Source organism: Ornithorhynchus anatinus, chromosome 5 (assembly GCF_004115215.2).
Source record: "Ornithorhynchus anatinus isolate Pmale09 chromosome 5, mOrnAna1.pri.v4, whole genome shotgun sequence".
Classification (NCBI taxonomy): domain Eukaryota; kingdom Metazoa; phylum Chordata; class Mammalia; order Monotremata; family Ornithorhynchidae; genus Ornithorhynchus; species Ornithorhynchus anatinus.
The window spans coordinates 4,515,204-4,759,108 of record NC_041732.1 but is presented as its reverse complement, the minus strand read 5'-3'; the positions used below and the strand labels follow the sequence as shown (position 1 = coordinate 4,759,108).

At 57.6% G+C, this 243,905-nt stretch overlaps 20 protein-coding genes across 25 annotated transcripts; 13 read left to right on the top strand and 7 right to left on the bottom strand.

The window, feature by feature from the left end:
• Nucleotides 1–9,195: 9,195 nt before the first annotated feature.
• CADM4 (cell adhesion molecule 4) lies at nt 9,196–20,408 on the top strand. Of its 2 annotated transcripts, none has more exons than XM_029066898.1 (9): nt 9,196–9,333; nt 16,532–16,677; nt 16,816–16,969; nt 17,402–17,536; nt 17,779–17,943; nt 18,105–18,195; nt 18,742–18,914; nt 19,756–19,884; nt 20,065–20,408. In XM_029066898.1, exons 1-9 carry the CDS (start codon nt 9,270–9,272, stop codon nt 20,172–20,174), a joined length of 1,167 nt encoding a protein of 388 aa, XP_028922731.1. In that variant the 5' UTR covers nt 9,196–9,269; the 3' UTR covers nt 20,175–20,408. The 2 variants fall into 2 exon arrangements, with proteins under 2 accessions (XP_028922731.1, XP_028922730.1); XM_029066897.2 differs by lacking the exon at nt 9,196–9,333 and adding an exon at nt 15,814–16,190.
• A 4,392-nt stretch (nt 20,409–24,800) lies between these two features.
• Nucleotides 24,801–28,512, top strand: ZNF428 (zinc finger protein 428). 2 transcript variants are annotated; one of them, XM_029066025.2, is made up of 3 exons: nt 24,801–24,884; nt 27,527–27,711; nt 27,927–28,512. In XM_029066025.2, the coding sequence occupies exons 2-3, from the start codon at nt 27,636–27,638 to the stop codon at nt 28,391–28,393; spliced, it is 543 nt and encodes a 180-aa protein (XP_028921858.1). In that variant the 5' UTR covers nt 24,801–24,884; nt 27,527–27,635; the 3' UTR covers nt 28,394–28,512. The 2 variants fall into 2 exon arrangements, with proteins under 2 accessions (XP_028921858.1, XP_028921859.1); XM_029066026.2 differs by lacking the exon at nt 24,801–24,884 and adding an exon at nt 26,280–26,386.
• A 3,070-nt stretch (nt 28,513–31,582) lies between these two features.
• On the bottom strand, nt 31,583–35,185 carry ZNF576 (zinc finger protein 576). Its single transcript, XM_029065900.1, has 2 exons — nt 35,123–35,185; nt 31,583–32,336 (listed from the first exon to the last, which is right to left on the bottom strand). Exons 1-2 carry the CDS (start codon nt 35,172–35,174, stop codon nt 31,909–31,911), a joined length of 480 nt encoding a protein of 159 aa, XP_028921733.1. The 5' UTR covers nt 35,175–35,185; the 3' UTR covers nt 31,583–31,908.
• Nucleotides 35,186–35,388: 203 nt separating this feature from the next.
• On the top strand, nt 35,389–38,684 carry IRGQ (immunity related GTPase Q). The gene is made up of 3 exons (XM_029064534.2): nt 35,389–35,706; nt 36,250–36,761; nt 37,489–38,684. Exons 2-3 carry the CDS (start codon nt 36,262–36,264, stop codon nt 38,609–38,611), a joined length of 1,623 nt encoding a protein of 540 aa, XP_028920367.1. The 5' UTR covers nt 35,389–35,706; nt 36,250–36,261; the 3' UTR covers nt 38,612–38,684.
• A 1,785-nt stretch (nt 38,685–40,469) lies between these two features.
• LOC114812091 (phospholipase A2 inhibitor and Ly6/PLAUR domain-containing protein-like) lies at nt 40,470–44,266 on the top strand. Its single transcript, XM_029065029.1, has 6 exons — nt 40,470–40,518; nt 40,702–40,827; nt 41,828–41,977; nt 42,185–42,331; nt 43,381–43,478; nt 44,231–44,266. Exons 1-6 carry the CDS (start codon nt 40,470–40,472, stop codon nt 44,264–44,266), a joined length of 606 nt encoding a protein of 201 aa, XP_028920862.1.
• A 662-nt stretch (nt 44,267–44,928) lies between these two features.
• LOC100682109 (phospholipase A2 inhibitor and LY6/PLAUR domain containing) lies at nt 44,929–50,168 on the bottom strand. The gene is made up of 5 exons (XM_029065028.1): nt 50,078–50,168; nt 47,957–48,073; nt 47,074–47,226; nt 46,032–46,175; nt 44,929–45,145 (listed from the first exon to the last, which is right to left on the bottom strand). Exons 1-5 carry the CDS (start codon nt 50,166–50,168, stop codon nt 44,988–44,990), a joined length of 663 nt encoding a protein of 220 aa, XP_028920861.1. The 3' UTR covers nt 44,929–44,987.
• A 5,880-nt stretch (nt 50,169–56,048) lies between these two features.
• On the top strand, nt 56,049–65,540 carry XRCC1 (X-ray repair cross complementing 1). The gene is made up of 17 exons (XM_029066277.2): nt 56,049–56,118; nt 57,002–57,094; nt 59,151–59,258; nt 59,951–60,109; nt 60,239–60,313; nt 60,413–60,518; nt 60,593–60,729; nt 61,320–61,434; nt 61,531–61,777; nt 62,466–62,582; nt 63,367–63,478; nt 63,579–63,714; nt 64,170–64,224; nt 64,344–64,480; nt 64,702–64,792; nt 64,983–65,058; nt 65,308–65,540. The coding sequence occupies exons 1-17, from the start codon at nt 56,068–56,070 to the stop codon at nt 65,419–65,421; spliced, it is 1,929 nt and encodes a 642-aa protein (XP_028922110.1). The 5' UTR covers nt 56,049–56,067; the 3' UTR covers nt 65,422–65,540.
• A 130-nt stretch (nt 65,541–65,670) lies between these two features.
• On the bottom strand, nt 65,671–67,479 carry ZNF575 (zinc finger protein 575). The gene is made up of 4 exons (XM_029066278.2): nt 67,447–67,479; nt 67,148–67,235; nt 66,578–66,767; nt 65,671–66,476 (listed from the first exon to the last, which is right to left on the bottom strand). The coding sequence occupies exons 3-4, from the start codon at nt 66,657–66,659 to the stop codon at nt 65,761–65,763; spliced, it is 798 nt and encodes a 265-aa protein (XP_028922111.1). The 5' UTR covers nt 66,660–66,767; nt 67,148–67,235; nt 67,447–67,479; the 3' UTR covers nt 65,671–65,760.
• A 5,967-nt stretch (nt 67,480–73,446) lies between these two features.
• Nucleotides 73,447–79,203, top strand: ETHE1 (ETHE1 persulfide dioxygenase). Of its 2 annotated transcripts, XM_029064418.2 has the most exons (7): nt 73,451–73,650; nt 75,477–75,621; nt 75,774–75,922; nt 76,227–76,356; nt 77,040–77,129; nt 78,757–78,873; nt 79,019–79,203. In XM_029064418.2, the coding sequence occupies exons 1-7, from the start codon at nt 73,513–73,515 to the stop codon at nt 79,069–79,071; spliced, it is 822 nt and encodes a 273-aa protein (XP_028920251.1). In that variant the 5' UTR covers nt 73,451–73,512; the 3' UTR covers nt 79,072–79,203. The 2 variants fall into 2 exon arrangements, with proteins under 2 accessions (XP_028920252.1, XP_028920251.1); XM_029064419.2 differs by lacking the exon at nt 77,040–77,129 and having other exon boundaries at nt 73,447–73,650.
• Nucleotides 79,204–85,512: 6,309 nt separating this feature from the next.
• On the top strand, nt 85,513–94,086 carry PHLDB3 (pleckstrin homology like domain family B member 3). The gene is made up of 15 exons (XM_029065027.2): nt 85,513–85,740; nt 87,126–87,302; nt 87,780–87,917; nt 88,177–88,305; nt 88,525–88,692; nt 89,058–89,168; nt 89,659–89,748; nt 90,050–90,151; nt 90,511–90,613; nt 90,759–90,855; nt 90,942–91,029; nt 91,651–91,707; nt 91,884–92,100; nt 92,536–92,621; nt 93,484–94,086. Exons 1-15 carry the CDS (start codon nt 85,513–85,515, stop codon nt 93,616–93,618), a joined length of 1,926 nt encoding a protein of 641 aa, XP_028920860.1. The 3' UTR covers nt 93,619–94,086.
• Nucleotides 94,087–100,807: 6,721 nt separating this feature from the next.
• On the top strand, nt 100,808–110,815 carry LYPD3 (LY6/PLAUR domain containing 3). Its single transcript, XM_029066406.2, has 5 exons — nt 100,808–100,898; nt 101,816–101,947; nt 104,134–104,304; nt 106,119–106,280; nt 110,016–110,815. Exons 1-5 carry the CDS (start codon nt 100,808–100,810, stop codon nt 110,630–110,632), a joined length of 1,173 nt encoding a protein of 390 aa, XP_028922239.1. The 3' UTR covers nt 110,633–110,815.
• Nucleotides 110,816–112,095: 1,280 nt separating this feature from the next.
• TEX101 (testis expressed 101) lies at nt 112,096–116,432 on the bottom strand. Its single transcript, XM_029066674.2, has 6 exons — nt 116,317–116,432; nt 114,636–114,844; nt 113,959–114,093; nt 112,951–113,133; nt 112,603–112,728; nt 112,096–112,489 (listed from the first exon to the last, which is right to left on the bottom strand). The coding sequence occupies exons 2-6, from the start codon at nt 114,700–114,702 to the stop codon at nt 112,251–112,253; spliced, it is 750 nt and encodes a 249-aa protein (XP_028922507.1). The 5' UTR covers nt 114,703–114,844; nt 116,317–116,432; the 3' UTR covers nt 112,096–112,250.
• A 5,634-nt stretch (nt 116,433–122,066) lies between these two features.
• On the top strand, nt 122,067–129,173 carry LOC100077619 (guanylate-binding protein 1-like). Its single transcript, XM_029066673.2, has 9 exons — nt 122,067–122,334; nt 123,590–123,717; nt 124,187–124,296; nt 124,688–124,869; nt 125,819–126,070; nt 126,877–127,151; nt 128,015–128,227; nt 128,361–128,463; nt 128,776–129,173. The coding sequence occupies exons 1-9, from the start codon at nt 122,160–122,162 to the stop codon at nt 129,165–129,167; spliced, it is 1,830 nt and encodes a 609-aa protein (XP_028922506.1). The 5' UTR covers nt 122,067–122,159; the 3' UTR covers nt 129,168–129,173.
• Nucleotides 129,174–131,638: 2,465 nt separating this feature from the next.
• On the bottom strand, nt 131,639–136,172 carry DMRTC2 (DMRT like family C2). Of its 2 annotated transcripts, none has more exons than XM_016227081.2 (9): nt 135,994–136,172; nt 135,155–135,380; nt 134,802–134,959; nt 134,260–134,354; nt 133,905–134,091; nt 133,420–133,546; nt 132,962–133,022; nt 132,592–132,793; nt 131,639–132,035 (listed from the first exon to the last, which is right to left on the bottom strand). In XM_016227081.2, the coding sequence occupies exons 2-9, from the start codon at nt 135,364–135,366 to the stop codon at nt 131,923–131,925; spliced, it is 1,155 nt and encodes a 384-aa protein (XP_016082567.1). In that variant the 5' UTR covers nt 135,367–135,380; nt 135,994–136,172; the 3' UTR covers nt 131,639–131,922. The 2 variants fall into 2 exon arrangements, with proteins under 2 accessions (XP_016082567.1, XP_007664048.1); XM_007665858.3 differs by having other exon boundaries at nt 134,260–134,357; nt 135,994–136,171.
• Nucleotides 136,173–150,823: 14,651 nt separating this feature from the next.
• On the top strand, nt 150,824–161,424 carry RPS19 (ribosomal protein S19). Its single transcript, XM_007661963.4, has 6 exons — nt 150,824–150,919; nt 152,828–152,898; nt 153,183–153,283; nt 160,289–160,472; nt 161,019–161,073; nt 161,361–161,424. Exons 2-6 carry the CDS (start codon nt 152,828–152,830, stop codon nt 161,385–161,387), a joined length of 438 nt encoding a protein of 145 aa, XP_007660153.1. The 5' UTR covers nt 150,824–150,919; the 3' UTR covers nt 161,388–161,424.
• Nucleotides 161,425–167,122: 5,698 nt separating this feature from the next.
• On the top strand, nt 167,123–172,187 carry CD79A (CD79a molecule). The gene is made up of 5 exons (XM_029064681.1): nt 167,123–167,220; nt 169,151–169,459; nt 169,582–169,700; nt 170,765–170,833; nt 170,993–172,187. Exons 1-5 carry the CDS (start codon nt 167,151–167,153, stop codon nt 171,104–171,106), a joined length of 681 nt encoding a protein of 226 aa, XP_028920514.1. The 5' UTR covers nt 167,123–167,150; the 3' UTR covers nt 171,107–172,187.
• Nucleotides 172,188–183,530: 11,343 nt separating this feature from the next.
• ARHGEF1 (Rho guanine nucleotide exchange factor 1) lies at nt 183,531–197,124 on the top strand. Its single transcript, XM_029066496.2, is given in 32 exon segments — nt 183,531–183,610; nt 184,025–184,101; nt 184,348–184,416; nt 184,709–184,822; nt 184,957–185,055; nt 185,732–185,774; nt 186,174–186,365; nt 186,368–186,419; nt 187,280–187,306; nt 187,603–187,702; nt 187,893–187,989; nt 188,157–188,192; nt 188,473–188,610; nt 188,742–188,874; nt 189,617–189,628; nt 190,180–190,389; nt 190,672–190,817; nt 191,633–191,779; nt 191,889–191,971; nt 192,987–193,112; nt 193,390–193,504; nt 193,578–193,678; nt 193,807–193,884; nt 194,574–194,649; nt 194,918–195,085; nt 195,202–195,289; nt 195,539–195,622; nt 195,794–195,861; nt 195,953–196,039; nt 196,129–196,301; nt 196,432–196,534; nt 196,710–197,124. Coding segments are annotated over 30 exon segments (2,979 nt in total). The 5' UTR covers nt 183,531–183,610; nt 184,025–184,074; the 3' UTR covers nt 196,522–196,534; nt 196,710–197,124.
• A 738-nt stretch (nt 197,125–197,862) lies between these two features.
• Nucleotides 197,863–203,913, bottom strand: ERFL (ETS repressor factor like). Its single transcript, XM_029065026.1, has 5 exons — nt 203,850–203,913; nt 200,831–201,065; nt 199,941–200,127; nt 199,240–199,372; nt 197,863–198,317 (listed from the first exon to the last, which is right to left on the bottom strand). The coding sequence occupies exons 1-5, from the start codon at nt 203,911–203,913 to the stop codon at nt 197,863–197,865; spliced, it is 1,074 nt and encodes a 357-aa protein (XP_028920859.1).
• Nucleotides 203,914–236,717: 32,804 nt separating this feature from the next.
• Nucleotides 236,718–237,373, top strand: LOC114812089 (cornifelin homolog). The gene is made up of 3 exons (XM_029065024.1): nt 236,718–236,868; nt 236,982–237,118; nt 237,287–237,373. Exons 1-3 carry the CDS (start codon nt 236,718–236,720, stop codon nt 237,371–237,373), a joined length of 375 nt encoding a protein of 124 aa, XP_028920857.1.
• Nucleotides 237,374–238,458: 1,085 nt separating this feature from the next.
• On the bottom strand, nt 238,459–241,607 carry RABAC1 (Rab acceptor 1). 2 transcript variants are annotated; one of them, XM_029064388.2, is made up of 5 exons: nt 241,449–241,607; nt 240,529–240,747; nt 240,292–240,389; nt 238,995–239,096; nt 238,459–238,882 (listed from the first exon to the last, which is right to left on the bottom strand). In XM_029064388.2, the coding sequence occupies exons 1-5, from the start codon at nt 241,511–241,513 to the stop codon at nt 238,794–238,796; spliced, it is 573 nt and encodes a 190-aa protein (XP_028920221.1). In that variant the 5' UTR covers nt 241,514–241,607; the 3' UTR covers nt 238,459–238,793. The 2 variants fall into 2 exon arrangements, with proteins under 2 accessions (XP_028920221.1, XP_028920223.1); XM_029064390.2 differs by having other exon boundaries at nt 240,529–240,744; nt 241,449–241,605.
• Nucleotides 241,608–243,905: the final 2,298 nt, after the last annotated feature.

Sequence of the window (243,905 nt, the reverse complement as noted above, 5' to 3'; positions counted from 1 at the left end):
TTGCCCCAGGTCAAACACCAGACAAGTGGTGGAGCCACACGGGACTCACATCTAGGTATTATTATGGAGTTTGTTAAGCGCTTACTGAGTGTCGAGCACCGTACTAAGCGCTGGATTCGTCTAAGCACTATCACAGTCTAAGTTTTATCACCGTATATGTTAAGCACTTTCGATGTGCCGGCACTGTTCTAAGCGTTGGGGGTAGATTCAAGGTATTCAGGTTGGACACAGTCCCTGTCCCGCATGGGGCTCACAGTCGAGTAGAAGGACTCTCTAAAGGCTGAATCCAAAAGTGCTCCTTTCTACTTAAAAGTAAAACAAGCAATCAGCAGCAGCATAGCCTAGTGGATGGATCCCGGGCCTGGAAATCAGAAGGACTTGGGTTCTAATCCCAGCTCCGCCACGTGGCTGCTGTGTGACCTTGGACAAGTCACTTCACTTCGCTGAGCCTCAGTCAGCTCATCTGTAAAATGGGGATTAAGATTGCGAAGACTGTGTCCAAACTGATTATATCTACCCCAGCGCTTAGTACAGTGCTCGACCCTTAGTAAGCGCTTAACAAATACCATCGCTGTACTCGTCCGCTCAACTGTATATATTTTCGTTACCCTATTTATTTTGTTAATGAATTGTACATCGCCTTGATTCTATTTAGTTGCCGTTGTTTTTACGAGATGTTCTTCCCCTTGACGCTGTTTATTGCCATTGTTCTTGTCTGTCCGTCTCCCCCGATTAGACCGTAAGCCCATCAAACGGCAGGGACTGTCTCTATCTGTTGCCAACTTGTTCATCCCAAGCGCTTAGTACAGTGTTCTGCACATAGTAAGCGCTCAATAAATACTATTGAATGAATGAATGAATCGCTATTTTTATTAGAAGAGGATGGAGAAGATCCCGCTTTTTAATCGTGTTTAAATCCCCCACACGCATGGCAAGCAAACGGCCCGGGGAGGGAGAGTTTCTGTTTGGGCTCGCGGCCGAGCAGCCAAGCTGTTCTCTCCTTTGGCGACCTGAAAAGAGGGCTTGTTCTGAAACCCCAAAACCCAGCCAAGCCCACACCTGTGCCTCAGTTATTTGATTTGTAAAGTGGGGATTCAATACTTGTTTCCTCCTCTACTTGTAAGCCCTGTGTGGGACAGGGATTGGTTCTGACCTGATTAACTTGCCTCTTCCCCTGCTCTTAAAACAGTGTTTGACACCTAGTAAGTGCTTAACAAATACCACACTTTATTATTGCTATAATTATCATTATTATTATTATTATTATCTGACTGGGAGAGGGGCAATCCCCAGACGCCCGAGAAGCAGCGTGGCCTTGTGGAAAAAGCCTGGGCCTGGGAGTCCTCTGACTAATCCTATCTCCACCACTCTTTTGCTGTGTGACCTTGGGCAAATCACTTCACTTCCTCTGGGCCTCAGTTCCCTCATCTATAAAATGGGAATTAAGACCGCAAGCCCCATTTGGGACATGACCCGTACCCGACCCGATTACCTTGTAACTAACCCAGCGCTTAGAGCGGTAAGCTTGTAGTACAGTAGCACGCAGTAAATGCTTATCGAATACTATTTTAAAAAAAAATCTGGTTAGCTGGGGCGGACGGACGCCCAATTACGCTCAGTGAACCGAGGGTTTATTTGGGGTTTCACTATCCGAGAGAACTCGGTTTGGGCAACTGGTTAGTTTGATAATGGGCTTCCTCCTGCCTACGGCAATAGCACTTCCTGTTCTGAAGAGTAAAACAGGGTGGAGAACAGGGATTGGGACAGAAATAAGGATCCAAACCCAGTTCTGTCAGGAATCCCTCCCTCAGCGGAGCCGCCGGGCCGGGAAGAAGAGGGTCCTGCCGTCGTACTTTCCCATCTATTCCTTCTCCCATGGGTACAAGCCCCCTACCTGGGTGGATCTTATTCACTTTCCCCCCCGAAACCTTCAGTGAGGAGATCCAGGGCGCGTCTCGCCACAGTTCTGACCCTGCTACATCTTCCCTCATATTAAATTGTCCAATGCGGGGCAGGAGGGCTGTCACCGTACTTCCCCACCTCTACATCTCCCCTTTGTATAAAATGACTCTCCCGTTGGACCAGGGAAAGGGCAAGGCCTGGGGAAGCTGGGGGCAGAAAGTAGTCGTGGAAAAGTCGTCATGGAAAGTCACGGAAGGGGAAGAAATCATTATCGTGCTATTTGTTAAGCAGGTTTTGGGGGTTTTTTAAAATGGCGTTCGTTAAGCACTTACTAAGTGCCAGGCACTCTACTAAGATCTGGGGTAGTAGATAAAAGCTAATCAGATTGGACACAATCCACGTTCTACATGAGGCTCACAGTCTTAATCCCCATTTTGCAGGCGAGGTAACTGAGGCACAGAATGAAGTGACTCGCTCAAGGTCACCCTGCAGACAAATGGGGGAGCCGGGATGAGAACCTAGTTCCTTCTGACTCCCGGGACGGTGCTCTATCCACTAGGTCGCACTGCCTCTCAGTGCCAAACACTGTACTCAGTGCTGGGTCAGTCAGTCCGTTGACTGTATTTATTGAGCGTTTACCGTGTGCGGATCTGGGGTGGATATAAAATAATCAGGGCCCTGACCCACATGGGACTCACAGTCTAAACTGGAGAGAGAATGGAGATTGGCGCCCCCCATTTTACTGATGAGGAAACTGAGGTCCAGAGGGAAGTAGCTCAGTGGAAAGAGCATGGGCTTTGGAGTCAGGGCTCATGAGTTCAAATCCCAGCTCTGCCACTTGTCGGCTGTGTGACTGTGGGCAAGTCACTTAACTTCTCTGTGCCTCAGTTCCCTCATCTGTAAAATGGGGATCAAGACTGTGAGCCCCACGTGGGACAACCTGATTCCCCTATGTCTACCCCAGCGCTTAGAACAGTGCTCGGCACATAGTAAGCGCTTAACAAATACCAACATTATTATTATTATTAAGTAGCTTGCCAAGATCACCCAGCAAGTAAGCAACAGAGGGGGGATTAGAACCCAGGTCCTCTGACTCCCAGCCCCAGGCTCTTTCCACTAGGCTACACTATTTCCCAAGGGTAGAGACTAAGGTTTAGATTCGAGTCCAGGAAGGGATGGGGAGACTGAGGGCAAGGAGGGAGGCCTGGAGGCAGGGAGGCCGAAGGCAACAGCATAGCAGGGTGGATAGAACCCGGGCGTGGCAGTCAAAAGGTCGTGGGTTCTAAATCCGGCTCTGCCACTTGTCTGTTGTGTGACCTTGGGCAAGTCACTTCATTTCTCTAGGTCTCATTTCCCTCATCTGTAAAATGGGGTTTGAGACTATAGGCCCGTGTGGGACAGGGACCGTGTCCAACCGGATTCGTTTGTATTCACCCCAACGCTTAGTACAGTGTCTGGCACACAGTAAGCACCTAACAAATACTACAGTTATTATTATTAAGGAGGCCGGGGGCGGGGAGGCCGGCGGTGGGGAGAGGCCCGGGGCAGGGAGACCCGGTCACCCGTGCCCAGGGAGGAGGCTGAGGGGAAAGTCGCTCTCGCTTGGGCTGAATAAAGCTGTTTTTCTGGCTCGGGGTCTGTGAGTCAGCGTTTCCCGGCCCCATTGTTCACCCTAATCCCAGACGGAGCAGGAACACCCAGCCTCTGTGTGCCAGAGCCCATGGGGGCGGGGGCAGAGGGTGGACGGGGCGGGGAGGGGGGGCAGGACAGGGCCGCCAAGGCCAGGGGCCGGGGAAGGGGCCTGGTGGGCCGGGGGAGGGGAGCGATGGGGGGTTTTCCCCGGGGTTCCAGGAAGGGAACGAGGCTGGGGGGCCTGGGAGGGGTGGGGGAGACAGAAAAGAGGTACCCACCACCAGCTTCTATAAAGCAGAGCAGGATCCACCAGGATCCACCTCTGGCCGCGGGGCCCAGGATGTTTTTCCTTCCCCGCGGGGTCCTCGGCCCAGGACAGGGCCCGCTCCCTCTCCCCTCGTCTCCTTCCCTCCTTCCGTCCCCCTCCACCCACCACTTCCGCCGTCGTTCCACAGAGGACACGGTCTCCACTGCCGCTTTCTCCGAAGGGGACCTCATCTTCTCCCACCCCGCCAGCCTCACTGGGAAAGGCGCAGGAGTCAGCTTCCTTCTCACTCCCCGATGCTGCTTTCGCACCATTCCACCTCCCCCTTCCCTCCCTTCTTCCTTCGAAGACCGTATCATCCGCCTCGATCACCCACTCCAGATATTAGTCACGGTCATCCAACCCCCACCCCCAGGCCTCGACTCCAACTTTTTGAACCATTTCGATCCCTTTCTCACATTCCTCCTCTCTTTCTCCATCCCTACGTTGATCCTCGGGGAACTCAATATCCATATGGATGTTCCAGACGACCCTTCCGCTGCCCGCCTTCTATCACTCCTCAACTCGACCGACCTCCCGCTCCACCCCAGCTGGCCCACTCGCCAACTTGGACGCACGCTCGATCTCATCGTCTCTAGTCACTCCGCGATCCCAACTCTGAAATCCCTCTATCCTACCACAACTTCCTCACCCGGCTTCTCTCCCACACACCCCCTCTCTGCAAATCTTTCCTGTTCTCCCACAGAGATCTCTAATCTTTTGACCCCACCCAGTTTTCTCAACTCATCATGCCCCATTTAGCCTCCATACCCAAAATACTTTCCCTTGACGACCAAATCGATGCCCTCGACACCACCCTTTCTCCTGAACTCGGCTGACTCGCTCCCCGAACCTTTCGGCGATCTCGTACCAGTAACCCATGGCCCTGGATCACCTCCGGAGCTCACTTCCCTCACTCCCGCACACGAGCCGCAGTGCGCCGCTGGCGGGAATCTAGATATCGGGCTGACCTCTTCCGCCTCAAGTTCATACTTGTGCTTTTAACTTTCTCCTCTCCTCTGCCTGGCAAAACAAATTTCTCCCTCCTTATTGATTCCCGTCCCCGTGGCCCTCTCCCTCCTCAAACCCCCTGCCTCTCCCATCTCTTGCCCCTAAAGACCTGGCCACCTACTTCATAAGGCCTCGACGCCATCCTAATCCTCCTCGACCCCTCTGCTGCCTTCAACGCTCTCGACCACCCCCTTCTCTTGGAAATATTACCCAACCTCAGCTTCACCGACACCGTCGCCTCTCGCCTCTTCTCCCATCTCTCTGGCCGCTCATTCTCAGTCTCTTCTGTCGTCTCCTCCTCTGCCTCCCACCCCCCTAAACGTTCAGTTCTGGGCCCCCTTCTATTCTCTATCTACACCCACTCCCTTGGAGAACTCATTCACGGCCATGGCTTCAACTATCGCCTCTATGCAAATCATTTCCAAATCTACATCTCTCTCCCCCTCTGCAGCTTCGTATTTCCTCCCGCCTTCGGGACGACGCTACTTAGATGTCCCGTCGTCACTTCAAACTTTACGTGTCCGAAGCAGATCTATTTCTCTTCCCACCCAAACCCTGTCCTCCCACTGATTTTCCCACGACTGTAGACAGCACCACCATCTTTTCTATCTCACAAGCCCATAACCTTGGCTTTATCCTTGACTCATCTCTCTCATTCATTGCACATATTCAATCTGTCACCAAATCCTGCCAGTTCAACCTTCACAACATTGCTAAAATCTGCCCTTTCCTCTCCATCCACACTGTTACCACATTAATCCAAGCATTTGTCTCATCCCGCTTTGATTACCGTAACCGCCTGCTCGCCGATGACCCTGCCTCCTGTCACTCCCCACTCCAGGCCACACTTTACTCTGCTGCCCGGATCATTTCTCTATGAAAGCGTTCAGTCAGGGTTTCCCCATTTCCTCATCCACCTCTGCGACAAACAGAAACTCCTTATTTTAAAGCACTAAATCACCTGGCCCCCTCCTACCTCACCTCGTTATTCTACTACACCCAGTTTGCACACTCTGTTCCTCTAACGCCAACCTACTCCCTGTACCTCGATCAGCTCTATCACCCCCCCCGACCTTTCGCCCGTGTCCTGCCTCTGGCCTGGAACACCCTACTTCTTCTTATCTGACAGGCGATCACTCTCCCCACCTCCAAAGCCTTAATAATAATAATAATAATGATAATAATAATAATAATGTGGGTATTTGTTAAGCACTTACTATGTGCCGAGCACTGTTCTAAGCGCTGGGGGAGATACAGGGGAATCAGGTTGTCCCACGTGAGGCTCACAGTTAATCCCCATTTTACAGATGAGGTAACTGAGGCACAGAGAAGTTAAGTGACTTGCCCACCGTCACACAGTTAAGTGGCAGAGGTGGGATTCGAACTCATGACCTCTGACCCCCAAGCCCGGGCTCTTTCCGCTGAGCCACGCTGTTTCTCTAAATAAAGGTACATCTCCTCTCCAGGCCTTCCCCAGCTAGGTCCTCATTTCCTCTTCTCCCACTCCCTTCTTTATCACCCTTACACACGGATTTGCACCCATTAGTCATCCCTCTCTCAGCCCCACAGCACTTACTTTATTCATTTAATATTAACTCCTGTCTCCCCCTCTAGACTGTAAGCTCTCTTTGGGCAGATAACATGTCTACCAACTCTGTAATAGTGTCCTCTCCCCAGCGCTCAGTACAGTGCTCTGCACCCAGTAAGTCCTCAATAAGTAAAATCGATTGATGGATTCCGCACTCATTCGCCCGCCCCGTCACCCTCCCTTCCCTGGCCCTCCCCCTCTTCTGGCTCACTGATGATGATGCCAGCGCTTAGTACAGTGCTCTGCACACAGTTAGCCTTCAAGAAATATGATTGAACAAATGAATGATGATGATGAAGGTATTTGTTAAGCGTTTACTGTGCGTCAAGCACTGTTCTAAGCTGTGGGGTAGATACAAGATAAGGGGGGTTGGACGCAGTCCCTGTCCCACATGGGGCTCATGGTCTTCATCCCCATTTTACAGATGAGGGAACTGAGGCACAGAAATGACTTGCCCAAGGTCACAGAGCAGACAAGTGGCGGAATCGGGATCAGAACCCGGGTCCTTCTGACTCCCAGGCCAGTGCTCTATCCACTAGGCCATGCTGCTTCCCATTCTGGACTGTAAACCCGGTGTGGGCAGGGAGTGACTCTATTGCTGAATTGTACTTTCCAAGCGCTTAGTACAGTGCTCTGCACACAGTAAGCGCTCATAAATCACGGCTATAGTGCATAGAGCACAGGCCTGGGATTCAGAACCTCATGGATTTGAATCCCACCTCCGCCATTTGTCTGCTGTGTGACCTTGGGCAAGCCGCTTTATTTTTCTGGGCCTCATCTGCAAAATGGGGATTGAGACTGTGAACCCCACATGGGACAGGGATTGTGCCCAGCCTGATTTGCTTGCATCCACTCCAGCGCTTAGTACAGTGCCTGGCACATAGTAAGTATTAATAAATACCATCACATAATATTATTATTAATAAATATGAATCTGCCAAACTAGCACACTTTCCCCCCTTCAAAGCCCTACTGAAGGCTCACCTCCTCCAGGTAGCCTTCCTAGACTAAGCCCCCCTTTTCCTCTGCTCCCCCTCCCCTCCTCATCTCCCCCAGTTGCTTCTTTTGCTCTACCCCGTCCCCGCCCCACAGCACTTGTATATATATATATGTACATATTTATAACTATAATTCTATTTATTTTTATTAATGATGTGTATATAGCTCTGATTCTTTTCATTTTTAATGACGCTACTGATACCCGTTTACTTGCTTTGATGTCTGTCTTCCCCCTTCTAGACTGTGAGTCCCTTGTGGGCAGGGGCTGTCGTCGTTTGTTGCCTAATTGTACTTCCCAAGCGCTTAGTACAGTGCTTTGCACACAGTAAGCGCTCAGTAAATACGATTGAATGAATGGACTCTACTCAGCCCCTTCCCCCGGGCCCGTTGCCCCGTCACAGCTGCCGGCAGGGGGGCGCCCTTTCAAGGGGCTCGGGGGCCGGGGGGGGGGGCCTCCCGGCTCTCCAACTCGATCGAATGAATTAAATCGTATTTATTGAGCACTTATTGTGCGCGGGGCACTGTGCTAAGCGCTTGGAAAATACAATTCGGCAACAGATAGTGATAATCCCTGCCCAACAACGGGCTCACCGTCTAAAAGGGGGGAGACAGACCACCAAACAAACAAAACAAGTAGACAGGGATAAATAGCATCAATATAAATAGAATAATAGATCTATAGACATCATTAATAAAATAAACAGAATAATAAATACGTATATATATATACACAAGTGCTGGGGGGGGGCGGGAATGAAAAGTAGTCAGCTCCTTCTCCCCGGGGCCCGTTGCCCTGTCCGGGACGCCGGCAGGGGGCGCCCTTTGAAGGGGAGGGCTGACCTCCTGGCTCTCCAACTCGAAGGGAGGAAGGAAGGGAGGAAGGAAGGAAGGAAGGAAGGAAGGAAGGAAGGAAGGAAGGAAGGAAGGAAGGAAGGAAGGAAGGAAGGAAGGAAGGAAGGAAGGAAGGAAGGAGTACTCAGCTCCTTCCCCCCGGACCCGTTGCCCTGCCCGGACCGCCGGCAGGGGGCGCCCTTTCAAGGGGAGGGGAGGCCTCCCGGCTCTCCAACTCGACTGACTGAATGAATGGATGGATGGATGGATGGATGGATGAATGAATGAATGGATGGATGGATGGATGGATGGATGGATGGATGGATGGATGGATGGATGGATGGATGGTTGGATGGATGGCTCTACTACTCAGGCCCTTCCCCCGGAGCCCGATGCCCTGCCCGGGCCGCCGGCAGGGGGCGTCCTTTGAAGGGGAGGGAAGGCCTCTCGGCTCTCCAACTCGAATGAATGAATGAATGAATCAATCAATCAATCAATGGATGGGTGGATGGATAAGCCCGTCAAACGGCAGGGACCGTCTCTATCTGTTGCCGAATTGTCCATTCCAAGCTCTTAGTCCAGTGCTCTGCACATAGTAAGCGCTCAATAAATACTATTGGATGGATGGATGGATGGATGGATGGATGGATGGATGGATGGATGGATGGATGGATGGATGGACGGATGGTAGTCAGCTCCTTCCCCCGCGCCCCGTTGCCCCGCCCGGGCCGTCGACAGGGGGCGCCCTTTGAAGGGGCGGGAAGGGGGGGGGGGCTCCCGGGCCTGTAGCTCCGCCCCGCGGGCGCGCGCTCATTAGCATGTGGGCGGGCCCGGGGGCGGGTCCGGGCCCGGGAGGCGGGGCGGGGCGGCCGGTGCAGGTGTCGGGGGAGCGGGGAGCGGGGGAGCGGGGGAGCCGGGGAGCGGGGGAGCCGGGGAGCGGGGGAGCGGGGCCGGGAGCGAGCGGCGGCTCCTCGTCCAGCGGCGCCCGCCTGCCCCGCCGCCATGGGCCGGGCCCCGCGCTTCCCCTGGCCGCTGCTCGTCCTCTGCGCCGCCGCGGCCGGGACAGGTAAGGCCTCCGCACCCCCTTCCCCCCACCCCAAAAACGATCGGGCCGGGCTGGGGGCGTCGGGGGGCTTGGGGAGGGGGAGAAGCGGATCCCCACCCCCCACCCCAGGACTGGACGGGAGGGAAGGGGAAGAGAGAAAGGCCGGGTGGGGGAGGGGGAGGGGGGATGGAGGGGTCCGGCGAGCCGGTGACAGCTGCGGCGGCCCACCGACCCCGGGGACGATACGACGTGCACACAGCCCCGCCGGCCTCCCCGCTCCTCCACCAGCTGCGCGGCCCCCTCCCCATCCCCCTCCCCCCCCGGACAAAGCAGCCTGCGCCCCCCCGAGCCCGCGGCCGGAGCCCCCCCCCCTAAAACAGCCCCTTCTCCCCCTTTGTTCGGCCGGAGCGACGGGACGCCGGGGTCCGGGGCGAGGGGGGAGGGGGCCGGGCCCGGCCTGGGGTCTCCCGACCGATACCGCAGCCCCCTCCCCTCCCCCCCGACTCCGCTAGGCCCCGCTTCGACCGGGGGGGAGCAGAGGGACCCCCCCCATCCCCCATCCCCCCCGCCCCCTGCCCTGCGACCTGCCCCCCTCCCCCCACTGCCATCCGGCTCCCTTGGCGATGATGAGAACGATGGTATCCGTTAAGCGTTTAGCGGGGGTCGGGCACTGTACCGAGCACCGGGGTGGAGACGAAACATCCCTCCGTCCCTCCGTCCCCTCGCCAGGGCGGCCTCGGGTCCCCGGGGGCCGGGGAGCGGAAGGCGAGCGGGGACGGCAAAAGGGGAGAGAAAAGCTGTGGCTGGCGTAGGAGAGGGGTACCCAGGCCCAGGGGGCAGATCGGGACTCACTCCCAAGTGGAGATGGAGAGGGTTCCCGGCCCGAGCCCAACGCGGCCTCTGTGGGCCGGGACCGGCCGGCGGGCTCGGACCTGAACTCGGGACGGGTTGGTGAGGCTCCGGGCCCGGGTCAGGATGCCCGGGACCTCTCCCCGGTCCCTCCAGGATCAGGGAATCGTTTTCCTACTCGGGGAGCCTCCCAACCTCCCAAGCCCCTTGACCTATCCGCGGGGCCGACTGCCCGAGGATACGGTGCACAGTCTCCCGCGCCATCTGGGCCGGGTCAGGATGCCCGGGAGCCTTCCCCGGTCCCTCCGGGACTAGGGAACCGTTCTCCTCCTCGAGGGACCTCCCGAGCCCCTTCACCTATCCGCGGGGCTGACTGCCCACAGACAGTCTCCCGAGCCGGGTACACGGTGCCCTTCGGCATGCACACGGTGCCCCTGAGCGTGCACACGGTGCCCCTGAGCGTGCACGCGGTGCCCCTCGGCATGCACGGGTCCCACCCTAGAAATCAGGTCAAACCCCCCCCCCCGGGTCTGCCTTTGCCAGACCAGGTGGCCTGGTGGATAGAACACGGGCCTAAGAGTCCGAAGGAACGGGGTTCTGATCCCAGCTCTGCCGCTCGTCTGCTGTGTGACCTTGGGCAAGTCACTTCATCTTTCAGGGTCTCAGTGACCTCATCTGTAAGACAGGGATCGAGACGGTGAGCCCCAGGTGGGACAGGAACTGTGTCCGACCCGATTTGCTTGTATCTGCCCCAGCGCTTAGAACGGTGCTTGACACATGGTAAACGCTCAACGACTACTATCGTTATTATTATTATTAGATACGGTCCTCATATTGCATTGGTCCCGAATGTGCAGATTTGCAAGAATGTAGGTGACTCCCACAGAAGTGTAGATTCCCCCCCCCCCTTTCCCGCCCCCCGCCATGGGTACCCGGACAGCCGGGAAGTGCTCCTCGATATTCAGGGATGTGCGTGGCAGAGAAAGACCGTTTACCCAAAAGTAGATTGTTTATACAAGCTGAGTGCGTACAAAGGCCCCCACGCAGAGGTGATGGACACAGAAAGGGTTCGTGAGATACGGGGAGTGTATATGGACACAAAGGGAGAGACAGAGAGTGTACGCAGTCATTCAGGGCTGCACCTTTGATGAGCGCCCAAAAAAGGATGGACACCTGGCCAGGCTAGTTTTTCTATCACCCCACTCGAACATGCCTCCACTCAAATGGACAGTACCTCTGCACCAAATACATGCCCACGCTCATATATAGAGTACCTACAAGCTTGTAGATGCACCCGCCTATGTACATGACCGCAGCACGCACACATGTGCGCACAGTTATCTACATAATAATGATGGTATTTGTTAAGCACTTACTGTGTGCCAAGCACTGTGCACACAATACACAGGCGCCGTTTGGAGTCAGAGGTCATGGGTTCGAATCCCGGCTCTGCCACTTGTCAGCCGTGTGACTGTGGCCAGGTCACTTCACTTCTCTGTGCCTCAGTTACCTCATCTGTAAAATGGGGATTAAGATTGTGAGCCCCACGTGGGACAACCGGATTCCCCTGTCTACCCCAGCGCTTAGAACGGTGCTCTGCACATAGTAAGCGCTTAACAAATACCAACATTATTATTATATCCACACATCTGTGGACAAACATACAGCAAATAAACAAGCATAAAAGCACACACTCATTCACTCATCTACACAGAGTCTTCTTCCCCTTCCTCTCCTCTCCATTCCCTCAATCAATCGATGGTATTTATGACGTTACTGTGTGCAGAGCACTGTACTAAGCACTACAACAGAGTTGGTAGATACATTCCCTGCCCACAAGGCACTCAGAGTCTAGAGGGTTGAACAGGGGCACAAATGGTGATGGGAGCATCAACCCAGAGAAAAGACCTACATTTGACTCCCTCCCCCATAAGTCACATAGCTGCCGGGGTGGGGGGAGCAGAGGTTTTCTTTTTCTCTTGCAAATTCCTAAAGTGCCTAGCCCAGTGCCCTGTTCCCTGCTCATATCAGCAGCACAGGATGCCCAGGCTATCGAGGAAGCTACTATCGAGAAGCGGCATGGCCTGGTGGATAGAGTGAGGGCCTGGGAGTCGGAAGGACCTGGGTTCTAATCCCTGCTCTGCCATTTGTCTGCTGTGTGACCTTGAGCAAGTCACTTCACTTTTCTGGGCCTCTGTTCTCTCATCTGTAAAATGGTAAAATGGGGATTAAGAACGTGAGCCCCACGTGGGACAAGGACTGGGTCCAACTAAATCTGCTTGTATCCATCCCAGCACTTAATACGGTGCCTGGCACATAGTATGCCCTTAACAAATACAATTATTATTATAAGGAAGGGGGGGTAGGTCAGGGAACCCTCCTATCAAGAAAGTCCCCCTGCCTCTTTCTCCACCTTCCTTTCCCTACCCCCTTCTCCAAGCTCCACAGAGACCCTGGCCTCAGAGAGGAAGGACATTTAAAAGGTGATGGGGGTGGGGGAGGGGGAGAGAGAAAGAGAGAGATGGAGAATTCATAGCCAGAGAAAGGCACAGAAAGAGATGAGAGACAAAGACAGAGGAATCACAGAAAGACAGAGGAGTCACAGACAGAGAAACAGAGAGAAAGAGACATAGAGGGGACAGAGGCAGAGAGAGGAGAGACAGAAACACAGGTTAGAGCCCCAAAGGTTAGAGAATGGTCAGGAGCACCTTTTTCTTGGCCAAAGTTTGCCAGAGCTGAGGCCCATCCCGGCTCACCGCCCCCAGGCTCTTTTAGGACACCTGGGTCCTTGGAAGGGGCCACTGGCTAGAGAATTGAGAGTGGGGGTCTGGGGAGAAGGATGCCTGAGTCTGGGGAAAGGAGATGGGTGGGGATGGGGAGGGGGGTGGCGGCAGGGATGAGGAAGATGTAAAAAGGCTCCAATCTGGGCCTTTGTTACTCTGTTCTTTAGTGGGGGTTGTGGGGAGGAAGAAACAGATGAGAGGGACGTTTTCCATCCCTCCTGCTGATTACCACTATTGTTTCTGGGACGGGGAGGAGGTGCAGGAGAGGAGGCCCGGAGAGGTGAGTGAAGAGCCGGGAATCGAGGGGTGAGGAAGGGGGCAGGGGTGAGGGACCAAGAGGCAGAGCTGTCAGGTGAGGGTGCAGGAGGAGGAGCCTGAGGAAAAGGGTAGGGAGGATCAGGGGGTGGCGCCGAGGTGCAGGGCAAGAGGGCTTTGCAGCCAGGACCAGACATCCAGGACCAGGCTGTCGGCACCAGGAGTCCAGGACCGGACTTCCAAGACCAGGAATTCAGGATCAGGCATACTGGACCAGGCATTCAGGACTAGGTGTCCGGGCCCGGGAATTCAAGATCAGGCTCTTAGGTCCGGGAGTCTAGGAACAGACATTTAGGACCAGAGATTCAGGACCAGGCGACCAGGACCAGACTCTAATAATAACGTTAATAATAATGTTGGTATTTGTTAAGCGCTTACTATGTGCCGAGCACTGTTCTAAGCGCTGGGGTGGACACAGGGGAAACAGGTTGTCCCACGTGGGGCTCACAGTCTTAATCCCCATTTTACAGATGAGGGAACTGAGGCACCGAGAAGTTAAGTGACTTGCCCAAAGTCACACAGCTGGCAAGTGGCAGAGCCGGGGTTCGAACCCATGACCTCTGACTCCAAAGCCCGTGCTCTTTCCAGTGAGCCACGCTGCTTCTCAGGACCAGGCCTCCAACTCCAGGGCGTCCAGGGCGAGGTGCCCAGGACCAGGAATTGAGAATCAGGCATCCGGGAGCAGGCGTCCTAGGCCCCGGAAGCTGGGAGCCGAGCATGCCCGTGGTGTGTGGGGGGTTAACGCTTCCCAGAGCTCCGTGCCTGCCGGTCCCCATCTCTTCCCTGGGGGAGCACAAAGATTCCTTTCTCTGCCCCCCGGGGGGGAGGGGGCGTCTTTGGAGACGACAGACCTCCCCGCCCCCCATGGCGCTGACCCCTCCTGGCCCCAGTATCTTCCTGCCATCCAGCATCCTGGACCCCCCCAGGCCTCCGCTTGACCTCCCAGCCCCCAAACGGTCTGGAGTTGGAGGCCGGGGGGGCCTCAGGACTGCTCCCCCTTCACCCCAGCCTGCCAGACACGGGGACCCCCCGCCCCTCTCCCCCTGCAGCCCCGAGCTCCTCCAAACCTTTCACCCTTCTCCTCTCCCCGCCCCCAACCCCGAACATCCCTGACCGTCGGAGCGGCTGACCGCTTCGAGCCCCCCTACCCCTGTCCCAATGGGGGGCTCTGACCCTTCCTTTCCGCTGCGCCGGGCAGGGGACAGACAGGCAGAGTGGGGGTCAGGGATCCGTAAGGATTCGAGGGAGGGGCCCGTTTGCTAATCCCCCAAGATCTCCCCGCCCCCACCCCAGAGTTCAACCTTGAAGCTGCAGTTGGGAGAGGAAGAGGAAGAGGAGGAGAAGCTTACATAGCCGCGCCAACCCTCCCGGCTTTGGACACGGAGGCTGGGAAGGGCACGGGGTCAGGGAGAGGGGAGGGGTCCGTGCAGAGTTACTGGGAGGGGAGAGGGATGGGGCGAAGATGAGGCCTGGCCGGAATTCAGGTGTCTCAACTCTATCTCGTTCCATCCTTCCCCCCAACCCCCGGCCTCTGCCCCGGTCCCCCCTCCTCAGGATCCCCCTCTTGGGGGAAGCCTCGAGGAATCTCCCGGTCCGCCCCCGGCCCGGACCTCGGAGAATCCCAGGAATGCTGCGGGGAGCAGGGGGAGGGAAAACGGGGGCGCGAGCGAGGAGCGGCCTGAGAGAGCGGCGGGGAGAGGGAAGAGACCAAGGGGTTGTGGGGTAGACCAGGGGTCTGGTCCCGGAGGCGGAGGGGGGTGGAGGATGGGGAGGGGGCGTCGGACACCGGTGGGAATTGGGGGTAGGGGGTTGGATTTGGATTCTGGGTCGGGGGCAAGGCTGGGGGAGGGGGGACAACTCGGGGCCGGGCCTGGAGGACTGGCTTCTGGGAATAGAGGCGCCTTCAGGAGGCCGGTCTGGAGCCGGGAAGAATCACTGCTTTGTGCCCTCCGGAGGGACAGACTGCGCCATTGATATGGGGGGGCGGGGGGACTTGGGGAAGGGGGGGGGGCGAGTGGAATGTACCAACTCCCAGGAACGTCAGGAATCTGACGGAGGTGTGGGGGTGGCCCCGGGGAGCGGGGATGGAGGAACGGGGGGGGGAATCCAGGCCGGGGATCCCGGCATGGGGGAGCAAGGAGTGTGGTCAGGGGGCCGGGAGGGAAGGCTGGCGCCCGGGCGAGCGGAATCTTTCGAGGAGCATTCTAGGATCCTGTGACCTTGGAGGGAAAGGTGGGGGGTGGTCCCCACTGGAGCTGCTGCTGACTCAGCATTCAACAAACACCCCCCCACACACGCAAACACATTCCCCCCTCAACCCCATAGTGATATGTGGGTCCTTGGGGGGTCACCATGGAAACAAGGCCACTGGGACAGCTGACCGGGCCTGGGGAGCTCTGGGGTTGGGGGTGGCCCGGGCTGCTCTGGCCCCCAACCTCCACCCCACCAGCCCAAGGGGCATGGTTAGCCGGTCCTGGGAGGGGGCCGGGAGGAGAGCGGGACGCTGGAGGGGGAGAAGGGGGAGAAGCGGGGCCCGGGGCCTCCTCTGAGTCCCGGGCTTGGAAGAGAGGAGTCGGGGCCGGCAAATGTGGGGTGCCGAGATCCGGAAGCGAGACGACCCGGTCTTGGGAGCCACGGACCCGCTCCCTACCCGCCGGGCCAACTCTTCTCTCTCCACCCAGCCCCACCTTGCAACACCCCATCCTCGGGCCCGGTCCCCATGGCAACGCCCCGACTGTCAACACAGACGGGAGACCCAAGGCCCTGGGTTTAAAGAAACAGCACCCCAGCTCCCCGGGCCTCTCTTGCCCCCGGCTCCCTTGCCCACCCACCCCCCATGGTGCCGTTGGCCTGCCCCCCCTCCCTCTCTCTCCCCCCTTCTCTCTACCCCTACACAAAGACCTCCGGGGACATTAATATTCAGCTCACGGGGTTGGTCGCTTACTGACTCCGCGGCCAGGGGGAGGAGAAAGAGGCGGACGGGACCCTTTCCCCTTCCCCCACATCGTGCCCGAGGATGGGTGGGCCCGGGGGGGTGAGGGGCACCTTGGGTGGAGGGGTTGGGGACGGGGCGAGGGCGAGCCGAGGAGGTGGGATTGCGGGGGGTCGCTAGGGACGGTCTGAAGTTGAAGGTCGGAGTCGGGGTGCGGGACGATACGGGGACGGGGGAAGCGGGAGGTGAGGCTGGGGGTGACCCCGGGGCGTGGAGACCCCTGGGGGACAGGTCACGGCCCTCCCCGTCCTCACCGCCCGGTCCTCCTCCCCGGGCCCAGGGGCCGCCCAGGAGGTGCAGACGGAGAACGTGACGGTAGCGGAGGGCGGCGTGGCCGAGATCACCTGCCGGCTCCACCAGTACGACGGCTCCATCGTGGTCATCCAGAACCCGGTCCGGCAGACCCTCTTCTTTAACGGCACCAGGGTGAGGGGCCCCGGCCCTGCGCGGGTTGGAGGGTTGAAGGGAGGCGGGGCGGGGAGAGGGGGAAGGGTGTGAGGGGAAGACCCTGGATCTGGAGGGCTGGTCTCCAGGCCTTGGCTCAGCCTGGCCTCCTGCCCCGCAGCCCTGAAGGACGAGCGGTTCCAGCTGGAAGAGTTCTCCCCTCGCCGCGTGAGGATCCGGCTCTCGGATGCCCGGCTGGAGGACGAGGGCGGCTATTTTTGCCAGCTCTACACCGAGGATACCCACCACCAGATCGCCACGCTCACCGTGTTGGGTAACCCATCGGTTGAGGGTGTTTATTGAGCTCTTGCCGTGTGCAGAGCACTGGGGTAAGCGCTTGGGAGAGGACGATACGACAGGGTTGGCAGACAGGGTCTCTCTCCTCAGGGAGCACGCGATCTAGGGGAGGAGGAACCTGCACCCCAGAACCTCCTTCCTCCAGCCCCATCTGACCTCTCACCCCTCCTCCGACCCACCTGACCTCTGACCTCCCACGCTTTCAGCCTCCTCAAGCCTCCTAATCCCTCTGACTTGACCACTCTGGTCAACCTCTGTCCTGGCATTGAGCCCCCAAGTAGCCCCAACCCCAAACTCACCCCGTCCTCCGCCCGTACCCCGAACCCAGCCCCCTTCCCTCCCTACACTGATGCCCCTCCGTCCCTCGTGCTGCCCACCCGCCATGATCTCTCTCCTGCTGTGCCCCCAGTGGCTCCAGAGAACCCGGTGGTGGAAGTGAAGGAGCAGGCTGTGGAGGGCGGCGAGATGGAGTTGAGCTGCATGGTGCCTCGGTCCCGCCCGCCCGCCTCATTGCGCTGGTACCGGGACCGCAAAGAGCTGCGAGGTCAGCGGGATGGATTTGGGGGCGGCTGAAGGGAACGGGGGGGGGGGGGGTCGATGGGCGAGGAGCTGGACACAAGCGGGCGGAGAAGACAGAGGGGCCAGATGATGGGGAGGAATGACAGGGGAAGGGAGAAGCCACCCCCGGCGTAGGGTCCGGGGGCGGGCCTTCGCGGTTTGGAGGTGGGTTGGCCTGTAGGAAGTTGGGGCAGGGAGAACTCAGGGCCCTGCCTGGGATTTCCGCAGGCGAGGGTAAGCGCCGGGAGAACGGGAAGGTGTGGAGCGTGGCCAGCACCGTCCGATTCCCGGTGGAGCGGAAAGACGACGGCGGCATCGTGACCTGTGAGGCCCAGAACGCGGCCCTGCCCCGCGGCCACAGCAAGCAGACTCAGTATGTGCTGGACGTGCAGTGTAAGTGTCGCGGATGCCACCGGGTGGGCTGGGGGTGCGGGGGGAGGGCCTCCGGATTCCCCCCGGGGGCCTGAGCCCCGATTTCTTCCCCAGAGTCCGCCCCCGGGGCCGGGATGGGGGGGGGCACTGACCTCTCCCTCCCATCTCCGTCCCGCCCTCAGACTCCCCCACGGCCCGGATTCACGCGTCTCAGGCCGTCGTGAGGGAGGGAGACACCCTGGTGCTGACATGCGCGGTGACCGGAAATCCCCGGTGAGAGGGGGACAGGGGCATAGGTGGGTGACCGGGGTGGAAGGAATGGGAGCGGGAGCTGCAACGGAGGGTGGGGGGAAGAGTGGGGACGGTCAGTCAGTCTTTCAGTCATATTTAGTGAAGGCTTACCGTGTGCAGAGCACTCTACCAAGCGCTTGACGAAGCAACGTGGCCTAGCGGATAAAGCACGGGCCTGGGAGTCAAGAGGACTTGGGTCCTAATCCCAGCTCCGCCACGTGTCTGCTGTATGACCTTGGGCAAGTCTCTTCACTTCTCCGGGCCTCAGTCACCTCATCTGTATGATGGGGATGGAGACTGTGAACGCCACATGGGACGGGGACTGTGTCCAACCCCATTCGCTTGTATCCACCCCAATGCTTAGTACAGTGCCAGGCACATAGTAAGCGCTTAACAAATACCACTGTTATTATTATTACAATATGACGCTAAGCAGACAGATTCCCCGCCCACAGTGAGCTGACAGTCCGCGGGGCGGGGAGACTAAATCGGGACTCCCGGGTCCTGAGCCGTTCCCGTTTACCTCAGGCCAACGAAGATACGGTGGAGCCGGGGGAACGAGAGTCTGCCGGATCGGGCGGAGCAGGCGGACGAGACGCTGACCCTGCCCGGGCTCACCCCGCTGGACAACGGCACCTACGCCTGTGAGGCCGAGAACAAACACGGCCGGGCCCGGGCGCTCTACGTGTTGGTGGTTTACGGTGAGTCGGGAGAGAGAGCGGCGTACGGCTAGAGCCCGGGGTCTGGGAGTCAGGGGGCCTGGGCTGGGTTCTAATCCTGGCTCCCTCACTCGTCTGCCGTGCGACCTTGGGCAAGTCGCTTTGCTTCTCTATGGTTTGGTTCCCTCGTCTGGAAAATGAGGATTAAGCCCGTGAGCCCCATGTGGGACAGGAACTGTGACCGACTTGAATTATCTTGTGTCTACCCCACTGCCTAACAGAGTGACTGGCACAGAGGGACTGGCACGGAGTAAGATCTTAACGAATTCCTTTTGAAAGAGCCCCGCCCAAACCAAGTACGGTTTTTAAAAAAGGAGGAAGGGGCTTGGGAAAGGGCCCAAAGCCCGAGTAGTGGTAGAGACCTGACCTGGCCCGTCGTGGGCTAGGATGGGGACCAGATGGGGACCAGCTGGGGCGGCGGTGGGTGAGAAACTGGGCGGTGGCCTTGGGCGGGGCACTGGCGTGTCGTCATGGCAGGGGCCGAGGTTTAGGCCATAGTGGGTGGTGTGGGGTGGGGAAACGGTCGTGTCCGTGGTAAGGGGGGGGGTCTGGGCTGCAGGCGGGGCCGGGCCTTGGTGGGCGGAATCCGTCATGGTGGGCGGGGTCTGGGGAGGAAATAACAACGATGATGGTATTTGTTAAGCGCTCACTATGTGCCAAGCACCGTCCTAAGCTCTGGGGTAGATACGAGGTACGCGGTCCCCGTTGTGGAGGGCGGGGTCACGGTCCGGACCGTGGTGGGCCCCGGGGGCCCGGTGGGAAGGCGGCAGGGTGAGGACGGGGGGCTCCGGATGACGCCCCTTTCCCTCTCCCCTCCACGCAGACCCGGGGGCCGTGGTGGAGGCGCAGACCTCGGTGCCCTACGCCATCGTGGGCGGGATCCTGGCCCTGCTCGTCTTCCTCATCATCTGCGTCCTGGTCGGCATGGTCTGGTGCTCCGTGCGGCAGAAGGGTGAGGGCTGGGGCCGGGGCCTGGACGACGGGGTGCGGGCGGGGGTCCGGTCTCTGTCCCTCGCCGTTGGGCGGAGGTCACCCCTGGGAATCACAGGGGAGAAGGGAAGGGGCTCGGGAACTGACCGTTTCCACCGGTGTCTCTGTCTGTCTGTCCGTCGGTCGGTCGCTCCGGCCACAGGCTCCTACCTGACCCACGAGGCCAGCGGGCTGGATGAGCAGGGGGAGGCCCGGGAAGCCTTCCTCAACGGGGGCGACGGGCACAAGAGGAAGGAGGAGTTCTTCATCTGACCCCCCCCTCCCCGGGCACAGCCCCCCCACCCACCCACTGGCCGCGGCGCCCAGCCCGGCCCCGCCGCCCTCCGGGCACGGACTCCCTGAAGAGCCACGGGGCTACCAGCAAAGACTTTGCCTAGGATCGCACGGGCCACGCTCGCCCGCCCCCACCGCCCCAGCCTGATTTCTAGGAGGGGGCTCCGGGACTGGGCGGGGGCAGGATGTCTGGGTCCTGGGAGGGGAATCGAAGCTGGGGGAGGGCGGGGAGGGGGGGAGCCGGGGACGGGGACGGGGAGGTGGGGGCGGGGAGGGGGCCGGGACGCCTGGCTTCTGGGAGAGGAGCCGCCGGCCAGAGGGAATGCCAGAGCCCCACGGGCGGCAGAGTCGGATCCCGGGAATGAAGTAGGGACTGTGGGGGTTGGGGGAGAGGAGCTGGGGGCTAGAAGGTAAGATTCCTGGGTCCTGAACCAGGACCGAGGGTCTTTTGGGGGGGGGGGGGTGGCGGGGGGAAATGTTGGGGCTGGGGGACAATGCAAGGGAAGGGAGCCGGGAGGCCGAACTTCAGGGTCCTAGGAGGGAGCCGGGGCGGCGAGGCACATGGGTTCTGGGAGGGGCGGGAGGTGCAGAGATCCCCCTTCAGCCGTGCCAGCCATTTGAGCCCCAGGGCCGGGGGCTCGTTCCTGCAAAGCCATGTTCGCGCGGTTAATGGGGGGCGGGGAGGGGAGGAAGGGGAACCGGGAGTCCGTGTCTTTGTGTCGTAATTCAAGGGGGGGATGCGGGGAGGTGGGGGAGGCCTTCTCCCAGCCCCCGGGCCCCTCCGCTCCTGTTCTCTTCAGCCGTGACCCCACTCCCGCCCCAGAACCGGCTGCCTTCCACCCACCCGTCTCCTCCTTCTCTCCTCTGTTCGGTCCCCTCTGAACCCCGAGCCTCGCCACAGCGCACCTGCTCTCCTCCTGCTCGCCCTAGATTCCTCCCGCCCCGCCGCCCTCACCCCTCCTTTCCTTTCCTAGGACCCAGACCGGGGCCGTCATGGGACCCGGGGCCTAGGGCTCCGTCCCGTCCGTCTCTCGTGGTTTTATATATAATATATTAAAATAAAAAAACAAAACCCTGTAAGAAAAATCATATTTTCCCCCCACCCCCTGCCCCCGTCCCCTTTTTTCTTGTAAAAATCCGTTTTGTACAGGGGGGGAGGGGGCGGGGAGGTGGGGGGGGAGGGGTGACCGCACTAACCACCATTAAACCGAGGAGAGAACGAGAACCCCGACTTGCGTGTATCTGTGCGGGCCCCCGTGGAGGGTGAGAAGCGGGGGGGCGGAGGGAAAAAGGGGGGTTCGTTTCCCTTCGAGAAGCAGCGTGGCCTAGTGTAGAGACCCCGGGCGTGGGAGGTAGAGAGGACTCGGTTTCTAAGCCCATCGCTTTCCTGCTCCGTGACCTTGGGCAAGTCATTTAATTTCCCGGGGCCCAGTTTCCTCATCCATAAAATGGGAAATAAATCCCTCTTCTCCCTCCCATTTAGACCCTGAGCCCCACATGGGGCCGGGACTGAGGCCGAACGGATTGTCTTGTTATCTACGCCGGTGTTGAGTGCAGCGCTTGGCCCATAGAGACCGTTTAACAGATATTATTATTATCATTATTGTTATTGTCCTTCACTCCCTCCGGCACAGCCTGGGCCCTTCCCTACACCTGCCAGCCTGAAGTCTTCCAAGTCGGAGTCTGCGGACTTGGGGGAGCTGCGGCAGGTTCTCCTCATCTTTCTAATAATTTGGAGAAGCGGCGTGGCTCAGTGGCAAGAGCCCGGGCTTGGGAGTCAGAGGTCGTGGGTTCTAATCCCGGCTCCGCCGCTTGCCAGCGGTGTGACTTTGGACAAGTCGCTTCACTTCTCTATGCCTCAGTTCCCTCATCTGTCAAATGGGGATGAATTCATTCGATAGTATTTATCGAGTGCTTACTATGTGTAGAGCACTGTGATGAAGTACAGTTCGTGAAGGGGCTGAAGACTGTGAGCCCCACGTGGGACAACCTGATCACCTATCTTCCCCAGCGCTTGCAGCGCTTTGCACATAGTATGCGCTTTACAAATACCAGCATTATTATTATTAATCTGTGAAGCCCGAGGCCTGGGGCAGTGATTGGGATGCGGGAGGGAGATGAAGATGCCGATGAGCGGAGCTGCGGGCCCCACCGGCTGTTAGAGGCATCTGGGCTGAGGAAAGTGCAGGGCGGAGCCGGGAGAATGGAGTGTGGGGGTAGGGCGGCGTCTCGGAGATTCCCTAGGCGCTCAGTAAATAGTGTCGGGTGTGAATCTGACAGGGGAAGCAGCGTAGCTCAGTGGAAAGAGCCCGGGCTTGGGAGTCAGAGGTCATGGGTTCGTATCCCAGCTCTGCCACTTGTCAGCTGTGTGACCGTGGGCAAGTCACTTCACTTCTCTGGGCCTCAGTTACCTCATCTGTAAAATGGGGGTGAAGACTGTGAGCCTCACGTGGGACAACTTGATGACCCCGTATCTCCCCCAGTGCTTAGAACAGTGCTCTGCATAGAGTAAGCGCTTAACGAACACCAACATTATTATCGAGAAGCAGCGTGGCTCGGTGGCAAGAGCCCGAGTCAGAGGTCATGGGTTCCAATCCCTACTCTGCCACTTAGCTGGGTGACTGTGGGCAAGTCACTTCACTTCTCTGGGCCTCAGTGACCTCATCTGTCAAATGGGGATGAAGACGGGGAGCCTCACGTGGGACCACCTGATGACCCTGCCTCTCCCCCAGCGCTTAGAACAGTGCTCTGCACCTAGTAAGCGCTTAACAAATACCAACATCATTATTATTATTAGTTGTCAGCTGGGTGACTGTGGGCAAGTCACTTCACTGTGCCTCAGTGCTCTCATCTGTCAAATGGGGATGAAGACGGTGAACCTCACGTGGGATCACCTGACGACCCTGTATGTCCCCCAGTGCTCTGCACATAGTAAGCGCTTAACAAATACCAGCATCATTTATTATTATTCTCTGTGCCTCAGTGACCTCATCTGTCAAATGGGGATGAAGACAGGGAGCCTCACGAGGGACAACCCCTTATCTCCCCCAGCGCTTAGAACAGTGCTCTGCACATAGTAAGGGCGTAACAAATACCAACATTATGATGATGATCGAGGTCGGGGAGCGGTTCTGACTTCTCCCCGTCACTTCACTTCTCGGTGCCTCAGTTCCCTCATCCGTCAAATGGGGATGAAGCCTGGGAGCCTCACGGGGGACCACCTGATGACCCTCAGCGCCTAGAACAGCGCTCTGCACAGAGTAAGCGCTTCACAAATACCGACATTATTATTCCATCGCCGCCATGCAAATCGACCGGGCGACGGCCCCGCCTCCCGCAGCTCCCGCAGCTCCGGCCACGTGCCCGAGCGCCCGCTCTTTCCCGCCCCCGCGCGCAGGCGCGCGAGACTCCCTCCCGCCTCGGCCCTGCGGACTGGTTATGCTAATTCCCGCGCGGCCACGCCCCCCATGCAAATAGGCCCGCCCGTGCATAAATTATGCTGATGAGGGGCGCTCCTCTCCCGTCATCCCGCGCGGTGGTGGAGTCTGTGGCCGGCCCCGCCCTCCTCTGCCCGGCCCGAGCAGCGTGGCTCAGTGGAAAGAGCCCGGGCTGGGGAGGCAGAGGTCAGGGGTTCGAATCCCGCCTCCGCCCCTTATCAGCTGGGTGACTGGGGGCAAGTCACTTCACTCCTCTGGGCCTCAGTTCCCTCATCTGTCAAATGGGGATAAAGACCGTGCGCCTCACGTGGGACCTCCTGATGACCCTGTATCTCCCCCCAGCGCTTAGAATAGTGCTCTGCACATAGTAAGCGCTTAATAAATACTATTGAATGAAAAGAGCCCAGGCTTGGGAGTCAGAGGTCATGAGTTCGAATCCCAGCTCTGCCACTTGTCAGCTGGGTGACTGGGGGCAAGTCACTTCACTTCTCTGGGCCTCAGTTCCCTCACCTGTCTAATGGGGATAAAGACTGTGAGCCTCACGTGGGACCACCTGATGACCCTGTATCTCCCCCAGCGCTTAGCACAGTGCTCTGCACATAGTAAGCGCTTAACAAATGCCCACATTATTATTATTATTATTCTCTGGGCCTCAGTGACCTCATCTGTCAAATGGGGATGAAGACCGGGAGCCTCACGGGGGGACCACCTCATGATGCTGCATCTCCCCCAGTGCTCTGCACATAGTAAGCGCTTAACAAATACCAACATTAGGATTATTATTCTCTGCGCCTCAGTGACCTCATCTGTCAAATGGGGATGAAGACGGGGAGCCTCACGGGGGACCACCCGATGACCCCCGCATCTCCCCCAGTGCTCGGCACACAGTAAGCGCTTAACAAATACCAACATTATGATTATTATCGTGACCGTGCCGGTCCCCCCCAGTCAGCGCTCAATCAATACCGACTGAGGAATGAATGAAGGCGGCTCGCGCGCCCAGCGCCCCCGCGCCCGCTCCCGACTCTACCAAGCGTCGCGTCGCCAGGGGAGCCGCGGGGGGTCTGCATGGGAGGGGGGGGCGCCCCCCCCCCGCTTCCTGGCAGGATGGTCCGTCCCGCCGCGCAGGCGCCCTGGGGCGGCCCGCCGCTCCCCCTCGCCCCCCTCCCCCCGGCGGGTCCCGCGCAGGCGCCGTGCGCGCCTCCCGCCGCCTCCGCCGCCGCCCAGGAGAGGACCTGGCCTGCAGGCAGCCGTGAGTGCGCGGCCCGGGGCGAGGGGGGAGGGGCGCCAGCCAGGGAGGCCCGCCACAGGGGGGAGGGGGCGGGGGGGGGGAGGGGAGGCCGCCGGCCAGGCCCGCCCCCGGGGCATTCTGGGAGTTGGGCCGGCCTGCCCCGGTGCACTGTGGGAGCGGCCTATTGTCTCGGTGCATTGTGGGCGTCGGGCCTCCCTTTACTAACCATGACAAAAATAGGAATGTTGGTATCTGTTAAGCGCTTACTAGGGGCGGCGGAGCCGGGGTTACCGGGTTGTCCCCCGTGGGGCTCCCCGTCTTCATCCCCATTTGACAGGTGAGGCCACTGAGGCCCAGAGAAGTGACGTGACTCACCCACAATCACCCAGCTGACAAGTGGCAGCGCCGGGATTCGAACCCATGGCCTCTGACTCCCCAGCCCGGGCTCTTTCCACCCAGCCACGCGGATGTGTGCGAAGCGCTTGCTGATGATGATAATGTTGGTAGAAGCGCTTGCTGATGATAATAGTGTTGGTATTCGTTAATAATAATAATAATAATGTTGGTATTTGTTAAGCGCTTACTATGTGCCAAGCACTGTTCTAAGCGCTGGGGTAGACATAGGGGAATCTGGTTGTCCCACGTGGGGCTCACAGTCTTCATCCCCATTTTACAGATGAGGGAACTGAGGCCCAGAGAAGTTAAGTGACTCGCCCACAGTCACACAGCCGACAAGTGGCAGAGCTGGAATTCGAACTCATGAGCCCTGACTCCAAAGCCCGTGCTCTTTCCACTGAGCCACGAGCCCTTGCTATGTGACGAGCACCATTCTAAGCGCTGGGGCGGATACGGGGTCATCAGATTGTCCCACATGAGGCTCACGGTCTTCCTCCCCATTTGACAGATGAGGTCACTGAGGGCCAGAGGATAATCATAATTATGTTGGTGTTTGTTAAGCGCTTCCTAGGTGGAGAGCACTGTTCTGAGCGCTGGGGGAGATACAGGGTCATCAGGTGGTCCCACGTGAGGCTCACAGTCTTCATCCCCATTTTACAGAGGAGGTAATTGAGGCCCAGAGAAGTGAAGTGACTTGCCCACAATCACCCAGCTGACAAGTGGCAGGGCCGGGATTCAAACCCATGACCTCTGGCTCCCAAGCCCGGGCTCTTTCCACTGAGCCACGCTGCTTCTCTACTAATGATGGTATTTGTTAAGCGCTTACTAGGTGCCAAAGCACTGTTCTAAGTGCTCGGGGGTGGGGGGAGAGACAAGGTGATCAGGTTGTCTCACGTGGGGCTCACCGTCTTCATCCCCATGTTACAGATGGGGTCACTGAGGCCCAGAGAAGTGAAGGGACTTGCCCGAAGTCACACAGCAGGACAAGCGGCGGAGCGGGGATTGGAACCCGTGACCTCTGACTCCCAAGCCCGGGCTCTTTCCACTGAGCCACGCTGCTTCTCACTCTAGAGCGTATCAGACAAGAACGCGACGCGGGGCCGGCGGGGATTGGGCCCCAGTGCACTGTGAGGACCCCTTCCCCATTAACCCAGTCCATCCTGGGAAAGGGTCCTTATTCACTCATTCAATCGCATTTATTGAACGCTATGTGCAGAGCACTGTACTAAGCGCTTGGAATGGACAATTCGGCAACCCATAGAGACGATCCCTGCCCAACAACGGGGTGCATTGGGTGCGCCTGGCTCCATTACCCCCCAACCCCTTGGTCTTTCTGCAATCCGGGGCACGTTGTCTCGGATGGTCGGGTATCTGTTGCCGACTTGTTCATCCCAAGCGCTTAGTACAGTGCTCTGCACATAGTAAGCGCTCAATAAATACTATCGAATGAACGTTTGGGGATCTCGTCCATCTCGCCCTGGTGTCTGTGGGAGGTTCCTCTAGACTGTAAGCTCCGTGCGGGCAGGGAACGGGTCTGTTACATTGCCCTCTCCCAAGCGCTGAGTGCAGTGCTTTGCAGACAGTAAGCACTCAAATACATTCGAAGGAATAAATGGAAAAGTGCCAGGTACGGGATAGATACAAGTTAATCAGGTTGGACGTAGTCCCTGTCCCACAGGGGGGCCCCCACAGTCCTAATCCCTATTTCACAGATGAGGAAACTGAGGCCTAGAGAGGTGAAGTGGCTTCCCCGAGGTCACGCTGGGATTAGAACCCAGGTCCTCCTGCCTCCCAGGCCTGTGCTCTGTCAGGTCCCTCGCTGGAGTCGTTCCCTTTGGGTTGTGTCTCCCATCCAGTCACACCCTGGGATTTCAAGCCGTCGCCTCCGGCAGCTTCGGCTGCCAGCTCTCTTAGCTCGCTGAGACCGCGCCACGTTTACCCTGCGCTTCCTGGGGGGCAGTTCGTGGCGCAGGAGATAGAGCGCGGGCCTGGGAGTCGGCAGGTCATGGATTCCAATCCCCGCTCCGCCACTCACTCGTCTGCTGTACGTCCCGGGGCACGTCGCTTCGCTTCTCTGGGCCTCGGTGACCTCATCTGGAAAACGGGGATTGAGACCGTGAGCCCCACGGGGGACGGGGCCCGAGTCCAACCCGACTTGCTTGTCTCCACCCCGGTGCTCGGGACAGTCCCCGGCACCCCGGAAGCACTTGACGAACGCCGTAGGTCGTCCCCCGTACTGACCGGCTTTCCGTTCCTCCCGTCCCCAGGGTCCAGCGTAGGAGCTGAGGTATCGCTGGGGGACGGCAGGCGGGGAGGGGGGCTCCCGCCGACCCGCTCTTCCGCACCCCCTCCTCGCCCCCTCCCCGGCCGGGAATCATGACCGAGACCCGAGAGGTGGGAGAGACGGGGGGCTACGCCAGCTTCGAAGAAGATGACGAAGAGCTCTCCCCCGGTGAGTGGCGGGGAGGTCCCCCGTCCGGCCCCCCGGCTTTCCCTTCGGTGAAAGGGAAAGCCTCCGGTCGAGAGGAGGCGAGGGCCGAAGACCGGAGCGAGGAGGGCAGCGGCTCTTCGGCCCGGCGGGAGGGAGGGAGGAGAGGCCAGCGGGGAGGGTCTCTGTGAGGGAGAAGACCCTCGAGTTACTGAGCCGGCCGCCTCCTCCTCCTGCAGGCCCCGAGCACCCGTCCGACTCGGACTACACCCTCTCGGAGCCGGACTCGGGGGAAGAGGAAGAGGAGGAGGACGACGACGACGAGGACGAGGAGGAGACGACGGACGACCCCGAGTACGACCCCGGCTACAAGGTGAAGCAGCGGCTGGGAGGAGGGGGCCGGGGCACGCCTTCCCGCCGGCCCCCCCGGGCCGCCCCTCCGCCGGGCCCCCCGCCTCCTCCCTGCGACGCCTGCGGCCTGCCGCCCCCCGGGGAGGGCGAAGCCCCCCCGGCCCAGCCCTGCCGCCTCTGCCGCCCCGCCGCCCCCCTCCCGCCAAACAGGGCCGAGGAGGCAGAGCCGGCGGGAGGGGACGGGGCCCAGCGGGAGGAGGGGGGCGCCTATCACTGCACCGAGTGCGAGGATTCCTTCGACGACCTGGGGGACCTGCACGGACATTTCATGCTGCACGCCAGGGGCGAGGTGTAGGGTCCCCTCTGGGGGAGACGGGCGGGGACCTCCTCTTCCTCCCCCATCTCGGTCTTCGGATCCCAGTCCCTTCCTCCGGGGCTGAGGGGGGCGGGGGGGGCCGGACCGGGGCCGGGGTTCGGCCAGGGAAGGCGGGAGGGGTGGGGGTTGGGGGGGGGAGCGGGCAGGTCCAAGCCGTCAGTTGTCTGTGTCTCGGCGGTAGCTGTGTTAGAGCCCAAATAAAGCCGAACCTCCGTGTGTCGTACGTGACCGGCCGCCACCTCGCCGCGCTCCCTCGGCGACCCACCTCCCCGCCTCGGCCCCACTCGGACGGGGGGGCTCCGTACCCTCCCGCCCCAGTCTCGCTAGCTTTAGAGCTTCCCCTGCTACAAGGGGTGGAGAGATCTCTGAAGGCAGAACCTAATGACAGTGAACGGTGGCACTCACTAAGTGCTTACTCTGTGCCGCGCACTGGGGTGTGCGATGATAATAATGTTGGGATTTGGTAAGCGCTTACTACGCGCAGAGCACCGTTCTAAGCGCTGGGGGAGATACGGGGTCGCCGGGTTGTCCCACGTGAGGCTCAGTCTTCATCCCCATTTTCCCGAGGAGGTGACTGAGGCACCGAGACGGGAAGTGACTCGCCCACCGTCACCCGGCTGACAAGTGGCAGAGCCGGGATTCGAACCCATGACCTCCGACTCCCAAGCCCGGGCTCTTGCCAGCGAGCCACGCTATATACGAGGTCATCGGGTCGGACGGAGTCCCCGTCCCACCTGGGGTTCACAGACTTAATCCCCACTTGACAGCCGAGGCAAGTGAGGCGCAGGGAAGCCAAGTGACCCGCCTAAGGTCAGACAGCGGACGTGTGGCGGAGCAGGGATCGGAACCCGGGTCCTCTGCCTCCCAACCTGATTAGCCTGTATCTGTCCCGGTGCCTGGGATACGGAGACCGGCACATGGTGAGCCCTCCACAAAAGCCATTCAAAATGAAATGAATAAAAGAACTAGGGCTAGGAAGCAGCATTTCCGTAGGGGGGCATCGGTCCCATCCCGCCCCCGCCTCTAAACGGTCAGGCCCCGGCCTGAAAGAACTACACCGCATAGATGGGGGAGACGGACACCCGCCACCCGTAACGCACCAACCAAGCATTTATATACTTACAACCCGCTGTAATAATAATAATGATGTGGGTATTTGTTAAGCGCTTACTATGCGCAGAGCACTGTTCTGAGCGCTGGGGGAGATACAGGGTCATCGGGTTGTCCCGCGTGAGGCTCACAGTTAATCCCCATTTTACAGACGAGGCAACTGAGGCCCAGAGAAGTGAAGCGACTCGCCCCCAGTCACCCGGCTGACAAGTGGCAGAGGCGGCATTCGAACCCATGACCCCTAACTCCCAAGCCCGGCCTCTTTCCACTGAGCCACGCTGCTTCTCTGTAGCGCTTCTGTGCCTAACAATTCACCCTATTTTGGCACTAGATCATAAATAATCACACCCTCCTCCCACCTGTCCTTTCCTGAGCACTGTCCTCAATGGTACTCTCCCAAGCGCTTAATAATAATGCCGGTATTTGTTAAGCGCTTACTATGCGCAGAGCACTGTTCTAAGCACTGAGGTAGATGCAAGGTAAACAGCTTGTCCCACGTGAGGCTCACAGTTAATCCCCATTTTACAGATGAGGTAACTGAGGCACCGAGAAGTGAGGTGACTTGCCCACAGTCACACAACTGACAAGTGGCAGAGCTGGGATTCGAACCCATGACCTCCGACTCCCAAGCCCGGGCTCTTTCCACTAAGCCACGCTGCTTCTCTATCCTTTGCACCCGGAGGACGCTCGGTACTAAACCGGTACCTGTTAAACGCTTAGTAGGTGTCAACCAGATTTATTAGGCGCTTATTCATTCAGTCGTCTCGAGTGCTTAGCAAAGCACTGTACCGAGTGCTTGGGACAGTGCAATATAACATTAAACAGACATATCCTCTGCTCACACTGAGCCGTGTGCAAAGCGCTGTAATAAGTACTTGGGCAAGGACAGTATAACAGAGCCGGTAAACGCATTCCCCCTCCACAGTCTATAAGCACTAAGCACTGGGGCAGAAACACAGTAATCAGGTCCCAAATGGGATCGGCAGTCTAAATAAGAGGGAGCTTAAGCACTGAATCCCCATTTTACAGAGGAGAGAACTGAGGCACAGAAGAACGAAGTGACTTGCCCAAGGTCACACGGCAGACAAGCGGCAGAGCAGCCGGGAAGCAGAGAGCGGATAGAGCCCGGGCCTGGGGGTCGGAAGGACCTGGGTTCGAACCCCAGCTCTGCCACTTGTCGGCTACGTGACCTCGGGCAAGTCACTCCGCTTCTCAGCGCCTCAGTGACCTCATAATAATGTTGGTATTTGCGAAGCGCTTACTGTGTGCAGAGCACTGTTCTAAGCGCTGGGCGAGATACAGGGTCATCAGGTTGTCCCACGTGAGGCTCAGGGTCTTAATCCCCATTTTACAGATGAGGTCACTGAGGCACCGAGAAGTGAAGTGACTTGCCCACAGTCACCCAGCTGACAAGCGGCGGAGCGGCATTCGAACCCATGACCTCTGACTCCCAAGCCCGGGCTCTTTCCACTGAGCCACGCTACCTCATCTGTCAAATTGGGATTGAGGTTGGGAGCCCAGGAGGGACACGGGCTGTGTCCAATCTGATTAATTTATATGGACCCCAGCCCTTAATTCAGTGCTTGGCACAGAGAAAACACATAACAAAGACCACCAAAAAAAAATTCGAACCCAGATCTCTGGACTCCCAGGCCCATGCTACTGACCGAGAAGGAGGAAAAGGGAAGAGTCGGGGCCCTAGAAGTTACATGAAACACTGAGGGGGATAAATTCTCCGAATCTCGGAGAGCGATCACGTTCTCTTGGGTCGGGAAGGGCAGAGGACTCCTTGCTGGCCGTTTAGGAGATAGGAAATCTATCTCCCAACGTGCATTTTGATGAGGAGGGAATCTGGGGGGCGGAGGGGGCTCATCTGGGCGAGCAACACCCGCTTTCCAGCAGGTCCGGAGAGGAAACCCCTTCCAGCATTCTCCGGGGCCAAGGAGATGCCATCCCAATTCCCAGTGGAGCAGTTGCACCCGGGTGGACGCCGCCCCTCCGGAATGCACCCAGCCTCCCCGGTAGAGGCAAAGCAGAAATGCATTTCCGGTGCAATGGTTTGGGTTTAACTACAGTTTATTAGGAAAAGGTTTTGTGGGGTAAAAAAAAAAAAAAAAGCGCGTAGGCCCGGCCTCTCGTCGGGAGCCGCCCCGGGCGCGGGGTGGGATCGGGTCTCCCCCCCGGCCACGCGGCTGACTCACTCCCCCTCCCCTTCCGCCATCCCCGCCCTCGGCCGGGGGGCCTCGGGCCGGACCGCCGAGGTCCCCGGACCGCTCGGCCCCGGCCCTAAGGAATCCGCGATCGAGACCTCGAGCCCGCCGCCCCGCCCGAGGTGGGGGGGAGGGGGTCTCCGCCGTGGAACCGAGGCCCCCCGGACCCCGCGATCAGAGCTCCCCCCGCGCGTGGCGGATGTAGTGTTCGTGCAGCCCGGCCTCCCGCTCAAAGGCCTCGCCGCACTCGGTGCAGGAGAAGGGGCCGGGCGAGGCGGAGCCGGGGGGCCGGCAGTGGGCGGCCCGGTGGCGCCGCAGGTTGAAGGCTTTGCTGAAGCCCTTGCCGCAGTCGGGGCAGGGGTGGGGGGACCGCGGGGGGCCGCAGCGGGGGCCGTGGGGCGAGAGGGCGTGGCGCCGCTGGTGGGCCGTCAGGGCGTGGGAGGAGGGGAAGGGGCGGGCGCAGGTGAAGCAGACGAAGAGCACCCCGCGCAGCTTCTCCGCCACGAAGTCGGCCGGGTGCTCCCGCTTCATGTGCCGCTCCTGGAACTTCTCGTCCGGGAAGGTGATGAGGCAGCGGAAGCACTGGTGGGAGCCGAGGCGGCCTAGGGGGCAATCGGGGGAGGCACAGAGAGGAAGGCTGGGGGGGGGGGGGGGGGGCGCGGGGCCGGGCTCCGCCCGGGCGGGAGGGCGGAAGGTGGGTCGAGAGTGGCCCGGTGGGGATGCTGGGGAGTAAATCCATCTGGGGTACCGACTGAGCGCTTACTACGGGCGGACCGCTCCCTGCGGACCGCTGTACTACGCGCTTAGGACAGGGCGACACACCCGTAATCTTACACCGTGGAGGAGGAGGGGGAAGGTTTAAGGTCTAGGGTGAAGGCGGGAATCGGCCTTCGCTAACCTTCTCACCGTTGCTCCGTCTCGTCTATCTCGCCGCCGACCTCTCGCCCACATCCTGCCTCTGGCCTCCAGCTCCTCCGCAAATCCGACGGTGACTCTCCCCTCGGGGAAGGCCCATCTCCTCCGAGAGGCCTTCCATGACTAAACCCTCCTCTCCTCTCCTCCCACTCCCTTCTGCGTCGCCCCGACCCGCTCCCTTTCTTCACCCCCAGCTCCGTATCCGTCATTTATTTACTTCTATTCGTGTCTTGTCTCCCCTTCTAGACTGTAAATCTGTTGTGGGCAGGGAATATGTCTATCGTTGTATCATCCTCTCCCGAGCGGTTTGGTCCGGTGCTCCGCACGCAGAAGCGCTCGATGATAAGAATCGTGGTATTTGTTAAGCGCTTACTATGTGCCAGGCACAGTACTAAGCGCCGGGGAGGACACAAGCAAATCAGATCGGACCCAGTCCCTGTCCCGTGTGGGGCTCACGGTCTCGATCCCCATTTTCCAGATGAGGGAAGTGAGGCCCAGAGAAGTGAAGCGGCTCGCCCGAGGTCACCCAGCGGACGGGCGCCGGAGCCGGGATTAGCACCCACGACCTTCTGACTTCCAAGCCCGGGCTCTACCCGCTACGTCCTGCTGCTTTCGACTGCCTGACGGGCTGAGGGCCGCTTAGTACAGGGCTCTGCATGCGGTATTCATTCAACTGTATTTATTGAACGCTTACTGTGGGCAGAGCACTGTACTAAGCGCTCGGAAAGTACAATACAGCAATAAAGAGGGACAATCCCTGCCCACAACGGCTTAATCTAAAGGAGGCTTACAGTCTAGCACCCTATCGTATTTCTGGAGCGCTTACTGTGTGCGGAGCACTGTACTAAACTCTTGGAGAGTACAACACAGCAATAGAGACAATAATAATAATGATAACAATAATGATGGTGGTATTTGTTAAGCACTTACTATGTGCCAAGCACCGATCAAAGATCGGGGGTAGATAAGAGGTTATCAGGCTATCCCACGTGGGGCTCGCAGTCTCCACCCCCCCCTTTTAATAATAATAATATTGGTATTTCTTGAGCGCTTACTATGTGCCAAGCACTGATCAAAGCTCGGGGGTAGATAAGAGGTTATCAGGTTATCCCACGTGGGGCTGGCAGTCTTCACCCCCCCCTTTTAATAATTATAATAATAATATTAGTATTTGTTAAGCACTTACTATGTGCCAAACACTGTTCTAAGTTTTACAGATGAGGTAACTGAGGAACAGAGAAGTGAAGTGACTTGCCCAAAGTCACACAATCCCCCACCCCTTTTAGACCGTGAGCCCGTTGTTGGGCAGGGACGGTCTCTACCTGTTGCCCAATTGTCCATTCCAAGCGCTTAGTACAGGGCTCTGCACATAGTAAATGCTCAATAAATACGAATGAATGAAGTGGCGGAGCTGGGACTGGAACCCACGACCTCTGACTGCCAAGCCCGTGCTCTTTCATTCATTCCATCGTATTTATTGAGCACTTACTATGCGCAGAGCCCTGTACTAAGCGCTTGGAATGGACAACTGGGTAACAGATAGAGACCGTCCCTGCCCAAGTAAGGGCCCACAGTCTAAACGGCTCTTGCCACTAAACCGCGCTGCCCACAACGGGCTTAGAGTCTACGGTCGAGAAGCAGCGTGGCTCGGTGGAAAGAGCCCGGGTTTAGGAGTCAGAGGTCATGGGTTCCAATCCCGCCTCTGCCACCTGTCAGCTGTGACTTTGGACAAGTCACTTCACTTAGAGAAGCAGCGTGGCTCGGTGGAAAGAGCCCGGGCTTGGGAGTCACAGGTCATGGGTTCGAATCCCGCCTCCGCCACCTCTCAGCTGGGTGACTTTGGGCCCGTCTCGGGGGTCTCAGTGACCTCCTCTGTAAACTGGGGATTTTAAGACTGTGAGCCTCCCTTGGGCCAACCTCATTCATTCCATCGTATTTATTGAGCGCTTACTACGTGCAGAGCACTGAGCTAAGCGCTTGGAACGGACAATTGGGTAACAGATAGAGGCCATCCCTGCCCAACGACGGGCTCAAGGGAGACAGCAAAGCAGAACAAAACGCAGGATCCACCCCAGCCCTGAAAAGAGGCCGGGCACACAGTAGGCGCTTCATAAATAGTAGTAAGGAGGGGGTGGTACTAAGCGCTTAGAGAAGCAGCGTGGCTCAGTGGCAAGAGCCCGGGCTTGGGAGTCACAGGTCATGGGTTCGAATCCCGGCTCTGCCACCTGTCAGCTGGGTGACTGGGGGGCGAGTCATTTCACTTCTCAGTTCCCTCCTCTGTGAAATGGGGATGAAGCCTGGGAGCCTCCCGTGGGACCACCTGATGACCCTGAATCTCCCCCAGCGCTTAGAACAGGGCCGTGCACAGAGTAAGCGTTTCACAAAAACCAACACTGTTAAGCGCTCTGTCAACACCACCGTTTGATTGACAGGTGGCGGGGGGAGGGGGCGGGGGGAGGGTCCCGGTACTCACAGACGTCGCCGTCGGGGGTCCCGTCCCGTGTCGGGGGCTCCCCCATGGTCATGGTCCCCCCTCCCCGGCACCCCCAGACCCCGCCGCCGCCGCCGCCGCCCAGGACCGGCCTCCTCCTTCCTCCTCCTTCCTCCTCCTTCTCCTCCGCGGAGGGCGGCGCGCCCCGATGACGTCACGGGCCCGCGCCGCCCCCTCTCGCGCATGCGCGGTGGCCGCCCCTCCGCCCCTTCCCCCCCCCCCAAAAGCTTCGGCGCATGCGCCGCCGGGACTCTCATGATTTCCTTCATTCACTCATTCGACGGGGCCTATTCATTCATTCATTCATCCTAGCGCCCCAGGGCCCGCTGTCCGCCTGAGCGCTCGGAAAGGAGAGTTGGGCAGCCAAGAGAGGCGGCAGCGGGGTCCCAGGCTGGGGGGGGGGGAGGGGCCGGGTCCCTGACGTCACTGCACCAAAAATGACGTCACTGGCCCAAGCGCAGGCACCCCCTTAGGCCGCCCCAGCCCTGTGCAAAGAGGCCCCTCCTCCGGGAGGGAGGCGGAGCCGCAGCCGCAAACCCGCCCGTCCGTGCTCAGCTGTTTATCGGGTTCGTCCCTGGGAGTGGGGGGCACGCAGCCCTGGGGGGGAGGGAAGGGGGAGGTGGGGGCATGACCCCTGGGCGGTCATGGGGGGGGGAGGGGATGGGGGGAGGGGAGGGACGGCACGACCCCTGGGTGGGGGGACGAAGCCCGGTGGGGAGCACGACTTCTGGGTGGGGGGACGCAGCCTAGAAGGGAGGGGGGTGGGGGGTACGATCCCTGAGTGGGGGGACACAGCCTAGGGGGGAGAGGGGACACGACCCCCGGATGGGGGGACGGCCTCGGGGGGAGGGACAGGGGGTGGGGAGCACGACCTCGGGGTGGGGGGACACAGCCTGGGGGGAGGGGAGGGAGAGCACGACCCCTGGGTGGGGGGTGGGGGGACACAGCCTGGTGGAGGAGGGGATGGGGGCCCGACCCCTGGGTGGGGGAATGGTGGACGGTCCCGCACGCGGGGAGCCGGGGAGCCCGCGTTCCCCGGACCGGTACGAGACGACGACCCTCCCCCCGGGCCGGGACTCAGGCCCGACCTTCTCCTTCTGCCCCACCAGCGGTGACCAGCCATGACGACCCCCCGCGGGGACGTGACCGCCCTGTTCCTGGGACCCCCGGGCTCGGGGAAGTCGGAGCTGATCCGGGCCCTGCGCTGGTCCGACACGGGGGAGCCGGTCCCCAAGCCGGACGCCGGGGTCCCGGTCCTCTTCCCCGCCGGCCCGGGCCTGTTCCTGGGCGAGCTGAGCTGTCCCCCCGCCGCCCCCGGCCCCTGGGCAGCCGAGGCTGACGTGCTGGTCCTGGTGCTGCCCCGGGCCGGAGGGGGGCCGGGGCCGGAGCTGGCCGAGGCCGGGAGGGCGGCCCTGGCCCGGGGGGTCCCGGTGCTGGCGGTGCTGACCCGCATCCCGGGGCCGGGGGAGGAGGAGCCGGAGCGGGCCCGGGCCCGAGGGGAGCTGGTCGCCGCCGGCCTGGACTCCGTCCCCCTGTTCCTCGTGGCCGGGCCCGAGCCCCACGGAGCCCAGTGGGCAGCGCTGCGGGCGGCGCTGGAGCGAGAAGTGGCCGCCCTGGAGAGGTGAGAAGGGGTGGCTCGGCACGGTGCCTGACCCGCCCACCTTCCTCCCCCTCCTCGCCCCGCAGCGTGGCCTAGTGGCTCGAGCCCGGGCCTGGGAGTCAGGAGTTCAAATCGTGGGTTCAAATCCCGGCCCCGCCACCTGTCTGCCGGGTGACCGCGGGCAAGGCGCGTCGCTTCTCCGGGCCTCCGTGACCTCGTCTGGAAAACGGGGATCGAGACTGTGAGCCCCACGTGGGACAGGTACTGTGTCCACCTCCATTTGACTGAAGCCGCCCCAGCGCCGAGTACGGGCGCCTGGCACAAAGCGGGCGCTCGACCGATCCCGTCGTCGTCGTCACTCGTATTATCACTCCTCCCCGGGGCCCCGAACCTCGGCCCTGGGGGTCGGCGGTTCCCTCCCCTCGTGCCCAGCGGAGCCGAATCCCACGTCTCCCCGGTCCTAGGGGTCCGGGCTTGAGACCTCGAGACCCCCGGCCTCTGGGGAGCCTCCACCATGGAACCGAGAGCCCCCCCGGCCCCGGCCCCCAAGGTCGGCTCTCTCCCCGCCCGTGGTGGCAGTGACGTTGGCTCAGCCCCGCCTCCCGCTCAAAGCCCCCGCCACACTTTGTGCGGGAGAAGGGGCCGGGCGAGGCGCTCGGCGGGTCTTCCCCCCCCTCCGCCCGAACCACACGACCTCCCTCTCTCTCCCCCCCCCCCCCCCCTTCACCCGTTCTCTACCTGGTCTCAGGCTGCTCCCTCCAGCCCAGGAGGGCTTCGAGGTGCTGGGCGAAGAGGAGCTGGCGGCCGTCCGGGAGGCCTTCGAGGCCGGAGGCCTAGAGGCCGTGCTGTCCTGGGTCCGCGCCAGCCTGGAGCGTCTGGGGAGCGCCCAGGTGGACCTGGGGGTGGCGGGCGAGGGGGCCGGGGCCGTGCTCGATGCCCTGCGGGGCCTGGGGGAGGGAGACGAAGGGGCCGCCCCGGCCGAGCCCCCGCCCCGGCCGCTCCCCTACCCGGCCCCCGACCACCCGAACGTGGTGCTGTGGGCGCTGCCGGCCGGGCCCCCCGAGGACGCCCGCCCGCGCTGCCACGCCGTGGTCCTCGTGTCCCCCGGCCCCCTGGGGCCAGAAGAGGCGGCTCGGGGGCGGGCGCTGAGCCAGGCGGGCACCCCCTGCTTCCACGTGCGGACAGACGGGGCGGGCCCGGGGGCGGGCGGCGGGCAGGAGGGCCCCGATGACGAGAGCTGGGTGGTCCTGGGCGGGGAGGACCCCGAGCCGCCCCCTCCGGCCTTCCCCCTGCGGCCCGGAGGTCTGCCCGGCCTCCAGGAGGCCCTCCGGCGGGCTCTCGCCCCGGCCCAGGGGGCCGCCCTGCTCCTGGCCCTGCCTCCGGCCTCCCCCGCCGGGGCCCGAGCCAAAGCGGAAGCCCTGAGAGGGGAGGCCTGGCGGCCGGCCCTGCTGGCCAGCCTGGCCGCCACGGCCCCCGTGCCGGGGCTGGGCTGGGCCTGCGACGTGGCTCTGCTGAGGGGTCAGCTGGCCGAGTACCGCCGGGAGCTGGGCCTGGAGCCGGGGGCCCTGGCCCGCAGGGAGCGAGCGCTGGGGCTGCCCCCGGGAACCCTGGCCGCCCTGGCACGCTCCGCCCTGTCCCACGGCGCCACCCGCGAGGCGGTGGAGGAGCGGCTGAGGGGCTGGGCGGGCGAGGGCCGCGCCGGGGGGGTCCTGCTGGGGGCCCTGGGCTTCCTGTTCCCCGTGGGCGGGGCGGTGGCCACCGGGGGCCTGGGCTACCGGGCCGCCCACGGGGTCCTGAGTCAGGGCCTGGCCGAGCTGCAGGCCGACGCCGAGGCGGTGCTGGGGGCCGACCCGGGGCCCCCGGAGGCCTGAGGGCCCCGGCGCCCCCGACCCCGGGGGGCCGGGGCGGCGCGGAAAATAAAAACCGCCGGGACCGGCCACCGGAGCCCCTGCCTCGTCCGTCTGTCCATCTGCGCGCGGGCCCGGGTTGGGCCGGCGGGAGCCGGAGGCTGGGGAGGAGGGCGCGCGGGGCTCCGAGGCGGGGCGGGACCCGGGGACGGGTTGCCCCGACAAGGGGAAGGAAGGGGCAGGGCCTTCCCAGACTAAGCCCCCCTTTTCCTCATCTCCCACTCCCTTCGGCGTCGCCCTGACTCGGTCCCTTTGCTCTTCCCCCCTCTCCCCGCCCCGCAGTACTCATGTCCGTCTCCGCCATCTTATTTATCCATCTGGATATCTGTTTATCCGTCTCGATGTCCGTCTCCCCCCCCGCCCCCCGCCCCAAGACCGTGAACTCGCTGTGGGCAGAGATTATCGCTCTTCACTGCTGCGCCGTACCTTCCCAGGCGCTTCCTACGGGGCCCCGCGCCCAGAAAGCGCCCAGTAAATACGACCGAACGGAGGAAGCCTGCGGGATCCAGTCGGCTCCGACCTTTGGTGACCCAGAGGCTACGCCCGGGGGCCGGGCCGGGGCGGGACGAGCCTCCGGAGCCTCACTCAGCACCGGGCCGTTTCACCTTGGGCGCGCCCGGCGTGTGCGGGCTGGATCTGCACCCTGGTCCAACAACACCCGGGTCCCACCCGCGGCCCGGCGTCGGCGGACGGGACGGGGGAGATGAGCCGTACCCCGGCAGACGCCCCTGCCCAGCGTCGCCCCTAACTGGGTTGTTCCCCTTCCCCGGCGTGGCGTACCGGTTAGAGCCCGGGCCTGGGAGGCGGAAGGTCGGGGGTTCCGACCCCGGCTCCGCCACTTGTCTGCCCTGTGACCTTGGGCTAGTCACTTCACTTCCCGGTGCCTCAGTGACCTCCTCTTGGAAATGGGGATTGAGACCGCGAGCTCCTTGCGGGGCAGGGACCGCGTCCAACTCGATTCGCCTGGGGTGGCCACCCCAGGGCATAGTACGGTGCTTGGCACGTAAACGTTTTAAAAAGTACCACAATTATTATTAGAGCCCCTCGGGACGGGGACTGTGTCCAACTCGATCTGCTCGTAGCCACCCCTGCGCTTAGTACAGTGCCTGGCACGTGATAAGTGCTTTAAAAAGACCACAAGTATTATTATTATTATTGCCACCCCCCACCGTCGTTCCTCGCAGGGGTCGGACGGGGGGAACCCCCCACCCCCGACGGCCTCAGAGTCGGAGACCCGGCTTCCCTAAGGAGCCGACGTCGCTCATGTCCGGGGGCCGCCGACCCGGGGGGGGCGGTAGCCGCGAGAAGCCACCTTGGCTTAATGGAAAGAGCCCGGGCAGGGGAGTCAGAGGTCGTGAGTTCTAATCCCCACTCCGCCACCCGTCAGATGTGTGATTTGGCGCAAATCACTTCACTTCTCCGGGCCTCGGTGACCTCATCCTATAAAATGGGGATGAAGACAGGGAGCCTCACGTGGGGCAACCTGATCACCTTGCTTTGAACGGTGCCGGAGTCAACGCTTAACCAATACCAACGTTATTATTATCAATATTCTGAGTCGGGACCCCCGCGCCACGCCACGTCGGAGGGAGCCGGGACCCTCCGGTCCCGGGGAGCGGGCGGGGCGGCCCTGGGCGATGAGAGTCGAGTGTATCTCCATCACCGCTCCTGGGCCACCCGCCCTTTCCTCCTGGGCCGCGCAGGGATCGGGGCTCCGGCGGGCGCCCCTCCCTCAGCCCCGGGCCCCTTACCCTCCCACCGCCCCACCTCCGCCTCCCTATTTAAGCCAGGTCGGACGGGCACCGGGCCTAGGATGCCAACCATGGTACCGCTGCTGGCCCTCAGCCTCCTGGTCTCCCTGGCCGGGCCGGGTGAGGGGAGGTGGGAACGGGTGGGATGAGGGGGTGGGAAGGGGGAGAGGGGGCGAGGGGCCCAGCTGGGAGGGGGAAATGAGAGGAGGGGGTGGGAGGGGGAGAGGAGGTGGGGAGAGTGTCTTTGGGGGGGGGGGGTCCGGGCCCTACACTGAACCCCTCTCCCCCCCCCCACACCTCCAGCCTGGTCCCTCTCCTGCTTCAACTGCTCCGTGATTGGCAGCGGGAATTGCTCCGGGAACACGAACTTGATTCCATGCGGGAATAACGCCGGCAGCTGCCTCACCCTCCTCAGCTGGGTGCGCGAGGGTAGGCAGAATCATAATAATGGTGAAATGTACGTGTTAAGCGCTTACTATGTGCCAAGCACTGTTCTAAGCGCTGGGGGCGGGGGGATACAAGGGGATCAGGTTGTCCCACCTGGGGCTCGCAGTCTTCATCCCCATTTTCCAGAGGAGGGAACTGAGGCACAGAGACGTGAAGTGACTTGCCCAAAGTCACCCAGCCGGCAAGCGGCGGAGTCGGGATTAGAACCCACGACCTCTGACTCCCCAGCCCGGGTTCTTTCCAAGGAGCCACGCTGCTTCTCTGCGTGGGGGGGCGGGGGCTGGGAGGGCTGGGAGGGCCGTCTTTATAATAATGTCGGTATTTGTTAAGCGCTTACTCCGTGCAGAGCACTGTTCTAAGCGCTGGGGGAGGTACAGGGTCATCGGGTAGTCCCACGTGAGGCTCACAGTCTTCATCCCTTTATAGAAATGAATACATTTTGATGACGTACCCGAGCGCTGCGGGGCTGAGGGTGGGGTGAATAAAAAAGGTACAGATCGGAAGAGAATCCAGTAGAAGCGGCAAGGCCCGGTGGCCAGAGCCCGGGCTCGGGAGGCGGAGGACGTGGGTTCTAATCCCGCCCCCGCCCCTTGTCTGCTGGGTGACCCTGGGCAAATCACTTGACTTCTCTGCGCCTCGGCGAAGCCACCTGTAAAATGGGGGTGAAGACCGTGGGCCCCAGGTGGGGCAACCCGATGACCTTCTATCTACCCTAATAATACTATATGTCAATAGCATAATACTATTATATGACAGAATATAGTGCCTTATAACAGTCTCACCCCGGCGCTTAGAACAGTGCTCGGCACAGAGTAAGCGCTTAAGAAACACCACGATGAATCCGTTCGTCGATTGGCACCTTTCCGTCCCCGCCCGCGTCCGTCCGGGTCTGGCCCGTATCCACCCCGGCGCTTAGTACGGTGTCCGGCACCGAGTGGGCGCTCACCGAATGCCGTCACGGTTCTGTCCCCGCCCCGAGCAGGCCACCTGCCCCTGCTGCTGAACGAGAAGAGGTGTAACGCCGACGACCGACTGTGCGACGGCCACTTCTCCCTGGCGGCCGGTTCCTTCCTCCTCAACCTCAACACTTCGTGCTGCCGCTCCGATCGATGCAACGAGCCCGAGATCGAGCGTAGGGACCCCCGGGACCCCCGGGACCCCCCGCCCCCGCCCTCCGCCCCGGCATCCCACCCGCTCCCACCCCCATCCCAGGCCCGGGATCCGGACGCTGCGCTCTCCCCTCTCCCCCGTCCGGGCCCCAGGGTCCCTGCCCCCGGTCCCCAGCTGCCAGCCCCCCTCCCCGGGGACCGGGCGCCCCCATCGCCGGCTCTCCCCGCAGTCCAACCCTCGGTGACCAAGCTCAGCGGATTCCGGTGCCCGTCTTGTTTCGCTCGCCACGCGGACACCTGCTCCCCCGACTCGTTCATCGCCTGCACCAGTCCTCAGGAGTACTGCATCCGATTCGAGGTTACCACCGCAGAGCCCGGTAAGCTGAGCCCTTGGGGGGTCCGCTCCCCCCTCGCCCCCCAAGCGAAGGGCACGGGGCCGAGCGGAAGGCTCTCTCGCCCCGGGCGGGGGATGCCACGGAGAAGGCCCTCGTATGCAGGGGATTAGGGGGGCTGCCGAGGGGAAGGCCCTTGGACTCAGTGAATGGGGAGGCTGCAGGGATAAAGGCTCTAGCACCCCGGGGATTGGGGGGGGGGGGCTGCAGAGGAGAGGCATCGGCGCCTCGGGGATGGGGGGGCTGCAGAAGAGAAGGCTCTGGCACCCCGGGGATTGGGGGGGGGCTGCCGAGGAGAAGGCCCTTGGACCCAGTGAATGGGGGGGCTGCAGGGGAAAAGGCTCTAGCACCCCGGGGATTGGGGGGGGCTGCAGAGGAGAGGCATCGGCACCTCGGGGATGGGGGGGGGGACTGCAGAAGAGAAGGCTCTGGAACCCCGGGGATGGGGGGGGCTGCCGAGGAGAAGGCCCTTGGACCCAGTGAATGGGGAGGCTGCAGGGGTAAAGGCTCTAGCACCCCGGGGATTGGGGGGGGGCTGCAGAGGAGAGGCATCAGCACCTCGGGGATGGGGGGGCTGCAGAAGAGAAGGCTCTGGCACCCCGGGGATTGGGGGGCGGGGCTGCAGAGGAGAGGCTTCAGCACCTCGGGGATGGGGGGGCTGCAGAAGAGAAGGCTCTGGCACCCCGGGGATTGGGGGGGGGCTGCCGAGGAGAAGGCCCTTGGACCCAGTGAATGGGGGGGCTGCAGGGGAAAAGGCTCTAGCACCCCGGGGGTGGCGGGGGGGCTGCAGAGGAGAGGCTTCAGCACCCCGGGGATGGGGAGGGCTACCCAGGAGAAGGCTCTGGCAGGCCGGGGACTGGGGTCGGGGGGAGCTGCGGGGCAGAAGGCTTTAGCACCCCGGGGACGGAGGGGGCGGCGGAGAAGGCTGTTGCGGGCGGGCGATGGGGGTCGGGGGGGCGGCGCAGGGGAGAAGGGGGTGGCCCCCCGGGGGGAGGGGGCCGCCGTCCGTCGAGCCGGTCCTTGTCCTCCGGCAGGCGGCGAGAAGCTCCGCCTGGCCTTCAGCGGCTGCGCCTCCCGGGCCCTGTGCTCCGGGGGGGCCGCCGCCCTGTTCGCCGCCCACCCGGGCCAGCGGGTCCGGATCGGCACCTGCTCCGCCCCCCGGCCCGCCGTCGCCTCCGGCCCCCGCCCCTTCTCCGCCCCCGGCCCCCTTCTCCTCGCCGCCGCCCTGCTGGCCCCCGGCCTCTTCGGGGGCTGAGCCGGGGGCGTCGCGGAAGGGGAGACGGTGGGCTGCGGGGCGTCGGGGGGGAGGGACCCCGGGGGTCGCCGCCTCCGGCCCGGGCGGGGAGTTGGAGCCCCTCAATAAAGAGCCCCCCGACCTCCAGCCCCGTCGCCCGGATCTCAGTGGGGGGGGGGGGAGGGAAGGGGCGCTTCCGACGCCGGGCCGGAGCCCGGGGAGCGGGTAGGAGTCGTGGAGGTTGGGTCCCGGCCGAAGAGAACAGCCGGAGGTGGCCGTTTCGGGGCGGGGAGGAGGCCTGGGAGGCTTGGGAACCGAGAGGGAGCGGGATTCGGAATTCGTCCGGTTCTTGGGGCGGGAGCGGCGGGATGGGCCAAAGAGAAGAAGAATGGGATTTGTTAAACTCTCGCTCCGTGCCCTCCGCTGCCCTAAGCGCCCGGGGAGATGCGAGGTAATCGGGTTGTCGTCGTCCCCCCCCCCCCCCGCCGGCTCGCGGTCTTAATCCCCGTCTGACGGATGAGGGAACCGAGGCCCGGAGAAGCCAAGTGGCTTGCCCGAGGTCACGCGGCAGGCAAGTGGAGGAGCCGGGATTAGAACCCACGACCTCTGACTCCGAGCCTCCTCCGACTCCCAAGCCCCTTCCCGCTAAGTCACGCCGCTTCTCCACACCTGGCACCCCCGTTTAGACCGGGAGCCCGTCGTCGGGCAGGGATGGTCTCTGTCTGTTGCCCGATTGTACATTCCCAGCGCTTCGTACGGTGCTCTGCACATAGAAAGCCGCGTGGCTCGGTGGAAAGAGCACGGGCTGGGGAGTCAGAGATGGTGGGTTCGAAGCCCGGCTCTCCCGCTTGTCAGCTTCGCCTCTCTGGGCCTCAGTTCCCTCATCTCTAAAATGGGGATAAACTGTGAGCCTCACGTGGGACAACCTGATTATCCTCTATCTCCCCCAGCGCTTAGAACAGCGCTCTGCACCTAGTGAGCGCTTAACGCCACACCGACATTATTATTGTTATGGGTTCAAATCCCAGCTCTGCCGCTTGTCAGCTGCGTGACCGCGGGCGAGTCACTTCACTTCTCTGCGCCTCAGTTTACCTCATTGTAAAATAGGGCTCAAGACTGTGAGCCCCGCGTGGGACAACCCGATCGCCTTGTATCCTCCCCAGCGTTTAGAACAGTGCTCTGCCCCTAGTAGGCGCTTAACACATGCCAACATTATTCGTATTAATAAATACGATTGAATGAACGAAGCTGGATAACGGGAAAGGGAGAAAGTGGGGAAGGTGGAGAGGGGAAAGGCCACAGAGCGGGGGGTGTGGGAGGACCGGCGGGATTGGAACGGGAGTCTCTGGACCTCTGGCTTGGATTTATTGATCCGGGAGGACGCGAGTTGGGCTTGGGGTCGGGGTCTCATTTCTCCGCCCGGCCCGGGGGTCGCGGCGCAGGTTCGCAGTCCGCCCGTTTGAGGCGGTAGGTGTAGGTGGCCGAAGGCACGTCCACGCTCTCCCGCACTTGGCACGCACTTTCCGTGGCACAGCCCCGCGACGCGAACTTGGTGTTGATGATGCCTGCGGGCCCGAAGGACGGGGACCGTGTCTAATTCCCCCCTGGGAATTCTTCCCCAGCGCTCAGGACAGGGCTCTGCCCGTAGTATGCGCTTAATAATAATGATGGTATTTCTCAGGCGCTTACTCCGAGCCAGGCACCGTACTAAGCGCTGGGGTGGATACAAACGAATCGGGTGGGACACAGTCCCCGTCCCGGGCGGGGCTCACCGTCTCAATCCCCATTCTGCGGAGGAGGAAACCGAGGCACGGAGAAGTGAAGTGACTCGTCCAAGGTCACCCAGCTGACAAGTGGCAGAGCCGGGGCTAGAACCCATGACTCCCAGGCCCGTGCTCTCTCCGCTGCGCCATGCTGCTTAAATCGATACTATGATTTTCTCTAAGCGTGGCCTAGCGGGTAGACCGTGGGCCTGGGAATCAGAAGGACCTGGGTTCTAATCCCAGCTCCTCCGCTTGTCCGCCGGGTGACCTTGGGCAAGTCACCTCACTTCTCCGGGCCTCGGTTACCTCATCTGTAAAATGGGGATGAAGACAGTGAGCCCTACTGAGGGGCGGGGACTGTGTCCAACCCAGTTACCCTGCATCTACCCCAGCGCTCGAACGGCGCCTAGCACATGGTGAGCGCTTAAGAAATACCACAGTTATTAGCATTAATTAGCTCGTATCTACCCTGCGCTTCGAACGGTGCTTAACGGATTCCATCACTTCTGAGGCGGGGAAGCAGGGAGGAAGGGACCAGTCCACTCTTCCCAGGTGGCCCCTTCCCAACCCACTCCCCTCCATCCCACCCTCAGTGCCGTCTAAGACTCTGTCCTGGGGGGGGGCACCAGGCTGTCCCGCCCCGGCCCCTCCCCCGGGACCGACCCACGCCCCCAGACCCCGTCCTCACCGGCCTGCACGGTCCCGGAGAAGTAGATGCAGTGAGTCTCCAGGCCGACGCAACGCGCCATCTCCTTCCCCGGGCAGCTGTCCTGGAAGGGGACCATGCAGCCCGGACACCTGAGTCCGTTCTCCGTCCGGTTGTTGGTGGGCGCTGAGGGGGGGAGGGTCGAAGGGGAAATCATATTTCTTGAGCCCGTACTGCGTGCTGCAGAGCGCTGTACTAAGCGCTTGGGAGAGGACAATAGAACGGACACATTCCCCGCCCACAGCCGTCTAGAGGGGGAAGACATTCTATTAATGTCTTTAATAGAAGACATTAATAGAAATAACAAAAATAAATAGCACATATAGTCGAGTGGGGTGGGGAGAGGCCTGGCCCCACCCCTCTGATCCCGGGCTCCGAGGAGAGGAGCCACATACTGGTCGATCAGCCCTCGGCGTGGACTAATGGTTAGAGCACGGGCCTGGGCGTTAGAAGGGCTCGAGTTCTAATCCTAGCTTAGCCCCTTGTCCGCTGGGCGCCCTTAGGCAAGTCACCTCACTTCTTTGGCCCTCGGTTCCCTCATCTGCAAAGCGGGAGTTAAGACTGCGAGCCCCATGTGGGACGGGGACCGTGTCCAACCTGACTAGCTTGTGCCTACCCCAGCGCTAAATACAGTGCCTGGCCCACAGTAAGCACTTAATAAATACCATTTAAAAACATGATCTCCGACTGGTTCTGGGGACGGCGGAAGGATCACACCCAAAGAAATCGACTCGCTTTGCTGTGGGGCGAGAGCAGGGGAGCTCCCTAGGCGGGGAATGTGTCTGCTTGCTGTTATAGTGTCCTCTCCCAAGCGTTCGGTACAGAGCTCTGCACACAGTAGGTGCTCAATAGATACGAATGAATGAATGAATGAATGAATGGGAGGAAGCCGGACTTCGAGGTTCCAGGACCAGGATGCAACTAATTATGGGGACAATCGGGGGGGTGGGAAGGGACACGGGGGGACACTTAGGTCCGAAGAGGCGGGTCCGGGGCCCGGGGCCCGGACCAGGAAGGGACCCACCGGAGAGGGTCCCGCGATTACAGCCGTCGTTCTGACAGCACCGGGCGTTAGAGACCAGGTAATCCCGGGGTCCCATGGTGGTCGAGATGAAGCCCGAGTGGCAGTCGCTGAACTTGACGCAGGACTTGAACGTGTCCAGAGATTTCCGGCCACCTGGCGGGAGGGAAACTGAGTCACAGAACGCGCTCCCCCCACCCACAATCCCCTCTGGGGACCGGGCGGTCAGAGACTGGCTCCTGAGCCGGGTAGGTCCCAACCCACAGAGGAGCAGCTTGGTTTGGTAAAAAGAGCAGGGGCTTGGGAGTCAGAGGATCTGGGTTCTAATCCCGCCCCCGCCACCCGTCTGCTGTGTGACCTCGGGCAAGTCACTTAAGTTCTCTGCGCCTCCGACACCTCATCTGGAAAATGGGGATGAAGACCGGGAGCCCCGCGTGGGACAACCTGATGACCTTGTATCGGCCGCCGGGCTTAGAACGGTGCTTGGCGCATAGTAAGCCGTGCGTATAGCTCTATAATTCTATTTACTTATTTTGACGCTCTTGATGCCTGTCTACTTGTAGGGTTGTCCGTCTCCATCGTTTTAGACTGTGAGCCCGTTGTTGGGTAGGGATTGTCTCTATCTGTTGCCGAACTGTACTTTCCAAGCGCTCAGTCCAGTGCTCTGCACACAGTGAGCGCTCAATAAATACGATCGAATGAATACAATAATAATAATAATAACTATAACCCCGCCTCTTGCCTCTGTTTCCCCGTCCGAGGAGGGCCGCGACGCAGACCATCCCCGGCCTCCACGGCGAGGGAGACCCAGCGGAGCCCGTGGAGACCCCGCCGCCCCCTCCCCTCTTTGACGGCGGGGTCCGTCGCTTCGCCCCGCACCCCGCACCTGTCACGGTTTCTCCCACGATGACCACGCAGCCGTCTTTCCCGCCCTCGCAGGTTTTGAGCTTCCCGGAGCAGGAAGGCCCGGAGCCCTTACAGACCTCGCAGCTCAGCGGGTGGCCTGGGTTGGGGGGGGGGACAAGACCCGGTCATCACCCCACCCGGCCTGCGGGGAGGGGGGGATCCCTCCCGAATCCCCCCCACCCCGGGCTTGCCCGGAGGGGCAGGGGCCGGGGCCAGGAGGGGCAGGGCGCCTGGGTCCTTAGAGCCCGAGAGCCGAAGGCCCGGCCGGCAGAGACTGGCTCCCGAGCTGGGTAGGCCCCAACCCCGCCTCTTGCCTCAGTTTCCCCGTCAGCGGAGGGACGCGACGCAGACAATAAAGCGGCGGGAAGCGACTCCGAGTGATGACAGGGGAGAGAGCCGGGCAGAGCTGGGCCGGTAATTACAGGGGCTGGAGGCCAGGACGCCTGGGCTCTGGGACAGGTAGACGATCTCCTGATTTGGGGATGGGGGCGAGGGGCCGGCCCCTGCCCCATATCATTGGTCAAGCTGGCTCCTTTTTTTTTTAATGGTACTCCTTAAGCTCTTACTGTGTGCCAGACGCTGTACTAAGCGCTGGGGTAAATACCAGTTAATCAGGTTGGACACAGTCCCTGTCCCACATAGGACTACTCATAGTCTCATTCCCTGTGGGCAAGTCACTTCTCTGTGCCTCGGTCACCTCATCTGTCAAATGGGGATTAACTTTGAGCCTCACGGGGGACAACCTGATGACCCTATATCTCCCCCGGCGCTTAGAACAGTGCTCTGCACAGAGTAAGCGCTTAACGAATACCAACATTATTATGATTATTTTACAGATGAGGTAAGTGAGACACAGGAGTAGTGAAGTGACTTGACCAAAGTCGCACAGCAGAAACGTGTCGGAGCCGGGAGCGGAACCCTCGTCCTTCTGATTCCCAGGTCCGGGCTCTTTCCGTTAGGCCGCGCTGAATCCCGGCTCCGACGCTTGTCTGCCGTGTGATCTTGGGCAAGTCACTGCGCTCCTCTGCGCCTCAGTTACCTCATCTGTAAAATGGGGATTAAGACTGTGAGCCCCACGTGGGACCGGGATGTGTCTACCCCAATTACCTTGTGTCTATCCCAGCGTTTAGGACAGTGCCTGGCACCTAGTAAAAGCGCTTAACAGATAGCACGATTATTATTGCTTGAGGCCGGCGAGGCCAGTTGGTGCCACTTAAGGCCGTGGGGCGGGGAAGCCACCGGGGTCCGCCGGATCGGGCTTCCCAGCCACGGAGGCTGACGGTGGGATAGAGAACGAGGGCCTGGGAGTCCGGGAGCTAGGCTGGGGACTGGAGAGCAGGACGCCTGGGTCCCGGGATGGACCTCGGCCGGGGGCGCGGTGCGCTGGAGATTGCGGGAATCTGGAAGGTGGGCGGCCTGGGTCCCGGGACAGGCCAGTACCCGAGTCCTGCCCTGTCGATCCCACTGTGGGGATCCCGCCCAGCTCCAGCACCAGCCCGGGTTCTCCCACCCGTTCTCCGCCCCACCCGGGGCTGTCCAACCGGCTCCCCCCCCTTCTCTTCTCCTCCGCCCGGAGGTACGGAGAAGGGGGAGGGACCAAGGACCCAGTTGTGCGGCTGCCAGATGGGCTCCTCTCCTGCAGGCCCCGGGGCTACGAGGGCTGCCGGCGGCATCAGTCAGCTGTGGTTACTCTTGATTCTCTTCCTGAAGAGAGACAACGGCTCTGCCTGCGGGACCCCTAGGCTCTCAGAACCCAGGGGTCCTGCCCCCCTCCCTAAGCCCCTGTTCCCCCCCAAAGTCCCCAAACCCAGGGGTTCCGCACCATGCGCATTGACCCCTGAACCCAGGCATCCCGTCCTTCAGTCCAGAACCAAGGCTTCTTGCTTCCCAGCTCTGTCTGACCTGGGCCCGCGACCCCCCCAGATCCAGACATCCCGCTCCCCCACTTTTCCCAGTGCTGCCATTTCGGCTCCCAGATTCCCCCGCCTTACTCAAAGCATCCTTCCCGCTGCGCCGGCCCTCCCTGCATCCGGACGTCCGGCCCACCGGCCCTCCCCGCCGACCCAGAACCCAAACCCGGGCATCGGGGACACTGACTCACCCGGGGACAGCAGGAGGCAGAGCGCCAGCAGGCTCAACAGGACCGGGCCAGGTGGCCTGGGGGACCGGGAGAGTAGCAGAGGAGCTGGCATGATGACAGACAGGGGTCTGGTCTGCCCCTCCGGCCCATGGGCTTTATAAAAGGGCCAGAGCAGGGGAGGGGAGGGGAGGGGTCAGCCGAGGCGGGGCGGGCAGGAGAGCCCCACCCGGCCCCCACGCGCTCTTGGAAAATAAAAAGAGCTGGGAGGCCTGGCCCGGGATGCCTGGGACCCAGGACCCGAGACAATACCCGGGCCAGATTCGAGGCTGGGGCCGGGGCCAGACACCCACACGGGAGGCTGGCATCGGGCCCCGCCCCGCCCGACCTTTAGACCGAGAGCTGCCTGAGGGCCAGGGACCGTGGGCTATTCGTTACGCATAGACCTCTCCCCAGTGCTTAGTACAGCTCGTCGCACGAGGTAAGCACTCCGGAGATGTCAGGAACGGCGGGACGATAATCGAGCCCCCTTCACCGTTTGTACGTCCTCGTCCAGGCCCTCGTCCACATCTGGCCCCTCAGCTCCAGGTACCTGGGTCCAGCTGGGGAACACCCGGGCTCCTCTGGCCGCCGCCGGCCACCGGGGCCCGGCTGCGGCCCGGCTCCCGGGTCCCGGGGCTCGTGGAGCCAGGCGCGGGGTCTGGCCCTCGACGAGTGGGGTCAGGGGATGGATCTCGCGGGCAGCTGGAGCCTGGGGCGCTCTCGGGGCCTACTCTCTCCTCCGCTGTGTCTCAGGAATGTGGCCAGCTGGGCGTGGAGGGAGCACGGCCCCACACGCCTGCCCTCACCTGCGGTGGCGTGTTCTTGCGTGTCGCCGTGGAGGCCGGGGGCCCGAAAGCCTGGGTGTTCTCCCACCCGAAGCTATTGCCCCTCGCCAGCCGGCTGCGGCTTCTTCATCGTTCCCTTCCAGTGCCCACCCACGGCCTCGGTCGCCCTCGCCGCCGGGTCCCGCGGGTGGGCGAGGCTGGCGGGGAGAGTCGCGGGTCGGGGCGGGATGGACGGGTCGAGGGGTCAGGGTAGAGCTTAGAGGGAGGGAGAGGGCTAGGGCCGCTCTAACCGTCGGGCCGACCGGATAATCGTTCAGGGCTCCGTGACCTCAGAGGGCCCGCTGTTCAGCGAAGCTAGGGTCAGGGCGAGGGCGAGGCCGAAAGACTGGCGACGGTGAGGCAGGTGAGCAGAGTCGCTCCCCCAGAGCAGGAAGGCTGAGGAGCGGGGAGTCCCCGGCCACCCCGAGGTCATCTCTCGGCCCCCGGGGGTAAGAAGCGAGGCAGTAAACATCCAGCAGGCTTGGCGCCATCCCCGTTGGGAGGAGACCCTGGCCCTACCCCGCATCTGCCCGCCACACCCAGACGGGGAGAGGCCGCCGGGCCAGACAAACAATGAACAATGAAATATTTCCCCCTTTCCCTATTTTTCTCACATTTGGCGTGCCCGGTTGCAGAGAGGCGCAGGGAAGAGGAGTAGGGAGGGGGCTCGGGGAAAATAATGTGCTTTAGCCCCGGAACCCCTCACATCACCCGTAAGCTCCTTGTGGGCGGGGATCGTGCCTGCCAATTGGATCGTGTTATCCTCTCCCAAGCGCTTAATACAGTGCTCTGCACTCAATAAATACCCTCGGTGGGCTGACACGGGATTTGTTTCTCGCTCCTTTTACCTGCCCTCTGTTCCGATCCTATTACCCAGCATCTCATCGCCCTCCCTGCTATTCTGACAGTCAGTCGATGATTCCCGTGTGGGCGCTTAACTGTGTGCAGAGCACCATACTGAGCACTTGGGAAGGCGTGATAGACTAGGTAGACCCCGGCCTTGCCTGAAAGGCTCTTCTATTCCAGCGGATTTTACAGTCCGTAGGGGGGAATAGCGGATCGGCGGCCACGGGTGCAGAGTCGGAATCTATTGCACTCCTTCCCCTCACGTAACTCCCTTCCCCTTTATCTCCGCCAGACTCCCATCCTCAAAGTCCTACTAAAATCACACCTCCTCCAAGAAGCAGCGTGGCTTAGTGGAAAGAGCACGGGCCTGGGAGTCCCAGGACCCGGGTTCTAATCTCACCTCTGCCACTTGCCTGTTGCGTGACTTTGGGCGAGTCACTTCTCTGGGCCTCCATTTCCTAGTCTGCAAAATGGGGGTTCAATAGATAGTCTCCCTCCTGCTTAGACCGTGAGCCCCATGCGGGACCTAATTATCTCGTATCGACCTCAGTGCGTAGAACAATACTTGGCACATAGTAAATGCTTCACAGATACTATTATTATAATTATGATTATATTACAGTATAATAACCATAACAATAAGACGCCTTTCCTGGTGTAGCTTAGTGAAAAGAGGCCGGGCTTGGGAATCAAGGGTGTGGGTTCTAATCCCGGCCCCACCACTTGTCAGCTGTGTGACTGTGGGCAAGTCACTTCACTTCTCTGGGCCTCAGTGACCTCATCTGTAAAATGGGGACGAAGACTCTGACCCTCACGTGGGACAACCTGATGACCTTGTATCCACCCCAGTGCTTAGAACAGTGCTTGGCACATAGTAAGCGCTTAAATACGATCATCACCATCATCACCATCGTTCTTTAAGAGAAGCAGCGTGGCTCAGTGGAAAGAGCCCGGGCTTGGGAGTCAGAGGTTATGGGTTCTAATCTCGGCTCCGCCGCTTGCCGGCTGTGTGACTTTGAGCGAGTCACTTCACTTCTCTGGGCCTCAGTTCCCTCATCTGTAAAATGGGGATGAAGACTGCGAACCCCACGTGGGACAACCTGATCACCTACTTTCCGCCCCCCCCCAGCGCTTAGAACAGTGCTCTGCACGTCGTAAGCGCTGACCAAATCCCATCATTATTATTATTATTCTTTGATTCGTACTCTCCCCAGAGCTTAATGCAGTGCTCCGCACCCGGTAAGAGCGATATCAATCAATCAACCCTTTTTAATAAGCACTTACTGTGTGCAGAGGACCGTGCCGTGGGCTTGAGAAAGTACAATATGAGAGTTGGTAGACTCGTCGGGGGAGGCAGACGTTCAAATAAATTACGGATATGGACATAAACGCTGTGGGGCTGAGGGTGGGGTGAATAAAGGGTACCAACCCAAGTGCTAGGGTGACGCAAAAGGAAAAGGGAGGAGGGGAAATGATTGATTCATTCGCCCCACCTTTTTCTCCCTCCCTTCGAGGCCGCCCGGGCACTTGGGTCTGTATCCCTTAAACACTCTGACACTCATTCAACCCCCACCCTCACAGCAATTATGTCCATGACCTTAGTGTCTGTTGCTTCCCTTTATCTGTAATTTATTTTAATATCTGTCTCCCCCACTAAATTGTAAACCCTTGAGGGCAGGGAGCGCCCTCAACTCGGTTGCAGAGGTGGAAGGTTTTCCCCCCCGCCCGGCCGATAGCCAATGAGAGTGAAGATTCCCCCCCGGGCCGGGGCCCAGCGACCAATCACAATCGAGGGAGGGTTCCCCCCCCCCCCCCCGAACCGGTTGCTGGGGCACGTGGAAACAGTGTGGCTCAGTGGCAAGAGCCCGGGCTTGGGAGTCAGAGGTCGTGAGTTCTAATTCCGGCTCCGCCGCTTGTCAGCTCTATGATTCTGGGCAAGTCACAACTTCTCTGTGCCTGCCTCTGTAAAATGGGGATTCATAATAATGGCATTGGTGAAGCGCTTACTATGGGCAAAGCACTGTTCGAAGCACTGGGGGGGAACAGGTTGTCCCACGTGGGGCTCACAGTCTTCATCCCCTTTTTACAGATGAGGGAACTGAGGCCCAGAGAAGTGAAGTGACTTAATAATAATAACGTTGGTATTTGTTAAGCGCTTACTATGTGCCGAGCACTGTTCTAAGCGCTGGAGTAGATTCAGGGTCATCAGGTTGTCCCACGTGGGGCTCACAGTCTTCATTCCCATTTTACAGATGAGGGAATTGAGGCCCAGAGAAGTGAAGTGACTTGCCCAAGGTCACACAACTGACAAGTGGCGGAAGGGGGATTGGAACCCGTGGCCTCTGACTCTCAAGCCCGGGCTCTTTCCACTGAGCCACGCTGCTTCATTAAGACTGCGAGCCCCACGTGGGACAACCTGATGACCTTGTATCTCCCCCAGCACTTAGAACAGTGCTTGGCACATAGCAAGCGCTTAACAAATACCGTCATTATTATTATTACAGCGTGGCTCGGTGGAAAGAGCCCGGGCTTGGGAGTCTAGAAGTCACAGGTTCTAATCCTACCTCTGCCTCTTGTCAGCTGGGTGACCTTGGGCAAGTCACTTCACTCCTCGGTGTCTCAGTGACCTCATCTGTAACATGGGGATGAAGACTGTGAGCTCCACGTGGGACAACCTGGTGACCCTGTATCTCCCCCAGCGTGGCTCAGGGGAAAGAGCCCGGGCTTGGGAGTCAGAGGTCATGAGTTCGAATCCCCGTTAAGCCACTAGTCAGCTGTGTGACCTTGGGCAAGTCACTTCACTTCTCTGGGCCTCAGTTTCCTCATCTGTAAAATCGGGATGAAGACTGTGAGCCCCACGTGGGACACCTGATCACCTTGTATCCTCCTCAGCGCTTAGAACGGTGCTTTGCACATTAGTAAGGGCTTAACAAATGCCATCATTATTATTATTATTAAAATGGGGATGAAGACTGTGAGCCCCACGTAGGACAACCTGATCACCTTGTATCCTCCCCAGCGCTTAGAACAGTGCTTTGCACATAGTAAATGCTTAACAAATGCCATCATTATTATTATTATTAAAATGGAGATGAAGACTGAGCCCCACGTAGGACAACCCGATCACCTTGTATCCCCCCAGCGCTTAGAAAGGTGTTTCGCACATAATAAGTGCTTAACAAATGCCATCATCATCATCATTATTATTATTACCCCAGCGCTTAGAACAGTGCTCAGCACATAGTAAGTGCTTAACAAATACCGTGAGCTCGTCAATGGGCAGGGATGGTCTCTATCTGTGGCCGAATTGTCCATTCCAAGCGCTTAGTCCAGTGCTCTGCGCAGAGTAAGCGCTCAATAAATAAATATAGAAGAAGCAGCGTGGCTCAGTGGAAAGAGCCCGGGCTTTGGGGTCAGAGGTCATGGGTTCGAATCCCGGCTCTGCCACTTGTCAGCTGGGTGACTGTGGGCAAGTCCCTTCACTTCTCTGGGCCTCAGTTCCCTCATCTGTAAAATGGGGATTAAGACTGAGCCCCACGTGGGACCACCTGATTCCCTCGTGTCTCCCCCAGCGCTTAGAACAGTGCTCGGCACAGAGTAAGCGCTTAACAAATACCAACATTATTAAATAAAATCTGTCAAATGGGGATGAAGACTGGAGCCTCACGTGGGACCACCTGATGACCCTGTATCTCCCCCAGCGCTTAGAACAGTGCTCTGCACAGAGTAAGCGCTTAACAAATACCAACATTATTAGTATTAATAATAATAAATACTATTGAATGAATGAATGAATGCATGATCATCATCATTATTATTAGATGGAGGTGACTACGAGGGGCTGGAGGGGGCGGGGCCGGAGCCGGGGAGGAGGGGGCGGGGCCAAAGCCGGCGCGGTTGCTAGGGGGATTTTCACGCCTGCGCGTAAGGACTTCCCTCCCTGGGGGGGGGAGGAGGAGGCAGCGCAGTGCGCTTGCGCCGTCGCCGGCGCGGTTGCTAGGGGGATTTTCACGCCTGCGCGTAAGGGACGTCCTTTCCGCGGGGGAGGGGGAGGCGGCGCGATGCGCTTGCGCCGTCGCCGGCGCGGTTGCTAGGGGGTTTTCACGCCTGCGCGTAAGGGACGTCCCTCCCGCGGGGGAGGGGGAGGCGGCGCGGTGCGCTTGCGCGGTCGCCGGGGAGCGCGCGCGCGCCAGTTTGAACGCCGAGGGTCCGGCGCGCCTGCGCGGGGCCGCCGTCAGCGAGGAGCGGGCGGCGCGCGCCTCCCCTCCCCCCCCCCTCCTCCCCTCCCCTCCCGGCCCCGCCATGCCGGAGATCCGCCTCCGACACGTGGTGTCCTGCAGCAGCCAGGACCCGGTGAGGCCGGCACCGCACCGGGGGCTTCCGGCCGGGAGGGGGCTTCGCCTGCAGGGAAACTTCCGGGGAGCGGGGGCACGCTATAGGGGAACTTCCGGGGAGCGCGGGGGGGGGGCGCTATAGGGGAACTTCCGGGAAGAAGGGGAGTTTGGCTATAGGTGAAGCTCCAGTGAGCGCGGGGGGGCGCTATAGGGGAACTTCCGGGAAGAAGGGGAGTTGGCTATAGGTGAATCTCCAGGGAGCAGGGGGGCCTGCTATAGGGGAATTTCAGGGGAGCTGGCTTTGGGGGCTTTCCGGGGAGCAGGGGAGTTGACTATAGGTGAATTTCCAGGGAACAGAGGAGCCCGCTATGGGGGGAATTTCCGGGGAGCGGGGGAGCTGGCTTTGGGGGGCTTTCCGGGGAGACGATCAGCTCCCTATAGGTGTTTTTCCAGGGAGCGCGGGGGGGGGGGCGGCTATAGGGGAATTTTCGTGGGAGAGGGCAGCCGGCTAGAGGGGAATTTCCGGGGAGAAAGGGAGCTGGCTCTGGGGGCTTCCCGGGGAGACGAGGAGCCCGGCTATGGGTGACTTTCCAGGGCGAAGGGGAGCCGGCTATAGGGGATTTCCGGGGAGAGTGGGCCCACCACCTTCCGGTTTTAAGAAACTTCCGAGGAGAGGAGTGATGTAGGGGACAAGGGGCTCCTATAGGTTCCTTCTAAGGGACGATCCCGACCCCCCCCCCCCCCAGCCGTGGCTTTTGGACCCTGGGAGAGGTCCCGGGGGTGGCCCCGGCCTAGGGAGCGGGTGCGGGTCCGGGTGCGGGGAGGGGTCCCGGGCGAGCCCCGAGCCCCGCCGAGGGAGGGCTAGCGCCACGAGCCCCCCCTCTTCCCCGTTCCTCCCCCAGACTCACTCGGCAGAGAACCTGCTGAAGGCCGATACCTACCGCAAGTGGAGGGCGGGGAAAGCCGGGGAGAAGCAGATCTCCGTCATCCTGCAGGTGAGGAACGGGGAGGGACGGCCGAGGCCCCCCCAGCCGCCTCTCTCCCTCCAGGCCCCAGGCCTTGGAGCTAGGGTCCGTCGCCTGCACTCGGACGTGCGCCCTTCTCCATCTGCTCCGTGACCGTCCCGTCTTCTGCCCCCAGACCCATCTCCCGGGGGCCGGGATCCCGTCCCTCTCCCCTTTCAGACCACCCCCGCCACCGCCAAGTGCTCTGACCGGGTGCCCCGTGGCCCCAAACCTCCAATCCTTTCGGTCTCAGCTCAAAGCCCACCTGCTGCAGGGAGCCTTCCCCGGTTTACCAGCGTCCCTGCCGGCTCCCTCTCCTCCCTGGCTGCGTTCATGGGTAACCAGTGATCGAATCGTCTCCATTTCTGGGTGTGCGTGCTCTCAATCCCCTCCTATCTCTCCTACTACGAACCAGCCCGCACACTGCACCCCTCTAACGCCAGCCTGCTCACCGTCTCTCCATCTCATCTGACTCGCCGCCAGCCTCTCGTCCATATCCTCCCTCTGCCTGACAGACAACTACTGTCCCTGCTTCAAAGCCTTCTTGAAGGCACATTTCCTCCAAGGAGCCTTCCCTAAGCCCCTCCTTTCCTCTTTTCCCTCTCCTTTGCGTCACCTTGACTTGGTCCCTTTATTCATCACCCCCTTGCAGCCCCACAACGTTTATGTTCACATCTATAGTTTATTTACGTTAATATCCGTTTCCCCCTCTAGACTGTAAGCTTGTTGTGGGCCGGGAATCTGCTTTATTGTCGTATCGTACTCCCAAGCGCATAGTACGGTGTTCTGCGCGCAGTAAGCGCTCAATAAATATGACCGACTAACTGGTGTCTTTCGAGACTGTAAAGCCCTCTAGTCAGAACTGATTCGATTGAGTAAATTCCACAGGGCCTGGACTGCTAATCGGCCAACTCTCAGTGTGTGCTAGGCCCTGGGGAGAAGCGGCATGGCCTAGTGGATAGAGCACGGGCCTGGGAGTCAGAAGGTCATGGGTTCTAATCCCGGCTCCGCCATTTGTCTGCTCTGTGGCCTTGGGCAGGCCACTTCCCTGTGCCTCAGTTCTCTCATCTGCAAAATGGGGGTTGAGACCGTGAGCCCCGCGTGGGACAGGGACTAAGTCCAACCTGATTTGCCTGTCTCCACCCCTGTACTTAGGACAGAGCCTGGGCACATCGTAAGTGCCTAACAAATGCCATAATTATTATTTTTATTATCCAGAATACACCCAAGGGGTTTACAGTCCGGTGGGGGAGAGAGCATCCAGCTCACGTGCCGGTTACGTTAAACTCGGACTTCTCCCATGAGTTGCTTGAGTGTCTTAAAAGTGTCTTCAGAGGCTACATGCCCTGCCAAGTGTTCTGCACCCCATAAGGACTCAGTACTCTCGATTGAAAGAGAGACCGAGAAGAGCTTCCCGTCTGATGGGGGTTCGGGGCACGATGGATACACACATTCCACTAGAAGTGCCTGAGCCCACCTGGCCGGAAGGCACAGTCCAAGCCAGAAGACACGGTCCCTGCCTTGGGCGATGGAAACGGTGGAGTCGGGTAGGGAGAAGCCGTCAAACACACGACAGCGCTTCCGGGGGGGCCCGGCCGAACAAACCTCCAAGCAGGTGAAGGTGGACGTCGGCGGGAGCCCGTTGGATTGATTTGGGAAGGCTTCCTGGAAGAGGCGGAGGCTTTTACCGGGGAGAGGGGCCGCGGAGTGGTTAGGAGTCTCTCCAGGGCTCTGGGGGCATGGGTGGTGATGGAGGAGGGGGATCGTGGCCTGGATAGAGACCGGGCCTGAGAGAAAGCTGTGGGTTCTCATCCCGGCTCCCACTTGTCTGCTGCTGTGTGGTCGTGGGTAAGTCACTTCACTCCTCTGAGCCTCAATCACCTCATCTCTAAAATGGGGGATCGAGACTGAGAGCCCCATGTGGGATCAGGACTGTGTCCAACCCGAACCGCTTGTATCCACTTCAGCGTTTAGTCCGGAGCCCGGCACGTAGTTAGTGCTTAAAAAATGTCACAATTCTTATTTTTGTCATGATCACGGCCTGCAGTTTGAGAAGGAGGAGCAGATTCACAGCCTCGACATCGGCAACGATGGATCGGCGTTCGTGGAGGTGCTGGCGGGCCGATCCGCCGGGGACGGCGAGCAGGACTACGAGGTGAGGGTGCCCTCAGCGTACGGGGGCACAGGGGGCGGGAGTTCTAGTCATGAGTGTTTCTGGGTGGCCGGGGAGAGCCTTGGGCCGGGTGTGAAGCCCAGAAGCAATGCGCCCAGTGGACGGAGCCCGGGCCTAGGAGTCAGGAGGACTTGGGTTCGATTCCCGGATCTGCCCCTTGTCTGCTGTGTGACCTCGGGTCAGTCCCTTCACTTCTCTGGGCCTCAGTTACCTCATCTGTAAAATGGGGATTAAGACTGTGAACCCCGTGTGGGCCAGGGACTGTGTCCAACCTGATGAGCTTGTATTTACCCCCACTTCAAAGCCTTATCGAGGGCACCTCTCCTCCAAGAAGCCTTCCCTGACTAAGCCCTCTCCTCTTCGCCCATTCCATTCTGTGCTGCTCTCACTTGCTCCTTCGTTCATCCTCCCATCCCCACAGCACATAGGTCTATAGCTCTAATTTATCTATTTATATTAACGTCTGTCTCCCCTTCAAGACTGTGAGCATGTTGCGGGCAGGAATGTGTCTGTTGTTATATTGTACTCTCCCCAGCACTTAGTACTGTGCACCCAGTAGGCTCTCAGTAAATACGACTGAACGAACGAATCTACCCCAGCGCTTAGTACAGTGCCTGACACATAGTAGGCGTTTAACAAACACCACAATCATCATCATCCCCTATCGCCCACAGGTCCTGCTGGTCACCTCGTCCTTCATGTCGCCCTCCGAGAGCCGCAGCAACTCCAACCCCAACCGGGTCCGGCTGTTCGGCCCCGACAAGCTGGTCCGGACCGTGGCCGAGAAACGCTGGGACCGGGTCAAGCTGGTGTGTAGCCAGCCCTACAGCAAGGTGCGGGGGCCGGGGGGCGGTCACCGAGGGAGCCCGGCCGGGAGGCGCCGGGCCCCGGAGGCGGGGACGCCGCGGCCGGCCGCGGCGCAAGACCGTCATCCCCTTCGCTGTCTTGTTGCCCCCTCTCAGGACGCTGCCTACGGACTCTCCTTTGTGCGCTTCCACAGCCCCCCCGACAAGGAGGAGACGGGGGCCCCGAGTCCGGTGAGACCCCGGCCCCGCCTCGCTCTCCCCCGGCGGCCGTGACTCCGTGTCCCGTCCTCCCCGGCCGCTCGGCGCCGCCCTGACCCTGTGCCTTCCCAGAGGCTGACCAAGCTGGGCCAGTTCCTGGTCAAGGAGGAAGATGGCGGGGGCGGCTCCCTGCGCCCCGGGGCCCTGTTCTTCAGCAGGGTCGGGAAGACCTCTCCAGGTGAGCTGACGCCCGGGGTGCGGGGGACGGGGCGGCCGGACACCTGGGTCCCTGACCCTCTTTTCCCCCCTCAGGCCCCGCCGGCGGCCAGCCGGGCCCCAGCTATGCAGCCGCCACTCTCCAGGCTACGGAGCCCACCCCGACCCCGTCTCCCCCGCCCCCTGTCACCAAGCCTCCTCCCAGCAGCAGCAGCAGCAGCAGCAGCAACAAGGTGAGGGGAGCCAGCCCGACCGAAGCCCCCGGGGCCGCTTTCGCCTGCAGCGATGCAGGGGGATGCGGGGGACCCTCGGGGAAGAAGCTAGGCGGGAGGGGGCCGGGGAAGAACGCAGGGCTAGAGACGAGGAGGGGAATCCGATCCGGGGCGAGGTCAGCGGCTGCGGATGAGTCGAAGGCGGCCTCTCGGGGCGGCCCGTCGGTCACTTGAATTCATTGAGCGCTTACCGTGTGCGGAGCACCAAACGAAGCCCTTCCGAGTGTGCCGCGTGACCTCGGAGAAGTCGCTTCGATTCCCTGCTCTTCAGTTCCCTCATCTGTAAAATGGGGATTAAGAGCGTGAGCCCCCGTGCGGGACGGGGACTGTGTCCGACCGGATTAACTCGTACCTACCCCGGCACTTAGAACAGCGTTCGACACGTAGTAAGCGCTTAACAGGTACCGTCGTTACTTACAACAGAACAATAAACAGACACGTTCCCTCCCCCCCAACGAGCTTACGGGTCTAGAGGGGGAGGCAGACATTAATAGAAGTAATAGGAGGGGAGGGATCCAGGGGAGAGGGTGACGCAGGCTTCTCCACCCCAGGAGCCTGCCACCGGCAAGAGGAAGCTGGAGCCGAGCAGAGAGGAGCCCGGGGGACCCAGGAAACCCCCGACCCCCCCAGCTCGTACCACACCCTCGGCCCCCAAGAAAGCTAGAGGTGGCGGAGGGAAGGGCCTGGGGGGAGGCAGGTGGCGGGGCCTCGGGGTGGCGGGGGCGGCGCTGACCGCTGTGCCCTTCTCGTCCGTCTCTCCAGCCGCCCCTCCTCCGGCGGCCGAGGTGCCCCCGGTGCCCCCGGCGGCCGGGGGCAAGGCCTCGGGAGAGAGGAGGGGGCCGCCGGGGAGGCCCCGGGGCGGCGGCGCGGAGCTGGGGCAGGTCCTGGCGGGGGTGGTGGTGGTACTGAGTGGCTTCCAGAACCCGTTCCGCTCCGAGCTGCGGGACAAGGCGCTGGAGATGGGCGCCAAGTACCGGCCCGACTGGACCGCCGACAGCACCCACCTCATGTACGTGCCCTCGCCCTCCCTCCGCTACCCTTCGCGCGGGCGAGCCGGGCCTACCCACCCCGGCGGCCCCTCCTCCCGTGGCCTAGTAGGTAGAGCCCGGGCCTGGGAGTCAGGAGGACCTGGGTTCTAATACCGCCTCCGCCCCTTGTCTGCTGGGTGACTGTGGGCGAGTCGCTTCACTTCTCTGGGCTAGTTACCGCGTCTGTAAAATAGGGGATTCAGACTGTGTCCAACCCAATCGCCAATTACCCGGTAACCACCCCAGCGTTTGGAGAAGCGGCGTGGCGCAGTGGCTAGAGCACGGGCCTGGGAGTCAGAAGGGCACGGGTTCTAATCCCTGCTCCGCCACTTGTCTGCTGGGTGACCTTAGGCAAGTCACTTCACTTCTCTGGGCCTCAGTTCCCTCATCTGTAAAATGGAGAATGAAACTGTGAGCCTCACGTGGGACAGGGACTGAATCCAACCCGCTCTGCTTGCATCTACCCCAGCGCTTAGTACGGTGCCTGCCAATAGTAAGCACTTAATAAGTGCCATAATTCTTCTTCTTAGTAGTAGTACAGTGCCTGGCACATAGTAAGCACTTAATAAATGCCACGATTCTTAATTACTATTCTCGCAAGAGCACCCTCATGCTTCGGGCTCGGGGTGGGCAGCGAGGAATCTGACCTGCGTCCGTCTCCTCCCGCAGCTGTGCCTTCGCCAACACCCCCAAGTACAGCGCGGTGCTGAGCCGGGGCGGGCGGATCGTGCGCAAGGAGTGGGTGCTGGACTGCCATCGGACCCGGCGACGGCTGCCCTGCCGGCGGTGAGTCCGCCCCGCGCCCCGGGCACGGCTCCCTGGCCCGAGGGTCCCGCCGCCCGGAGCGGCCCTGACCCTGGCCGCCGGGAGGAAGCCGGAGGCCGTGGGTGGCGTTCCTCTTCCCTCCCCCTCTGCCCGAGAGTCCCGCCGGCCGGGGGCCGGACCGGGCGGCGGGAGGTGCCCGCCGACGCCGAGGGCTGCCCTTGTGACCCCCTGGCCTCCACCCTGACCCCTGCGTCGTCAGCCTCGTAACGGTGGTGTTGGTTAAGCGTGGCCTAGTGGGTAGAGCGCCGGCCTGGGAGGCAGAAGGTCATGAGTTCTAGTCTCGGCTCCGCCACTTGTCTGCTGGGTGACCTGGGGCAAGTCACTTCACTTCTCTGGGCCTCAGATCCCTCGTCGGTAAAATGGGGATTGAAACGTGAGCCCCCGGATGGGACAGGGACTGTGTCCAACCCGATTTGCTTGGATCCACCCCAGCACTTAGCAAGGTGCCTGGCACAGAGTGAGTGCTTAACAAATACCACTATTATTATTATGGTTATTAATAATAATAACAAGAAGCGCTTTCTCTGTGCCGAGCACTGGGATAGACGCAAAGAAATTCGGACACAGTCCCTGTCCAACATGGGGCTCACAGTCTAAGGAAGGAGAGCAGGTATTTCGCCTGTCTTGATCCTCCCCCTTGTGCCCATTTAGGCAGCCCTCTCTCCCCCCTTTCCTCTCTCCCCTGTTTCCTGCCCCCCAAACCCTTCACCCTTGGCCGCCCCCCAACCCAGCCTCCTATCCCCAGGTACCTCATGGCAGGACCCAGATCCAGCAGTGAGGAGGAAGAGGAGGAGGAGGAGGAGGAGGAGGAGGAGGATGGCAGCAGCGAGGAAGAGGCACCTCGGGCTCCCCGCAAGGTAGCCGAACCCCCTTATTAAGTCGGGGCGGGTGGAGGGCATCCAGACCCGCTCTCCACTGACACCTCCTTCCCCGCTTCCTCCCGTGTCCGGCCCTCAGCGGCCCCAGGCCAACCACCAGCCCCAGCCCCGGCCGGCGAGAGCCGGTTCTCCCCCCGGGCCCCAAACCCCAGAGGAGACCCAGTCGGCCCCTTCTGCCCGGGACGGGGACACGGGTTCTGAGGGCGAGCAGTCAGGTGAGTCCCTTAGTCGCGGGGAGGGAGGCCGGCCGGACCCTGGGTCTTCGGGGAAGTGGCACGGGCAGGGTGACTCGATTTCCGAGGAAACGGGGTTGAGGGGGACGAGCCACGACCTAGCGGATAGGGCCCGGGCCCGCGAGTCAGAAGGACCCGGGTTCTAATCCCAGTTCCACCACTTCTCTGCCGTGCGACCTTGGGCAAGCCGCATCACTCCTCCGGGCCTCAGTTCCCTCCTCTGCAAAACGGGGATTAAGACCGTGAGCCCGCTGAGGGACCGGGACCGCGTCCACATGATCGGCTCGTATCCACCCCAGCGCTTCGGACGGGGCTTGGCCCGTCCTAACCGCCTAACGGATACCGTCACGGTTATTATTTCGAGCCGGGGGCGGGGGAACCTGCGGGAGCTAGGAGGGGAGGGAGGAACGGTGAACTGACGGGGTTTCTGGTCTCAGACGGACGGGACGACGGGGCGGAGGATTCGGGGGACACCGAAGACGAGCTGAGAAGGTGGGCCGCCGAGGGGGGGGAGGGAGGAGGCGTTGGTGGCGGGGGGCCGTGGTGGGGGGAGAGGGGGGCCGACGGGGAACGGAGCCTAGGCATGGCTGCCGGGTCCCGGGCTCGCTTAGGGTGGCAGAACTGAGGAGTCGGAAGAGGCCCCCAGAGGAGGTCAAGAACGGTGAAGACCCCTACGGGGGCTCAACCGACGAGAACACAGACAACGAGGAGACGGAGACCCCTGACCTGCCCATCCCCCAACTCCCAGGTACCCCCACCCCTTCTCCCCCGCGCCATCGCCCCACACCCTCAGCACCCCCTCCAGGAGACCTCCAAGCTGTGCGAGTCCTGCCCCAGGCCCGTGACGGGAGGCGGCGTGGGAGGGCACTTCCCCCGGTTCATTCGCTCGTATTGATTGAGCGCGTACGGTGTGCGGGGCGCTGTACTAAGTGCTTAATACAGTGGTCCCGCCTTCCGCCCCGTCCTCAGACTTTTTCCAGGGCAAACATTTCTTCCTCTACGGAGAATTTCCAGGCCAGGAGCGAAGACTACTGGTCCGCTACGTCACAGCCTTCAACGGGTAAGGTGGGGGACCACCCGGGGCCTTGAGGTCCCGTGGGAGCAAGGAGGGCGAGGGAGAAAGGTGACCCCCGCCGGGGTAGCGGAGAGGAAGGAGCCGTGGTCCGAGGTCCCGGGGAGCAAGGGTGGGCCGGAGCGGACCTTGGGCTCAGCTGCCCGTCCTCCTCCCCTTCTCTCCCTTCTCCCGCCAGGGAGCTGGAGGACTATATGAGTGAGAAGGTGCAGTTCGTAATCACGGCTCAGGACTGGGACCCCAGCTTTGAAGAGGTGAGGAGGTGTGGGGAGGGGGCAGGGAAGAAGCCCCCCCCCCCCCCCCGCATTCCTCCCAGGATTTCTCCCCCCACCGATTTCCCTTCCTGCGAGCGCTTCGTACAGTGTTGTGCACACAGTGAGCGCTCAATGGATACGACTGAATCGAAGCGTAGGCACCCCCGTTCCCAACTCCTCTCGTGTGGCGCCTCAGGCCCCCCCATCTCGGGAGGTCTGTCTGACCCGGATCTCGCCTCCCCCCGCCAGGCCCTGGCCGACAACCCCTCCCTGGCCTTCGTCCGGCCCCGCTGGATCTACAGCTGCAACGAGCGCCAGAAGCTGCTGCCCCATCAGCTCTACGGGGTGGTGCCCCAGGTCTGAGGGGCGGCGGGGCCTCCCTCCTCCTCCTCCTCCTCCCCGCCCGCCCGGAGGGAGCCTGGTCCGGCCCTTCGTCCGAATGGGGCGGGCCAATAAAGAGCGGGAGCCCGCCGAGTAGCCGGCCGGTCGTGTGGATGTCTGTCCGCCGCCGCATCCCCTCCGCCCTCCCCCCGGCGGCCGACGCGGACCCCGGCTCGTAGAAATCGCATCCGTTTATTGGCACAGGGCGAGGGGCGAGCGGGGCGGGGGGGGGGAGGGACGGGGACCGAAAGCTGGCGGCGGCTGAGGGGCGAGCAGGGCCGGGTGGAGGGGGACGGGGGAGGCGGGGGGCCGGCGAGGGGGTCAGGCCCGCTCCGCCTTGGCTCCTTTGCCCGCCTTGGCCTCGCCACGGTGGCTCCTCTGGTGCAGGGCCAGGAGCCGCCTCTGGCCGAAGCCCTGGCCGCAGGCGGGGCAGCGGTGCGGGGCGGCCGCCTCCCGGGCCGCGGGCGCCGGGGGGGCCGGCGAGGGGCCGGCGGCGCCGGCGGCCGCCCCGTGCCGCTGCTGGTGGGCGGCCAGCTTGGACGGGTAGCAGAAGGACTTGGGGCAGAGCGGGCAGGGGTAGGGGCGGGCGCCCCCGGCGTGGGTGTGGCGGTGGGCGGCCAGCTTGGACGGGTAGCAGAAGGACTTGGGGCAGTCGGGGCAGGGGTAGGGGCGGGCCGGGGAGTGGGTCCAGCGGTGGGCCGCCAGCTTGGAGCGGTGGCCGAAGGCCTTGGGACAGTCCGGGCAGGGGAAGGGACGGTGCCCGCTGTGGGTGAGGCGGTGGGCGGCCAGCTTGGAGGGGTAGGAGAAGGACTTGGGGCACTCGGGGCACGGGTGGGGCCGCTGGCCGCCGTGGGCCAGCCGGTGCGTGGCCAGCTTGGACGGGTAGGAGAAGCTCTTGTCGCAGTCCGGGCAGCGGTGGGGACGCTGGGGGGGCGGCGGGCGGCGGGCGCGCGAGGGCGGCGCCGGCCCCGGCCCCCGCCCGCCCGCCGGCCCGGACTCGGGGGGCCGGCTCCGCTTCGGCTTGGCTTTACGGGAGGCTGAGCGGAGGGGAGAGGCGAGGGGTGAGGGGGGAGAGGCGAGGGGCGAGGGGCGGCCCCGCCGCCCCGTCCCGTCCCGGGCCACCCGTCCCGCCTCTCACCCCCTCCGTTGGTCAGGCCGGGGTCCTTGTCCACGGGGGTCCTCCCGCTGCCGCCGGCCGCCTGGTCTCCTCGCTCCAGCATGGTCGGCGGCGGCCGGGCCCCGGGCCACCCACACCTGCGGGCCGGGGATGGGGACCGTCGGGCCGGGGATGGGGACCGTCGAGGGCGCCCCGACGCCTGGGCCCAGGCCTGCGGCGGTGGGGGCGGGGCCCGAGCGGTCGGGGTGTGACGTCAGGGTTGGGGCGGGGCCTAGATGAGGGAGGCGGGGCAGGCGCGCGACGGGGCGTGTCTTGCGCGCGCTGAGGGCGGGGCCCACGCGACGGGGAATGCGCGCGCTGAGGGCGGGGCCTAACTGACGGGGACGAGTCGTGCGCGCGCCGGGGGGCGTGTCCACGCATCGGGGGCGGGGCCTACGAGACCGAGGCGTGTCCTGCGCGCGCCGGGGGCGGGGCCTACGTGACAGGGAAGGGGCATGCGCATGACGGGGGCGTGTCTCGCGCGCCGGGGGCGGGGCCTAACTGATCGGGGAGGGGCATGCGCGCGCCGGGGGCGGGCCCCGCCGGGGTTACCTGCAGTCCGGTCCTAGGCGAGGGCCATGGAGGCCCCGTTAACTCCTCTCTCCCCCGCGGCCCGGCCTCATCCCCAGCGGGGAGGCAGCTGGGAGGACGAGCAAAGGGGAGCCGCAGTCCGGGGCTGTCCTCCGCGACCCTTCCCCCCCCCCCCCCCCACCTCCACACCCCGTTCTCCTCCCCCGGACCCAGGCGTCCTCCCCCCGTCCCCGCAGGGAGGAAGCCACGGAGCGCGCCCCCGGGAATCCCGCCGGGGCGGCCGCGGCCCGCGGTGCCTCCCCGCCCCCTCCCCCCCTCACCTGTCCGCGCGGCCCCTCCCCGGGGGGGGGGCGGGGCTCGGGGCCCCTCCCGCCGCCGCTGCTGCTGCGCTGCTCTCGGGGCTGCGGGGGCTGCACTGGCGGGCGCGCGCACGCACGGGGGTTACGTCCGCATGACGCATTCCCCCCCGAAGAGGGGGACGTGCGCGTGCGCGCTGAAGAGAAGGGGGCGCGGGAGCGCGCGCGGGAAAGGGGCGGACAGCGCACCCTGGTGGAGGAAAGCCGAACACCAACGAAAAAAGGGTAGGGGGCTGCGGCGGCAGGCGGTCTACGGTGGCCGCGCTGCGCCAAAAGACCAAAAGCTCCCTGATCGCGCCGCCGTTTTTATTCATTCATTCATTCATTCGTATTTATGTGTGTGCAGAGCACTGGACTAAGCGCTTGGAATGGACAATTTGGCAACAGATAGAAACAATCCCTGCCCGACAACGGTCTCACGGTCTAAAAGGGGGAGACGGACAGCAATGTATCTTCACAATGTATTTTCATCCATTCAGTCGTATTTATTGAGCGCTTCCCGTGTGCAGAGCACTGTGCTAAGCGATTGGGAGAGCACGCTAGGATACTCACTAGACACCTTTCCTGCCCACAACGAGCTTACAGTCCAGAGAAGCAGCGTGACTTAGTGGTAAGAGCCCGGGCTTGGGAGTCAGAGGTCATGGGTTCGAATCCGTTTCCAAAGTCTAACCTCCATCCTCCCTACTGCAGTTCTTTGAAAACGAAGAAAATGGGGTCCCTCTTGGTGGAAGCTTTTCAGTGACCCAAAGTGCCTCCCTCACTTTCCCAACTTATCCATCTTTCCCCTTGCCATGGGGACAATCGCACAGGTTGGACTTTAATAGTAATTAAGAGTAATACTTTTGGCCAAGAGAGACTGGACTTCAACACAAACTGGACCCTGCAGAGTGGGAAGCCGCATCTTGGGCTGTATAGCCGCCCACTGGTAATAATGCTGGTATTTGTTAAGCGCTTACTATGCACAGAGCAATAGTATTTTTTATTGAGCGCTAACTATGTGCAGAGCACTGTACTAAGCGCTTGGAATGAACAAGTCGGCAATAGATAGAGACAGTCCCTGCCGTTTGACGGGCTTACAGTCTAATCACTGTTCTAAGCGCTGGGGGAGATAGAGGGTCATCAGGTTGTCCCACGTGAGGCTCACAGTTAATCCCCATTTTACAGATGAGGTCACTGAGGCACAGAGAAGTGAAGTGACTCGCCCACAGTCACGCAGCTGACAAGTGGCAGAGCCGGGAGTCGAACCCATGGCCTCGGACTCCGAAGCCCAGGCTCTTTCCACTGAGCCAGGCCGCTGTTGCCTACAAACTCTTATAGCGTACTCTCCCAAGCGTTTAGCGCAGTGAACTGCACACAGTAAGCACTCAGTAGATACCACTGATCGACCGCTGCCAGAAGTGGAGGGATAGGAAGAGAGAAAGCGAGCGAAGGAAGCATGTAGCACTACCTGGAGTTACTTCCTTCTGCCCAAGTTGAGGTTTGAACCTCTGTTGCCATTTCCTCCCTTGCATCTGCCCACCCCCCAGCTGGCTCCCCCCCCCACGGTGAATATTTGCTGTGGTAGAATGCAAATCCAGGTTTGTGGGGAAATGCTAAATGGTGCAGAACTCCAGCTTGAGGATGTGGGTTGAGCCAGGGTTCAGGAGGGTGGGAGAAACCAAGGGAGTCTTGGGTCCGGAGCAAGAGCCGCAAAAAGAAAGAGCTGGGGACCGGGGCTGAGATCCCTGCACCCACAGAATCATGGACGAACAAGCTGGACTCCCGTTTGATTCACCCCAGGACTCTTATTTGCTACCCCATAAAAGGCAGCTTTTTGCAACTGTTTGTTTCTCATTTTGCATAGGATTTTATTTCCTGGCCAAATGCAGAGAAGGCCTGGCCACCCCAGCCTAGCCAGGGTGCAAAGACCCATTGGGCTGAGTCTGGGGGCACCCAGATGGCTCCTCCTGGCCCTGGTTGTCAGGGGAGCCGGGGCAATCAGAGGTGGGAGCAGATTCAGCGTGGCTCAGTGGCAAGAGTCCGGGTTGGGGAGTCAGAGGTCATGGGTTCGAATCCAGGCTCTGCCACCTGTCAGCTGTGTGACTGTGGGCAAGTCACTTCACTTCTCTGTGCCTTAGTCCCCTCATCTGTAAAATGGGGATGAAGACTGTGAGCCCTAGATGTGGCAACCTGAATTCCTTGTATCTCTCCCAGCGCTTAGAACAGTGTTTGGCACATAGCGCTTAACAAATGCCAACATTATTATTCATTCATTCAGACGTATTTACTAAGCACTTACTCTGTGCAGAACACTGTTCTGAGCGCTTAGGAGAGGACAATATAACAATAAACAGACACATTCCCTGCGTGCAATGAGCTTATAGTGAAGAGGGGGAAGACAGATATTACTATTTATTCAATCAGGTTTATGGAGCGCTTACTGTGTGCAAAGCACTGCACTAAGTGCTTGGAGAGTACAATTCGGCAACAGATAGAGACAATCATTCATTCGATAGTATTTATTGAGCCCTTACTGTGTGCAAAGCACTGTACTAAGCGCTTAGAATGGGCAAATAGGCAACAGATAGAGACAATCCCTGCCCATTGACGGGCTCACAATCTAATCGGGGGAGACAGAAGGACAAAAACAAGACAACTTAGGATAAATAGAATCAAGGGGATGGACACCTCATTAACAAAATAAATAGGATTTTTAAAATCTATACAAATAAGCACAGTGCTGAGGAGAGGGGAAGGGAGGGGGGAGGAGCAGGGGGAAAGGGGACTTAGCCGGCTCACAGTCTAGAAGGGGGAGATAGAGTCAACAAAACGAGTAGACAGGCATTGCTACCACCAAAATAGATGAATAGAACTGTAGATAAATGCACAGAGTTAATAAAATAGAACAATAAATATGTACAAATCTATACAAGTGCTGTGGGGAGGGGAAGGGGGTAGAGCAGAGGGAGGGAGGAAGGGGATTGGGGAGGGGAGGAAGAGAAGAGGGAAAGGGAGGGCTCAGTCTGGGAAGGCCTCCTGGAGGAGGAGAGCTCTCAGGAGGGCTTTGAGGAGGGGAAGAGAGTTAGTTTGGCGGATAAATGAATAAATGACAGATGTGGACATGAGTGCTGTGGGGCTAGGAGGGGGGATGAATAAAGAGAGCAAGTCAGGGCGACGCAGAAGGGAGTGGGAGAAGTGGAAGGGAGGACTTAGTCAGGGAAGGCTTCTTGGAGGAGATGGGCCATCACTCAAGCTTTGAACTGCGGTGGGGAGGGGGACAGTCATTTTCTTCTGATAGGAGGAGGGAGGGCGTCCCAGGCCAGAGGCAGGATGTGGTTGAGGGGGGGACAAAATAGACAAAATTGAGGTTCCACTGGGGGAGTTGGGAATGGAGGGGGAAGTGGAGGGAGGGAGGGAGGGAGGGAGGGGGACAGGAGCACCTGAGTTCCAGGAGGGAAACTAGTTCCGGCTGAAGGAGGGGCAGGTTGAAGGCCAGAGGGAAGGTGGGTGTGGTGGAGGGCGAGTGCCTTTTTCTGGCCTTCATCCCTCCTTGATGACTGTGCATTTCCCCTGGGGCTGGGCTCTCAAAACGACCATAAAATTCCCATAAAGACCTCACAGGACAGTGACTCATGGGGAGGACAGGGACCCGTTAACTCCTCCCGCTCCGGTGTATCCCAGGGAAAGAGAACTGACCTAAATCCCCAGAAGGCTCGGATTCCCCTGGAACACCCTAGGTAAATAAACCGGGCCCTGATTTACTGGGGAGACCCTATGCTACCCCAGTGCTTGGCACATAGTAGGCGGCTAACAAATCACACAGTTCTTCTTCTTCTTCTTATGGGAGTAATGTTGGTATTTGTTAAGTTCTTACTATGTGCAGAGCACCGTTCTAAGCGCTGGAATAGATACAGGGTAATCAGATTGTCCCACATGAGACTCACAGTCTAGGTAAGGTGAGGATAAGGCTATTTGCCTCCAGGCCTTTTTTTCTCTTTTTTCTTTTTTAATGGTACCTGTTAAGTGCTTACTGTGTGCCAGGCAGGGGTAGGTACAAGTTAATCAGGTGGGACAGAATCAATCCCCATTTTACAGATGAGGCGATTGAGGCCCAGAGACATGAAGTGACTTGCCCAAGGTCACACATCAAACAAGCGGTGGAGCCTGGATTAGAACCCAGGTCCTTCTGACTCCCAGGCCTGGGCTCTCTCCACTAGACCACACTGCTTCTTTTCCTGCCAGAGATCTCTTTGACTCCTTCTTTAGGTTCCCCCAGGACCTAGTTGAGTGCTCTGCCCACACTGTGCGGTGCCTGAGGATGAGGTGATACGGTCTAGTGGTTAGAACCCGGGCCTGGGAGTCAGAAGGTCGTGGGTTCTAATCCTGCCTCTGCCACTTGTCTGCTCTGTGACAAGTCACTTCACTTCTCTGGGCTTCAGTTCCCTCATCTATAAAATGGGGATTGAGACTGTGAGCCCCAAGTGGGTCAGGGACTGTATCCACCAGTGTTTAGGACAGTGCTTGGCACATAGTAAGCGCTTAACAAATATTATTATTTTTTGTTTTGCTGTCTGTCTCCCCTGTTTAGACTGTGAGCCCATTAGTGGGCAGGGATTGTCTTTATCTGTTGCCGAATTGTACATTCCAAGCTCTTAGTACAGTGCCCTGCACCCAGCAAGTGCTCAATAAATACGATTGAATGAATGATTATTATTATTTTCTATTATTAACTCGAATTACTTGTATCCACCGCAGCACCTAGGACAGTGCCTGGTACTTAGTAAGCATTTAACAAATACCATAATTATGATGAATAATTATTCACTCGAGTTGCTTGTATCCACCCCAGCGCTTAGGACAGTGCCTGGCACATAGTAAGCGCTTAACAGATATCATTATTATTAATAAATTGCATTATAACTCGAATTGCTTCTATCCACCCCAGCGCTTAGGACAGGGCCTGGCACATAGTAAGCCCTTAAAACGTACCATTATTATTATTCTTCACTCAAGTTGCTTGTATCCACCCCAGCATTTAGGACATCCCTGTCTACTTGTTCTGTTGCCTGTCTCCCCCCTTCTAATAATACCAATAATGTTGGTATTTGCTGAGCGCTTACTATGTGCCAAGCACTGTTCTAAGCGCTGGGGGAGATACAAGGTGATCAGGTTGCTCCACCTGGGGCTCCCAGTCTTCATCCCCATTTTTCAGGTGAGGTCACTGAGGCCCAGAGAAGTGAAGTGACTCGCCCACAGCCACACAGCTGACAGGTGGTGGAGTCGGGATTCGAACCCATGACCTCTGACTCCCAAGCCCCGGCTCTTTCTCTAGACTGTGAGCCCCTTGTCGGGTAGGGATGGTCTCTAATCTTCTGCCGAATTCTACTTGCCAAGCGCTTAGCGCAGTGCTCTGCGCACGGTGAGCGCTCAATAAATACAATTGAATGACAGTACCCGGCACATAGTAAGCGCTTAACAATTGCCCTTATTATGATCATTAATGATGCTGGTATTTGTTAAGCGCTTCCTATGTGCAGAGCACCTTTCTAAGCGCTGGGGGAGACACAGGGGAATCAGGTTGTCCCACGTGGGGCTCCCAGTCTTCATCCCCATTTTCCAGATGAGGTCACTGAGGCCCAGAGGAGTGAAGCGACTTGCCCACAGTCCCACAGCTGACGAGTGGCAAGAGCTGGGCTTCGACCTCATGACCTCTGACTCCAAAGCCCGGGCTCTTTCCACTGGGCCAAGCTGCTTCTCATGATTGCTTGCATCCAGCCCAGCGCTTAAGACAGTGCGTGGCACATAGTAAGCGCTTAACAATTCCCATTGTGATGGCCATGAGGCTGGTGAGATTGTGTCCGTGTCCCGAGGGGTGGGAGGCCGGGTGCACGGGCCCTTTAAGGACGAGCCCACCCCCTCCCCGGGGTGGGCGTGGCCGGGGTGACCGCCCCCCTCCCCCGGCCCGCCCCCCGACCCGCCCCCTCCCCCTTGGCTTCCCGGTAGCGGGGCCCGGCGGCTCAGAGCCGGCCAGCGGGAGGTCGGGGGTAAACCATGGGTCTGGGGGCGAGGCTGCTGCCGCCCCTGCCCCTGCTGAGGACCCGGCGGGGGTCGCCCAGGACGGGGGTCGCCCTCCCCCGCAGGGGCCTGAGCCAGGACAGCGGCCCCGCCCGGGGGCTGCTCTTCCGCCAGGTGCGGGGCTGGGGAGGGGGGCGAAGGGGACCTCAGGTCAGGGGCCACCGGGGCTGGGGTCGGGGGGGTAAAGGGGAGCTCAGGTCGGGGTGGCTGGGCAGCTGGGGATGGGGTCGGGGGGTTAAGGGGAGCTCAGGTCAGGGGTAGCTGGGGTTGGGGTCGGGGGGCGAAGGGGAGCTCAGGTCAGGGGCAGCTGGGCAGCCGGGGATGGGGTCGGGGGGCGAAGGGGAGCTCAGGTCAGGGGCAGCTGGGCAGCTTGGGATGGGGTCGGGGGGTAAAGGGGAGCTGAGGTCAGGGGCAGCTAGGCTAGGCTGGGCAGCCGGGGATGGGGTCAGGGGGCGAAGGGGAGCTGAGGTCGGGGTAGCTGGGCAGCTTGGGATGGGGTCGGGGGGTAAAGGGGAGCTCAGGTCAGGGGTAGCTGGACAGCCGGAGATGGGGGCGGGAGGCGAAGGGGAGCTCAGGTCAGGGGTAGCTGAGCTAGGCTGGGCAGCTGCGGGGGCTCCGGGGAAAGGCCGTCGGGACCCTGGCGTGGGCCTGAGTGGGAGTCCTGGGCCTTTGGGGGGAGAGTTGCGGGGCTGCCGGGCGGAGGGAAAAGCAGGAATTAGCAGGAGTGAGCTGGAAGTGCTCCGCACATAGTAAGCGCTCAATAAATACTATTGAATGAATGAATTAGGGGGATAGGAGCCGGGGGTGGGGGGCACCCGATGCTTGTGACCTCAGGGCTGGGGAACAGGAACAGGAACGGGACTGCGTTTGGGGCTCTGGCTGGACACCCAAGTCTTTCAGGGAAATTTAAACTTCTAAATTCAGGCTTCAGTTATCTGAGCCCCTGGTGGGCAAGGATCCCATCGGCTAATTGTATTATAATAATAATGTATCTGTTAAGCGCTAACTCTATATCGGACACTGTTCTAAGCGCGGGGGTAAATCCAAGGTAATCGGGTTCGACACAGTCCCTGTCCCACATGGGGCTCACGGTCTCAATCCCCATTTTACAGATGAGGGAACTAAGGCCCAGAGAAGTGAAGTGGCTCGGTCACGCAGCGGACGAGTGTCGAAGCCGGGATTAGAACCCGTGGCCTTCCGACTCCCAGGCCCATGCTCCGTCTACTAGGCCTAAGAGCTTAGAACAGTGCTATGCACCCAGCCAGAGCTCGATCGATACCGTAACTCCTTCTGCGCTCTCCCCGCTCCGTTGCGGAGACGCAGGACCCCGGTCGCTCTCCCAGCGGGATCACAGCGTGGCTCAGTGGAAAGAGCGCGGGCTTGGGAGTCAGAGGTCACAGGTTCTAATCCCGGCTCCGCCGCTAGTCAGCTGTGTGACCTTGGACAAGTCACTTCTCTGTGCCTCAGTTCCCTCATCTGTAAAAATGGGGATTAAAACTGTGAGCCCCACGTGGGACAACCTGATCACCTTGTATCCCCCAGCGCTTAGAACAGTGCTTGGCACATAGTAAGTGCTTAACAAATACCACGATTATTATCACTTACGTGTTGAGGGATCCGAGTGTGCCCGGCCCCGGGGACGCCTGGGTCCTGGGAAGGGTGCGGCGGCCAGGAGAGCAGAGACCTGGGTTCCGGAGGAGAAGGTGTCATAGGGAAGAGTCGGGGTGTGTGGCGAAGGGCCTCTAAACCGTAAGCTCGCCGTGGGCAGGGAACGTATCCGCTTTTCGTTCTATCGTCCTCTCCCAAGCGCTCGGTATAGTGCTCGGCACACAGTAAGCGTTCAGTGAATACGATTGATTGAGCTGGGGGGAAGCAGAGAGGGGATGCCCACCTCATCCATCCCTGCCCTTCCTCTCCCCACCCCGCCCCCCGCCTCCCAGCTCTTTGAGCCTCAGAGCTGCACTTACACCTACCTGCTGGCGGACCGGGCATCCAGAGAGGCCGTGCTGATTGACCCCGTCCTGGAGACCGCCCCCCGAGACGCCCAGCTGGTCCGGGAGCTGGGGCTGCGGCTCATCTACGCAGGTCTGGGGTTTGGGGGGGCCGGCAGGGGAGACGGGGGGTATCCCTTGGGACCCACCGGCCGGAGCGAGCGTCCGGGGGGCGCTGGGGTGGCCCCGCGGGTTGGGGGAGAGGGAGGTGGTCTCCGAGCCCTCCCGTTTCCCCCACGGGCACAGTCAACACACACTGCCACGCGGACCACGTGACGGGCACCGGGCTCCTGCGCTCGCTGCTCCCCGGCTGCCGGAGCGTCATCTCCCGCCTCAGCGGGGCCAAGGCCGACCTGCTCATCGCCGAAGGGGACACCCTGCGCTTCGGCTGCTTCGTGAGTCCCGGGAGCTATGGCCGTGGGGTGGGGGAGGGTAGGGAGGGGGCAGGCGGCGGTCCACACCCCGGGGCGGGATGCCAAGAGGGAGAGAGGGGGTGGGGCGGCCCCTGCCCTCTCCTAAAACTAAAGTCCACCCTGGCAAACACATCCTCCACGGGCACGTGAGGGCACGGCAGAGGGCGGTGAGTCTTTCTGGGGTCCTGTCTTCTCCGCAAGTTACCTGGGGAGCGTAAACCCCAGCTTTCGGGGCTCGCTGAGCGGGAGATTTTAACCCCCGTCCCGCCACCCCCCTCCCCGCCAGGCTCTGGAGACCCGGGCCAGCCCCGGCCACACTCCCGGCTGCGTCACCTACGTGCTCGGGGATCAGAGCGCCGCCTTCACCGGGGATGCCCTCCTCATCCGGGGCTGCGGCCGCACCGACTTCCAGCAAGGTTGTGCCCGTGCTCGGATCCCCTTCCGCCCCCCTGAACCAACCCCTGGTGAACTCCCCCTTCGTCCTCCCCCAGGCCCCACCATCCCAAACCTCTTGCCCTGAGCTCCCCGGTCACCCCCTCCAGACTGCACTTCAGTACAGAGGGACTTGCTCTACTATTCAAATACATTTTTAAAATCAATCGTACTGATTGAGCGCTTCCTGTGTGCAAAGCATTATACTGAACGCTTGGGAGAGTACCATCTAACCATAAATAGACACATTCCCTGCCCACAACGAGCACTGAGCAGGTGCTTCGTGCTGTGTGCCAGGCACTGTACCAAAGCGCCGGGGTAGGTACGGTGCAATCAGGCCAGTCCCAGTCCCTGTCCCACGTAAGGCTCACAGTCTAAGGGGGAGGGAGAACAGGTATTGAGTCCCCATTATATAGATGAGGAAATTGACACACAGAAATGAAGCGACTTGCCCGAGGTCACGCATCGGGCAAGTGGCAGAGCCAAGATTAGAACACAGGTCCTCTGACTCCCAGGCCCAAGCTCTTTCCACTAGGCCGTGCCGTTTGCCAGGCCCTGCCATTCCTGGGGGAGGAATGGGGGGATTTGTAGAGGGGCTAGATGGGGGCTGGGAAGGGAGGTCACGGGTTGCAGCTCCTCTGGCCTTGACCTCCTGGCCCTTCCTCAGGTTGTGCTAAGACCCTGTACCATTCCGTACACGAGAAGATCTTCACCCTCCCAGGGGACTGCCTGGTTTACCCTGCTCATGACTATAAAGGTGAGCATACTGACAGGCAGACGGGGGCCTGTCGGGGCAATCAACCGAAGGTATTCATTGAGCACTTACTGTGTGCAGAGCACTCTACTCAGCGCTTGGGAGAACTAGAGTACATCAGTATCGGTAGACTCGTTCCCTGCCCGCAAGGAACTTACAGTGTAGAGGTGGTGACAGACGTGAAAATAAATTATGGTTACGTACAAAGGTGCTGTGGAGTTGAGGGTGGGGTGAATATCCAGGTCTTTTAAGGTACAGATCCAAGTGGAAGGGCCACCGAAAAAGGGAGAGAAAGTAGGGGAAATAAATGAAGAATAAAAGAAGGCTTCTTGGAGGAGATGTGATTGTAATAAGGCTCTGAAGGTAAGGAGAGTGGTGGTCTGTCGTATATGGAGGGGGAGGGAGTTCCAGGCCAGAAAGAGGACACGGGTAAGGGGTCGGCGATGCGGTAGACTAAATCAAGGTACAGTCACTAGCCTGGGGTTAGAGGAGCGAAGTTGGTGAGCTAGGTTGTGTCGCGAGGCGAGGTATCTGGTGGGGGGGTGAGCTGATTGAGTGCAATGGGAAGAATGATAATGATGGAATTTAAGTGCTTACTATGTGCCAAGCACTGTTCTAAGCTCCGAGAGGCTTCTCTTTGACGTGGAGGTGGATGGGCAACCACTGCCGGCTTTTGAGGAGTGGGGAGATGTGGACCGAACGTTTTTGTGGGAAAACGATCCGGGCAGCAGAGTGAAATATGGACTGGTGTGGGGAGACCCAGGAGGCAGGGGGGTCGGGGAGGAGGCAGATGCGGTAATCAAGGCGGGGGAGCTGGATTATTATAGTAGTGGTTTGGATGGAGAGGTAAGGGCATCTAGGAAAGCGGGAGGAGGGTGAGAGAGAGAATGAATTAACTGAGGAGCACAACCCCTATGAGGAGCTAGGAGCAAAGGCAATGGACTACAATTCCCATCAGCCTCTTCTCTGTCTTTGTCCGCGCCTGCGGCTGTCGATAAAGTTGGATTCAGGAGACCGAGGCCCCAAAGGCTGATGGGATTTGTAGTTGGCTTCAGGAGGCCGAGGCCCCAAGGGCTGATGGGATTTGGAGTCTTGGGAGAACTACAGTTCCAAATAATAATAATTATGGTATCTGTTAAGCACTTCCTATGTGCCCAGCACTGTTCTAAGCGCCGAATCAGAATCGGTAGACCTGTCCCCTGCCCACAAGGAGCTTACAGTGTAGAGGTGGTGACAGGCATGAAAATAAAGAAATAAGATAAATAAAGACTCTTCAGCAGCGTGGCTCAGTGGGAAGAGCACGGGCATTGGAGTCAGAGGTCATGGGTTCGAATCCCAGCTCGGCCACTTGCCAGCTGTGTGACTTTGGGCAAGTCACTTCACTTCTCGGTGCCTCGGTTCCCTCATCTGTAAAATGGGGATGAAGACTGTGAGCCCCACGTGGGACAACCTGATTCCCCTGTGGCTACCCCAGTGCTTAGAACAGTGCTCGGCACATAGTAAGCGCTTAACAAATACCAACATTATTATTATTATTATTATTATTATTCAGCGGGCTTGTGCGAGGCCAGGGGCGGCTTGGACCCGGTTCGTGACCTCCCCTCCCTCTTCTCCCTTCCCCTCCCTCCAGGTCACACGGTCTCCACGGTGGAGGAGGAACGGACCCTGAACCCTCGGCTCACCCTGAGCTGCGAGGAGTTTGTGCGAGTGATGGATAACTTAAACCTCCCCAAACCCCAGCAGATCGGTGAGGTGGGGGGAAAAGGGAGGGAGGTCGCAGGGCCTCGGGGGAAGGGGAGATACGGAGGACGGACGCCTGGGTTCCGGGAGGAAAGTGGAATTGGGTGGACCCGAAGTCTGGGTTGTGACGCCCGGCCTTCTCTTGCCCCCAGACTTTGCCGTTCCCGCCAACCTGCGCTGTGGCCTTCAGGACCCCCCGCACTGAGCTGTCTCCCAATGAGGGGTTCCCGCCCCCAATCTTCCTCCTCCACGCACCCACCCGAACTCAGGTTTTATCTCTGTTGCACATGAAGGGGGACGGAGTTGGGTCACTTAATAAAGCCGATTTGATATTCGACATCCCCGTCCCGCTTTCTGTCTTTCCCGCTGAAAGTTCTGGGGAAAATGAGCCTAAGGCCTGGGAGGCAGGATGCCTGGGTCCTGCTGAAGGGGAGCTAGGCAGTGGCGGTGTCTTGGTTTCCTGGAGTGCTCAAGGACCTCCAGGGGCTGCCCATCCATCTCCGTGTCAAACAGAAACTCCTTAGCATCAGCTTTAATCACCTTGACCCTCCTACCTCACCTCGCTGCTCTCCTGCTGCCATCCAGCCGGCACACTTTGCTCCTCTAATGCCAACCTACTCACCGTGCCTCCATCTCGTCTATCTCTCCGCCAGCCTCTCGCCCACATCCTGCCTCTGGCCTGGAACGTCCTCCCTCTTCATTTCCGACAGACAGTGACTCTCCCCCTCCCTTCAAAGCCATATTGAAGGCCCATCTCCTCCAAGAGGTCTTTCCTAACTAAAACCTTATCTTTTTCTTCCATTCCCTTCTGCGTTGCCCTGCCTTCCTCACTTCACTCATTCATCTGTAAAATGGGGATTAAGACTATGAGCCTCACGTAGGACAACCTGATCACCCTGTATCTACCCCAGTGCTTAGAACAGTGTTCTGCACATAGTAAGTGCTTAACAAATACCAACATCACTCCCTCCCAGCCCCTTCAGGACTTATGTACATATCACTCAACCACTGGTATTTATTGAGCACTTAATACATTCAGAGTAGTCAGTCAATCATATTTATTGAGCCCTTACCGCGTGCAGAGCACTATACTAAGCGCTTGGGAGAGTACAGTGCAACACTAAAAGGACACATTCCCTGCCCACAACGATCTTACAGTCTAGAGGGGGACAACCTGATTACTCCGCGTCTACCCCAACGCTTAGAACAGTGCTCTGCACCTAGTAAGCTCTTAACAAATACCAACGTTATTATTGTTATTATCACAGTCTAGAGGAGGAGACAGACAGACATCAATAACAGACATTAAACTGACTGTTAAGTTCTTTGTGGGCAGGGGGTGTGTCTGTTAAATTGCGATAGTGTACTCTCCCAAGCGCTTGGTACAGTGTTCTGCACACAGTAAGGGCTCAAATCCAATTAATTGATCTAGAACAGGGCTGCTCTCCATGGGGAGGATAGGGAGCTGCAGGTAAGAATCTAGAAGCAGCGTGGCTTAGTGGAAAGAGCCCGCGCTTGGGAGTCAGCGGTCATGGGTTCGAATCCCAGCTCCGCCGCCTGTCAGCTGTGTGACCTTGGGTGAGTCGCTTCACTTCTCTGTGCCTCAGTTCCCGCATCTGGAAAATGGGGATGAAGACTGTGAGCCCCCTGTGGGACAACCTGATGACTCTGTATCTCCCCCAGCGCTTAGAAGAGTGCTTGGCACATAGTAAGTGCTTAATACCAACATTATTCTTCTTCATTCATTCAATCGTGTTTATTGAGTGCTTACCATGATGTGCAGAGCACTGTACTAAGCGCTTGGAAGAGTACAATATAACAATAAATAGAAATACTCCCTGCCCACAATGAGCTTCATGGCTCAGTGGAAAGAGCCCGGGCTTGGGAGTCAGAGGTCATGGGTTTGAATCCCGGCTCTGCCACTTGTCAGTCTTGTGACTGGGCAAGTCACTTAACTCCTCTGGGCCTCAGTGACCTCATCTGTAAAATGGGGATGAAGACTGTGAGCCTCACGTGGGACAACCTGATTACTCCGTATCTCCCCCAGCGCTTAGAACAGTGCTCTGCACCTAGTAAGCGCTTAACAAATACCGACATTATTATTATCACAGTCTAGAGGAGGAGAAAGACAATATTAATGAATAAATGACAGAAATGGACATAAGTGGTGTGGGGCTGGGAGGGGGGGGATGAATAAAGGGAGCGAGTCAGGGTGACGCAGAAGGGAGTGGGAGAAGTGGAATGAGGGGCTCAGTCAGGGAAGGCCTCCTGGACGAGATGGGCCTTCCCTTTGAAGCGGGGGAGATTCTGTCATCCTGGGGCTTTGTCCACCCGCTGGCCGCTGGCCAAAGGATTGATCAGGGCTCCCTCTTCCTCCCTTGGAAGTTTTTTCCCCCTTCCAGCTCCGCAGCATTGATGTCCATATCTTGAGAGAAGCAGTGTGGCTCAATGGCGAGAGCTACGGGCTTGGGAGTCAGAAGTCATGGGTTCTAATCCTAGCTCCGCCGCTAGTCAGCTGTGTCACCTTAGGCAAGTCACTTAACTTCTCTATGCCTCAGTTCCCTCCTCTATAAAATGGAGATTAAGTCTGTGAGCCCCATGTGGGACAACCTGATTACCTGTATCCCCCCAGTGCTTAGAACAGTGCTTGGCACATAGTAAGCGCTTAACCGATACCATTATTATATCTGTATTTTATTTATATTGACGTCTGTCTCCCCCTCGCTAGACTGTAAGTTTGTTGTGAGCAGGGAATGTGTCTGTTTACTGTGGCTCAGTGGAAAGAGCCCAGGCTTGGGAGTCAGAGGTCATGAGTTCTAATCCCGGCTCCGTCCCCCAGTCAGCTGTGTGACCTGGGGAAAGTCACTTCATTTCTCTGTGCCTCAGTGACCTCATTTGTAAAATGGGGTTAAAACTGTGAGTGCCACGTGGGACAATCTGATCACCCTGTATCTCCCCCAGCGCTGAGAACAGTGCTCGGCACATAGTAAGCGCTTAAATACCAACATCATTATTATTATAATTTATTGACATCGATGTCTGTCTCCCCCCCTCAAGACTGTAAGCTCACTGTGGTCAGGGAATGCGTCTCTCGTGACACTGTACTCTCCCAAGCGCTTAGTGTACAGTGCTCCGCACACAGTGAGCGCTCAATAAATCCGATAGGACGCATGAACCGGAGGGGCCCCGGGGCAAGGGGGCAGGGTTGGGTGAGAGAGTGGCAGGAGGTGGAAGCCCCTGCCCCCTAAGACCCCACCCCCCTCGACTACCCTGCCCCCTAAGATCCCCACCCCCCTCGGCTCCCCCTGCCCCCTAAGACCCCCACCCTCCTCGGCTCCCCCTGCCCCCTAAGAACCCCCTTGCCTCGGCTCCCCCTGCCCCCTAAGACCTCACCCCCCTCGGCTACCCCTCCCCAGCAGGGTGTGGGTGGTCAATTGGAAACTTTTTCTCTAATCTTCCTGTTTTTCCCAAAGAGGAAGGGCCTGGCTCTGACCTTTGACCCCTCTGCCCCCTCCTGGGCAGTCCCCCTCCCCCCTTATGAGCTGGACATTGGGGGGGTGTAGGGGGTTGTCCTTTCCCCTCCCTCTTCCCCTTGCCAGCTGTGTGCCCTTGGGCAAACCACTTCACTTCTCTGGTCCTCAGTTCCCCCACCTCTAAAATGGGGATGAAGACCGTGAGCCCCGCGTGGGACAACCTGATGACCCCGTGCCTACCCCAGCGCTTAGAAGCGGCGTGGCTCGCGCCCGGGCTTGGGAGTCAGAGGTCATGGGTTCGAATCCCAGCTCCGCCACTTGCCCTCTGTGTGCCTGAGAAGCAGCGTGGCTCAGTGGAAAGAGCCCGGGCTTTGGAGTCAGGGGTCATGAGTTCGAATCCCAGCTCTGCCACTCGTCAGCTGGGTGACTGGGGGCCAGTCACTTCACTTCTCTGGGCCTCAGTTCCCTCATCTGTCAAATGGGGATTAAGACTGTGAGCCCCACGTGGGACATCCTGATTCCCCTGGGTCTACCCCAGCGCTTAGAACAGTGCCCGGCACATAGTAAGCGCTTAACAAATACCAACATTATTATTATTAAGTCACTTCACTTCTCTGGGCCTCAGCTCCCTCATCTGTAAAATGGGGATTAAGACTGTGAGCCCCACGTGGGACATCCTGATTCCCCTGGGTCTACCCCAGCGCTTAGAACAGCGCTCGGCACATAGTCAGCGCTTAACAAATACCGACGTTATTATTATTAAGTCACTTCTCTGGGCCTCAGTGACCCCATGGGGATTAACCGTGAGCTTCAGGGGGGACAACCTGAGGGCTCCGGATCTACCCCAGGGCTCCGCACATAGTGAGCGCTTAACAGATACCAGCTGGGCGCCTAGTAAGCGCTTAAGAAATGCCACCCTCCCCCAAGGGGCGGGGTCGGGCGTCACCCAGGGTCTGTCCCCTTCCCCCCCCCCCCCCATGGCTTCCCAAACCGGTTTGGCACCTAAGGCCTCATTAGAGGGGAGCGGTCACCCCTCTTCCCCCTCCCCCGTCCTGGGACCGGCTCCACCCCCGCTGGGGGGACCGGACCGGGACCTGTCCGGGGACCTGACCAGGGACAGGAGGAGGGGACGGAGCTCCTGGGTGCTTGGAGGTGAGCGGGGGGTTGTGGCAGGAGGGGGGACGGGGTGGTTTCCGCCCACCCCCCCGGGGGAGCTGTCAGACCTGTTATTCCCCGCCTCCTCCTCTTCGTCGTCGTCCCGCAGAGGCCGCAGAGCCCGGACCCGCGGCGGGGTAAGGGGGAGGAAGACCCCAGGGGGACAAGGACTGGCCCGGCCCGCGGGGCAAAGGGGCTGGGAATGAATGGCTATTTATTGAGCGCCAGGAGGAGGCCCATGCTCCAGTGCTGCGGGAGGAGAGCCGAGGGACGAAGATAAAGGAAGGAGGGGGACGCAGGGGATGAGGGTGGGAGGAGGGACAGATTCTAAGGGCGACGCCGAAGGGAGCGGGACAAGAGGAAATGGGGGTTTATGCGGGGAAGGGGACGACGGCGGGGGACCCCGCCCCGCGGGACCTCCCCCGCAGCCCGGTTTTTAATAACGTTGGTATTTGATAAGCGCTTACTCCGTGCGGAGCCCTGTTCTAAGCGCTGGGGGAGACGCAGGGTCATCAGGGTGTCCCTCGTGAGGCTCCCAGTCTTCACCCCCATTTTCCAGCTGAGGTCACTGAGGCCCAGAGAAGTGACTTGCCCCCAGTCACTCCTCCAGGAGGCCTTCCCAGACTGAACCCCCTTTCCCTCTGCTCCCCCTCCCACCCTCTGCTCTTCCCTTTCCCCTCAGCCCTGTGCTCGTTTGTGTATATTATTCTTAACCCTATTCATGTTGTTAATAAGGCGTACGTCTCCTCGATTCGATTTGTCTTGATGATGTTGTTTGGTTCTGTTTGGCTCCACCGTCTGTCTCCCCCGTTTAGACCGCGAGCCAGGGATTGGCTCCATCTGTTGCCGAACTGTACGTTCCAAGCGCTTAGCACAGTGCTCTGCTCATAGTAAGCGCTCAGTAAGTACTATTGAATGAGCTCCCCCCGCTCTCTCCCGCCCCCTGCCGGCCGCAGCCCAGAGGCCCCGCCCCACCTAGGCCACGCCCCCTGCGCGCGCAGATCACGCCCACTTGCCCCCCCTCGCGGCCCTCCCCCCCGGCTTCCCCGTTTCCCCCTCTTCCGCCCCCTGCAGGCCACTCCCCCGTACCCACCCCGCCCCTCCACTGGCCCCGCCCCAGACTGCAGGCCCCGCCCACTTCCACAGTCGGCCACGCCCCTCAAATCCCCGTCCACCACGCTCAGGCCACGCCCACTCGCCCCCCTCGTGCCCCCCCCCCCCGGCTTCCCCGATTTCCCCCTCTTCCGCCCCCTGCAGGCCACTCCCCCGTTCACACCTCGTCCCTCCACTGGCCCCGCCCCCAGAATGCAGGCCACGCCCACTCTCCCTCCAGACGGCCCCGCTCCTCCACGCCCCGCCCACCACGCGCAGGCCACGCCCATTTACCCCCCCTCGCCCCCCCCCGGCTTCCCCGTTTTCCCCCTCTTCCGCCCCCTGCAGGCCACTCCCCCGTTCACACCCCGTCCCTCCACTGGCCCCGCCCCCAGAACGCAGGCCACGCCCACTCTCCCTCCAGCCGGCCCCGCTCCTCCACGCCCCGCCCACCACGCGCAGGCCACGCCCATTTACCCCCCCTCGCCCCCCCCGGCTTCCCCGTTTTCCCCCTCTTCCGCCCCCTGCAGGCCACTCCCCATCCACACCCCGTCTCCCCACTGGCCCCGCCCCCAGAGCGCAGGCCCCGCCCACTTCCCCACCCTCCCCGCAACACAAGCCCAACGTGACCCCGCCCCTCTACAAGCCCCGCCCAGATGCTGCCGGCCACGCCCACTCCCCCTCCGGCTTCCCCCCGCCCCTCCCACAAGGCAAGGCCCCGCCCCCTCCTCGCCCCGCCCCCTCCTGCTTCCCCATCCCGTCCCCTGCGGGTCCCGCCCACTTGTCCCCCTCCTCGGCCCCCCACCCCGCTGCAGGCCCCGCCCCTGCATAAGCCCCGCCCCCCGGGTGCAGGCCCCCCCCCCAGACCCCGCCCGCCCCCCATGTGGACCCCACCTCCAGGTGTCGCAGGAGGCGGGCCGAGGACCATGGGGGCCACGCGGAGCCCCGGCGACGGGACCCCGGAGCCCGAGCCTCCCCAGGACGGGGGAGCCGAGGCCCCGACCCCCATCCCGACCCCGGCCGGGGGACAGAGGGCACGGCAGACCCCCAGCCCCTCGGGGGAGGCTCAGCCGAAGACCCCGGCAGACGACGAGGAGGAGGAGGAGGAGGAGGAGGAAGAGGAAGGAAGCAGCACGGAGAGCAGCAAGGACGGGGTGAGGCCGACACACACACTCACAAACACACACACAAACACACGCACACTCACACACACACGCACCTAAAGGCAGAGGTCAAGAACCGGACTGACCCCTCCCTCCCTCCCCCTCTAGCCCCAGCGCCTAACTCCAGAAATGACACTTGAAAAAAAAAAAATAGGTATTTGCTAAGCGCTGACTGCGGGCCAGACACTGTCGTAAGCGCTGGGGCGGAGACGAGGTAATCGGGTTGGACAGGGTCCGTGTCCCACCTGGGGCTCACGGTCGTAATCCCCATTTTACAGATGAGGTAACTGAGGCACGGGGAAACATAATGATGATGGTGTTTGTGAAGTGCTGACTAGGTGCCAGGCACTGTTCTAAGCGCTGGGATGGATACAGGTCAATCAGGTTGGACACGTGGGGCTCACCGTCGTTCATTCGTTCAGTCGTATTTCTTGAACGCTTGCTGTGTGCAGAGCACTCTACTAAGCGCTTGGGAAAGCACAGTACAACAATAAACAGCGACATTCCCTGCCCACAACGAGCTTTGGCACATGAGGGACCTGAGGCCCAGAGAAGTGAGGTGACATGCCCAAGAGCGCTTAGGACGGTGCTTGGCACATAGTAAGTGCTTAACAGATGCCATTATTTTTACCTCACAGCAGACAGGTGGCAGAGGTGGGATTAGAACCCAGGTCCTTCTGATTCCCAGGCCTGTAGGCACTAGGCTGTGACACTTTCATTCATTCATTCATTCATTCAATAGTATTTATTGAGCGCTTACTATGTGCAGAGCACTGTACTAAGCGCTCGGAATGTACAAATCGGTAACAGATAGAGACAGTCCCTGCCCTTTGACGGGCTTACGGTCTAATGGGGGGAGACGGACAGACAAGAACAATAGTCCTGCGGGAGCTCGTTATAACTGTCTGTGCGTCTGTATTGTTTTTGCCTTCAGACCCCCAGCAGCTCCTCCAGAGCAGGGGTTGTGGCTGCTTCTGCCTTGGGCCCTTCGGCTTGTTTTTTTCAGTGGTATTTGTTAAGCGCTTACTACGTGCCGGGCACTGGACTAATCACTAGGGTAGATACAAGGTAATCAGGTTTGACAAAGTCCATGCCCCGCATGGGGCTCAGTCTTAATCCCCACTCTACAGATGAGGGGATTAAGGCATAAAGGAGTGAAGTGACTTGCCCGAGATCACAGGGCAGATAAGTGGCAGAGCCGGGATTAGAACCCAGGTCCTTCCGACTCCCAGACCCACGCCCAGGTCCCGCCTACAGTGAGCTCAGGGCAGCCTGGAGGGGCAGACGCCGGCAGAGGTGGAGGGCCGGGGTCAGGAGGGGAGGCCGCGTCCTGGACGTCGGGGGGGCTCCCTGACCCGTCCCGCTTTTCGTCCCAGGTGGCGGAAGCCCCATCCCTCCAGCCACCGTCGTCCTCCGCGCCGCCCCAGACGGAGGGGCCGCGGGGGGCAGCCCGGCGCCTGCGGGGGAAGCAGGTGGAGGCCCTGACTCGGGTGGCCCTGATGGAGCAGAGAGTGAAGGAGCTGCAGCAGCAGAGGAAGGAGCTGAGGATCGAGGTGATGGGCTGGAGGTTCCCGGCCCCAAACACACCTGGCCGGCAACCCTACCTGCCGGGACCCAGGCGCCCTGTCCTTCGGCCGCCCCCCACCTTTCCAGTGCCCGGGCACCCTGCCCTTCCAGCCCCCCAACTTCCCGGGGCCCAGATGCCCTGTCCCCCGGCACCCCCTACCTGCTGGGTCATAGGCATTCTGGCCTCCAGCCCCCCGACACCTGCCCAGGACTCAGGCATCCCGTCCTTGACCCTCCACTCCCTGCCCTGGACCCAAGCGCCCTGTCCCCCAGCCCCCGCTCCCTGCCAAAGGTCCAGGTGCCCCATCTCCCAGTTCCCACTCCCTACCCAGGTGCCGCCACCCCCAACTCCCTGCCCAAGACCCAGGTACCCCAGCCTCCAGTCCCTGACCGGTGCCCAGGAGTCCCGTGCCTCAGCCTCCCAGGCCCTGGCCGGGACCCAGGCATCCCCTGCTCGTCCACAGATGGAGGTGGAAGTGGCGCTGCTGCGCGGAGAGCTGGCCGGGGAGCGAGTAGCCGCCCGGCGCGAGGAGGAGAAGCTGCGGGAGCTCGCGGGGCAGCGGGAGGCGGCCCAGCGCAGGCTGCAGGACCAGCGGGACCAGGTCACGGCCATGGAGGGGGGCCGGCGGGGGGCCCCGGGGCAAGGCATGTGCCGGGGAGGGAGGGGGCGGAGTGCACCAGATCTTGCAGGCTGGCTTTTCCCGGAGTGGGAGCTGCCTATATGTTGGGAGCGTGTTGCATATCCAGCATGTATTCGAAACCCAGACTGGGTTTTCTGGGTCTCCCGGGCCACGGGGATGGGGGTGACTGGGCCTCTGGGGACGGTGGAGGGCCTCACTCCTGCCCCATCCCACCCCCCAGGAGCAGCAGCGCCTGGCCGAGGAGCGGGCCCGCGTGCAGCAGCTGGCCCAGAGGCTGGAGGAGGCCCGGGGGCTACTGGACTCCCAACCCGAGAGTCAGAAGGAGCGGCTGCTGCAGGATGTCCATGAGGTGCCCCGCTCCCCCTTCTCAGCCTCGGTTACCCTCCCGCTCCCCCCTCAGCCCTGCTCCCCCACCTTGCCCCTGGTCCCGCGGGGCCTCCCCCACCCCCGCTCCCTCTCCCAGCTCCTCCCCAACCCGTTCCCCCGGCCTCCCACCCTGCTCCTGCCAAGCCGGCAGCTCCCATCCCATCCCATTCCAACCCATCCCATCCCGGCCTCCCGTTCCCAGGTGTCAGAGCAGCTGGAAGCCGCCCAGCGGGGCTACGAGGACCTGGAGTTCCAGCAGCTGGAGCGGGAAAGCCGGCGGGAGGAAGAGGAGAGAGATGGGGCCGGGGCCGGGGCCCGGGAGCTGGAGGGGCAGATCCGGGAGCTGGAGGGAAGCCTGGCCCAGCACAAGGTGAGACCGGGACCTCTGTGGGGCTGGATCAGGGGAGGGGAGTGGGATGTCTGGGGCCCTTCGAGGGGTCTGGTAAGGAAAGACGGGGGAACCGGTGCCCCTGGCTCCTAGATTCTGGGAGAGGGCCCGGGGTAGGACTCCTGAGTTCCGGAAGAGGACTGGGACAGGAATCCTGAATCCCTAGAGGGGAGATGGGGGCAGGACTCCTGGCTCCTGGGTGGGGGGGATGGGGGTGGGACCCCTGGATCTCAGGGAGGGGGGCCGGGGGCGGGACTCCTGGTTCTGGGTTGGGGGCTGGAGGTGGGATCCTTGGGTCCTGCACTGGCCACAGACCGAGCAGTTGTGCGGGGTCTGGGGCGGGGCAGCGGCGGGTCCAGGTGCTGGAGGAACAGTTGCGTTCGCTGGGAGAGCAGATGGCGGCCGAGAGCCGGGGCCTTAGCCGCAAGAAAGAGGAGGCCATGCAGGCTCTGAGCCAGGTGACCTTCTACCCTGACCTTTGACCCCGCCCTCCACCCTGAGACCCTCGTTTCACCTTCTAACTCTCCCATAACCTCTTCGCCGCCCCCACTCTACTTTCCGTAACGTCTCTCCCCCCCACTCCACCCCAACAACCTCCCACATTTCCCATCCTTCTGTTCACCCCTCCTCTTCCTCCTCCTCTTCCTCTCTCCTTCCCACTCTCCTCTTCCTCACCATCCTCCTTCCCCTCCTCACTCTTCACCATCCTTGCCCCCCCCCCCCATCCTCCTTCCCCTCCCTCTCCTCCCCCGTCTCTCCTCCTCCTTTCCCTCCCCTTCCCTTTCCCACCTCTTTCCCCGTCCCCTCCCTCCCTCCTCCTCCTCCTTCCCCTCATCCTTCTCCTCCCCCTCCTCTTCCTTCCCCTCCTCCTCCTCCTCCTCCTCCTCGTTCTCCTCACCCTCTTCCTTCTCCTCCTCCTCCTCCCTGTCACCCCACTGCCCCGGCCAGGAGCGGACCCGCCTCCTGGCACTGAACAAGCTGCACGGGGCCCAGGCCGGAGACGCGGGCATCACTGAGCAGAGCCAGGCCCTCACCAAGGTACCTGGCTGGGACCCAGGCGTCCTAATGCCCAACTCCCCCTCGGCCCCTTCTCCCTCCCTCCAGGGTCTCCCCGCAGCCCCTGCTCCCCTGGGAGGACCCAGATATCCTGTTCCCCAGCCCCGCTGCCCCCACGCCCCAGATATCCCCTCTACCAGATTCCCTCCCGCCTCCCCGCTCCCCTCTCAGGCTGCTCCTGGCCCGGGGCTCCCTCCTTGCCCCACCCCTGCCACTCCCTGCGATGGGTAGGTGGTGAGAACAGAGTCCGGGCCAGCCTGCCGAGCCCCCTCCCCTTCCCCAGCTCCTGTTCACCCAGAAGACGGATCGGCAGCTCCTGGTTCTCAAAGACCCCTCGGTAGCAGCCGCCTCCTCCTGCCTGTTCTCCGTCCACAGCTCCCTGCAGGTCTGCCCCCGGGGCCGGGCACGGAGGGCGGGGGCTCCGGGCTTCTTTCTGGGCCCTCATCCCCGGCCCTCCCACCTCTCCAATTCTCTCCTGAATCCCTCCCACCCTCACAGCACTTATTTCCATATCCCTAATCGATTGATTTATATTAATGTGCGTCTCCCCCTCTAGACTGTAAGCTCTGTTGCGGGCAGGGAATACATCCGTTTATTGTTACACTGGACTCTCCCAAACGATTAGTACAGTGCTCTGCACACAGTAAGTGCTCAATAAATACAACTGACTCCTACTCCTAACCACCCCCCAGTCCTCGAATTATCCCCCATCTCCTCCCCCCCCCCTCGCGCCCTTAACTACAGGGCTCCTTCGGGCTCCAGCGGACCGGGAGTTTGCCGAGGAGACGGGGAGACCGGACTGGGCCGCGGGGGGGTGCCCCACGGCCTCTGTCTCTGCACTGTAACGGTGAGACATTCCCCCTCCCAGCCCCCCGGGGAGAGGGTGGGAGGGGAGGTTGGAAGGGAATTGCGGGGAGCAGCGGGGAGGTGGGCGTCAGCGGGGAAGGGGCGTCCGCCACCCCCTCTGAGCTTTCTCCCTCGTCTTCCTCTAGGACCCCTGGAGGCATCGGGGCTGCAGGGCCCCCCCAGCGGGGGGGCTCCCCTCAGGCTCCCTCTGTATCAGCTGCTGAGCTGCAGCCCCGGGACCAGGTGCGAGGGAGGGGCGGGGATGGGAGAGGTCAGGACGATGGGGGGAGAGGGAGGAAATGAGGAAGCTTGACTCCGTGTCTCCCCAGCTGTGGGGTCCCCCACCCCGATATCGCTCACATGGAGAGGCTGTTGCACCAGGCCATGGCCGAGAGGGAAAGGCTACTGAAAGCTCGGGTGAGATACCGGCCCCCGGCCCCCCAGCTCTTCTCCCCCCACCCCGGGGTTCTGACCACCTTCCACCGCCCCCAGGTCCCCCTCGCCAGCTCCCAGACTTTCTCTTGGGGTCCCCCCAGGATCCTGAACCTCCATTCTTCACATCCACCCCGACTCGCTGCCTCTCAGTTCATCAGAACTCCATGCTAGGCGCATGGGAGAGCACTAAAGAGTTAGGAGATATGACCCCTGCCCCCAAGGAACTCTCCATCTATCTGGGGAAACAGGCCCAGGCTTGGGCCGGATTTAGAATACGGGGTGGGAGTCAGGCAGATCTGGGGGTGAGGGTGGGTTAGGGTCCCCTGAGCAGTGCTTTTGGGAGGATAATTATATTCTCCCGGTGACCCCTCCCCCGCCCAGGGAATGGTGCCCACTCAGCCCCCAGTGAGGGGAACCCACCCTCACCTTCCGCCTTCTCACCCACACCCCCGTGATGAGGGAAGCCCACCCACTCTCACCCTCCGGGGAGGACAGACCACCCACCCTCACCCCGTGATGAGGCGAGCCCATCTGCCCTCATCCGTTCTGAGGCCCAGTGAAGTGAGCCCCCAACCCCGACCCCCCCCCCCGGTTACTCCCCAGGAGGAGACTAAAGGAAACAAGGAGGAGCCTAAACCCGCAGAAACACCGGTGATCACGGTCAGTGACTCCTTCCCCCCGGTGGCTCAGAGCCGAGCCCTGGGACGCCTGATCTCCCCCAGCCCCCCCCAGCCCCTGCCTTCTCCCGGCCCCCGCCCCTTCCCCCCTCCCCCGGCCCCCCTCTCCCTGGCCCGGCACCAGATCTCCCCACCGTGACTTCCCGACTCTCTAAGCAGCAGGCCCCAGAGGCTCCCGCCCCGGCGGCCCCCCAGCCCCTGGACCTTCGCCGGCACCTGGAGCGCTGGGGCCACAGCCTGGACAGCTGCCCGCAGGTCCACGTGGCCAGCGGCTGCTGCCGGGGACCACTGATCAAGATGGGCGGGAGGATCAAGACCTGGAGGAAGCGCTGGTTCTGCTTTGACCGGAGCAAGCGCCGCCTGGCCTACTACGCCGGTGAGGGATCCCTACGGCCCCGTTCCGGGGGGGCCCGCCCCCGTCCCGGGACCCTGCCCCAACCGCCTCCCTGGACTGTAAGTTCACTGTGGGCAAGGAATGTGTCTGTCGTGTTATCTCATACTCGCCCAAGCGCTTAGTACGATGCTCTGCACACAGTAAGCGCTCAATAAAACAACCGACTCTTTCCCGGAGCCCCATTCTTCGGGTACCCCAACCTCAGCATCACTGATCCTTCGACCCTCCTCTCCCAACCTCACCTGGAGTCCCCGCCCTGAGGGCCCCCCTCATCCCAGCCCCATCCGCCCCCACCTAAATCTTTGGAAACTCACTCTTCACACTCCCACATCTTCCCCCCAGTGCCTCTTTCTCCCCCTGCCTCCCGAGATGCCCCTTGACCCCTTCTTAATTCTCTCCCCCCGTTTTGTCTTCCAGACAAAGAGGAGACCAAGCTCAAAGGAGTCATCTACTTTCAGGCCATTGAGGAGGTTTACTATGACCACTTGCGCTGTGCTTTTAAGGTGATCCTACCCCTGTTCCTCCAACAGCCAAATCAGTCAGCCAGTCGGGAGCATTTATGGAGCACCGGGGGCTCAGTAGAGTTAGCGGACATGATCCCCGTCCTCAGGGAACCTCCCCCCTCAGACTCTAGCCCGAAAACCCCTCGCTCAGAACCTTGAACTTTTTTATTTTCTATTTTTTATGGTATTTGTTGAGTGCTTACTATGTGTCAAACACTGTTTTAAGCACCGGGGTAGATATCAGAAAATCGGGATCGGACAAAGGCCCTGTCCCCCGTGGGGCTCACAGCCTAAATTGGAGGGAGGAGGATTTTATACCCATTTTACAGATGAGGTAACGGAGGCGCCGAGACACGGCCACGGTCACCCAACAGCCAGACGGAGTCAGCATTAGAGCACAGGTCCTTAGTACAGTACCTGGCACATAGAGAAGCAGCGTGGCTCCGTGGAAAGAGCCCGGGCTTGGGAGTCCGAGGTCATGGATTCGAATCCCGGCTCTGCCACTCGTCAGCTGGGTGACTGGGGGCAAGTCACTTCACTTCTCTGGGCCTCAGTTACCTCCTCTGTAAAATGGGGATGAAGACTGTGAGCCTCACGTGGGACCACCTGATGACCCTGTATCTCCCCCAGCGCTCAGAACGGTGCCCTGCACCGAGTAAGCGCTTAACAAACACCAACATTATTAGTATTATTCTCTGGGCCTCGGTGATCTCATCTGTCAAAGGGGGATGAAGACCGGGAGCCTCACGGGGGACCACCTGATGACCCTGTGTCTCCCCCAGCGCTTAGAGCAGTGCTCGGCACATAGTGAGCGCTTAACAGATGCCAACATTATTCTTCTGATTTCCTCCCGTCGGACTAGAGCCCCAACCCTCGCCTGACGTTCTGCGTGAAGACGTACGAGCGGCTGTTCTGCATGGTGGCCCCCAGCCCCGAGGCCATGCGCATCTGGATGGATGTCATCGTCACCGCGGCCGACGAGAACCACGCCCCCTAGCGGGCCACGTCCCCTAACGGGCGCCGTCCAATCAGGCGCCGGGGGCGGGACCAGGCTGCCGAAGCCACGCCCCCTACGGCAGACCCCGCCCAATCCGGCGCTGGGGCGGGACCAGACTGCAGAAGCCACGCCCCCTTCGCCAGACCTCGCCCAATCCGGCGCTGGGGCGGGGCCACATTGCAGAAGCCACGCCCATCCATGGGACCCCCCCACCCAATCCGGCGTTGGGGGCGGGACCAGCCCGGCTAGGCCACGCCCCCTTCGCGACCGTCCAATCCGGCGCTGGGGGCGGGGCCATATTGGAGGAGCCACGCCCCTTCCCGGGACCTGTCCAACCAGGTTCTTGGGGGCGTGGCCACCCGAAGCCCCGCCCCACCACCCCAGGCCCGTTGGAGGTCGCCTGTCAGTCAATCGTATTTATTGGGCGCCTTTCAGGTGCAGAGGCACCGTACTAAGCGCTTGGGCAAATTCATTCAATAGTATTTATTGAGCACTTACTATGTGCAGGGCACTGTACTAAGCGCTTGGAAGGCACAAGTCGGTAACAGATACAGTCCCTGCCCTTTGGTGGGCGAGTAGCAGCGTGGCTCAGTGGAAAGAGCCTGGGCTTGGAAGTCAGAGGTCATGGGTTCGAATCCCAGCTCTGCCACTTGTCAGCTGTGTGACTGTGGGCAAGTCACTTCACTTCTCGGGACCTCAGTTCCCTCATCTGTCAGATGGGGAAGAAGACTGGGAGCCTCACGTGGGACCACCTGGTGACCCTGTATCTCCCCCAGCGCTTCGAACAGTGCTCTGCACATAGTAAGCGCTTAACAAATACCAAAATTATTATTGGGCAAATACACAAAATAGACGCCTGGGAGGCAGCATGGCCGAGTGGCTAGAGCCCAGGCCTGGGAGTGAGAAGGTCACGGGTTCTAATCCCCGCCCCGCCACTTAATAATAATAAATAACAATTATGGTATTTGTTAAGCATTTACCATGTGCCGAGCACTGTTCGAAGCGCTGGGGAGATCCAAGATAATCAGGGTGTCCCACGTGGAGCTCACAGTCTTCATCCCCATTTTACAGATGAGGGAACTGAGGATCAGAGAGGTGAAGTGGCTTGCCCAAAGTCTCCCAGCTGATTAGTGGCGGAGCCGGGATTAGAACCCACGACCTCTGACTTCCCAGCCCGGGCTCTTTCCACTAAGCCACGCTGCTTCACTTGACTGCTGGGAGACCTTGGGCAAGTCACTTCACGTCTCTGGGCCTCGGTTGCCTCATCCGGAAAATGGGGATTGAGACTGTGAGCCCCACGTGGGACGGGGACTGTGCCCAACCCCATTTGTTGGATCCACCCCAGCGCTTAGTACAGTGCCTGGCACGGTGTGAGCGCTTAACGAATGCCATAATCATTATTATTATTGGTATCACATTACCTTGCCACAGCGAGCTTACAGTCTTAGAGGGCCATCGCTCAGTCAGAGGGCGAGACCAGGTCCTCGCTGAGCAATGGCGGAAACGGGGCCCGGGCCCAGGGCTCCGGACCTTCGGCCCACACGGACCCCCCTGCGCCAGCCCGGGGCAGGGGGCATCCCTGGGGTGGGGGCGGAGGTGGGTGGGGCAGGTGGGGGGAGCCTATTTATTGATGTTCTTGTGCTGTAATAATAAACTCAGAGAAAAATCCGCCTCTCTGTTACCGAAACCTCTGCATCCTGAAGGTCTCCATTACTTCAGAGCAGAAGGGTCCTCACTCAATCAACTGTACTTATTGAGTGTTTACTGTGTGCGGAGCACTGTACTGACCACACGGCAGAGTTCAGAGAAGCAGCGTGGCTCAGTGGAAAGAGCACGGGCCTGGGAGTGAGAGGTCAAGGGTTCGAATCTCTGCTCTGCCACTTGTCAATTGGATGACTGTGGGCAAGTCACTTCACTTCTCAGTGCCTCAGTGACATCCGTAAAATGGGGATGAAGACTGAGCTTCACATGGGACCACCTGATGACCCTGTATCTACCCCAGTGCTTAGAACAGTGCTCTGCACATAGTAAGCGCTTAACAAATACCAACATTATTATTATTACAATATAACAAAATAGCAAACACATTCCCTGTCTGCAATGAGCTTACAGTCTAGAGGATGAGTTTACAAGCTCGGGGTATAGAGGGCCTTTTTTTTTTTTTTAAATGGTATTTGCTAAGCACTTATTATGTTCCGGGCACTGTACTAAGTGCTGGGGTAGATACACGCTGGGTGGACACAGTCCCTGTCCCACATGGGACTCACAGTCAATCCCTATTTTACAGATGAGATAACTGAGGCACAGAGAAGTTAAGTGGCTTGCCCGAGGTTATACAGCAGACAAGTGGTGGAGCTGGGATTAGAACCCAGATCCTCTGGTTCCTGGGCCTGGGCTCTTTCCACTAGGCCATGCTGCTTTCCTTGATTGGCCGCTGCCCTCGCCAACCAACCCTCTGTATCAATCAGTGGTATTTATTCGTTCATTCATTCATTAATTTGTCTTTATTGTGTGCAGAGCCCTGTACCAAGGGCTTGGAAAAGACAATACAGCAATAAAGCGAGGCAATCCCTGCCCACAATGAGCTCACGGTCTAGAGGGGGGGAGACAGATATCAACACAAGTAAACAGACATCTAAATAAATAAAATTACAGATATATACATAAGTGCTGTGGTGGGGTTGTGGGGGGGGGGAAGAGCCAAGGGAGCAAGACAGGAGGACGCAGGAAGGGAGTGGGAGATGAGGAAAAGTGGGACTCAATCAGGGAAGCCAAGTGTGCGGACTGGGTTGTAGAAGGAGAGAAGCGAGGTGAGGTAGGAAGGACGTCTGTCTCCCCCGATTAGACTGTAAACCCATCATTGGGCAGGGATTGTCTCTATCTGTCGCCGAATTGTCCATTCCAACTGCTTAATACAGTGCTCTGCACATAGTAAGCGCTCAATAAATACCACTGAATGAATGGATGAACAAGGTGATGGACAGCTTTAATGCCAATGGTGAGGAGTTTTTGTTTGATACAGAGGTGGACAGGCAACCACCGGAGATTTCTGAGGAGGGGATGACATGCCCTGAACGTTTCTGTGGAAAGATAATCCAGACAGCGGAGTGAAGTATGGACTGGAGTGGGGAGAGGCAGGAGGTTGGGAGGTCAACGAGGAAGCTGATGGAGTCATCCAGGCGGGATAGGATAGGATGAGTGATTGTGTTAACGTCGTAGCAGTTTGGATGGAGAGGGAAGGGCGGATTTTGGCGATGCTGTCAAGGTGAGACCGACAGGATTTGGTGACGGATTGGTTATGAGGGTTGAATGAGAGCGCGGAGTTAACGATAACTTCAAGGTTACGGGCTTAGAGAGCACTGTACTAAGCACTTGGGAGAGTACACCGTTACAGAGTTCGTAGACACGTGCCCTGCCCACAGCACGCTTACAGTCTAGAGGGGGAGACAGACATTAATATAAATAAATAATGGAAATAAACCTCTTAACCTTTGTGTTTCCCTGTCCCCGCCTCTGTGTACTTGGATTTTAGGAAGCACCCCCTTAGCCCCCAGGGCCATCCTTACCCCGACTCCCCACTTTGCCCCTCAACCCCTTTCATTTTTTTCCTTATCATATTTGTTAAGCACTTCATTCAATCATATTTATTGAGCGTTTACTGTGTGCAGGGCACTGTACTAAGCGCTTGGAAAGTACAATTCAGCAACAGAGAAAATCCCTGCCCACAACAGGCTCACAGTCTAGAAGAGGGGAGACGGACATCGAAACAAGTAAACAGGCATCATGCTAAGCACTGGGGTGGATACAAACTAATCAGGTTGGACATAGTCCCTGGTCCACGTAGGGCTCACAATCTTAATCCCCATTTTACAGGCGAGAAAACCGAGGCACAGAGAAGTTAAGCGTCTTGTCCAAGGTTATAAGGCAGACAAATAGCAGAGCTGGGATTAGAAACTAGGTCTTTCTGATTCCCAGGTCCGGGCTTTCTCCAACAGGCTTTGCTACTTCTCTATTCAATCAATATATTGAGCGCTTACTGTGTGCAGAGCTCTGTACTGAATGGCAGCCAGAGAGATGATTCCCCGAGAACCCACGTCAGTGGTCCCCAGGATTAGCTCTTCTAAAGGACCCAGGAGTCTTGCCTGCCCTCCTTCCCCCGCCCACTCTCCCTCCCGCACCCACTCTTTCAAAACAAGTGTCCTGGTTTCAGCTCCAATTCGCCTCTCTACCTCCTTCTCCAAGGATCATGCTCCCTCATCGTTAACTGAGCGCTTACTACGTGCAGAGCACTATATTAAGCAGCACGGTCTAGTGGATAGAGCCCGGGCCTGGGAGTCAGAAGGACCTGGGTTCTCATCCCGGCTCTGCTGGGGAGACCTTGGGCAAGTCACTTCACTTCTCCGGGCCTTAGTTGCCTCATCTGTAAAATGGGAATGAAGACTATGAGTCCCATTTGGGACAGGGACTGTGTCCAAGCTGATTAGCTTGTAGCTAACCCAGTGCTTACAGCAACACTTGACACATAGTAAGCACTTTACAAATGCTATTATTATTATTATTACTAAGTGTTTGGGGGAGAACAATACAACAGAGGTGGTAGACACATTCTGTACCTAAAGAGAGCTGGAAGAATCACTGCGATGTCCAGGGGCTGCACAAAGCCACCCAACCAATCAGTCAATCAATAGTATTGATTGAATGCCCACTCTGTGCAGAGCACTGTACTAAATTCTTGGGAAAGTACTACAGGACTAGTAGAAAGGATCTCTGCCCTCAAGGAATTCTTAATTTTGCGGGGAAGAAAGACATTCAAAGAAATTGCAGATGAGGAGTTAATGGGCTATAAATAAATGTATATATATATATATAAATATAAATAAATATATATAATTGTGGCATTCATTAAGTGCTTACTATATTCCAAGCATTGTTCTAAGTGTTGGAGTAGATACAAAGTAGTCAGGTTGGACACAGTCCCTGTCCTATATGGGGCTCACAGTCTTTTATCCCCATTTTAAAGATGAGGTAGTGAAGTGACTTGATCAAGGTTACACAACAGACATATGGCGGAGCCAAGATTAGAACCCATGTCTTCTGACTCCCAGGCCGATACTCTTTCCACTAGATCATGCTGCTTATATATATATATCCTCAGAAGGTGGGGATTTTGAGAACTCAAGTGGAAGTGCTAAAGGGGCAGCAAGTGGGTAGATGGATTAATCCAGGAAGGCTTCCTGGAAGAGCTATTTCAGAAGGGCCTTGAAGATGGGGAGAGAAGTTCCAGGAAGGAGGAAAGGCATGAGCAAGAGGTGGTTAGTGGCTGGGAGAGACGGGAAGAAGACGCAGTCCCAAGGAGCCGTGAGCCGACCTCTCCAGGGGCCCAGGACTCTGCGTAATGCCCGCCCGGGCCGGAAGTGGTCCGCCCGGCTCAGCGGGAACCGCGGATGCCATCAGACCTCTTGGGTTCCAACTCGGGGACCCAGTGGCCCCATAAACCCCAGGGATTTCCTGGAATGGCCAGGCCTTAGTTGCAGGGAGAGACTCCTCTAACCCCCTGGCATCCCGCACCCACATCCCGATCCAAGGGATGGGCAGGGGCCACTTAGCTTGGACTGAGTCAGAATCGGAAACGTCAACCCGGTCCCCGGGTCAGCCCCTCCTTCCTCTTCGGCCCCCCCCCCCCCCCGGGGTCATCGGCAGGAAATGGGGAAATGGGGAGTAACCGCCCCTCCATCCTGGGGCCACTGTATCCACAATCCAGGCCGACCCGGCGTGTCCAGATGGGAATCTTTTTTTCCAACCTCTCCCACCAGATAGGCCAGATCCTTGTCCTCCGTCACCGCCCCCCCCTCCTCCCCAGAACTGTGGGAATCTTTTTTTTTTCCTCCCTTGGCCCCATTTCAGGGCTGGGTCAGGTCTCCTCCCAGATCAAGGATTACCCATCCAGTTTGAGTGAATCTCCGCAGAGAGATTAGGGAGTAAAAACCCACAGACGTGGCTCTTGGTATCCACTTCCCTGACTCCTCTCCCTTCCCATCTATGGGCTTGAGAGCCTTCTCCCCTGCAGCTTCCGCAAGTTCCCAGAGAGAACTATCTCCCTGTAGTCCCCTGTTCATCGAATCTGTCTCTGGGCCCCGTGGGTGTGTGTGTGAGGGCAGACACCCCGGGAAAAGAGGGGGGTGGGGGTGCAGGCCCGGACAGGTTCCTCTCACAGCCCTGTTCTCCGCTCCCTGAGACGCCTGTCACTCCAGTCCAGCCGGTTCCCAGCCCAAGGGCGCAGGTGGGAGGGGAGTCCCTGGTCTCAACTCCGCCCCCCGAAACTCCCTCTTCTTCCTTCCCTTCACCCCCCTCTACCCCCGGCCCCTTTCATCCGCACAGGGGGCTGGGACACAGTGAAAGATGCAGGGGAATGTTCTCTTTGGCTGTTTTCATTGCCCCCCCAGAGCCGGCTGCCTGTCAGCAGGCCCAGCAGAGGCTTTGAGATGCTGTGGCCTCCCAGGAAAAAAACAAAAAACTGTGGGACTTGTTAAGCGCTTACTATGTGCCAAGCGTCGCTCGTTCGATCATAATTATTGAGCCCTTACTGCATGCAGAACACTGTGCTAAGCGCTTGGGAGAGTACGACACAACAATAAACAGAAGCGCCGTCGTAGACGCAAGCTAATCAGGTTGGACCCAGTCCCTGTCCCACATGGGGCTCCCAGTCTTAACCCCCATTTCTGGAGGAAGTAACTGAGGCCCAGAGAAGTCAAGTGACTTGCCCAAGGTCACCCAGCGGACAAGTGGCAGAGCGGGGATGAGATGCCTCGTAGGCCCGCGCTCTATCCACTAAGCCTTTGTGGTTCTCATAACCACCGCAGACCAGGCCACCCACAGGGAGCAAAGGGGCCAAGATCCCAAAGAAGAGAAGAGGGTGTTGCTTGCTTTGGCTGGGTCTTGACCCCCTTCCACCGTGTTCCTCCCCAGAGGTGGTCGGGTCACGGCGGGGGTCGAAGGGCCCAGACCGGAGACCGTTCTCTCTGGCCGTGACGCAACGTTGGGGGTGACCCCACCCCAGAGCTGACGCGCTGACAGGCGGGGCGGGGACCTGCCCCGGGGGTGGTTACTCACCTCGGCGGGGCCCAGGTAAGAGGGACCAGAACCTGGGTCAGAGCAGGCACACCCAGAGAGGGAGCCACAGAGAAGGAGGATGCACAGCAAGGAGCTGCTCGGGAGAGGGATGCACAGCAGGTGGACGCACGTCCTTGGGCCCGCTCTGCTGCTGCTGCAGCTGCTGAGAGGTGGGAAGGGGGGACACATTGAGGGGGGTTCCCTTGGCGGGGGGAGATGGGGGTGCCGGGAAGGAGGGACCGTGGAGGGTGGAGCCGGGTAGACCGATGAGGCCGGCGGGGGAGAGAGGAAGGAGTCCAGGGCGTGGGGGACGCTGCAGGTGTTGGTGGTGAGGGTGGTTAACGTTTATGAGGCGTTTCGGGAAGATGAGGGGAGGGGAGAAGGCGAGGCTGCAGGGGAGAAGGTTCTCACATGGGGGAGAAGGTTCCCACCCCTGGGGAGGGGGAAGCTGCAGGGGAGAAGGCTCTCGCCCCTGGGAGAAGGGAGGCTGCAGGGGAGGAGGAGGCTGCAGGAGAGAAAACTCTCCCCCTTGGGAGAAGGGAGGTTTCACGGGAGAAGGTTCTCACCCCTGGGAGGCTGCAGGGGAGAAGCGTCTCACCTCTGGGAGAAGGGAGGCTGCAAAGGAGGAGGATCTCACCCCTGGGGGAGGGGGAGGCTGCAGGAGAGGAGGCTCTCACACCTGGGAGAAGGGACGTTGCAGGGGAAAAGGTTCTCACACCTGGGAGAAGGGAGGTTTCAGGGGAAAAGATTTTCAGCCCTGGGGGGGAGGAGGCTGCAGGGGAGAAGGCTCTCACCCCTTGGGGAGAGGGAGGCTGCAGGAGAGAAGACTTTCACCCGTTGGGGAGGAGGAGGCTGCAAGAGAGGAGGATCTCACCCTTTGGGGAGGGGGAGGCTGCAGCAGAGGAGGCTCTCGGCCTTGGGAGAAGGGAGGCTGCAGGGGAGGAGGCTGTCAGCCCTCGGGGCGGAGGAGGCTGTCACGCCTGGGAGAGGGGGAGGCTGCAGGGGAGGAGGAGGCTGTCCCCGCAGGCGTGGGAGAGCTGCGCGGGCAGAAGGGCCTCTGACCCCTGCGGCATATCCTGCCCCGCAGGAGCCGGCGCTCTCGAATGCTACAGCTGTGTGCAGAAAGGGGACAACGGGTGCGCCCCGGCCCGGGTGAAGACGGTGAAGTGTCCGGCAGGCACGGAGGTCTGCACGGAGGCGGTGGGCGCCGTGGAGACCAGTGAGTTTGGGACCCAGAGGAGGGAGGGGTCCGGGGGCGGGAAGGCAGCCGGCCAGGGAGGAGGGGGGAGGCCCCGAGACGGAATCCAACCCTGCCCCTCCCTCCGGACTCGCACCAAACCACCGCTTTGCATGACATTTGCGTGGGACTCATTTACTAGGAAAATGCTCTAAAATCCCAGGAACCACCACTCCTCTTGCCCCCCAGCCCCGCCCCCCTCCGAGACCCCCAGTGACCCAGGGCTAAGCTCCCCTCCCCACTTCCTCCCCTGCCCCTGGTGGCTTTTTTCCTTTATTTTTTATAATAATAATAATAACGTTGGCATTTGTTAAGCGCTTACTATGTGCCGAGCACTGTTCTAAGCTCTGGGGTAGATACGGGTAATCAGGTTGTCCCACGTGAGGCTCACAGTTAATCCCCATTTTATAGATGAGGTAACTGAGGCCCAGAGAAGTGAAGTGACTTGCCCACAGCCACAGAGCTGACAAGTGGCAGGGCCGGGATTCGAACCCTTGACCTGTGACTTCCAAGCCCGGGCTCTTTCCACTGAGCCACACTGCTTACTCCGGGCCGGGCACTGTGCTGAATGCTGGGGTAGATACAAGGGAATCAGGATGGACACAGCCCCTGCCCCAGGTGGGGCTCATGGTTTTAAACCCCATTTTACAGATGAGGGAACTGAGGCCCAGAGAGGTGACGGGACTTGCCCAAAGCCCCGCAGCAGACAAGTGGCAGAGCTGGGATTAAAACCCAGATCCTTCTGACTTCCGGGCCCTGGCTCTCTCCATTAGGCCACACTACTTCTCGTCCTAGTCTCTGAATAATAGTGATAAAAATAATGGCATCTGGTAAGCGCTTACTGTGTGCCTAGCACTGTTCTAAGAGCTGGGGTAGGTACACGTGGGGCTCACGATCTTAATCCCCATTTTACGGATGAGGGAACTGAGGCTCAGAGAAGTGAAGTGACACACCCAAGGTCCCACAGCAGACAAGTGGTGGAGCCAGGATTATTATTATTATGATGGTATTTGTTAATAATAATGTTGGTATTTGTTAAGCGCTTACTATGTGCAGAGCACCGTTCTAAGCGCCGGGAGAGATACAGGGTCATCAGGTTGTCACACATGAGGCTCACAGTCTTGATCCCCATTTTCCAGATGAGGTCACTGAGGCACAGAGAAGTGAAGTGAATTGCCCACGGTCACCCAGCTGACAAGCGGCAGAGCGGGAATTCGAACCCATAACCTCTGACTCCCAAGCCCGTGCTCTTTCCACTGAGCCAAGCGCCTACTGTGTGCCAGGCACTGTACTAAACAATGGGGTGGAAACAAGCAAATCGGGTTGGACACAGTCCATGTCCCATGAGGGGCTCACGGTCTCGATCCCCATTTTACAGATGAGGTCACTGAGGCACAGAGAAGTGAAGTGACTTGCCCAAGGTCCCGCCGCAGGCAAGTGACCGAGCTGGGATTAGAACCCAGATCCTTCTGACTCCAAGAGCAGTGCTCTCTCCATGAGGCCACACAGCTTCTCATCCTAGTCTCTGAACCGTGGCCCCTCACCCCGGGGCTGCCAACTCGGAGAAGCAGCGTGTCTTAGTGGCAAGAACTCGGGCTTGGGAGTCAGAAGTCGTGAGTTCTAATTCCAACTCCGCCACTTATCAGCTGTGGGACTTTGGGCAAGTCACTTCACTTCTCTGTGCCAAAGTTAACTCGTCTGTAAAAAGGGGATGAAGACCGGGAGCCCCACGTGGGACAACCTGATCATCTTGTGAAACACCGTAGCTTAGTGGAAAAAGCACAGGCTTGGGAGTCAGAGGATGTGCGTTCTAATCCCGCCTCAACCACTTGTCTGCTGTGTGACCTGGGGCAAGTCACTTAATTTCTCTGTGCCTCAGTGACTTCATCTGTCAAATGGGGATTAAGACTGTGAGCCCCACGTGGGACCACCTGATGACCCCGTATCCACCCCAGCACTTAGAACAGTGCTCGGCACATAGTAAGTGCTTAACAAAATCCCTAATAGTTATTATTCTAGTAAGCGCTTAACATCCCATCGTTATTATTAACCCTGCTTGGTGCCACAGAGGAAAACTGGAAACCCTCGGGTGGGCTTCGCTTGGGGGGGCTCGGAGGCCAGCTCTTGCTGACCCCTCTTGCCCCTTGTGTCCCCTCTGCCCCCCTCAGTCCACGGTCAGTTCTCGCTGGCGGTGAAGGGTTGCGGCTCGGGGCTGCCGGGCAAGAATGACCGAGGCCTGGACCTGCACGGCATCGTGGGCTTCCTGCAGCTGCTGCAGTGTGACCGCGACCGCTGCAACGGGCAGCTCAACCTGACGACCACTCCGCTTAACCCTGCCGGTAAGGGACCGGGGGAGGGTCCCGGGCCGGGAAGGGGGGGAAGGCCTGGAGGGGCCGCCCGGAGGGCAAAGCGAGGGGACGGAGGGCAGAAAGGGGGAGCAGGAGAAGAAGAAGGGGGGAAAAAGCACCGGGGATTGTAAGCCCTTACCATGTGCCGATCATTCATAATAATAATAATACTGATGGCATTTGTTAATCGCTTCCTATGTGCCAAGCACTGTTCTAAGCGCTAGGGGAGATACAAGGTCATCAGGTTGACCCACGTGGGGCTCACAGTCGCAATCCCCATTTGCCAGATGAGGTCACTGAGGCCCAGAGAAGTGAAGTGACTTGCCCAAAGTCCCACAGCTGACAAGTGCCGGTGCCGGGATTAGACCCACGACCTCTAACTCCCAAGCCCGTGCTCTTTCCACTGAGCCAGGCTGCTCAGTTGCATTTATTGAGAACTTACTTTCATCCAGCGCTTAGAACAGCAGTTCGTACATAGTAAGCGCTTAACAAATACCATCATTATTATTATTATTCACTCAGTCATTCAGCGTACTTATTGAGTGCTTACTGCATGCAAAGTGCTGTACTAAGCGCTTGGCAAGTACAATTCGGCAACAGATAGAGATCATCCTTACGCAACAACGGGCTCACAGTCTAGAAGCGGGGAGAGAGACAACAAAACAAAACAAGACTGCGTGCAGAGCACTGTACTAAGCGCTTGGGAGAGTCCAATATAACAATAAAACCATTTCCCGCCCCCAGCGAGCTTACATCAATCATATTTATTGAGCGCTTACTTGTGCAGAGCACTGTACTAAGCGCTTGGGAGAGTCCAATATAACAATAGATACATTCCCTGTCCACAGTGAACTTACCTCAATCGTATTGATTGAGCACTTACTGGTGCAGAGCACTGTACTAAGCGCTTGGGGGAGTCCAATATAACAGTAGATACATTCCCCACCCACATTGAGAGTATATCAACTGTACTGATTGAGCACTTACTTGTGCAGAGCACTGTACTAAACGCTTGGGAGAGTCCAATATAACAATAGACACATTCCCCACCCAAAGCGAGAGTACATCACTTGTACTGATTGAGTGCTTACTTGTGCAGTGCACTGTACTAAGCACTTGGGAGAGTCCAATATAACAATAGACACATTCCCCGCCCACGGCGAGCTTACATCATACTGATTGAGCCCCTACTGTGTGCACAGCACTGTACTAAGCGCTTGGGAGAGTCCACCATAACACTGAACAGACACCTTCCCTGCCCCAACGAGTTGAGAGACTAGAGTTGACAGTCAGTTTTGTTCTGTTCGAGCCCGTCGTCGAGCAGGGATGGTCTCTGTCTGTTGCCCAGTTGTCCATTCCAAGCGTTTAGTACGGTGCCCTGCACCTAGTAAGCGCTCAGTAAATCCGATTGACTGACGCTTAACAAATACCAACATTATCATTATCTGGGCCTCAGTTCCCTCATCTGTAAAATGGGGGTGAAAACTGGGAGCCTCACGTGGGACCCCCGATGACCCTGCCTCTCCCCCAGCGCTTAGAACAGTGCTCTGCACCTAGTAAGCGCTTCACAAATACCAACATTATTATTCTCTGGGCCTCAGTTCCCTCATCTGTCAAATGGGGATGAAGCCTGTGAGAGCCTCACGTGGGCCCCCCCGATGACCCTGCCTCTCCCCCAGCGCTTAGAACAGTGCTCTGCCCCTAGTAAGCGCTTCACAAATACCAAGATTACTATCATTATGAGTAGAGGGGATTGGGCCGGCTGGGTCCGGGAAGAGGGAGCGCTGAGCGTTGGTCTCTCGCAGGGAACGAGAGCGCCCAGGAGGCCAACGGGGCGGAGTGCTACAGCTGCGTGGGGCAGAAGCGGGAGGCCTGTGCGGGCAGCGCGGCCCCGGTGGCCAAGTGCTACGACGCGGGCGGCCAGCACTACCGAGGCTGCTTCGACGGCAACGTCACCCTGACGGCAGGTGAGCCATCGCCCGGACGCGAACTACAACTCCCATGGGGCCCCGGGGCTCCCGGCCGGGCGGCCGGGCGGCCGGGCGCGGGGGGGTGGGGGCCGACCCCGCCCATTGGGCCCCCAAGGCATCCTGGGAGTTGTAGTCTTTCTCCCCCCGCCACGGGGAGTCTTGGGGGAGAGCGCCCCCTGCTGCTCCATGACAACATTTCAGCCCCTCTTCTCTCCCTCCTATTCAATCGATGGCATTTTAGTCTTATTCATTCATTCATTCAATCAATCAATCAATCAATCCTATTTATTGAGCGCTGACTAGGTGCACTGTACGAAGCGCTTGGAATGGACAATTCGACCACAGATAGATAATTAAAAAAAATAGTGTGGTATTTGGTAAGCCCTTGCTATGTGCAAAGCACTGTTCTAAGCGCTGGGGGATACAAGGTGATCAGGGTGTCCCACGTGGGGCTCACAGTTTTTTAATCCCCGTTTGACAGATGAGGTAACCGAGGCCCAGAGAAGTGAAGTGACTTGCCCAAGGTCACACAGCTGACTAGAGGCGGAGCCGGGATTAGAACCGGTGACCTCTGACTCCCAAACCTGTGCTCTTTCCCCTGAGCCACGCTCCCTGCCCAATAACGGGCTCACCGTCTAAATGGGGGAGACATTCATTCAGTCGTTCAATCCTATTTATTGAGCGCTAACTAGGTGCAGAGCACTGTACGAAGCGCTTGGAATGGACAATTGGGCAACAGGTAGAGACCAGCCCTGCCCAATGACGGGCCCTCCGTCTAAACTGGGGAGACAGACAGCAAAGCAAAACCGAAGAAAACAAAAGTAGTCTGGCGTAGATATCATCGAGATAAATAGAATCATAGATATATACACATCATTAACAAAATAAATAGAGAAATAAATACAAATAGGCACAAGTGCTGTGGGGAGGGGAAGAGGGAAGACCTGAGGGAGGTAGAAGGGGGAATGGGAAGGAGGAGCAGAGGGAAAGGGGGGTTCAGTCTGGGAAGGCCTCCTGGAGGAGGTGAGCTCTCAGTAGGGCTTTGAAGAGGGGAAGAGAGTTAGTTTGGCAGATGTGAGGAGGGAGAGCATTCAAGGACAGCGGTAGGACGTGGGCCAGGGGTCATTCATTGTCGTATTTACTGAGCACTTACTATGGGCAGAGCACTGCACTAAGCGCTTGGAAAGTACAGTATAGCAAAAGCGCTGTACTAAGCGCTTGGGACAGTACAGTACAACAGTAAACAGAAACATTTCCTGCAGATAACGAGCTTACAGTCTAGAGGTGGAGAGAGACAGTGCTTGGCACATAGGAAGCACTTAACAAATACCGTTATTATTATTAATAATATAAATAAATAAATGACATCTTTGTACATAAGTGCTGAGCAGCTGGGGGGGCGGGGGACAAAGGGAGCAAGTCAGGGTGACGTAGAAGGGACTGGGAGAAGAGGAAAGGGGGAACTTAATCAGGGAAGGCCTCCTGAAGGAGATGTGCCTTCAATAAGGCTTTGAAGGCAGGGAGAGTAATTGTCTGTATTTATTTATTTGGTCATTCAGCCCTTTATTGCTTCTGTTAGGCGCTTACTATGTGCCAATCAACCAATCATATTTATTGAGCGCTTACTGTTATAATGTACTTTCCCCATGCTTAGTACAGAGCTCTCTGCACACAGTAAGCGCTCAATAAATGCTACTGACTGACTGGCTACTAAGGGCTTGGGAGAGTATCACACAACAATACAAAGGGACACATTCCCTGTCCACAACGAGATTACATTTAGAGGAGCAGTTCCAGTCACCGTACTAAGTGCTGGGATAGATACAAGCGAATCAGGTTGGATTTAGTCCATGTCCCTTAAGGGGCTCCCAGTCTTAATCCCCACTTTAAAGATGAGGTAACTGAGGCACAGAGAAGTTAAGTGAAATGCCCAGAGTCAAATAGGAGAGCCGGGAACAAAACCCAGGTCATTTTGGTTTTAATTTTGTCTGTGGGCAGGAAATATCTGTTAAACTGTTATATTGTACTCTCCCAAGAGCTTAGTACTAAGCTCCGCACACAGAAAGCACTCAGTAAATACGATTGATTGATTTTTGAACCCAGGCACGTGCTCTATCTACCAGGCCACGCTGCTCATATTTATTGAGCACTTACTATGTGCAGAGCACTCTACTACACGCTTGAGAGAGTACAGTAAGGCAGAGTTGGCAGACACGTTCCCTGCCCACAACAAGTTTACAGTCTAGAGACGACTCCCTTCTAGCCCTCAGGAATTCCCTGCCCCAGAAATTTCATTCCCCAACTCCAGTGCCTCCCATCCTTTCCTCTCACTTTCTTCCTGAAGCCCAACTTCTATCCCCCCGTGGAGAAGCAGGCCCATCTGACTTCAGCCTCTAAAATTAATGATAGTTATTATGTTGGTATTTATTAAGCACTTAGTATGCATCAGGCATTGAGCTAAGGGCTGGGGAAAATACAAGCAATCAGATAGGACACGATCTCTGTCCCTTAAGGGGCTCAAGGGTTAAGAGGGAGGAAGAACGGGGATCCATTCGTTCATTCCACTGTATTTACTGAGCGTAGAGCGCTGTCCTAAGTGCTTGGGAGAATGCAATACAACAATAAACAGACTCATTCCCTCCCTAATTGAGAGATGAGGAAATTGAGTTCCAGAGATGTTTAGTGTCTTGCCCAAGATCAACCAGCCGGCCAGTGGTAAAGCTGGGGCTCACCTTTATGCCTTCTGACTCTTAAGCCCTCTCCATTTGGCTTCATTGCCTCTCTCTGTGTTATAATTCTTCATGATTTGAAAGCAGTTTTGTTTTGTTTTTTTAGTCATCTCTCAATCTTCTCTTTGCCAGGCTGAAAACCTTAGTTCTTGTGTCTTCATCTCAAAGGCCCGACTCTAACCTACCGACTAGCTGGGCTCTCTAAAACCTTCCTAGAAACCCCTGGTCCTGCTCCCCAAATCCTCCCACAGTGCCCCGGCCTGCTCCCTAAGATCTTCCCAAAGTGCCCTGGCTCTGCTCCCCAAACTCCTTCCAGGACCCCTTCCATCCTGCTCCCCAAGCAGCATGACTTAATGGAGTCTAGGCTTGGGAGTCAGAGGTCGTGGGTTCTAATCCCAGCTCTGCCACTTGTATGCTGTGTGACCTGGGGCAAACCACTTCACTTCTCTGTGCCTCAGTTACTTATTCTGTCAAATGGGGATTAAGACTGTGAGCTCCACGTGGGATAACCTGATTACCTTGTATCTACTCCAGTGCTTAGAACAGTGCTTGGCACTTTAGCTCTTAACAAGTGCTATTATTATCCTCCCTGACCCCCAGCCCCATTCCTCAAGACCCCCCCCAGAACTTAGGTGAGGGACCTAATTCTCTCAGTTGACACTGTGCTAGCTCTTGTCTCAAACCAACCCTAAAATGCCAGTTTCCAGTTGACTCCACAAACATTTCTCATATTTCTGTTCTCCAGTGAAGTATCCAAAGCCTCCCGGGGTTTTGTTCCTTTCCCGGGGCATTCAGGGGTTCACCTCCCCACCGGACTCTGCTCCCCGGCTCCCCTCGGGATCCCGGCATCTGTCCTCCGGCCCGGTCCAGCCCGGTGTCACTGTGCGGCCCAGGGGGCGAGGGATGGGGGAAGAGAGGGCCGAAGCTAGTCCTTCCCGGTGCGACTTCTGTCCGGCTCACCTGATCTCCCCCTTCTCCCACCCCACTCCCCATCTGTCCACAGCCAACATCACCGTATCACTGCCCGTGCGGGGCTGCGTGCGGGACCGGGACTGCACCCGGGACGGGGCGGGAAACTCGGGGTTCACACTTACCGGCTCGTGCTGCGAGGGCCCTCGCTGCAACGCCGACCTCCGCAACAAGACCTACTTCGCCCCCCGCATCCCGCCCCTCGTCGTCCTGCCCGCCCCCCGGCCCACGGGGACCCCCACGGGGACGGCCACCCCCCGGCCCTCGGGGACCCCAGCTGCCCCGGGCCTCGCCACCAAGCCACCCGCGGAGGTGACCACACAGAAGAGCCTGGAGAAGACCTCGGAGAAGGCCCCAGAGAAGACGACCTCGGAGGAGACCCCCCAGGGGGGATCCTCCCCGACAGCCACGGAACCCGAAGAGTCAGAGGAAGAGGCGGACCACATGCACGACGGCCATCCGGCCGGGGGGCGCCCAGTGGGGCACCAGGAGCGGAGCGGTGCCAGTCAACACCCCTCCAAGGGGGGCGTCGGGGCCCAGTACCCCACCCAGGAGTGGGCCAAGGTAACCCCTCCCAAGGGTGGGGCTGGAGTCCAGGAGGCCTGGGTGGGGCTGTCCCTGGCTCTGTTGGCTGCCCTGACCCTGCTGTGAGGACGGGGGTTCCTCTGAGCCCCCAGGCCTGGGCTGGTCCCAGCTCCGACCCTCCCCCCTCCCCGGGTCCCCCTGCGTCCCCCTCTTCCCCCCTGGCCCCGGTCCCCACCTTGGGCGAGCTGGTCTCGCTGCTGTGTATTTGGGAAAGGTTCAAGGATGGGAATAAAATATATTTAAATGTTTGAAGGTTTTCAAGGAACTCTGCAAGGGACTGGACTAGGGATAGAGCCCCAGCCTGGGAGTCAGAGGACCTAGGCTCTAAGCCGCAGTTACTGCGTCTGCAAACTGGGACTAAGATGGAGAGCCCCTTGTGCGATAGGACCTATTAGTTTGTCTCCTACTCCAGTGCTTAGAATAGTGCCTGGCACAGAGGAAGCACTTAACAAATACCATATTTTTTTAAAAAGAGAATGAAGGGTGGAGCGGGGCTGCCTCATGGTCTTCTGGACTGGGGTCCGGCCTGAAGTTAGTTGGATCTGGCAGAAGGATATGGAGGCTGGGGGTTCCTGGGGCCCAGGAGGGAAGTAGAGGTCGGGGGACTGGGGTTGGGAGAGAGAGGACTAAGGACAGGACTTGTGGTCCCTGGGGGACAGGCTAATCGGGCAGAAGAGGATTCAAGAAGCCCCACCTTGGTGCCGGGGCTGCAAGGGGAAGCGATCAATTGGAGAAGTGGGAGACCCGAAAGGGATTCTGCCTGAGGGCACCTCAGGAAGCCGGTTTTTGGAGGGTGCCCCTTCTCTTGGGAAGAGATGTCAGTCCCCCAAGTGGCACGTGGTCAGTGCCTTGGCACAGAGTAAGTGCCTAACAAATACCATTAAAAACAAAACCAAAGAGGAGCCTCTCCTCCAACCTCCCAGGGGAGCCCAGGGTGGGAGAGTCCATGCCTGGGAGAGGATGGAGTTGGGGGACCAGATGGGGAGGGGACTCCATCACATACACAATCTAACTGTGAGGTCAACACTCCAGAACTGATCCAGGCTGGCCCCCGGGGGGAGTGGGTAAGAGGGGCAAAGAGGTTGGATGGGGGTGAGCGGGTTTTTCGGCACTAAATCAGGGACCCAGACAGTTGGGGGAGAAGAGGCCTGAGAACCAGCCAGCCTCATGCAAAATCACAAACACATCCACCCAAACACACCCACACAAACACGCAAGCACCCAGTCCCTTGAAAACCGCCAGTCTCCTTCTGGGACATACCCAGTCGTCCCTTCCCCTCCCCCTTCCCCCACATTTCCCCTCATGACCTCTCCCGACCCCTGGGAAATCCTGGCTTTGGGGGGTGGGTGTCCTCCTTTCTCCGCAGGAAATGGGACCGAACTGGCAGCTGGCTCTGGGGAGGAGCCACCCCTTTTTCATCAGCCATCAGCAAAGGGGAGAATGGAAGTGTAGCCTGCAGGCCTTCCCTGGGAGGGTCTGAGAGCTCCGTGGGCCGGAGGAGAGACAGAGAGAGGAGTTGGACAGGGAAGGAAATGTACTGAGCTCGGGCTCTTTTATTGGTGATTAGAGGGGAAGGGATTGGGGGAGTAGGACCCCGCCAAGATATGAGATATGGGCAGCACTGAGGAGGGCAAGAGTCAGAGGGTCCCGGGGAAGTCCACGGACCCGGGGGGCGGACCCCTCTCAAGGTACCAGGGAGAAGAGCAGGGTCACCCCCACCCCCGACCAGGCCAGGCCAGGGTGGGAGATGGAGGAGGCCGAATGGATCTGGGGCGGGGCTTCGCGGTCACAATGACCCCCGAGGCAGCAGCTTGTCTGAGACTCCTGGGTGCCCAATTCCCCGATGGCCTGGGTGCCCGGGAGGAGTAGCCGACAGCTCTCCTGGACGCAGCCCTGCACGCTCAGAGGGCCAGAAAAGGTCCCTGCAAGATAGGAGGGGGAGAGGGAGGAGGAGGACGAGGCGCTAGAGACCCCCAGATCCGGGTCCCACCCCCTGCCGCAGACCCCGGCCACCCTCCCGCCGGGAGCCCCTCACCTTTCACGTTGATATTCCCGTTGTAACAGTGGCTCGTCCCGGCAGGGCACGGGAGAAGGTCGGCGGAACAGGACAGGCCCAAACCCACACAGGTGGGGCACATCAGGCCTTCTGGGGAGGGGACGTCTGGGAAGGAGGAGTGGGATGGTCAGTCCCCTCACAAGCAGAGTCCAGAGGTCCTGAACGTCCCCGGCCCCCCCCAGCTGCCGGACCCATCTCCTCCATCTCCTCAGACTTTCCTCACCCCGCCGGCTCTTGCCCTCCATCCACTCCGCCAGGCTCCCCCACTGCTTGGGTCTTTCCCCAGCCCCCCACCCCCCGTTTCCGACGCCCCAATTCCGGGGTTACCGGGCTTGGTCTCGTTCAGGTTGAAGGGGCTGATGTCTTTGAGTTCATTGCAGAAGTCAGAGTTGCAGACTTGGGTGTAGGAGATGACGATCAGTCCCGGTGGCTCGACGTGTCGGGTGACCCGGAGCGCCTGGACCTCTCGGGTGGTGCAGCCTTTATTGTTGAGAGTCAACACTCGGGTTCCTACATGCCGAGAGGAAGAGTGGGGGGAGGAGGAGAGCTGGGGCCTGCCGGAAAGGGGAGCTAGCCTGGGCCAGAGCTGAGGTCTGCAGGGGGAGGGGGCGCAGGTGGGCAGCATGGCGTAATGGATAGAGCGTGAGTCTGGAAATCAGAAGGTCTGCCACTTGTCTGCTGTGTGAGCTTGGGCAAGTCATTTCACTTCTCTGGGCCTCAGTTACCCCATCTGTAAAATGGGGATTGGGACTGTGAGCTCCACGTGGGAGAGGGACCGTGTCCAACTCGATTTGCTCGTGTCCACCCCAGCGCTTAATACAGTGCCTGGCACTGAACAAATACCACTGGGCTTGGGAGGTGAGTTGGAGGCTGGGAAGATGGCAAACGGAGAGGCCTAGAGGAAAGAGGGGCTTGGGTAGATGAGCAATGGAGGTGGGCTGGAGGATTTGGGGCCGGGGGAGGTTGCAAATTCAGTCCCCTTCCCTCCCCAACTTTGTACGAGAAGCAGCGTGGCCTAGTGGAAAGGGCCTGACTCCAGGAGTCAGGACACCTGGGTTCTCATCCCGTCTTGGCCACTCGACCTGCTGTGTGACCTTACACAAATCACTTCCTTGTGGCTTGTGAAAGATACCATCATCATCACTTCCTCTGTACCTCAGTTTCCTCTTCTGTAAAATGGGGCTCCAATCCTTTTCTCCCTCCCCCTGAGACTGTGAGTCCCACTTGGGACAGGAACTGCATCCGACCCGATTACCTTGTATCTACCTCAGTGCTCAGCACAGTGCTCAGCTCAGAGAAAGCGCCCAACAAGTACCAGCATTGTTGTTCTTTTACCGGCTTGGATGATTAACATGGATTCCTGGCATCTCATCCTGGGCTCGCACGTCTCATTCCTCGAATTGCTCCTCGGTGAAATTTCCTTCCCCAGGAGGAACGAGTTCCCTCGGTAACAGTTCAGGGCCTGAACCCCTGCGGAGAGCGGAGTAACCATGAGCCTACAGTCTACCCGCCCCGGACCTCCCAGGGGTCTGACCATCCCTCCCCCTGGATCTCCAACCCTGCCGTCCCCTGTCCCCTTCTCCCACACCCCTCCCAGCTCCTCTGTTGACCCGCATTGGGTTCCCAGGCCCTTAGTCAATCAATCGTATTTATTGAGCGCTTACAGTGTGCCGAGTACTCTACTAAGCGCTTGGGAGAGGACAATATAACAGACACATTCCCTGCCCACAGCAAGCTTAGTCTAGAGGGGGAGACAGACATTAATGGAAATAAATCTATTATAAATAGGGGCATAGGAACTGTGAGGCTGGGAGGGGGGGAAGAATAAAGGGAGCAAGTCAGGGTGATGCAGAAGGGAGTGGGAGAAGGGGAAAGGAGGTCTTAGTCAAGGAAGGCCTCCTGGAGGAGATGGGCCTTCAATAGGGCTTTGAAGTGGGGGAGAGTCATTGTTTGATGGAGGTGAGGAGGGAGGGTGTTCCAGGCCAGAAACAGGATGGCGGCGAGATACCTACCTTGAAGGGTCAGGGCAACTCCCAGAAAGCCAAGGAGCAGAGTGGTGCTCGGGCACTGGAAAGCCATGGTCCTGCAGCGGGGGCCGGGTTTCGGGGGTGGTGCGGTGGCTCTGTTTCTTCCTCTGCCTTCCTCCAGCCAGCCCCTTCTTATATGACTGTTTCTCCATCCAGCCCCTTCCCTCTGAGCAATTTCCCTATTGGGAAACCACCTAGGAAGTTACCAATCACTAAATATCACAGATCCGGTGACGGGGTGGGATATCAGATGTCCGAGCCCCCAACCGAGCCTCGAGGTGCCAGGGATCCCTCTGCTTCTCCCTGCTCTCCCCTTCCTCCCCCTCCCCCTGCTCCAACCACCAGCCCCTCCTCCTTCCCCAGACCCGGGGCTCCTGCCCCTCCGGACCCCCGGGGGGACGGTGGCTGGGAGGAGAGAAGGGAGCACCGGCTTGTGCCACCTATGTTGTGCCATTGGCCTTCCCCTGCCCCCAGCCAGGGATATGGCTCAATGAGCAGTTGGGACACGGTGGACAGTGATGAGGAAGGAGTTGAGTCTCAGGGGCCCTACATCCTGCCATCTTGACACCTCTTCCCGACACTATTTGTCATTTACGTACTCATTCATTCATTCAGTTGTATTTATTGAACACTTACTGGGCGCAAAGCACTGTACTAAGACCTTGGGAGAGTACGATATAACAATATTGTATATAATACAATATACAGATCATTTTGTCCTCTCTTCTTCTCTCTCTAAATTATTTGGTGTCTGTCTCCCCTGTTAGATTTTAAGATCCTTGAGGGTGGGTATCATACCTTGTAACTCCTTTGTATTCTTCCAAGTGCTTGACAGAGTGTTTTGACCAAAGTAGATGCTCAATAGGTGTAGTTTTATCAATTAAATGATTAATGGGCTCTGCCCCAATTCTGTTCGCGAGGCCATCTCCGCCCAGCCTGCGTCTGAAGGCGGGACAGAACGGGATTGGTAGGGATTGAGTTTATGGAACCTTATCCTTTGGAGTTTAAAAGTCTTTCTAAAATGACACCTCCTCCAAGAGGCCTTCCTGGACTAAACCTTCATTTCCCCTCCTCCTTCCCACTTCTGCATCACCGGTTCACTCGGATCGGGGAGCCCCAAGTGGGACAGGGTCTGTGTCCAACCGGATTTGCTTATATCCACCCCAGTATTTAGTATGTATGGCACACAGTAAGAGCTTAACAAATATAACAGTTATTATTGTCATCATCATCATCATCATCATCTCTAGCCTATAAGCACTTGGTATCCACCCCATCCTCAGCCTCACAACACTTATGTCAGTGGTATTTTTCCATTGATCGATTTTTAATAATAATCATCATTATTATTGTTACGGTATTTGTTTAGCTCTTACTGTGTGCCAAGCACTGTTCTAAGCCCTGGCGCAGATACAAGGTAATCAGGTTGTCCCACCATGGGGGTTATTAAAGGAGGTTACAGACATTAATATAAATAAATAAGAGATTAGAAGTGCTTTATTCCCAACAAGAGCCCAGTTACAGGTGGATTTTCACTCCACCCGAATCATCAGGACGCAACCTCGATTTCTAGGTAGAGTTTGCCAGGAGGATGGGAAAAGGCAATTCCTAAGCCCAGTACTTGTTATCTCCCCTTACTTCCCTGGAGCGGTTTCCCAGGACTCACCAAATCAGACAGTTGAGGTCCTCTCTCTCTCTTATCCCAGTGGTCACGGGGTCTCCGACACAGGGCAGACCGCCAGAGTTCCAGACCAGCTGGAGACTCCCAACTGCCAAGATTCTTCAGGGCTGATCTGTCCGTTATAGCTCATCCCTCGCTCCCTGGCTTGAATGAGACCAGGCTGGTCTGTCCCCGCCTTTCTACTGACCACAGAGATGGGCAGATTCTCCCTTAGGAGCTTCCTCTTCATCAGGTGGCGACGAGGTTAAGTCCTCCCAGATTTTTGCAAGCTGGGACTTAAATTCAACTAGCCTAAATTAAACTCTCGTTCTTAAGGTCAGTGGCCTCGAACAGGCTTAATCCAACAAAGGCATTTCTTGAGCACTTATGATGTGCCGAGCGCTGTAGTAAGCGCTTGGGAGAGTACAATTCAATCGAATTAGTCGACATATTCCCTGCCCATAAGGAGTTTACGGTCTAGAGGGCTCAGGGGCTTAATCCCCTTTTTACAGATCAATCGGTCAATCCATCATATTTACTGTGTGCAGAGCACCGTACTAAAACCTTGGGAAAGAGTTGGTAGACGTGCTCCTGGCCCATAATGAGCTTACAGTCTAGAGGGGGAGATGGACAATTAATAGAAAGAAAGAAATCACAAATATGGACATAAGGGAAAAATAAAGGGAGTGAAAAAGCAGTGTGGCCTAGTAGATAGTGCATGGCCCTGGGAGTCAGAAGAACCTAGGTTCTAATCCTGTCTTTGCCATTTATCTGCTCCGTGACTTTAGGCAAATCACTACTTCTCTGGGCCTCAGTTACCTCATCTGTCAAAAGGGGATTAAGGGGACAGGGACTGTGTCCAACCCAATTATTTTGCATCTTCAGCACTTAGTACAGTGTCTGGCACATAGTAAGCACTTAACAAATACCACATTTATTATTATTATTGTTATTACCACTGATTGATATGAAACTCAGTGACTGCCTTATCAATTGTTTTGCTAACATGAGGAAACTGAGGCACAAAGAAGTTAATTGATTTGCTCCTCTCTTACTACACCCCAAGATAGTAATCCCACTTCCACCCCACCCATGGTGCTTTCCCAAGCATGTAGTGCAGTGCTCTGCACTCAGTAAGTGCTCAATAAATTCCAAGGATTTATTGATTGCTCCTCGGTTATCTCATCTGTAAAATGAAGATAAGAGTGTGGGCCCCATGTGGGACACAAACTCTGTCCAAACTGATTAATTTATATCTATCCCAATATTTAGAACAGTGCTTGGCACACAGTAAGCCACTTAACAAGTACCATTATTATTATCTTTTTATTATTATTAGTGGCCCTAAAACTTTCAGCAAGCAGCTGGAGAGAACTGAAGGTGAGTTGGGCGGAGGGAGCATGTGGAAGTGTTAATTTAGTGACCCTCCCTCTACAACGTACTTTTTTTTATGGTATATGTTAAGTGCTTACTATATGTCAAACACAGTTGTAAGCATTGGGGTAAATAGAAATGAATTAGATCGGTCAGAGTCTCTGTCCCGTATAGGGCTCACAGTTTAAGTAGGAGGGAGAATAAGAGAACTGAGGTACAGAGAAGTTAAGAGCCTTGCCCAAGGTCACACAGCAAGCATTTGACAGAGCTGGGATTAGAACCCAGGTCCTCTGACTCCAGGGCCTGTGCTCTTTCCACTAGGCCCTGCTGCTTCTCCCCAACCCTGGGGGCAATGTGATTTCCATGATTATGGGCCTTTCATTCATTCAATCATATTTATTGAGCACTTACTGTGTGCAGAGCTCTGTACTAAGTGCTTGGGAGAGTACAGTGCAACAATAAACAGTCACATTCTCTACCTACACTTTCCGGCATCTCCCACAACTCTGATTCACATATTGTGAACAAGGACACGCTTCTCCCACAACTCTGATCCAAATATTGTGAACAAGGACACCTTTATTAGAGAAGCAGCATGGCTCAGTGGAAAGAGCGTGGGCTTGGGAGTCAGAGGTCACGGGTTCTAATCCCGGCTCCGCCGCTAGTCAGCTGTGTGACCTTGGGCAAGTCGCTTAACTTCTCTGTGCCTCAGTTACCTCATCTGTCAAATGGGGATTAAAACTGTGAGCCCTATGTGGGACCTGATCACGTTGCATCCCCCAGCGCCTAGAACAGTGCTCTGCACATAGTAAGTGCTTAACAAATACCACAATTTATTTATTTTTATCTGCATCTTGGAAGTTCTCAAAAAGACACGAAATAACTGAATCGATTAGTAAATACAAACTTCCTTCTCAATGATAAACCAAATTACCAAATGTCTACCAGTGGCTGGGACTCCCTGAATACCCAGGGGAGTTGGATGCTAAAAATCTTGCAGCTGGTGGGAAGAAACTTTAGACAAATGAAACATTAGCATCCAACACCCCGAACTCTACGGAGGAGAACAAATATTAAATATTCACCACTTCTCCTCTCTCGGGGTCACACCTGGAGAGTTTCCAGCGCTGTACCAGTCTCGACTACGGGAGGGAGAGTCAAGCAGAGGCCTGTCCATAGGTTGGACAGTGGCTAGCGAGTGGAAGGCCGTCGGCTACAAGTCAAAACTCACCTTTGCTGGGCAGCAGTGGTGTGGCAGAGTCAAGGGCGGAGATTCAAGTTTACTGCTCTGAAGGAGGCAGTGGTAAATCACTTACATATTTTTACCAAGAAAACTCTACGTATCCATTACCAGAACGATTGTAGATAGAGGTGGGGCGTTCTGGGAGAGATGTGTCCATGGTGTTGCTGTGGGTCAGAGACGAATCGACAGCATAAGACAAAAAAATTCACCACCTCCATTTAGGGGGGCCAGCTTAGTGGATAGAGCATGGGCCTGGGAGTCGGAAGGTCTTGGGTTCGAAACTCGGCTCTGCCACTTGTCTGCTATGTGACGCTTCCCTGGGACTCAGTTAACTCATCTGTAAAATAGGTATTATGACTGTGAGCCCCAGGTGGGACAGGGACCGTGTCCAACCCAATTTGCTTGTATGCACTCCAGCACTTAGTACAGTGACTGGCGCATAATAAGTGCTTAACAAATACCGTTATTATTAGTAATAATTTAAAAATCGTATTTATTGAGCGCTTACAGTCGCTGTGAGGCGACCTTTAGCGTCCCCTAGTGGAAGGAAAGCGCCCTGACAATTAGAGACCCCACTCACCTCATAGTTTCTTCAAAATGTAAATTGAGAGAGAGAGCAGCCCAGCCACCTCGGGAGGGAGCCTTATTAATATTATTATTAATAATAATAGCACTTTAAGTGCTTACTATGTGCCAAACACTAGTCTAAGTGCTGAGGTAGATACAAGATAGTTAGGTTGGACACAGTCCCTGTCCCACATGGGACTCACAGTCTTAAATCCCATTTTACAGAGAGGGACCAGAGTCACGGAGAAGTGAAGTGACTTGCTTAAGGTCACAAAGATGATATGTGGCATTCATTCATTCAATTGTATTTACTGAGCACTTAATGTGTGCAAAGCACTGTACTGAGCACTGTGTGACTGTGGGCAAGTCACTTCGCTCCCCTGGGCCTCAGTTATCTGATCTGTAAAATGGGGATTAAGACGGTGAGCCTCACGTGGGACAACCTGATGACCCTGTATCTACCCCAGCGCTTAGAACAGTGCTCTGCACACAGTAAGCGCTTAACAAATACCGACATTATTATTATTATTATTGGGAGAGTACAATATAACATCAGAATAAAGTATAGCAATATAACATCAGAACAATATAATATTCCCTGCCCACAACAAGCTCACGGTCTAGAGGGGGAGATAAACAATGATATAAATAAAGTAATTAATAGATAAATAGATAATAGAGCCACGATTAGAACCCACGTCCCTGCTAGTATCCCCTACCTCTGCCACTGTGGCCAGTGCTCGGTACTGCCTAACAGCCTCCCCCCTCTTTTTTATGGTATTTGTTAAGCATTTATTATGTGCCAGGTACTGTACTAAACGCTGGGATAGGTAAAGCTGGGCTCACAAACTTAATCCCCATTTTATAGATGAGATAACTGAGGAACTGAGAAGTGAGGTGATTTGCCCAAGGTTTCACAGCAGACAAGTGATGGAGCAGGGATTAGAACACAGGTCTTTCTGTCTCCCAGGCCCATGCGCTATCCACTAGGCCACACTCTTCTTTCTCCGAGGAGATGGGTTTTAAGGGACGGAGAAGATGCAAGTGGATAGAGCCCGGGACCAGGAGCAGAAGGACCTGGGTTCTAATCCTCCTCTGCCACCTGTCAGCTGGGTGGCCTTGGGCAAGTCACTTAACTTCTCTGTGTCTCAGTTACCTTATCTGTAAAATGGGGATTGAGGCTGTGAGTCCCACCTGATCAGCTTGCAACTACCCCAACGTTTAGTACAGTGCCTGGCACAAATTAGGCACTTAACAAATACCATAAAAAAGTTCTCGCCTCCCCTCTTCTTATCCTATCTCTCCTCCTCCCCCTTAAAGAAGTGTAGAAAAATAATTTACATTTTGAAGAAATGATCAGGTGGGTAGGGTCTTTGCTTTTCAGATGCTTCCTCCTCCCACCCCGCTTTTAATTCTGCTGAAAGTTTTAGGGCCACTTGGAGCAATCCAGAAATCTATGCTATTAAATGAGCACTTACAAAGTGGAAAGCACTGTACTATAAACGCTTGAGAAAACACGGAGCTCTTTACGGGCAGGGAACGTTGTCTGCCAACTTTATTATAGTGTACCCTCCCAAGCGCTCAATACAGCGCTCTGCACACAATAAAGTGCTCAATAAGCCCCCGTGACGATGCTAGCTGGGATGTTGTGAGAGAGAAGCAAGTCCATTAACTTATTTGTGCTTCGGCTTCCTCTTGGTAAAATAATCGATCATTTGCAGAAGTCAGAGTTGTCTTAATTTTTTTTTTAATCCTGTTCTTAAAGACTTGAAGATTTCCGACGGTCCTGCAAATCGCAACTCTGCCGCAGTTCCAGCGGAGCATTCATTCATTCCTTCAATCGTATTTATTGAGCGCTTACTCTGTGCAGAGCACTGTACTAATGCTCCGCTTGGTAAGTACAATTCGGCAACAAATAGACACAATCCCTGCCCTCAACGGGCTTCCGGGGCACATTCGTTTATTCATGAATTAATTAAATAGTAATAATAATAATAACGGGGTATTTGTCAAGCGCTTACTATGTGCCAAGCACTGTTCTAAACGCTGGGATAGGTAGAAGGTTATCAGGTTGTCCCACAAGGGGCTCACGGTCTTCATCCCCATTTTACAGACGAGGGACCTGAGGCACAGAGATGTTAAGTGTCACACCGCAGACAAGTGGCGGACGCGGGATTAGAACCCACGACCACCGACTCCCAAGCGCGGGCTCTTTCCGCCGGGCCACTCCACTTCACTGATTGAGCTCTCAGTGTGAGGAGCACTGTCATTCATTCATTCAGTAGTATTTATTGAGCGCTTACTGAGTGCAGAGCACTGTACTAAGCGCTTGGAACGGACAATCCGGCCCCAGATGGAGACCACCCCTGCGCGATGACGGCGGGGAGACAGACGGCAGAGCCAAACAGAATGAAACAAAAGCAACATAATCACCATAAAGCCTGTCCTGAGCGCTTGGGGGATATTGAGCTCTTAGTGGGTGGGGAGCACTGTCCTGAGCGCTTAGGGGAGGAGACTAGAACGCTCCGATTTCCTGCGTCCCACCCTGTACCAACTCGAGTGCAGATTTTCTCTTTCACTTTCGGCTGTGGACGGAGCCAAGGGGCCGGGAGCCCCGGAGCCGCCTCGCAGGGTCCCAGCTTGGAGCCCCCAGCGCGGCCCGGGGATGGAAGGCCCCGTGTGCCTGGTGGACAACCCCTCCGGGACCCAGATGCGAGTGACCGCCGAGGCTCGGGCCTTGCTGGACCGGTTGGATCAGCCCCTGGTCGTGGTGACCGTGGCCGGACTCTACCGCACCGGCAAGTCCTATCTGCTCAACAGGCTGGCCGGGGAGCCCAATGGTGAGAGACGGGACTGGGCGCTGGACACCGTGTCCTGGGCAGGGGACTCTCTGGGAGCTGGGTACTGAGCTCTGGGCCCCGGGTATTCATTCATCCATTCGATCGGTCGTATCTGGGGAGCGCTGACTATGTGCAGAGCACTGGACTAAGCGCTTGGAATGGCCAACTGGGCAACGGAGACCATCCCTGCCCAGTAACGGGCTCAGGGTCTTCGAGGGGGAGACGCCAAAACAAGTAGTCGGGCGTCAGGACCATCGAGATAAATAGAATCACAGAGATAGACGCATCATTAATAAATAGAGTAATAATAGAGACAAATCTACCCAAGTGCTGTGGGGAGGGGAAGGGGGTAGAGAAGAGGGATTGGGGAGGGGAGAAGGGGCGGAGGGAAAGGGAGGGCTCAGTCTGGGAAGGCCTCCTGGAGGAGGGGAGCTCCCAGGAGGGCTTTGAAGAGAGGAAGAGAGTTGGTTTGGCGGAGGTGAGGGGGGAGGGCGTTCCGGGACAGCGGGAGGATGTGGGCCAGGGGTCGAAGGCGGGATAGGCAGGAACAGGGGACGGTGAGGAGATGGGCGGGAGAGGAGCGGAGTGTACAGGGTGGGCAGTAGAAAGAGAGAAGGTAGGTGAGGTGGGAGGGGGCAAGGGGATGGAGAGCCTCGAAGCCCAGGGTGAGAAGTTTTTGTTTCGTGCAGAGGTTGATAGGCGATCCCTGGAGGCTTTTAAAGAGGGGAGTGACATGCCCAGAGCGTTTCTGTAGACAGATAATCCGGGCAAGGGAGTGAAATATAGACCGCTGGGTATTGGGCTCTAGGTGCTGGGTACTGGGCTCTGGGAGCCGGGTTTTAGAAGCTGGGTATCGGGTACTGGGCTCTGGACTCTGGTTATCAGACTCTGGGTGGTGGGTCTTGGGCTCTGGGGGCTGGATATCTGCTGCCGAATTGTACTTTCCAAGCGCTCAGTACAGTGCTCGGCACACAGTAAACTCTCAGTACGAATGAATGAATGAATGAATGAATGAATGAATGAATACTGGGCACTGGGAGCTGGCCGGGAGTAATGCAGCAGTGGGAGGAAGGACAGGGACTGAGTGCTGGGTATCGAGCGGTGGCTATTGGGTGGTGGGTGCTGGGCGTTGGCCAGGGACCAGAGGGGCAGCTGGTGGAAAGGGGAGGGGGACGGGGCTGGGGGGCGGGGCTGGGGTGTGGGAGAGTCTGGGCAGTGAGCAGGCCGGGCCCGCCCGCCCCCCTTCATCCCGCAGGCTTCTCCCTGGGCTCCACGGTGCAGTCTCACACTAAAGGCATCTGGATGTGGCCCCGCCCCCACCCCTGCCGCCCGGGCCACACTCTGCTGCTGCTGGACACCGAGGGGCTCGGGGACGTGGAAAAGGTGACGGGGACCGAGAGGAAAGGGACACGGGGAGAAGGGCGGTGTTGGTCCCTGACTCAACCCCGGGGGACATGAGGCAGGTTCAGGGCTGAAGGGAGGCCTGGTGGGCAGAGGAGAGAGAAAGAAAGAAAGCAAGAAAAGAAAAGAAAAGAAAAGAAAAGAAAAGAAAAGAAAAGAAAAGAAAAGAAAAGAAAAGAAAAGAAAAGAAAAGAAAAGAAAAGAAAAGAAAAGAAAAGAAAGAGACCTCTCCTTCCTCCTCATCTCTTCCCCATGATCCCCGGGGGAAGCCAAGGCTCCAGGCAGGGGCCTGACCACTCCCACCGTCCCGCAGAGACTGATGCTCCAGAGAACTCAGGGTGGACAGAGCAGGACCAGGGAGGGGACCCTGGGCCAGAGAGAGAGGGGACGGCAGCGAGAGCGGGGAGGGCCCACTGGGGGTTTCACCCTGTCCACTGGGACTCCCCTGCAGGGCGACAGCGAGAACGATCACTGGCTCTTCTCCCTGGCCGTGCTGCTCAGCAGCACCCTGGTGTACAACAGCATGAAAACCATCGACCAGAACGCCCTGGAGAAGCTTCAGTATCCTGCCTGGCCACTGTTAGGGCCGGTCCCTCTCTCCCGCTATTCCTCTCTCCCTCTCCCGCAGGAATCCCCGCCTTGCCCCACCGACAACTTTCCCTCCCAGGCCCGCAGAACGGTCAGGTGACAGCATCCCGGGGAACAGAAGGGGAAACTGAGATCGAGACCGGTCCCAACCCAGTGCCGGTTCCATCCCACAAAACGCTCCGTCCTCCAAGTCCTCTCCTGCCTCTCAGGACCCCTCCGCTTGCCTCCCTGAAGGCCTCGCTCGCCCATGGACCCCGGTCACCCCCGCCAGCCTCCCCTCCCATCCCGTGCCCGCCCCATCCCTGCCGTGGCTTCTGCCTTGATCTCTCTCTGGCTCTGGCTTCCTGAACAGTCCCTCCCCCAGCTTTGTGACCGAGCTGAGCGAGCACATCCAAATGAAGGCCGGGGAGGAGGACGACACCCAGTTCTACCGCTTCTTCCCCCACTTCGTCTGGACCGTGCGCGACTTCACCCTGCAGCTGAGCATCGACGGGAAAGAGGTCACCGAGGACGAATACCTGGAGAACGCCCTGAAGCTGAAGTCAGGTACGTGTGCGTGCAGAGTTGGGGTGGGGATGGGGGACAGGGTGCGCTCAGTCCACCACAGGGTAGCACGGATGGGGACCAAGGGCCGCCATCGCCGAGAGCATCCAAAAGGAAAAGGGACTCTCTTTTTCTCAGCTGAGACGCAGGGAAAGTGAGGTTAAGAGAAGTTGTGTCTTGCCCAGGTCCACACGGCAGTCAAGTGGCAGATTCGAGTCTCCAGCCCAGATCTCCCGACTCCTCAGCCTGGGCACTTCTCACTGGGCCAAGTTTCCACCCGAGTATAGTGGCTGCTCTGACCTGTGGGTTTCAAGGAGAAGGGAGGGAAGCATGGAATAGGCATGGAGAGGAAAGAATAGCACCAGCGGGCCATGTAGCCTAGCGGAAAGAACACGGGCCTGTGAGTCAGAGGACCTGGGTTCTAATCCCAGCTCCACCACTTGTTTGCTGTGAGATCTTGGGCAAATCATTCCATTTCCCTCTGCCTCAGTTACCCCATCTGTAAAATAGGGATTATGACTTGTGAACTCCTTGTGGGACATGGACTGCATCCAACCTGATTATTCTGTATCCACCCCAGGACTAAATACAATGCCTGTCACCCGGTAAGCATTTAAAAAATACCATCTGAGCAGCAGCGAGGGTTAGCCGATAGAGCCCGGGCCTGGGAGTCAGAAGGACCTGGGTTCTAATCCCAGCTCCGCCTTGTGTCTGCTGTGTGACCTTGGGGAAGTCACTTCACTTCCCTGTGCCTCAGTTCCCTCATCTGTAAAATGGGGATTAAGACAGTGAGCCCAATGTGGGAAAGCGACTGCATCCAGCCCAATTACCTTGTATCTACCCCACCACTAAGTACAGTGACCGGCACATAGTAAGTGCTTAGCAAATGCCACAGTTATTATTATTATAATTATTATTATTAATAATATTTACTGTGATTTTCCCTTTCCAGGGCACAGCAAGAAGATTCACCAATACAATCTACCCCGGCAGTGCCTGAGGGATTACTTCCCTACCCGCAAATGCTTCGCGTTCCCCCAGCCTGTAGCGGCGTCGGAGATGGGGCAGCTGGAGCATCTGGATGATGGCAAGCTGGACCCCCTCTTCCTGCAGAAGAGCCGTTTCTTCTGTGACTATGTCCTGGCGGTGTCGCCGGTCAAGACCCTCGGAGACGGGAACAACCACACAATCATCACCGGGAAAAGTAAGGAATCATGGGGCGAATGCAGGGGGCTGGGCCGTGGGAAGCCATTTTGAGCCGTTGGACCTCCCCGTCCCGGCGGGCCCAGCTCCGGCCCTCACAGGGGGCCGGAGTGACAGCTTCTGGCCCGTCCCCGTGCTCCTTTGCTCCCAGGGATCGGCCACACCCCAGAGAATCCTGGAAGGCCAGAGACCGCTGGGAGCACCGGGGCGCCGGCCCAAGTTCCAGCCAGGCAGCCCTAATCCCGACCTGATCCCCAGGGGGAGAATAATAATTATCGTGGTATATCTGTTAAACATTTACTGTGTGTCAGGCACTGTTCTATGCTCTGTGGTAGATACAAGAGAATCGGGTTGGACACGGTTCCTGTCCCACATGGGACTCGCAGTCTAAATCCCCATTTTACAGATGAGGGAACTGAGGCACAGAGAAGTGAAATGACTTGCCCAAGGTCACCCAACAGATAAGTGGCAGAGCCAGGATTAGAACCCACGTCCTGCTGACTCCCGGGCTCGTGGTCTTTCCACTAAGCCAGCAGCGAGGCACTGCCTGCAAATGGTGTTTCACCCCCAGCTCACGTGGGAGCAGAGCAGCCCCACCCTGCACACACACGTACCTGGTCCTGGGGCCTACCGTCTCCCAACGCCCGGGATTCTCAGCTTCCCGAACCCCAGATTTCAGTGGCCGACCCCAGCGGTTCCAAGCTCCCACAGTCCCCTCTCTGGACCGCGCCATCTCGGCAGCAAACCGAAGCGCAGTCAGACTCTCTGGGCCTCCCCCCCTACACGGACGCCTTCTCTCCCCTGCAGAGTTCGGCGGGCTGGTGCAGAGCTACGTCGAGATGATCAGGAGCGGGACACTGCCCTGCCTGGAGAACGCTGTCATCTCTCTGGCCAAGATCGAGAACGGAGAGGCTGTCAGGGGGGCTCTGGCCATTTACGACCATGAGCTGCAGGGGGTCTCCCTGCCCATAGAGCGGGATCTCCTGTCGGAGCAGCACAGGAAGGCGGAGAAGGAGGCGCTGGCCTATTTCATGAAGAAATCCTTCAAGGACCAGGGTGGGAAGTGCCAGGCAGAACTCATGGTAATCGCTGCAGGGGAACCATGAGGAGTCAACCAGTGGTATTTATTGTGGGTTATGTGCAGAACACCGTACTAAGTGCTTGGAATGTACAATTCGGCCACAGATAGAGACAATCCCTGCCCAACAACGGGCTCACAGTACCTAGCACTTGGGAATACAATTCAGTTGGTGGACGTGATCCCTGCCTTTAAGAGGCTTACAGTCTAACAGTTAACACAAGTCAAATATGTGGGGGGCTTAAGGAGGTTTGGAGCCCCTGGGGACAGACCGATCAGAGCCCTCAGCAGACAGAACATGAGGGGCGTAGAGGGGAGGGTTAGGGGTGTTGGAGGCTGTACCCCAACACTTTGGCGAGGGGGGTGTCAGGAGCACCCGTCAGCCAGAGGAGCCATGCCACACAGAAATGGCACCACTCTCCGGAGCCGGTGATTTCACCCTCAGTGTTTTTGGTCTGGACTCCCTGGCCCAATCTGTCTCAAGGATCCGACAAGCCCCGAGCATTTCCGGGTAGAGCCGGAGAGACCCTGGACCTGTCTCCTCTCTGGAGCCCGCCCCCCCGGGTCCTACAAACCAGAGGGCCGGGAAACCGAGTCAGGATCGGAAGCCGGAAGCGAGGAGGAATGGGAGGGTGAGCAAGAATGGAAGCCAGAATCCTGGGAGAGGACATTCAGGCTTGGGCGGGGCGGAATGTGGAGCTGGAAGCGCTTAGGTACAGTGGTCTGCACATAGGGAGTACTCAAATACTATTGACTGATTGATTGACTGATTGGAAGGGGGTTGGTTGCAGCATGAGGACTTGGAGAGGTGGGAGATGGGGGCCAGGATGTCCAGGTTCACCTTTCGGCCGATTCCTTCCTCCTCAGGCTGGGATCGGCCAGCGCTACTACTCTCTGCTGGACAAGAACGAGGCGGCATCTATCCAGGTCTGTCAGGACCTGTTGGCCCACCTGGTGCAGACGCTGGAGAGGGAGCTGAGCCAGGGTGGCTACACCAGGCCCGGAGGCTATGAGCTGTACAAAGCGGAGCGCGACCGTGTGGTGGAAAGGTTCAGAAAGAGCCCCAACAAAGGAGTCAAGGTGAGGGAGTCCGTCCCGCTCCGCCGGGCAGGGAGTGAGGAGGCTGGGAGTCCGGCTTGGTGTGGACTTCACCCCGCTTCCTGGAGCGCTCTCTCTCCCTCATGCCCTTGTCTGGCCCCATTTCTCTCCCCAGGCGGAGGAAGTCCTGCAGGAGTTCCTGGCCAAGAGGGAGGCCGAGGGCCGGGCTGTGCTTCAGGCTGACCAGAACTTGACCCAGGCCCAGAAGCAGGTGGCGGGTAGGAACTCTCCCTGCCCCTCTACTCTCAGGATGCCCCGGGTCAGGGTGGGTGGTGGCCGAGAAAGCCATCCGCTGCAGGCTGGGTGGAGTTCAAAGTTCATGATCCACTGAGAATCAGGTCACTGTGAACGGGGACTAGTGGCCGGGACCGGGACAGGGAGCCAGCGTCACTGACAGGGGACGAAAGGAGTGACCAGTGCCGGGGAGGCGGGGCTTGAAATCTCAGGATGGTCTCCGTACTGGGCTCGCTTACGGTCCTGACCTCCGCGTGCCTCCCCCTGAATCCCGGTCCCTCGTCCTCCCACCCCAGAGGAGTCTGCTCGGGCAGAGCAGGTGGAGCAGCAGTGGCTGATGGAGGAGGAGAAGCGGCGCCAGGCCGAGCAGCTCCTGAAGGACCAGGAGCAGAGCCACCAGGAGAACCTGCAGCAGCTGCAGAGCAAGATGGAGGAGGAGGCCAGGAGGATCCGCGAGGAGGCTTCCCACGCCCTGGAGAGCAGGCTGCAGGAACAGGAGAAGCTGCTGAGGATGGGCTTTGAGGAGAAGAGCCAGAGCATGAAGGAGGAATTGGAGAAGCTGCAGAGGGAGGCAGCTGACAAGGGTAATTGGATAGGGACGTTTCGTGAACTTGCGAAGGAGCTAGTTCAGCAAATCCCCAACGTCCTGATGTACAGGGCTGCTTTCAAGAACTCTGCTAAACGCTGAAAGTAAGCTCCTGGGGCACAGGAGAACGTGCCTGCCAACTCTGTTGTTTGGTAGGGAAAACCTAAAGGAAAGAGCTTGGATCTGGAAGACTAGTTCTGCCCATTGCTTGCTGGGTGACCTTGGGTAAGTCACTTCTCTGTGCCTCAGTTTCCTCATCTGTTAAACAAGGATCCAATACTTGTTTTTCCTCCTATTTAGGCTGTGAGTCCCATGTGAGATAGGGACTGTATCTGATTTAGAATAGTGCTTGACACAGAGTAAGCGCTTACCCAATGCTGTTATAGTACTTACAGTGTGAGCCCTAGGTGGGACCTTGCTTGTTACACAGTAATCGCTTAGCAAATACCGCAATCATTACTCTCTCAGGTGCTTAGTAAAGTGCTCTGCACAAGGGAAGTGGTCAATAAATATCATTGATTGATTGAAGAAAAGTGAATTCCTCCTGAAGAAATGCCCTAATACTGCCTCAATATCTCTCTGCCTCTGCCTCTACCACCCATTCCCTCTTTCCCCCTAGACCCCTTAAAAATAAGTTTTCCCTTCCTGCTTAGATTAAAAGCTCTTTCGGGGCAGGAATCGTGCCGACTAATCCGTGCTGTCCTCCCCCAAGTGTTTAGTACAGTGCTCTGCACACAGCTGGCATTTAATACGTATTACCGAAAGACCGATTTATCCCCAGGTTCACCTCTGTCTCACTCTCGCCAGCCTAAGCCCCTGCTCCTTTCCTAGTGAAGTTCTCTGTCATCCTCCCATATCCTACCACTCAGCGTGATGTAGTGGATAGAGCACGGACCTGAGAGTCAGAAAGTCGTGGGTTCTAATCCCCGCTCTGCCATTTGTCTGCTGTGTGGCCTTGGGCAACTTCACTTCTCTGTGCCTCAGTTCCCTCACCCGGAAACTGGGGATTGAGACTCTGAGCACTAGGTGGGACAGGGACAGTGTCCAACCCAATTTGTTTGTATCCACCCCAGTGCCTGGCACATAGTGAGAGCTTAACAAATACCATTATTATTATTATTATTACCAGTATCTCCACCTCTACTTCCCCTCACCCACCCTCCCTCCCTCCTGCCTCTCTCAGTCCTTGTCCCTTTTTCAGTTTTCCCCCTGAAACTCTCTTTTGCTTTGTTCTATACCCTTAACCTCCTCTGGTCTTTACTAGGTATGTGAGGTCTGGGAGTGCAGGAGCAGTGGTTCCTCAGGGAGATGAGAAGAAACCACACCAGAGGGGAGGAGGAGCGGGAATGGGGGCAGGCCTGGCCCCGAGAGATCTTCAGAATCGGGGTTTAGCTACCTGATCCAACTCAACAGCCCTTCTTAAGCAGCACCCCAGAAAATAACGGGTTGGCCCAGTTTACGGTTTCTAAACCTGGGAAAAGAAACCCCCAATTCAGGAATTAGGGGAAACATGGTGACTTTACTCACCCCTTGCTTACCACGGTCACCATCCCCTTTCCCCCACCACTGGCATAGACCCCGACAGTGAGCAGAAGCCTCCCTCATCCCCTCGCGTCCCCACAACTCTCACCTACCCTTCTCCCTCCCTTTCCAAACCCCTTTGCCGAGGAAGGGATCCGTACTCCGATCTGCAAGGAACTCTGTGGACGGAAGCGGCTTGGCCCACTGAAAAGAGCGTGGGTCTGGGGGGGGTCAGGGGACCTGGGTTCTCATCTCGACTGCCACTCGTCAGCTGTGTGATCTGGGGCAAGTCACTTAATTTCTCTGCACCTCATTTATCCATAAAATGGGGATCAAGACTGCAAGCCCCACGTGAGACAGGGATCGTGTCCTACTTGATAAGCTTGAATCTATCACAGTACTTAGTAGAGTGACTGACACAGAGTAAGTGCTTAACCAATACGATATTTCATCACCATTCTCAGCGCCTCAGTTTCCTCAGCTGTGAAATGGGGATTCATTACTTTTACTCCTTCTCCTTTAGGCTGTGAGTCCCATGTAGGATGGGGACTGAATCTGATCTGGTGATCTCATATCCACCTGAGTTCTTAGTACGGTGCTTAGTGCGTAGGAAGCACTTAATAAACATCAGCATTATCATTAGGAGGGAAGGGATGGGTGGTGATTGGGGCGGGGCCAAGAGATTCTGCAAGGGTTTGCCTCCATCCTCTCACTTCTCTTCTTGCTTTCTCTGCCGACACATACGCAGAAGCAGCATGGCCTAGTGGAAAGAGCACGGGCCTGGGAGTCGGAGGACCTGGTTTCTAATCTTGGCTCTGCCAACTGCTTGCTCTGTGATCTTGGGAGGCAAGTCACTTAACTTCTCTGAGCCTCAGTTTCCTCTACTGTAAAATGGGGATTAAATACCTCTTCTCCCTCCTGCTCTGACTGTAAGCCCCATGTGAGACAGGGACTGTGCCCTATCTAATTAACTTGTACCTACCCCAGTGCTTAGAACAGTATGTGACCCATAGTCAGCGCTTAACAAATACCATAAAAAAGCCCACACACAGTTTCTAGTGCAGGTCTCGCAACTTTATTTTCCAATAGCACCGAAAGGCCTTAAGGAATGAAGGAGAAGAAAAGAACAAGGAAAGGAAAACCCTGACTCTAAAACCCCTTGGGGATCAGAAGAGGCCACTCCCAAACAGTGAACCTCATTAAAACACCCCTTGTTAAAACACCAATCAACTCAGCTCTCATTCCTAAGTACCTATATATTGCCTCAGTTAAAAGAAGCCCCTGGCTTTCAGGTTGTGTAAAAAGTGGGCCTCCCCCCGCCCATCCAACAGGGATCCTAACTCAGGAGGGAGATGGAGCCAAGACGACCAATGTGCAGGGCCACAGAGGGGGTTGCACTGGGGCGCAGCACAGGATCCGAACTCTGGCGTCCTCTTCCTCCGGCTGGCTCTGGGGAGAGAGATAATCAGGGGGGAGCCTAGGCATTTGAGCACCCGGGGCACCTCTTTTCTTGGTGCCCCACTGCTAACTAGGCTCTTGCTGGGCTCCACTGTCCCTCTGGGAGGCAGTGGGCTAGTGGGGAGAGTGGACACAAACGGGGCTACTTTGAGCCCGAAGTAGTCAGGTGGCAGCCCACCTGCTGGAGGGGGAGAGGGAGCAACAGGGTCCAGGATACCCCTCAGTTGGGTCCCATCCTCCGTGGCAGCAGAGAAATGGTGCTGTTTATGCTCCCAAAGGTCAACCGACAGGGCCTACTACACACACATTGCCCGCTCCATGGTGGGGCCGAGGGCAGGGTCAAGAACCCCAGACCCACACATCCCATCCCCCTTATCCCCACTCTTCTCCCAAGACTGAGGATCCTGCCCCACACCCCCTGGCCTTGCTTCAGCCTCTCAGGACCCACTACTCTTGGACCCGTCCTATCGGTCATTCCCCCCGGCTCCCCTAACATCCCACCAGCCTCTACTCCCTTCCCAGAATCCTCCTTCCTACTGAAGATCACCTGGCAGCGCAGAGGGGTGGAGCCGAGACGGCCAGCCGGGGTTGGAGGGCACGGATGGGGCGAGGGAGGCCTGGGAAGGAGAAGGCAGGCTGGACGGCTGGGGTGAGTCTCTAAGTACCATCAGGGCTTCAGCCGCTTCCCGCTGCAACTCGTGCTCGTTGGCCTGGGCGGAGGACCAAGCCAGGGAGGAGGTCTCGGTGATCTGCAAAAGAAAGTGAGAACAGCAATTCGGCCCAGCCCACCAGGCCCGTTTTCCCCCCTCAAAGCTCCAGCCCCTTTCCCAGGACTAGATCTCACATCCCCCAGGGCTTGGTTTATCCTGCAGGACTAGATCTCATATCCCCCAGTTATCCTGCGCCGGGTCCCCCACCTGGGGTTGCATCTGCAGTGGACCTGGAGGATCACGGGACTGAAGAATCAAGGTTGAGGATCTGGAAGCGGGGAGAGAAAAGTTATAGAGAAAGTGCCTGGGATAGAGAATGGAGCAGGCAGAAGCAGTGTGGTCTCGTGGGAAGAGTACAGGCCTGGGAGCCAGACTAGGGTTCTCATCCCGGCTCCACCACTTGCCAGCCTTGTGATCTTGGTCAGGTCACTTAACTTCTCTGGGCCTCAGTGATGTCACCTGGAAAATGGGGATTAAAGCCTCCTCCCTACTACTTAGACTGTGAGTCCCATGTGGGACAGGGACTGTGTCTGACCAGATTATCTTCTATCTGACTCAGTACAGTGTGTCACAAATGCTTAATAGGGACCTCAAAGAAGAAGGGACCTGAACACAAGGAAATAAAATAGATAAATACACCCCCCACGTTCTCTCTATTCTCTTACCTGTGAGTTGGAGAAGGGGAGTAGCAGGGCTCCCCTCTAGCTGGAGGAGGAAGAAGTTGGCGTGGACCTACAGAGGACGAGGAATGCCCTTGGACTGGCAACAGGATAGAAGAACTGGTTTCAAAGCCTGAGTGGAGGAGGCATGAAAGAGTCAGAGTTGAGGAATCCTCTTTAGGTTATCTCTGACTCTGTCCCACATCTGCCAACTGTTCTGGTTCCTTCCCCGAAGCACCCGTGTCCATATCTGCCATTTATTTACTTCTATTAATGTCTGTCTCCCCCTCTAGACTGTAAGCTTTTTGTGGGTGGGGAACGTGTCCACAAACTCTGTTATATTGTACTCTCCGCAGAGTTTAGTAGAGTGCTCCATATACAGGGAGAGCTCAACAAATGACTGATTGATTGAAGTCTATTCCACGAAAACTCGCCTCCCCAGCCTCTCTTCATCTCCAAATCCTCCATCTTTGCCCCTAGATCCAGCTCACCAGAAAACCGTTGCAGATGGAGTGAGGGCTCCTGACAGACCAGACGACAGAGCATGGGAGGCGGCAGCCCAGGAATGGCAGGCGGGACCCAGTGGCCTGGGACCCAGGGGCCTGCGGGGGCCGGACGCCATGACACTGGGACGGCCTCCGTGGACCAGCTGAGCAGGAGGGGTCTGTGGGAGCTCTCCTAGGTTGGCAGAGAAACAGGGAAACCAGGCAGAGGTTGGGAGAGGATGGGCACTGCCAGGCAAGGGGCGATAGGGAGGATGGAGTGGGCGATGCCTGAAGGCAGGGTCACTAACAAGAGAAATGAGGGGGCTGCTGGGTTGGGGGGCGAGGAGAGGACACAGCTTACCTTTAAGGCAGGTAACAGGGTAGGCGGTGAGGTCGCCTGAAGAAAGAATCTTCTCTGGGGGTTTTCCGGATAGGGTTTCACATTCTCTTTCCCGGCTTCTTGAGGGGAATGAAAATCTCCAGTAAGATAATAATAATAGTAACAATGTTGGTATTTGTTAAGCGCTTACTATGTGCGGAGCACTGTTCTAAGCGCTGGGGTAGATACGGGGTCATCAGGTCGTCCCACATGAGGCTCCCAGTCTTCATCCCCATTTTCCAGATGAGGTCACTGAGGCCCAGAGAAGTGAAGTGACTTGCCCGCCGTCGCCCAGCTGACAAGTGGCAGAGCCGGGATTCCACCCCTTTATCTCTGACTCCCAAGCCCGGGCTCTTTCCGCTGAGCCACGCACTCCCCCCCGTCACCGACTCCTGATCCCCGAGGCCCCTCCCCACCCACCGAGAAACGCCATATTCCCTCCTTCTCTTTCCCGGTCACCCTTTCACACCCCCATCTCCCTCTCTGCCCCACCTCTTTTCCTCCGTCGGGGGACACACACTCACTGGGAGTTCCCGGCTGGTCGGGCTCCTTCTTCACGAGAGGAGAGGCTGCGACCGGGGACCCCCCACCCTTCAGCAGTCTTGCGGACAGGTGCTTCTTCAACTGCGACTCCTGTTGCCGCCTCAGAGCTACTTGGGCGGCCATGATGCGGCGACGCTCCCTGAAGACGGGAGGCAGGGTGAAAGACAACCCTCAACCGTGACCCTTTATCCTTTCCACCCCCCCCCCCCCCGGCTGACGCGCGGCCGGCCCTGGGGAACGCCACGGCCGGGGCGACCGCCGCTCTCGGCCTGTCTTCGGGGCGGGGGCTGGGAAGGGGAGCAAGATGGACGCCGCCCGGGGAGGCCTTACTCACAGGATGAGCATGCATTTTTGGCACTTGCAGGCCTCGAACAGGCAGCGCCTCTTGTGACCCTTGAGCTGGACGGTGAGCCCGTGGTTCCGGCAGCGGGCGCAGGTGGGCGAGCGGCCAGGGGTTGGGCCGGGCGGGAGGGTGGCGTCTTCGGGGGTCCCAGCCTCACCCTGAGGGGGGCTCCGCTGCGCCAGGGGGGTCTCACGCGAATCCATGTCCTAGGAGCTGCCTGGAGAGGGAAGAGGGAGGATTAGGAAAACTGGACAGTTGCCCTTAAAGCCCCTTCTCCCACCCAAAGACACCCACTGTGAGCCCCACGTGGGCCAACCTGTTCACCTTGTATCCTCCCCAGCGCTTAGAACAGTGCCCGGCACATAGTAAGCGCTTAACGAATGCCATCGTCATCACATCATTCCTTCCCGGCGGCACTGCGGAGAGCCCTTGTCTCCATCTTGTCCTTCCCGTGATCCTTTGCCACCGTGGCCCACCCCGGACCGCCAAGCAGCTCGGCTCCGTGGCAAGAGCCCGGGCTTGGGAGTCAGAGGTCACGGGTTCGAATCCCCGCTCTGCCGCTTGCCAGCCGGGCGACCGTGGGCGAGTCACTTCGCTTCTCGGGCCTCGGTGACCTCATCCGTCAAATGGGGATGAAGACTGGGAGCCCCACGTGGGCCAACCTGATCACCTTGTATCCTCCCCCGCGCTTAGAACAGTGCTTGGCACCTAGTAAGCGCTTAACAAATACCACCATTATTATTCTCGTCTCCCTCCCCGTCTTCCATGGGGGGGGGTGGGTCTCCCGTCTCTTTCCTCCCACAGAGCCGCCATTCCGGCCGCCCACTGACCCGCCGTCCGCTCTGGCCCGCGTTGTCCGTCGTCCTCCTCCCGGCCGGTCCTCGTCGGCTCCGTTGGGAGGGAGGATGAAGCGGGGCGGAAGAAGCCGGGGTCCGGGCGGCGCGGGCACGGGGACAGGCCCGGCCCGCGGTTAGGGCGTCGTGTCAGGTCCCGCGCCCGTTACCTCAGCCTCGAGGGCCCCGGAGGGAAGCAAACGAGCGGGGGCGGGATTGGCTTTCCCGCCCTTTGGGCGCTAGCCAATGGGCTTTCGGCCCCGCCCTCGCCCCTCGAGGCCGCGACCAATGGGTGAGGAAGGCCGCGCCCTGGGCCCCGCCCCCTTGGGGGGCTCGCGCGCCGCTCGGCGTCGTCCAATGGGGCGTCGAGCGTTGCGTCCCGCCCCCCCGGGCTTCCGACCAATGGGCTTCGCCGGTCCCTTCCCGCCCTCGGATCGGCGGCCAATGGGGCGTCGAGCGCTGCGGCGCGAGGCCCCGCCCCGAGGCTCCTCGCCCGACTTTACCTCACGATCTCCTTCACCCTCAGCATAAGAAGAAGGGGAATATTGGGCTTTGTTAAGCGCTCACTCTGTGCCAAGCACTGCTCTAAGCGCTGGGGTAATCATCATCATCAGCATCATCATCATCATATTGGCATTTGTTAAGCGCTTACTATGTGCTGAGCACTGTTCTAAGCGCTGGGGTAATAATCATAATAATAATAATGTTGGTATTTGTTAAGCGCTTACTATGTGCAGAGCACTGTTCTAAGGGCTGGGGTAATAATCATAAGAATAATAATGTTGGTATTTGTTAAGCGCTTGCTATGTGCCGAACACTGTTCTAAGCGCTGGGGTAATAATAATAATAATAATGTTGGTATTTGTTAAGCGCTTACTATGTGCAGAGCACTGTTCTAAGCGCTGGGTTAGATACAGGGTCATCAGGTTGTCCCACATGAGGCTCCCAGTCTTCATCCCCATTTTCCAGATGAGGTCACTGAGGCCCAGAGAAGTGATGTGACTTGCCCAAAATCACCCAGCTGACAGGTGGCTGAGCCGGGATTAGAACCCATGATCCCTGACTCCTAAGCCCGGGCTCTTTCCACTGAGCCACGATGCTTTATGCGGTTCCCCACCCCGCCTCATACACACACTCCCAGCATCATCGGTTCTAACATTCCTTTCTCAGGGTTGTCTAGGGTCCCACACACCTGAATAATAATAATAGCAATAATAATAATAATGTTGGTATTTGTTAAGCGCTTACTATGTGCAAAGCACTGTTGTAAGCACAGGGGGGGATACAAGATGATCAGGTTTTCCCACGTGGGGCTCACAGTTTTAATTCCCATGTTACAGATGAGGTCACTGAGGCACAGAGAAGTGAAGGGACTTGCCCAAAGTCACACAGCTGGCAAGCGGCAGAGCCGGGATTAGAACCCACGACCTCTGACTCCTAAGCCCGGGCTCTTTCCACTGAGCCACGCTGCTTCAGCAGGTGGGTTATTTTGGAGATAAAGGGTCTCATGGTACACCCTTAATGCAGCAGTTACTGAATTTGGAGGGGAATTTGGAGACTGCCATGCTCCACCAAGGTCATACCCGGCAAGCCCCCGGTGTATAAAATTCTGTACTGACTAAAACAAAGACCGTACAATTAGGCAGACCCCCAAAATGATACCTTTTGAAAGGAAGAAATCCCATCTAATCCCATCTCCATCACTAGCATGCTGTGTGACTTTGGACAAGTCCCTTATCTTCTTCGTACCTCAGTGTCCTCATCCGTAGAATGGGGATTAAATGCCTGTTCTACCTCCTTACATTGTGAGCCTCATGTAAGAACAGGGACATAAGATGATGAGGATGATTCTTGGGAATAGGATTCTTCATTCATTCATTCATTCAATGGTATTTATTGAGCGCTTACTATGTGCAGATCACTGTACTAAGCGCTTGGAATGTACAATTTGGCAACAGATAGAGACAATTCCTGCCCGGTGACGGGCTCACAGTCAAATCCAAGTCCAGCATTCTTTAATGGCACCATTAGAGCTCATGGAATAAGAGTGTGGCATTATCAGTCTCTGGCAGGAGAATGAGTCACTACATGCTTTTAGTCCTGAATGATTCCAACAAATTTTAGTTTTTGAGATAAAGCTCTCCTCAAGATAATTAAGAGACGCTGGGCCTGTTTTCCATTTCAGACTCAAATGTTGCACAGAAAGCAAGGGTCTATCTGTTCCCATACCTCCCAATCTCCCCTCAAATTAGTCTTTGTGTTTCTTTAATCTCCTTCCTCTCTCTCTGTACTGCCAATTCTTTAATTATCATCTGCAAGATCAATATGGAGAGGGACCGCATTACCAACTCTGTTGCACTGTACTTTCCCAAGTGCTTGAAAAAGTGCCCTGCGTGGTACAATTTGGTAATTTTCAGAGCCTATATGGTTGGGAGACTAAATAAATGGCACACCAGGATGGCAATAACACAGTGTACAATAGTGGTTCTTAGTGCCTGGATGTTTAAAAATAAAAATACTGGACATAAAAGTGGTCAGTGATGATCACTGCTGGGCGGGGAGTCGGGGTACAGGCCAGCTGAAAACTGAACTCTCTAGTAAAAAAGTCCACCCTAACCACATCTTTTTCTTTTCCCTAGCGAATCCAAATGTTATTACTTGATCTGGGTGCCATCCTCTTCTGTGTTCTCTCTGCAACTGGAACAGTTTGCTGAATTCCCTCCCCATATCCTTCCTGCATCCTTTCACCATGAGGGCCTGCTAATAGGGATGGGGGAAAAGGGAATTCAACATCTCCTGCCATGTGCTTTGGGGCAGGTAGAGCTAGTGTGGTCAAACCTTCAGACCATCCTCCACCATCACCATCATTTGTCCCCTGAATCTGACTCAAAGAGTCCTTATACTAAATAGCCCCCCAAACTGTCTTCTCTTCCCCTCCCTGAGACAGTCCGTGTCAGTTACCCTGTCCCCACTGGGTCGAGGTCTTTTACGGTATGAAAGGGAGCAATGCTAAGACTGTAGTCTGTGAGCTCCTCGTGGGCAGGGGTCAGATCCCCTCATAGCACTTATGTACGTAGCCATAATTTGTTTCTACTAATGTCTATCTCCCCCTTTAGATGGTTAGCTTCTTGTGGGCAGGGAACATGTCTAACAACTCTGCTAATAGTAGAGCTCTTTACACTGATCCACGTTGCTTCTCTAATGATTAGTACAGTGCTTGGCACATAGAACGGCCTTAACAAATTCATTTATCATTGTTGCTAAGCTCTATGCTGCTCTTCATCAAAGAGCTCCTCTTGCGCCTCCCCAATTTCCGCATCCTACGTCTTGGTACAGATATCTTCCGTGGTATTTCTCTAAGACAGTAAAATACCCTGAACAACTTCCTGCTCCAGTCTTCCCTCCCGCACCAGTAAGAATAATAGTAACTGTGGTAATCGTTAAGTGCTTTCTATGTGCTAAGCAATGCTCTTCACGTTGGGGTAGATACAAGGTGACCGAGTCAGATATGGTTCCGGTCCCGTGTGGGGCTTCGCAGTCTTAGTGAGAGGAAGAATGGGTATTTTATTCCCATTTTACAGATGAGCAAACTGAGGCCCAGAAAAATTGTGACTTATGCCCCAGATCACACAGCAGGCAAGTGGCAGAGCCAGGATTAGAACCCAGGTCAATTAATCAATCAACCGTATTTATTGAGTGCTCACTATGTGCAGAACACTGTACTAGGCATTTGGGAGCATACTGTACAACAGAATTAGCAGACGTGCTACCAGCTCTAAACGAGCTTAGAGTCTAGAGGGGGAGACAGATATTAATCTGAATAAATAAGTCATTTATAGTATAGAACTTAAAGATACGTGTCTAAGTACTTTTGGACCGGGAGTTGGGGGGAATATAAAGGTTCCTTGACTTCCAGCCCTGGACTGCCCACTAGATAACACTACTTATCTCCAACCTCTAGCCTTTAACACTACTCGAACAGCAACACTGGGTTCTAAGAAAGAAAATCACCCACATGTTAAGAAAGTCCTCTCGAAATAGAACAGAAACTGAAAGAGTAAGCACTCCTTTTTCCAGTAACACATCCTTTTTCCAGAAACACCCTCTGAGCTGGTCTTGTCTGTCTTTGCCCCACCCAGTGTTGTCAGGTAACACACTCTCAGTTTAGAAACCATCCTCCACTCCCTTCCCTCACCAGTTGTTTCAGACATTTAACTCCCTCCTCAAATCCCCCGCCCCCTCCGGTCCACCCCATCTCTCACCCCTAATGACCTGGCCGCCTACTTTATTGAGAAAATTGAAAGCATCAAACGTGATCTCCCTAAATCGTCCCCTGCTCCTCTCCAAACCCTCCCTCCTCCTACTTCTTCTTCAACTCTTCCATCTTTCCCAGAAGAATCTCAAGAGGTCTTCTGCCTTCTCTCAAAATAATAATAATAATAATGATGTTGGTATTTGTTAAGCGCTTACTATGAGCAGTGCACTGTTCTAAGCGCTGGGGGAGATACAGGGTAATCAGGTTGTCCCATGTGAGGCTCACAGTCTTAATCCCTATTTTACAGATGAGGTAACTGAGACCCAGAGAAGTGAAGTGACTTGCCCACAGTCACCCAGCTAACAAGGGGCAGAGTGGGAATTCGAACCCATGACCTCTGACTTCCAAGCCCGTGCTCTTTCCACTGAGCCACGCTGCTTCCACCCCTCCACCTGCACTTCCAACCCTCTCCCTCCGCACCTTATCAAACCACTTGCTCCCTCCCGTCTTCCCTCCTTACTGCCATCTTCAAATGTTTGCTCGCCAAGGACTTTTCCCCACTGCTGTTAAACATTCTCATGTCTCCCCTGTCCTCAAAAACTCTCCCTTGACCTCCTGGCTCCCTCCACTTATCGCCCCATCTTCCTCTTACAATTCCTCTTCAAACTACTTGAGCGAGTTTCGACCCCCACTGAATCCAGTTCCTCATCTCCAATTCTCTCCATAACCCTCTCCAATCTGACTTCCACCCTCTTCACTCCACAGAAACCGCTCTCTCAAAGGTCCTAAATGAGCTCCTTCTTGCCAAATCCAACGGCCTCTACTCCATCTTAATCCTCCTTGACTCTTCGGCTGCCTTTCAGCACTGTCGACCATCCCCTTCTCCTGGAAACATTATCCAACTTCGGCTTCGCTGACAGATTCCTCTCCTGATTCTCCTCTTCCTATCTCTCTGGCCACTCATTCTCAGTCTCTTTCGCGGAATGCTCCTCCTTTTCCCACCCCCTAACTGTGGGGGTTCCTCAAGGTTCAGTTCTGGGTCCTCTTCTAGTCTCCATCTATACCCTCTCCCTGGGAGAACTCATTCATTTCCTTGGCTTCAGCTACCATCTTTATTCAGATGATTCCCAAATCCACGTCTCCAGCCCTGATCTCTTTCCTTCTCTGCAGTCCCGCATTTCCTCCTGCCGTCAGGACATCTCTACTGGATGTCCCACCGACACCTCATACTTAACCGTCCAAAACAGAACTCTGTCTTTCCCCCCTCACCCTGTCCTCCCTCTGCCTTTCCCATCACTGTAGACGGCACTACCATCCTTCCTGTCTCACAAGCCTGAAATCTTGGCGTTACTGTCGACTGATTGCTCTCATTCAACCCACATATTCAATCTGTCACTAAATCCTGCCAGTTCAACCTTCACAACATCACTAAAATCCGCCCTTTCCTCTCCATCCAAATTGCTATCATGTTAATCCAAGCATTTATCTATCTTGCCTGGATTATCGTATCAGCCTCCTTTCAGCCTTCTTCTGTCTCTCCCCACTCAGTCCATACTTCACTCTGCTTGCCCGGATCATTTTTCTGCAGAAATGTTCAGTTCATATTTCCCCACTCCTCAAGAACCTCCAGGGGTTGCCCACCCACCTCCTTGTCAAGAAAAACTCCTTAGCATCACCTTTAAAGCCCTCCATCACCTTTCCCCCTCGTCCTCACCTCGCTGCTCTCCTACTCCAATCCAGCCCACACGCTTCACTCCTCTAATGCCAACCTACTCTATCTAGCCGTGTACCTCTTCCCCACGTCCTGTCTCTGGCCTGGAACATCTTCCCTTTTCATATCTAACAATCACTCTCCCAACTTTCAAAGGCTTAATGAAGGCACATTTCCTCCAGGAAGCCTTCCCTGACGGTACCCTCATTTCCTCTTCTGCCACACCCTTCTGCTTCAGCCTTAAACTTGGATTTGCTCCCTTTATTCACCCCTCCCTCACCTCCACCACACTTAGGTACATATCCATAATTTATCCATTTATATTAATGTCTGTCTCCCCCTCTAGGCTGTAAACTCATTCTGGGCAGGGAACGTGTCTACCAACTCTGTTATTAATAATAATAATAATGTTGGTATTTGTTAAGCGCTTACTATGTGCAGAGCACTGTTCTAAGTGCTGAGGTAGATACAGGGTCATCAGGTTGTCCCTCGTGAGGCTCACAGTCTTAATCCCCATTTCACCGATGAGGTAACTGAGGCACAGAGAAGTGAAGTGACTTGTCCCCAGTCACCCAGCTGACAAGTGGCAGAGCTGGGATTCGAACCCATGACCTCTGACTCCCAAGCCCGTGCTCTTTCCCCTGAGCCATGCTGCTCTCAAGTGCTTAGTACAGTGCTCTCCACATAGTAAGCACTAGATAAATATGATTGATTGATTGATGAGCAGTATGGCCTATGCATAGAGTCCGAGCCTGGGAGACAGAGGCCCTGGGTTCTAATTCTGGCTTTGCCAGTTGTCTGCCGTGTGACCTTGGACAAGTCACTTCACCTCTCTGGCCTCAATTTCATCATCTGTAAAATGGGGCTCTATATTACTCATTATGTATTTCTATTAATGTCTGTGTCCCGCTCTAGACTCTAAGCTCATTATGGGCAGAGAAGGGCTCTGCCAACTCTGTTGTACTGTACTCTCGCAACTGCTTAGTACTATAAATCAATCAGTAGCATTTATTGAGCACTTACTATGTGCAAAGCGCTTGGGAGAGTACAATACGAGAGAATTAGTGGACATGTTCCTTGCCCATAATGAGTTCACAGTTCAGAGGGGAAGACTGACATTAATGAAAATCAAAAAGAAATTTATAATCTATAATTGTACATTATAAATGCCGAGGGGTTGGAGTGGGGCGAATATCAAGTGTCCGAAGGTCACGTATCCAAGTACGTAGATGACGCAGGAGGGAAAAGGAGCCAGGGAAAAGAGGGTTTAATTGGGGAAGGCCTCTTGGAGGAGATATGAAAATAATAATGCTTTGAAGGCGGAGAGAGCTGTAGTCTGGCACATGTGGAGGGGAAGGGAGTTCCAGGCTTGGGGAGGATGTGGGAAAGGGGTCGGCGGTGAGATAGGTGAAATCGAGGCACAGTGAGTTAAGCTGGCGCTAGAGGAGCGGAGTGTGTAGCTCGGGCCGTAGTAGGAGACTAGTGAGGTGAGGAAGGATGGGGAAAGCTGATCGAGTACTTTAAAGCCATTGGGAAGGAATTTCTGTTTGATGCGGGAGTGGACGGGCAGCCGTTAGAAACTCTCGAAGACTGGGGAGACGTGGGCTGAACGTTTTTGTTGAAAAATGATCCATCCGGCAGAGCAAGGTATGGACTGGAGTGGGGAGAGGCAGGAGGCCGGGAACGGATGCAATAGTCTAGGCAGAATAGAAAAAGTGCTTGGATCAGCATAATAGCAGTTTATAAGCTACTAGAGTAATAATAATAATAATGATGACATTTGTTAAGCACTTACTACGTGCAAAGCACTGTTCCAAGTGCTGGGAAGGATACAGGGTGATCAGGTTGTCCCACGTGGAGCTCACAGCCTTAATCCCCATTTTACAGAGGGGGTAACTGAGGCACAGAGAAGTTAAGTGACTCGCCCAAAGTCACACAGCTGACAAGTGGCTGAGCCGGGATTGGAACCCATAACCTCTGACTGCCAAGCCCGGGCTCGTTCCACTGAGCCACGCTACTTACAGTGTTCTGCACCTAGTAAGTGTTCGTTACCATTTGCTTGTATCCACCCCAGTGCTTAGTACAATGCCTGGCTCATAGTAAGTGCTTAAACTCCACAATTATTATTATTACTATAAGTACTATTGATGATCACTATAATGATGCATAGCAGCTTGTCTTAGTGGAAAGAGCCCGGGCTGGGGAGCCAGGGGTCGTGGGTTCTAATCCCAGCTCTGCCACTTCTCAGCTGTGCGACTTTGGACAAGTCACTTCACTTCTCTGTGCTTCAGTTCCCTCGTCTGTCCAACGGGGATGACGACTGTGAGCCCCACGGGGGACAACCTGATGACCTCTTGTTAGGGAATTTATCAGAGAAACGACTCTGCTCTCGCAATGGCACGAGAGGGTTTCGTGACCTTGGTGTAGAAATGAACGGCCTCAAGAGAGCGGGGAAGGGCGGAAAGTGGCTGCCCGTCCGTTCACCCCAGGGGGGTACGAGGGACGAACAGGCCCAAGCCGTTCCATCCTGGTGCCTTTATTTGCGAGCATCTCCGCGTTCCACTCGACCGCAACTCTTCCTGAGCGCCCCAAATCCTACCCAATCCCCTTGCCTTGCCCCTTCTCCACCCTTCAATCGGAACCCAGTTCTTAGGAGTGGCCCATATCAGGTAACGTAACTGACACATCGTCGCCCAAACTTAAATGATCGATCTCCCACAGGAAGGAGGTAGAACGGAGCCAGGACGTCTAGTACCATATTCATTCAATAGTATTTATTGAGCGCTTACTAAGCGCTTGGAATGGACAAATCGGTAACAGTAGAGACAGTCCCTGCCCTTTGACGGGCTTACGGTCTAATAGGGGGAGAAGCAGCGTGGCTCAGTGGAAAGAGCCCAGGCTTGGGAGCCAGAGGTCATGGGTTTGAATCCCAGCTCTGCCACCTGTCAGCTGTGTGACTGTGGGCAAGTCACTTAACATCTCTGTGCCTCAGTGACCTCATCTGGAAAATGGGGATGTGAGACTGTGAGCCTCATGTGGGACAACCTGATTACCCTGTATCTACCCCAGAGCTTAGAACAGTGCTCTGCACATAGTAAGCGCTAACAAATACCATATTGGAAGGGGATAGAACGGAGACGGGATGGTCAATCGTCTAGTACACTTCGTATCTACCCCAGCACCTAAGACAGTGCTCGGCCCAGAGTAAGGTGCTTAACAAATACTGTCATTATCATTATTATTACTTCTGCCGAATGCTGGTGTGAAGACCACTGTAGCAAGGGCTTGTAAGAGTACAATAGAATGGAGTTAATAGGCAGAAATCCCTACTCCGCCACTTGTCAGCTGTGTGACTTCAGGCAAGTCACTTCACTTCTCTGGGCCTCAGTGACCTCATCTGGAAAATGGGGATGAAGCCTGGGAGCCCCATGAGGGACAACCTGATCACCTTGTATCTCCCCCAGCGCTTAGAGCAGTGCTTTGCACATAGTAAGCGCTTAACAAATATCATCCTCATTGTTATTATTAGAGATGGGAATTCTCCTTGGGCGGTGAGAAGTCTCGGCGGGAGGCGGGGATGTGGGTGGGATGGCAGATTTGGAGGTTGTGGCCGGAGAACAGTGTCTCAGAGTGGTGAGGTTAGAAATGGGTGCCTGGCACATAGTAAGCGCTTACCACATGACCTTATTATGATTATTACTAATAATTATAATAATAAATGGTGGCAGATTTGGAGGTTGTGGCCAGAGAACAGTGTCTCAGCATGGCGAGGTTAGAAATGGTACCTGGGAGGTCAAGCTCCAGCAGGAGAACGGTGGAGTTGATAGGTGAGACAAGGCAAGAGGGAGTGTGTATGAAAAGCAGCACGGCCTCGTGGATAGAGCCCGGGCCTGGGAGCCGGAAGGACCCGGGTTCTAATTCTGCCCTCCATTGGGTGACCTTCGGCCAGTCACTTAATTCCTCTGTGCCTGTTACCTCCCAGTTACCTACAATACCTTGGAATTGTCCATTCCAAGCACTTAGTACAGTTCTCTGCACATAGTAAGCGCTCAATAAATACTAGTGAATGAATGAATGAATATGTCCCTGGTGTTGCTGTGGGTTGGAGATGACAAGATGGAATAAGACAAACCCCAGTGCTTAGAACAGTTCTTGGTACATAGTAAGTGCTTCCCAAAGACCACTATTATTATTACTATTAGTGAGAATAATAACTACTGCTTGATTGAGGCTGCTCTAGGAGTCTAATCCAGAGATGATGAGAGCTTGAATCCGGGTGGTGGCCATTTGGTGGGGAGGAAGGGGTGGACCCGGAAAATATTACGGAAGAGAAACTGGCAGGATTTAGAGGTCGTCAGACTGTAAGTACTATCCTCAACTCCCGACTGCTAAACTTGGGTCTATCCTGCTCCCGGTGGGAAGCAGCGTGGCCCAGTGGAATGAGCCTGGGCTTCGGAGTCAGAGGTCATGGGTTCGATTCCCGGCTCTGCCACTTGTCAGCTGTGTGACTGTGGGCAAGTCACTTCACTTCTCTGGGCCTCAGTTACCTCATCTGTAAAATGGTGGTTAACTGTGAGCCTCACGTGGGACAATCTGATGACCCTGGCTCTCCCCCGGCGCTTAGAACAGTGCTCTGCACATAGTAAGCGCTTAACAAATACCAACATTATTATTATTATTATTATTACCAACCTTAACCTCGCCTCTCCAGTGACCCCTCTTAGACTGGCTGGGAAAAGCCCCCCTTTTTGGGTGTCTTTCAAGTGCTCACTATGTGCCAGGCACTGTTCTGCTGACTGAAAGGAGATATAAGATAATCAGGTTGGACCCAGTCCATGTCCCACATGGGACTCACAGTGTTAATTACGTTAATGTCTGTCTCCCACCATCTAGACCGTAAGCTCCTTGTGGACAGGGAATGTGTCCCAAGGGCTTAGTGCGGTGCACACAATAAGCGCTCAATAAATACGATTGGATGAATGAATAGATGAATGAATGAGAGCTGGGTTCTAACCTCTGCTCCTCCAAAGCAGCATGGCTCAGTGGAAAGAGCATGGGCTTGGGAGTCAGAGGTCATGGGTTTGAATCCTGGCTCGGCCACTTGTCAGCTGTGTGACTTTGGGCAAGTCACTTCACTTCTAGGTGCCTCAGTTCCCTCATCTGTAAAAGGGGGATTAAGACTGTGAGCCCCACGTGGAACAACCTCATTCCCCTGTGTCTACCCCAGCACTTAGAACAGTGCTCGGCACATAGTAAGCGCTTAACAAATACCAACATTATTATTATTATTATTTACCCGGGGTGTAACCTTGGACAAGTTACATAACTTCTCTGTTCTATGCCTATAAATATCTGTTCTCTCTCTTCCTTGGACTATGAGTTCCCGGGGCAGCGACTGTATCTGTTCTTATATCGTACTCTCCCAGGCACTTAGTATAGAACCCCACAGGACTTATCTAATGTCTTGATTCTATTTATTGCTCTTTATACTATTTATTGCTATTGTTTTTGTCTGTCTGTCTCCCCCAATTAGACTGTAAGCCTGTCAATGGGCAGGGACTGTCTCTATCTGTTGCCGATTTGTACATTCCAAGTGCTTAGTACAGTGCTCTGCACATGGTAAGCGCTCAATAAATACTATAGAATGAATGAATGAACATCTCCTGCTCTAGACTCTAAACTCACTGTGGGCAGGGAATTTGTTTATTTATCGTTTTATTGTGCTCTCCCAAGCACTTAGTACCAGTGCTCTGCACACAGTAAGCACTCATTAAATACCCGGCTCTGCCACTTGTCAGCTGTGTGACTGTGGGCAACTGACTTAACTACTCTGTGCCTCAGTTACCTCATCTGTAAAATGGGGATTAACTGTGAGCCTCATGTGGGACAACCTGATGACCCTGTATCTACCCCAGCGCTTAGAACAGTGCTCTGCGCATAGTAAGCGCTTAACAAATATCAACATTACTATTAAATACGATTGAATGAATGTGGAATTGTGTTCTGACTTTACCTCTGGGTTTAGCATAGTGCTTGCCATACATTACGCATTTAACACATATTGGTTTTTATTATTATTATTGCTATTGATGTTATTATTATTATTCAGCAGGTGTTGGGGGTGGACTATGGGAGGAACTGCAGTAGGGTGAAAAGTGGAGTGGAGGTTGGACAGAGAGGAAGCTGAATCGTATTTTCCAACGTTTAGTACAGTTCTCTGCACACGGTAAGTGCTCAATAAATACAATTGAATGAATGTGGAATTGTGTTCTGACTTTACCTCTGGGTTTAATGTAGTGCTTGGCATACATTATGCATTTAACAAATACTGTTTTTTATTATTATTATTGTTATTGATATTATTATTCAGCAGGTGTTGGGGGTGGACTATGGGAGGAGCTGCAGTAGGATGAAAAGTAGAGTGGAGGCTGGACAGAGAGGAAGCTGAATTGTATTTTCCAATGCTTAGTACAGTTCTCTGCACACGGTAAATGCTCACTAAATACAACTGAATGAATGTGGAATTGTGTTCTGACTTTTACCTCTGGGTTTAACGTAGTGCTTGGCATACATTACACATTTAACGAATATTGTTTTTAATTATTATTATTGCTATTGATATTATTACTCAGCAGGTGCTGGGGGTGGACTATGGGAGGAGCTGCAGTAGGGTGAAATGTAGAGTGGAGATTGGACAGAAAGGAAGCTGAATTGTGCTTTCCAACGCTTAGTACAGTTCTCTGCACACGGTAAGTGCTCAATAAATACATTTGAATGAATGATTGAATGAATGAGAAGATCCCATCTCCGCTTGCGGAGTGGCTTAGTGAGAAGCAGCGTGGCTTAGTGGAAAGAGCATGGATTTGGGAGTCAAAGGTCATGGGTTCTAAAGTCTGCTTTGCCTCCTGTCAGCTGTGTGGCCTAGGGCAAGTCACTTCACTTCTCTGTGCCTCAGTTACCTCATCTGTAAGATGGGGATTAAGGCTACGACCCCCCACGTGGGACAACCTGATTACATTATAACTACTCCAGCGCTTAGAGCAGTGCTTGGCACATATATTACCGTTATAATAATGGTATTTGTTAAGCGTCTACTATGTGCCAAGCACTGCTCTAAGCGCTGGGGGGTAATGCAAGGTGATCAGGTTGTCCCAGGTGGGGCTCACAGTTATTGTCATTATTATTATTCCCTGCTTCTCTGAAAATGTTTTTTTCTTGCTCTATCCGCAACTATTCTGTTGCCGAATTGTACTGTCCAAGCGCTTAGGACAGTGCTCTGCACACAGGAAGCGTTCAATAAGTACGAGTGAATGAATGAACCCTCTTGCGGGTCTCATCCCTAATTCATTCATTCACTCGTATTTATTACGAGTGTCCTAACGGACAATCTAATGTTGGGTAGGGAGTGTCTCTACTTGTTGCCGAATTGTACTGTCCAAGCGCTTAGGTCAGTGCTCTGCACACAGTAAGCACTCAAGTCAATGATTGAATGAACCCTCTTGCCGGTCTCATCCCTAATTCACTCCTATTTATTGAGCGCTTCTTGTGCGCAGAGCACTGTCCTAAGCACTTGGAATGTACAATCTAATGTTGGGTAGAAAGTGTCTCTACTTACTGAATTGTACTTTCCAAGCGCTTAGGTCAGTGCTCTGCACACAGTAAGCGCTCAATAAATACAAGCGAATGAATGAACCCCCTTGCGGGTCTCATCCCTAATTCACTCCTATTTATTGAGCGCTTCTTGTGCGCAGAGCACTGTTCTAAGTGCTTGGAAGGTAGAATCTAATGTTGGGTAGGGAGTGTCTCTATCTGTTGCTGAATTGTGTTGTCCAAGCGCTTAGCACAGTGCTCCGCACAGAGGAAGTGCTCAATGAATAAGAGTGAATGAATGAACCCTCTTGCGGGTGTCACCCCTAATTCATTCATTCACTCCTATTTACTGAGCGCTTCCTGTGTGCAGAGCACCGTCCTAAGCGCTTGGAACGTACAATCTAATGTTGGGTAGGTAGTGTCTCTACTTGTTGCCGAATTGCACTTTCCAAGCGCTTAAGACAGTGCTCCGAGCGCTCAATAAATAATAATGTTGGTATTTATTAAGCGCTTACTATATGCAGAGCACTGTTCTAAGCGCTGGGGGAGATACAGGGTCATCAGGTTGTCACACATGAGGCCCACAGTCTTCATCCCCATTTGACAGGTGAGGGGAACTGAGGCCCAGAGAAGTGAAGTGACTCGCCCACAGTCACCCAGCGGACAAGTGCCCACTTGAGGCTCCCAGTCTTCATTCCCATTTGACAGATGAGGGAACTGAGGCCCAGAGAAGTGACTTGCCCACAGTCACCCAGTGGACAAGTGGGATTCGAACCCACGACCTCTGACTCCCAAGCCCGGGCTCTTTCCACTGAGCCACGCTGCTTCTCTTAGTAAACGTGAATGATTGACTGACTGACTACTGACTGACTGACTGAATGACTGTCTGACTGACTGACTACTGACTGACTGAATGACTAACTGGCTGACTGACTGAAGGAAGGAAGGAAGGAAGGAAGGAATGACTGAATGAATGAATGACTGGATGGATGGATGGATGGATGGATGGATGGATGGATGGATGGATGGATGGATGGATGGATGGATGGATGGATGGATGGATGGATGGATGGATGGATGGATGGATGAATGAATGAAGTCTTTTCCCTCCCAACTCCAGCCCGAAGGCCTTCCCAGTTTGCCCGGAAGCGTCCCACTTCCGCCCTCACCCGACGCCCCGGCCATTCCAAGGGGGGCGACGCCACTTCCGCCCTCTCTCCCTCCCCGCCCGCCCCATTCTCGCGAGCGTTGGCGGCGGCGGGCCGGGCGTCATCTCGCGATCCTTGGCGCGAGATTTGGCCCCCTCTAGTCGGGCCGGGCGGCCCCGTGGGTCCCTTTTCCCTGCCCGGCAGCGCGGAGGCCGCACGGTGAGTCCGCCGCTCGGGCTCGGGGGGTGGCGGGGAGCTTGCCCGCCGCAGCCGCCCAGGACCGCCCGGGATCCCCCACCTCACGCCGACCGCCTCCGGGGGCCACGTGGGCCGGGAGGGCGATGGGGGGGCCGCTTCTCAGGCCACGTGGGGTTCAGGGGGTCGCCTCGTGACCCCGGACGAGGCCCCTTGCGGCCTCATTGGGGCTCAGTAATAATCAGGTTGGCATTTGTTAAGCACCTACTCTGTGCAGAGCACTGCTCTAAGCGCTGGGGCAGATACGGGGTCATCAGGCTGTCCCACCTGAGGCTCCCAGTCATCATCCCCATTTTCCAGATGAGGTCACTGAGGCCCAGAGAAGCGCCCGACCCAAGGTCACACAGCTGACAAGGGATGATAATGTTGGTGTTTGGGAAGCGCTGACTAGGTGCAGAGCGCTGTTCTAAGCGCTGGGGAGGTACAGGGCCATCAGGTGGTCCCACTTGAGGCTCACAGTCTTCATCCCCATTTTACAGAGGAGGGAACTGAGACACCGAGAAGCGAAGTAATAATAATAATGTTGGGATTAAGCGCTTATTAGGTGCAGAGCCCTGTTCTAAGCGCTGGGGGTGATACAGGGTCATCAGGTGGAAACATGGGGGGCTCACAGTCTTCATCCCCATTTTACAGATGAGGTCATTGAGACACCGAGAAGTGAAGTACTAATAATAATGTTGGTATTTGTTAAGCGCTTACTAGGTGCAGAGCCCTGTTCTAAGCGCTGGGGGTGATACAGGGTCATCAGGTGGAAACATGGGGGGCTCACAGTCTTCATCCCCATTTTACAGATGAGGTCACTGAGACACCGAGAAGTGAAGTACTAATAATAATGTTGGTATTTGTTAAGCGCTTACTAGGTGCAGAGCCCTGTTCTAAGCGCTGGGGCAGATACAGGGTCATCAGATTGTTCCACGGGAAAGCCTCACTGTCTTCATACCCATTTTCCAGATGAAGTCACTGAGGCCCAGAGAAGTGAAGTGACTTGCCCACAGTCACCCAGCTGACAAGTGGCAGAGCCGGGATTTGAACCCATGACCTCTGACTCCTGAGCCCGGGCTCTTTCCACTGAGCCACGCTGCTTTACTCAGCCATAGTAAGCGCTCAGTAAATATCACTGACAACCCCCTTTTAGACTGTGAGCTCGTTGTTGGGCGGGGATGGTCTCTCTGGGTTGCCGAATTGTACATTCCCAGCGCTTAGTACGGTGCTTTGCACACAATAAATGCTCAATAAATACGGTTGAATGAATGAATGGTTGAACTGACTGCAAGGCCGGGTCTATAGCAAACCATTCTGGTATTTGTTAAGCACTTCCTATGTGCCAGGCACTGTGCTAAGCGCTGGGTTCCAAGCACAGTTCCGGTCCCACTTGGGGCTCGCAGGTTTTACCCCCATATTACCTATGGCGGGGGTGGCTGGGGCGGGAATTACTCGCCCACCAGGCGAAGAGCTGGAGTCCAGTGGACCTTCGCACATCTAGGGGTGCATTCATCTGACCCAGCTGCCCCCGCCAAAAAAACCACACTTTGGAGACGGCCTAACGGGATCTTGGAGTGGAACCCCCACCCAGCGTGGCTCAGTGGAAAGAACCCGGCCTTGGGAGTCAGAGGTCATGGGTTCGAATCCCAGCTCCGCCACTTGTCATCTCCGTGACTTTGGGCAAGTCACTTCACTCCTCTGTGCCTCAGTTACCTCATCTGTAAAATGGGGATTAAGACTGAGCTCCATGTGGGACAACCTGATTCCCTTGTATCTCCCCCCCACCAGCGCTTAGAACAGTGCTTGACACATAGTAAACACTTAACAAATGCCATTATTATTATGACCTCGCCCTGACTTCAGTTCTTTGCCCCCTTTCCTCCCACGCAGATGCCAGGAGTCACTGTGAAGGACGTGAACCAGCAGGAGTTCGTCCGAGCCCTGGCTGCCTTCCTCAAAAAGTGAGTAGGGGTCGGAGGGAGGGCTGAGGGGGATGTCGGTCTCCTTGGGTGGGGGGGTTCCTGGGTGCCTGTTTCTCTCTGTGTCCCCTTCTCTCTCACACACACACTCTCACTCTACTGATGTCCAGTACAGCGCTCTGCACTCAGTAAGCACTTAGTAAATTTGATTGAATGAATAAAAGACCCTCAGTCTCGGGGGCAGTAGCTTGGATTCTGAGGCCTGGAGAGAAGTGTTTTAAGACAGGTGAGGTCACTGAGACTGAGGGCTTTTCTTCCTTTCACAGGTCAGGGAAGCTAAAGGTCCCCGAATGGGTGGACACAGTCAAGCTGGCCAAACACAAAGAATTGGCGCCTTATGACGAGAACTGGTTCTACACTCGAGCTGGTAAGACGGGAGAGGGGTGAAGGCGTGGGTGTTGGCATTTTGTTGGGGGGTGGTTGGTTTCTGGTGTGGGGTGGGAAAATGTGGAAGCAGGGGCTGGTCCTGGTATGGGATGAGGGGTGAAAAGCGGGTAGTGAAGGATCAGATCAGGGTGGGGTGATCGGGGGTGGTCACTCGTTTGTTTTTCTTCATTTGTCCCTGGTTCTGTGGATTTGGTGGTCCTAAGCACCCACCAGGCTCGGAAGTCTGATCCGATAGGTGGATGGAGGTTGGAAAAGGTTGCCAGGGACTTGTGTATAATGGGGTTAATACAGACATTCATCAAGCACTTAGTACAGAGCTCTGCGCACACTAAGCGCTCAATAACTGTAAGCCCATCAAAGGGCAGGGACTGTCTCTGTTACCGATTTGTTCATTCCAAGCGCTTAGTACAGAGCTCTGCACCTAGTAAGCGCTCAATAAATACTATTGAATGAATGAATAAATACGATTGAATGAATCCTCTCTTCCAGTATCTGTAATTTATTTAATACTAATGTCTGTCTCCCCCTCTAGACTGTAAACTAGTTGCGGCAAGGACTTAATCTGTTGCTATATTATACTCTCCTAAGCATTTAGTACATTGCTTAATAAATCTCATTGATTAGGGTGTGGGGAGGTCCAGAAGTAGACAGCTCCCACCCCAGACATATTCACATTCCCAGCCCCCAGTGTGCTTAAAATCTAGAGCTGGGGAGATGGACATTAGTAGAAATAAATTACACTGTTCTAGGTACGGTGGGGAAATACAAGAGAACTGGTAGGGTGGTTCCCTGCCCTTTGTTTGCAACTTTGTGGGGAGAAAGACATTAAAATTAACAGATACAAGGAGGTAATTGAGTGTAAAGATGTGCTCAGGTGTGTTTCCTTGTTGAAGTCACATTTCCAAGAGGCCTTCCCCAACAGAAGCCCCCTCTTCCCTTACTCCCTCTCCCTTCTGCGTCGTCTGCATTTAGATCAGTACCCTTTAATTAATACGCGTTATTCACCCCACCATGAGCCCCACAGCGCTTGTATACATATCCATAACTTATTATAATAATTATGCTTCCTTTTAAGCACTTAGTATGTGCCAAGCACTGAGGTAGAAGGTAGTCAGGTTGGATACAGCCCTTGTCCAAATGGGGCGCCCAGTCTTGATCCCCATTTTCCAGATGGGGTAACTGAGGCTCAGAGAAGTTAAGTGACTTGCCCAAATTCACAGCAGACAAGTGGCACGTCAGTGTCCCCCTCTAGACTACAAGCTCATGAGGAGGGGAACTTGACTACTAACTCTATAGCATGATACTTTTTCAATGACATAATACAGCGGTTTGCACGCGGCAAACGCTCAATAAATACCACCGATGGATTTCAGAAAAGCACTATTGCTTTGAAATCGAAACTCCTGGCTACAATGACCTCGATAAGCACTTCCCAGATGCCTACTATAAGAGAGTTGATCTTTCCTGATCTTAACTATCCACAGTGTACAGAAAGTGCTTAAAAGGCACCAGGATTATTAGTTTCCTGTCTGTGCTTGACACCCTTGGAGATGGAACGGCTGGGCCCATTGCAGAGTGGGAATGGTTCTGGGAATTTGTTCTGGGGATCAGTCAGCCAGTGGAATTGGGGTGCGTACCAGGTAACGGACTAGGTATCTAGGGTGGAACGAAACAGTAGGGTTGATAGAAGTGTTCCTTGCCCACAAGGAGCTCACAGTCGAGACAGCCTGCGTGACTTAGTGGAAGGAGCATGGTCTGGTCTGCTGTGTGACCTTAGGCAAGTCACTTCACTGCTCTGCCTCGGTTGCCTCATCTTGTAAAATGGGGATTGAGACTGTGAGCCCCATATGGGGCAGAACCTGTGTCCAACCCGAATTGATTGTATACACCATAGTGCTTGGCATATAGTAAGTGCTTAAGACGTGCCGTTATTAGAAACACCTGGGTGCTTATCCCAGCTCCCCCACTTGTCTGTTTTGTGACCTTTGGACAAATTGCTTCGCTTCTCTATGCCTCAGTTACCTCATCTGTACAGTGGGGGTTGCGACTGTGAGCCCCCACACCAAGAAGGGAGGGCCTAGGCAGGGAAGGCCTCTTGGAGGAGGTGTGATACCAGCTGAATTCCTGGGGTATCTTCATCCTCCCCGTCATGCATTTGGAGGATTGTTACGTTCCAGTTTGGCGTCATGAAGTGCGGAATCTGAATTTGATTCATTCTTTCGGTCTTTATGCTCAATCAAGGGTATTGAGCGCTTAATGTGTGCTGAGTGCTGTTCTCAACTCTTGGGAAAATACAACAGAGCTATTCCCTCCTATCATTTCCAATTAAGGACGTACTATAGGTGACCACTCGTCTAAAAGGATTTTAGAAACCGTCCCGGCAGCGCAGGAGTTATGACAAAGCTTACGGAGTTTCTAAACCATGACAAGTTCCATACTGGTAATTGTGCATTTGTTAAGCAGTTACTGTGGGCCAAGCACTGGGGGAGTTACAAGATAATTAGGTCCCGCTTGGAGCTCAGAGTCCAAGTTGAAGGAAGAACAGGGATTGAACCCCCATCTTAGAGATGAGGAAATGAGGGACTTGGGAATCACATGGGAAGCAATGTGACCTTTGGGGAAGAACCTGGGCTTCAGAGGACCTGGGTTCTAATCCCAGCTCTGGCACTTGCCTACGACCTTGGGCAAGTCACTTGTCTGTGCCTGTTACCTCATCTGTAAAATGGGTGTTAGACTGAGCCCTATGTGGGACATTGTGGCCTGGTGGATAGAGCCTGGGCCTGGGAGTCAAGAGGACCTGGGTTCTAATCCTACCCCCCCCCCCCCCACTTGTCTGCTGTGTGACCTTGGCAAGTCACTTCACTTCTGGGTCTCAGTATACCTCATCGGTAAAATGGGGATTAAGACTGTGTCCACCCTGATTATCTTATCTGCAGTGCCTGGCACATAAAGCTTAACAAATGCCATCATTATTATTATTACAGGGGATCGCTTTTTTACTATTGCAGGACATCCAGGGTAGTGCAGGACCCTGAGAAGAACCTTCAGGGCAGAAGTTGGGGGTTCCCACTAAGTGAAATGGGGTCGAGGGGCAGCATCTTGCCTTGGTCGGCTCTCTAGACTCTAAGCTCATTCGGTGGCAGGGAACACGTCTAATTCTGTTGTATTGTGCTCTCCCAAGCGCTTAGTGCTCAGTGGAAAGAGCCTGGGCTTCGGAGTCAGGGGTCATGGGTTGGACTCCCGGCTCTGCCACTTGTCAGCTTTGTGACTGTGGGCAAGTCACTTAACTTCTCTGTGCCTCAGTTACCTCATCTGTAAAATGGGGTTTAACTGTGAACCTCACGTGGGACAACCTGATTACCCTTTATCTACCCCAGTGCTTAGAACAGTGCTCTGCACATAGTAAGCGCTTAACAAATACCAATATTATCATCACACTGCCCCGCACATAGTAAGCGATCAAAAAATACCGTCGATTGATTGATTGTTGCGGCAAGTACATGGAGAAGCCCAGGTTAGAATTTAGGCCCTCTGGCTCCCAGGCCTGTGCTCTTCTAGGCAACACTGCTCTGCCATCTGTAATAGTAATAATAATGTTGGTATTTGTGAAGCGCTTACTAGGTGCAGAGCACTGTTCTAAGCACTGAGACAGATACAGGGTCATCAGGTTGACCCACGTGGGGCTCACAGTCTTAATCCCCATTTTCCAGATGAGGGAACCGAGGCCCAGAGAAGTGAAGTGACTTGCCCCCAGTCACACAGCTGACAAGTGGCAGAGCTGGGATTCGAACCCATGACCTCTGACTCCCAAGCCCGGGCTCTTTCCACTGAGCCACGCTGCTTCTCTGTACATCGCAGACTTCCTTTATGGAGGTGAGGGAGCTATGAGTAGATTGGTGGAGCGTTTTTAAGAGCACCAGGAGCACAGAGTAGGTTGCTTTGCTAAAAATCTGGTGCCCAGCCTTACTTCAGGAACGAATCCCTCACTTGTGACATTGTTCTGGGAAAATTGGTTTGGACGTGCAATCATTTATTGAGAGCTTACTGTGGTCAAAGCACTAGACAAGACCCCCTGCCCACAATGAAGTGACAGTCTAGAGGACTGAGATGCAGTGTGGCCTAGTTAGGAGTCAGGAGGGCCTGAGTTCTAATTCTGACTCTGCTGCTCATCTGCTGTGTGACCTCAGGCAAGTCAACTTCTCTTCTGTGCCTCAGTTGCCTTATCTGTACAATGGGGATTGAGACTGAGCTCCATGTGGACAGAGCCTGTCCAACCCGATTTGCTTGTATCCACCCCAGTGCTTAGTACAGGGCCTGGCACGTAGTAAGTACTTAAATACTAACTTTTTAGATTATTATTATAATTATTAGAGGCTCAGTCAGTTAAAGGCTTAGTTTTCTAGCCCTGATTGTTACGGGCCCAGGGAGTGCCTGTATTTTAATAATAATAATAATAATAAAAATGGTTGCCTTGCTAATAGATCTTCTTAATGGCTACGGTGACCCTCAACCCTTTATGTTTTCCTTTTTCTATAGTAGTAAGCACTCAATATATGCCAGGAACTCTACTACAAAGCACCGGGGTAGATACAAAAGCTTATCAGGTTGGACACAGTTCCTGTCCCACATGGGGCTCACAGTCTCAGTCCCCATTTTACTGGTGATAATCATGGTATTTAATAATAATGTTGGTATTTAAGCGCTTACTATGTGCAGAGCACTGTTCTAAGCGCTGGAGTAGGTACAGGGTCATCAGATTGTCCCACGTGAGGCTCACAGTTAATTCCCATTTTACAGATGAGGGAACTGAGGCCCAGTGAAGTGACTTGCCCCCAGTCACACAGCTGACAAGGGGCAGAGCCAGAATTCAAACCCATGACCTCTGACTCCCAAGCCAGGGCTCTTTCCACTGAGCAACGCTGCTTCTCTGTATTTGTAAAGTGTTTACTATGTGTGGCACTGTTCTAAGCGCTAGGGTAGGTACAGCCTAATCAGGTTGGACACAGTCCCTGTCCCACATGGGGCTCAGTCTCAATCCCCGTTTTACAGATGAGGGAACTGGCCCAGGGAAGTGAAGCGACTTGCCCAGCGTCCCGCAGTGGACAAGTGGCGGAGCCGGGATTAGAACCCAGGTCGCGTGAGAAGCAGCGTGGCTCGGTGGAAAGAGCCCGGGCTTGGGAGTCCGAGGTCATGGGTTCGAATCCCGGCTCAGCCACTTGTCAGCTGTGTGACTGTACTTCTCTGGGCCTCAGTGACTTCATCTGGAAAATGGTGATGAAGACTGGGAGCCTCACGTGGGGCAACCTGATGACCCTGTATCTGCCCCGGCGCTTAGAACAGGGCTCTGCACCTAGTAAGCGCTTAACCGATACCAACATCATTATTATTACAGTGCCTGGCACGAAGTTAAGCGCTTAAGTGCCATTATTCGAACTCCGAGGCCCCGGTCTCTATCCATTAGGCCACACTGTTTCTCCTTTGTGCTTTTCACTGGGGCCCACAAGGCCATGTAGCCAAGCAAGGTCTGCGCATCTGTGAAAATCAGACGAGCCGTGGTCTGGCGGCGGTAGTCTGCTTTTGCCCTGGTCTCACGTAATCCTGTGGGATATTGTGACCTTGTTTCGGGGTACAGGCTGCCTCATCCACTCCGCTGCTCCTGAGCTGAGGAGGAGCCTTGGGCCCGTTCAGAGGTGCCCCCCATCCGGCTGGGGGTTCAGTGGGGTCTGGGGGGCTGGCAGGGCAGAGCAGACCCTGTGACTCTGGGACTGGTTTTTGTCTGCATCAGCTGGGGAGCAGCACCTCATGCCCACTGGAAGGCGGGTGGTGTGGAAGATTGGCGTACTCTATGTGTGCTGTGGTATTAAGGCAGCGTGGCTCAGTAGAAAGAGCCTGGGCTTCGGAGCCAGAGGTCATGAGTTCGACTCCCGGCTCTGGCACTTGTCAGCGGTGTGACTGTGGGCAGGTCACTTCACTTCTCTGTGCCTCAGTTACCTCATCTGTAAAATGGGGATTAACTGTGAGCCTCACGTGGGACAACCTGATTACCCTGTATCTACCCCAGCGCTTAGAACAGTGCCCAGCACATAGCGCTTAAATACCAACTTTTTTTTTTTTTAAAGGGCTTCTATGGTTTTCCTGAAAATTTTGCTCTCATCTTGATTGGGACCTCTGATCCGAGTTCCTTAACAGCTTCAGGAGCATTTTCAGGGCCTGGATTTTTTTTTTTTTAAATGGTATATAAGTGCTGTGTGCTAGGCATTGTATTGGGCGCCGGGGTAGATCCGAGCCAACCAGGCTGGACAGTCCCTGTGTCATTTTAGGGTCACAGTCTTAATTCCCCATTTTGCCGACGAGGTAAGAGAGGCACAGAGATGTGAAGTGACTCACCCACGGTCACACAGCAGCGTTCCCTGGTTGCGGGGAACAGTGGAGCCCGGAGTTGGCTCTCTGGATGGCGGGGGCAAGGGCCGCTTCTCGGGCAGTTGACCCCTGCCGGGCACCCTCCCCTTTGCCCGTGTTTTAACCCCAAAGGGGGGTGGGGGGCTCCCAGAAACAGTGGGGAGAAGTGATGGGCTGTAAGCTCTTTGAGGACAGGGATCTTGTCTCTATTCTCTTGTTCTCTCCCGAGTGTTTAGGATGGTGCTTTGCATATAGTAAGCTCTCTCTTAAAGACTTTTACTTTCATTCCCCATTGCTCAGAGTAATTGTGGTATTTAAAGTCCCAGACCCTGTCTCGAGTGCTGAGGTAGAGGATAATCAGGTTGGACCCAGTCCTCTTCACAGCCGCAGGAGCCTGACTCTGACGGGGGTAGGTTTTTACAAATGGAACAGCGGTCAAGAGAGTCCAGCCTGGTCGCTGTCCACCAGGCCCTGCCGTTAGGTGTGGGTGGTGAGCCTAAAGATGCCGAAAGGGCCTCTGGATGGACCCCTCGAGACAGCCTTGTTTTCTTTCTCTTTTCTTTTTTTCACCTCCCTCACCTGTCAGCGTCCACGGCCCGGCACCTGTACCTGCGGGGCGGGGCCGGAGTGGGGTCCATGACCAAGATCTACGGTGGCCGCCAGCGCAACGGGGTCATGCCCAGCCACTTCAGCCGTGGGTCCAAGAGTGTGGCCAGGAGGGTCCTTCAGGCCTTGGAGGGGCTCAAGATGGTGGAGAAGGACCAGGACGGGTAAGCGGAGACGACCTTTAACCCCTTCCCCCTACCCCCCACATCAAGGAGGGGACCGGTGGCCAATCCAGAGGGGTGGGTGGCGGCGTCTCTGGGGCCGGGGGGCCCGCGGCCCCAAAAGCAGCAGGCTTACCCTGCACAGTTGCCATGGCGATGGCAAGTGGCTCCTGAGGTAGGTCTGCAGACACGCCGCCTCACCCCGACCTCTCCGGATGGCTGCACCGGGCTCCGGGAAGGTAATTTAGCGACTGTCTGCTTTCATTAGTTTGCTCGTTAACTTTTCCCAATTGATTTTTCGGGGCTTTTGATCTAATGCTTGCACAAACGACACCTCGTCAGCTCCCCAGCGGCCCCTCGTTGGTTGGAAATCGGTGGAGCGGCCCCGGGGAGTCGGCCGGGAGTAATTCCGGCCACGCGCAGATTAGCCTCGGCCGCGCCGGAGCCGCTCCCGGGACTGGCACGCAGCCGCGGGGTCGGTGGGCGCGCACCCCCCCACCCCCACCCCACCGGGCCGACCGTTTCACTCGCCTTTCCTCCCTCTCGCAGGGGCCGCAAGCTGACGCCTCAGGGACAGAGAGACCTGGACAGGATTGCCGGACAGGTGACCGCCCCCCACCTCTCCTACCTGGGCCCGTGGACCTCCTCTATCCCCCTTTTTCTGGGTTCAACTCCTGAGATGGCCCCCCGTTTCCTTTCCTGGGCCTGGGGTGGGACTGGAGGCCACCGTCATCTCCCCCTTCTGCCCTCAACTCCCATGACCTTCCCCGGTCATCTTCCCCCGCCCCAAATCCTCAAGTCCCAGCTCCCCTGGGGTGGGCGTGGGGCGGAGGGAAGGCGACTCCGGCCTGGTCACCCAAGTGAACTCACTCGGCTACCTCTTCATTTCAGGTGGCAGCTGCCAACAAGAAACATTAAACCAATGGAGTAAAATTAATAAATTGTCTTGTTCATAGTCTGTCTCCTGTAGCCTGCCGGGGGGAGGATGCTTCCTTTGGTCACTGTAAAGGGAGGAGAGCGGGTAGAATCGATTCTCCCTGCATAAAAAGCCCCAGCTGGGGCCCTGGGGTGAAATCTGCCGCGGGACCCCGGCCCCACGGCTCCTCCCTTCGTGCCCCCCGGTTGCCAACTCCGCACGTGGGCACGTCTGACGGAGGCACAACTCCTGCCGCTGCCTGCCACCGGGGAGGCAGATGAAAGTAGGAAGAATCCAGGGCGTTGCCGTGGCTGACTTCTAAACGGGCTCTCTGGGGGACTCGCGCGCAAGCTGGTAAAAAAAATCCATTCTGTCTTCAAGCAGGCGTGAAGCGGCTGGCTCCAGGCCATCTTCGGCTCGCCGGCAGGGTTTAGACACGGCAGCTTCCTGCCTAGCTCCGCCGCCGCTGGTTCAAATGCCCTGGGAGTCCCTTTCCCCTCCGTATCCTGTCATTGTGAGGGGGCCGAGAGGCTCGGTGCCCCAAGCTTCGGTTCGCGGTCCGCCCGTAGCCAGCCGCGGAGGGGTGTGCCCAGCGTCAGAGCTGCTTGACTGAGGTAGAGGGGGAGCAGGGTGGTGCGTTCATTCAATAGTATTTCATTCAATAGTATTTATTTTAAAAAAATGAATGGTGGTATTTTTTTAAGCGCTTAGTATGTGCAAAGCACTGTTCTAAGCACTGGGGGTTTACAAGGTGATCAGGTTGTCCCACGTAGGGCTCACAGTTTTAATCCCCATTTGACAGGTAACTGAGGCACAGAGAAGTAAAGTGACTTAGCCAAAGTCACACAGCTGGAAAGTGGCAGAGCTGGGGTTAGAACCCACGACCTCTGACTCCCAAGCCCGGGCTCTTTCCACTGAGCCACGCTGCTTCTCATTGAGCGCTTACTATGTGCAGAGCACTGTACTAAGCGCTTGGAATGTACAATTCGGAAACAGACGATCCCTGCCCAATGAGGGGCTCACAGTCTAAATGGGGGGAGACAGCAGAGCCAGACAGAACAAAACAAAAACAAGACACCCTTATCAAAATGAATAGAATCAAGGAGGGTGGTCTAATAGCCTGGGAGTAATAAGCTCATGGGTGAATAATAATAATGGTACTTGTTAAGTGCTTACTATGTATCAAGCACTGGGGTGGATGCAAACAAATCAGGTTGGACAAAAGAGCCTGGGCTTGGGAGTCAGAGGTCATGGGTTTGAATCCCAGCTCTGCCACTTGGCTGTGTGACTGGGCAAGACCCGTCACTTCTCTGTGCCTGTTACCTCATCTGTAAAATAGGATTAACTGAGCCTCACATGGGACATCCTGATTACCCTGTATCTACCCCAGCGCTCAGAACAGTGCTCTGCACATAGTAAGCGCTTAACAAATACCAACCTTATTGTATTAGAGAAGCAGTGTGGCTCAGTCGAAAGTCCAGGCTTGGGAGCCAGAGGTCATGGGTTCGAATCCCGGCTCTGCCACTTGTCAGCTGTGTGACTGGGCAAGTCACTTCACTTCTCTGGGCCTCAATGACCTCATCTGGAAAGTGGGGCTAATGTTGGTATTAAGCGCTTACTATGCGCAGAGCACTGTTCTAAGTGCTGGGGGAGAGACAGGGTCATCAGGTTGTCCCACATGAGGCTCACAGTTAACCCCCATTTGGGATGATGAAGACTGTGAGCCTCACGTGGGAGAACCTGATGACCCTGTCCCCCAGCGCTTAGAACAGCGTTCGGCACATAGTAAGCGCTTAATACCAACATCATTATTACGTTATTTGGTTGCCTTATCGGCGCCCTCCGATGAGGAAGCGGCGACTGCGGTTCCTGGGTTGGCCGCGGGGGGTCGCCCGCCGTCCAGTCCGTCCTGCGAGTGAGGCCCCGCCCCCTGCGCGGTGATTGGCTGGCGCCGCCGGGCAATGGGCCGGGCCTCGCGCTGATTGGTCCGCCGCCGGCGGGCGGAAAATTTCGACGCGTCGACCCGAAGCCGCAGGAGCCGGCCTGCAATCTCCCGCTCTCCATCTTCTTCTCTAAGACCCTGCTCCCACCTTCTCCCCCTTTTTCTCCTGCAATTATACATTCGATCGTAAGGAAGCAACGGGACAGAGGGAATGGAACCCGGACCTGGGAGTCCGAAGGTCCTGGGTTCTAATCCCCGCCCCGCCACCCGTCTGCTGTGCGGCCTTCAGCAAGTAATAATAAGGTTGCTATTTGTTAAGTGCTTACTATGTGCCGAGCACTGTTCTAAGCGCTGGGGTATACAGGGGCATTCAATAGTATTTATTGAGCGCTTACTATGTGCAATAAATAAATGTGCAATTCGGCCACAGATAGAGACCATCCCTGCCCAATGACTGGCTCGCAGACAGTCTAATTTACAGTCTAATCGGTAATCAGGTTGCCCCCTGTGAGGCTCACAGTCTCCATCCCCATTTTCCAGATGAGGTCACTGAGGCACTGAGGAGTCAAGTGACTTGCCCAAAGTCACCCAGCTGACAGGTGGCAGAGCCGGGATTAGAGCTCATGATCTCTGACTCCTAAGCCCGGGCTCTTTCCACCGAGCAACGTGAAGTCACTTCACTTCTCCGGGTTTCGGTTCCTTCATCTGCAAAAATAGGGATCGAGACTGTGAACCCCAGGTGGGACAGGGACTGGGTCCAATCCGATTTGTTTGTATCCAAATACAGTGCCTGGCACATAGTAGGCACTTAACAAATACCATAATTATTTATTGAGCACCTACTTCCATGCAGTTTGTTCAATTGTATTTATTGAGGGCCGACTGCAGAGCACTCTATTAAGCGCTTGGAAAGTACAATTTGGCAAAGCACCATACTAAACACTTGAAAGAGGACAATACAAGAAATATCGATTCAATTGTATTTATTGAACACTTTGTGTGCAAAGCACCGTGTTAAGCACTTGGGAGAGTACAGTACAATAATAAATGGACACATTCCCTGCCCACAATGAGCTTATGGCACTTACTACGCGCCAGGCACTGTACTAAGCACTGGGGTAGATACAAGCTAATCAAGTTGGACACAGTTCATGTCCCACATGAGGTTTACAGTCATAATCCCCATTTTATAGAGGGAACTCACTTGCCTCAGGTCACCCAGATAAATGGCAGAGCCAGGATTAGAACCCAGGCCATTCTGACTCCCAGGCCTATCCACTAGGCAGTGCTGCTTCTTTCGCTATGGCAGCAGCAGTAGTCGATGACTGGAGCGGTTAGGTATTATGAGCTCCTCTGGGTGCTGAAGTTGGCCGTAATGATAGGGGTGAAGAATTGCGATTGGGGTGACAGGTCCAAATCTGAACACCCAACAAGTCCTGAAAATGTTGGTATTTGTTAAGCGCTTACTATGTGCAGAGCACTGTTCTAAGCACTGGGGTAGATACAGGGTAATCAGGTTGTCCCATGTGAAGCTCACAGTCTTAATCCCCATTTTACAGATGAGTTAACTGAGGCCCAGAGAAGTGAAGTGACTTGCCCAAGGTCACACAGCTAAGTATTACCACAGATAAAACATAAGATTAGAGATAGGAGTGTGAACCCCATGTGGGACAGGGACTTTGCCCAACTTGATTAACTTGTATCTACTTCAAATCTTAGAACAGTGCTTGGAACATAATACAGAGAATCAGCATGGCCTAGTGGCTTGGGAGTCAGAGGATGTGGGTTCTTTGGGGAGTCACTTCACTTCTCTGGGCCTCAGTTACCTCATAGGTAAAATGGGGGTTAAGAATGAGTCCCACGTGGGTCAACCTGATTAGCTTGTCTCTACCCCGGTGCTTAGATAGTGCTTGGCACATAATACAGAGAAGCAGCGTGGCCTAGTGCCTTGGGAGTCAGAGGACGTGGGATCTAATCCCGGCTCCGCCTGCTTGCCTGCTGTGCCACCTTGGGGGAGTCACTTCACTTCTCTGGACCTCGATTACCTCCTAGGTAAAATGGGGGTGAAGACTGTGAGCCCCACATGGGACAAGCTGATTAGCTTGTATCTACCCCAGCGCTTAGAAGAGTGCCTGGCACGTAATAAGCGCTTAACAAGTACCAGAATTATTCATGATTCTTTGCAAATACCATAATGATTAATTTTTATTAGTACCGAATCTGGATTGAACCCCCCAGGCATCCTGACGGTCTCCAGTGGTCTTTCCCGAGTATCACTGTGGGCCTGAGCCACAAAGGGGCAGCACTGGCTCAGAAATCCCTCTCAATCCCACCCCAGAGAGAGGAGCTCAAGGAAGATTAGGGTGAGATTTCGGGGAGGGGGCCGGGCAAACCACCTTAAAGAGGAGACCAAAGGGGAAATTCCGGGGCCTGGGGCTCAGAACCTCCCCCCACTCCTTTAATGGCATTTGTTAAGCACTTACGTGCTGATCACTGTACTAAGAGCTGCGATAGACAATAATAATAATAATAATAATAATAATGTTGGTATTTGTTAAGCGCTTACTTTGTGCAGAGCACTGTTCTAAGCGCTGGGGTAGATACAGGTTCATCAGGATGTCCCACGTGAGGCTCACAGTCTTCATCCCCATTTTACAGATGAGGTCACCGAGGCCCAGAGAAGTGAAGTGATCTGCCCACAGTCACACAGCTGACAAGCGGCAGAGCTGGGATTCAAACCCATGACCTCGGACTCCCAAGCCCACGCTTTTTCCGCTGATCCACGCTGCTTCTACCCCAGCGCTTAGAACAGTGCTCGGCACATAGTGAGCGCTTAACAAATACCCACATTATTATAATAATAAGGGCAGTTGTTAAGCACTTACTATGTGCCAAGCACTGTTCTGAGCACTGGGGGAGATACAAGGTAATCAGATTGTCCCACGTGGGGCTCACAGTCTTCATCCCCAATTTACAGATGAGGTATCTGAGGCCCAGAGAAGTGAACTGACTTGCCCAAAGTCACCCAGCTGACAAGCGGCGGAGCCGGGATTAGAACCCACGACCTCTGACTCCCAAGCCCGGGCTCTTTCCACTGAGCCCCGCTGCTTCTCCGAGACAAGCTAAACAGGTTGGATGCATCCCTGTCCCACATGGGGCTCAGAATCTTAATCCTCGTCCTACAGATGATGTAACCGAGGCACCGAAAAGTGAAGTGACTTGCCCAAGATCAGCCAGCAGACAAGTGGCAGAGCCGGATTAGAACCCAGGTCTTTCTGACTCCCAGGCCCGTGTTCCAGCCACTAGGCTACACAGCTTTTCAACCCCTGAGTTCTGGGAGAGGAGCAAAGGCTGGGGCAAAGGAGGTAGGGAAAGCCCCAAAAGAAGGGAACTGGTGGTTAAATTTCCAATCTACGAACACCACAGACCGTAATAAAAACCTCCTCCCACCCCTTCCCCCAGCAAGCAGGCTGCGGCTACCAAGTGAAAAAGCCACAGCCATGTCCCCACAGACCCTGTCCTGGTGACCTGCAGAAGTGGCTGCGGTCCCTGAATCCCTGAAACCCAGATTCCTACTCTTCCCTCTGCTGAAACGGGCCTCTTCCGCAGAACCCCGGTCCTCTTTCTGTTCTCGGGTACCGGGGTCTCCCGGCGGGGAGCAGTAGGGCATATCTCCTGGCAGACGGGGGCAGGCAGGAAACTGTGGGCGGTCCTCGGAGCGGAAATGGGCCTGACTTGGGGGGGGGGTCCCCCCTCTTAAACAGTCACCACCCCGGGCCCGGGGTCAGTCTGTGATTCTCACCGGCCCAGACCCCCCGGTGCCATGGCCCGGGCTCCTCTCCCCGCCAGCTGGGCCCTGCAGGTGGCCGTCATCGTCCTCACCCTGGGTCTGAGTAGGTGCCGTGTTTTCGGATGAGGGGCCGGGGAGAGGGGTGGGGAACGGTGCCGGGGGAGAGACGGAGTGGGGGGACGCTGGGGAAGGGGAGAGCCGGAATAGGGCAGAGGTTGGCAGCGGAGGTGGGGAAGGTGGGGAGAGAGGAAGGGGCAGGTCCAAGGATGGAGATGGGAGTGGGGGAGAGGAGAGCACAGGGGAGGAAATGGGGAAGAGAGACAGAGTGGGGGGCGGGGGAGCTGGGGCTGGGGGAGGGCCTTGGGGGGTGTGGGAGAGTGGGATGGGGGCTCCTGCAGGGGAGGAATAGAGTCAGTGGGATGGAGTGGGGGAAAAAAATGGAGGGACGAGGACGGGGAGCCAGGGGTTCCCCTCACTCCCCGCATCCCTTCACGCCGACTTACACTCACCCCTGCAGTTTCTCTTCCCATCTACCGAAGCCAAATGGGGAACTGAGAACTGTCCTTTCCCCAGGGGCTGGAGGGGTGGGGGTCTTGTTTTTTATAGTTTTATGTGTGTGTGAGAGAGTTTTTTTTAATAATATCTGTTAAGTGCTTACCATGTGCCTGGTACCACACTAAGTATGGGGTAAATAGTAGTAGAAATAATGATATTTGTTAAACGCTTACTATATGCCAAGCACTATATTAAGTGCTGGGGTGTATATAAGCAAATCAGGTTGGACACAGTCCCGGACCCATATACGGGCTCAGAGTTTTAATCCCTATTTTACAAATGAAGTAACTGAGGCAGAGAAAAGTGAAGTGGCCTGGCCAAGGCCACACGGCAGGCAAGAGGCAGATCTAGGAGTAGAAATCGGTCCTCAGATTCCCAGGCCTGGGCTCTTTCCACTTGACCACACTGCTTCTTCAAAGCACGCTAGAGCAGGAAAGCAGCTTGGCATAGTGCAGAGAACACTGGCCTGGGAGTCAAAAGTCCTGGGTTCTAATTCTGGCTCTGCCACTTGCCTGCTGTGTGGCCTTGGGCAAGTCACTTCACTTCTCTGTGCCTCAGTTACTTCATCTGTAAAACGGGGAATAAGACTGTGAGCCCTAAGAGGGACAGGGACTGTGTTCAACCCAATTTGCTTGTATCCACCCCAGGGTTTAGTAGGGTGCCTGGGACACAGTAAGCACTTCACAAATATCATAATTATTACAGACATTATTACTTCTTTTCCCTGTGCCTCGGTTCCCTTATCTGTAAAATGGGGATTAAGACTGTGAGCCCCATGTGGGACAGGGACTGTGTGTAACTCGATTTGTTTATAAACATCCCAGCGCTTAGCACGGTACTTGGCAGATAGTAAGCATTTAACAAATATCACATTTATCATTATTAATAATGTTGGTATTTGTTAAGCGCTTACTATGTGCAGAGCACTGTTCTAAGCACTGGGGTAGATACAGGGTAATCAGATCGTCCCACGTGAGGCTCACAGTTAATCCCCATTTTAGAGATGAGGTAACTGAGGCACAGAGAAGTCAAGTGACTTGCCTAAGGTCACACAGCTGACAAGTGGCAGAGCCGGGAGTCGAACCCATGACCTCTGACTCCGAAGCCCAGGCTCTTTCCACTGAGCCAAGCTGCTTCTCTAATTATTCTCTAATTAATAATGTTATTATTATTACATTTGCCCCAATGCTTAATGTGGTGCCTGGCACATAGTAAGCACTTAACCAATACAAATACAGGACAGGGGCCGTGTCCAACCCGATTTGCTTGTATCCACCCCAGTCCTTAGTACAGTGCCTGGCACATAGAAAGTGTTTATCAAATGCCACAGTTATTATTATTATTAGAAAAGAAAGAGTTTTAGGGGGCTGCAGGAGGGGTAGGGTGGGTGGGTACTCTTCATCTTCCTTCCCCCCAGTCTTCCCCGGCTCTTGGGCCTGGATGTTCAGAGCCAGGTTCACCCTGCCCCCTCCCCTCAGGCCAGTGCCGGGTTAAACTACAGATGAACCCCGTCCCGCCCTCGCTGACGGTGGCCGTGGATAGCGAGGCCACCCTACACTGCCCCTACAACATCTCGGAGGCCAATCAGGCAGTCAACGTGACCTGGTACTGGATCATCCAGGGCAACTTCTCCTGGCCAGCCATGCGTGTCACGGAACAGATCCTGGGGTCCAAAGGGGAGCTCTTCTTCCCCAAGGTCTCCAAGAAGGACGGCGGGATCTACCAGTGCGAAGTGCAGGTGGCCAACCTCTCCGAAAAGTCCTGCGGCACCTACCTGCGGGTCAGGGGTGAGCCCCGGGTCAGGGCTGGGGGATGCTGGGGGCGGGCTGACCGCACACCGGGGGGTGGGGGAGGGCAGAGGGGGGTGTCTTCCCAACCCCCAAGAGGCTGCATTGGTCCCTACCCACAGAGCTGATGCCCAAGCCTTTCCTGGACATGAACGAAGCAACCAAAAACCGGCTCATCACCGCCGAGGGCATCATCCTGCTCTTTTGCGCTGTAGTCCCGGGGACGTTACTGCTATTCCGGGTGAGGGTCCTCTCCCTGGGCCCCCCGCCCCTCCCTGCTCCGCCCCCATCTCCCTCCCGCTCCCCACATAGTAGTAATAATAATTGGGGTATTTGTTAAGCGCTTACTACGTGGCAGGCACTGTACTAAGCGCTGGGGTGGGTACAAACAAATCAGGTTGGACAAAGTCCCTGCCCCACCCGGGGCTCACGGTCTGAATTCCCAATTTACAGTTGAGGTAATTAAGACACAGAGAAATGAGGTGACTCGCCCAAGGTCACGCAGCAGACAGGTGGTGGAGCCAGCATTAGAATCCAGAGCCAGGAGGCTCTGTGGCCCGGGCTCTATCCGCTCGGTCATGCTGCTTCTCCATCCGCAACCACATGGGCCGAGATCCCCGCTCCCCACCACCCCAAAAATCGATTTCTGGGAAAACTGGAAAAGAGGTGGGGAGGCGGTTCTTTCCAGCCCACTGTCTAATTTCCTTTCACCCACTGCCTGATTTCCTTTCACCCCCACCACTTGATTTCCTTTCATCCCACCCTCTGATATCCTTTCAGCCCACTGCCTGATTTCCTTTCAGCCCCCCCATCTCGTCTCCTTTGAGACCACTGTATGATTTCCCTTCGACCCGATTCGGCGACGGCGGCAGCCTGATTTCTTTTGTGCCCTCTACTTCATCTACTTTCAGCCCACTGCCTGCCTTCCTTTTGGCCCATCACGTGACTTTCTTTCAGCCCACAACCTGACTTCATTTCAGTCCACCCTCCGACTTCCTTTTCAGTCCACTGTCCTACTTCCTTACAGCCCACCGTCTGATTTCCTAGCAGCACCCTGGCAGATATGGGCTGCAGCCTGATTTCATTTCAGCCTTAGACACGTACTTCCAGGGCCGAGATCAAGTTCTCCTTCTCCCACCATCCCTTCTTCCCCATCTCCCTAACCCCTCACTACCCCCCCGCCTTATTCTCTTGCCTCCTGTTCCTCCTAACTGGGGGTCCTGTGGAAGAGAGGGATGGGGGCAAGGGGGGAATCTGACTTCTTCCTTCTCTTTCCCTTCATCCCTCCCTGGGTCTCCACTGCAGAAGAGATGGCAGAACGAGAAATATGGGGTGGAAAAGAGAGATGGCTACGAGGAGGAGAACCTGTATGAGGTGAGGAGGGAGAGGGAGGCTGTTTCCTCCTGGGCGTGGGGGGAGCTGTGGGAGGGGCCGCCCTTTCCCGGGTCTGTGGAGATAGGTGGGGAGCGGGAGCTGTGCCTACCTCCCTCCCTGGGGCTGACCTCCCCTCTCCCATCCTCCGGTTACCCGCAGGGCCTGAACCTGGAAGATTGTTCCATGTACGAAGACATCTCCCGTGGTCTGCAAGGCACCTACCAGGACGTGGCCACACTGAGGGTGGGAGACATCCAGCTGGAGAAGCCGTGACCCCATGGGCCACGCCACCCCTGGTCTCTGTGGCCACGCCCACCTCTCGCTTCACCTGCCAGGCCCCAGGCCCTGGATGAGCACCCCCTCCCCATAACCTTGACACCCTCCCCATGCCTCTCCGTCCCCGATCATCCTCACCCCGGCCCCCAACCCCCTTCCTCCCTTGCTTTAAGACTGGCTTTTCCCCCACCCTCCCCACTTCTGCACCTCCCCGGGCCTGGCCCAACCTGGTCTCTGTGGCATCGCCCACCCACCCCTGGTTTCACCTGTCAGGACCCAGGCCCTGGTCCAGGCTCCTCCCGCCTAACCTCAGTACCCTTCCCCAGGCCTCCCAGTCATCCCATCCTCCAACCTTTTTCCCTCGCTTTACAGTTAGTTTCCCCCTCCCAATCACCCACCCCTTGGGTCCAGCCTGACCTGGTCTCCATGGTCTCACCCACCCCTCACTTCACCTGCCAGGCCCCAGGCTCTGGCTTGAACCATCCCCCCAACCTCAGTACCCCTTCCCACACCTCCTTTCCCGGATCATCCTCATGCCTGTCCCCCTACCCCTTTCCTCCCTGCCTTTACTACTGGTTCCCCACATCCCTGCCCCTTCAGCCCCCTGGGCCGGGCCTGACCTGGTCTCCATGGCCTCGTCTACCCCTCGCTTCCCCTGCCAGGCCCGGACCCTGGTCTGAATCCCGTTCCCCCTCACCTCAGTACCCCTCCCCACGCTTCCCCCATCCCCTAACCCCCCCGTCCCCCTCCTCCCCTCATTCCCCACCCTCTGGGTCAGGCCCGCCTTGGTCTCCTAGGCCCGGCCCACCCCTCGCTTCACCTGCCAGGCCCCAGGCCCTGACCTGAGCCTCTCCCCAGCCCCCACCCATCCTCAGGCCCATCCCCCCGGCTCCCCTCCCCCCTGGCTTTACGGCTGGCTCCCCCCTCCCCCTCGGCGGCTCTGTAATGAGCCTTTAATCGCCACCACGTCGGGAGATGATTGTTTCAGACTCGTTAGCGCTCCCTCCGCGTCGCGCTCTCTGTCATAACCACTTAACGGTAATAAATTCTCCACGGGGCGGGGAGCCCGGGACCTCCATCGTCTCAGTTGGGAACCGGCTTCTCCCCGGTTCTCTCCTTCTCGGGACCCTGGCGTCCGGCCACTCCAGCGCCTGGCTCTCCTCCCTTCCCCCCCAGTTCTCCCTCCCCTGTCGGGCTTCAGACTTCCTGTTCCCGGCCCTCAGCGCTTTCCCTTAGCCACCGCTCCCCTCTTGGGACTCTGGTGTCCTGCCCCAGCTCTTCCTCTCCCCATCTCCCTCTTCCCCTACTCCGGCCCAACCCCTGCTAGGTCCCAGGCGTCTTGCCCCCCGCCACCCTCTCCCCCGGGTCGCCGCTCTCTCCCAAGACCCGGGCGCCCTGGGCCCCAGCCCTCAACTTCCTCCAGTCTTTCCCCAGAAGGCCACCTTCCGTCTTCAAAACCCCTCTTTCCCCATCGTCCCCGTCCATCTGTCCGGCTGGACCACGACGACCCCTGTCCGGTTTCCTGGAAATCCTCACTTGGTCGCCGTTCCACTTGGCTGTGACCTGGCCACCCCTCCCCAGGGCCAGCTGGGTTTCCATCTGGAGAGGAACCTTGGCCGAGGAGTAAACAGTTCCCCCTCCGCCCCCTGCCCCGGCACACCTGGCCTCAAGCAGCTCTGAAGAAACTGAGCGGAAAGCCAGATTCAGAGCTGGTTTTAGAAACAGGAAATGCTGGGGGAGATGGGCGGGGGAGAGGGGGAGGAGCAGGGGGAGGTATGGTGGAAGATGTCTACTCTCCAGTCCACCAGAACCATGAGGTCTCCCAGCAGAGGGGCAGAGAGGGACAGTCAGGGACAGAGTGGACAGCTCACTTCTGTTCCCCTCAGGGCCTGGTTCCCCTCCCACATCCAAACACTCCCCCAGCTCACTTTTCCTCTCCTCAACTGGGTCTCAAGCTCTGATCCATCCCCCCAACCCCCTGCTCCTTCACTTTTCATTCATTCAGTCATATTTATCGAGCGCTTACTGGGCACAAAACACTGGACTAAGCCCTTGGGAGAGTACAATATAACAATAAACAGACACATTCCCTGCCACAACGAGCAGCAGTCCCATCCCCCTCCCTCTCCTGGGAGCCCCAACCACCTACCAGCTCTTCCTCAGCCAATAGTACTAAGCACTTGGGAGAGTACGACGGAACAACCAACAGTCACATTCCCTGCCCACAACGAGCTTACAGTCTAGAGGGGGAGACCGACATTAATATAAATAAATAAATTGTTCATTCATTCATTCAATCACATTTATTGAGCGCTTACTGTGTGCAGAGCACTGTACTAAGCGCTTGGAAAGTACAATTCAGCAATAAAGAGAAGCAATCCCTGCCCAGACCGGGTTTACAGTCTAGAAGAATAGAGAAAATTAGAGATATATACAGAAGTGCTGTGGGGCTGAGAGGGGAGATGAATAAAGGGAGCAAGTCAGGGCGACGCAGAGGGAGTGGGAGAAGAGGAATGGGGGGCTTAGTCAGGGAAGGCCTCTTAGAGGAGATGTGCCTTCAGTACGGTTTTGAAGGCGGGGAGAGTCGTCTGTCGGATATGAGGAGGGAGGGCCTTCCAGGCCAGAGGCAGGACGTGGGCGGGCGAGAAGTCCGGTGGTGAGATCAATGAGATCCACGTACTGTGAGAAGGCTAGCATTAGAGGAGCAAACCCTCCTCTCCACCAAGACACAGACATCCAATCCTCACCCATTTTGGCCCTGAGGCTTCTAGAAACCGATTGACACTGTGCCCCACCTCTGCCCCCGAAGTATAAACCAGCAGAGTCAGCAGGATGGTCTAGTGGCTAGAGCATGGACCCGGGAGTCAGAAGGACCTGGGTTCTGATCCCGGCTCCGCCATAAGTCACCGGCGTGGCCTTGGGTAAGTCACTTCACTACTCTGTGCCGCTGTTACCTCATCTGCAAAATAGGGCTTTGGACTGTGAGCCCCATATGGGACATGGACTGGTTCCAACCTGTTTACTTTGCATCTATCCCAGTGCTTAGAACAGTGCCTGTCACATAGTAAGTGCTTAACAAATACCACACACACAAAAAAAAATGGAGGCCTGTCTTCTCACTGGTGGGCTCTACCATAACCCCATGGCCATAACAGCCGACCGACGGAGTCAGAGTTGAGAGGTCTACTTCAAGATGTACCCAACTGCCCTGCCTTGGGAAATAAAACGGATCAGGGAAATAACACGGATCACATCTGGCTACCGGGGAGAGAAGGATGCAACTATGCTACTTTATTTACCCAGTACACATCCTCAATCTTGCTAGCAGATAAGGACAAGTACTATGGTTTCTACTTAAGAGAGTGAAGGGGAAAGGGTAGAGAGTGTGGATTATGGTCAATGGGAAGACGGGAGAGACACCTCTCCCAATACACACACACATTTCCACCTAATCCACAAGGGCTCTGGAGACCAGCTAGGGTGGGAGATAGGGGGTTAGGAGAGCCTTTATGAGGGGAGAGTAGGTGTGGGGGGGGAAGGGGAGAGAACATTTTTGTTCCTACCTCTTCCTCTCCTCTACACAGTCCCTTTAAATCAGGGTGGGGAGGAAGTTAAAGAGTCCAGGTAGGAGCTGTCGCTTCTTATGGGTACCGTTTTTACTCACCAAAGATTCTCTGCTAAGAATCAATCATATTTATTGAGCACCTAACGTGTGCAGAGCACTGTACTAACCTCTCGGGAGAGTACAATATAACAGTTAGCCATCACATTCCCTGCCCACAACGAGCTTACAGTCTGGAGTGCAGAGTGTGTGCAGAGCACTGCACTAAGTACTTGGGAGAGTACAATGCAACAGAGCAGATATGTTACAATTACAATATTTTACTGTATTTTTTTAGCTGCTGTATAGATGATTTCTTATACTGCTGTATGAGCAGTTCGTTTAACACAACAATTTAACTCCCCTGGGGATTGAAAGGGCAAGGAAGGGATTGTATGCTAGACTAGACTGTAGACTCTACCTAGACTGTCAGCTCGTTGTGGGGAGGGAGTGTGCCTACTTTTTTTTTTTTAATGGTATTTGTTAAGCTCTTACTCTACGCCAGACGCTTTACTAAGCACTGGGATAGATGCAAGCTAAGCAGGCTGGACACAGTCCCCATCCCACATGAAGCTCACAGCCTTCTTCCCCATTTTTTTGTTTAAATGGTATTTGTTAAGCTCTTACTCTACTCCAAGCGCTTTACTAAGCACTGAGTTAGATGCAAGCTAAGCAGGCTGGACACAGTCCCCGTCCCATATGGGGCTCACGGCCTTGTTCCCCATTTTACAGATGGGGGAACTGAGGCCCAGAGAAGGGTAGTGACTTGCCCCACTTGTCACACAGCAGACAAGAGCAAGAGCCAGAATTAGAACCCAGGTTCTTCCGACTTCCAGGCCCAGGCCCTATCCATTTGGCCACACTGCTTTTCTACAAGGCAACTCAGTTGTATTGGGCTTTCCCAGGCGCTTAGTATAGTACCCTGCACTCAGTAAGCACTCAATGAATACGACTGACCGATTGATTGATTGGAAGGGAGATGGAGAGTGAGAAGAGGTCACGTCTCCGGGACCTGGGGAGGGGCCTTGTTGGGGGCGGAGAGGGGGAGGGACGCTTTGTGGTAGGGAGAGCTGAAATTCATTCATTCAATAGCATTTATTGAGCGCCTACTCTGCGCACAGCACTGTACTAGTCGCTTGGAATGTCCAATTGGGCAACAGATAGAGACAATCCCTGCCCAATGACGGGCTCACAGTCTAAACGGGGGAGACAGCAAAGCGAAACAGAACAAAACAAAAACAAGACAACATCATCAAGATAAAGGTCCAGAGCTCCAGGAGAGGACTCTGCCCCCCGGGGAGACCGACAGAGACTCAGAGAGGAGGCAGAGACAGCGAGGAAGAAACAGAGATAAAAGCAGCCCGAGTCAGACATAAACAGAGAAACCACCCCAAGAGAAGAGAGAAAGAGAGACACACACAGAGCACACGGAAATAGCCAGAGCTCCCAAAAGAGACGAATGGAAGTAGCGACAGCAAGGGAAAGAAGAAGAAGGAACTTAAAAAGGAGGGCGGAGCAAGAGGGGGGTGTCCCTCTCCCCAACAAGGCAGGAAGCGGGGAGGGGGTGGAGGAGAGGCCCGGCCTCCGGAAAAAACGCCCCAACTTCCTGCCCCGCTTCAGCCAGCAAACCGGAGCCGGGACCCAGGGCCCGGAGACCGGGAACCCTGCGCCCCCAGAGACCCTGGTGACCTTCCCGTGACCTCCTGGGACTCTCCCGGCCTCCAGAGACCAGGTATTCCCCCTACGCCTCCTTCCCTCCCTCTCCCTCTTTCTCTCTCCAAGGGTCCGGCCCAGTCCCTCTCCCTCTCTAGGCCGGGTGCGGGTTTCCGGGTTTCAGGCCATTCCTTCCCCCTTTCCTCCCTCACTTCCCTGTCAGCTGCAGGCAGGAAAAGGCTCTTGCACCTCGGGGACGGGGGATGAGGGGGAGGAGTTGTTGTGCTCCAGGAGAGGAGCTGTGGGGGAGAAGCTGTTGCACCCCAGAGACAGGAGAGGCGGGGTAGGAGCTGTGGGGGAAAAGCTGTTGCACCCCAGGGAGGAGATGTAGGGGAGAAGCTGTTGCACCCCAGAGACAGATGTGGGGGAGAAGCTGCTGCACCCCAGGGACTGGAGATGTGGGGGAGAAGCTGTTGCACCCCAGGAGAGGAGCTGAGGGGGGAGAAGTTGTTGCACCTGGGGGAGAAGCTGCTGCACCCCAGAGCCAGGAGATGTCGGGGAGAAGTTGCTGCACCCCAGGAGAGGAGCTGTGGGGGAGAAGTTGTGGCACCCCGGAGATAGATGTGGGGGAGAACTTGCTGCACCCCAGAGACAGGAGATGTGGGGGAGAAATTGTTGCACCCCAGAGTCAGGAGATGCGGGGGAGGAACTGTGTGGAAGACGTTGTTGCAACCCGGGGACGGGGGAGAAGTCCTTGCACCCCGGAGACCTGAGATGCAGGGGAGAACTGTTGCATCCCAGGAGAGGAGCCATGGGAGAGAAGCTCTTGGGGACAGGAGATGCGAGGCAAAAGTTGTTGCATCTCGGGGGAGGAGCTACGGGGAAGGAGCAGTCGCACCCCAGGGACAGAAGCTAAGGGGGATTAGTTTTTGCAGCCCAGAAGAGGAGCTGCGGGGGAGAATCTGTTGCACCCCAGGAGCTCGTGGCGGAGAAGGCTCTTGCACCCCGGGCAGAGGGGGTGGGGGCCGAGGGGCGGGTAGAGGAGAGCCAGCCACCAACCAGAAGCCTCCCAGGCAGGAGGTGGCACCTCAAGGGGGCAACGGGCGAGGAAGCATGGATGCGATCGAAGAGGGAGGCTGACTGTGAGATGGGTTTCTCTCTGTTGCCGAATTGTCCATTCCAAGCGCTTAGTCCAGTGCCCTGCACCGAGCGAGCGCTCAGTAAATCCTCCTGAATGATAATATGGAGGCCGACAGTGGTTGGAGGAGGAAGCCGGGCGGGCCGCGGAGGCGGAGGGCTGAGCGCCCGCTCGCCCGCTCGCCCACTCGCCCGCCCACTCGCCCTCCCCGCCGGCGGGGTCGGGGCAGTGACAGGGAGCATTCGAGACGAGGGGCCGGTGGTCCTCCCGGCGGAGCAGAGCGTTCCCAGGGAGCGCGAGGGGCGCCGGGCCGGAAGGACGCGCGGCGGCGACCGGGGGCCTCGAGGAGCAGTCGAGCTGCGGGCTCCTGGTGGGTAGAGCGGCCCCTCGGGGGCCCGTGCGGGGGGTGGACGGGACGGCTGAGGGGACCAGTCAAGAGGCGGCTGTCGGCCCAGGCGGCGGTGGCGGTGGCAGAGGCGGCTCTCGGCCTTGAGCAGGTGAGGGGACCCCCCCCCCCAATCCAGCCCCCCGAGGTACCCCAGCCACCCTCGGCAGCCCCCTCAGCTCCCTGCTGACACCCCAGCTCATTTCCCAGACGCCTTTGCAAAAAAGCAGCCCACCCTGTCCCTTGAAACCTGATTCTAGGGCAGGGAAGGGTCTTGAATAACAATAATAATAACGTTGGTATTTGGTAAGCGCTTACTATGTGCAGAGCACTGTTCTAAGCGCTGGGGGAGATCCCCGATTAGACTGTAAGGCCGTCAAAGGGCAGGGACTGGCTCTATCTGTTGCCGAGTTGTACATTCCAAGCGCTTAGTACAGTGCTGTGCACAGAGTAAGCGCTCAATAAATACAATTGAATGAATGAATACAGGGTCATCAGGTTTGCTCCACGTGCGGCTCACAGTCTTACTCCCCATTTTCCGGATGAGGTCACTGAGGCCCAGAGAAGCAAAGTGACTTGCCTACAGTCACCCAGCGGATAATAATAATAATGTTATTTGTTAAGCACTTACTATGTGCAGAGCGCTGTTCTAAGCGCCGGGGTACATACAGGGTAATGAGGTTGTCCCACGTGAGGCTCACAGTTCATCCCCATTTTACAGATGAGGTCACTGAATCCCAGACAAGTGAAGTGACTTGGCTACAGTCACCCAGCTGACAAGTGGCGGAGCCGGGATTCGAACCCATGACCTCTGAGTCCCAAGCCCGGGCTCTCTCCACTGAGCCACGTCTTTCTAGGGGAGGAGGAGAAGGAAGGATGGTAAAAACATCTGCCCGACTCGAAGCTCCCTGTGGGCAGGGCACGTGTCTACCAGCTTGTATTAGACGCTCCCCAGCCCCGAGGGCAGCGTTCTGCACACCGTAAGTGCTCAATAAATACGAATGGTGAAATGAGGGCAGCGTGGCCTAGGGGAAAGAGCATGGGCTTGGAAGGCAGAGGTGGTGGGTGAGCCCATCGTTGGGCAGGGATGGTCTCTATCTGTTGCCGAATTGTCCATTCCAAGCACTTAGTCCAGTGCTCCGCACATAGTAAGCGCTTAATAAATATGACTGAATCAATGAATCCCGGCTCTGCCACTTGTCAGCTGTGTGACTGGGCCAGTCACGTCACTTCTCTGTTCCTCAGTTGTGCTTAGAACAGTCCTTTGCACATAGGAAATGCTTAACAAATACAATTATTATTATTACCTCATCTGTAAAATGGGGATTAAGACTGTGAGCCTCACATGGGACAACCTCATTACCTTGTAATAATAATAATGCTGGTATTTGTTAAGCGCTTACTATGCACCAAGCACCGTTCTAAGTGCTGGGGTAGATACAAGGTAATCAGGTTGTCCCATGTTGGGCTCCCAGTCTTCATCCCCGTTTTACAGATGAGATAACTGAGACACAGAGAAGTGAGGTGACTTGCCCCAAATCACACAGCTGACAAGTGGCAGAGCTGGGATTAGAACCTGTGACCTCTGATTCCTAAACCCATGCTTTTTCCACTAAGCCACACTGCTTCTCTGTCGACCCCAGTGCTTGGCACATAGTAAGCGCTTAACAAATACCATCATCATCATTACTATTATAAAGCTCTCTCCCACCCTCCCACCATGAGACCCCCATATAGATCCCACATCACCCCCCGCCTTCACTCCCTCTTTTAGACCTTTTCCTGCTCCTCCCATAGAAATCTCCTCCACTAGAATCAATCAATCACATTTATTGAGCGCTTACTGTGTGCAGAACACTGCACTAAGGGCTGGGGAGAGAATACTACAATCGAGCTGGTGGACATGTGCCCTGCCCACAGTGAGCTTACAGCCCGGTGGATGGTTTTACCATTCCACCTCCCATAGAAATAGTGATCACTCCCCTCCACTAGAAACAGTCAGTGGTATTGTGCTCACCCAAGCGCTTAGTACAGTGCTCTGGACATAGTAAGCGGTCAGTAAAGGCCATCGATTGATTGTTCCCTGCCCACAGTGAGCTGGCAGTCTAGAGGATCAGCTTATAGTCTAGAATTAACTAATGGTTTGTATTTATTGAGCGCTGTGTGCAGAGCATTGTCCAAAGCGCTTAGGAGAGTACAGTGACGATATAGTGGAGTTGGTAGGCACATTCCCGGCCCACAGACCAGAATCCCATATCCCTCCATTAGAATTCCCTACTTCCCCAGTAGAATCCCTTTCTACTGCTTTGTACAGTGCTCTGCACACAGTAAGCACTCAGTAAAAACGAATGAATGAATGAAGATGTTTCTGACTTTCCCCGTAGAGCCAACAGCCCTATCATTCAATCTGTCGTATTTGTTCCAATCAATGATGTTTATTGAGTGCTGATTATGTGCAGAGCAGTGTAGTAAGCGCCTGGGAGACTACAACGGAACAGAGTTGGTAGACGTTCCCTACCCACAGGGACCTTTCAGTCTAGAGGGGGAGATGGATGTTAAAGTCAGTTACGGATAAGTACGTAAATGCTGTGGAGACGAGCGCTTACTGTGTGCGGAACACTGTACAGAGAACTTTGGAGGGCACAGTACAATAGAATTGATAGACAGGATGCCTGCCTTCAAGGATCTTACAGTCTAGTGGAATCTTAGAGCGTAGCCCTCCTTTAGAGACCCTCCCCAGCTCCTCTCCCCTGCCCCCCACCCCCCTTTCCTTTCAGAATCTTGATCTCGGCCTTTCCATTAATCCCTTCTAGAGATCCCATTAGGCCTTCCGGGTTGAGCCAAAGTGGACTCAGTCCCCCATAGACCCCAGGAAGGACCCTGTAGCCGGTGGGTCCCCTGATGAAGGCCCCTGCAGATCTCTCCCGCTTAAGGGGAGGCGGAAACTAGAGAAGCTCTCTGTTACTATTACCCATCTGTGACAAGGGAGGAAATTAGCAAGGAGCAGAATGGGGTGGTAGGCAAGAAGCTTTTCAGCCTTAGGGAGCGAGAGACCGCTGGGAAGAAAGCTACTCGTTCATTCATTTATTCATTCAGTCGTATTTATTGAGGGCCTACTGTGTGCCAAGTACTAAGCGCTTGGAAAGTGCAGTTCAGCAACAAAGAGAGACCATCTTTGCCCGCAATGGGCTTCCAGGCTAGAAGGGGGGAGTTTCTAAGGAGAGGGAGTGGTGGAGGGTGTAAAAGAGAAGGATCACAGTTCCCAGAAGAAGGGGTTAGTATTATTATTATTATCGTATTTGTTAGGCGCTTACTCTGTGTCAAATACTGCTCTAAGCAAGTTAATCAGTTAACAGGTTAATCAGGTCGAAACGGATTGTGAGTCCCATGTGGGATAGGGACCAAGGGGGAGGGAGAACAGGTGTCAAATCCCCGTTGTTGCCTGCTTAACAAATACCATCATCATCATTATTACTATTATAAAGCTCTCTCACCCCCCCACCATGAGACCCCCATATAGATCCCAGACCACTCCCCGCCCCCAGCCTTCACTCCCTCGTTTAGACCTTTTCCTGCTCCTCCCATAGCCTCCACTAGAATCAGTCGTATTTATTGAGCGCTTACTGTGTGCAGAACACAGCCCTAAGGGCTGGGGAGAGAATACTACAATCAAACTGATAGTCACGTGGTAGAGAAGCTGAGGCACAGAGAAGCGAAGTGACTTGCCTCGGCCACACAGCAGGCAACTGGCAGAGCTGGGAGTAGAATGGAGGTTCTCTGACTTCCAGGCCTCGTGCTCTCTCGGTGCAGAAGGCTAGAAGCAGTGTGGCCTAGTAGAAAGAGCACAGGGCTGGAAGCCAGCCTGGGTTCTAATCCCAGCTCCACCACTGGTCTGCTGTGGCATCTAGGGCAGAGTACTTCCCTCTGCCTCAGTTCCTCATCTGTAAAATGGGGATAAAATCCCTGTGCTCCCTCCTTCTTAGACTGTGAGCTTTATGCGAGACAGGGACTGTGTCCAATCTGATGATCTACTCCAGCCTTTAGGACTGTGCTTGGCATAGAGTAAGTGCTTAACAAATACCACAGTAATTGTTGTTGTTATCATTATTATTAAGGCACCTTCACCCCCACAAGGAACAGGGCTGCAGGGGGAGAAAGCCCTTGTACCTCAAGGAGAAGGGGAGGGGACCAGAAGGCTCCCTTTTCTGGAATAATAATGATGGTATTTGTTAAGCGCTTACTATGTGCAGAGCACTGTTCTAAGCGCTGGGGTAGACACAGGGGAATCAGGTTGTCCTACGTGGGGCTCACAGACTTCATCCCCATTTTATAGATGAGGTAACTGAGGCACAGAGAAGTGAAGCGACTTGCGCCCAGTCACACAGCTGGCAAGTGGCAGAGCCAGGATTTGAACTCATGACCTCTGACTCCAAAGCCCGGGCTCTTTCCACTGAGCCACGCTGCTTCTCTAAGTGGAGCCAGGGTGGAGGGGGAAGAGTAAAGGGAATGGGATTTGGTGCTCCCCAAACTGGGGGTGGCAGAGGAGAAGGCTCTCTCTCCTCCTGCAAGGAGGGATGGAGAAAAGCCAGTGTCGAGGAGCAGGGGACTAGCAGACTGGCTGCTGGTGTTCTGGGCCAGGCCCAGATTTTTTTTTAACTCAGACACTCCCCGCCCAGGCTGAGGCTAAGAAAAACCTCGCTGAAGGCACATCTCCTCCACGAGGCCTTCCCTGACTAAGCCCTCTTTTCCTCTTCTCCCCTCCCTTCTGCATCGCCCCGACTTACTCCCCGTATTCATCGTCCCTCCCAGTCCCACAGCCCCTTACGTCCGTGTCTGTAATTTATTTATATTACCGCCTGTCTTCCCCCTCTAGACGCTAAGTTCCTTGTGAGGAGGGAATGGGTCTGTTCATCGTTATATCGTACTCCCCCAGTGCTCTGAATCCAGTAAGCGCTCAGTAAATACGATTGACTGACGTAATCAGTGCGCTCTCCCTCAGTTCCTCTCTCCTCGCCCTCTTCTTTCTCCCTCCTCGGTTATTTCCCTTCTGTTTAACCCCCCTCTCCCCCCATCTCATGAGATAGGAGACTCTGACTCTGAACCCGAAGCCCGGCCAGCCACAAATTGCCCCCACCCCCTGGCTCTTCTCGTTCCCGTTCCGTGACTCCCGCCCGCCCCGGGTTCAGCCCCCTGCTCTCCCAGAAGACCGTGCCTGTGGTCGCCTAAGACCCTGTGATCGATGCCTCTCATTAGTCACACTCGTTAATGGGTCGAGCCCAAGGCCGAGGAGGGGAAGCGTGGAGTGTTGAACCTGAAGGCGGGCCTCTCGCCCCCAGCATTTGGGGAAGGGCACGGGGGCTGGGGGTGGGGCCCAGCACGAGGGGTGGGGCGCAGCAGCCTGCAGGGATTTGGGGGCGGCGGGGGAGAGGGGTGGGGTGGGCGCGGCACACCTTAAAACTGGCAGGAAGCAGTGACCCGGAGCCAGCAGGGTGAGGTGTGAGCGGGGCGAGGCAGAGGGTACCGAACGGGGCAGAAGCCGGGGGGCAGGACTCCCCGGTCCTGAAGAGGCTGGGGGTTGGATGATTTGTGGGGCCATGTGACTTCCTGTTACAGGAAGTGGTCTTGTGGGTAACAATTTCCTGCAATGGGTCCCAGTCTTGGCTGAGGTTGGAGCTCACCTCGAGACCCCCTGGTGCTCTCTCGACTCTGGGCATTGGACTCCCGGTCTGTGGATTGGCATGGCCGGACTCCCTGAGCTCAGGGGTCCTGCCACCCCTCCTTCACGCCCCCCCCCCCCGCAGGCTTCGCACCTCCTCCACACCCCTCTACCTCCAGCCCTGGCTTTCCCCTTGGCTCAGCTCTCCCTCTTCTGAAGGGCCTTTTTGTGGGGAGGGACAGAGGCCCCATTGACTGGCAGAGCAGCAGGGGGGCGGGGAGAGACGGTGTTTGCTCACAGGGCGGCCCCACCACCTGGGCCAGGAATGTCTGAGTAACCCTGATGCCTGGGCCTCCTGGCCCAGCTCCAGCCCCCCGGGGGAAGAGACTCCGCTCCTGGGGGCCGGCAACGGGGGAGGGGGCCGAGGTTTCTGGGCTCGGATCCGGAGGAAAGGAGGGCTTATTATGTCTCTCTCTCCTCAGCTTTCCTGCCCCTGTGGGGTCCCCCCTGAGAGCCCTGTGGCACCGGGCTTATGGAGGCAGACGAGCCTGCCAGAGGGGTGAGTGACTGGGAAAGACCGGGAGGGAGGGGCTGGGGCGGTGTCGGGTGGGAGAGGAACTAGGCCGGGATGGCGGTGGGGGTTAATGATATTTTGCAGAGGGTCATTGGGGGCAGGACGTGCCAGGGAAGGTTGGAGGGTGGGAGTGGGAACCCCGGCTCTGAGGCCGGTGAGGCAGGGAGGGGTCGTGGAGCTGGGGAGAGCCGAGGGACGAACACCCTACGACGGAGGCTCTGCCTCCCGCAGGCCCCCACCACGGCCAGCCCCAGCATCATCGGAGCCGAGGATGAGGATTTTGAGAACGAGCTGGACACGGTGAGTCTGTCGGGGGCCACGCCCCGCGCTCCCCCAGCCTGGAATCGGGAACCCCGCCTCCCCTGCCCCAGGGAGGCACCTCGGGCTTCTGGTTTCCGGGCGGCAGGTCTACCTAGCAATGAGGCCTGGAAGCTTCTGAAGGCCGGGCCCCCTTCCCACCCAGCTTGCCCTGCCTCCTCAGTGGCCTCCTCACCGCTCTGGCTTCCCACCGGGGCTTCCTCCTTGCCTCAGGGCTACAGTAGAGGTGGCTGAGGGGCAACCTCTCTCCCCCACCCCCTTCCCCCTCCCCCAGAACCCCGAGGAACAAAAAAGCCAGTTCCAGAACCTGGACGTGGTGAAGCGGAGGCCCGCCCACCTCATGGCTCTAGTGCTCCATGTGGTGCTACAGTTCGACCCCGGGTACCTGGTGAGGACGATGAGAGGTGGGAGCGGGCATGGGGGGTGGGGGCGAAGGGGAAGGGGCTCTGGGATCTGGGGAGTTTCCGGAGCTGGGCCGCAGAAGGAGACCCCGGCGGACACGGTTTCTTCTCCACCTCCCAGCTGTGCTGCCTTCATGCCGACATCCTGACCGGCCTAGGGCCCAAGGAGTTTAAGAAAGCCTTCCTGGATTTCTACCACAGCTTCCTGGAGAAGACTTCCGTGAGCTCTTCCCCTCATCCCCTTCTCCCCTCCACCTCTCCTCCCGCCACCCCTTCCCCCAGTCAGGGAGGGAAGAGCCTTCTCCTCTGCCTCCCCAATCCCTTGGATTAGAAGGGAGCCTTCTCTTCTTCTTTTTTGCCCCCTGGACCTGGACCTGGGGTCTGGGGAGAGACAGCCTTCTCCTCTGCCGCCCCAGCCCTTGGACCGTGAGGGTGGAGAGCTTTCTCCTCAGCTGCCCTGTCCCCTGGGCTGGGAGGAGAGCCCTCTCCTCTGCCGCCCTGTCCTCTGGGCTGTGTGTGGGGACCTTCTCCTCACCTCTCCCATCCCCTGGGCTGGAAGAAGGGAGAACGTTCTTCTCTGCCCACCCTCCCCAGGTTGGGGGAGAACTTTGTTTGCCACCCCACCCCCACGATGGCGGGAGAGCCTTCTTCTCTGCTGCCCCATCTCCTGGTTAGGGGAGAACTTTCTCCTCTGCCACTCCCTGGCCTGGGAGGAGTGAGCCTTCTCCTCTCCTGCCCCTTCCCCTGGGCTGGTGGGGGACAAAGGGGGGCTGGGGAGAACTTTATTTTTCGCTGCCCATCCCATAGAAGGGGAGGAGGCTTCTCTCCTGCCACCCCCGTCCCCTGGGCTGGGAGAGCCTTCTCCTCCTCTCTTACTCATCTTTTCCTTCGGGCAGATTTTGCGGGTTCCAGTTCCCTCATCAGTGTCCTTCGACCTCGGTAAGGGGAGCCTAGGGAGGCGGGCAGGGGAAATTTCCTGGAAATTTCCATGGCATCCCGAAGGCAGGGCAGTGAGGCAGGCCCCATCACCCTGGCCTCGTTGCATTCCTGCTGTCTATTACCGTAGGAGCTCTTTCTTCTCTGTCTCTTTGCTGAGTCTTCTCGGGGACCAGAGCTTCCATCAGACCTCAGGTTGCCCGGTCCCATCCTGACCCCTAGACAAAGTTGGGGACCGGAACCCGCGGCCCCCAGAGGCTGATGGGAGTTGTACTTCCCTTAGCCACCCCAGCTTGGAGCGCCTGGGCCAGGGGCAGGGAGAGCTTGTGACCCCCGACTCCCCGTGTGTTGCCCCTTCCCCCCCCCCCCCCCCCCCCCCCCGCCGGCCCCCGTCTATTGCAGACAGGACCCGGCCGGACATGTTGACCGAGGAGCAGCAGCGGCACATTGTGCAGGAGGTGGTGCAAAACCTGCAGCCCCTGGTGAATAGTCAGCTGCAGGACTTCTGCTCCAAGCGGCTGATGGGGATGACCCCCGGGGAGCGGGAACTTAATCAGCTGGAGTCCAAGGACGGTCGGGACCCCTCCAAGCTGGAGGCCGGGAGCGCTTAACGGCGGAGATGCTCCTGACTCAGTTGGAGGAGATACAGTAAGAACAGGGGCAGGGAGGGGCAGGGATGGTTGGATGGACGGACGGACAGGGGGCGGCTTTCATCTGGCTTTTCCCCGCCACCCCTTGCAGTCAGCCTCTCCGCCCTTCCGTTGTGGGCGATCCCTCTCCTCTGCCCAGGCCTTCCTTCACCACCCCAGCTCTTAGAACAGTGCCTGCCACATAGTAAGCGCTTAATAAAAATCATGGTTATTATTCACCCCTCTCTAACCCCTCACCCATCCCCTCTCCACACATCTCTGGTGGACGATCCCTCTCTTCTACCCCAGCCTTCCTTCCCTTTCCTGTCCCCTTCCTGCCCCTTCCTGGTGGGCAGTCTCTCTCCTCTGTAACCAGTCTTCCATCACCTCTCTTCCCCAAACCCATCCCCTCTCCGCCCCTCCCTGTTGGACCCTGCCTCTCCTCTGTCCTGGTCTTCTTTCATTTTTCTCCCCACCCTCTCCCCTCTCTGTTCCTCCCTGGTGGACAGTCCCTCTCCTCTGCCCCAGCTTTCCTTCCCTACCCTGTCCCCTCTTGCCCCTCCCTGGTAGACAGTCCCTCTGCTCTGTCCCGGCCTTCCTTCACCCCTCTCTAATCCCACCCCGTGCCCTTTCCGCCCTGACCCTGGTAGGCGATCCCTCTCCTCTGCCCCGGCCTTTCTTCACCCCTCTCCTTGCCGTTAGCCTCCCACCCAGACTTCTGCTCCTCTCCTTAGGCGCAAGAGCCTACTCCTCTGCAACCTTTCCCTCAGGCAGACAGTTGGCTGGGTGGGGGAGCTGAAGGCTTTGTGACCTGAGCCGCTCAGAGGCTCACATCCTCCCCACCCTCCCCACCCCACGTCTCCTGCCTTCTCTCCACAGCTCCAACAACCCCGACGATGAGAAGAAGTGAGTGACGCTGAGAGAGGTCTGCCCAGGGATTTAGTGATGGGAGGCTGAGGGAGGGGATTCCTGGGTCCCGGGAGTCGGGGGGGAGGCGGGGGAGGAGAAAGAGCTGGGTTCCGGTCCCTTTTTCTGCCCTTCTTCTGCACAAAAACAGGAAGTGGCTTTGGGGGTGAAGGTGTGTACCCCGGAAGGGGGTCAGGGGGAGCTGGGAGCCTGAAACTTGGGGCTCTGGACCCAGGGAGACGGGGGCTTACCCACGCTCCCCTCCTCTCTCCCCCCCGCCCTCCGCTGCTGCCCAGTACGGCCATTTTCAGCGCTGTCAATCTGTACATGCGGCACCTCGGGGTGCGGACAAAAACCAGCGACAAGAAGCCGAGGGGGAACTTCTTCCGCAAGAAGGTGGGGAGACGGGCTCAGCCCTGCTAGGCTCCAACTCCCCCCCCCCCCGCCCCCCCGCCCCCCACAGCATCACCACTTCTCCCCTCGTCCTCCTGCTCTCCCCGCCTCTCGGACCACTCCAACCCTCCAGGGGAATGGGAGCGGGGATGGATCGGGGGACCTGGACGCCACCATGCCCGCTTCCCCCCAGATCTCGGGGAATAGGAAGTCAGACGACCCCCCCAAGACTAAGAAGGGTCTGAGCAGCATCCTGGACTCCGCGCGCTGGAATCGGACCGACAACCTGGGTGAGTCCTCCAAGCCCCTGCCGCTCCCCGGCTCTGTGCCCCGCCCCTTCCCTCCCGACCCTGTGCCCACCTTCCCCCTGGCCCTGTGCCCGCCCTCTCCCTCCCCAACCCTGTGCCCTCCCCGGCTTTGTCCCCACCCGTCTGCAGCCTCCAATGTACCGTTCCAGGTCCAGAGCCCCGGCACTCCAAACTCGATACTGAAGGTAAGATCGATCCCCGCTGGGTCCCCGGAGTGGTCCCGCCTCGGGCCTGGGCCCTGGGAGGCGCGGAGCCTGCTCAGACCCGGGTTCGGAGATCCGACCCGGCTGAGGGGAGGCGGGTCGGGCCTGGGGGTTTGGGCAGGCCTGGCCCGAGAGGACCAGGGCTCCAAGCACACGGGCTGCCCGCTCCTCCCCCCTCTCCAGTGAGGCAGTGAGGTGGTCCCCGCTGTGCTGACTGGGTGCAGGACACCTGGGTCCCAGTCGGCTCTTCCCCCACACCCAGGTGAGAAGCCCGGAATCCTCGAGAGGAAGATCAGCTACGGGGCCCCTCCCCGGGACAGAGGGACGGGGTCGCCCGGCCAGGACACCCCCGGAGTCACCGTCCACCCACCTCCCGGTGACGGCGCTGACCGGGAGCCTGGTGAGACTGGGCCTGGGGGTGGGGTCCGGGGGGACCCAGGGGGTGGGGAGCCTGGGGGACTGACGGGTGGCGACTGTGGAGAATGATCCCTCTCAGACCCCCACCCTCTCCCCCCTTCCGGCGGCACTCAGGCACCGACGCTCCCGTGGATACGGCCGACTCCCTGCTCCGGGGCCTCTCCAGTTCGGAGCCCTCCAGGATCTCAGAGATCGCCGCCGCCGCCGCCGCCACCACCGACGACGACGAGGGAGCTGACACCGAGAGGTGCGGTGGGGGCCGTCCCGGGCCGGGTTTGCTGGGAGCCGGGCTTGAGGTTCGAGTGGGATCCTGGGTCTGAGGTGGGTGAAGCCTCAGGAGGCGGCGGCGAGATGCTGGAGGAACCCGGTTGTACTGGGTGGTGGGGGGTGCTGGCCGCAGGATCGACGGCCCGTCGTTCCTGGGAGGGGGCTTCGTTGCGGGGGAGAGGCCTCGCCGCTGCCAACTGCCCGCCTGCTGCCATAGCCAGCCTCCTGCTACCCCTCTTTCCCTTCCTCTGACCCCCCCATCCCCAACTCCGCCGGTTCCTGCCCTCTTTTCCTCTCTTCCGTAACTCATTTTTCCCATTGCCTCTTCACCCTCCTCTCCTTTTCTCCCCCGTCCCTCTCTTCTCTTCCCATCCCCATCCCTCATCTCCTCCCATCCCCTACCCCTCTCCTTTCCTCCCATCCTCATTCCCTCTCAACTCCTCCTTGTCCCAGTTTCCCTTCCACCTCCCCCAGCCTGTGTGCGCCCCCACCGTGCTCCCTGCCTGGGGCCCCGGGCCCCGCCCCGCTCAGTGCCGCCCCGGGCCTCGTCCTGCTCTGTGCCTTCCCGGGCCCTGCCCCGCTCCGTGCCACCCCCGGGGGCTCACCCCCTCGGGAGAGGGGGCTTGGTTGCCCCCAGCCCGTCCTCGTGCTGCCGCTTGGGGGCCATGGGGACCGTGGGAGGCCTGGGTGTCCCTCTGACCCTGTGCCTGCTCTCTCCCCAGAAGGTGGAAAAGGTGGGTGCCTAGGCCTGGAGGGGTGTTGCCCCCTCCTCCCCCCGCTCCCTGCCCCCAGGACTACCCCCCCAGCCACACTCCGGGGGGCTCCCTGCTTTCACAGCTAAGTATCTGTTTTCCTCTCCTCTGAGGAGCCCCCAGCCCCTGCCCCTCCTCAGGGCGACAGCCTTTCTTCCCAGACCTCCCCAGGCCCTTCTCCTGCCCCCCACCCCACCCTGGCTCTCCAAAGTCGGGGACCCCGTGGGGGATCGGACTACGACGCCCCCTGCTGGCCACCAGTGCCTCTTCCTCCTCCACTGCCCCCCCCCATCTCCCTCTGTCGTGGCTCCTCCCGCCATCCCCTTCCATCCCTCTCCCCTCCTCCCCGCACCCCTCACCCCCCTTTCCTCCTGAGCTGCCTTCCCCCTTGATTTAACACTTTCTCTTTTTTCTCTCCCTGTTGCATGTTTCCATCCCCGATCTCTGTCCCGTCCCCCCGGCTCCCCCTTGGTATCCGGCCCCCGACCCCTCGGTTTCCGTCCTGTCTGTCGGTCCCCCCGTCCCACCCCCAGCCCGGTCCCCCCGTCCGTCCCCGTTTTGGGCCGGGGCCCCAAGCTGCCGGGGAGGCTGGGCCGGTCCGAGAGCCTGCGGGTGAACGATCTGCGGCGACCCTCACGGGGGAGCCTGGGGACCAAGGGCCGGGGGGGGGGCCGGTCCCGCAGCGATGTCGACATGGACCCCGGTTCGGCCACCGCCGCCCTGGGCCCCGCCCAGCGCCCCACGTACGTCTCCGCCCCTGTCTGCCCCGGCGATGCCCCTCCCGCCCCTGGCGGGCACGGCCCAGAGTGGGGGGTTTGTGTGGGGGAGGAGGGAGGGGCCCGCGCCGGGGAACCGGGGAGGGGGTTGCATCTGGGGGAGGGCAGGGCCTACTGGGTCTGCCGCTTGGGGGCGGGGGACACCCAGGTCTTGGGCGGGAGGAGAGCTGGAGGGCAGGGGTCCTGGCTCCAAGAATTTGAAATGGCGGAGATGCACGAGGAGAGCCTCTGACAGCTGCTTGTCCACAGCCCGGAGCCGGGCGAGGAAGGGGAGCCGGGCCGGGGGGCGTTGGAGGTGGAGCCGGAGGAGCCGCCAGGCTGGCGGGAGCTGGTGCCCCAGGAGGTGGTGATGAAGATGCGGAAGGACCAGGTGAAGCGGCAGGAGGTCATCAGTGGTGAGTCCCTCCGCCCTCCCCCACTGCCCCCCTTCATTCCCGAGTCCCTCCCTGCACATCCTGGGTTCCCCCCTCCGATCCGTTCGTGAGCACCCTGGGCTTTCGATGTCCCCCAGAGTATCTGCATGCACATCCTGGGTTTTTGCGCCGCCCACCCTGGGAATTGGGAAGCAGCGTGGCAAAGTGGATAGAGCCCGGGCCTGGGAGTTAGAAGGTCGTGGGTTCTAATCCTGGCTCTACCGCTTTTCTGTCCTGTGGTCTTGGGCAAGTCACTTTGCTTCTCTCTACCTCAGTTACCTCATCTGTAAAATGGGGATGAAGACTCTGAGCTCTATATGGGTCAGAGACTCTGTCCAACCCAGTTTGCTTATATCCACCTCAGCGCTTAGTATAGTGCCTGGCACATAGTGCATAACAGATACCAGAATTATTATTATTACCCCTGTGTATTCAGTCATATTTATTGAGCGCTTACTATGTGCAAAGTACTGTACTAAGCACTTGGGAGAGTACAGTATGACAGGAAACAGCCACATTCCCTGCCCACAACATGCTTACCATCTAGAGTGTTCGTACCCTGGGTTTCTCCCCCCCCCCGCAATCCCTGTGTTTGCACCTCGGATTTTTGACGCCCCCCCCCCCCCCGAAACACCCGCATAGGTACCCTGGGCTTCTGCCCGCCCGATTCTTGTGTGTGCACTCCAGATTTCCAGTGCGTTTCTCTGCCTCTGCCGCACCCCACTCAATTGCCCTTGTATGTGTGCGCCCTGGGTTTCCCGTTCGCCCCGCCACCAAGTCCCCGTGTGCCCCTGCAGAGCTGCTGGTGACGGAGGCGGCCCACGTCCGGATGCTGCGCGTACTCCACGAACTCTTCTTCCAGCCCATGGCGGTGAGCAACTTCTTCTTCCCGGGAGAGCTGCAGAACATCTTCCCCAGCCTGGACGAGCTGATCGAGTTGCACTGTGAGCGTCCCCGGAGGCCGGCGGCAGGGAGGGGCTCCCCGGCTGGGGCAGCGGGCGGGACCCACTCAAGGGGTCCCGGGGCCACCGACCCCCTCCCCAACTCCTGCAGCCCAGTTCCTGGAGAAACTAATGAAGCTGCGGCAGGAAAGCGGGCATCTCATCGAGGAGGTCGGGGACGTGCTGCTGGCCATGGTGAGGCTCGGACCCCTATGGTTGAAGCCCCCGATACCTCTTTCTCCCCTCCCTCGTGGATTCTAATCCCGGCTCCGCCGCTTGTCTGCTTTGTGACCTCGGTCAAGTCACTTCACTTCTCTGGGCCTCAGTGACCTCATCTGGAAAATGGGGAGCGAGACTGTGAGCCCCACGTGGGACAGGGACTGTGTCCAACCCAATTTTTGCTTGCCTCCACCCCAGCGCTTAGAACGGTGCCGGCACAGACTAAGCGCTTAACAAATACCCTTAATGTTATTGTTCTTATTATCTGTGCCTCAGTTACAAAATGGGGATTAAGATTGTGAGCCTAATGTGGGACAGGGACTGTGTCTAACCTGATTTGTTTGTATTCCCCTCAGTGCTTACTACTGTGCTTGGCACATAATAAGCACTTAACAAATGCCACAGTTATTAATTAGAACTCCCTCTCTTCCCCCTCCCCTCCTGGGGCCCTCTAACCTCAGTCAGCCAGTCATATTTAAAGAGTGCTTACTGTGTGTCGAGCACTGTACTAAGTGCTTGGGAGAGTACCCTGTAAGAATAGAACAGACACATTCCCTGCCCACAGCGAGCCTTCAGTCTAGAGACACCAACCTGCTAGTGGCCCCTGTTTCCCTTCTGTCCCTGCCCAGGATCCTCCACCCCGCATAGCCCCCTGGCCCCGTGTGCCCTTCTAGCCCGTGGAGCCCCTTCCCCACAGACCCCCGCGCCCTTTCTAATAATAATGATGGTATTTGGGAAGCGCTTAATATGTGCCAAGTACTGTTCTAAGTACTGGGATAGATTCAGGGTTAATATGTTGTCCCATGTGGGGCTTATCATCTTAATCCCCATTTTCCAGATGAGGTAACTGAGGCACAGGAGAGTTAAATGGCTTGCACAAAGTCACACGGCTGAAAAGTGGCAGAGTGGGGATTAGAACCCATGACCTCCTACTCCCAAACCCGTGATCTTTCCACTAAACCACGCTGCTTCTCTGGACTGTCTCCCCCAGTTCGACCATCCCGAGGGCTCCTGGTTCCAGAAGATCTCCGCCCGCTTCTGCAGCCGGCAGTCGTTCGCCCTGGAGCAGCTGAAAGCCAAGCAGAGGAAGGAGCCCAGGTTCTGTGCGTTCGTGCAGGTAAGGGCCGGCGGGGGGGTGGGGTCAGACCCGAGGACGAGGGAGGGAGATTTGTGGGGGGGCGCGAGACACGAGTCTCAGGCACGGGCACGAGAGGGGCTGGGCAGGAAGGCCGGCGGGGGCAGGGGAGGAGCATGAGGGACGCGGCCCGGAACATCCCAGTGGGCAGAGGGGGCCGGTACTGGGACCTGGGCATTCGCCCCGATCCTGTTGTCCGCAAGGGCCGACGGCGGGCCCGGCCTGGACTCCCCGCCCCCTGACCGTCCCCGTCCCGCAGGAGGCGGAGAGTAAACCGCGGTGCCGGCGGCTGCAGCTCAAGGACATGATCCCCACGGAGATGCAGCGACTGACCAAGTATCCTTTGCTGCTGCAGAGCATCGGCCACAACACCGGTACACCGGGACCTCCGCAGGGGCGGCCCGGGGGGGTGGCGGGTGGGCCCAGCTGACCGTGTGCCTCTCCCAGAGGAGACCCAGGAGCGAGAGAAGGTGGAGCGGGCAGCCGAGTGCTGCCGGGACATCTTGCAACACGTCAACCAGGCCGTGAGGGACATGGAGGACCTGCTGGTGAGGGCTCCTGGGGGGCGATTGGGCTGGGGGTTGGGGCAGTGGGGTTGGGATTATAGGGTAAGGGGTTAGTGTTGGGGAGGAGGAGGGGGCCTGCAGTCACAGGTGACCTCCCCGGTATCCCCCAGCGCCTCAAGGAATACCAGCGCCGGCTTGATCTCTCCCATCTGCGGCAGAGCAGTGACCCCATGCTGAGTGAATTCAAGGTGAGTCGGGGTCCCTCGCTGCTTCTCAGTCAATCAGTGGTATTTACTGAGCGCTTACTCTGTACAGAGCACCGTACTAAACGCTGGGGAGTGTACAATATAGCAGTTCCCTGCCTACAAGTTTATAGTCTGGGGGGTGGAGACGGATGTTCATATATATGTACCTCAGTGGTGCGGGACTGACGGAGGGGAGAATAAACGGAGAAAATCCAAGGGAAAGGGGGCCGCGGAGGGGAGTGGGAGAAGAGGAAATGAAGGCTTCCTGGGGGAGATGTACCTTCAGGAAGGCTTTGACGGTGAGGAGAATGATGGTCAGATATGAAGAGGGCAGGTGTTCCAGGCCAGAGGCAGGAAGTGGGCAAAAGGTTGGATCTACCTCCACCCCTCCTGGGGCCTCTCTCCCCACCTCCTCTGCCACGGTCCCCTTCACACCTCTCTCTCAGGACCACTCGTTCCCTCCCCGAGGGGACCTGCCGCCTTGTCCTTGGAGTCTCACTCTTCCTCTCCCCATCCCATCCACCCCATCCCCGGAGCAATGGTATGGGCCCCTGCTTATCCCCCCATTTCAGCAGTTGCTCTGCTGAGATTTGGATCCTAAGTTCCTCCGTCCCTCCCCGACTGCATCCAAAGGAAGAGGAGACCTCTTCCCGCAGCTCCCCAGCCCCACGCTCTGGTCCTTTTCTTCCCAGAACCTGGACATCACCCAAAAGAAACTGATACACGAAGGGTCTCTCACCTGGAGAGTGACCCGGGACAAAGCCGTAGGTCAGTAGGGTGGGACTGGGGGCCGAGGGGGAAGCGGAGGAGGGGGGTGGCTGAGAACGGGACTGGTGGAGGAACAGGGCAGGGTTGGGGGGTACCTGGGGAAGCAGAGGCAGTGGCCCGAGGAGTTATTGGGGCGAGGCCGCTCGGTGGCTCAGGTGATCTCGGACCAGGGGCTTCAGAGGAGCCTGGCGGAGCTGACCCCGTCCCCTCCGCGCGGTCCCCGCGACCCCCTCCCCGCGGTCCCCACATCCTCCCCCCCGGCCCGCAGAGGTGTACGTGCTCCTGCTGGATGACCTCTTGCTGCTGCTGCAGCGTCAAGACGAGCGGTTGCTGCTCAAGTCGCACAGCCGCACGCTGACGCCCACGCCCGACGGGAAGACCATGCTGCGGCCCGTCCTGCGCCTCACCTCCGCCATGACCCGCGAAGTGGCTACAGGTACTGCCCGGGGCTGGGGACCGGGCGGGGGCGGGACCACGGGGGGAGGGGCCCTCCTGAGCCCATCCCCGCCCCCCTCCCTCCTGAGCCCATCCCCGTCCCCCTCCCTCCTCTAGACCACAAGGCCTTCTACGTCATCTTCAACTGGGACAAGGAGGCCCAGATCTACGAGCTGGTGGCCCAGACCGTCTCTGAGAGGAGGAAGTGAGAGCGGGGACGGGGCTGGAGGGGATGGAGGCTGAGGGCGGGAAGAAGTAGAGGCTGCTAGTGGAGGCTGGGCGGGGTCAAAGATTGGAGGGGAGGGTTTTTGAGATTGGGCTGGGTGTGGGAGGGGATGGAATCTGGGCCAGGAGCAGGTTCTTGGCTGGGCAGAGCGACTCGGGACAGAGAGGAGGCTTTAAAGGGAGGGTGTGGCGTCCCCTTCGCTTCTATCTCCCCCCCGGCCCCGACAAGCTGGTGTGCCCTCATCACGGAGACGGCCGGCTCCCTGGCCCCAGCCCGCCACAGCCGCCCCAAGACTCGCCCGACGCCCAATAGGTGAGGCTGGGGACTCCCCATGGGAAGCGGGGCGTGTCCCGTGACCGGCCAGAATGAATGGGTAGGAGAAGCGGCAGTTGGGGTGGGGGGAGGCGGGTCTCGTCCCCCACCTCGTCCCCTCCGCCCGGCCCAGTCGCTGGGAGCACCTAAATGAGGCTCGTGTTCTCTCAGCTCCCGGGAGCCCATGCTGAGCAGTTCAGAGAACGGGAGCAGCAACAGAGAGGCCCCCCAGCCTGACGGTGAGGGGGTCGGGATGGCTCGGAGGTGGGTGGGGGCCCACGGTCACGGGGTTTTGGGGGCCCGGGCCTGAGCCGACCCCTCTCCCCACAGTCCTCCCGGAGCAGCTCGTCAGTCTTCTCCTGCCCTACGCCCAACCCGGCCCCGAGGGTCAACTCGCTGCCACTGCCCAGAGTGAAGGTGACTGCCCCGGTGCCCTGCTACTCCCGTCCCCCTGCCCTCCCTACCCCCCCGCCCTCCAACTCCCTTGGCTCTTCTCTGTCCATCAGTGCAGTCCTTGAAGCAGCTGCTGCTGCCCCTGGTCCCAGGGGAGGAGAATGGGTCAGGGCCACCCCCTGAGGGGGAGGGGGATGGGGGGCCTCCCCCCATCCTAACCCCAGCCCAGGCCCAAGAGGTGCAGGACAAACTGCTCAACCTGGAGGCGATGGTGCGAAAGCTGGAGGTGAGCCGGGGGGCAGCTGGGGAGATGGGAGACCTCAGGTGGCTGGGGGCGGGTCCGGGCTGGGGTCCGGGCCGGGGCTCGGCTCAATCCAGCCTCGTCGCCCTGCCGCCCTGGGCCGTTGTGTTCCCAGGAGATGGAGGAGCAGTTCTGCAGCCTGCGGCACATCCTGTGCAGCCAGCTGAGTGGCACCGCCTCCCCTCAGCCCCCCAGCTGTTCCTGAGGGCACAGGGACGGTAAGAGGGGAGAGTGGGGCAGGGAGGAGGACAGGGCCGGAGGCAGAGGTGGGGGCTGGGACGTGGGAGACCTGGGCCCCCGAGAGCCCGGGGGGCGGGCAGGGGGATTGGTGGTCCAGACACCTAGGTCCCAAGGGCCTCTGGGACCTAACCCGCTCTTCCTTCCCCCCCTCAGACCCCTCAAGCCAGAGACTGAAGTTGGGGGAGGCCCCGTGCCCGCCCCCGGCTTTCCGCTCAGTCGCTCTCCGCCTGCTCCCCTGCCGCGTGGGAGGGAGGGGCTCAGGAGACAGTGGCAGAGGGACGCCCGCCTGTCTCTCCCCCCCCCCCTTCCACCCCAGCCGGGGACCCCACCTGGGTAGGCAGCCCCCCGCCACTCGGCCTCTGTCTCATCTCTCCCCCAAGCAGGGGGACGAGGCTCAGGGCTTCATTCCGGGGGCCCAGGGTGGTGCAACTCCCTCGCCACTCACCCCTCCACTGCCCCCGCCATCTCAGTATTGCCCCCGGGGGCACTGCCCTCCAAGTGCCTTGGCCGCTCCGCTGCGTTTTTATATTCTGAGGAATATTTTTAATATATATATTATGTATACGTATCCGCGTCCGCGTGCGTCCGTGTGTGTCCACGTGTGGAGTCCGTGCCCGTGTTGGGGGCGGCGGGCCGGGTGGAAGCCCAGGGAGGGATCGGAGGGGTGGCGAGCCCGGGTACCCAAGCCCCCTTCCCCCTTCCCCCACCCAGGCCCGCCCCTCACCCCAGACAGATCACTTGCATGTCACCGTGCCACACTTTTTCCCGCTGTTTTATTTTCATAATAAACTCTTCACGGTGGTTGGAGGGTGTGGGGGGGAGTGGAGGCCCTCCCGGGTGGGGGCTGGGGGCGGGGTTATTGCTCTGAGCCCCCCCCGTCCCTGGGGGGCCGGGGTGGGGAGAGGGACACCAAGACGGAGGGAGGGAGGGAGGGAGACAGGAACCCAGGCGTCCGGCTCCGTGTCACAAACACACACACGTCACGGGGAGGGGCGAGAAGGGCCGGGGCGGACACACGGAGGCACGAGCGGGGGAGGGAGGTCGGGGGGAAGGGCGCGCCATATTGCACTTTGGAAGGGGGGCTTGCCCCCCTCAGGCTGGCACCGTGACTGGGCTCTGTGGGAGGGGAGAGGGCCGGGGGAGGGGGGCCGGGGGGAGAGGGCTCGGCAACGGGGTCACAGCCTCCTCCCTCCCTCTCCTGTGCTCTGTGGCTGGCGGAGGCGGGGGAGGTCGCGATGGCACCCGTCCCCCTCCTGCCATCCCCCAGCCGGCCCCCCCTTGACGTCCATCTGTCCGGCCCGGCCGCTCAGGTCCCTGGCCTGGCTTTGCCCCCCGCTTTGGTCTTGGGGCCCGGGGGCGGCGGGAGGTCGGCGCCGGCCTCGCTGTCGGAGCTGCAGTCGCTGACGTCTGTGATCTCCAGCTCCGAGTCGCTCTCCTCCTTGCCCAGCGCCGCGGGCCCGGCCCCGGCCCCGCGCTCCGCTCCCCCGGACCCCGGCGGGCAGAGGCGGGGGGCCAGGCTGGGCCTCTCCGAGGGCACGGGACCCTCGCCCGCCCCGGGGGGCGGGGGAGCCGTCGTCCCTCCTGCTGGCAGCTGGGTCAGGGAGCTGGCCAGAGGGTTGGGGTAGAAGTGGGGGGGGTAGAGGGAGGCGGGGAGTTTGGGGAAGGGGCCCGACAGGTAAGGGTTAAAGTTCCAGGGGTAGTCCGGGAAGGAGCGGTTGTAGGGGCCCAGCAGGCCGGGGGGCTTGGGGTAACCGGAGGTACCTGGGCAGGCGAGAGGGAGAATCAGGGTCTTTGCGACTTTCCTGGATGCTGCCGCTCTTGTCCTCGTGGCCCCCGAACCCGATCTCCATCCAGTCCGCGCCCCCAGACCCACCCCTGGACCCGTCTCCATCCTCCTCTCCCATCGGGACCTACCTCCGTCCTCTGAACTACCAGTCTTTCCCCCAGTGGAGTCTACTTCCCTCCTCCTCACACACGGGTCTGCTTCCATCCTCCCCTGTCCCGGGCCTGCCTCTATCATTCCCTGCCTGGAACTACCACAGTCTTCCTCCATCGGAACCTACTTCCCACCTCCCCAATGCCCGGGCCTACCTTCATCCTCCTCCATCGGGACCTATCTCTATCCTCCCCCGTCCCGGGCCCACCTCCGTCCTCCCCCGTCCCGGGCCTACCTCCATCCTTCCCTGCCTGGAACTACCACACTCTTCCCCCACTGGGACCTACCTCCATCTTCCCCCTGCTTGGGTTTACCTCCGTCCTCTCCCATCAGGACCTATCTCCATCCTCCCCCCCCCCCGGACCTACCTTGTCCTCCCTATCCAGACCTTCCTCCATTCTCCCCACACCCAGACCTACCTCATCCTCCCCCATCAAGACCCACCTCAATCCTCCCCAGCCCGGACCTGACCGACCTGCTTCCTCCTCTCACCGGGATCTTCCTTGACCTGCTTTGATCTCCCCTCTCTCCCAGGGACCTGCCTCCATCTCCCCCCAATCGTCCCTGTTTTCCCATTTTAGTACCCTCTTCCCCCTCCCACCATTATGTCCCTTTTCCCTCTAGACCGTAAGCTCGTTGTGGGCAGGGAACGGGCCTGTGATATTGTATTCTCCCGGGCTCCGCACACAGTAAGGGCTGTATAAATGCGACGGATTGATTGATCGATTCCCTGACGGTTGTTCTCACCTGAGCCCAGGAAGGGGAAGGGACTGTCCAGTCGCAGTTTGTCCGTCTCGGAAGTCGAAAGGTGCTGAGTGAACAAAGGGGTCCGAGCCCCCGGCTCCCCCAGGCGCGGGGTGGAAAACAGGGTCTGCAGCGTCTGGGTGGGTGAGGTGGGGGGCAGACAGAGTAGAAATGAGGCATGAGGCACTCTCCCAAGCGCTTAGTACAGTGCTCTGCACACAGTAAGCGCTCAATAAATAGGATTGAATGAGGATTGATCGTCCCACGCCCCCTCCCATTTCTCCCCTCCCCTTCCTCCCCTCTCTTCCTACGCCCCCGCCCACTTCAGCTCCTCCTCCTGTGCCCTTCCCACTTTTTCTCCCTCTTCCCTCGCCCCTCCCATTTGATGATGATGGTGGTATTTGTTAAGCGCTTACAATGTGCAAAGCACCGTTCTAAGCGCTGGGTGGTGGTGGTGGGGAGATACAAGGTGATTGGGTTGTCCCACGTGGGGTTCACCGTCTTAATCCCCATTTTCCAGAGGAGGGAACTTAAAGAAGTGACTTGCCCCAAAGTCACTGAGCTGACAAGCGGTGGAGGCGGAATTCGAACCCATGACTTCTGACTCCCAAGCCCGGGCTCATGCCACTGAGTCACGCCTCGCCTGGCCACGGGTACTGAACCCCTCCCACTTGTCCCCCCCCCCATCCCGTCCCCTCCCGCACCTCGGGAGTGAGAGGTGGGCAGTCGGGCCCGGGCGCCCCCCCGAAGGGCCCCTGCGCCAGCAGCAGCGGGGAGCCGGCCGCCATGTCCAGCAGCGGGTAGTTGACCAGGACGACTTTGCTGAAGTTGAACTTGTAGGTGAAGCGCTTCCCCTTGGTCTTGTGCAGGATCCGCTTGTTGTAGTAGTAGCTGCGGGGAGGGGGGCGGGGGGCGTCAGGCAGGGGAGCAGGGTGGAGGGGGACACCTGGCTAGGGAGGGTCAGGGGACGGGACGAGTCGGGAGACACGCGGGGGGTCGAGGGAGGGGGTCAAAGGGAGTGGGCCAGGGTCCTCGGGTCAATCACCGTCCCGGTGGAGGGACTGAGTCGCCATCCCCAGCCCCTGGCACCGGGCATTCGATTATGATAATAATAATAGTACTTGTTAAGAGCTAAGTATGTGCCAGGCACTCTTCAAAGCGCTGGGGTAGATACAAGTTTATCAGGGTGGACACGGTCCCTGTCCCGCATGGAGCTCACGCTCTTGATCCCCATTTTACAGATGAAGTAACTGAGGTCCAGAGAAGGCAAGTGATTTGCCCAAGGTCACAGATACTCGCCTCACCCTCAACACCATATATCTTGAAATTATATATTATATATATTAATGTCTATTTCCCCCTCTAGACTGTCAATTCATTGCGGGCGGGGAATGTGCCTGGTAACTCTGTTGTACTTTCCCAAGGCTTAATACAGTGCTCTGCACCTAGTAAGTGCTCAAAAAGAGCACCCAACGATTGATTGAGTCGGCCCTGAAGCCTCCTCCTCGAACCGTGCTAAATCCTGCCCGCTGCCGGGTCCTCCTCTTCCCCAGCACCATCCCTACCCCCGGCCCCAGCCCCCTCCCCAGCTTACCGCAAGGCCCGGCTGAGCTTGTCGTAGTTCATGTGAGGTTTGCACTTGCGGATGCCCCACAGCCGGGCCACCTCGTCGGGGTCCTTGATGACGAACTCCCCGTAGTCCCCCTGCCAGGCGATGACCCCCTGGTACTCCTCCTTCTGCAACAGCTCCAGGATGAAATGCCACAGCTGGATCTGCCGGGAGCCCGGCGACGACTCGGGCTTGTAGGCCCAGTCCGGGAAGGCGAAGCCTGCGGGGCCGGGGAGACCAGAGTCACAACACTGGCCTTCTCTCCCGCGGGACCCAAGCATCTCCCCGCCCCATCCTCCGAGGAGTCTGGCCACACTGAGCAGCTCTTTGTGGGCAGGAAATGTGTCTGTTATACTATTATAGAGTACTCTCCCAAGCGCTTAGTACGGTGCTCTGCACAGAGAAAGCAGTGTGGCTTAGTGGAAAGAACGAGGGCTTGGGAGTCAGAGGACATGGGTTCTAATCCCAGCTCGGCCACTTGTCTGCTGTGTGGCCAGCCACTTCACTTCTCCCTGCCTCAGTTACCTCATCTGTAAAATGAGGATTAAGACTGAGCTTCATGGGGGACAACCTGACTAGAAAAGTGTTTGGCACATAGTAAGCGCTTAACAGATACCGTAATTATTATGATTACTATTAGTAGTAATAGTAAGCGCTCAATAAGTACGATTGGATGGATGAATGAATGATGAATGAATGAATGAAAGGGGGGGCGGGAAGACCCGACTCCGGTCCGGAGAGGTCGCTGCACCGGAATCCACCAGGGGGCGCTCGGCTGCCCCCGTCCCCTCCACGGCCGAGAGTGAGGAGCCCGTAGCACAAGGTGGCGACGGACCTGAGCAGGGAGAGTCAGGGGCGGCTGCGGGGGCCCCGGGGTGGTTCACCGGGACCCTGCCGGGGTAGGGGGCGTAAAAAGCCTTGGCAGAGACCCCTCCCCACCCCTCCTTCCCGTCCCCAGCCCATCCGGAGATCGGAAGAACCCGGCCTGGCCCCGTCTCTGCCAAGGGGCGTCGAGGGGCGGCGAGCAGCTGAAGAAATCAGGTTGGGATTGCAGAAGGGCAAGGCTCAGAGAGGAATCCCCACCCCACCCCCGACCCCATCGGCCTGCTCCCTTCCCCTTTCCCGTCTTACGCTCCCACCCTTTCCACGCGACGTGGACTCGGATGGGAGCTGGGCACCTCTGAGTGCCCCCTGACCCACCCAACCACCCGGACAGTGGATGGGGTTAGAGTCTACCTTATTTCTGGCCTTTGGGCCGGGGTGTAGATGGAGGAATGACGGCCGGTTTCCCCCACGCCCTATCTCTGCTACCCTCCTACTCTGGTCAGGGACAGAGATCTACTCAGTCTGGGGGCCCGGGTGGGGAGAGAGACAGAGAGAATCTCTCCGTGCACCACCTAAACCCTCACCTCTTCACCTCCCCACCTGTCATCTAGCTCACCATGCTTTGTTCTGTGCAGGACCCAATGCGCTGGGACGGAGAATGTTGAAAAGACAAACATCCAGACACCTCTGAGGACACACAGACACCCATAACACCGGGCCACGAGCACTGATGCACACACACACACTCTCTCTCACACACACTCCTACTGACACATCAACACACAGCCACACTCCTAGGGACACGTCAACAGTGCGCGCAGGTCATGTGTTTCCGATGAGTGGATCGTGGATAGCGGGAGCTTGGGGCATGGAATGGAGTTTTCCTCTTTCGCTTCGAGGCCAAGTCCCTGGCTGCTTCTGACCGTCTTGTTTCTCTGAATCGGACACCGGCCTCCAATTTAGTGTCCGTTCATCTGAGTGGCCCTCTCTGTGTCTACGTGTCTGCCTCCAGCACCAAGTTTCAGTGTCCCCGTCTCCACCTCCGTGTGTCTCTTCCAGTGTCTGGACATCCAGCTCAGTGCCTGTCTGCCTCCCAGTGTCTGTGTCAGCCTCCAGGTCCATGGGGTCAGCGTTTCCTATCCTGTCTGTCGGTCTGCCCCTGTGTCTGGATGTCTGCCTCTGAGTTTGGGGGTCCATCTATGTGTGGGTGTTTTTCGCCGAGTCTGGGTGACCTTCTCTGTGTGTGTCTCTCTAAGTCTGGGTGCCATCTCTGTGTCAGTGTATCTCTCCCTCTGAGTCTGGTTGTCCACCTCTCTGCTTGGGTGTCTGTCTCTGAGCCTGGGTGACCACCTCTCTGTCGGTGTGTCCGTCTCTGAGTCTGGGTGGCCATCTCTGTGTCAGTGTATCTGTCTCTTCTTCTGAGTCCGGGTGACCATCTCTCTGTCGGTGGGTCTGTCACTCAATCTAGGTGACTATCTCTCTGTCAGTGCATCTGTCCCTCAGTCTGGGCTGGTGGCCATCGCTCTGTATGTCTCTGAATCTGGGTGACTATCTCTCTGTCCGTGAGTCTGTCTCTGAGCCTGCGTGGCCATCTCTGTGTCGTAGGGGTACCACGCTGGACCGGCTGTGGGACCAGGGGCTCAGAAGAGGAGGATGACAGGAGGGGACAGGACAGACCCCTGGGAGGAAAGGAAGACCTGGAAGAGACTCAAGGTGATCTGCATTACGGGAGAGAGGAAGAGGGGAGCTCCATCTCCCATCCCAACCCTCCTACCTCCAGCCCCCAATTTTCCAGCTCCTCAGCTCCTGGGCCCTCCAGTCCTCAAGCCCCTGGTGTCTTCAATCCTTGCCCCCTCCCCTCCGTTTATTCCCCAAGTTTTTGGGTGTTTTTCATGATCAGAGTCAACGCAAAACTAGGCTTGGAACGGGAGGAGAGAGAAAGAGAAGGTAAAGGGTAGCGGAAAGAACTGGACGAGAGGGCACTGGATCTTTGACCGGGGAAAACGGGAGGAGGGGGTGGAGAGAAATGGGGCGATGGAGAGAAGGGGTGGTAAGGAAAAGCCAAGGCGAGGAAAGGAGGCGGTGGGGAGAAGATAAGGGAGGGGAACAGGACAGAAGAAGGAGGTCGAGAGATTGCTGGGCACGAGGCCAGAAAAGACGAGCCGAGGGCAAGAGTTACCGGGGGTCCAGAGAGCGGGCACCGGCGGCGTGAAGAGCAGGTCGGAGACGCAGTTACAGTCCATTGCCGGCTCTGGCAGAGAGCGGAGAGAGACGGACACACACACATATACACATATACACGTACACGCACACACAGAGATCCACAGGGAGTCAGGCAGAGACACAGAGTGGAGAGACACCGATCAGACCCAGAGACGAAGGGGCGAACTGAGGAAGGGCGAAAACTCCAGACCCCGAGTGCCACCTTCCCACGACCCCCGCCCTCTCCCCCAGTTTCCCTACAGGCCCCGGTCCGAGATCTCCCCACCACGGAGATCTCCCCACCCTGGTCCAATCTCCCTCCTTCTCCCGCCTTTCGCAGCATTTGCTCTCTCTCAATTTCTCTCATTGTCTCTGTCTTCTCGCTCCCTCTCGGTCTCCTAACTAGCTGTCTTTTCTGTCTTTTTCTGTCTCTCTGTCTTTGTCTTTTCTGCCTCCTCACCCCTGTCTCTCTATTTTTCTCTCGTTCTTGTGTGTCTCTGCTCTCTGCCTCTCTCCCACTCACCCTTCATCTTTCTCCCCCTACTCCATCGGCCTCTGCTCACACTCTCTGCTTTCACTCATCTCCGGTTCTCGAGATGTCTCCCTCCATCTCTCATCAGCTGGGTCTCTCGCCTCTGTCTCATGTCTCTCTTCCCCCCACTCCCCATCGCTTTTCCTTATTCTTTCCCTTGCCTCCTTCGGCTCACACCATTCTGCTTTTCCTCTTCCTCTTTTTGTGTCTCTCTTCTCTTTCTGTCTCTCTGCCCCCTCCCTCCCTCTCTCGCATCTGATCTCTGAGTCCCTTCTCTCTTTCCCTCCTTCCCTTTTCTCTCCCCCGCTTCCCTGCCCCAACCCCACCTCATATTCTCTTTTTCTCCCTCCCTCTATCTATTCTAACTCTACCTCTCTGCGTCCCTCTAGCCCTCCATCTCCATCTCTGTTTTGCGTTTTTGGGTCTCCTGGAATCTCATCCCCCAGAGACTGAGATGGGGGTGAAGCTCCAGAGTCCAGAGGCGGGGGGAGACCGAGCGGGAGATAGGAGAGCGGGGGAGACCGGCCCGGTCCCAAAGAGAGGAACCCGGGATCCCCCGAATCACACCTAAATCAGGACCTGTCTCCCCCTCCCAGCCCTTACGCACCCCTTTCCTCTCCTCTTCCCTCCGCTCTGCTCCCCCTCCTCGACCCCGCCCGGGCCGCCCCTCACCCCAACTCCTCCTCCCCCTCCCCCAGTGTTCCCCCCTTTCTCCCTCCCTCTTCTCCCCCACCCTCCCTCCCTCCGGCCCGGCTCATTCCGTGTTGGTTTTGATTCTCTTCCAACGCTTTCAACTCCCGCCGCCTCCTCCGGACACGTATAACGAGGAGCCGGGGAACACGGCCGCTCCCGGGCCCGGCCCCCCCCTTTTCCCCTCCCCCTCCCTCGTCCCCCGCCCCTCCCACCCGCGCTCCCACGCTCCCGCCCCTCCTTCTTCTGGGCTCTTCTCCCCCTTTCCCTCCTCCGCCCCCGTCTCTGTCTCTCCCGCCTCCCTGTCTCTGCCTCTTCCTCTTCAAGTCTCTGTCTGCCCGGCTCTGTCTCTCTCCCCCTCTGCCGCCGTCTCTCCCTCCGCTCCCGCTTCATTTCTTCCTCTGTCTCCGAATTCCCACCCCGTCTCTGTCTCTCTCTCCACGCCGCCTCTGGAGACAGAGGTCGTGGGTTCTAATCCCAGTTCTGCCACTTGCCTGCTGGGTGACCTTGGGCAAATCGCTTCACTTCTCTGCGCCTCAGTTACCTCTTCTGTAAAATGGGGATTGAGACTGTGACCCCATGTGGGACAGGATTATATCCGACCTGATCCGACCTGACTGCCTTGTATCTACCCCAGCGCTTAGAACATTGTTTGCTGCATAGTAAGCACTTAACAGATGCCATCATCATCTGCCCCCGCTTTGGCCTCTCTCTCTTCCTCTGCATGCCTCTGTCTCTCCTCGCTCTTCCTCTCTTGATGATGATGATGATGGTGTTTGCCCCGTCTCTGCCTCTCTCCCTCCCTCTATCTCCCTCCACTTCTGTCTCTACCATCTCTGCCACCGTCTCCGTCTGTCTCTCTCTGCTCTCTTCCTCTCTCTAAATCTCTCGTCCTTTCCCCTCTTCCCTTCCTTCCTGAGCGACCCCGACCCATTTTTCCTTTCGTTCTCTTCTCTTCCCTGCGACCTTTCCCTTGTCCCTCTCTCATCTTTTTCCAAGTCCGGGGCTCCGTCCGTCTCTGTGGGTCTCTGGGTCTCTGGCTCCCGCCGCCCCCCTACCCCCTCCGGGGCTCTTTGATCTCCGGTCTCTGCCCCTCGCTCCTCGGCCCCCTCCCCCGGCCCATTGATCCCATCGACCCGGGCTGGCGGGAGGATGGACCGGGCCGGAGCCCGAGGGCCGCCCCAGGTCACGGAACCGGAGACTGCGAGGGTCGGGGAGGGAGGAAGAGGAGGAGAGAGAAAAGAGGAAGGAGAGCAAGAGATACACGCGGACCGACTGAGAGACTTGCAGAGATTGAGAGACCCGACCCCTCGCCCACCTGCCTCTGGCCTGGGCTCCCTCCTCAAATCCGACAGACAATGACTTCCGCCCCTCCCACCTTCAAAGCCTTATTGAAGGCCCATCTCCTCCAAGAGGCCTTCCCAGATTAACCCCCACCTGAATCAGAGGAGGTGGGTTCTAATCCCGCCTATGCCACTTGACTACGTGACCTTGAGCAAGTCACTTAACTTCTCTGTGCCTCAGTTACCTCATCTGTAAAATGGGGATTAAAAGTGTGAGCCCCGTGTGGGACAACCTGCTTACACAGTATCTACCTCAGCGCTTAGAACAGTGCTTGGCACATAGTAAGCGCTTAACAAATACCATCATTATTATTATTATTTTCCTCAACTCCCACTCTCTTCTGCGTCGCCCTGATTTACTCCCTTTGCTCTTCCCCCCTCCCAGCCCCACACCACTTATGTACATATCTATAACTTTATTTGATTTGATGTTTGTCTCCCTCGACTATAAGCTCGCTGTGGGCAGGGAATGTCACTATTGTTGTAGTGTACTTTCCCAAGCGCTTAGTACAGTGCTCTGCACACAGTAAGCGCTCAATAAATACCGTGGTTTGATTGACTGAGACATACACACGGCCCGACAGGGAGACGTACAGAGACTGAGAAACATACACAAAAAGAGACAAATACATACAGAGAGATCCCCCCCCACACACACACATTGACTGAGAGACATGCAGAGAGACTGAGAGACATTCAGTCAGACACCGAGAGAAACTCCCAGGCAGAAAACCCGAGAGACACCCAGGTGATCACAGAAACAGAGAGACCAAGAGAGTCGCACAGAAACAGAGACTGAAGAGACCCACCGAGAAACGGAGAGATACACATATACAGAGACGAGGTTGAGAGATAGGGAGGCAGGCTTAGAGAGAAAAAGAGATTAAGAGACATATGGGGAGACAAAGATTCAGAGAGATAGTCAAGAAGACAGAAAAAGATGGAGACGGAGGATGGGAGGCGGGAGATTTGATCTCTAGCAGCACGGTCTGGCACTCGGGGCAAATTTTAATTTTTAATTTTATTTTGCTTCCTCAGCCCCTGAACCCGCCCCCCTCCCCCCCGCCTCATGCCGGCCCCGCGGCCACAGGAGCCCGGTGTGCGAATACGGAGGCACACACACACATACACACACACATTCACACACACTCACGGAGGCACACATTCGGATGCATGCACATACTTACACACATACATGCATTTAGACAACCCCTCGACACACACCGACGGAGTTCTTCCAGTGTCACCGAAACACATATGGATTTAGTCACACACACCTCCCGTCCATAACCACCTACAGCCTTACACACATACACGCCCACACAGCCTCTCCTACAGTTGCACCTTCAGTCAAGCACAAACATGCACTCATGCATCCACAGACCCACAAACACGGGGATCCACACAAGCACACACAAACGTTAGATATACAAGGACGCAGCCACACATAAACATACGCTGTCAAAAACTCAAACAATCACAGTCACACCCGGACACACACCAGAAGGCATCTGGTCACACATTCCCAGCCGCACCCAGACTCCCACAATCGCAAACACTGTGGAGAAACAAAAAGAGGCTCAATCCGCTGCCGCTCCGCCCGTCCTTTCGGGAATTTCTCTCGGCCTTTCCGCTCTCCTTGCCTTCGCCCCGTCCTTGGCCTGGCCCTGTAGGCGTCCTACATCCCGATCCCGACCCCCAGCCCGGCCCAAGCCCTCCCTGCCCTTCTCCCTCAAGTCGCCCCACCCTCCCGTCCCCCGAAAGCCCCCGGAGGGGATCAGAGAGTCTAGGGGGTTCCGAGTTGGGAGCGGGACAGAGATCTCGGTCCGGGGAGGAGGCCCGGGAGAGTAGAGACACCCGACTCCTGGAGAGACAGTCCGGGGAGTGAAGACACCCGGGCTACCGGCAGAAAGGGCTGGGAGACCTTAGACACCGGGCTGCTGGTAGAAAGGGCTAGGGGAGCTTAGACACCTGGCTGCGGGTGGACGAAGCCTGGGGAGCGTAGAAACTAGGCCGCGGGTGGAAAGGTCTGGGGAAGTGTAGACACCCGGGCTGCAGGCGGAAGGAGCCGGGAGAGTGTAGACACTCTGCTGCGGGAGGACGGTGCTGGGGGAGCGTAGACACCCGGTTGCGGGTGGAAGAAGCTGGAGGAGCATAAACGCCCGGCTGCGGTTGGAGAAGCCCGGGAGCGTAGACACTAGGCTGCGGGCGGAAGGACTGGGGGAATGTAGATATTCGGCTGCATCCGGAAAGTCCTGGGGGTAGTGTAGACACCCGGCTGCGGGTGGAAGGGGCGGGGGTGGGTAGACACCGGCTGCGGGTGGAAGAGCCCAGGAGAGTAGACACTAGGCTGCGGGCGGAAGGAGCTGGGGGAGTGTAGATTACTCGGCTGCGGCAGAAAGTCCTGGGGTAGTGTAGACACCCGGCTGCGGGTGGAAGGGGCCGGGGGAGGGTAGACACCCGGCTGCGGGTGGAAAGAACCAGGGAGCGTAGACCCCCGGCTGCGGGCGATTTCCTAGAGCCGCTGTGAGGGTCCCGGAGTGCTAAGAGGCTTTTTCTTTTCGCTTCCAAAAACCGAGGCCGACTGCGTCTCTCTGTCTCTGCATCTCGCTCGGGTGTCTCTGCCCATGTTTCCCCAACTCCCCGCCCCCCTCCTCTCACCCCCACCCCCCCCGTTCCCCGTTCTCCCCTTCCCCACTCCTCCCGCTCCCCCCTGGCTCTAACAGTTGTTTGATTCCTTAAAGCTTCGCTAGCTGCCTCGGGAGCCGCCTCGGGGCTACGGCCCCTCCCCCCGCCCTCTCCTACTTCCATCCCCCCGACCCCCCCCTTCCTGTCCCCTTCCCCTCCCTCCTCGTCCCTGTCCCTGCTCCCCCTCCCCTCCTCCTCCTCCTCTTCCCTTAACACAATCTGCACAAGTGGAATGAAAATTGATTTTTTTTTTAAATTTCATATCTTCTCCGGGGCTCTGTCTAAAGAGGAAAAGAGACATGGCCCGGAGCCGGCACAGGGAGCCCCTGACACACACAATGACACACTCACACGGACACACTCACGCGGACTCACTCGCCCCCGCCCAGCCGCCCGACACCGACACGGTCTCACCCCCGCATAAGTCCCTCACCTCCTGGGGAGTGGGGGGGGGGGGCACAACGGTGTCCGTGAGTCCGTTCGTCTGTCCGTGTCCGTGTCACTGTCACAACGACAGATACCCTCACCCCGGGACAGTCACAGTGAACAGACTATCCGACGCACAGAGACCCCAGTGCACCTGGGTGGGCGGCCTGACACACCTGGACAGACAGACTGACTCTCCCCCATCCCGAAATGTCCAGATTGAGCACAATCTCTCTCTCTCTCTCATACACACACACACACACACACACACAGCCCGGAGGAAGGCAGTTGGGCTTCTTGTAGCCCCGACACTGGCACCTCCGCCCCCTCCCACCTCCCACAATCCTGGGACACACAAACCCTCACAATCTGCGACAGGCCTACATTCAAGTGACCCGTTGGACTCAGACACCCAGTTGCTCGTCCTTGGCCGAATTCACTTCCAACACTCACCCAAATCCACCCATAAGTCCTCACTTGATACCCAGTCATCCTGGCACCAGCCATACCCACAGTGAAATGCACCAATGACCTTAGTCAGGGACCCACCTCCCAACTGGCACTCCGATACATACACACACACCAGCACTCAAATAAGTGTACCCCCCTCCCCCGAGTCACCACCTAGGGACACTCCATACCCTACCCAGCGGGTGTAGAAGGAATCCAACTACCCTGGCACACAAGACCAGGCTTGGCACAAAATTGTGGCTCGTGCACAGCTCCTCGTGCCTCAGATCCACTCTCACAAACCCTGGGCTTTGGGCACCACCTGCTCTCCGCTCCCCCAGAACCGGTCCCCTCCAGCTTCCCAAGCCTTAGCCAGCCATCGGCTCGTTCCTCGGGGTCAAACTCCATCCCAGGGTCCTACTGAGCACCTGAAGTTAGCCTGCGACTCTCTGTGTCTCTGCCTCTCTCCGTGTCTCCATATCTCTGGGTCTCTATCTCCCTCCGCAGGTCGCTCCCTGGGTCCCTGTCGCTCAGTCTCTCTGGGACATGAGGCAGAGTATAGAGAGTCACGTTACAGGCGGAACACAGACCCCAGACCCAACGCAGAAGCCCACCAACTCCACCCCGCTCACACACCCAGCTATGCGTAGCTTCGGCTGGTGTGGGTACGGACCCTTCTGCGCCTTCGAGCTGCCCGTGGAACGGGGACGGCCCGAGGCCGAGAGAAACAGAGATTCGAAGGCAGACAGAGCTCAACAGAGCAGCAGGGAGACCCTGAGAGATTCCGTACCTCTCTTTCGGTCTCAGTGTCTCTGTCTCTGCTTGTCTCTGGGGTCCCCGGCCGGGTTGAGGAGGGGGGAGGCTGCGGGAAGGAGTGGGGGGGTTGTCCCGTGGGAGGCGGGAGCCGCAGTGACCACGCTCCCCGCGTACCAAGCAGCCCCGGGAGGAGGGGAAAGGAGTGGGAGACAGAGAGAGCAAAGGGGAAGAAAACTCGAGCTCCCAAATCTACCGGTTCTGGGCGACCAGATCTACCCGATCCGGCCTCTGCCCCGGCCCCGGCCCCGGCCCGAACTCCGCTCCCTGCTTGGAGGAGAAGCTGGGGGGTCGGGGTGAGAGTGGGATGGGAAGGGGGGGGTAACCCGAAACCCTGCTGAAAAAATGCGGTGGGAAATCCAGGCAGGCGGAAGAGACGTAGGGAGAGACAGAGACTCTGAGAGAAAGAGAGGTCGGAGGAGAGAAAGGAAATTGTCGGGAGAGAGAAAGAGAGTGTCGAAGAGAGAGAGAAAAAGAGAGATAGAGTCGGAGATAGCGAGAGAGAGAAATGCAGACGGACCCAAGGCCGACCTGAGGTAGCAGAGAGGCTGAGAGGGACAGACAGGAAAAAACTGCCGGGAAAAGTCTGACCGGAGACGGAGGAAAGCGGGAGGGATGGAGGAAAGGGGAGAGCGGGGAGGGAAAGGGGAACAGGAGTAGGGAAGAGGGGAGAAACGGAGGGAAAGAGGGGAGAGGCGGAGGGAAAGGGGAGAGACAGAAGGAAAGGGAGAGCAGGAGGGAAGGGGACAGGCATAGGGAAAGAGGGAGAGACGTAGGGAAAGCGGGAAAGACGGAGGAAATAGGGGAGAGACGAAAGGGAAGAGGGGAGACGGAAAGGAAAGAGGAGGAAAGAGGAGAAACGAAGAGGGAGAGGGCGGGAAAAGGGTGAAAGCGGAAGAAAAGAGGGAGAAAGAGGTGAGACATAGGCAGAAAGGGGAGAGGGTAGGGGAGGCAGTGGGAAAGGGACAGATGGAGGGAAAAGGGAGAGAGGAAAGGGGGAGAGAGGAGGAAAGGGGGGAGAGGAAAGAGGGGAGAGATGGACGGAAAGGGGAAAGAGAAAACAAAGGGGAGAATCGGAGGGAAAGAAGAGAGATGGGGCAAGGAGAAATCGAAAGGAAAAGGGATAGTCGGAGAGAAATGCATGAGGGCAGAGATGGAGGGAGAGATTCGAGGAGGACAAGACGGAGAGGAGAGAAAGGAGTCGGGAAGAAGAGAAGGAGCGCGGAGAAAGGAAACGAAAGCTGAGGGTGAGCGTGAGCAGGGCAAAGACCGGGCTGAGAACAGGCCGGACAGGGTCGAGCCAGCACGGCAGAGATAATTTGTTAATTCATCATTGCGATCTCCATCTCTGTCTCTTAATTAGTCATGTAAGGTCACTGCGCCGACGACGGGAATAAGGGTGAGTTCTAGTTTCCCCCTCGCTGCCCCTTCCCCAGTGGTGGGCAGTCACCCAGAGGACCCAGGGCACTCAGGGCACCCAGGGCACCCAGGGCAGGGGCGGGGGCAAAGGTAGTGAAGGAATTAGTTTGGGAAAGTAGTCTCTCAGGGGTCAGCTCCAACCCAGCTTCATGCCAAAGCCTCATCCCCAATCCTGTCCTCATTCTGAACATCTCCATCCTCATCCTTATTCCCATCATCGCCCCTATTCCCAACCTAACCCCAGTCCCCAACTCAATCCTTACCCCATCCCCTTCCCCAATCCAATCCCCACCCCAGCTTCCCTCCCACTCCCATCCCTCTCTTCACCTCATCCTCACCCCAACCCAACCTAATCCCAACCCCATTCCTATCTTTACCTCATCCTCATCCCCGACCCTATCCCAACCCGATTCCAACCCATCTGTATCTCCACGCCATTCTAATCCCAACCCTATCCTTTCCCAAAGCCATTCCTATCTCTCCCCCATCCTCATTCCCAACCCGATCCCAACCCATCCCTACCTCTACCCATCCTCATCCCCAACCCAATCCTCACTCCATCCTAACCCTATCCCTATCTCCACCCTAACCTCATCCCTAACCTGGTCCCAACCCCATCCCAACATCTCTATCTCCACCCCATCCTCATCCCCAACCCAGTCCCAACTTAATCCCAACCCCATCCCTAACTCCCTCCATCTTCATCCCCAGCCCGATCCCAACCTAATCTTTATCCCCATCCTTATCCTCATCTTCATCCCCTTTGCTAATCTCAACCTCAGTCTTACCCATCCTCAATGACCTTTAATCCTTTCCAAACCCCAGTATGGGACCCATTCATATTTTGCTTTTCATTCATTCAATCGTATTTATTGAGCTCTTACTGTGTGCAAAGCACTGTACTAAGCACTTGGGAGAGTACGATTAACAATAAACAGACACATTTCCTGCCCACCACAAGCTTTTTGGGAGTGACGAGAGGATAGGGATTTTAGGGAATAGAAGCAAAAAGCTAATGGGTCATAAAGATCCAATCTGGGGCCACAGAAACGCTCAGGACTTGTAAAAGACCTGGAGTGAGTGAGGCCAGAGGGGAACCTCACAAATGAGAAGAAAGCTAGTAGATAGAGGCCAGGACCTGCAAGTCAGAAGGTCATGGGTTCTAATTCCGGCTCCACCACTAGTCTGTTGTGTGACCTTGGCAAGTCACTTCACTCCTCTGTGCCTCAATTCCCTCATCTCTAAAATTAGGATTGAGACTGTGACGGTAGTGGGACAGGGACTATGGCCAACCCGATTTGTTTGTGTCTACACCAGAGCTTAGCTATGTGCCTGGCACATAGTGAGAAGTTAATAAATACCACTATTATTATTATCTTTGTCCCACAGCTGGAAGACTGCGAGGGCAGTGACCCCCATCGCATCCCCATTGATTTGGCACCCCCACCACCTGTGTCTTCATCTATTTCTAACTCCCTCGCCTCCTACTCTCACCTTCCTTCCTCAGCACCGACCCCTGCTCCAAGCCCAGGCCAAGAGCAAAGTCAGGCCCACGGTGAGATCAGTACAATGTCTGCCGCTGACAGTGGCCCCAGAATGTAGAATGTAGAATGTTCACGTTTTGGACATCCAGAAATCCCACCATCAACCCAGCCCCATCACCAACGCAATCTATCATCAGCCCAACCCTGTCACCAACTCAACCTCACTATTCATTCACTCATCATTCATTCAAATCATATTTATTGAGTGCTTTCCGTGTGCAGAGCACTGTACTAAATGCTTGGGAGAGTACCACAACCATTCCCATCACTAACCCAACCCAATTACCAACCCAACCCCATCACCAACCCAACCTCATCACAACCAACCAACATCACCAACCAAAACCCCAACCTACGTCATCAACCCAGTCCGCCAACCCATCCCAACCTAATGCCGTTATCAACCCAACCCATCCCCAACCTAACCCCATCACCAACTAACCAGTATCACCAATCAACCTCCGTCACCAACCAAAACCTTGACCCATCCAACCTCACCACCGATCCAACCCTATCCCAGCCAACTAGTACTACCAACAAACCTACATCAGCAACCCAACCCCGTCACACCTAAACTCATCGCCAACCCAAACTCCGACACCAACCAAACAGCCTCATCTCCAGCCAACCTACACCATCCACTCAACCCTCTATCCTTCAGATCCTGGCCTCACCCAACCACTGAGACCAGCCTCTCTTTGAACTCAGACAAAGAATCTGCAGAGAGATCTCTGTTCTAGAATGGGTAGGTGGGGGCTCGAGGAACCCACCTCACTCTCCCCCGCTGCTGCTATGTCCCCTGGGCTTGGGGAGAGTGGATGGAAGGAAGGACAGAAAGCTCAAAATCCCCTAGTGAACAACTTGGTCCACTCCCCACGGCTACCCCCAATCATTCTGATGTCAGGCATCATGGTGCATGAGAGAGAGAGAGCTGCAGAGAATCACCCAGAACCACAGAGAGACACCCAGAATGGCAGACTGAGGCAGAGATGGAGGCCCGGAGCAGATAAAGGCCTTGGGTCATTCCTGAAAGGAAGAGGAAGCTGAGGAAGCTGAGTCCACAGTAAAGAGAAGAGGCTGTTTCCCAGATCTTCCTAAATGTGGTATTTGTTTTGTACTTGCTATGTACCAGGCACTGAACTAAGCGCTGGGGTAGATACAAGGTAATTATGTTGGACACCATCCCTGAATCACACAGGGCTCACGGTCTTAATCTGTGTTTTACAGATGAGATAACTGAGACTCAAGGGAAGTGACTTGCTCAAGGTCACACAGCAGACAAGTCAGGATTAGAACCCAGCTCCTTCTCACTCCCCGGACCATTCTCTATCCATTAGGCCACACTGCTTCTCTGAGCCACCCTTTCTCAGCACGGTAGCCACCAAAGCCCAAGGAGCATTAAAACCAGGTCCAGCCCCCTTCCCCACCCATATTTCCACCCCAGGCCCAGGCCTAATCTCTCCTTCCCCAGACTTTCCAGAGGCCCCACTGGTTCTCCCTTGGTTCCCTTCCTCTTCATCTGACCTCTGCCTCCTCACTCCAAGCTCCACCAGCTCCTTTGTGGTTCCTCTGATTGGGAGAAGGGAGAGTCAAACCCAGGTAGGTGGAGGGGCAGGGGAATGAGAAGAATGGGCAGAGGGAAGGGAGTGAAGGGCAAGAGGATGATTATTCATTCCATCATGCATTCAGCCATATTTATTGAGCGTTTACTGTGTGCAGAGCATTGTAGTAACTGCTTGGGAGAGTACGATAGAACAATAAGCGGGCACATTCTCCTCCACAACAATCTTACAGTCTAGAGATTAGCCTGAAAGGGGCAGGGGTCCTAGGGGTGGTGGGTAAGTCTTGGGATCATCTGGAACATTGGAGTGTGAGAGCCCCCTACTGGGAACTAAGCAGGGGGTTGGGGAGTGGGAGCAGGAAGTGGCGGGGGGCAGAGGGTCGTGGGACAGGGATAGTGCATTTGGGGGATGGTGGAGCAGAATTTGGGGGCTTGGACTGGAGGCAGGGTCGCCAGAGGGATGAGGGAGGTTGGGGGAAGAGGGGCGGGAGGCTGGGGGTCCGGACCGGGAGGCGGAGGTAAACATGAAAGCCAGAGAGGTGCTAATTCAGCCCCATCGATCAGCGGGGATGAGAGCAATAAATTATTGTGACAAGATGCAATCCTGAGCCCGCGCCTCTGCCGCCGATCGATGGCCGACCCCCCGGCCCCCACCGCCTCTGCCGCCACCACGCACCCTTCCCCTCCCCCCGCCCACGACCCTCTCAGCTCCCCGAGCTCCCGGGGGCTCCCACCCCTGGACCCAGAGAGGAGATGATGCACGGAGAGGAGCCAGGAACTCCCAGGGAATTGGGGATGCCAAGAGAGGCAGGGAGGGAGAGAGATGGGTAGAGGGAGGGAGCGAGAGGCAGACAACAGAAAGACAGAGAGAGAAGAGAGAGAGAGGCCCAGGCCCAAATAGAACCCAGAGTTATGTGGAGACAGAGACACAGGGAACGGGGAGAATGAGATGGAACTAAGGAGACAGGATGGTGGGAATGAGAAGGGTCTTAAGAGAGGGCCCTGAGACCCCACGGGGCTGTGAGTCAGAGAAAGGTGTTTGTCCATGTGGTGTGTTTAAGTGAGACTCAGATCGACGGATGTATGCGTGAGACATTCTGTGTGTGCGTGTATATAAGTGAGACATTTGTTTATATATATGTGAAACTTAATTCTGTGTGGGTGTGTGCTTGTGAGACTCAGATCTGTATATACATATGTGTGAGACTCAATTCTGTGTATGTGTGTATATGTGACTCAAATCAGCATATGTACTTGTGACTCAAACTGTGTGTTTGTATGTGTATATGAGACTCAAAGAGAAGCAGCATGCCTAGTGGGCAGACCATGGGCATGGAAGTTAGAAGGACCTGATTCTAATCCCGGCACCTCCGCTTGTCTGCCGTGTGACCTTAGGCAAGTCGCTTCACTTCTCTGGGCCTCAGTTACCTCGTTCTTTAAAATGGGGATCGAGACTGTGAGCCCCTTTGGGACAGGACTGCATCCAACCCGATTTCCTCGTATCCACCGCACGCTTAGTACATTGGACTGGCACATAGTATGTGCTTAATAATACCGTAATTATTTTATGTATGTGAGACCCAATTTTGCGCATGAATGTATGTGTGTATAAGTAACACTCAGACTTGAGTGTGTGTGACTCAGAACAGTGTGTGTGGGTGTGTTTCTGTGTGATGAGATGAGAGAGTGTCTACAGGTCTTTGGGCCTGAAGAGCTCCAAACCAACTCGCTCTTCCACCTCTTACCTGAATGTGCTCTATACCCCTCTACCTCTCATCCTGGCAATGGATATGTGTGTGTGGGCGTGTGTGTACATGTGGGCCTGAAAACACACACCCAGTGAGCTAGAGAAGGTGGGTATAAAGAAAGGAGCCAGAAGAGAGAGTCACAGAACCAGAGAGATGGAGAGACGAGGGGGAGCGAACGCGTCGTTATTAGGCCTAGGTTTGTGTGAGTGGATGTGAGTGCGAAGAAGGGTGTGAATGTGTGGTTGTAAGAGACTTTGGAGGTGGCTTTAGGAAGAAATCTTCCAAGGGTGCGTAAGCGTAAGGTGTGAGGGAAGGGCTGCAGGTGGGAGTGAGAAAGTGAGTGCAAGTGGGAGAGGGAGAGTGTGTGTGTGAGAGACCATGTGTGGGAGAGCGTGGGCAGGGGTGTGGCTGAGAGTGAGGGAGGAAGAGTGAGCGTGAGTGTGATGAGGAGAGGTGGGTGAAGAAGAGGAGGAGGCCGGTGGGACTATTAGTTCCGGCGACTGGGCCGGGGATTACTACTACCGGTGACTAGGCCGTGTCGGAGGCTCAGTCCTCATTCAGAACTGAACCAGGATCCATCCGGGCCAGGGCCTGAACTGAGATAGTAATAATAATAATAAAAAATAGTAACTGTGGTATTTAAGTGCTTACTATGTGCCAAACACCATTCTAAGCACCGGGGCAGATACATGGTAATCAGACTGGACACAGTCCCTGTTCCATTTGGGGCTCGCAGTCTTAACCCCCATTTAAAAATAATAATAACAATAATAATAATGGTAGTATTTGTTAAGTGCTTACTATATGCCAAGCAATATTCCAATTGCTGATCTGCTCAGCACTTACTATGTGTCAGGCACTGTACTAAGCGCTGAGGTGGATACAAGCAAATTGGGTTGAAAACGGTCCTTTGTTCCAGTTAGGGCTCACAGTGTCAATCCCCATTTTACAGATGAGGGAACTGAGGCACAGAGGAAGTGAAGTGACTTGCCCAAGGTCACACAACAGCTGTGTAGCAGAGCTGGATTAGAACCCATGACCTTCTGTCTCCCAGGCCCGTGCCCTATCCATTACGCCATGCTGCTTGAGGACACTGAGGTATAGAGAAGTTAAGTGACTTGCCCAAGGTCACACAGCAGACGTGTGGCGTAGTCGGGATTAGGCCTCTTACTCCCAGGCCTAGGGTTGCAATCACCACTGTGTGTGCACGCATCGGGGTGTGTGTGACAGATTCAGACCTGGTATGTGTGCATGTGAGACTGTGTCTGCATTCGTGTGTGCCTGTGTACGTGCAAGGCCACTCAAATCTTCTAGACGGAAGCTCGTTGTGGTCAGGGATTGTATCTCTTAATTCTGTTGTCCTCCCCCAAATGCTTAGAACAGTGCTCTGCGCTCAGCAGGTGCTCAATAAATACCATTAACTGATTGATCTGTATCCAGGTCCTGTGTGTGTGGGCGAGAGATTCAGATCTGTGTTTGTGTGTGTATGTGTGTGTGTGTGATTCAGATCCGTGCCTCTGCGTGTGTGTGTGTGTGTGTGAATCAGGCATGTAGGTTTGACACAAATCTGAGTCTGTCCATGTGTGTATGTGAGGAACACGCAGTCTTGGGGATGTGTGCCACTCAGATGTGTGTCCGCGTGTCCATGTGTGTGTCTGTATTGGTGTGTGTGAGAGATCCAATCAGTCAATCAACACTGGTAATTTATGAAGCGTTTACTCTGTGCACAGCACTGGACTCAGTCCTTGGTAGAGTACAATACAGGAGACTAAGAAGTCTCATTCCCTGACCACAAAGAGCTTCCAGCCTGGAGGATTCAGTTCTGTGTATGTGTCAGATCAGCGTCCCGGTGTGTGTTTATGTGAGTGTGAACGACTCAGTTCTGTGTCCATGTGTGTGAGATTCAATTAATCGATCAATGGTATCTACTGAGCACTGACCGTATGCAAAGCATTGAACTGAATGCTTGGGACAGTACAATATAAAAGAGTGGGTAGATACGTTCCCTGTCCACAAGGAATTTACAGTCTAGGGGATTCAGATCTGTGTACGTATGAGACGGGTCTGTGTCCTTGGGTGTGTTTATGTGAGTGTGAGAGGCTCAGTGTTTTTTTCATTGTCCCAGTTCTGTGTCCGTGTGTGTGTGAGAGAGATTCAGATCTGTGGATGTGACTTAAATCTGTGTGCGTGACTCAGGGCCGAGTGTGTGACTTAGTTCTGTATGTGTATATGTGAGCCTCAGTTCTGTGTCAGTGAGCGGGAAATTGTGTGTGTGTGCATGTGTATGAGAGAGACTCAGATTTATGTCAGTGTGTGGGAGACTCAGATGAGTGTGTATTTGTATGAGAGAGTGAGACTCATACATGTATGTGTGACAGAGACTCAGTTTTGGATCCACGCGTGTGACTCCGATCCTCCGTGTTTGTGAGGCAGAGAGACAGAGTGAGACTCAGATCTCTGTCCGTGTGTGCCAGAGTGAGAAAGGATTTCCTCGGAAATACACGTACACACACACACACACACACACACACACGCACCCCTCTCTGCCTCTCCCTCACACTCCCAGAAACAAGTTTGTGAAGTTGGCACTGTGGTTCTAGGCCCTGGGGTGTGCGACGGGGGGTGCGTGGCGAGAGCATGGGAAGGCCGGTGTGCGGTTGTGTGTGCTGTGTGTGTGCGTGTTGTGTGTTGTGTGTGTGTGTGTGTGAGAGAGAGAGAGAGAGAGAGGCGGGTGTCCGTCCGGGCCTCTCTCCGGCTCCCTCGGTCCCTCGGTCCTTCCTCCGCCCGGGGCGGCTGCTTGCCGATGCGGAGCGCGTCGCGGAGGGCGGGGGGCGGAGGGGGGCCGGGAGGGGGGCCGGGGGCCGGGCCGGGCGGGGGGCGGGCGGGGGGGGGGCCCGTTTAGCCGTGATGGATCCGCGCGCCGCTTGTCTCTTAATCTCCGGAGCGCCCGATCGATTCGCTATTTCCCTTTGTTGCCAGAAAATTCGATCCCTGCCCTGGAATTAGGTTCCCGGCCTTAATCTAAACGGAAACCAGCGAGAGCTGGGCAGGGGAGAGACGGAGACAGCGGGGCGGACCGACGGACGGACGGACGGACCGACGGGCGGACAGAGCGGCCCGGAGAGACCCGCCCGGGGGGGGGGGGGGGGACGAGGACGCAGAGACAGGGAGAGAGACAGAGACAGAGAGGCCGAGACAGGGGGAGAGGGACAGAGACTGAGAGAGAGGTCGAGGCCGGGGGAGAGAGACAGAGATGGCGAGAGAGGCTGAGATGGGGGGAGAGACACAGAGAGAGAGGCCGAGACGGGGGAGAGAGACAGAGACAGCCAGAGAGTCCAAACAGGAGGAGAGAGACAGATCGAGAGAGAGAGCCCTAGACGGGGGAAGAGAGACAGAGACAGAGAGGCCGAGATAGGGGGAGAGAGAGACAGAGACAGCGAGAGAGGCCGAGACGCACAGATGGACGGAGAGATAGACAGACAGACAGAGGCGGAGAGAGGAGCGGGTCCCGACGGACCCCCCGACAGAAGGGCCTCGGCCGAGGAGCTCCGCTGCTCCGGGGGGCTCCCAGGGCTCGGGGGAAGGGGCAGGGGGTCGCCCGGCCTCCTACTCCCCGAGCTTCGAGCCTTTAGAGCTCCATCTTCTCGTTCCCCCGGACCCCAGTCCTACAGCTGCCCCTCAGTCCCCGAACCCCTTAAACGGGGGGACCCTCTCCAGCCAGCCGTCTCCCCTGGATCCCTCGTGTTCGGGCTGGTCTCTAGTTCCGGAACTCGGTCTCTGATCAATCTCCTGAATCCCGGCCCCCAATACTCACTGGATTTTGGTCCGCCTATATTCCGAGAACCCTGGCCCCCCAATATCCACTGGACTCTAGTCCGCCTGTATCCCGAGGACCCCGCCCCCCCCCCCCCCCCAAACCCTTTGGACTCCGGTCCGCCTGTATCCCGAGAGCCCCGGCTCCCCAGGACCTACCGGACTTTGGTCTGCCTGAACCCCGAGGACCCCAGTCCCCCCAGTTCCCTTTGGACTCTGGTCCACCTGCATCCCGAGAACTCCAACCCCACGATACCTACTGGACTCTGGGCTGCCCGTATCCCGAGAACCACAGCCCCTCAAAACCCACTGGACTTTGGTCCGCCTGTATCCCGAGAACCCCAGACCCTTCCCAATATCCGCTGGACTCTGCTCCACCAGTATCCCGAGAACCCTCGATTCTCCCCCAATACTCTCTGGACTCGGTCTACCTTTATCCCGAGAACCCCAGGCCCCCCAGTACCCTCTGGACTCTGGTCCACCGGTTTTCCGAGAACGCTAGCCCCCCACCCCCCAATACCCTTTGAACTCTAGTGCCCCAGTATCCCGAGAACCCCGGCCCCCCAATACCCGCTGGACTCCAGTCCCCTTCTTCCCTTGAAACCTAGCCTCCTTAAACCCGCTTCCCTCCAACTTGCCTATATCCCAAGGACCTCAGCGCCTCCTCTCACCCCCCTCCCCAGTCCGAGCCACCGATATCCCTGGTCCCTCAAGCTCCTTTCCTCCTACGCCCCCTGAACCCCGATGGGTCCAGACCCCCACTTCCAGTTGTACCTCTCGCACTTGACGTCCTGTGTTTCCCGGCCTTGGAACCAAAGATCCACTAACCGGAGTCTCTTCCGTGCCCCTCCTTCTGGTAGACCGGTCCCCCCGTTCCTCCGTACCCATACTTCTTGTTCCACAACCGAAGTCCGCTTCCCACGTGTCCCCTGTCCCCCCCCCCCCCCCCCTCCCGGGAGTGGGTCCCTAACTCCGCTGCCTCTGCCCGGAGGTACTCCCGGGCTCCGGTCTCAGCGGCCCCGTGTCACCAGCCTCTCCTCGGACCCCGGGATTCCCACCACAAATCTTAGACCCCGACCCCCATGCGCCCCGGCCCACCCGGGACCGCGACCCCCAAGGGTCCCCCGAATCCACGACCCCCCCGCCCCCGCCCGTGACCCCGCCCCCCGGGCTTCGACCCAGGTGGCCGGAGGCTCGCCCCCTCTGCTCCCTTCCCTTGCCCCTTCACCCCATCCCATCCTGACCCCCATCCCCGGGCGCCCCCCAGGCCTGACCCTCTCGGGGTACTCACTTGGCGGGATGCTCCGCATCCAGTCTGGGGCTGGCGGGCGGGTGGCCGGCGGGGTCGCGGGTGGGCGAGGGGCTGTGAGGAAGTGTCTAAAGTTTGGGTCCGGTGGCCATCGCGGCGGCGGCGGCGGCGAAGTCCGACGGGGAGGAGAGGGTCCGGGCAGAGACGGGCGCAGGGGCAGAGAGACAGGGGCAGGGACCGGGCAGAGACAGGGACGGGGACAGAGACGGGAGCGGGGGAGGAGACAGAGACAGGGGAAAGTGCAGGGGCAACAGAGACCGAGACGAGAGGCAGAGGCAGAGACGGGGACGGGGCAGAGACGGGGACGGGGCAGAGACGGGGATGGGCATAAGAGGCAGGGGACAGAGACGGAGACGGGGAGACCGAAGCGGAGGGAGGAAAGAAGTGCGGAAAGGAGACAGGGAGATGGGGAGAGAGAGAGAGAGAGAGAGAGAAGAGGAGAGGAGAGGAGAGGAGGAGAGGAGAGGAGAGGAGAGGAGAGGAGAGGAGAGGAGAGGAGGAGAGAGAGGAGAGGAGAGGGATGAGAGGAGAGAGATGAGAGAAGGGGAAGAGAGAGAGGAGAGACAGAGAAGAGGAGAGAGAGGAGAGAGGGGAGAGAGGAGAGGAGAGAGAAGAGACAGAGATGAAAGAGAGCGGGGGAGAGAGGAGAGAGATGAGAGATGAGAGAGAGGGGAGAGAGAGGAGAAGAGAGAGAGAAAAGAGGAGAGAGATGAGAGAGGAGAAGAGAGAGAGAGAAGAGGAGAGAGATGAGAGATGAGAGAGAGAAGAGGAGAGAGAGAGAAGAGGGGAAGGAAAGAAAAGGGAAGGGAGCCGGGAAGAGCCGGGCAGGTGAGCTGGAGAGAAGAGGAGCAGAGCACCAGGAGGAGCAGGAAGCAGGAGGAGGAGGAGGAGGAGGAGGAGGGAGGCGGGGAGGAGGAGGGGAGAGGGAGAAAGGAAGGGAGGGAGAGAAGAAGAGATGGAGAGAGGGAGGGAGGGATGGAGGGAGGGATAGAGGGAGGGAGGGAGAGCCGGCAGGAGGCAGCCGGAACGGCCTGGGCCCGGTCGGCGGGGCCCGGTCCTTCCTCCCCGGGCGGCGCAGCCCCAACTCCGGCCCGAGATATATGGAGGAGGAGGCGGCGGCGGGAGCGGCGGCGGAGGGAGCGGGAGGGAAGCGGGAAGGAGCGGGAGGGAGGAAGCGGGAGGAAAGCGGGAGGGCCGGGCGGGGGGAGGCAGGCGGGAGGGAAGGAGGGAGAGAGTGAGAGAGAGAGAGAGAGAGAGAGAGAGAGCGAGCCGTCCGGGCCGGGGAGGGAGCCGATCGATGGAATATAATTTTCCTCAAACTCGGAAAATAAAGTTCAGAGCTGATCAAATTTGAAAACAGATGTCGAATCGCGACTCTAAATAAGGTTCGATCCCCGGGACCGAGTGTGGAGAATGAGGTGCGGGGGGGAGGGGGCGGTTGGGGAGAGGAGGGGGGAGGAGGAGGGGAGAGAGAGAGATAGAGAGAGGGCCCCCTTACTGAGGTGGACACACACGCACCGACACCCGCACGGACGCACACTTTTACACTCCTACGGGCCCACGCTGGTACACGCGGACCCACTCTGCCACACACGCGGGCAAACACTGACACACACACGGACCCCCACGGGCACACACCCGGACGCTCACACAGACGCCCACAAGGCCACGCAGGGGCCCACACTGATGCCCACACCGACATTCACCAGACGCCCACATGGACACGCACTGACACACGCACATGGAAACTCCCATAGAGGTTCACGCACGGACCGACACTAATGCACACACTGACACTCACCCGACACCCACACACACGGACACCCGTAAGGACTCACGCATACACACACCCACACACTGCTGCACACGCAGCCCCGACGTTGCTACTCCCATAGACCTCAGTCCCCAAGCCTCCTTACACACGGACAGCCCCTGGACACCAACACTCACACTTTCACCTAAGGAGGAGGCATACACCCCTGGGAGCAACACACACACATACACGCACACACACACACGCACCCCTGCTCACCCCCACCCTGTGCCACGAGCACACTAGAGCGCGGTCACGCACACACACACACACACACTCACACGGGGACAGGGACGGTGACCGCCCCCAGCCCAGCTTCTGCTCTGTTCCCCACTGAAATAACAATTAAATATCGACCCGGCTCTCCGGAGCTGCGGCTGGGGCAGCCTTGGGTACCGGGGCCTACCTCCCGGCTCCCAGGACCCTCTGCGGTCTGCTTTTGCTCCCTTCCACCTTCTCTCCTCTCCCCCTTCTCTCCATCCCTGTCTCCCCTTTTCCCAGCCCCACCCTCCCTTCCTTTTCCCCACTCTCCTGAGGGTCTCGCCCTCCTCCTCCCCCCCATCCTCTGGCCCCTCTCTCAGCACCCCCGGCCTGTCCCGTCCTATTCTCTCTGCCCTTCTTCCACCCCCCCCCCCCAACTTTTTGATGGGGGTCCTGCATGGGGGATGGAGTTGGGGGGGGGCGCGAGGAATTGAAGAGCACGACCCCCCACACACACACACCCCGAGGGTGTGAGGGGCACCTCGACCCAGAATACAGATCCCCTTGGTCGCAGGTAGCGCTCCGTGGGACCCCGGACCACATTATAGCGCCCTTTGGCGGTATATGGAGCCCGAAGCCTTTGGATAATGCTGCTTGCCTCATGCAGAGAGACACCCCCAGACCCCGATGCATGTAATTCTCCCAGAATGGGGGTCACCCCAAAGAAAGCCCCCCCCCCCGAGAGCTGCATCTAGCACCCCCGCGCTTCAGAGGCGCCCGGGGTTAATCTCGTCCCCTGGGGGGTCATAACCCCCGAAGGACAGAGACAACACGTGAAAGCCCTCTCCCCCCTCTGCCCCTGCCCCCCCGGTTCCAAGAAGAAAATAGGGCGCGGGTCTGGTCCGGGGGGGATCTTTGGGGGGGGGTCCCGCCCTCCAGCAAGGGGTCGGAGCCTCAGAGGTTAGGCCTGAGGAAAGAGACGAGAGAGGCAGAGACGACCCCAGCGACGCCAGGGAGACAGAGACGGCAACGCAGAGACGGGCAGGAAGACAGAGATAGAGAGACAAGGCCGAGAGAGACATCAGGCAGACGGGCAAGCAGACAGTGAGCCCGGGAAGAGACACAGAGACAGAGACCCGAAACGGCGAGGCAGAGAGAGACGGACGGAGAGACAACTGGAGAGACGCCTAGAAGGCCCGAGAGACGACCGGCCGGAGGGAAGGAGGGAGCCCGAGAGGGGTTGGAGATTCTGGGGGGGGGGGGTCAATGACAGTGGGGGGTCGATGAGGGGGCGGCCTCGCGTGGGCGCAGGTCTCGGGAAAGCGGAATTGGGACAGGGGGGTTGGGATGGGGGAAGGCCAGCCCGGCAGGGGTCGGGGGGACAGGGGCGAATCTGGGGGGGGGGCAGAGGGGACAGGAGAATCCTTGAGGAGCCTTGCTGAGATCTGGGGGAGGGGGGACTCGGGGTCCAGGGAGCGGGGGCCGAGGATGTGGGGGATGTGGGGGGTGCGGGGGGTCCCCCCGAGGCGGCGGGGGGCGGCGGGGGGCACCGGGCCGGAGCGGCAGAGGGCAGGGGCCGGAGAGGGGGCGGGGGAGGGGGCCCACGGCCGGGGTGGGGGCGGGGGAGGCGGTTGCAGCCTGCTCTGTTTGTGGAGCTGTCTGCACTGGTGGAATTATGAAAAATAGCAGGCATCGGAGTCGGACTTCAGCTTCGATTAGGGGAGATGGGACATGACAGGCGCGATCAATACGCAGCCGTTCTATAAAGTGTCAAGTAATGAATCAATTTCGACTAAATTTTCCATTTTTCAGGGGCCGTTCGCCGAGAGAAGAATATCCTCTTTTGTAAAGATATTATTATCGATTTCGGCGGCAATTTGACATCAGGGGTAGTTAATTCCACTCAGAATAAAATTGAAAACACTTGAGAGAGAAAAGAGAGAGGCGAAGAGTGAGACAGAGGGAGAGAGGGAGAGAAAGAGGGGGAGGGAGGGGCGGAGGGAGGGAGAGAGGGAGGGAGACAGAGACCCAGGCGGAGGAGAGATAGAGACGGGGACGAAAGAGAGAGAAAGAGAGAGGCACTGAGGCAGGGTGCAGAAGAAAGGAAAGAGGAAGGAGAGGGGAAAAGAGGCAGGAGGGCAGAGGAAGAGGAGTCATAGGGGGAAACACTATTCGGTCGAGCAAGTTGTCCCTGGGGTGCTTGAAGGGACGGAATAGTGGGCGCCCCCTAGTCACCCTGATGGAAGGAGGAAAGAGAACGAAGGAGGGAGGGAAGACGGAAGGCAGGAAGGGAAGGAGGCAAAGAAGAAGAAAAGGAAAGAAGAAAAAGGCAGAGAGTGAAGAAGAGGAAAGAGAGAAAGACAGAGATAGACAGAGATAGAAAGCAGACGGGCAGAGATCGAAGAGACAGGCAGAAAGCAGACAGTGGCAGAGACAGAGAGAGGGAGATTAGACTCGGAAGGCAGGAGAAGGGAAGAAAAGGGGAGAGACAAGAGAGGCGACAGGGAGAGTGGAAAAAATGGAAACTGAGGCACGGGCAGAGACAGAGATAGAAAGGCTCCTTGGAGGGTTTCTTAGAAACGGACAGATATGTGGGCGCCTGAGAGGAGGGCCATTGCTGAGGGGAGACAGAGGGGCACAGGGACGAAACCACCCCCAACCAGCCAGCCACCCGGCCAGGCAGAATGGAAAGAAACAGAGACTGCTGGAGAGACTGAGGCAGAGGATGGGGCGGGGAGGGGGAAGAGCAGGGGGTCGAGAGGGGAAGAGGGATCTGCGCAGAGAGCAGTTGAGGGAGCCGGCTGGACCCCACAGTCCCCTTCTCCCGGGCTGGATGCCCCCGGCTTGGCCCTGGGCAAGGCCTGGCAGGACAATCAGGCCTGGTGGGTCAGCGTCAGGCTTTCTCCGGGACTCTTTGGGGACTTTCCGTGAGCAACGAGGGGAGAGCCCATAGACCGGAGTTCCGGGCGACCCATGCAGGCCCCGGGCACGGCCCTGCACCCCACTCGGGATGTCAGTCAGTGGATAGGGTTTACTGAGCGCTTACTATGCGCAGAACACTGTACTAAGAGCTTGGGAGAGTACAGTACAAGATGAAAGAGGCAGATATCCCGGGTCTTATTATAATAATAATTATTAGGCACTTACTATATGCCAAACACTATACTAAACGGTGGGGTAGATACAGGCTAATCAGGCCCCACGTGAGGCTCACAGTCCAAGTGGGAGAGAGAGCGCGTCTTGCATTTCCATTATGCAGATGAAGGAACTGAGGCACAACGAAGCGACTTGTCCAAGGTCACACAGCAAGTAGGTGGCAGATTCGGGATTAGAACCCAGGTCCTCTGACCTCCAGGCCCGTCCTCTGTCCACCAGGCCACACTGCTTCCCTGTGAGTCCGGGCTTCCTCATGGATGAGGTGTGTCGGTAGGCAAGATGCGGCCCGTGTGTAGGGGTGTGTGTGTAAGTGGAAAGTGTGTGTAAATAAGTGTCTCCCCAGAAACTCCCTTGTAGGATTCCCTGGAGGTGCGTATCTACAACCGAGTCCCGGATTGGGGGTCCCAGGCTCCCGGGGGTGTCCATGCCTCGCAGGTGTGTGCTCTCTGTGTGTGTGTTGTGTGTGTGTGGTGTGTGTGTGTGTGTGTGTGTGCACGCGCGCGCGCGCGCGCTCGTGTGTGCCCAGGGGCTCCCGGTGCGGAGAGGCAGCGCCGCGGCTGTTTAGCGCCTGTCAGCCGAGCCAACTGAGATCTCCATTTATCCCGGAGCGGGGTCACAGCCCAGAGACCCACAGCGGCCCGCCAGAGAGGAGGGGGAAGGAGAGAGGGAGGGACGGAGACTGGAGGGGGGCCGAGGGGCGAGGGGCCCGGGGGAAGGGAGGGGGAGAAGAAAGGAAAAAGAAAGAGAGGGAGAGGGAGAAGAAGACAGAGACACACGGAGAGATAGAGACGAGAGACAGGGAGACAGAAAGAAACAGGCCCACGCAGAGACAGTTTAGACACAGAGACAGGCATAGAGTTAGTGACAGAGAACAACACAGAGACAGAGATCGAGACAGGGACACAGAGATAGAGAGAGAGACAGACAAGGACAAAGAGACAGAAGGCGAGACAGAGTCAGAGAAAGAGATAGAGACAAAGAGAGAGACAGAAAGAGTTGGATGGTGGTCCCCGGCAGCAGGGGCGTCGGGGCCTGAAGGTCAAGGTTTGAGATCTGAAAGTCGAAGGGATTGTGACAGGGTGGGGGTCCCAGGGCGTCCTCGGAGGAGTGCTCAACCCACTTGTCTGCTGTGTGACCTTGGGCAAATCATTTGACTTCTCTGGACCTCACTTACCTCATCTGTAAAATGGGGATTAAGACTGTGAGCCCCACGTGGGACAGGGACTGCATCCAACCTGATTATCTTGATCTACCCCAGCCCTCAGTACAGTGCCTGGCCCGTAGTAAGGGCTTAACAGTACCATTAAAAAAAAAAAAGCTCAGCCCTCTGGACCATGACCTAGTGGATAGAACGCAGGCCGGGGAGTCAGAAGGTCATGGTTTCTACTCCTGGCTCTACCCCTTGTCAGTTGTGCGACCTTGGGCACGACACTTTCCTTCTCTGTGCCTCAGTTCCCCCCTCTGTAAAACGGGGATTAAGTCTGTGAGTCCTGTGTGGGACAGGGACTGTGTCCAACCCGCTTACCTTATATCTACCCCGGCACTTAGAACAGTGCCTGGCACATAGTAAGCGCTTAAGAAACACCGAGATGATTATTATTTGGAGTCGGAACTTGGGGAGAGCGATGGTTCCGTTCCGGCTCCCCTAACCCCCCTAAGTCCCCTGGATCCCCTTTTCCCTCCCTCCCCTCCCCGAGGCCATTAAAGGGTCGGGGGGTCTTTCCCCCCTTTCCTCTTCCCCTCCTGAGTCCGCGGCTCCGGCCCAGTTTCTTTCCCCTCCGGCCACAGATAGCGCCCCCTCGTGCTGCCACCTGGTGGCAGAAAGATGAACGGCACCCGGGGTCTCCGAGCGGCCAGGACCGGGGGGGGGGGGGGGGGGGCACCGGGGGGACCGGACGGTGGGGACAAAACCGGAGAGAAGGACAATCTTTGGGGGAGGGTCTCGGACCGAGGGAAAGAGGGTGTCAGGCTCGGGATGTGGGGGGACAGATGGAGGACAGACCGGGGGACGGGGAGGATGAGTGAATTTAGAGGGAGGGGAGGTGGAGATTAAGGGGAGGGGTGCAGGGGAGGGGTCCGGAGCCCTCCAGGGTCTGGGGGCGGGGGGGACTCCGGAAAAAGGCGGGAGCGGGGCGGGGCCCCGAGACTCCTGCTGCTTCTGCCTAGGACCCCCGGGGCGGGGGCGATCCTGTCCTCTTCTCCGTCCGCCTGTGCGTGTCCCCTCCCCGTCCCTGCCGGCCCCTCCCTCGCCGGCCCCTCCCCTCCCCCGGCCCCCTCCCCCCCCCGGCCCCCGCCCCTCGGCCGTCGCGATGCGACAGGTTGAGTGATGAGCCGCATTACGCAGTTAATCCGCCTGATTGAATGTTTTGCTTTCGCCTAAATTGAAACATTAAACAACACGGGACGAGAAGAGGCGGCGGCAAATCACTCATGAAAGATTCATCTTCTCCCCGCCAGCGGATCGCGGCGGCGGGAGAGCCCGGCCCGGCCCAGCCCGGCCCGGCCGAGGAGGGAGGGAGGGAGGGAGGCAGGGAGGCAGGGAGGAAAGGGGAGCCCCGGGAAACGAGAGCCTTCTCCTCCGCTGCGCTCCATCCCAGGAAACTCCTCTGACTCTCGCCAGGACTGTCCGCAACCGGCAGGGCACGTGACAGGGCCCTCGGGACCCGATGGGGTCACCCCACCCATCCCCCTGCCTCCGGGCAGGGCTGCTCTCACCCCAGCCTGCACAGGTTGGTTTCTCTCCTCGGAAGCATCTGCAGGGAAGGCGACAGGCCCAGCCCCTCTTCCCTCATCCCCCTCGGCCTCTCCCTCCCTCTCCGAGCTTCGGGAAGTCCTTCCTTGTGTCTAAATGATCACCCCTCCTGCTGCAGTCCCAGAAGTCCCCTTTCACCCTGATTTGGGAGACAGGGAACAGTGAGGGGGCGTAGGGGGTGGGGGGAGCAATGGGTTCTCGTCTCCTGAGAGAGAGCGGGACCGTAAAGGCAAAGAACCCCTAACCCAGTGTTCAGTTATTGCCCCCGTCCGTCCCTCGCCCCACTTAATCTTCTCTTCTCCAACCTGGATAATCCCAATTCCTCTATCCTTTCCTCAGAGATCTGCCTCTCCAATCTCCTCGATCCTGTAATCTGCCTCTCCAATCATCTCCTCGATCCTTTAATCTGCCTCTCCCATCTCCTCGATCCTTTCCTCAGAGATCTGACTCTTTCAGCTGCTCGATCCTTTCCTCAGAGATCTGCCTCTCCAATCTCCTCGATTCTGTAATCTGCCTCTCCAATCTCCTCGATCCTTCAATCTGCCTCTCTCATCTCCTCAGAGATCTGCTTCTCCCATCTCCTCTCTCTCTCTGACGACACCTCCCTGTGGCGTACCCGCCCCTTTCAGGGCTACTTGCCGACATATTAAGTGGCCCAATCTAACCCCCGGGTCTTTTTCACCTCAGGGTTTCTTCCTTATCAAGCCGTGGCCGGGATGTGAGAGGCTTCTTCTCTGTGGTCTCTCCTCTCCCCTCTCCAACTCCACAATCACCCGGCAGCCTTTGGAGGCTCCGGGTTCAAGCCAAACCGAGAGTGAAACTGAGGCCGAGGGGGTCATCTGGGGGCTGGAGGGCAGGTGAGAACTCTGGTTTAGGGGGTGGGGAGGCGAGGGCCAGGAGGAGAGAGCCAAAAAGGGCCTGGCGGGTGGAGGGGGGGGGGGGCGATGCGAGGGTAGGATTTAGGCCAGAGAGAGAGAGATTGGGAGAGGAATAAGGAGAGATAGAGTCCTAGGGAGACAAGGACGGAGAGATGGTGTCAGATAGTGATTGACGCAGAAACAGAAGAGAGGAAGGGGATTGTGGCCTAGGGAGACACAGAGGGGAGTGTGAGTGCGAGTGTGTGTGTCTTTGTGTGTATTTAGTCATCTCTGGGGATGGGAAAGAGGGGGATAGCGAAGGTTGAAAGGAAGAGGCAGGAGGGGAGAGAGGTGAAAGAAGCAAGAAGTCAGGGAGGGCTTGGGAGACCCAGACCCAGAGAGCGAGATAGAGAGATGGAAGAGAGACAGAGAGACAGAGAGAGAGAGAGAAAGGAGAGGGGGGCAGGCAGGGTGGGCCAGCGGGCGGGGGGGCCGCGGCCGGAGCGGGTGATCAATATTCGATTTAGGTTTTAATTCCGGGGCTTTCTGAGCCTGTCAGCCCGTGATGTATGAGCCCTCACCCGGGGGTGGCCCGCCCGAGAGAGAGAGGGAGAGAGAGAGAGAGAGAGAGAGAGGGACGCTTGGTCCCACTCACTGACCACTGGACCACCCAGCCGAAGGGGCGGGGCGAAGTGAGTGCGGAGGTTGCCAGGAGCAGGGGCCGGGGCGAGAAGGAAGGAGGAGGGGGGAGAGAGGAGAGAAGGGGAGCAGGCCTGGGAGGGAGAGGCCCCGAGTTGATGTCCGATGAGTCTGGGTGGCTTTCCCGGGGCCAGAAGGGGTCCGTCCCTCAGGACTACCCCCCCACCCCACCAGGACTAGGCCCTGGGCAGCAGACAGATCGGCAGTCAAGGAGAAGGACAGTCGGACAGACAGGAGGACAAACACACAGGAGACCACCAAGACAAGAAGATGCCAACCCAGGCCTGAAAGGACCCTCAGTCTGGGCGCTCGCCCACCTAACTAAACACGCGCACATATACACACGCACACACTTGGCACCCTTAGGTCCGGTGAGAGGAAGGAAGACCCCCAGTTCCCTTCCCCGACCCCCCTTCCCGCCTCGGCCGCCCCCCCACCCCACCCCAACCGTGGGTCTCCCAGGTCCCAGACCCCCACCCCCAGCTTCCAGCCCCCCAGCTCCCCCGCCCCCCCAGCTCCCCCTCGGCTGGGCGGGTCTCCTCTCGCCGGGAAGATGGATCGGACGCCGGCGCTGATGACAATGCCGTCTGCGCAAACTTTAATTAACACTTTGAGTTAATTAGTTCGAGATCATTTAGGAGTAAAATGTTTTTATTAGGGAGACTGCGGGGCCGTGATGGATGGGGCGCGCTCGGCTCGCCCGCCCGCCCGCGGGGACAGCAAATAAACAGGAATCAATCAGGGGGGAGGGGCCCCTCGAGCCGCTCACGGCCCCCCACCCCAAAAAACACCCCTTCCCCCCACCGTCCAGGCTCCCGGGACCCCGGACCCCCAATTCCGCCTCCTCCTGTCCGGAGACCCGGGAGTCCTGACCCCTCTTCCTCTCTCCCTGAAGGACGCTGGGGTCTGTCCCCTGGCAGAGGGAGGAAGGGGTGGAGGGCAGGGAGGGGAGGGGGATAACAATAATAATAGTAATATTAATAATGTTGGTATTCGTTAAGCGCTTACGATGTGCCGAGCACTGCTCTAAGCGCTGGGGTCCCGGCTGGGGTCCTCAGGGCGGAGAACGGGGAAGGACGAGGAAGGCTCCACGGCCTCGCCCCCCTCCCCTTTCCCCCCAATCCCCAGTCCCGCCCTCCCTCCCTGGAGAGGGGCGAGGGGTTCTCCCGAGCGCTTAGTACAGTGCTGTGCACACAGTGAGCGCTCAATCAGTACGACTGAATGAACGAATGAAAACCATCTCTTTCCCTCTTCCTCTCTCTCCGTGCCCCTCGAAGGCCCTGCGCCTCCCTGTCTCGCTGTCTCCACCTGCCTACGTCTCCGTCTCTTTCGACGTCTCTGTGGTCTCTGCCTCTGACCTGGCCCTGCCCGTCCGCCTCCGTCTCTCCGTGTCTCTGTGTCTCTCCGTCTGTCTCTGTCTCTCTTTGCCTCTTTCTGTCTCTGCGCCTCTTCACCTCCGTCTCTCTGCCTGTCTCTGTCCCCGTGCGCCCGCGCTTTAGCCTCCGCCTGGGTCTCTCTCTGTCTCTCGGGGGGTCTCTGTCTCTGTGTCTATATATGCTCCGCCCCCCACCCCGCGGCAGCCCCCCACCCCGGGTGACTTGGTCAGGTGACCTGTCCGGGGCGGGGCGGGGCGGGGGGCGAGTGGAGGGGGCGGGGGGCGGCCGCGGGGCCGATAAATCTTCATCAAGGCGGCGGGGGGCGGGGGGGGGGCCCATTAGGCGGTAATGGGAAGATGGAGAGAGGCTGTCGGCCGCGCTCCCCGCCGCTCATTTGTCCTGCTTTCCACTCCATTGGCCCCGCGCCGCCGCCTCTCCATCACCGCCCGACGCCCACCCCTCATTTCCGCCCCGAGACTCCCGCACCGCCGGGCCGGGGGGTGCGGGGCCCGGGGGTCCGGGGGTCCGGGGGTCCGGGGGCCCGGGTCCTGGGGCTGCGGGGCGGGGACGACGATAAGGCCTCGGGGAAGGGCAGGGTGGGACCAGTCGGGAGTGGGCGGAGGGCAGGAGGGGCCTAGAGGGGCCACGGGGTTGCGGGGAACCGGGGGACCGGGAAAGAGGAGTCTGGGGTCAGAGGGCACCCGGGAGGGCGGGGAAGGAGGGCGCGGGGATCGGGGAGGGACCCCGCCACCCCCGTTTAGACCGTGAGCCCGTTACCGAGCAGGGATCATCTCTCTCTGTGGCCCAATTGTCCATTCCAAGCGCTTAGCACCGTGCTCTGCACATAGTAAGCGCTCAATAAATACTACTGAATGAATGAATCCGGGAAGTCAGAAAACGTGGGTTGCAATCCCGGCCCCGCCACTTAGTCAGCTATGTGACCTTGGGCCGGCCACTTCACCTCTCTGGTCCTCAGTTCCCTCATCTGGGAAATGGGGATGGAGACTCTGTGCCCCACGTGGGACCACCTGATGACCTTGTATCTACCCCAGCGTTTAGAACAGTGCACGTAGTAAGCGCTTAACCAACACGGTCATTATTATTACTCGGGGCCCCGGGGAACTGAGCTTGGGGAGGGGCCCGGGTCCGTGAGCTGTGTGTGTGTGTGTGTGTGTGTGTGTGAGTTGGAGGATTGGGGGCGGAGGGCGCAGGGAGAGTCCCCGCCAACCCGATTCCCGCCGCCGCCTTCGCGGCCGGCCCGTCCACTCTCATTTCTTCTCCCATTTTTCTTCCTCCTGTCACCGGGCCTTCCCTCCGGCCACCGCCACCTCCTTCCCCACCCCCGCCGCTCTCCCGCTCTCCCGGCCCTCGGCGGCCTCCTCTCCTCTCCTCCCCCGCATCCCCATCCCGCTCCAGCCTTCCTCGGCCTTCCCTGGGACCCAGGCGGCCCGGCCCCCCGACCCCGCAGCCCCTTCATTCATCCATTCAGTAGTATTTATACTCTGCACATTGTAAGCGCTCAATAAATACTATTGAATGCATGAATGAATTTATTGGGCGCTTACTATGTGCGGAGCACTGTACTAAGCGCTGCTTCGAAGCCTCGAGGTCACGGGGCTCGGGCGCCCTCTGGCGGTGAGATCCGGACCCGGACGGCTGCGGGCCCGGGGGCCTGGAGAATAGAAATAATAATAATAATAATAATACAAATAATGGTATTTCTTAAGTAATGATGATGATGATGTTGGTATTTCTCAAGCGCTTACTCTGTGCCAAGCACTGTTCTAAGCGCTGGGGGAGAGACGAGGTCATCAGGTTGTCCCACGTGGGGCTCGCCGCCTTCCTCCCCATTTTACAGATGGGGGAACCGAGGCCCGGAGAAGTCAAGTGAGTTACCCAAAGTCACACGGCTGACAAGTGGCGGAGCCGGGATCAGAAGCCAAGCTCTCTGACTCCCAAGCCCGTGCTCTTTCCGCTAAGCCACGCTGCTTCTCTGCTAAGTGCTTACTATGTGCCACGCAATGTTCTAAACGCCGGGGTAAGCAGCGTGGCTCAGTGGAAAGAGCACGGGCTTGGGAGTCTGAGGACATGGGTTTTAATCCCGGCTCCGCCATTTGCTGTGTGACCTTGAGCAAGTCACTTCACTTCTCTGTGCCTCAGTTACCTCATCTGTAAAATGGAGATTAAAAATGTGAGCCGCACGAGGGACAACCTGATTACCCTGTATCTACCCCTGCGCTCATAACAGTGCTTGGCACATAGTAAGCGCTTAACAAATACAGTAAAAATTATTATTATTACAAGGTAATCAGGTTGGACTCAGTAGGAAAGAGGGCGGGGAGCGGTGACCCCGGAGTCGCAGGAGGGGGATTTTCCCCCTCTCCCCTCCCTCCCTCCTCCCCTAACCACCCCCCACCCCCGCCAGTCTCCAGGGCAAAGTCCAGAGAGAGGTTTTGGCCGCCAATCAAATATTGACCGACCCACTGGTGCTAGGCCAGCCCTGCCTGCTCTCAGCCTCTCCCCTCCTTGGGAGCTGGTCGCCAGTTGCCGCTTTGGAGGCTGGAAGTCCCCTGTGGGCCAAGGCCCCGGGTCTGAATTCTCCTTGCACCTTTTTCAACGTTTAGTGCAGGGCTCTGTGCAAAGGAGGTGTTAAATGAAATTCAGAGTAATAAAGGTACTTCTTTTCCCCCTTGACATATGAATACCCCAAAGCAGCCACATACATGCCCTTTGTCAGGCACATTATTATGAACATACATAAATAGTTATGGTATTTGTTAAACACTATGTGCAAAGCACTGTTCAAAGCGCTGGGGTAGATACAAGGTAATCAGGTTGTCCCACGTGGGGCTCACAGCCTTAATCCCCATTTTACAGATGAGGTAACTGAGGTACAGAGAAGTTAAGTGATTTGCCCAAGGTCAGTCTGCTGACAAGTAGCGAGATTAGAACCCACATCCTCTGAGTCCCAAGCCTGTGTTCTTACCACTAGGCCATGCGGCTTCTACGTGCTCTCTGTCAGACACAGATGCAAACATACTCGGTGACACATACACCCATCCGTTCGTTCAGTTGTATTTATTGAGCGCTTACTGTACTAAGGGCTTGGAAAGTACAATTCAGCAGTAAAGAGAGACAGTTCCTGCCCACAACGGGTTTATAGTCTAGAAAGGGGGAGACAGACAACAAAACCAGTAAAGAGGCATCAATAGCATCAATTTAAATAAATAGAATTATAGATGAACATGCAAACCATCACCCAGTCTCTTTCTCTCACACACACACATTCTCCACCCCAGCCCCCATCTTCCCCCTCTCCAACTCCTTGGGTACACAAGCCCTCCCTGCCCCTCCCCTCGTTTGCCTTCTCCACCCACCTCCCTATAAAGCCCCCCGACCTGACCTGGCTCCCAGGGCACTTGCTAGCACCTGGCACAGGTGAGGAGGTGGGCGGGGGGGCAAGGGAGGAGTCATGGAGGTAGGCGGTGTAGGGGAAGAGAGCTGAGGGGGAAACAAGAGGTGGGAACAAGTGGGGTCGGCGCCAGGGCCCCCCGAAGAAGGGATGGGCAGCCGACCTCCTCCCCTCAGCTTCTCCTTGGTCCTCTACAGCCTGTGAGGGGAGGTCGGACCTCCTGCTCCGACCCTATTGTGGCCTATGGAGTACCAGGTGGAAGTGGTGGGCACCCAACCCGGGCCCATCGGTGGCATGACGGTCATGGAAAATCCAGGCTCCTGGAGCTCTGAGCTGTGCGACTGCTGTGGAGACTGCAGCGTCTGTGAGGACGGGGAGGAGGACTTGGGGAGCGGTTGGCGGGGCGGGGGAGGAGGGCGACGGATGGGGGAGGGGTGGGAGCTCGGGTGCCCCTCACTCTTGTCTTCTGCCCCCCTTTCTGCCTCCCCAATCATCCCCACCCCACAGGCCCGTGGGGGACCCTCCTGCCCTGCGCGTCAGCGTGTCGGGTGGCGGAACGGGCCGACGAATGCTGCCGTTTGCCCTTCCTGCCCGGCACCCCGGTGGCCTTGAGGACCGGGGTCCGAGCCGCCTATGGCATCCAGGTGAGGCGGCCGTGAGCCCCCGACCACGATTCTGTTGCCCTGCCCGCCCCCACTTCTGCTCCCCGCCTCCCGAACCCCTACCCTGGCTCCAACCTGTTCCCTTCCTACTCCCTCTGACGGCCCCGGCCCTGGCCTCAACCCACCTCACCGGCCCTCTCTGGTCCCTAGGGCTCCATCTCTGATGACTGGCTGGTCATGGTCTGCTGCCCCCATTGTGGGCTCTGCCAACTCGCCCGGCAGCAGAAGACAGGGTAACCAGAGGAAGAGGTGGTGGCGATCCTTCAGCAATAAAATCAAGCCCTTCTAAGTCTGTGGAAGTTCCGTGGTTTCTTTAAAGGAGCAGCGTGGCTGAGTGGATAGCACACTGGCCTGGGAGTCGGGAGGTCATGGGTTCTAATCCCGGCTCTGCCACATGCCTGCTGTGTGACCTCGGACAAGTCGCTTAACTTCTCTGGGCCACAGTTCCTTCATCTGTGAAATGGGCATTAAGAGTGTGAGCCCCACGTGGGACAGGGACTGTGTCCAACCTGATTAATTTGCATCTACCCTAGCACTTAGAAGCATATTTGGCACACAGAAAGTGCTTAACAAGTACCATAATTATTACTATTCTCCTCCAACCCAGGCATCCTGACTCCCAGACCCTGTCCCATCTTTGCAAAAGGACACAAGCAGGTGCTGGAGGGCTGTGGACTGGTCAGTCTTTCAATCATTGGAATTTATTGAGCATCTACTGTGTGCTAACCCCTGCACTAAGCAGTCAGGAGAATAAACTCTAGTTAGTAGGCCTGATTCCTGCTTTTAAGGAGTTTACAATCTAGCTCATGCCCGTCTCCCACCCACATCCTATACCGGTGACTGGCCACCAGTGTCGAGGTGGGGGGTGTCAGCAAAGACCCTGGGGTGCTGGGACGAACATGGCTACAAATCCCAGGGCAGCTAGTTCCTTCTCCAACCTTTCAGAGTCAGATGGGAATTGTAGTTTGCTAAATCCTCCGGCTCCCTGGGAAGCGGGAGGACTGAGCTTAGGCAAGCCCAAGTCGGGCAGAGGGTCATTACAGAGCCAAAGCCTGGGGAGGGAGGAAGCTGGAGTCTCCTCCCCCAGTACACTTTCCACCCGATGTACAGATTGCCTCCTCTACTTGTCTGATGTGTGACCTTTGGGCAAGTCACTTCACTTCTCTATACCTCAGTTACCTCATCTGTAAAATCGGAATTAAGACTGTGTGCCCTATGTGGGACAGGGACTGTGTCCAGCCTGATTAGTTTGTACCTATCCCAGCGCTTAGTAGAGTGACCGGAACCTAGCGCTTAACAAATGCATTGACAAAAATACCCACTCCCCAAAAAAGAACAGGACGGACTTTATTGTAACAGATACGTAAGCGGCAGGCTCCGTCCCTGACCCCCCGGCTCCCCTCCTACCATTTTCTCCACAGACAGCACCTCTCCTGCTAGGTCCCAGGGGTTGAAAAGATGGAAGGAGGGAGGCAGGGATGGAAGGATGGAAGGACAGAGGGAAGAGGGAGGCAGGGAGGAAGCGAGGCGGGGGGAAAGGATGGATGGAGAAGAGCGGGTAGCAGGGAACTCGGCCTTAGCCTGAAGCAGGAAAGCATTGTCCACGATCAAATCCGATCCCCTCGGAAGGCGGGGAGAGGTGGAGGTCCCGGGTCCCTCAGACAGGCTCCATCTGCAGTTCCTCTGCCTCCCCGGATTCCAGCTGGTGGAAGGCGGCGTGCGAGCCGATCACGACCAGTGTGGCTCCTGGGGGAGGAGGCGGGCGGGGGGAGGGCCAAGGGAGGGGTCAGGGCACGGGGGCACCTGGATGCCCCGACTGCCCCTGCGCCCTCCCCGCTCCCGCAACCGAGAAACTTACCGAGGACCCAGAAAACGGCAGAGCCGGCTCCCGCCAGCCAGAAGAAGGGAAAGGAGACGGCCCCGGCCAGCGCGTACTGGTGAGCGGGGGGCACCTCTCGCCCTGAGGGGACAGAGGGTTAGAGCGGGGGGGTCGGCGGGGCAGGGGTTGGCAGGACGGGGGCAACGAGCTCCTGGGGAAGGGGAGGACCCGGCCAGGATGCGGGACTGGACTTGGCCGGGATGTTGGCGTCACCTAGTGGTCACCTACGAAACGGCGGGGACCTAATAATAATAATAAAAAAATAATAATAAATGGTATTTGTTAAGCGCTTACTACGTGCAAAGCACCGTTCTAAGCGCTGGGGGGGGGAATAAAAGTGATCAGGTTGCCCCAGTGGGGCTCCCAGTCTTAGTCCCCATTTTACAGATGAGGGAACTGAGGCACAGAGAAGTGAAGTGACTTGCCCAAAGTCACCCAGCTGACAAGTGGCGGAGCCGGGATTAGAACCCATGACCTCGGACTCCCAAGCCCGCGTTTCTTCCACTGAGCCACGCTGCTTCTCTGAAAGGGGAATAAGAGCTTAGAACGGTGTTTGGCACTTGGTAAGCGCTTATTAATAATAACGATTATGGTATTTGTTAAGCACTTGCTTTCCACACAGTAAGCGCTTACTAATAATACTAATGATGGCATTTCTTTAATATGATGGTATTTAAATCTTCCAGTTTGAAAGGGAAGCCCATTCCATCTCGGGTGGGACTTGAACCCACAATCCCTGGCTTAGGAGGCCAGTGCCTTATCCTTCAGGCCTCCCCCCACATAATGGTATTTAAGCGCTTATTATGTGCCAAGCACTGCTCTAAGCTCTGGGGTCCATTCGGGGTAATCCACGTGGGGCTCACACCAGAAAGGGCACAGGCTTGGGACTCGGAGGTCATGGGTTCTCTTCCTGGCTCTGTCACTTGTCAGCTGTGTGACTTTGGGCAAGTCACTTAACTTCTCTGGGCCTCAGTTACCTCATCTGTAAAATGGGGATTAAGACTGTGAGCCCCATGTGGGACAACCTGATTACCTTGTATTCCCCCCAGGGGCTTAGAACAGTGCTTGGCACAGTAAGGGCTTAACAAATACCATCAACATTAATCCCCACTTTGCAGTTGAGGTAACTGGGGCACACAGAAGTTAAGTGACCTGCCTAAGGTCACACGGCAGGAGCGGAGGGGGCGGACATGGGAAAGGGAGGGAAGGGGCGTGGGGGACGAGGACGGGATCTGCCGGGGGTCGTGGGGAGGGGGAGGAAGGACCCGGGGCTCACCGAAGAGGATCAGTTTGGACTGCAGAGTTCGCAGGTAGAGGATGTAACAGGCGCCGAAGAAAACGGCCAGCGCCACCAGAAGCATCGGGGACGTGATACTGTAGAGAGAAGCGCGGGGTCACCCGGGTCAGGGGCGGGGATCTGAGGCTGCCTGGGTCCCCGGGGGTGGGCTGGAGGGCGCCGGGGTCACCGGGGGTCTGGAGGAAGGAGGCAGGAGGCTGGGCGGCGGGCGCTCACATGCAGTAGAGGATGAGGCCCAGGAAGACGAAGACATAGTTGCTCTGGTAGTGCTCCACGTTGCGCACCAGCCTCTGGCACAGGTCGCCCAGGTTGCGGGGTCGGGCGAAGCGACGCTGGTCCAGGAAGGGGCCCCAGGGCCGAATGGTGGCGCGGCGCTGCTCCAGCCATTCCCGGGCAGGGACCCCCCCGGGCAGCAGCTTCGGCAGCAGCGTCCTGCTAAGGAAAACGGTTACATCGGGGGCAAGAAGCCCTGGGGGTCCCGGCGGCGGGTGGGAGCTGCCAGGGGATGGGGGTGGGAGGCGGGGGGCCCCGGCAAAGGATGGGGGCGGGGGGCGGGGGTCCCGCCAGGGGATGGGGTGGGAGGCGGGGGGCCCAGGAAAGGATGAGGCGGGACACGGGGGTCCTGCCAAGGGATGGATGGGGGTGGGACGCGGGGGGCCCCGGCAGGGGATGGGGCGCGGGGATCCCGGAAGGGGATGGGGGTGGGAGGCGGGGGGCCCAGCAAAGGACGGAGGTGGGACCCAGCTGGGGATGGGGGTGGGACGTGGGGGTCCCAGAAGGGGATGCCAGGCGGGGGTCCCAGCATGGATGGGGGCGGGGTGCGGGGGTCCTGCCAGGGGATGGGAGTGGGAGGCGGGGGGCCCAGCAAAGGATGAGGCGGGACAAGGGGGTCCTGCCAAGGGATGGGGGTGGGAGGCGTCAATCCCAGCAAAGGCTGGGGGCGGGGGCCGGGGGTCCTGCCAGGGGATGGGGGCGAGACAAGGGGGTCCTGTCAAGGGATGGATGGGGGTGGGGGTCGGGGGTCCCAGCAAAGGATGGGGGCGGGGGGCGGGGGTCCTGCCATGGGATGGATGGGGGTGGGAGGCGGGGGTCCCAGCAAAGGCTGGGGGAGAGGCGCGGGGGGGGGTCGCAGTTACTTGACGCTCAGTCCGGACCCCGCATCGTCCGTCCCGGGGTTGAACAGATCATCTCCGGCCGCCATCGCCCCGAGACGTTTCGGATCCCGGGGCAGAGGGAGTTGGTGAGACCCCTCCCCTCCCCTGCCCTCCCCCCCAGCGGGAGCCCCAGCCGATGTGGCAGCGAACGGCAGCGGGGCCGCGCGGAGGCTGACGGGGGATGTAGTCGGGGCGGGGGGGGGGGCTGCTGGGAGTTGTAGTCCCGGAGTGTGAGGCCTCGGGGGCGATGGAGCTTCCGCCAGCGAAGCCAACCGGAACTGTGGCCTTTTAGGAGCCTTAGGGCATTGTGGGAGTTGTAGTTCTAAGAGGGTGGCATTGTGGGAATCGTAGTTCTGGCAGTGAGGCGGGGAGGATTGTGGGGGTTGGAGTTCTGGGAAACAAGGGCTGAGAGAGGGGCTTCATTCATTCATTCAATAGTATCTATTGAGCGCTTACTATGTGCAGAGCACTGGACTAAGCGCTTGGAATGGACAAATCGGTAACAGATAGAGACAGTCCCTGCCCTTTGACGGGCTTACGATCTAATCGGGGGTTGAGGGATAATAATAATAATAACTGTGGTATTTGTTAAGCTCTTACTATGTGCCAGGCACTGTACTTCCCACCCAATCCCTGTCCTCTCCCTCACTTTCCCGTCACTGTAAATAATAATAATGTTGGTATTTGTTAAGCGCTTACTATGTGCAGAGCACTGTTCTAAGCGCTGGGGGAGATACAGGGGAATCGGGTTGTCCCACGTGAGGCTCACAGTCTTAATCGTAGACGGCAACGCTATCCTTCCCGTCCCTCGATCCCACAACCTTGATGTTATCCTTGACTCCTCTCTCTGATTCAACCCCCCATAGTCAATCCGTCACCAAATCCTGTCGGTCCCACCTTCACGACATCGCTAAAATCCGCCTTTTCATCTCCATCCAAACTGCTATCACATTTGTTAAGCGCTTACTATGTGCCAAGCACTGATCTAAGAGCTGGGGGGGGGGTAACAATGTCATCAGGTTGTCCCACATGGGTCTCACGGTCTTCATCATCCCCATTTTCCAGATGAGATAACTGAGGCACAGAGAAGTGAAGTGACTTACCCAAGGCCACACAGCTGACAGGTGATGGAGTCGGGATTTGAACCCATGACCTCCAACTCCCAAGCCCATGCTCTTTCCACTGAGCCACACTGCTTCTCACAATCACCCATCCTATCCCGCCTGGATTACTGCATAAGCCTCCCTTCTGACCTCCCAACCTCCTGCCTCTCACTACTCCAGTTCATACTTCACTCTACTGCCCGGATCATCTTTCTCCAGAAATGTTCAGGACAGGTCACTCCCCTCCTCAAAAATCTCCAGTGGTTGCCTATCCACATCCGTTATCAAACAAAAACTCCTCATCATTGGCTTTATTCCTCCTTTCAGATGGTGAGCCCATCGTTGGGCAGTGATTGTCTCTATCTTTTGCCGAATTGTACATTCCAAGCACTCAGTAAGTGCTCTCCACACAGTAAGCGCTCAATAAATATGATTAATGAATGAATTAATTTAAAGCTCTCCATCACCTTGCCCCTCCTATCTCACCTCACTTCTCTCTTTCCACAACCCAGCCCACACACTTCACTGTGCCTTGCCTGTCTCGCCGCCGACCCCTGGCCCACGTCCTTCCTCTGGCTGGAACGCCCTCCCTCTTCAAACCCGACAGACAAGTACTCTCCCCCTCTTCAAAGCCTTATTGAAGGCACAACTCCTCCAAGGGGCCTTCCCTGACTAAGCCCCACTTTTCCCCATCTCCTCCACCTTCCTGCGTCTCCCTGACTTGTTCCCTTTGCTCTTCCCCCCTCCCACCTCTACAGCACTTATGTAGATATCTATAATTTTATTTATCTGCATTGATGTCTGCCTCCCCCATTCTCGACTATAACCCATTTTGGGCAGTGAATGTGTCTGTTTATTGCTGTATTGCACTCACCCAAATGTCTAGTACAGTGCTCTGCACACAGCGCTCAATAAATATGATTGAATGAATAAATGAACACCGCAGCACTTAGTACAGTGCTTGGCACATAATGCTTAACAACAAGAACAATAATAATAATAATAATTTGGGCTATTAGAGAAGCGGGACTTAATTGTGGTCCTGATGAGAGAGGGAGTGATTGGAGAAGTAGTTCTTCGGAGGGAAGGAATTGTAGGAGAGGTCATCTGTGGAAAAGGGGACTCATGGGAATTAGAGTCGTGGTTGTGGGCTGGTGGATAAGGGAGGCCAAAGCAGAGCTTCCCAAGTCGCTGCCAAGGTCTCACACTGGCAAAGTTGAGGCCAGTGAGAAAGTGAGAGGAAACACTGGATGGTCTGCCTAAGAAGTGGATTGAGAAGCAAAAGTGTGAGCAGGGGCTGCTGGGCGATGTCGTCACTATATAACCCATGGGGTGT

Bases quoted from the DNA above. Each gene is read 5' to 3' on its own strand.
- CADM4 (XM_029066897.2), top strand. From the start codon at position 15,845: ATGTGGGGTGCCGAGATCCGGAAGCGAGACGACCCGGTCTTGGGAGCC. The intron at 16,191-16,531 runs GTTGGTCGCTTA...CCCCGGGCCCAG, and splicing joins ATTAATATTCAGCTCACGGG to GGGCCGCCCAGGAGGTGCAG. The intron at 17,537-17,778 runs GTCAGCGGGATG...GGATTTCCGCAG, and splicing joins GGACCGCAAAGAGCTGCGAG to GCGAGGGTAAGCGCCGGGAG.
- ZNF428 (XM_029066025.2), top strand. From the start codon at position 27,636: ATGACCGAGACCCGAGAGGTGGGAGAGACGGGGGGCTACGCCAGCTTC. The intron at 27,712-27,926 runs GTGAGTGGCGGG...CTCCTCCTGCAG, and splicing joins TGACGAAGAGCTCTCCCCCG to GCCCCGAGCACCCGTCCGAC.
- ZNF576 (XM_029065900.1), bottom strand. From the start codon at position 35,174: ATGACCATGGGGGAGCCCCCGACACGGGACGGGACCCCCGACGGCGAC. The intron at 32,337-35,122 runs GTGAGTACCGGG...ATTGCCCCCTAG, and splicing joins GACCCCCGACGGCGACGTCT to GCCGCCTCGGCTCCCACCAG.
- IRGQ (XM_029064534.2), top strand. From the start codon at position 36,262: ATGACGACCCCCCGCGGGGACGTGACCGCCCTGTTCCTGGGACCCCCG. The intron at 36,762-37,488 runs GTGAGAAGGGGT...ACCTGGTCTCAG, and splicing joins GAAGTGGCCGCCCTGGAGAG to GCTGCTCCCTCCAGCCCAGG.
- LOC114812091 (XM_029065029.1), top strand. From the start codon at position 40,470: ATGGTACCGCTGCTGGCCCTCAGCCTCCTGGTCTCCCTGGCCGGGCCG. The intron at 40,828-41,827 runs GTAGGCAGAATC...CGCCCCGAGCAG, and splicing joins CCTCAGCTGGGTGCGCGAGG to GCCACCTGCCCCTGCTGCTG. The intron at 43,479-44,230 runs GTCCGGATCGGC...CTTCCCGCTAAG, and splicing joins CCGCCCACCCGGGCCAGCGG to TCACGCCGCTTCTCCACACC.
- LOC100682109 (XM_029065028.1), bottom strand. From the start codon at position 50,168: ATGCCAGCTCCTCTGCTACTCTCCCGGTCCCCCAGGCCACCTGGCCCG. The intron at 47,227-47,956 runs GTGCGGGGTGCG...CCCTCCCGCCAG, and splicing joins CGTGGGAGAAACCGTGACAG to GTGGCCGGAAATCTCTGGAC. The intron at 45,146-46,031 runs GTGAGGACGGGG...TCGGGCCCGCAG, and splicing joins CTCCGGGACCGTGCAGGCCG to GCATCATCAACACCAAGTTC.
- XRCC1 (XM_029066277.2), top strand. From the start codon at position 56,068: ATGCCGGAGATCCGCCTCCGACACGTGGTGTCCTGCAGCAGCCAGGAC. The intron at 60,730-61,319 runs GTGAGGGGAGCC...TCTCCACCCCAG, and splicing joins GCAGCAGCAGCAGCAACAAG to GAGCCTGCCACCGGCAAGAG. The intron at 64,793-64,982 runs GTAAGGTGGGGG...TTCTCCCGCCAG, and splicing joins TACGTCACAGCCTTCAACGG to GGAGCTGGAGGACTATATGA.
- ZNF575 (XM_029066278.2), bottom strand. From the start codon at position 66,659: ATGCTGGAGCGAGGAGACCAGGCGGCCGGCGGCAGCGGGAGGACCCCC. The intron at 66,477-66,577 runs GTGAGAGGCGGG...CCCTCCGCTCAG, and splicing joins CGGCCTGACCAACGGAGGGG to CCTCCCGTAAAGCCAAGCCG.
- ETHE1 (XM_029064418.2), top strand. From the start codon at position 73,513: ATGGGTCTGGGGGCGAGGCTGCTGCCGCCCCTGCCCCTGCTGAGGACC. The intron at 75,923-76,226 runs GTGAGTCCCGGG...CCTCCCCGCCAG, and splicing joins CCCTGCGCTTCGGCTGCTTC to GCTCTGGAGACCCGGGCCAG. The intron at 78,874-79,018 runs GTGAGGTGGGGG...TCTTGCCCCCAG, and splicing joins CCCCAAACCCCAGCAGATCG to ACTTTGCCGTTCCCGCCAAC.
- PHLDB3 (XM_029065027.2), top strand. From the start codon at position 85,513: ATGGGGGCCACGCGGAGCCCCGGCGACGGGACCCCGGAGCCCGAGCCT. The intron at 90,856-90,941 runs GTGCGAGGGAGG...GTGTCTCCCCAG, and splicing joins AGCTGCAGCCCCGGGACCAG to CTGTGGGGTCCCCCACCCCG. The intron at 92,622-93,483 runs GTGATCCTACCC...CCGTCGGACTAG, and splicing joins ACTTGCGCTGTGCTTTTAAG to AGCCCCAACCCTCGCCTGAC.
- LYPD3 (XM_029066406.2), top strand. From the start codon at position 100,808: ATGCACAGCAAGGAGCTGCTCGGGAGAGGGATGCACAGCAGGTGGACG. The intron at 101,948-104,133 runs GTGAGTTTGGGA...TGCCCCCCTCAG, and splicing joins GGTGGGCGCCGTGGAGACCA to TCCACGGTCAGTTCTCGCTG. The intron at 104,305-106,118 runs GTAAGGGACCGG...GGTCTCTCGCAG, and splicing joins CACTCCGCTTAACCCTGCCG to GGAACGAGAGCGCCCAGGAG.
- TEX101 (XM_029066674.2), bottom strand. From the start codon at position 114,702: ATGGCTTTCCAGTGCCCGAGCACCACTCTGCTCCTTGGCTTTCTGGGA. The intron at 113,134-113,958 runs GTAAAAGAACAA...CTCGGCATGTAG, and splicing joins CATGTTAATCATCCAAGCCG to GAACCCGAGTGTTGACTCTC. The intron at 112,490-112,602 runs GTGAGGGGCTCC...CCTATCTTGCAG, and splicing joins CGGGAATATCAACGTGAAAG to GGACCTTTTCTGGCCCTCTG.
- LOC100077619 (XM_029066673.2), top strand. From the start codon at position 122,160: ATGGAAGGCCCCGTGTGCCTGGTGGACAACCCCTCCGGGACCCAGATG. The intron at 124,870-125,818 runs GTACGTGTGCGT...TTCCCTTTCCAG, and splicing joins CGCCCTGAAGCTGAAGTCAG to GGCACAGCAAGAAGATTCAC. The intron at 128,464-128,775 runs GTAGGAACTCTC...CTCCCACCCCAG, and splicing joins GGCCCAGAAGCAGGTGGCGG to AGGAGTCTGCTCGGGCAGAG.
- DMRTC2 (XM_007665858.3), bottom strand. From the start codon at position 135,366: ATGGATTCGCGTGAGACCCCCCTGGCGCAGCGGAGCCCCCCTCAGGGT. The intron at 134,960-135,154 runs GTGAGTAAGGCC...TCCCGTCTTCAG, and splicing joins CAAAAATGCATGCTCATCCT to GGAGCGTCGCCGCATCATGG. The intron at 132,794-132,961 runs GTGGGGGACCCG...TTTCTTTTGCAG, and splicing joins CACTGCAGATGCAACCCCAG to ATCACCGAGACCTCCTCCCT.
- RPS19 (XM_007661963.4), top strand. From the start codon at position 152,828: ATGCCAGGAGTCACTGTGAAGGACGTGAACCAGCAGGAGTTCGTCCGA. The intron at 152,899-153,182 runs GTGAGTAGGGGT...TTCCTTTCACAG, and splicing joins CTGGCTGCCTTCCTCAAAAA to GTCAGGGAAGCTAAAGGTCC. The intron at 153,284-160,288 runs GTAAGACGGGAG...CTCACCTGTCAG, and splicing joins CTGGTTCTACACTCGAGCTG to CGTCCACGGCCCGGCACCTG.
- CD79A (XM_029064681.1), top strand. From the start codon at position 167,151: ATGGCCCGGGCTCCTCTCCCCGCCAGCTGGGCCCTGCAGGTGGCCGTC. The intron at 169,701-170,764 runs GTGAGGGTCCTC...TCTCCACTGCAG, and splicing joins GGACGTTACTGCTATTCCGG to AAGAGATGGCAGAACGAGAA. The intron at 170,834-170,992 runs GTGAGGAGGGAG...GGTTACCCGCAG, and splicing joins AGGAGGAGAACCTGTATGAG to GGCCTGAACCTGGAAGATTG.
- ERFL (XM_029065026.1), bottom strand. From the start codon at position 203,913: ATGGACTGTAACTGCGTCTCCGACCTGCTCTTCACGCCGCCGGTGCCC. The intron at 200,128-200,830 runs GTAAGCTGGGGA...CCCTCCCCGCAG, and splicing joins AAGCTCAGCCGGGCCTTGCG to CTACTACTACAACAAGCGGA. The intron at 198,318-199,239 runs GTGAGAACAACC...TCGCCTGCCCAG, and splicing joins CTTCCCCTTCCTGGGCTCAG to GTACCTCCGGTTACCCCAAG.
- LOC114812089 (XM_029065024.1), top strand. From the start codon at position 236,718: ATGGAGTACCAGGTGGAAGTGGTGGGCACCCAACCCGGGCCCATCGGT. The intron at 236,869-236,981 runs GTTGGCGGGGCG...CCCACCCCACAG, and splicing joins GGAGGAGGACTTGGGGAGCG to GCCCGTGGGGGACCCTCCTG. The intron at 237,119-237,286 runs GTGAGGCGGCCG...TCTGGTCCCTAG, and splicing joins GAGCCGCCTATGGCATCCAG to GGCTCCATCTCTGATGACTG.
- RABAC1 (XM_029064388.2), bottom strand. From the start codon at position 241,513: ATGGCGGCCGGAGATGATCTGTTCAACCCCGGGACGGACGATGCGGGG. The intron at 240,748-241,448 runs GTAACTGCGACC...CGTTTTCCTTAG, and splicing joins GGGTCCGGACTGAGCGTCAA to CAGGACGCTGCTGCCGAAGC. The intron at 238,883-238,994 runs GTAAGTTTCTCG...CTCCTCCCCCAG, and splicing joins TGCCGTTTTCTGGGTCCTCG to GAGCCACACTGGTCGTGATC.